This window comes from Atractosteus spatula, chromosome 23 (assembly GCF_055471065.1).
Source record: "Atractosteus spatula isolate fAtrSpa1 chromosome 23, fAtrSpa1.hap1, whole genome shotgun sequence".
Classification (NCBI taxonomy): Eukaryota; Metazoa; Chordata; class Actinopteri; order Semionotiformes; family Lepisosteidae; genus Atractosteus; species Atractosteus spatula.
This window is the reverse complement of record NC_142728.1, coordinates 3,475,047-3,763,404: the sequence shown is the minus strand read 5'-3', so window position 1 is coordinate 3,763,404 and position 288,358 is coordinate 3,475,047. Positions and strand designations below refer to the sequence as shown.

The 288,358-nt window shown below is 40.2% G+C and overlaps 2 protein-coding genes across 2 annotated transcripts; both read right to left on the bottom strand.

The window, feature by feature from the left end:
* Positions 1–1,384: 1,384 nt before the first annotated feature.
* Positions 1,385–4,799, bottom strand: LOC148816078 (P2Y purinoceptor 3-like). The gene is made up of 2 exons (XM_088940703.1): positions 4,657–4,799; positions 1,385–2,515 (listed from the first exon to the last, which is right to left on the bottom strand). Exons 1-2 carry the CDS (start codon positions 4,747–4,749, stop codon positions 1,475–1,477), a joined length of 1,134 nt encoding a protein of 377 aa, XP_088796829.1. The 5' UTR covers positions 4,750–4,799; the 3' UTR covers positions 1,385–1,474.
* A 92,133-nt stretch (positions 4,800–96,932) lies between these two features.
* LOC148816077 (multiple epidermal growth factor-like domains protein 9) lies at positions 96,933–287,000 on the bottom strand. The gene is made up of 6 exons (XM_088940606.1): positions 286,284–287,000; positions 231,095–231,293; positions 165,317–165,456; positions 145,622–145,771; positions 110,027–110,296; positions 96,933–100,127 (listed from the first exon to the last, which is right to left on the bottom strand). Exons 1-6 carry the CDS (start codon positions 286,843–286,845, stop codon positions 99,688–99,690), a joined length of 1,761 nt encoding a protein of 586 aa, XP_088796732.1. The 5' UTR covers positions 286,846–287,000; the 3' UTR covers positions 96,933–99,687.
* Between the last annotated feature and the right edge of the window lie 1,358 nt (positions 287,001–288,358).

Below are 288,358 nucleotides of genomic sequence, written 5' to 3'. Positions count from 1 at the left end.
TTCATCTTCCCATCCCATTCTCTCAAACAACAGAAATCTAGAAACAAACTGGTAACAACTATTTTCTTGTTTTTAACATATATTATTTTTTTTGCCTGTGGAAATGTTGATTTTATCATGTGCACCTATTTTGCAATGAGAGCAATAATTTAGCCAGCCTTTAGTTTAATTTGGCCTGTTTTTGTGGGAGAATTGTACCGATGACAGAAAGCTAGAGAAACCAGAGGTGTCTCAACTTGATAAAACAATGGCAGTGTAAATTTAGCCTGCCAGAAAGAAAAGTGAAATTCAAGACACCCTTCAGTTTCACTGAAGGCCAGCCAAGTTACACCCCAAACAAAACTATTACATTGAGCAATTACTGATGACAATGGAATAGTTGTATGTGACAGTTATAAGACAACCGTACAATTTAAAGGTGTCTTGACTGTACTTTGCTTTCTAAGCAGAAATAAGCAGAAGGATCTGACACAAAAATAGTACCTGCTCCTGATTAAAACTTAAATGGTTGCAAAGCTGTCTCTGCATCCTATGACAACTGCACTGCAAAGAGATTTTTTTGCAGAGATTTTTTTTTAAATCATGGAGCTTCACAGAGCAGATGTCATTGTGGGGAGAGGGCATTTGTCGGAGGCAAATATTTGTCCTGTTGCATGGACATAGTATAATATAACTTAGGATCGAGGTAATTAATTTAATGCTTGTGACTGAGCCTAAACATGGACAACGTGACATCTTTGCCTGAAAACTCATGATGACTTTAATTCAAGGGACAGACAGGAGGCTGTGCAGAGATTATGGAGGAATTATACATAAAATACTTTAAAGACAAGCCCCTTTTTCCTATGACTGCTATACTCTTCCCAGACTGCTTCCTAAAACCCACCATTTCTAATAATAATGAAGCTCCTTTTATTCTCTAACTGCACTAATTAACCCCATGTGAGTGCATAGTGACTGACAAACTGGGGGCAGGTACACGTAATGCACTAAAATACGAAAGGGTCAGAGCACCCTTAAGAGGAGGGATGAGGATCATGACACAACATGAAGTAAATTTCTAAAACTGATACGTCTTAAAGGATATAAAGAATGTAAAACATTTAGTGCTCTAGACAAGAAAATATTATTACAATATATAGATGATATATACTGTGAATTACTGGAAACAAAACACACTTTATCTGATAAAGTTGAAAACATGGATAAAAATCAGAAAGGGCCTGTCCTAATTTAATTTACTGTCTAATATTTTTTGTCAGATTTAGGCAGTGATTGGTTTTGCTGTTTCCCAATTCTGAATACTGAGATAGTGGGTAGGCAGCACCTTCTGTGTCGAACACTACAATGATGTTTTTCTTTTTGTACTTCCCTGCGGGACCTCAGGACAGTTAGGGAGCAAGACCAATCTAGCACTGGCAAAAGTGGTGGGATCTTCATCAAGTGGGGAATTAAATAAATTACATCAGCTCCGTTACAGTATTTCCGCTGACTCTCCAATATTGGTTGAACCAGTAGGATCTGCCTTTCTCAAAGGCTTGAGACACCGACTCTCAGGAAACAGCCATCGAACGGACGTGATGTAACTTTGAAACGCTTCTCTAAAGCGCTTTGAAGCAAAACAGTACAAAAGAGGATCCAAGCAGCAGTTCATACTGGAGATGGTGAAAGTTACGTAGTAGCTGACTTCAGTCCTGTGCAAGAGTTCACAATGTGCTGGGAAGAAAAGCTTGACCGTCACGCCTATTGTTCTGACCACGTGCACCGGGACGTAGCAGCCAGTGAAGATGAGCAGGCAGACAGCGATCACTTGCACAGACTTGGCTTTCATCGCCCGGCTTTTGAGACTGCAGGTGTTCAGTCTGGAAATGTAGGTGCTCAGCCAGCTGTAGCACACCATGCACACGGTGAAGGGAACGACGAGACCCGCGACCAGAACGACGACGTTGTAGGAGAAGTAGAGCACCGCCATGCCCGACTGGTGAATGCTGAGGCACTTGGTGGAGTTGTGCATCTCCGAGGTCTCCAGGATGACGAAGAAGGGAAGCCCCTGGAGAAGGAGCACCACCCAGACCACCAGGCAGAGTTTCTTGACGAAGCTCTTGTCCGCAAAGCGGGATTTGGATGCTCCCTGCACGACCGTCAGGTACCGGTGAATGCTGATGAGCGTCAGAAAGCAGATGCTCCCGTACATGTGAGCGCTCAGCAGACCGACTTTGAGCTGGCAGAGGAACTGTCCGTAGGGCCAGTGGTCCGTCAGCGAATAGAGGACGATGAAGGGAGCCACGGGTGTGATGAGCACGTCCGTTAGGGCCAAGTTGAACTGCAGCACCATGCTGGCGTTCCATTTCTTCACGTGGCACCCAAACACCCACAGACCCAGGCCGTTCAGGAAGAACCCACTGATATAGACTATAACCAGAAGGCAGGGGAGGGCGATGTGGAGTCTGTGGGGCTGGCACTGGGTACTGTTGGACAAGGCTGGGTCCATTGGAAAAATGACTTCAGTCTCCTCCTGAGATGGAATAAAAGAGAAATGAATGCAGGAATAAAAGAGAAACTTTTACAGTATTTATACTGTTGGGAAGGTGTTATCGAAGGTATGTGTAATAGTAAGTGTAATTTTTTGTATGTGTACCATGTTTTGATATAAATGTTCCCATTCTCCTTAGGATCTCTTTGAGTTATCCATAGGTAGTTTTGATAAGGGATTACACAATATATTTCAGGCATGGCATGAAACAGACACGCCCACAGTGTCTGACACAGCTCTCACAGCCTGTTGGGGATCTTTTTTGCTTTACTTCCCCAACTCACAAGCACTCTTCCCCACGAGTGGTGCCACTACATGGCCCAGGGCAATAAGCAAGAGACGTATATATGATAAATTCTCTGAGCCCTCGGTTTGCAGACTCTCAGGCTCAGACCCTCCTACTCTTACACACCTCTGTTCTTTCACAACCTTCTGCGAGATCATCTTGTCTTTGAGCCCTTCGCTAGCGGATACCTGAGCTCAACGTACCTAGTTCTGCCAGATAAAGGGCTGCTCTACCACACCTACTCTCTGATAGACACAGTAACTCACGTTTAACTCAATAATATACACATAGTGGACTCATGAACAGGCTTACCCTTTGAACTCAATAGATTGTTCTTAATTGTTGCTCTTAACAGGCCCCTTGCGGGTTACTGACAATGAAACAAAACATTTAAAATTCCCAGTCTCCTCTGACAGGGTTGTAAATTTGACTTTTGGATATGTTTCGTGTGGTGAAAACCAAACACAGCCTCCCAAAAGAAGAACCTCTTCCCAAACGTCAAGCATGGCGGTGGGAGTATCATGGTTTGGGTTGCTTTGCTGCTTCTGGACCCAGATGATTTTCTATCATTGGTGGTACCATGAATTCTGCATTGTATCAGCAGATTCTGAAAGAGCATGTCAGGTTCTCCATTTACCAGCTGAACCAGAGAAGCATGGGCCGTGCGGCAAGAGAATGAACTAAAACATACCGGCAAATCAACAGAATGGAAATGAAAGTTTGCATTATGGATCAGCAAAGTCACAATCTGGACCTGAACCCTATTAAAATGTTATTGCAGGACCTGAAGCAAGGTGTTTGTGCACGGAAACCATCAAATATACCAGCCTGAAGCCATTCTGTAAAATTAAAAAGGGCCAACATACATAAAAGCTGATGTGAGAGACTGATAAACAACTACAGAGCATCTAGTAATGCTCTAGTATTGCTGCTCAAGGGGATGTCACACATTACTGAATCTAAGGGTTCAAAGACATGTTGACAAGGATTTATCCAAATACAGTATATACAGTATGACGTGTATGTGTTATAAAACATCTGTATCTTAAATTAAAGCATTTCATGAAGATCTAATTACATTTAAGATAAAAAACAGAAAGTGTCAGAAAGCTTTTCTTAACACTGCATACTGTATATTGCTTAAAATACTGTAAGCAGCTTTTTACAAAAAATTACTGTACAAAAAGAAGGGGAAGAAGAGGAATAAAAAAAGAAGATGTGTTGCACTTCCTAAATCATAAAACCGACAACAAAACCTACTTCTTTGTGTTGCATTTAAATGTTATAAGCTGCTTAACCACAAGAAAATTTAAGTTGTTTTTCTGTATGCCCTATATCTTACAACATTCTCTTGAAATGTTCTTTTTGATGCTGTCTGTATAACTATTGTTGCCTATCGTTTCCACTTGACTTACACGTTTAGAATATTTAGAAATAATAACTACCCGATATACTGTCTGTCCATTACATAACTCAAATAAAAACACAATGAGATTAACGTTTGGCCGATTTTTGCTCTAACTAGTGAATAGCTTTAAGAAATTAAGAACACAGGAACAGAAACAAATGAGATGAGGTCCTTATATCCCATAAATATTTGTAAAATTCCAACCCTCCCATTGGTGGTATCAAGTGTGAGAGCCATTAATCTTGGGGAATAATCTATGAGATTTAATTGACATACTGTATGATTACTGTATCAGAACTGTGACCAACAGTTTTATTCTTACAAGATTTATACATCTATGCTGTCACAGCAATAACTGTTGTCTGTTGTCAGATGTCATCTCTGAAATAGTTTTTCAGAGGGTCCTTTGTCCTTTAGAGGATTTCTTACCTTAGCTTGGCTACTCGTCAGCTGCTTGGAGTTCAAGTCCTGTGGCGTTTCAGACTTACTAATTTTCTTCAGTATGAAATGTAGAACAAGCATCCAGTCAGCTTGCGAGCAAACGTCCTCACTTTCCTCCGTCTCTCTGTTGAACTAACTTGGCCATACTGCCAGATTTTTCTGAAGCATCACTTCTTATATTCTTCCACACTGTATTAATACTGAAACCTGTTACTGCTTTCAATAGGGAAGCAGAAATGACATCTGTTTCAGGAACATGAATCCTATCAAGTGCCTCATTATGCATTACTGTAAAGTACAAAATATGTGATTAATGCTTCCTTTGAATTAGGTTCTATGTAGTCTAGTAGACGTTATGTGAGATGTCATATTTATTTCCCTATAGGATCCCCTTCCAAGTAGTAAAACAAGCACATACATTTCAGTAACCCTAATGCTAAGCCTGATCACAAATCTACACATAAAACATACAGTAATGTGAACTTATTAAGAATGCTTGTGCACCTATTATGCCTACTTTAACAAAATCTCATAGAATGTTCTGAAGGTTGATAATAACATCTTATGTAGCCCCACAAGAAGGCTTAAGTTTGATTTATGTTAAAGAAAGTGTAATTCAAAGTGTTACATTGCTGTTTTTCAAAAGGCACTTAGAAATGTTTGAAAGGAAAGTCCTTAATCTGGATCTTACACTTCCCAGAGAAAGATTCCCAGGATAATTACCTGCTGGAAGTTGCTATACATAAGGGTATTGATGCGCTTCTCCAAAGTCATTTATTTAAAATCTTAATCACTTGAGTCATTTCTGATACTACTGTATGTTGGTGAAATCTTTATATTATCATTCCTATTCTCTTCGTTACAAAACAATTTGAGAACCGTGATTCTCAACTTGGAATTGTTATCGGGAATAGTTCTATTGGGCTGAGTGATTTGCAACGTAGGCAGTGTCAGCTAGGCAGTGATCGGTAAAGAGTATTTCTATAGAGGCAAAGAAGCAAGCCCTCTCACCTTTTGGGCGGGGAGGTGCTCGAGGGCCCCACCCTGCTGTGGGTGCTCTTCGTGTGAGCCATTTTCTCCTGCAGCAGCCTGTTCTCTCTCTCCACGGCCGCCAACCTCTCCGGCTCCATCCTGGGTCGAGAGAGAGAGAGAGAGAGAGAGAGAGAGAGAGAGAGACAACAGTGTCAGCAAGCATGCCACCAATATCCTGCAATGCATTGCTTGAATTCTGGAGGCCCCTGTCAGGTCACTGACACCTAACACGGCCAAGCCTGCAATAACGCCATGAAGTGACATGGCTGGGAGGACCAATTATAATAAAGCTCCCTGCAGTCTATATAGCGCCTTTCATTCCAGAGAGCTTTTTCATTTAGGAGGGAACCCAGAACCCTTATGCACTAGTGGCCCCACTTCTAGTAGAGAAGACATAAAGAGCCTCACCGAATGACTGCAGAGGGAAATTTAGGCATGGCAGAATGCACAGTACTCGCCCGGAGAGGAATTTAACCAGGACACCAGGGTTAACTCCCATAAACTTAGGGAGAATGCCACAAGCTCTTTAACGACGAGGCGGTCAGGACGTTGGTTTTGCATGTCAGGACAGACTTGTTCGCTGATAAAAATATGATGAGGGGGACAAACTGTGGCAGGGGGAGACTCAATTTAACACCATGCCATTCAATTACAATGCCATGCCTGTTCTGTACAGTATGTATGGACTTACTCGTAAGACTACAAAGAGAAATAAACACGTTACTCAGCCAGTATGGCCTGCTCTATCCAGCCCTTAGGTTTTCAAGATCGGACCATTTTGTTAACGGAGACTGTTCAGATTTATTCACTTCCATTTTTATTGGCTGGAAATTATCTGGGATAGAAACTGCTTCTGAGACCTCTGGATTGAGCTGTCTTCATGATTGTGTTGCTGTTGATTTAAAGAAACACACAGAGATTAGTAACACAAGTGGGATTCCTACGGGAAACTCACCTGTAATCTGAGGATGTGCATCATGTTTGTAGAGATTGGGATGGACTTGTAGATTTGTAGATATGGATCTGGATATTCGTCTAAAATCATCTAAATTAATCTAAAGCGCATCATATTTCAAGCAAAATTGAAGATCAAGAGGGGAGATTTCTCTGCTTATCGGGTAAATGGAACAAAGCAACCTCTGTTAATCTATGTGGTCCTAATTCAGATCACCCAACATTCTTTACAAAGTCATCTTGATGAGGTTAGAAAATGTGCACATTATTCTTGAAGGGGATTTTAATGTAGTAATGAATCCTAGTATTGATAAAACCTGAAAATGATTGACTCAGTGCTCTAAAGAGGCAGTAGCACTCCACAAACTGACAACTATACCTAATTTATCAGACACATGGAGAATCCCCCCACCCAGCAGAACAAGATTATACCTCCTTTTCTGACAGACATAAGTCATTTTCAAGAATAGATCACCGCTTACTAGAGAGGTTTATTCAAAGTTTGGGGGAAATTAACTTAAATTCTGTTTATGGCTCTAATATCAGCTGGGGATCACTTAAGTACTGCTTAAAGAGTTAACTCAACAGAAGAGCTACATTTCACACAAGGCAAAGGAAGCAAGAAGAAGCCTTCTTGCTCTCTAAAATTAGTTAAAATTGTAAAAGTTAAAATTATTAGAAAAATTGAATGATCAGGATGGGGGTAATCGTACACTTTCCCAGCTATGATACAATGAGCTATCAAGAGTAAAACATAATTTCCATTAAACAGAGCACAACTTCTGCCAAGAGGAGCAAAAAGAAAAATGTTAGCAGCCAGATTAAAAAAACAACCTTCACGCATGATATTATGAGCAGCATCAAGAAAACAGATGGATCTGTTACCTATGATCAGAGAGCAATAAATTCTGTCTTTTCATAAAGACTTTTTTAAAGTTTTTATAAAAAAAGATTATATTAATCAGAAGTCTCTTGCAAATTGAATAATATTCAGAGCTTTCTAGCTAGATCCAGTCCTCCCGAAACACTCTACAGAAGATAGGAACAGTCTGGAGAGAGCTCTCATCTTCTCAGAGATTAAAGAGGCTATAGCCTCTTTCTATCATAATAAATCACCCAGACCTGATGGGTACACAGCAGAGTTATTTCAGACTTTTCAGCCTATACTTAGCCCAATTTTACTTCAAACACTTGATAATATGTGTTCAACTATTTTAATATAATTTAGGGAGTCTATAATTATATTTACATTACAGACAAAAAGGGCGATCCATTTAAATGTGGCAGCTACTGGCCTATAAGTATTATGAATTTGGATAACAAGATTTTAACGAAGATACTCGCTAACCAGTGAGATAAGTTGCTACCAAGAATCATACGTCATACAAGATTAAACAGGGTTGATGAAAAATAGATATTCTAACAATAACACAAGAGAGCTGTTTAACTTGATGCATCATGCCAAACATAGTATAATAACATCAGATATATACACTGGATGCTGAGAAGGCCTTTTTCTCAAGATTGAATGGAACTTTTGATATGCCGAGTTAAAACTGTTTGGTTATGTCCCTAATTTAATTAAATGGGTTGAAATCTTATATTGTCAGCCACAAGCATCTATATTGACTAATAGCTGTACTTCCAGACCTTTTAACCTGTGCATAGACATAAAGCAAGGGTGTTCCCCTCTCACCCCTACTGCAAAACAAAGGCGTCAGCACAGATAAAAAGTATAGGTGTTCCTAAAAATGTTAACTAATTTTATTGAACGATGATGATCTTATACTGTTCTTGAAAGATGTACTTAGATCATTTTCTGCTGTAGTAGACGTTTTTGAAAGTTTTAGTAAGCTTAAGGTTTATAAGGTTAACTGAGGCAACTCTGAACTTTTATTTCTTCATCTGCCACTGTTGAACTAATACAAGTTATCACAGAGATAAGTTATCTGGGGTTGCAAATAAAATCTGGTTTAAAAGCTACTGGAGATGCAAATTTAAGAGATTTCTTCAACCAAATTAATAGAGATACTTAGATTGAGACTTGCATATCTATTTGTGAGGCAGAATTTATATAGTTATGATGATTCTTCCCAAAATAAACTATGTATCGAGAATGCTGCCTATGAAGATCAATAAGAAATGGTTTAAGGACATGCATAAAATAATTCAATATTTTAAAGGGTAAAAACAGGCTGGTTATGGAAATCAAAGTCTTCTTTCTAAGCTGTAAAATGAACTGCATGCTGTTGTAACATTGTCAAAAGTTTAAGATGTTTAGGGCACACTGAAGAGCTTGATACTGTTTGCCTTCAGTCAGCAGACAAAAAAAAATATATTTTGCTTGTTTCGTCTACTAGATGGTTATATTTTTACATTTGTCTGAGACATTATGGGTTTGTCTGCATTCACCTACTTGTAAGCACAAAAAACACGTTAGCTTGTAGGAAGTGTTGAGCTTGTAATTGGAGATAACAATCATGGAAATTCGAAATACATTGCACAGATAAAGCTCCTTCTAAGAACGACAAGTGTCTTTTTTATCTTTCTTTCTAGCACCTTGGTTTCAGCGATAACAGATCTAGTTTTTTTTTTCAGAAATTCACAGGCTATTTATATCTTATCTGTGTCATCTGACAATTGCTACAGTTGCATGAGAGCTTTGTTACATTTAAAAAGCTCAAAATGAAGACAAAAAGCTTGATATTAATCTCTACTGTATTTAATCTTGTTGCACATCTGTCTTTAAACCACTTGGTTATTTCTGGCAAGGGTCTGGTTGGAAATATTCTACTGTTTGATGCCCTTGACAGACCAGCCAATATTTCTTATATTTCTGAGGACCACAGAAGTGTGTGGTTTATTTATCGGAACAGAGATTCTTTAGAATAATGTTTTGGCCACAATAATACATTCTTGCTTCACATGTGTTGTCATCAGTTGCTCCTAGGGTTAAAGGGAGTAGCTTGGTTGGTTTGTAAGTTAAAAAAGCTACTGATTTAGTTTTGGCTCCACAGCAGAGGTAGCACTGATGTGATGATCCCTACTGGAAAGGCTCTCCCCATGGCTCTGCAAAGCAAATTGTGTTCCAGCCATGCCCTCAGATACACAGTTGAACCCTTGATAGATGTTATAATAGAATTAATTTGAACTGTTTGGATGTTCTCACGTAAAATTAGAAATGTTTTGAGTTAAAAAAAGCCATTTACCAACATTCCAAACAAGCAACTTTTAAGTAGTTCAGGTAGTTCAGCTGCGTCAGCATGCATAGGCTGCAAAGGAACAAGTAATAGGTTTATTCCATGCTGAAAAAAAGAAAAACATATTCCATGTTGGTTAATAATTACACATGAGGGCTCCACATTTTTAAAGGGAATGTTTTTTTTATCAAACTTTAAATGCCCTGAATTAATGAATACTTTTGCAAAGCACTATAAATAATGCTTGGGGTACTGTGGTTTAAAGAGATTAAAGTGAGGCACTAAAACTGAGGCAGCCACAATATCGCCATGTTAAAGTTTAGTTACGCAGTTTCAAATAACAGGTAGAGAGATTTGTTTATGCTTGTTTAGGGTAACCCTGAAGCTTAAACTGGTATTAGCATTTTCCCACAAAATGAGCCAGTAAACCACAACCTACAGTATGAATGGAGGATGGTAAAATGTATGAAAATATTTGTCAGGAAAATCAAGATTTCCAGTCGAGTGAGACACGTTGAGAAGTAATCATTTTACCAATAAGTGATCAGCAAGCCAAAGGAAAATGTGATTTCTGGTGGTCATACAGTACTTTACCCGAGTTTAGCAAAGGAATCGAGGGGAACCATCACTCTGGCAAAATAAAGAGACATTTATCTAAAAACCAAGTGGAGGATAAAAAATACTTTCCTGTTTTATTTCTCACGAAGGAAAAAAAACCTCAGAAAATGTCCTTCCATACTGCAGTACAGCCTAAGCAGCATGTCAACTATTCTAATTTTTCCAACTATTAACCTGCTAAAAATGCAGAACAACTCTGATATGTTCTAGTATCAGTTCTAGTGCACTCATGCTGCTATAGCACATTCTATCCATCAATTTTCTAACCACTTCTTCCAGTTGCAGTTGCAGGAGCCTATCCTAGCAAGCTACATGATGTAATATTGTACATCGCATTTGTTAAGATTTCACCTAGACCTCAACATGGACGTTCTGCCTTATGTTATTAGAATTTGTTATTGTACAATGACAGCCTTTGATTGGGAACACTAAAGTGTTTTTGATCCCAGTGGTTTTATCATCTATGAGATCTGATGTTTTTTATCCTGCCGTGATGTCCTGAGGCCCAAATTAAATAATACAATTTCAACCCAGCTATCGCAAATTCCAAAGTCTTTAACTAATGATGGCAGACACAAGAAAACTCTGGCAAACAAAATGTTGCCACCATCTGACACAACCAGATTTTGATATTGCTAGTTGGGTTGGGGTTTAGATGTTTGGGGAGACTGTGGCCCAGATTATGTCTATGGTCAGTGAACTATGCTAGTTATTTACTGTTCCTTCTCATGTGCAATGCATGCAGGATCATTAAAGTGTTTCCTTCCCCTCACCCCTGGCATTATGACTGTCAATTTTAAACATGATGATGAGAAACATTTAGACCTTTCTCAGTCTTTGTCGTGGTTTTCCTTCCAACTGTGCCCTTAACTATTAATGCGAATTGATGCATATAATTAATTTGTTTCGCGGCTTTAAAGACTCTGCATTTAGTCCTTGCTTTCAAAACTACAAAGTACATTTTTTATGACCCCAGAACACAGTTGTCACTCTCTATTTCTGTCTGAAAAGGCTCTTAATACATGATGAAAAGACACTGGCAGAAACGTATTCCACTCCTACTCCTATAGACCTTGTCAACTGCTAATGGAGGGGTAGTCCCATATCTCACGCTTGACACCAGGTAGTGAAATCAATTCTGCCATCAGCCAGGTGTTACAGCACTGGTATTCTCTATTTTTTGGTAGGTTTTGTTTATCTCCAGTTTCAGGAAATAAATTAACCAACCTACTCACCAGGAAATCGAATAGGGTGTGAAAAAACATGCTATGCTGTATTCATTACTGACAAGATGAACTTTTGTTGTTGTGACTTCTTAGAACATTGGTGGTTTTTCCTCCTGAAACGATACAAAATATGGCCCACACTAGCATAAAGAGACACCATTTTCAGTGAATTGTCGTTGTACATATTTAAGTTTCTACATTGAAACTTTCTAGCAAATCCTGTCCAGCAGTGGAGCTGTTTTTAGTAGACAAAGAAGCTTAATTCTCTTTAATACTTGTCAGAAAAAGGAATTGTTCCAGTATGTCCTGAACCGTTTTGTTTGGGTTTAACGCCAGTACTCATAATTGCCCATCTTTCAAATTGCATTTTCAATAAACATTTTACATGAAGGATTGTAAAATATATGAGCATATTGTGCTATAACAAAGAAATCATTGCAAGACATTTATTCAATACAGTCTACAGGCTGTAATAAAATTATACCCTTCAGTAGAGGAGATTTAATATACAAGGTTTAAGAATGATCTTAATAGGCAGATTAACTTGTGTCTTGTGCCAAATGAATGTTTTAATGCCTTCATTTTCATTATTATTTATTCATCAATGTCTTGTGTGAAGTAGAATACTATTTGTTCAACTTGTTTTTTGATTATATTAGAAAGGGATTTATTAATAAAATAGTGTGAGAATGCACAATTATAGTCTCTATTCCTATAGCAAACTGTACAGTAACTGTAGGTCTCAGTCTTATATTTGTATCAAGCACCTGTGAAACAACACCTTCATCGTCAGATGTGGTTCGCTTCCACTTGTTCCAAAAGAAGTTTCTTATCAATGTGGAATCTGTTCAAAATGAAATCTCCAATCAGAACTGCACCTCAGCTCAAAGAGGAGAGGAAGAGAACGCCTCCAATTCAGCACCAATTTAAGCTTTTAAAGTCCCAATTTCTCTTGACTGTTTATTAAGCCTCAGTAACAGAATAAATTAATTGCTGGTCTTGCAAAATTTGACAAATTCCAAATGAACTAAAGCGCAGACTGGTGAACTTTGTGGAATCACAGTGTGGTTGCCGTGTTGTTGAAAACTGCTGATCGCTAAACACACATGGGCATGAGTTGGGGAGAATTGTGGCTTAAACCAGCCCTTCCTGCTCACTAGTTACTGTAATGACTAGTGAATTAGTAAAGGTCATGCCGCAGACATTTCACCATTTCACCGGAGAAATGTTCTAATGTAAACTGCAAGCAAAGCTCACACATAAGTAGTATTTGTCGGCAAAACCATCTCAAAGTCAAGTGCAATATTTCTATTGGCCTAAAGGAGATGTATTTAAAAACCTACAAGTTTACAGTAATATGTACAGTAATAGGGTCAATTCACGATCCCGGATGTGTTGTTGCCTCATTCTGAATCGCAGATAATGACTGCAATATGGCACTGTGCATACCCAGAAATTTCTATTTAAATGGAAAGCCCTACATGTTATTGTGAACATTTTAATTTTATTGTGGTTGTGGTTGAAATGCCCCCATCATTGCTGATTCCTTCTAACCCTGAAATAAAAAAAAATAGCATTGCAGGGCCCCTTTAAGATGGGAACAGGTTGGGAACTTTTTAAAAAAAACAATCACGTCAGAAATGTGTTTGGCCTTATCGGTCACACAGCATGTGAACAAGCAGAATTTATTTAATCCAAAACAGAAAATACAATCTTATTCAAAAACTTTAAAATACAATCTACAGCATGATAGTGATCAGACTGGACAAAAAAAAAGGCTTGTGAAAAATTGTTACGAAGGAGGTCACGTTGTGTCACTGCACTTCATTTTTGTCCATGTCAAGTGTCACTAGTCTTTGAATTAGTCTTGCATTTCGATTTCCAAAAATAGGTTGTTAATCGCTTTAAACTTAACCAGTGCATTTTCATGAAAAATACAATGTGATGATAAATGCCTAGATGACAAATCTCTTTCCTTTTTTTAATCCAAACGTGCACATCAAGATTGTACAAATTTATATTTACAACACCCAAAACCTATTCTTTAAAACCCATAAATACGCAGAATATTTCAGACCATTAAGAAAATGGAATATTTTACAAAATACTACAGTAACCTTTGCTTATTTACAAATTTGCACAAAAATAATGAATGGTATTAAACTGTAGAGGCCAATAAGCCATTATTGTTTAGCTAATATTAAGGGAATTGTTTTTTTAAATAATTTTCACCAGTAATACAATCTACACCATTTATTTTTAAATAATATTATACACTGACAGAGTGACGGAGCAACAGGTTACATTTTTACAGAAGCCGTTATGTGCTTGTAACATTTATTTGGCAGTGATACTTGGGATGAGGCCTATGTTTATTTTTTGAAGAGTGCAAGAATTATTTAAGGCAACAAAATAAACCTGTTGCCGGGTCAGTCAGTGCTGTCATCTCCAAATGTTTAGGCAGACTGCAGTTCAGCTGCTCAAAGACTCTTTTGAACCCAAGTTTAAATTCATGAACTTTGAACTTCAGCTTTTGTTGTAACTTCCAGTATCATAACAAACATCACAGCGCTGTAAAATTGACCTGGATTTCTTTAATCCCCAATAATAGGGCAATTGAACTGGTAATAATTAAGTGTAATGTGAATGCCAGCCCTCGTTTAATCAAATCTATTTCATGTTTGACACTTCAGAGAGAAATGTATTTCCCACCATATTATTTAAAATGTATTTTTCAAAACGAGACCTTCTAATTTAGTTTTCGTCTTTCCGTATTTGCCATTAATATTTTCATAAACATGCACTGTCCATGCGTTTGTATTCATGCTAATAATTACAAGCAATATGCATGCTCCCCAGCAAGATGGCATGGGGAGTTGCTCATGAATGTCTGACTACAGTTGTAGAGGTTAGAAGTGAAACAAGCGGGTTTAAGCCATTAGAGCCATTTTACAATGTTAATTCAAATAAAACTCAAGTTACTTTGTGGTTTCTTAGCACCCAGAGATCTGAAATTGTGGTGCCTTTTGAATTATACAGTACGTACCGTAGATGCACTCCAATTCTAATGATACTAATTTTCTTGAGCTTAAATTTACTTATGTGAGTTGGCTTCAACGATCAATAAATTGTAAAACTGTTACAAACATGTTACAAAACATCCCTTCTCTGCTTTCCAAGTGAACATTTTCAGGTATCTGCTACTAGGGAACTTATGTGGACTGCTTTTCTCTCTCTCCTTAAAATGGTGCACATTGCATTTTGGTTCAAACGTCCGAGCCCTCTAACTTCATTTGATAATATCAGCCATGCTTTAACACAGGGTAAGTTGTATGTTTCATTTTTATAACCGTTTGCAACATCATTAATAACAGGTTCACAGATTGTTAATAGGCACTTATTCAAGAGACCATAACACAAAATATAAATATGTACAACAAAACAAAATCCATGATAATATTCTTTATGTAAAAACTGAACCAGGAATGTAAATACAATCATGTAAGGAGAACTGGCAGGGCCATTCTCTAGGGGTTCACCATGTTTGGCCAGCAGAGCTGATTGTAGTGCCTGAGGCGTGAATCACTGTCATAGCACTTAACTGACACTACACTGTTCCAAGATGGTAAAACAACTGTAGATTGACCCCACCGCTGTGCAAGGTACCCACAAAGTCTTGTTACCTCTGAGGGCTTGATTTATGAAGGACTGTATTCTACAACGTTAGCAGACGACAGGTAACAAATGCAGGGGTAACAAGCACTTGGTACAGTAGGCCTTGACAAATGGATCCAAAGCCTACTGTTGTCGTTTCAACCACAGCAGACCCCTGCGTCACATTCACCTGTGCGAAAACAAACCCAGCTCACTTGACCACAAACAAAAGAAATCGGTTATAAGCTGGTTAGTGAGCTGAATCGTACCTGAAGAAACCACAGACTGTCTGAAAGCAACTAAGGCACAGTGAAATCACTGAAACTTCACTGAACAGGATGTGAATTATTTCTACGACACATATGTCACTGTGTACTGTTCTGATCATTATCAGTGCTTATCTGTTCTGATCATTACCTGCATTTGCTTCAGCATTTTGCTCTTCCCTTCTGAGAACACCGGGTCTGAACACTGCATATACAGTATTAAAGCAATAGCTCAGTATTTTGAACTTAATGGCGTATTTCAACTTGACACACTATTGAAACTTGTCAGGACACCTGAGGGGGTGGAGCAGAACAGATACGCTATGGGCTGCCTCTTATTCCAAGTGGACGCATTTCTCACTGGACGTTTATGATGTCATTTACAGTGTCTCATACTTTCACAGTACATTTCTTGAAAAGCAGAAAATACTTCGAGATGGGATGCACAAAATCTACAGCAATGGGCAACTACAAACAATCCCCCCTTTCACATTTCTCTTCCTTCAGGCAGCTGAAACCATTTTCCCCCTTCTGGTCTCACCTCCTTGTCTACAATGCACAGAAATTCAATCCATTACTGTTCGTGATTTGTGAAAAGGAGGCCTCGATAATTAGGATTCTGTTCTTTCCAGAAATACATGACCAGTGTAGTATATTCTAAAAAGCTGCAATACATTTTGACATGACTGCTTTAATTCTGGACAGATACTATCAGAACAGCATGAGTTTTTGGTTCAAAGATTAGATATTTAAGGCACGATTAGAATGAAAAACTATGTCCAGCACATATTGCAGTCACTTGTTTGGCAAAACCCATGATAGAAGGTGACCTTCACTTGTTTGGTTCAACGCGTTATTGTACAGTACGGGAACTGCACAGGCCAGCTACATGCACTGGCTTTTGGATATTGCTGTTCTTCATTTACAAACTGCACTGAGAAAGTAGTTCCTATTTCTTGGAAACAAGGTTTTTCAAAGGGAAGAGGAAATGAAGCTTTAATGTCTTTACACTGGTTTCTTCAGATAAATAACTGACATACAATAAAATTTTAAAACAAACAAAAAACCACACAGAAAATAAAAATACACCCAGTAAATTTACATTCAGAAATACTGGAACAATAGTAACAAATTGAATCTCCTGTGACAGAGGTAACAGCTTCATTTGATTGGAACTGCAGTGTAAGAGAGTTAAAATATTGCCAGGAAACAGCTTCTTTCCATGTTTCTGTTCAGTGCAGACAATCAGAGTAGCTTTAACATTCTTAGGTCACAAACAGATACTTCACTATAAATACAATATTATAACTGGATGAACAAGAAATATATTAAACATACAAAAGGAGCTGAGCAATTTTGAAAAGGTAGATTTTGTTTGTTCAGAAGCTGTATCTCTACAGGCAGCATTTTCCAAAACAGATAAAGCAAACCTATTAATTACATATATTAAACCTATCACTCTGCAAGGGTGTTAAGGTGCCATCTTGGGCTTCATTCTCAGAAGGTTGTACAAAACCCTTCAATACACATTTTAAAACAAACAAATGCAACAGTAAATGATACATACAGTGTAACATAAGATTTGCTTTCATTTTCAATACGTACATATAAATATTCTACCAAAGGTTTACAAAAATACACAAATCATAAGGTTGTGTGGAAAAAGTAATTTCCGTTATACTGTAAGGGCCAAATCAAACATTCTACTATGGATGGAAAATAGTTCAACATTCCAGACAGTGCTTCCTTTTAAAAATAAAAAGGGGGAGTTTAAGGATTTCTAGGAGATGATAATTTAGTGATACAAGCAAAAGCTTTTCAGTCAGGAGGACAAATAACAGGGCGATCAAGATGCCGTTTGTCAAATGAAATATAGATTCCCAAGCTTTGGACAAATTATCACACTTCAGTTGGTGAACTAAACACTGTGGTAACTAATGAGTTCACTGTTCCCAAAAATTTGGTAGAGCACTTTAAGGTATTGTACTCTCAATTATTTCCATAAGCCTCAAACCCGTCTATAGCTGAGACTAGGACAATACATTACTATACGCTGAACAGGTTCAGAGCAGGTGAGACCAAACCAGACATTGTTAACGAGAATCTGGTGAATGAAAAGTGCTATTTATTCTACAGGCCATTTGTTTTAAGCCAATTACTGGACATTTGATAAAGGTTTGAAGCAGCAGGAAACTGAATAGATGAAACAGTGAGGAGGCATTATTTACTCCAACTTGTCTGCAATTAGAATTGAAGCATCGGGGGATTTTCATCACAATGAGAACCTTGCATTCCAATACCTTAAAAACAGGTGCAATTGTGAATGTCAAGGCCTGCTCTAGAGAGATTCCTAAGAAATTTCTCCATTCTGTTTCTCAATCTTATTATTTCAACATACCATGACAACTCGCTTTTGCACGGCAGTTCATGAAAGCTTATAAAACACACCACGTGTTGCACAAACAGTATTTTGCTAAATCTGTGGCCATGACTATGAAAATCAACAAAAACAAAGGGATATGTTCACAAAGAGTTTGCCACAAATTTGCTATTAACCAGTTGAAGGAATAAAACAGAAATATAAGTTAAAATAAAATAATAAATTGCACATATGGTTTATTTTAGCTTTCTATGAGTACGCTTTTGCTTTTTACAGCTTATGTGGATGTTTCCTCTCTTCTGAAAAATAATGCTGACACTAAATTTGTGGAAAAAACTTTGTGAATACAAGCCAAGATGTGTTAACTTTACATTATTTTATCATTAGTACTATGGTCAAAAAATAAGTTATTGTAGTTTGTGTTAGCTGCCTTCACAACAAAATGAATTACCCAGGTGTTAACCACATGAATAAATGCCCCCTGTCTGTAGTACAATAACAGATGAGCTATTTTATACCAACAGATCTCAGGGAAAATTTGCCTGTGACAATTATATCTTTACACTCAACATTTCCTTAAAAAAGCTGAAAGAGTTACAAGAGGTTTCTAGCTAATCTTAGAAGCAAATGACACAGCTGGAGACAAATGTCACCATACTGAAACAGAATTTCAAACCACGTCTAGACAAATGTCTCAACTGCCTGCAGTGGTGTACGCAGGCATGACTGTCTATAGCAGGCAGTGGAGAAATACCAGATTGTCCCAGTTAAAACTTAATTGGATCAATCAATTAACATTTCTGGAAAGCTGTTGGATTCCAGACCTAGAGTAATAGAACTGAAATCAACTAGTTCACACCGTTCAGTAGACATGACTCAAATAACAAAAATCTGACATTTCTGAGACTGAAACTTAAATACCTTGAGTACATAAGTCACTACAAAGCTAAACAGAACAATAATATAAACCCTGAAGCGAACCAGCACTTCTAATAGTGTCAGTCTATACCCTAGAATGTCTATAAATTTTAGCACCCTACCTATCAACATTCATTCCATTTCTACTCTGTGTGCACTAATACAACAAGGGATATATCTGAAAGTCAGGAACAAACAGAATAAATTAAGGATCTAAAAAAAGGCAAATGATTTCTGCTAAAGTCGAGGATCCTCCTCTTCCATTTATTAATAGGGAGGGCTAAAGATGGCAGTTAGCTCTTAAATTAAAAGCCTGACCCCTTGAGGTTCAAGATAAAACAATTAAAAAAAAAGAAATGACTTATTTAATAAGGCCAGCTTAAAGGGATAGTCTGTTTTTTTTGTGGATTTATTTAAAATATTTTTGCCCTTAGATCAGAAAACAATGAATTCAAATAATACCTAAACGTCAAGCTGATTTATGATTTATGAGATAAAAAGGCATTCTGCCCTGTTACACAATATTTACTTGCGAACAGACAATCACTAGGTGGCAGCATGTTTGACATTTTTGGAGGGTATTCATTATTTTAACAATCTTTTACCGGGCACTCCAAAACTCCAGATTTCAAAACCAATTCCAACAAGGGTACTTGTTAAATCAGAACAGTGGTCAGGGAAATAAGTATAAATTTGATCAAAATCTGAAAAAATATATTTTTGAACACAGACTAACCCTTTAACACTGAAGCTACAGTAAGTGGAAAGCCCTTTCCTAGAATAAATGAAAAAAAAAAACAGTATCATGGCCAGGTTTTGCAAAGCAACTATATATTTTTATATATGCATTTCCGTTTTTCCTTGTTTTGTAAAAAATGACTTTGCTATTGCTGTACAATGTATAGCTGTGCTATACAATGTATCTTAAAGCAGAAAAATAATTATGAATCATCCACAACTCAGAATGTGTAAACATGCATAATTCTCAAGGATTCTGACAAAAATACTGAGAGAAAAAAATCAAACCAAGATACAGATACTGCAAAAAGTATTTCTGTTTTTTTTTCCATTTATGCATCTTTGTGACCTCTAAATGTTCCTGTTTAAAAAAATTTAAAAAAAGACAGAAACACTGAAAAAAAAACATTCATTTCCACTCAGCAGAAACTTAAGACAAAATCAAAAAAGTCTCCACTTTTTCAATCCAGAAATGTGTTCTGCCCTTCAGAATTAACACTACATGGGTTTTAAAACCAATTAATGAGTAATATCCCTAAATTTTAGCAGTGCTGTAACTTTGGAAGACAAGTAGATTTTACTGGAGTCAAATTAGAAACTGCTATAATTCCCCTTCTTGATGTTCATAAAGTCTCAGTCAGCCAATGAACCTTGACTTCCAGAATTCTGTCCTAATATCTGATGCCCAGAGTTGCTGAGGCTCTCTGTTTCTGTTAGCTTGGATGCCACTGATCGCTATGAAGCCATCAACTGGCTGAAAAAAAAAGAAAACTATAGCTCTACACGGTAAGAAAAAGCAAATGCTCTAGCCGAGATCATAGATAAGCTGCACAATAGGAAAGTGTTACAAACACAGCAAAGACTGGATTTCCAAATCTGTAGTATCATGGATCAGCATACTTAAACACTGTCATGAACGTAGTAACTGGACTACGCTGGTGATCCACTAAGTTCATGGGTTTGGCCCGAACTCTGATTGTATTATTTTGTTCCATCCACATAAGAACAGGGTGACTTATGACGGCATCCAGCCTCTCTGTGCTATTAGCTGGAAAGCAGAAGGTTTTGTAAGTGGAGGAATATTGCTCGACCCTCTCATCATATTGTACGTCCAAAAACACATTCAGTTCTCTACACTCGTTCTTTGAGATGTTAAAGGTGACCTGGACAAATACAAAATAGTAACCATTCTCCTCCGTCTTCAGTGTGGTGCTGTTATCAAGTTTCACATTCTGTGAAATTCTTTCCTTCACTTTCCACTCCATGTACTCCCCTGAGGGCTGGGTGTCTGTGGAGGGACAAGAAAGAAAATTATTAATTATTAATTATTATTATTGGCCAAAAAGGCAGAGAATGGCAGGTTCACACTGGCAGCAATTAAAAACATCATGAGGCCAAATGCTGAGGCTGACTGTCATTCGTGACACATACAAAGGCCTGCAGATGACTGCAAACTACAGTATATCATGCAGAAGTAACAAATACCCTTTCCTGATTCTCTGTGAATCCTGCGTTGGTTTCAACAAGTACGCAGCTTGCTGATGTAGAAGACAAAACGATTTGAGCCTCAAAGAAGGAAAGATGAAAATAAAACGACGCCAAAATTCATCAACAGGGGAAACGTGGTGGTGTGGTGCATAGTACTGCTACCTCACAGATCTTAGGTGTGAGCTTTAGGTTACTTACCAGGAATAAGAAGCTTTCTGATAACAGGATAAAACTGATACGTCAAATCTTTTTTTTTTTACCAGTACATATTCAAACTGTCAGGCGCAACAAAATGTGAAAACAAGAAATGACTTTAGGTCGATACTGTTTTAATGCAGCCCTTGCTCAATTTGACATTTTATTAGTTTGCAATATTGAACCAAAGCTCTCTGATGCTTTTTTGGGTCAATGTTAGGCTTCTGAATCGCCAAAGGGCTGCTCTATAATGGAATGTGGGGACGCTACCCCACTACACAAATTATCCATGCCGATGTATCAGGTCTTCATATTGTAGGTCACCGTTAAAACATTTAATCTTACTTCTGTTTCAGTCTTTGTGCGGTTAACAATATGGAGCTAAAAACAGAAAATCTGCAGGAGGTCAAACCCTGTTTTCACACACAACCCTATTTTCACACACTTCCTCTTACCTATGTATAAATATGGCCTCTCGTTTACTCACTTGTGTGTTTCGTGTTTGCTCTCACCATCAGATCTTACCATGTGACTCTCTCCATGTCTCCTCTTTTTTTCTTCTGCCCACACGAAGAAACCCTCCCACTGACTTAACAAGCCACAGAAACGTCAGCTGATTTGTGAGTGAAATGAAACCGAAAGTGTTAAAAACCCTCACACAGTGCTGGTTTCCTCTCACCAGATGCAGATGCTACTCTCCACGGCTCGCTCTATTCCATCTCCCAGCTGGAATCTGAACTCCAGCGCTTTCTGAGTCCAGTTGATCTCAAATCCCCCCACTGGCCAGACTCAACACAATAACCTCACTCTATACCTATTCATCCACTGCTGTCCACTAACAGCTTTTCCCTGCAGCTCAATCTATCACCAGTCCTGCTTGTCTTCTCTACTTGCATCTTTTTTCTGAGCAAGCCTCGCCAATTCATCTTTCTCACATTCCCACACTGCCTTCCCTTCTTCCTCGGCTGTCCTGTTGACACCACTCCTCCATGGAGCCCCATCACCAACCCTCTTTCTCTGCCCATCCTTTCTTTGTCTTGGCCATCGCTCTGCTCTGCAGGAGCAGGAAGGAAGAGAAGAGATGAATGGAAACAAAGGCGTTGGGCTTCCCATAACACTATCCCGCGTTTGCTCTCGCCAGATAAGAGAATTTGCAGCGCGACAGTTTGTGTCTGCTTCTTCTGTGAAACAGGGGAAGAAGAGAAGAGAGAAGAGGCTTGTATATGGGGGCCCTGGACGGTGGCTTGTCTGCAAAGAGCTGTGAAGGAGTCTGGAGTCACCTTTTCTGGTGCCAACACAAAGACGTGCCCTCCTCTTCAGTCTCTACCTCTCCATGCTTTATGAGGAAACAACCAGCTCACCAGAGTTGCCATGACGACGGCAGCTCCTTTTGTAGCTCCACCTGATGTCCTCCCTCCTTGGCGCTCGAGAGGAACCACGTCCTCTGGCTTTTTCCTGTCCCCTCCTCTCGTACTCTCTCTCCGTTCTCTCCCTTCTGCTGTACTGTCTTCTCTTTCTGTCCCTGTTTCACCTGAAGGCGTCCCACCCCCTCCTCACCACTGGCCTCAGTAGTATCTTTGGTGTTTTGGCCTGTTTTCCTTTCCACTGGTCCCATGGGAGCTCTCCTGTCCACGGGCCTGAGCCTTGGGTCTGGGCTTCTTCTTCTTCTTAGCCTTCACTTCCGTTAGTGCCTGGACTTCGGCTGAGGCTCACGTTCCACTCCCCCCCGACCTCTTTGGGGGTTCCAACAGGAGGCGAAACATGTCCACTGACTTGTATTTCCATGGCCCAAATTACAAATAAAAGCCCTTCTCATAACATGAAGCTTCCCGGGCGTTTCACCCAGGAAAACCTGTATCCGCACAGCTTACATTCCCTGCTACTCAAACCCGTTTATGCCCCCCCTCCCCCTTCAGAAATTCAGCCACCCCCAAGGTCGGTTCAACACCTTCTCAGCAGCCACATCCCAGTATTTCTTCCTCTGCGTCCCCTTCTCAGATCCCTCCTCCATCTGACCTCAAACGTTCCACTCGTTCATTTCTGTCAAACCTTCCTGTTTCTACTATTGATTACGCTAATCTTGGACAGCCATTCTCCCTGACTCACCCCTCTTCAACGAGTCCACAGGGAGAGACTGGCCGCTGGTGTCTACCACTCTTCCTCAAAGTGCTGACTAAGCTGTGGCTTCAATAATAATAATTATTATTCCTTATACTTATATAATGCTTTTCTGGACACTCCACTCAAAGTGCTCTAGAGGTCATGGGGATCCCCTCCACCACCACCAGTGTGCAGCGCCACCTGGATGATGCAACAGCAGCCATAGTGCGCCAGAACGCTCCCCACACACCAGCTCTCCCCACACACCAGAGCAGAGTGATGAAGCCAGTTCAGAGATAGGGATTATTAGGAGGCCATGATTCGTTAGGGCCAATGGGAAATTTGGCCAGGACACCGGGGTTATACCCCCACTCTTATTGAAAACAGCTCTGGGATTTTTAATGACCACAGAGAGTCAGGAGCTTTCCGGCCACTCCTTCAACCGATACAGCGTCCTCATCGAGGAATCTTAATCCCCTTGAGCACGGCTCGCCTGAAGCTGAGGAATCTCTGTCAGACCCCAGCCCAGTCCCCCGTCAGCACGCTCACCATGTTTTGCTGCCGATTCTCTTACAGCATTCTCATTCGCTCTCCTCCTTCGCTCGCACTCAAACCCTGTTCTGTGCAGAAGCAGGAACCACGCTTTCTCTGTCTCTGTGTGATTTGGAACTGCTTATAAACCTTCCCTGAGGCCTTCCTTTTCCCCGTATGCATTCAATCTGATTACCTTCACATCTCTGAAAACCAGAAATTCAACTCTGCACCTTAATATAAATATATTAAGGTTAAGAATTATATCAGTCATATAGTTTGAACGGTTTTGTATTAATGAAAGTAGAGCATTGCCATACATCTCACAGGACCAGCCCAAAACATCCTGACCTATATGCAATACAGAAACTAAAGTAAAGTAGTTTCAATACAGAAACTAAAGACTGATAACGAATCTACTACATTAATACCTTAAAGCACAAAGGTTTTATACTAACCTTGGACTTCGAGCAGCATGAATGACTTGGACATGTTTTTGAAAAATTCACTCATAACAGAACCTGCAAAAGTAAAGGGGAGAGTGAGAAAATGAAAAAAAAAAAGAAAAAAAAGGATGAAAACATTGCTTACATAAAAATAAATAAAAGACCTAACATATTTGAGAACGTTTAAAACAATACCGACTTCCTATATGTGACGTTTATTATAGTTGCATGCAGTACTGTGGTGTAGTGTTCAGCACTGCTGCCTTGCAGTGTGGAGACCCTGGGTTCAATTCCTGGTGCTGTCTGTGTGGAGTCTGTATGTTCTCACCATATTTCCATGGATTTCCTAATGGGTACTCTGGTTTTCTGCTGAGTCCAAAGACATACTGGTAGGTTAATTGGCTTTTGGGAAAATTGACCCCAGTGTGACTATGTCTGCATGTCTGTCTGTGTATGTTCCCTGAATTCCTCAAATCCTCAATTTCCCTTCGGGAACAATAAAGTCTTATCTATCTATTCTGTATTACATATGTTGCGTGTCATGATAGACTCCAGCTCCTCAGTGACCCTGTATTGGATAAAGAGGTTTAGAAGATGGATGGAACTATCTCTTCATGAAACTAAAATGGAACGAGTACTTGGAGCCAGACTTATAGAGGTTCATAATGAATTCTTAAAGATCAATCAAGAACATTTAATTATAACTTTAAATACTAAAACACATCTTGATGATATGAGCATATATGAGACTAGACCACAATGCTTCAGTGATGTCACTATCAGTTGAGGAGTTAGTTCAGTATGTGCTGTCTTTTTTTATTATACGCAAGCACCAACGCATAATAAAGCATAAAAATAGCACAGGATATTGGAGTGATCGATATTTTTATCAATATTTTGAACAAGTGACCAATATTTATATTCTTAAAATACAGAATTTCTATGACATAGTGCTCAGTAGCCCTGAGACAAACTGCTAAAAGACATTTATATCACACACAACTGTCACAACAAAACACAAAACAGCTCAACACTTTTTCAAAGTATTGTATTCAATGCTACACACCTAATTGTGCTTCTATTTTTTTTAAAAGTGACATAAGAATACAAAGCCTCACTTTAGAATAAGATAATGTAGGTATGAAAAAGAATAACATTCACATAACCCTGTGAGAGTCAGCCATTTGCCTTGTTAGCAAAGAAAATTTCACACTTTAAATGTCATCATATTGTTATAACATTTAGAAAATCTTAAATACTGTATGTTGTTGGATTTTTACTTGGAGACTAAAAAAGTACACATATATTAAACACTGCAGATAAAACAAAGCTATACAGCATATTTTTTAGTCCCCTACTGTACTGTATGTGCTGGGGATATTAAAATGTGCTGGGGATATGGTCACTTTTTCAAACGCAATGATATTCATTACAAATCCAACTATGATTTTCTTGTACGGCACATTACCTCTGTTATCAAAAGAAGGGAAAAAGAAAATAAAATTAAGTCTTCTGGAGAAGCCAGATTGCATAAGACTCTCACTATTGAATTCAACAAGTCAGCCTGATAATAATCTCTGCCCTTCGCTTTGAGTACAATATTGAAGTGTGAGTCACTCCTTTTCCACTCTTAACTGAATAAAACTGATGCAGCTTTACAGCTCTACAGTGGATACACAAAGCAATAGGGGAGCGTTCTCACTGTCTTTCTTTTATCCTTCTAATTATAGCCCAGGTGATAGACTGCATTCAACTCTATAAAATACTGACAGACTAAGATGATGTTTTTCTAGATATGTTAGATAGATAGATAATACTTTATTAATCCCGTAGGGAAATTGATGTGTTACAGCAGTCCAGCTCAGAATAGTTATAAAACAAAAGACAACAAAATAAATACAAAATAAATACATAGGTGTGTGCAAAATGTGATGATCACAGTCACTGTAAAAACAATAAAATATGTGCAAAATGTGCATTGTGCAATTGTGACTGATTGTCCAAAAAGTACAATGGAGCAAACATGCTGTCCATAGATGAGCAGATGAAGGGCTAACAGTCCTAGCCTAGGGCAGCGTTATACACCCTCACAGCCGCCGGGAGGAAAGACCTGCAGAAACGTTCCCTTGAATAGCTGGAAATGTTGCTCATTTTTATTACATTACTTAGTATTCGAATCATTATACTTTTTTTTGCTGGGTGATCATTCTAGGGCTTCATAACAGGCAGAGGAAATCTCCCCTCAGAAAGACCGTGGGAGCTACAGGTTTTTCCATGTCTTCAACATGTACGACAACAGACTGATCAGACATCAATGACCCGAGCTGTTGAATGACTCTTGGAAAAAGCCCCTGCCTTTTCCTTGTGCTATTGAGGTCACACGTTTTCCTGCTGTCACATGAGATCTTTACCTTCTACACAGTGAAGCTCTAGTTAGCAATACTTCTCGTCTTGTGAGGACTGCAAACCTCCACTTGAAGTTTAAATTACATTGAACTGATTCCTTTATATACAGTATGCCTTGCTAGTTTTAATAAACATTTGGAAGCTACTTTTTCTGCTCCACTCTCACTCTTTTTTAAAACTGTGTGTTAACTTTATGCAATACAGGAAATGGTTCTTTGAATAGCATAAGCAGCTCATACTGTGGGTGCTTGGGAGAAATTGGAGCTTTATGGAACTCAACTGTGAATCAATCAAGGGAGAGGTACTGCCAAAAATGTTGAAGGCTCCCCATCTGTCAGGTTCTGTATATGGATAGTACCAGTAATTTAACCTGCTGGTAGAGAAAACACTCTTCAGCTGTCTCAGCCTCAGACCAATTCCAGTCTCCCAGTCCTCTCCAGAGTGCTACCCTAACAAGGGGGCGGTGTGGTGGCTCTGTGACTAAGGATCTGTGGCTGGAAGGTTGCCGGTTCGTATCCTGCGGCCAGCAGAGGAATCCTACTCTGTTGAGCCCCTGAGCAAGGCCCTTAACCCCAACTGCTCCAGGGGTGCTGTATGAATGGCTGATGCTGCGCTCTGATACAAGCTTCTCTCCCTGTAAGTATGTCTCATGGAGAGCACTGGGCATGTGAAAAGACACATTCCTAACACAAGAAAAATGTATATGGCCAATAAAGTGATCTTATTTTATAGTCAGCGCCTGGTTTTCACCCTGGGAACCTCAAATTGCTGATCTCCTGTACTCAGGCCAGTGGCTTTTGTTCCAGAAGAAATTCTCAAACAATGAAGCCTCAAACATGAGGAGAGTTTCCTCTCGAAGGGCACTGCTTTCTGCTGTTAGTCAGCACGTGTGGGAGAACAATGAAATGCTCAATTTTTAATTCAATACAAACTGATTCTGAATAACTGAAAGTACTCAATGCCTGACCAGTCTGCTCTCAGTATTGTGCTTGCACTTCCTGTTCAATTAGTATCCTGTACGCTCCTTTAAGGAAACCAGGGAGCGACACCTTTATATAGTGGTTCTCAAGGGTTGCTCCCAGGAAGGAGAGAGAGAAAAAGCCACAAAGACACACCGATCCTCAAACCTGAATGTTTTTGCTGCTCTCACAAACTAAGTAAATCTTTGGATTAACTAAATGTGGATTTCATACCGTAAACCAGGTGAAATTCATTTTTTTTAAAGATTTTCTGGTTGACAACTAAATTTTGGAATGTCTCGACGGTTTTCATTCTTCTTTTTATGGTGCTGGGCGAATTTAAATTTGTATTCAACTCTGGTAGGAAAAAAAAAACTAGGATTCTTTTCACTGTTGTTTATGTTTTTGTCATTCTTTCACTCCACTGTATCTTCGAATTTAGTTGCACACATGTTGTGTGTGTTCTGTGGTCTCAGTGTCTCCATGTGCTAGGAGTCAAATGTGGCTTATACATTCTTGAGCTCCTCACTACATGGTTGCAAGTGTTAGACTGCTACCTATTCTACCAAGTCCGAAATTTAAAGGGAATGGAATATCAAAAGGCTTAGAACTGTCCCTTACATTTACAGGAATAAAACATGTGCTCATAAAACAGACTAAACTTGGGGGACAACACATTTAGCTTTGAACCTGGATCAGATTTATTTTCTGCATATGTCAAGTCAGAAAGTATAATTTCACTGAACTACAGTACTATCTATCCAACACCACATAAAAGCTATGACTTACTGTACCAGTTCGGACTGGAAGGGAAATGGGGAGGGCCAACACAACTATAATACATGAGACGCAAATATGAGCCGTTTCAGACATTTCCAGCGAAACGTTTTTTTGGCCTCCCAGACAGGAATAATTGCCAGCAACACGGGGAAAAATGGAAAAGCTCCAGTTGTCACTCTACAAGTTATTCACTGTGGGTGTTAAATCCTATCTGGGATGTTGTAACCACCTCCAGACAGAAACGCTACAGCCTCAGCCAGGAAGCCACACACACAGGGGCCTTCAGATGATCGGATTCAGCCCACTTGATCCCTGCCCGAGTCATATAATACAGACCGCGGACAGGGGTCACGGAACCAGAGCTCAGCGATTAAGCCTTCGGGGTTAAAAAAAAGTCAGACTGCGTCAGTGCTGGCCTCTTCTCTTTGAACCCCGCAAAAGGAAATGCAGAGGCCACTTGTGAGCGCGGATGGTGACGTTGCAGCAAGTCTTACGGGAAAAGGTATGACTGCTGGTGCTGCGCCAGTAACCTCATACCTTAACCGCTGTGTTGATGTTGATGTTCGAAGTCTTCAGTTGTGTTTTAAACGAAAGCACATGGTTACAACAAAACCCAACGGTGCTCTTTAGCCCAAAGACAGCAATGGGCCCGCAGCAGGCACTGAACAGAACGGGCTTTTCTCTGACCGGAGTAAGAAAACAGCCTCCCATTCAGATGTCACGGTGTCACAGTCACTCTTGCGGTGTCCGGGAAACAGGAGTTGCTCCAGGCCGTGCGGCTAATGTAAATCAATCTGCTTTATTTTCATCTCGGCGAGGTCGCAAGCTCTTCTGGTAGCAGGCACCAGACTTCATTCTGGGTTTTGGCCCAGACCTTCGCAAAACTCGCAGCATTGCCAGCCTGGTTTCTACGCATCACATGGCTGCACTGTGCTTCTGTAGTGGTTTCAGATCTGCCATGGATTGTAGGAGATGCCCACAGACGGCACTGAGGGGGGAATATTACTGACGATTCAGGAATTTGGAGAACTAAGATTTGCATTTCTGACCCGTTTAAACTCTAATACAAATAACAGGATTATGACTTCGCTCGAATTTTTAATCTGCAGACCGCATTCCTCATCTCAGCCTGACTCTGGCTACGGTAAGCAGAGGCAGATGTGTGGCCAGGCCCAGGGACTTCAAAGCCAGGCCGGCAACAAGACCCTGTTGTGACAAGTGTCTGTGCGGTGTGACAGATCAGTGTGGTGAAAGTTATGCCCTTTAAAGTTCACAGGTACAGATTTGCCATAAGAAAAGTCTTGCTAACAGTCTATGACTTCTTGAATAAACATTGATACAAGTCCAATGATCTAATCATCCCAACACAGTGTCAACCTTAGTAACGTGACCTGAGAACTTCCTGATCCAGGCTAGAAACAAATTACTTCCTGTGCCATTATGAAACACAACTAGGATACCCCTGGCTTTTCACTGAAGTTGACTTTTACAGTTGTTTCTGACTGAGCTGTTGAAATGGGTTAAATTTCAGAACTGGAGCTCGAACCCAACACATGTACACAACCTACCCTAACACACACCAGTAATTAGATAAACAACAGTGAGACCAGACTAAATAAAAATGAGTTGTGCAAACATTTCAGCTTGTGTGGCGCACCAGAATAATTGTGGACCTGTTCAGATGGCATTACATAAACGTTTTATCAAGAAAAGGTGTTAAAGGACAAATTAAATGAAGGATGTGATGCTTGTTACTGTCACTATGGAAACTCTGTGATACATATTTGAGTCATAAACTAATTCTCAGATGGTGCAGAAAAGCGTATGACATTTCAATTAGGAACTATTCAAACCTCAGCAGGATATTCGAGCTAATTCTTTTTCCCATATGGATTGGGGTATTTCTTCTTGTTGAAATATAGCAGAACTGTATGGAGGAGATAAAAAAGTGGTACTGGGTTGAACTCATGCTGGGTTGCTGAAACACTCATTCAATTGCTCAACATCTTACTTGATCGTGAAACTGTGAATGTTTGTTCCAGTGTTAACCACAAAGTTGCTCTAAATAGCTTCAGTAACATATTTGAATGATTTGTGTGGGGCAAATTCAAATGCAACAACATTTATAGGAACAACATCCTGTGCTGGAACTTTGATGTTAACCTCAGAAAAAGTTTTTAAGAGGACAAAACCAATGCATAAAATGTCTTAAATTCATATATGAATATTACAAGATGTTGAGGGGATTGCGAAGTTTTTAGATTTAAATGCACTACAACCCACAGTAAGTGTAATGAGTTCGTCTGGTGATACAATTGCACAATATACATTATAGTGTAGTACTTAAAATATGCTCCAGGAAAATAGTTATTTTACCCTAAATACAAACCTGTCTCGTCTACCAGTTACATACATTACATTATATTTGATGTATTCACATACTAAACTAAATAAACTAAACTTCTAAACATAATATCTATCAATTAAGGAATCTATCGATTTATGGATATAACATTAGCTAGATGCATACCTCCTGTTTTTTTTTGTTCCCTGGAAAAATACTTGAAACAGTTAAGTCTTTTTTTTAATATATACAGACAAGCAGTATAGTATTTCTAATGCAAAAACAGTCAAACCGTAAGACAGTTTGTTTTAATGGGGCATTTGCAATTACGTATACTTGAAAGAGAATCAAAAGAAACTTGTCACGTGAAACTGCAAAAAACAAATAGTAATTGTGAGGGAAATTATATAATTTTTTGTACATTTTATTGAACAGTTATGACACAGGTAGGTTTGTTATGCTGATTAGGGGGGCAGAGGGGCAGAGTAGTGGCTCTGTGGCTAAGGATCTGTGCCTGCGGCTGGAAGGTTGCAGGTTCAAATCCCACGGCTGGCAGAGGAATCCTCCTTTGTTGGGCCCCTGAGCAAGGCCCTTAACCCCAGCTGCTCCAGGGGTGCTGTATAAATGGCTAACCCTGTGCTCTGGCTCCAACCTTCTCTCCCTGTCTGTGTGCCTGTGTCTCATGCAAGCTGAGCAAATTTTTTGGTATGCAAGAAATTGTAAACGGCTAATAAAGTGATCTTATCTTATCTTAACATTTGTCATCAAATGGGCTGATCAAAAGGAGGTCTACTGTGAAAGCCAAAGGGTAACCACTGGAAGTCACACACGCCTGCACCAAACTCACTAACGGTGACTTATGGCAAAACCTTAATTCATCCCTACAAACGACTTAAGTCCACTGCTGGAAGGTCCACCTGAGTTAACTTAGTTCACAGTCCAGTATTCTGTATCACTGGCAAAAAGACATTGTTCTCTTGAGAAGTGTGGCTTACTTTCTGTGTTTCTCTTTCCTGGCGTTTTTTCTATTTTTATTGTTAACAGCTTGACACTCAACGGGTTAAATCGCCTCATCGACTAATGAGGTGGGTTAGCATTTCTGCCACTGTGACAGCCGTTCATGGCTCTCAGCCTAAAACAATGGTAAGAACCTCCTGATGCTCATTATATACAGTACTGTCAAGCCCAAGACACACTGTAGAGACTCACTACAGGTGGGAGCATAGAGAAGCACTGTCCCATCCTGCTCCTGGATGTGTCTGGTGTGTCTGCAAGCTGGATCTCTGTAAAGCAACGACATCTGAAAAGCTTGGTGAAGCATGTTCATTGTTCCAGTTAAGCCAATAAAGAGCTGTTAGCTTATTTAGTGTGGAAATAAAAACATGACCAGCATACTGACCCTGTAGAGCCAGGACTGGACTGCTCTGGTATTTAAACTTTCTGCTCTGTCAGATGTCTGTAATTTTCACTGCTCTGCTGTCCCCCACCCACACTTTTGTAGATGCTGCCAGACAGATACAGTAACTTCCTTGGCTGGCATTTAGCATTTGTTAGCTGTCAAACAGGTGGTGTTTTACTCATTCAAGACTGTGCTTGAACTCTGTGAAACAATAAGGTCAATGCAGTTGTTTATTCATGGTACGATCAGTTTATAATTACCCTCAAGAAACACAAACGATTCACACTCAACAAATCATTTTGAGACTTTAACTGTCTTTTGAGAACAAGTGAACAGCTGCATATGTCTCTAAGACAGTCTCAAGAGTGAATGAGTTGTGTATTTTTTAAAAAAAAAAACAATGTTGGAATAAAAAAAAACAGATAAGATTGAAATAGAAAGCATTTTTTTTACTGTCTGGGGGAAAAAAAACAAAGAACTATCTTGTTATAACCACAAATGTTGTTAGTAAGAACATGGCCTGAAGAAAAAAAAACACTTTTGAGTTTTAAAGAGACATAAACCCAACATCTGACTGGCCTTCTATGCTTTTACATCTCAACTCTTCATTAATAAAACTTACAGAGTCTTCCTACTATACAATAGGCCCTGTTCAGTACTGTAGTCTATGGGAAAGACTCTCTTTTCACTTTTCGTGCCCACATAAATACAAAATAAGCTACAGTACATCATTACTTTAATTTTCTAAAGGCATGCAATAATAAGTTACTGTGCTTTTTACCTTTTTGTCTGAGTAATAGGTCAATGTTTTGGAGCATTCAGGGGACTGGGACTATATATACACTATAAGAACCCTTTTGGTTTTAGCAAAAAGAGAAATGAACCACACATAACAGCAGTGGATGTGAGACCTCATACAGATGTACTGCCTGCAAACCAAAATAAAGCCATAGCTCTCAGATGCCTTCCATGAGCAGAGTTCTCATGTGCACAAACCACAGAGACTGAAAGTACGCGGACCGAACTAAATCTATTATCCTCTAAGGCACTGACAAGATTACATAATTATGTATGGGAAGATGTTTGTTATTTAATATTTTATTTTCATATCCATTTGTACTGTTGGTATATTTTTGCAGCTGTGTGTAATACATAGCTGCATTGGTTCAAAAAACACATTTATGAGAATGAGAGAATAGGGCATTATTGCAGCTTACGATATGTTTACCCTATGGATTTCTTCAAAATCAACAGTGAGAGACATACAGTACTAGAGGATACAAATGTGAAAGTGCATTTAAAATTTGAAAACAGGACGCATGTTGCCAAAGAAGTTATCATCACTTCTTTCGAGAAACAGCCAATCAATTAACTAACAACTGAATGAGATAAATGGGTTAAATGAGTGAAATCAGAGTTGCAGGTAGTTTAAACCATTCATGTGCTTCTACACCAAGTAAAGAGATATAATACTGAGTGCTAGCAAATTACAGACTTGCACACTTCTTTAATAACAAGAATTAAAATAGAATTAAATAAACATGTTTCAGATATTTATTTCTGCTCGATATAACAGTGATCGAAACTTCTGATATGCAGCAGGTAATAAACTCGTAGAGTCTTTAAGATTTATAGTAAATGTTAAGATTAATAATAATTTCTAACACTCATATAGCGCTTTTCTGGACAGGGCACTCAAAGTACTTTACAGGTAATGGAGACTCCACAACCAGTGTGCAGCCCCACCTGGATGCGAGAGCAGCCAGAGTGCACTAGTCCTCTCCCCACACACCAGCTCTCAGTGGGGAGGAGAACAGAGTGATGAAGCCAATTCACAGCTAGGGATTATTAGGAACCCATGACTGGTAAAGACTAATGGGAAATGTGGCCAGGACACCAGGGTTACACCCCTACTCTTATTGAAAACAGCTCTGGGATTTTTAATGACCACAGAGAGTCATGACCTCAGTTTTACAGTATGGTGTCCCCATCACAGACCACAGGGTGAGCACCCTCTGCTGGTGCCTCTAACAACACTTCTAGCAGCAACCTTAGTTTTGCCCAGGAGCTCCCATCCAGGTACTGACCAGGCTCACACCTGTTAAGCTTCAGTGGGCTGCCAGTTGTGAGCTGCAGGGTGACATGGCTGCCAGCATGTCATAGCATATTTTGGTTCTGGTATATTTTAGTAAATCTTTAAGTGTATCTTTATAAGACAAGGTCCAAATGATCCAAATCTCATCCAAATTCATCAGTGTACATCAGTGAGTCACCAGGAAGGATTGAACAATTGCCTATGATTGGCATTTTAATCAGTATTTGTGGTCTGTTCAGTTTGTTGTGATTGGCTCCAAGATTTCTGGGACTGGATAAAGACAACAAACTTCATTAATTAGAGGGTGAAAGAGGGTGAAAATCTCCAGTTATCGCTGCCAATACCATCTCTTTCCTGAGCCCATTATTTTTTCAGTTTTTTTTTTGCTTTCCTGATTTTGTTTTTAGTTACTTAAACACATAGAAATCTAGATGTGCTAGTAAGTGCAGGGAAGAGGAAAACTCTCCAGAGATAAATTGTTCCTACCTACCATTTATTTGCACGATCCTTCTCTGACAGGGTTGGTCAACTGGTTTAGTTCCTCCCTGATGAAACAAAGGGGAAAAAAGTGAGAACAAGATCTGAAAATCCTGAATTAACGTGCATCTAAAGCTAAGTGTTTTAAAACAGGCCGATGAGCCAGTTAATTCCTCTCAACCTGATTTTTCATGGAATCTTTTATATACAATATGGCAGATTATCTTAAGCCTTTTTATCTTCAAAAACCCTGTTTACCTTAGGTGAGCTGGCTCAAAGGCTCATGCTTGAGGAACAAATCCTTGACTTTTCTGATGTGTGTCTACACCTGCCGCACTAAATATATACTGTACTGTATATATGTCTAAATATATGACTTATAAATCACCCAAGAAGTGAAGTTTAATTTGAACCAATTAAACACAAATTACAAATCACAGCCCATATTGAGCAGTCCTGCACACTTTGTTATTAACTCAACTATCCCAGAATCTCTCTAGACCTCTTTATAAAGATCCTAAGGAATCATTTTCAAAGGCATGGCTGGGCATTGTGTTCCAGACCCAAGAGTAGTTGTGTACAACTTTCCTACATTCATGGACTTTTTCTAGGATGAATACTCTTTTTAAGTTTGGAACCATTCACGATAAAACATGAATAGAGTCAGTCCTAATGGACATTCAAGTGTCCATAATGATTTCTGAATACGAGTCAAGTCATCAAAAGGTTAAAATGCAGCATCACAATACATCTGGTGCCCAGATCACAGTCTTCTGGCATCACAAAGGTAGAAACCGTCTGTTCTGTATACACATATCTGACATAACCTTTTTAATGTCCACTGATCTGTGAGGATTTTCTACATCAATCCCTGCACAGGTCTTGTGGAAAATCCACTGTCTGGGACTACAGAAGCACAGTAATATGCCACAGGTGAACTGTAATCTGAATTCATAAATTCGGGCCTCAAAATACAGGCTAAAACCCTGGACTTGACCAGATCAAACCACAAAAAGAAGTCTCTTTATTTTGCAGAACAGTACTTGACATGCATCTTGATAATATATGACTGTACCAAGGGGTGTACTGTCTCTCTTGATAAATTGCTAGTGTTCTAACAATTTTACTGTATTGGGCACCAGCAGATTGCTTGCTTATACCCTCGTCATCTCACCTGTAATGCCAACACCTCTGTTTTAACAGAGTTTGAACAGTGTTTCAAATTTCCATCTAAATTAAATCTAAATGACTTCTTTTCTTCAAGGTCTTACAAACACTTTATTTTTTTTTACTTTTGGGCAAAAAAAGATCCAATTCTTTTGCATCTTCAAATCATACACTGTATGCACCCTTACACTGTAAAACTCACACAAGGCAGGTATTTACAGTATGTGTCACGTTTCTGCAACACTTCCACAGACTGCTGTATCGATACATGTTTTCACTTAGCAAGGTTATCAACACTTCCACTGCTTGCTGGTTTCTTATAAGATGTACTTGGGGTAAATTGTTACTAAATCAAGTCTGAGAGCTGCAGGATTGGAAGCTGTAAGCAAACTGTGCCTTGCTGCAGGAAAACTGAATGTGCCCACAATAACTGTATACCCAGCTAATAAGAATCATTTGGGACCACTCATAATTTCTCTGGAATGGAGACACAGCTCATTTTTACCAACGCTGTGTCCAGGGTGAACATCTGTTCATTATTTTTCATTTTGTTTGGTTTCGTCATATGCAGTATACAGTAGCAAGAAGTCTGTTAACCTCCTAGGTTGGTACTGTACATATTCTTTAGACCTAAATCTTCATGAAAGTCTTAATAAAGGATGAACATTAGGTGTCTAACATAATTAATAATAATTCTTTACAACTGTGCTTTTCTGGACACTCCACTCAAAGCACTTTACAGGTAATGGGGACTCCCCTCCACCACCAGTGTGCAGCCCCACCAGGATGATGCAACGGCAGCCATAGTGCGCCAGTACTCTCCCCACACACCAGCTCTCAGTGGGGAGGAGAGCAGAGTGATGAAGCCAGTTCATAGATGGGGATTTATAGGAGGCCATGATTGGTAAGGGCTAATGGGAAATTTGGCCAGGACGCCAGGGTTACACCCCTACTCTTTTCGAGAAACGCCCTGGGATTTTTAATGACCACAGAGAGTCAGAACCTCATTTTTACATCTCGTCCGAAGGATGGCCCCTTTTTACAGTATAGCATCCTCATTGCTATAGTGAGGCATTAGGACCCATACAGACAGGAGAGTGAGCGTCCCCTACTGGCTCCACTAACACCTCTTCCAGCAGCAACCTTAGCTTTCCCAGGAGCTTCAGTGAGGTGTCAGTTGTGAGTTGCAGGGTGATATGGCTGCTGGCAACATGATAACTTACTATATCTTGTTGTATTTTTCATTGCGCCAGCATAATCGTAAGAAAAAGTACAATCACATTACTGAACGTACAGTACTTTAACTGTGACCTTATAGATTGAACGCTGCTTTGCTCATTCTGATTTACGGTTGTGCGGTGCTCTACGTGGGAGCAAGAAAAAATAACTCAAGGTGTGAACAATGGAACAACACAGATTGTGAGGGCGAGAAACTACTGCCGGGAGTCTGTGCATTTCATTGTCACTCTGGACAGAGTAAAGGATTCCTGATAATGTGCATCACATTGTCGCCACCCCCTGTCCTGTTTCCACTGCTTTGAATTAGGAATAATTGCGTGGTATTAGAAAACTAAAAAGGTAAGTTTAAAGATGATGCACGTATAATATAGGAAAAGAATCATCACATTCAATAAGACGTACTACCACGGCACATATGCTAACAATAAAGGACCTTGAAGGAATCAACATATTGTAAACTCACAAGGAATGTCACTGGAAACAAGACTGCAAGTTCCTACCGATAGGTTTGCTGAAACTACTCCAGTTAAAGAAATGTGAATAACTAGAACTTTAAATAATATGTGTAGTACTGTATATCACAGTACTGAAGTACAATACTACACTAGAATTTTCCCAGCTTTGTCTGCCTCTGAATGATGGAAATGAAAGGCTGGTAATAATCCAACTAGTAGTGAAGTCAGAATAGATGACACATCCGAAATCTTACAGAACCAACTAAGACATCGGAAGGCAAAACCAACACAAAGCAAGAAAACAACATCCACATTAAAGAAGAGTGTGAATTTTCACACAGAAGAGCAGACAACTTTTCTGTTCCATTTCTGAAATGCAATGTACTGCACATATGTAAATATACTCAGAGAATATGTGTTACTGGTGATTCTATAAATATTATTATTTCTAAAGTAGTATTCTGAAACGATTCCAAACAAAGTGATGTTTGTGCAGCAAATTAGGGGGCATAGATTTCAATCTTTAGTGAGCTATAACATCTGCAGACAAACCAAGATCCCACAGAATGGGTAGTCTCACTCAGAACACTGCCACCCAGTTGGGCATGATTACAATTGTTCAGCTCCTTGTCTCCGTGCCTGGAGATGGACAGCACTCATACCAACAACAAAACAAGAGAAAGAACAGGACGTTTCAGTTCTGCATTCCCTTCTTTGAGAAATAAAACGACTGTTACCACGGTATGATCTCCAAGACTCTACATTTTCTTCTGCTTAGGCTACTTATCATTCCAGTGACCATGAACTGTACTGACAAATAAGGCTTCTCAAAGCTTGTTCTCAGGAAATACACAGATGGAAGTGTATCTACATACCATCATCTCCCTGATCTTTGTTCAGGAAACACGGTGCAACTCTGACATTCTTACTGACAGTGCTATCAGAACAGCTCCAAACAAAAGGAGACCATCATTTATTATCTTAACACATTTGATAGTAGCTACTTCATCTGAGGAGCACTGTCCAATGTTTCTTCAAGATAACCAGAGCAATGGCTTCATGCCTGAGTAGCTTGTGTCTTTCTCCCATTAGTGTAAAGAATTGTTCTTAGTTTTAAATGAACTGGCACACACTGTTGACTAGTATTCTCTGGTTCAGTTTTCACTGTTGAGTGCAGTGGGTTGACTTTGACTATGTCTCTGAGGACTTTGAACTCACGGCTTCTTGTAGTCCTCTTCAGTCAAAATTGAAAAGGTTCAGCACATATAGTCTATCATACCATGTTGTTAAAGCTCATACCCTGGATTCTTTCAAGAAACAGTGGGATGAGATTCTGGGATCAATTAACGACTAACTACCGAGGCACAGAATGACCTTCTCTCATCTGTAACCTTTCTTATGATCGTATGTCTCTGTAGGACATATTGTTAATCAAAACATTAATGTTCAAAGTAAACATTTCATTATAGGGTATGCTAAATATCAGCAAAATCTGCAAAGTAAAATCAAAATCAGATGAAGTTAATTGCATAAGTTCACAACCCCTCTGTTGTGGTATACCTAAATAAGTTCAAGCTCCACAGAAATTATTTGTTGGAAAGCCTCTGTGTGCAATAATACAGGTTCACACGGTATCAGAATACACTCCTATGTTCCCTCAGCCCGGCAGTGAATTTCAAGCAAAGCTTTAACCACGAAGACTAAAGAGCTTTCAAAACGATTTGTGGCTGAAGGTGTAGAGAGGCACAGATCAAGAGAAATGTGGACAAAAATCCAAAGACATTGAGGGACACAAAGCAGCAGTAATTGGGCAAACAGGCTAGAAAACCACTGGGAGGCCAACAGGGGCTTTGGAAGAGCTACAAAGTATAAGGTCGCTACACAAGGTTAGGCTGTATGGCAGAGTGGCAAACTCATCTGAAATCATGCACAGATTTTGCAACAAAGGAATTTACATGACACTGCAAAGATTTGGAAAAAGTTTATTTGGTCAGACCAGACAAAACTGGAACATTCTGGTCTAAATGCACATCGTTACATCTGGCACAAACCCAGCACCATAACCTACTGTCGAGCTTGGTGGTGGCAGCATTATGCTCTAGGGCTGCTTCTCATCAGCTGGGATTGGGAAATGTGTCAAGACTGAGGGGAAAATGGATGGAGAAAAGTCCAGGAAAAACCTCAGAGAAAAACTTGCAGCCGACACAAAACGAAGTCAAAAGGACCACTGTTCAGCAGGTCAATCACAGGTCCAAAGCTGCAATGGAGTGACTTAACAAGATGAAAGAGAATGTTTTTGAGTTGTCCAGTCAAAGTCCTGCAAGACGTCTGTCTCTTCTAGGCCAGTATATATAAAACAGAATTTGGTTCTTCCACTACATGAGGATTGTTATTGCCTTGTTCATGAGTGAACACCTGGGTGAAATACTCATTTAGAACATCAGCCATTTGTCTCCATTGTGTAGGAGTATCCCATCATTAAAATGGATCCTTTGCTGTTCTTTTCCTGTTGAACAGCACTATTTTGCTGTCTTCAAAGAACCTTTTTTTTATTAAAACCATTATTAATTGGTAATATTTAATCTTTTGGTAATATTTCTACTATTTTTACTTGTGCTTCCAATTCATTATATTCCACTTAATCTGGATCCTTTTTTTTTCTAATGATTGTATAAAGTGCTTTCTTTCTTCTTATATGTTTCCAATGTGTCAGTTATACCATTTTGTATAACTAGTAAAGAGATTTGTACCTTTTGATTGCCTCATTTTTTGGGATAATTGTACTCAAGTGAATTTTCCCTTTCACTAACCTGGAATGGCTATCAAAATAAATTACAATTTCATCACAAAACAAAACATAACAAAACTCAATCCCACCCCGTTGTAACAGGATAAGAGTATTCTATTAAGAGACCTTTCACTCTCGAAAATCAGATAAAAAAATTTTCTTTTATTCCTGTGCCCTAGGAACTGTACGAAGCATAAATGAAATTTATACCAAGCATAAATGAAACTTGATTGAACTATGCTGGAAGATACATGTACTGTATACATTTCAGGTTTCAGTGGTACTATTACTGAACTGCGCTGTTATTGAACAGTGAGTGTGTGTAGTCACACGGCATTCAGAATTCAGTCAGCACCTTCACAGAGCAGTCTTTGTGATGATGACAGTTTGTCTAATCACTACACTGGCCTGTCTATGGGGTGACAGGTCATTTCAATCCAAAAGGCTTCGGTGCAAGGCCACTATGGTATTCTAGGAGACCAGCTCGCCTGGAAGAGTTCATGTTACATTTCCTGGCTGAGGACCGACCAGGAAACTAAATCCGTCAAGTGTTCTTGCGATACATAGTTGAGACTAGTCTCCAACGCTCCGTAGCTCATACAGTAAATTGTCTATGCTTTCAGAAAGACAATCTAGCTTAGGTTATAAGAAGGAGGAGAACATTTGCTTGCCAGCTTGTCTTTCTTGTGCTAGGTGCACGAAAAACAAATTCTTCACTGCCAAAATACACTTTACACATACTCTCAGTGTTTTAATTTCCCCTTTTGAACTTGAAAGTCCCACCAGTAAAATTCTGATTCTTAATCTGGGCTGCCTGCCAGGAGGGACCGCAGAGTCCTACGAAATAGCGTTAGACTGCAGAGCCATTTCGAAAAACCTAGATCTGAACGATGTGCCACTAAAAAGAAATGTACATTCAAGGCTAACAATGTTTGCCTGTGAATAAATAAAAACAATAATAATTGCTATTTCACCTTATGTGAAATGTAATTCCAAATGTATTCAAACCCTTGAATAATATCCACATGTTGTTGGTTTAAAGCTGGCAGATATGAAACTTTGAAGTAGCAGTGAATATTCGCTATAGACACAACTTGCTCCACATCTCTAAACTACAAACGAAGAGACAAAAGTAAACAGATGATTATTTATAATTGAAAACAGTCAGGATTGCATTCAAACCCTTTTCTATTTTGTGGCTATGCCAAACCTAAATGCATTTAAATACACTTGCCGCACAATTATTTGAGCGGCCTCTATATGTGACACTAGTGGTTCAGATGATGTCAGAATAAAAACCCCTGTCTCGGTGTCTCTCCTTGGTCAGGTGCGAATTTAAGCAAATGGTTCGACCATGGAGGGTCAACTAAGGAGCTTTCAAAACAACTCAGGCGGAAAGTTGTCTGAGTATCGGGCGAAAGGGGTAAAAGGAGTAGTTTGCAGTTCCTGAATGTCTCTTCGAGCATAGTGAGGTCCATCACTGAGCAGGGGAAGAGCATCAGATACTGCCTCGATTAGGCTGTGCCTCTGAACCAAGCAGCTGGCAAGGAGAAAACTGGTTATGGACAGCACCAGGAGGCCAACAGCGGATTTGAGTTAGAGAGTTCTGTGGCTGAAAAGGGATAACATGTCCATGAGCTGACAATATCCCTGCTACTACACAAAGGGGGCTACTCTATGCCTGAAAATGCCCACTCCAAATCCTTAAAAGGGTGGGCAACAAAGCACTAAATGATACTGCCCACAAGTAGCTAAAGTTATTACGGACGATATTGACTAAATTGATACCCCCTGGTCTATCAATGCAAATCGATAACACCTCACACAAACCCAGCATAGTGCTTCAATCGATGCACACCACTTCTTTGCAGCATGATGTTACAGTTCTGCTTCTCATCAGCAGGGACTGGGAAGACTGTCAGTACCGATGGGAACACAGATGGAGCAGAGCACTGGCAAAGCCTAGAGGAAAACTTACTTCAAACTGGGGCACAAATTCACTTTCAGAAGGACACTAATCCAAAAGATCACAGCTCCAGTGAAGTGGCTTAAGGATACGAAAGTGAAAGGTCCTGAGGGGCCCAGACAAAGTCCTATGTTGCAAACTGCTGTTCAAAATCGGGCCCCAAGCAACTTGAGAGAGCTGCAGCAAATCTGCCCAGACGAATGGGCAAAACTTGCACCAAACTAGTGCGCAAAAAGCTGATAGACGTACCCCCAAAAGATTTGTGGCTGTATTTGTTGCCAAAGTGGCTTCCACCAGATATCAAGCTCATGGGTCTTCGTACTTATACAATCAACATATTTCTTTTTTTCCCCCTCTTTAGTTTTTGCCGTTATTAATTGTACCTTATCTTACCTTTAGAGGTCTTCGGTTTAGGCATTCTCGTTTTAAATAAAATATTCCATGCAACGGAATTGAGCATTTTGTCATTTCACAAAATGAGACACCATGGGAAGCCTCTGAATACCACGACCTTTGCAAATAAAACGTTTTAATTTCACCAAACTCTTGAGTCAGTGTTTGCAGTTTACTTATTATTTTATGAATGTATTTCATGCCTTATCCTTGCAAAATGTACAAAACTAGAACTTTTTAAATCTTAATAAAATGGTAGAGGCATAGCTTGTATAAGATAATTAACAACCTTACAACAACAGAATACACACAGGTGCAGAGAGACTACTGTATACTGTATCAGATATCAACTTTTTTTTACACACAGACATGAATTCAAGCCATAAGGAGTTAAAGCACACAAGCAACATCAAAATACAAAGCATTTTGATAGTAAAAAATCAAAAAGAGTACACAAGGGAGACATACATATACTGACGTCGAAAAATTAATTCAGATGGGGGGGGGAGGTTAGCATAATTTCCTGTGCAAATTTGGTATTGCTGCAAAAAGTAAACACCGAGAGAGCAATCCAGCCAACAACAATGAAAATGAGGCAATGCACTTATACTCAAAAAATGAACGAGTAATACTGCCCAATCCAAACAACGCTACTTTTTATGTAACTCCTTCAGCCTTAATGTTTCCCACTTCAAGCTTCGTCTTCGTTACATATGAATGTAACACTCCGCACTTATCTAGTTCTGCCAGCCGTTTGCCCGGTCATGGTTTTTGACTGCATCTTCTGACAAATTTCGTTAGCTGCTTCTAAGCTCTCTGGTTAAAGATCTGCAATTAAGAAGAATGGTGGTACTAATAAAGATCGCTGTGGCTTTCTTCGAGCTACTATTCAGTCACACCTGATCGGATCCATTGTATCCATTAACCAGTTTCTCAGACTAATTACAGGCATGAACTTGGATGCCTATGGCCTTCGAAATAAGCTTTTTTTTCCATGAAAAGACTTACGCATATCTAAATATAGCACAACATGTGCTCTGTTTGTATCCAGTTCGCTATCATAGTAACAAATTCCTTTAGGTTACTACAGCCCATGGTGACTTCCCCTGGAAACATACTGCCGTACATATGACCCCCTAACTGGGTCAAAGTTATTGTTTCAATAGCCTTGTACTAAGGAAAGAGAAGAAAGATTTCTTGATGTATAATTACTGCGTTCAGTTCTCTCACTCTTTCTGCCGACAGGTAAACTTTATCAATCATTCAAATCAATTTATGCCCCGTCTGAACCACTGTTCAAAGAGTTTTGTGAGCGCTCTGCCTTCAATCTCTCGTTTCCTTCGATGTACTGTAGGTGGTAGACTTTCGCCAGCATTTCTCTTGTACGTGTGCCCCAAACGACAAAAATGCCGTGGATTAGTAGCAATACATAATTAAAACCGAATTATGCAGCAATCTTGGCTAGAACCTTTTCTGAAACCTTCATTTTGAAAAAGAACTCTTGGTCCCGGAGAGCAAGTACAGCAAACGTTTCCGTTTTCACAAGCGTTAAATGACTATTATGCAAGTATATTGAGCTAAAAAAAAATTCATCATTAAACCACTTGCCTTATCATCCAGTTACAACTTTCACATGTATTTGTTGGGTGATTTGGCTGACAGGATATAACAGAATACGAGTCGTTCCAAATGCAGAATATAATATGAATAAGATTATATATTATTATGTGAATAAACATCATAAACGCTGCTTCCGTATTTCTTAGAAAGACTTACTCGAGTGGTGGGTTTTGCACGAAATTCCACAAACATACAAAAGAACTCAGGTTGATTGTTTATCGACTGTACAGCAAATAGGGTAAGTTGGTCCTTAAAACAGAATAGTTGCGTCGTTCTATGAAACGTTAATGGGAAAGTCGAAACTTATTTCTATAATTAGGATAGCGAAGTCATAATCACCGATAATTATGATAAATATTTTGTGCAAATAGTACCGGAAAAGAGCATTGTATTATGTTTGCTAGATAAAAGCGATTATTTTACATGTTTAAATATTTTATGTAAGTCCACCTCGGACATAACTCCTCTCATTCCTTTCAATTCTTTGACAAAAGTGCCTTCATTTAAGGTCAAAAGTCCCCCCCCCCCCACTAGGTGGCGCTGTTTGCTCTAGAGCGGAGGGACGTGTGTTGCACCCTGTGGTCTCTTAGGGTTACATGTACCTGAAGAAGACAAAAGCATCCCACTTGACGGTGTGATCCTATATCCTGTACACTAAAACCCCAAACTATTTCAGAAACTGCAAAAACTGGCCTTGTGTTTCTCACATGGTTTTACAGTCCGCTTTCTGAGTAAACCTGAGGGGGTGGCAACAGATTTATGAATAGCGACAAACACCCCCCTCCCCAGCTAAATTGGTAGTTTCAGAGGATGTGTCACGAGTTTCAAAATTATTCGAACCATTGGTAAAATTACTATAGCGTGCAGTGCCTTCGTTATCTCGATAACCCTTCACCCACTGGACGTGGACAAACCGTGAATTTAGCGTACAGGTATCACAAAAGCCAGTAAATAAACCCACTTAGACGTATTTCGTAATGTACTGCTTGAGCAAATGCATACCGTTAATATTGGCTTCCGGGCTTCCGGACAAATTTAGTAGTTTCGTAGCTCCAGTTTACAACGAGAATTCGACTATTACAACGATTTCCAGAAGAAAAGCATCTACAGTAGTTTCCTAGTTAGTATATTAAACGCACCCCCTCCCCCACCTCTTTCTGTAACGTTGCCGTTAATTTGCCTACCTTAACGGGGGATTAGTGTTTAAAATTAATAACTGTGTACAGCTGTCCTCTTCTCTGTTCAGCACATCTCACGCAAATGCTGTACGGATCACGCAGCAGTAACAGGACGTTTCCGATATGACAAAATGAGGAGCTGACAGTATCTCGACCTCACACACACACACACGCGTGTAGCCGGACAGATCCACACTTGGCGGTGAAGATTACACGGTGCCATTAAACTCCCCCTCAGAATTTTTTTTTTAATGGTTACACATCATCTTCAATAAACACACCTCAGGTAATAGGATACTGGGAGATTCTCTTTCCAGAATTGTATTCCCTTGCATATAATGCGCCATGTATTGTCTCTGTTTTACAGTACGTGAGCTTCGAATTGCAAGCACTAAAGCAAAACATTTTCCGCCTTAAAAAGGAACAAATCTACAGCTTCCTGGGCACGTACTACATTTTGTGATTCTTCGTAATTCGCTTCTGTGGCATTTCGTTGTCTTGAAAATGTGCCTTCGATTTGGAGCTGCAGCGTAGGGTGTACTGTTCAGGAAGAAACGGCACTATTTTTTGGATGCAGCTACCTTTAGGGCTGTAAGAGCAGACCCCAAATGATTCATGCCATTAAAAGCCTTAAAGCAAACACTTACAGTATGTTAAAAAAGAACATACAGGAGATGCATCAAAAACCGTTATCAAATAGGTGAAAGAAAAGTAGTATCACAGACGAAAACGTGTCACTAAGCAAGTTTACAATGGTAATCATGACAGTTTGCTTTGCTAAAACACTGCACTTGTACGGTAGAAAATTGTGACGGGTAGCCGGCACCGATTGACCTCAGTTAATTTCATATACTGTGCCATGGTGACCTTTCTTGTTTTCACGACATAGCCTATTATAGCACAAACAGAAGCTAAAAATGAATGCATTAATTCATTTAATGGACACAAACTGTTGGTGCATTACATTTCCATCAGCGCACAGCTAAGTGCAAACTTGTCTGAGCATGTTTCTGCTTTCCTGTCGGAGGTGAGGCAACTGATCTCTGACAATGCAGTTCCTGGCGGCTCACACCATACTGGTTTAAGCAAAGCTTAATTAAGCTGGTGTGTGCAACTGTAATAAAAGATATCGGCCGCGTGTTAAAACGCTATAACATTGGGCACCTCCAAAAAAAAAACAGCGCCCAAAAGCGACAACAAAACCAATCACCTTGACGTTGTAACAAAAAAAAATGTTTCGCCAGCACGTTGCAAGGAGTTAATGCTGTCTACAGTTACCATTAAAAAAAAAACACAAGCAGAATAACGGGATCGCTTACCTTTGGTACGTAGAGTCCAACCAGGCAAGTGGCAATCGCCAGAGACGCAAACAGAGCCATCCCAGCAATGCACAACCGGGTACGCTCAATGGACGTATTGTACACCATCCCCAATTCCAAAGCCAAGTTTCTCGTGTTTGATCAGTCTCGGCAGGTCGGCAATTTAAGCAACATTTGTATCCACGCGTTTGCTAATATAAAGCTTCTCCCACACACCATCTTATCTCGCAATCTTCAACAAAACATTTTTACTTTTTTTTTTTCTGGCCCGCGAGTATGTCAGTCCCAGCAGGATTTTCCCTCCTCCTATTGGCTCACGTCGTCTTGGAAATAAACTTCATCTGCAAGTTTTCTGACTTGATGTGGGGGTGTAAAGGAGAGAGACGAAACTGGCTCAGTCTGTGATGCAGGGATTTCTCCATAGTGATGTTACCTAGAGCCCTCAGGCAGTGATGTCATAGCGCAGTCAGAGTCGAAGTCGCTGCGGTTTTCTGCGCTTCTCAAATGCAAAGCGAGTGGCTGCTTTATCGGTTTACAGTTACTGTAGTTCATTTTGTTGTTACGTACTGTAAACAGCAGGAAGTCTGTCATGTTAGCGGCCTTCCCTGTGCTTGCGTCCCAGTTATGAAGCAAAACTCAATTTGCTAGCGTCCGCGTTACTTGCAAAGCGCAGTTAATGACGTGGGAACCCTAACAGAGTGTTGCCTGTTCAACTCACTGTTTTACGCTGGAAGACCAGTGTCAAGAATTTCGGTAATAAACACCTGTTGAGCCGCAAAGGAAGATTAGAAGCAACGCTTTCGGAGTTGACGGCACTTGAATTCTCTCTCTCTCTTGGCGTTGCTGTGGTTATACCACGTAACGCACACTAAAAGAAAAAGGCTCCAAATGCAACATGATTTACAGTGAAACCAGTTTGTGTGCATTGCTTTGTTGTCATTTTCTATCACGAGTGTTCGCATTAATTTTGGTATTACTTACTAGCTGACTTGAGGAAGAGCACAAAACAGTTTTTAAAAGAGTGCAGGTCTGATGCCATGCTATTTGGTGGCACAGCGCCATCACAATGTGCATTGTTCAACAATTTCCCGGACTGTCTACATTTTGAGAAAATGTCGAGTTCTATTTTTACTTTTTGCTAACATGAAGCCATGCGCCACAGTTTCTGAAACATCCTTAATCGTAATCTTAAAAAATATCTGCTCTCAAAGGAATGTTGATTGTAGTTTCAAGTCGTCTTTATTGGAAACAGACGGATACAAAAGCTTATGATATCACATTAAAGTTTCTTTTGAGCGGCTGTGAGCAACGTGCTGTACAATGAATGTGTAACGACTGATAATCCAGATAATTGTGGAGAATGCCTCCACAAACTGGATACTAATTTACAGAAAAATGCGACTTCTTGTATACCAACTGCAGGACCGAAACAAAAAGAATACCTAATGACGATAATCACAAAATTAAAAACCAAGGCATCACATAATGTTTGCAATAAGAGCACACGTGCAATTGAATTTAAGCTGAAAGTGTTGCTCAGTATTGACAATGATCTGAAACCACAACGTGATACCCCAAGACACGTCAGGAATATAATTTCAATTCCAAGATGTCAATTGGGATGACAGTGTTTCACTGTAGGTTGTAGCTGTGACATCACTTTGTCTTTCCCAAGCAGATGTCTTACAAGAAAGTGTGAAAGCAACTTGTGGTTTAAGTCACGTGTTATAATTCAGGTATATACTTTAACCCTGTGTGTGATGTATAGCTGGTGTGTCCTATCTACTTGGTGTGACATTCACAGGCACAATTCTTTGACATGGGCCACTGCAATGTACTGTACTTCCTTTCAATCTGTAAAGCACCAGGCAGATGTGCCAGTATAACCAATTTTGACCTGTAAGTCTCCTGTATCCATCAAACTATTTCCTGAATTCTGCACTTTTAATTATATCTTAACATTCTGTTCTTCTGCTATACTGCTCCTCACTTGGTCTAATTGAGGAATATGATCTACCAACATAAACACCCAAGTCTTTTTCATGGGTAGCTTTTTCAAACTCTGCTGAGTGTTCGGTCTTCAGCCTGAGCTTGCAAAGGGATTGAATGTAGTAACATTTGCTGTAAGCACAACTACAGTGTACATTTACATGGCTTGGAATGTAAGTGCCTATTTTAAAACACATATTCACATCTATATACTGTAATAAAAGACAACCACAATGTTAGGATAGGATATATACCAAGTATTAATTAGATCATGTAAATAGGTAATTATCCCTTAAAATTCACCTCTGTGAACTTAATCAGTCTTTATTTTCTAGTAAAAGTTAGACTAAATAATCCATGTTTTAGAAAACAAGTTATCTGATAATAACATTGTTTTTTAATGCATTAAAAGTTGAAAAGAGTCAAATATCTAGTTAAAGAATTCTATAATACCACAGCAGACATCATTCAGCAATATTCATTGTTAATTACCTTCTTAATAGTGGTTTTAAAAAGCAAAGAAGCCTGCATTTTTGGATTGCCCTGTGTGGTTTATGCCTTTACTGAGAAAGATTTGCATGCGTTTTACTCTCTCTCTGTTACTGTAAAACACTGAGAAGAGAGGTGTGTCAAGCTGAATTTCATAAAGAACTCCTAGAGGTCTCTTTCAAATAACATATTGTATCTCTCTGACTTCAGCCAGCACATGACATTTCAATGATATAATTAAAACCTCTTGTTTTTGGCTCAATAATAAAAAAAAAAAACTGAGCAGAAAATCCAACAGCATTATTCAGTTATCACTGACGTGGCTTCATATCATTATCTGATGCATTCTGAGCATATTACACTCGACCTCACTCTGTTCAAACTTGCCTGATTCAAAGTATTAGAACTGCTTACATGAATAATGCATGCCCTGTAATTATGTGATGGTAACTGTGGCAGAAAAAAGTAGTCTACTACAAAGGTGTGTGACCAGAAAATGAAAATAGTTTTGAAAAACAGCAAATGAGAAAAGAAAAATCATCAAAAAAGATACTAGTGTGCAAGTACCACTGACCTACTATAACAGATATGCTATCTGCTACAGTTCTGGATTGACTACACCTTACAAAACTTAAATGATCAAATTGCAAACTTTAATATGATGCTGCAAATATTTTAAAAAATAGTTAAATATTTTAAGGGTACAAAACAGCAAAAACACCACTGAAGTGAAGTATACAGTAAAAGTAATCAAAGATTATGCTATGTTTCTGTCACGAACAGTTCTTTCCGGGCCCTATGCAGACGCCACGATCCAGAATTGTGAAGAAACACTGGGGAAAAAGTCATGCAGGAGAGGGTATGGAGACAGGGGGCGTGTCCAAGGGGTACAGGTGTCCAGGGATTGTGAATCCGGGGTGAACAATCCATGAGTAAATCCAAACGGGTAATCCAAGACAGAAGGTAGTGTCCAAGGCCAGGGGATCCATCCAGGAGATAAAACCATGAACCGGGTCGGAACCGGTGGGGCGGGGAATCAGGAACCGAAGGTTAAAAGCATTAGGAGCCAGACGCAGCAGGACCTCTCATGAAACAGGATTCAATGAGGAACCAGGAGTGAAGTCTGCGTCTGGCTTTTAAGGGGGAACGGAAATAGGGAACAGGTGCAGGTAATGGGAGAAAACAAGGAAGGGCTGGAGCGCCCTTAAGAGGAGGGGTTTGCGATCGTGACAGTTTCCCAATAACTCCAAAGTTCTATAGGCTATATTGTTGGATACTATAGTATAAAGTAGTACAAGGTTATACTGAATAGGCTTAACATTCAATTATGATGGAGAGTGGGGTTACCTTCTAGTAGTGAAATATGAGAAAGCACAGCATTTTACATATGGTCACGAATCGCACTCGGTCTCACAAGCACCATTGTATTCCCACATGCAGAAAGCACTCACACCCTAATGAAACCCCCTCTTCACATCTTCCCCTCGCTCGCTATTGAGGACTTCTCGAGAAGAGCTTACCCTACGTACCATTGTCGTGCTATTTTCTCTGCTTTTGACTTTTGCTTACGAACCCCGGTGTCACGATCCTCCTCCCTCCTCTTAAGGGCGCTCCGACCCTTTCGTATTTAAGTTCATTACATGCACCTGTCCCCTGTTTGTCCGTCTTTATTTAAGCCGGGCGCTCCCGCTATTCCTGGCTCAGCACTGGGAGATGGACGCCCGGAAGCCCGCCTACCAGCGGGTCCAGGAGAGACCCGACGGCATAGACTTCACCACGGCGTCCTGACCGTCTGAGACCGGGGCTCGGAGCGCCTGGCCTCGTAACCTTGGTTTTAATCCCTGTCCCTGTTCCAGATCCCGTTCCGGATTTTAACCCTGTTTGTCTCATTTTGGTTGGATCCCCCGATTTTGGACTTTGGACTGCACCCCGGATTCCCCTTTTGTACTGTCTGGACCTGTTTGCCCTTGCCACGCCCCCCTATCTGTCTACCCATCCTGATCCTGCTGTACCTTCCCCGGATGTCCTTCTCCACTTACTCCCGGATTATACCGTCTGCATAGGGTCCTGAACTACGCTTCACGGGAGCCGGTCACACGTGGACTACTCCTTGCCTAGCGATTCGGCTACCTTTTCTAGATAAGTAAGATTCATCTGATCTCTTCGGCTTCTGCTTTGTTACCAACAGACAACTCCCTGACACATATAATGATAAACATAACCAAAGAGTTAAATAGGAGAATATTGTAACGGATTCGGCTTCTCGGGCTTGTGCCCTCGCCGCTCGTGTCCCAATTCGTCTCTCGCATGGGTGCGAACCCAGGTCTCTGGTGTCGCTCAACAGGGGTCTTGCCAGCTGAGCTAAGAAAGACCTTCCTCAGCCCCGGTGGCCAACCCCCCTGATTCCACATTTCTTGACAAAAATGACTGGAGCCTTCCTCTATGAGAGCAGCCTCATCCTTCCAGAATCTTCATTCTCAGCCCAAAGTCCCACTCATCTGTGCCCTGTAACAAGGGGTACATCTTTTAGTTTGTATTTCTCAAATACACTCAGTTAATTGCTGAAAGTGTTCCAGGGTTGGAGATGTATTGTGGCTAATTTTATTTTTGGACTCTGTCAGGGGTGGTCTCACAGTCATGCAGTGAGGTTTCCCAGAGATTTGAAGGTTATGCACGTTCTCTGTGGATGTGAACCTGTAGTAGCAGACACAAGTGAACCATGAAAAAGTAGGAAAAATAACATTTACTGCCTTTATCTTAAGTAACTCATTAAATCATGCAACTTCTGAGTGCACGGGCGGATAACAAACTGGATAATAATTATTGAACCAAGATTTTTCTTCCTTTAGCGAAAAACGTTAATTCATTTTCACCATCACTAACACATACAGCATTAAAATGAAGACCAAAGTACAGCGGCTCCACCCACTTTAGACAGACTAAGAGTAAATTATTATCTCTAGGATAGGACACTAGTCGCTAGTTTTGCAGCATCACATCCAGAAATGTAAGCATTCATTCATAGAGCACATTTGAATTGGAGGAATATAGGTAAAGAAACTTTGTGAAGGATGCAACAGCAGTGCGATTGTGGGGAGTTTAATCTACAAACATTTTAGTTAGGCGTCGAAAGGCATGACAGCTAGTCTATTGACATTTCATCAAGAGACGTCTTAAATGATATCTTGAAGTTTAATCCCAGGTAGGGGAAATGAACACCATAGCATTACTAAGCTATTCTTGATGATGGTGTCTTACACTTGCAAACGTTGTTACCTCATCCTGCTCTGATATGCCTTTTAATTGGAATACTGGGATAGTTATGAATAGCATAAAAGTTAGGAACACTAGAGAAGAGCATGTGATATAATGCACAGTCTAAACACAGTAGAGTCTAAAAATTCTTTGAATTTGCTCTTTCTTGTGGAGGTCGTGCAAGGAAGGTCTAAGGGTATTCCAAGGGGACAGAATGCTTGGCTTCAGAGAAAATATTTCTTCTGGTTTTCACTTCAATATAGCGTTTTAGTGGGATTTCCAAAGATGTAAAGTATGAGCGGTGTGTAACTGCATCAGCAGTGATAACAACATCCGCATGGTGGGTCCCCTATCTAGTGTTTTTTTTGTGCTTTCTGAGGAGGTTTTGCATTTCATGGTCAAGCGTATTTCACAGGAATTCCCCATCCACTCTGACTTCCCTTTAGCACCACCACTGAAGAGAAAGTATGTATCATCCATGCTCTCTCATAGAAAGAATGTCAAACATACAGAGACAGACGTGCTTCATGACACACTTAGCAAAGGTGTGCTGGAATTCAGCCAGCACAAGCACGTGTGCACTCTCCATGTAGGTTCAGACTTGATCTAAGCCCTGTGATGACTGACTGAAATATCAAATGGCAAGACACCTCCACGCTCAATTCTGAACTCGATCACGATTTTTCAAAAGCGGAGTTCGTCCTCACACTTTCATTCATCTCGACTCTTGAGTCAGTGCATGCACTTCGACAGAGTTAAAAGGAGAGCCACTGTATGAAAAATGACCATCTCCCCAGCGAGGCAAAACCCTCAAAAACCTGAATCACATTGCGCTTGTTTCTGAAGTAAGGTTGTTTTTTAGTCAACAGCTTTTTCTTGCACCCAGTGTTGTGCTTATCTCTCAGCTAGGGTACTCAGACATCGCTGCGAGTTCGCTGAATATGAATCACACTTGATTTCATTCAAGTGCCAAATTCTGTCTTGGTTCAAATCTAGTCTACAGGAGTTTAAGTTGATACTAGTTATGGTTTCTCTCCTAGCCAAGGGCAGAGGAAATGGAACATGTACCCTTAAAGAGCTATAATATAGTACATGGGAGGTAATGGGAAAGAGTACGCACTTTCCAGTTAATATGTAAGCACAAACTCATACACCTGAAAGTCATAGTAAAGTTTGCGATAACATTTCATATACTGACAGCCAGTTAAGTAGCCTCTGGTACTCCTTATAATCTGAGCTTTACAACCAACTGTGGTCTTGTCAGCAATACAATACACTAAGGCACCAATCAATGCTCTTAGGGACAATTTATTATAAGATCAGATAAAACAAGTACGAAAGATTCCCTATATTCCAAATGTTATCATGCTGTTCCTTTCATTGCAAAAAAAAAAGCCTTTTTGCCCGCGGAACTCTGAATCCGCAATAAAATTATTGAGGATTTCCTTTAACAAAGGGCAAAGTGACAATCAAAACCAAAAGACTGTTGAAAAAGAAAATGCAGGTGGTTAGCTATGAGTTTCACAGCTTTAGAGAACACTGAATATCATCCATCTGGAACCACAAATTGATATTAAACAAGACCTCCTCTCTGCCACATGGGTGAAAGCATGAGGTTGGCAATCAAGTGCACATACATAACGTTGTTCTCCCACAGCTATATGCAATTTTTCACATAGTGAATCACACAGTACAGTATGCATTAATTGGCTCCTTTTGCACCAGTAACAGAAATTCAAAGGCATGCAACAACTCCACAGATTCTGGGCCTGGCAAGCCAATGACACATGGCATGGCACTCTTTACTATAGAGGTCAGCCTGCACTCTGAACTCTGCACTCTCATAAAATTCTATTCCAAGCTGAAGCACGGAACATGCACAGCAGGGAAGGAAACGTAATTACCGAATGAATTCTCTCGGTGCACACCACCTTTTCAAAACATTTCAGTTAAAACTTCCCCTGTTCTAAGATCTCAGTCCTGTTTCTCTGAATAACAATTGGTGTCTCTTAAGTCTGTGGTTTATGATTTACAGGGGGATTTTTAAAACTCTGTGCTCCATTGCAGAATTTGCTGTGCACGGAAAGATCCAATCGTAGCAAAAGACAAGGAAAACATATACAGTAGATGAAGACCGGGAAGGAAAAGTCATTTTTCCCACTTGCAGATTATACTGGATAATCAGGTGGAAATTATTTGTAGTTCAAGCAGATACGGAAATTCTGCGTCATTTTGAAAATATTTGTTCTTATAGCTTATTATGCCGGTTTAAAAGTAATGTCACAGGCATAGAGGAAAGCAATAAGCTCCCAATAGAATTGAGTAATGAAGTTATTCTCAGATCTGATTTGGACTGCCTTTAGAACAGACTCTTGTGATTGGGCAAGATGCTCAAAATGCATGCTGTGTGTTTTAATTTGTTTCATTTTAGTTTAAAATGTGAGAGCCGAACAATAGGCTTGATTTTGGTAAGGAAGGTAGTACAAAAGTCTTGAATCCAGATGAAAAAGACAGTAAATATACAATAATAATCAACTGACCCTTAAACATAAATGAAAAACATGTCAGTATATTCTACATAAAGCGAATGGGGATTCACAATACTTTGCTGTACTGTCTTGCATCATCATTGCTGTTGACCACTAACAATCAGCTGAGTTCTAATAGTGCAGCAGTTTAAAGCTTTCCATAAGCCAAAAAAGTATTTGTCTCCAATTTCTTTTTATTTCTCACAGGAATCAAACCCCAGCAATACCAGAACTTGCCCGAAGCGGCTGTGTGGAAGGAATAAATCTACTTTGTGCTACCACTTTCTAGTTTCATAAAGCTTCAGAATTTCAGGTCAACATGTAGAATTTCCGTTCAGGGAAGTTTCAGACTGTGCAGCTTGTTTGTTTTTGTTGGAAAGTACAAAGCTGGGTGAAATTCAACTAACTAGCACTCTATATTCTGGGAAAGAAGAGAAAAAGGCTCCACGAAATAAAGCAAAACCAACAAGCAGAAAAGGCCAGTAACCTTGTATCTTTTAATTAGATTTATTTCATAAATAGCTTGGCATCATTGACCAGTGAACTGTCCTTTACCAGCATCACGTGGAATTCATTTAGTTTTGACACTTTCACCATACATTCAGTAGGTGTACAGAGCAACTTGTATGTTATGAATGCATTTGCTATTTTAGAGATACTACTTTCAAGGTCTGCAACTGAAATGTCATCATTTTGCAGAGAGCTGGTACAGGCCACAGACTTCTCTTTCCTGTATCTTTTTGCCAATAATGTGACTCACAGCTCTCCGCAGCAAGCAACTGTTCTGTTCACTTTCCAGTAATCGCACCATTTCCAAGCAACTGAAAAAAAAAAAGTTACATTTGCAACAATTTGCACTACTTCCGGAGTTCCGGATTTCTGAGGTCGGGCAGTGTGAGTCTACTCTTCTTTTCGGCGATGTTCATTCTGCCAATAACGTCAGACGATAAATAATTTTCCTATTCAAATACTCACTGTCACATTCGCAGCTTTCAGTCTCCTCACAAACCAATTAATCGCAAAGGATTTGACTGATGCTAAAAGCTCGAGATGGAACCTGCCATTATGTGTGTTGTTTCTAACCTTTTTCTTTTTTTAAACTTCTTTCTCAGTAACCAAAGCCCTAACCCACTGGATAATTGAATGACTGGGCACTCTATGAAGTCGAGAGCACTTCGGATACAAAAGTGTTGGATTGGTTTTCATTTTTTTCAAGTAGAGATATTGATTGATTTACAAGATGACTAAAGCTTGGAGACACCTGTGACACCTCAATTAGGTGGCATAAATTAAAAAAAGAAAACCACTTGGAAGCCCTTTCTGTTCCAAACAAAACTAATTTAACACATGTCAAAATCACCAACAGCATCTCAATCGTGAAAGGACTGGGAGCCCAGACTGACTCCAATAGTGGCCAATAGTCATAAGGCTCAACTGGCGATAAGACAAGTGACAGGAATTGGGAAAGTGCCAGTGCACAGCTGCTCAGGGCAGGATGGGAGAAGTCATCCAGGGCCACTCAGAAGGCCTTAAGATTAAGAGACAATACTTTTTACAGCAGCCTCACCATCTTCTAACACAGAATCTTTCACCTGAGCATTTTTATACCCTTTGTGACTCTTCTTGTTTTAAGAGTCCTAAAGTCCACACGGGGTGATTTAGTAACACAACAATTAAAATTAAACCATGTCCTTGAATTTATTTTTTAGTAGGGTGAAATGCTTTCTCTTTGAAAGTAGGTACTGATCTGTGTATAAGCAGTGAGCAGCTTATGCAATTGTGTCTATCTGTGAGCAGCAGTGAATGAATTAAAACAGGAAAGGTAAATTAACAAGGCCTGAACTCCCATTGGAAAACACAGCAAATTGATTGCATTAGGCTTCTGCCTAGTGTGAGGGGAATACTAATACTGGTTAGTGTTAACGGACACATTTTAAAAAATGGACTGTGATAATTTCTAGATGCAATAACATTGCACAGGTGGATGGATTTTGACCCAGACTTTTGCATGGCTGCCAGGCCTAGGAACCCAAATGTAAGGACTAAATGTGTTGTCTGGATGGCTCTATAATATACATTTTGTAATCCCATGAATATAATTTTCAAATTAAACTAGAATGACAGAGTTATGTTGTACACATAATGAAAGGATGGATCTTAATAAGAAGTGTTTTCAATATGCTTTAGATGTGATTATTTTAGGGACAAAATCAACATGAACATCTTGTAGCCATCACCTCTACTCACGTTTAACTGAAGTTAAATTGAATGTGACAATTGAAGATCAACTACACATGCCTAAATCTAAACTATTCATGTGGACAAAAGTGAAAGAGCAAAAAATATTTGCCATGTCAATGTCAACAGAATTAGACTCACCGGAAAGGAACTGGAAATTGTTCCTCATGCCCTAGAAAAGGAAACTAATTCAGGACACCTAAGCTGGGGTTCATTCTTAAAACGCTCACTTTTATTTCTTTACACTGGTAAATTTATGAAAGAGAAAGCTGAACTCGAACAATGCTCAGCAAACTATGGATTGTAAAAGATGAAGGACACAGACTTGGAGAGGAAAGGTCTTATTAATGTAACGTACTAGAAGCCTTTGAAAAAACAACAAAGACAATTCAGTACACAAACCATGGCATGTTAAGATTTTCAGAAAGCTTGTAAAGAGGTCTCTCATAAAATACTAATTCTCAATTTAAAAGCCATAAGAATCCAAGTTAATATATAAATATTGTGATAATAAAGTATGTGCATTGGTAAGGACACAATATGATGGGCAATTCGGAATTTCTTCCTAAACAATGCTCTTCTTTGTTTGAAAATACCAAAATATATACAGTATGTATATTAATTTACACTCATTGGTTACAGTTTCAGAAACCGTTGCTAAACAACATTGGACTCCTATGAGCAGGTTGAACAAAAGATAGATGCTTTATTGATCCCTTGAGGAAAACTGCAGAAGATAACTTGTGTTCCACAAGATTCTGAACTATTTCAGAATCCTTCATGTTGATCCATGTTGATCCTTATACATAATTTATATGTTAATATCACAATTCTATATGATTCTCATTTCACATCCATTCATCAACCCCATCATCTCCCTAGGGGCAGATCCCTGGTGCATCCTTCATATGGGGGTGTGGAGGGAGGGGTTTCAACAAGACTGTTCCTTGTGGTCGGGTTGTTATTGTCTCAGCCAGTTGGGTTAAGCCAATAAGTCAACAAGTTAACTGACATCTTTCTTTTGTCTTAAACAGAGTTTGGCCAAACTACTGAATTTTCAATGAGGCGCACATCTGGGACCTTCACTGTTCAGAACAGGGAAGTTAAATGGAAATCTTTCTCATTCTGCAGCAAGTAATTCAATGCTTGTCACACGAACTGCACAGAGAAAGTACTGTATTTATTTTGACTAGGGGCTTCCAATTTCACCTCTCATTTAACTGGAAATTGAACCGAGACTGGTGAATTAATCAGCCACTCCAACTAGCAATTTCACCCACATTTCAAGACACTTTCATGTTGCATAATATCGCAGTGCTTGATTTGACTTTTCTGAAATTGAAAGAAAATCTTCAAGATTTTGTCGGGTGGAGCTTTTGATGGCAGGGCTACGAGTTTGAGACTCGAAACCCTTCAAGGGCTGGCATCTCTTTAACTGCTTTTGCATCTCGCCAGAAAGTGAAACCCCAACCTATCACACTGTGCCAAAATAGAGACTGGTGTGAAACAAGAGGTACGTAAGATGTCAGTGGAAGAAAGTGGCCTTCAGCGCATGCATCTTATCACTGCCATTTCCCCAAATTAAATGGAAAAATAATAATACACGTTAAATAATAATTTGCCAGTAGATTTTATTTTCTTTCTGAAGCCTTCTGAATTCTTCTGTCATGTAATTACCCCCAGAATAGCAGTTACAAAGATAAGATATATTGCATTGAAAAAAAATCAATAAATTACCTGAACTTCCAAAATATAATATTTCCATTATGGGTATTAAAAACATTCTTCTGATTAATTGAAAGAGTCTTCATCTTTGCTCTTTACTTCTTCCCCTTTGCTGGAACCAGCTACACTTATTCCATCAGGATTTCATCATCTCTGGTTATGCTGTCTTCAGGCACCACCTCAGAACTGGCCTAATTGGATTTCGCCTGTATATTCTGAGATCACTCTCTCTGCTGTACAAACACAATTCGTTATCACTAGTGTAGCATTATTTGACACCTCCCACTCTGAAAGGTCAAATCATAAGCACTTTTTATGTTCTGCTGTCTGCTCACTACAGAAATGTAATTCTATTGTAATCCTATGACTTGTTTATTGGCCTTGACTGGACTGTATTGTGCACTATATTTTGCTTCACTGTCTAATTTATGTGATCAAGCCTGATGTTTGCTGGGCCACATTCCTCAGCAGTGTGCATTGTCCTGAACATAAATGTTTACAACCCCAAAACAGCAAAGGAATAAAGTAACAAACACTAGTAATAACACAGATAATTGTCTCTTTAAAAACCGATGATCCATTTTCTAAAACGCAATAAGGAGTCACACTGAAAACCAAGGTATTTAAACATTACACACAAAATCAAATGTTAAAATTACAAATAAGAAAACTGATTTACCCTCAGATCACCCAAAGGCTTCTGCAGTCAAGAGTTGGTTGCAAACACAAAAGAAGCTTCTTGGCCTTAAGAAAGTTCCAAGCATCATTTACATTTTATCATACAAGATCACAGACAAGATTACATTTATAAAGAAAGATAATTAACTCGGTCCGTGAATGATTCAGAGGACTCAAAGATGGAATCACCCTCTGACTGTAATATAGTACTAAGGTTGTTTTCCCATGCAGTATGCTTATATTTTTTGCATAATAAAGTTTGATGTTATTATATTCTAATTTTTGCATTTAAAAAAAAAACAGGTTTTCTGCAGAGTACCGAGATTATTTTAAGAGTCTCTTTTCTCTTAAAATTTCAGTTTGTGAATTATAAACATGATTTATATTACCCTTTAAATGATAACCTTAGGTTAAAGACTGTATAACTTTGTGCATTTCTGAGTTAAAAGGCACAGCAATTGGGGAAAGAACCTTCCTAATTTACATTCAGTTAACATAAAATACCCTGCAGTTTTCTGGAAGACAATAGCTGACTTGCTGTTTTATAATTTAAAAATAAAGTTGGTTTAATGCACAAGGTTTATTTTTAATTAATATTCACATCATATTTAAGCTTTTGCTACATACATTTGTGTTTACTGTAAGTGTTCTGATATTTACATTATATTTCCTTTTTGTAAAGTATTGTTAAAGCAGCACATTTTGCTTTGTTTTACAGGGTGGGGTATTTCCTTCCTGATCTAAAATGACAAATTAAATTGTAAAATAAATTAAAAAGCATACGTATGCGCACATGACCGGTCTCTCAGTGCAGCTAGCTTCTGAAATGCACAACTGCCTAAGTTCTGCTTCCTGTTGTTTACTAAAAGCACAGGTACAAACAAACTTTTCTTTCTAAATTAATTTATCACCTCTCTTACATGTAACGTTTTCCATTGAATGGATTAGTCACATCTAAATCTGAAGTCACATACAGGAACTGCTCCTGCAAGGTAAATGTTTAATTTTTTTGTTTATTGCTGCTTGATGACAAACATGATTATTTAGAATTCTAGCACGTTGTTTTAAATCACACTACTGTAGAAAAGGAAAGAGGTGGTATTTTCAGATATGACTAGGAGCTGATTTCCAGAACTGACAGGAATTTAATAGTGGGAACTGACATAACGAAAGTATTAGTAAATTCAGAATTTCAGTGCAGCTGTTACAACGATATCAACCTTTAGAAACCCCTTGAGAGAGAGATTGGGTTTGCACTTGCCATTTTGTACGCAAATCAGTGCAACTATGCATTAACTTATTCTGATTATATCTCTCTATGGATTTTCCTGGTTTGTTGGTCTCCAAAACACTGTATGAAGTACTGATGACACTCACAATGTGAAATGAGAGATTAGTAGCAAATGACATATGATATAAAGAAGATGTTTCTGTTTGTATACATCAATAATCCTACCAAGCAGTCTGAACATTGACAGTCATGTGCCATAAAGAGACATATTTCTGATATTTAAAGTTTAAATACCACAGTAAGCGGTATGTTGAAAATTACTTTAAATATATTAGATCACATTTCCGCTTACTTTATATTAACTTTTATTATACTTGAGTACAATACACCAAAAAGTAAGCTTCAAATATATTGCAGCAGACAGCCAGCTAAAACTGTACTTGGCAATTTTGATCTGATACATTAAGTACTGTAGATTAATTGAATATGCTAATTTAATTTTTGCTAAATGCATTTGAGTCAGAATTTATAGGTCTGACCATTGCCTTTTTGTCAAAGTTTTTTTAAATATCATTATTACTGCTTTGTATTTAAGAGGTCAATACTGCCTGTATTTACTGTATATACAATACAGTATATTTGTATTGTGGTGTGTTATTATATTTACCAAAACCAAGTAGGAGAATCAACCAACTCTTTATTACTATCAGGTTGGGCACACAGACAGCACAGCTACGGACAAACAAAATGTATGTTCTGAGTAAAAAACACACAAATTCATGGCACACAAAATATTATACTTAGTCAATATGGTATAGCCTTTTGCCTTCTTATTTCTTAGTTCACAGCAGTGCAGTTCAGGTGATGCAAAACTGTAAAGATGTTTTAGGCTCATGGTTGTAGCAAAAACTGCTGTGTAAGCTTGATGTAGCACGTACGATACTGAGCCACTCCACATTCCAAGGCAGTTATGATATACTGTACTTGAGCACTTGTATACTTGTATATCAAAAAATAATAAAAAAAAATACTGCATTTTATGGAAGACGGCATATATGCTTTGCCTGATCACAAAGACCGTCATCTTAGGTATAGGAAACTTATACATGTGTTACAGCAACATTTTTACCTGAAGAGTGTGATGCTAGATTCCCAGGCTCAAGATTCTCAGTTTGACGAGTTCCTAGCAAGCACATGAACTTAAAGCAGGAACTGTCATTGTACAAAAAGTAATTCGAAATGAGCACACCGGCAGTTGCTAAAACAATCCTTTTTATTTACAGTGCAATTAAACCCCCCATTAAACTCCAAAATACTAACTTGTAAACTCTCTTGAGCCAGGTAGGTGAGCTGCTTGCCATCATCAACCTAAAAAGCCTCTCAAACTTGCCAAATAATTTTTTGAAATTTATTAAAGACATTTATCAAATGTATCATTTATACTGCCGTTTTGCCCATGCCTTCTTATAAATTATATTTCTATCACATATTTGCAGAATTATCTATATCTAGGTTTTTGTATTTACCAAATTATTACTGGCATAATTTTAAAACAAACGGACAGTATTTATGTACTCCTAAAATACAATTAACGTTATTCCGTGATAAAACCTGCAAACATCAGAGTTACATTCTTATTTTTACATCATCACTAAATAAAGCCAAATGTGATAGGTGAGAACTGTAATTAATAGTAAGACGATGTAAAATATATTTTTTTAAAAATAAAGCATGCACTGTATCTGTAATCCGTGCTAGTATATTCACAGGTAGGTCAGTCAGGTTTAGGGATTTAAACAGCAAGGTATAAAATGGGGCTATGTGTCATTATTGCTACTTTATATTTATTATAAACATTTTTCATTTACATTTCCACTTGAAATAATATTTGATAAAATATTATAAAAGCATTTTACATGTATATATGTATTATTGCTTTCCTGTGTGCTACTTTTATGGTTTGTTCATAGCAACGGGGATAAGATATGTCTGCTTGGTATTTTTATTATCTGGTACAAGTGGGCTTACTTTTGGGGGTCTATTTTTAATACATCACTTTTTGATGTATTAATGTTTGATGTTTGATGATGGAAAAAAAAATGTGTAATCGCCACCCAGCATTAATTCACAAAATGGCAATTTTTAAAGTGAAGCACTTTGAGTGTAGTGTCCAAAAAACTGCTATATATGTGTAAGGAATTAATAATAATAATAATAATAATAATAATAAGAGCTGTCTATTGGTCACATTGGAAAACTTTCTGACCGCTTTAGAATGCAGTCCTCTTTTCAAGACCAGGCATAAGTGGTCTCAGAAAATCAGTCTACACCCTAGGATTTAGACAGGATTAGAAAACATGTACGAATGACTATAAAACTATAGTTTAGAATTTATAAATAAAAGTGTTTTTCATACCAAAAATCCAAGCAAAGCTATTCACATACTGCACATACACAATATATAAATCACAGCGGTGATATGACCTAGTCAGACGTTATCCCTTTAAGGCCTAGACTGGGAAGAATATCCTTACAGCAAAAGGCTGAGGATTAAATTAATTAAACAAGCCACTTATTCTCCCTAGGTACAAATTTACCAACACTACTCTTTCTGGTGATGTCTTGAGTATAAGTGAATAGCAATCTGCTTGATTCTCTCTGCTGATGCTCCCACCCACAGAGCTCAGACTAGATCTATATCACCTCAGCAAAGACAGTATTGCCTGGCATGTCTAGCACTTCGTATTTTTATTATTATTCGTTAGTTTCATTAGTCTAAAATTGTGACAGTATCATATCAGACTGTCAGGTGTTCAGGTACTGTAAGTGTTATCTAACCTTAAAAAATATCCATTAGAACAACAGGTTGACCTGCGGTTGCAGGTATGTTGCATCTACAGCATGATGTAACCTTTAAGGAATAAGCATGCAGTGCTAGTAGATTATTTATTTGAGTTAAAGAAGAGGGCAAATCTAGAGAAAGCAGCACAATAACAAAGATATGCAAATATTTGTGCTGTTTACATACTGTATATCTCACTTACACAAAAGCATGTGACTGGGGATTTCTACAGCAGGGATCTAAAAGGAAAATTATCTTGAGAATTGAAAGCATTTGTGTATTTTGGCTTGAGCTTCAGAGTAAATATTGAAAGCACCATTCCGTATCTGTCAGCTGATTTTTCATAGTAGTTGGGTTTAGGGTGCACTGAGCATAACTTTTGAGTGCCACTCATTTACTGTAAGCACTAGTAGAAAGGCTTCAGTTTTTATGCTTGTTTACTTGTGGCCTGCTGTCGGGAGAATAGGAACAGCCCTGCTTTAACAAAATAAATGCAAGCCGCCATCTTGCAGATCACAATTTTCCATGTACAGACTTCTGTGTGGGCAAAGAGCATGAGACTGCCAAGCTGGGGATATTTTCTGCCTGTGATTATGAATAAAAGGACACCAAAGGAAACTCCTGACCTTAAAATGCAGCTCTAGTAAAGTTGTAAACTGAGCACACTGATCACCTAGATAAAGAGAGGCAACCTAGTAACACCAGAAATGCTCCATCCTGTGAGCTTTCGTGCCTTCAGGGAGTAGCTGTCTCTCTGCCAAACACTTGTGGGAGTACCTCTGTCAGTGCCTTTGATGAGTCTTGAAGCAATGCTGAATGCATCTTTATGCGTTTCCATAAATATTCCATTTCAACTATAATGCCCTCAGTTTGAATGGTTTCCATGCAAGTTCTGTTCTCATGAAACACTATTTTAAAGCAATATGGCAGTAAAGCTGGTGTCACCGATCTCAGGTGCATAACTGAAATTATTTTGTTTCTAGGCACCAAAGGAATGCGGTTGTTAGGCCAGGGGTTCCTGATCGAGTTGATGGTCAGGGGGCTGGTTTTGGCTCGGGTGAGGGCCCTGTCAATAACATGGCTGGGGTATCCTCTGTTGATGAAAAAAGAGTGCATTTTGAGTGTTTGGTTCAGGAAATCCATGTCATCACTGTAGAGTCATCGTAGCTGTAGGAACTGTGAAAAAGGGAGAGAGTTTTTAGTGTGTTTGGGGTGAAATGAGTTGTACAGGAGATTGTGTGAATCCGTGGGTTTGTGATAGACAGTAGTAGAGAGTCGGGGATGGTTAATGGATAGGTTTATGTCTAGAAACAGAAGAGCAGTGGAAGATATGTTAACTGTATATTTGAGGGACAGGTGGAAGTTGGTCATTAGAGCATGTAGCAGCACCGACACAGTCATCGATGTATCGCTTGTAGAGGTCAGGGACAAGGCCAGTGTAGGAAGTGAAGAAGCATTCTTCTACCCAGCCAACAAAAACATTCACCCATTCTGGTGCCCATGGCAAATCCGCTACCTTGCTGGTATAAAATGTTACTGAATCAGAAGGCATCGAGTTTGAGTACCAATTCTGCAAGACGTACAAGGGTGTGGGTGGGTGGATCGAGCACTGTGCGTTTGTCCAGCATCATTCTGGAGAATTACGGTGTAGAGAGATGTGATATCCATTGTAAAAATGGAGTATTCTGGACCCTGAAACTGGAAATTGTTAAAAAGTTGGAGGGCATGGTTAGTGTCCTTGATATATGAAGGGAGCCTTTCAACCAGTGGTCTCATCAGGCTCGAGAAAGGCTGAGATGTCACACCCAAAGAAGGCTCCACAGCTGAAACGTTGTGTTTTCTTTCTTCTCTTTTCAGCATGGAATAAACCTATTACTTGTTCCTTTGTAGCCTACGCATGCTGACGCAGCCACCCACCCACTACTGAAATGATATGTCCATTACTGTACTGTATGTCCATTAGGTCAAGTCATTTCATTTACCAAAAAGCGCTTTATACCATACGGTGTCACAGGAAGCCGGAGTCTACCCGGCAAGCAACGAGTGCAAGTCAGGATATACAGTACCATCGCAGGGGAAGTGCAAGCCAATCATACATGGGGACAACTTGGAGGCCACGGTAAAGACCGAGTTGGAAATTTGGCCCGGACACCTGGATAACCCCCTACACGTCTCAAGAAATGCCCGGGGATCTTTAATGACCACTGATTGCCAGGACCTCGGTTTAACGTTTCATCCGAAAGACGGCTACGTCCATTATATTCCATGCAAATGAATTGTGCCTTAACAAGAATGAAGCTTGGCACAAGCAGACCTCACTGTTCACTGTAATTACATTTCTGAATTTTTTTGATAATCAGAAATAATGGGATATGGTTGGTGGGCAGGTTTCCATTCGTTGGTTACATCAGTCATCTGACAATTCCAAGGGAATTTATCGTCATATGGAATAACGCATAAGGTCAGTGTTAAACTCTGTGACTTTGAAAAAGCGAATGAGAATCTAATAGCAATTTAAGAAAATGAATTGTTTATTATCAATGAACACAGTGTAACTTCATACCTTTGAGATGAGATTGTGATCTTGGTAAATGCTGAGGTCTGAAGAGTCATTCTGAGGAGTGACAAGATGATAACAGTGGGAACCTGTGGAGATTTTGAAAAAGGAGAGCATGATATGTTTTATTATTCAGTGCAGTTTTTCAGCTGGACCTTCTCTTAGACCTTTGATTTGGATTTCTCCAATTTTGTTGTCTTTCTAGTGGACAATTTAGACTTCAAATTCTCCCTGGAACGGGCAAGATCATTATTCAGAATTCTTATCATTTTTGTAGATCGACCTGTGAGTAGGTCACAAGTATGCATGACTGTAACCATCTTCAGTAGTTCATTCCTACCTTGGAGCTGATGCCTTATTGCTTAAACTCTCCTGATCAGAACTCAGGAGTTGCTTAAAGAGTTCCAACAACCCCTTGGTTGTCCAAGGCTCTATGTGTGATATTAGAGAGTCGAATATGTAATTGTCTTCCACCTCCTAAATTCCAGCTTCTTTTGCCTGATACACAAAAAACATCTTTAAATCCCTCTAACCATTGCCTCCTGCAGGCCACATTCATCACCAGGCATTGTTCATTATTCAAACTTTGTGCCATGCCTTGTCAATATTGTCTATTGCACACATTATTTTGTAAGATTTCCAAAGGTCAAGTGTACTTTCTCTGCTTCCATCATCATCCTCCTTGTTTAGTGTTCTACATGTCCACATGTCATGATGAGACGAGAAATAAAAGTGTTGAGAAGGCAATCATTTGGGGAGGGAAAAAATGCCCTTAACATTAGGACAAATCCATTCATAATCCTAATATTCATAAGTCTAATTTCCTGCTATGTTTCAGTTTAAAAATAAGTGTCCAAGCGCATCAAAGACCTATGGAAACAATGATGCTTATAGTTACCTAACACAAACATGAATGCTGCAAATCAGGGAAGACGAAAAACTTAGAAACATAGTTTTTACATATCCCAAATTTTATTCTTGCCATGAATAAACAAACCATGCTTTGTGTTCATTGAGTAAGCTCTTTTTTCAGCATAGGCAGCTTTTTTACAATATTCTGATCAATTTCTTCTATAAGCAGTTGTTACTCAAGTTTTAAAAAACCTGAATCCTGAATTCTGAATTCTGAATGGATGATATTCAGACAATGACTCTCAAGCCACATTTATGTCTTTGACTTTCAGCCTGTGGGGCATTAAGCCTTCTAATTTCTGTGTTAAATATTACAGGAGTATAGTAATCATACTGTTTCACGTTATACACAACTAATACTAGGATCCAAACTAAAATCAATTAGAGTTATTTGAATAATCACATGCATTTCTCTTGCAGAGAAAAAAATAGTAACAAATGTGTATGGTAAACAATGGAAATATTTCAATTGCATGTAAAATTTGAACTAATCAAAAGAACTGAAAAGACAGTAAAAAAAACCTTTGCTATGGATTTAGCTGTGCAGTGCATATGTTCAATTTTTACAAATCCTATCTTGCTAACTACTGCATGTTAATGGACTAATTATCAAAAGCATCCCATAGTGTTCTTATTTTCACTAGAAGAAACTATGAAGGTATCAATGGGTAGTATTAATCAATTTTCTAGGCATTGGAATGAGTTGTAAGATTTTACATGTATAATAATGAGAACTTTATTTCTTTATATATATAACTTTAAATTTTTGTTGAGCAAAATTATTTTCGAGGAAAGAATTTCTGTCGTAAACTGGGTGTATCTGTATAGCAATTAATATACAGATATTAATATTTATTATGCAGGACTAAGAATCAACATCACCTGTAAACTCTACTTGAGGGACTGAGGAGACATACTAAGCAGCTATGTTTCACAATTAGCAGGTCTTGTGTTTTGTACTCTGCAAAAGACAGGGTTAAAGGGGTTTAAATTCACACATAATGAACATAAAAAATGCGGAACTGCAAAATATCAGCAGTAAAAAACTATTAAAAAATTCCACAACTACTGTTATTGCTCTTTGGCAACAGCTGAAGAATTACTACAATTGGTCCACTGTCAAATTGAGCAAAGAGGGAGGAAGCTATAAATACCATATTGGAACAAACAAGTGGAACACATTACAGATTTAACAACCGACACCACTCCAGCTATTTCTGGTAAGAAAAACGGGACTATAGCTTTGTTGAAACGAAAAATGAAAACGGATGAGATGGACATTATACAATCATTGCACTGTGCACCAGCAAGCATTATTTGCAAAGTTTCATTATTGAAATGATGTGATGTAAGACATAACAAATTGGTCATTTATAAAAGTCCAGGATAGGAACCACTTGCAATTTTGGCTTTTGTGTGAGAAATTTGGCACTCAGAACGGGAATTTGGTTTTCACACTGAGAGGAGATGACCTTTGCAAGAATGCATGCAAGCACGTTTTGTAGCTGTTTTTGAACCACTCACACTTCTGATTGTCACGTCAATAAACCACTCCGTACTCATACTTGGTTACTCTCTGTCACTTTTCTAAATGTTATTACTTACTTAGCACCTAAATGGGTTATATGTATAGATGCAAGTCAAGAATAAGACTGTGTACAAACTATACTTGACTGTTGAGGCATTTTCCTTCAAACGGCAGTTACCACACAGCACTGTCAACTGTGCTGTCAACGGTATCGTCTTTCTCCAAAGGTGCTGAAAATAAGGAAGGAAAAACGTCTGTGAAATCTGAACAAGAATTATGGTGCTACATTTAGTGATCCTAAAAATTTGTCTTTGATCATACTAATGAATAATAACTCCTTACACTTACAGTATATAGCACTTTTCTGGACACTCCACTCAAAGTGCTTTACAGGTAATGGGAAGTCCCCTCCATCACCAGTGTGCAGCCCCCAATTAGATGATGCGACGGCAGCCAGAGTGCACCAGTACTGCCACCACACACCAGTTCTCAGTGGGGAGGAAAGCAGAGTGAAGAAGCTAGTTCATGGATGGGGATTATTAGGAGGCCATGATTGGTAAAGGCCAATGGGAAATTTGGCCAGGATGCCGGGGTAACACCCCAACTCTTTTCAAGAAATGCCCTGGGATTTTTAATGACCACAGAGGGTCAGTGTGATCATCCTTTGAGACAGCTAAAATGGAAAAAAATCTACTAAAATGCAGAGATGAGGATCTGTTTATGTTGAAGAGCTCTGATGAACTGCTCTGTTCTGTCATAATTCTGCTTGGAAATTACAGAACGCACAGTACAGTAGCAGGTCATCATCCTGCTATAGGTTGGGTTTATATCAATTTTCCATTCAACTTACAAATGTGAAGCCTCCATCATCCTTTACACATTTGTAGATTAAAAGCGAGCTTTTAAAAAAAGTGAACACATCTTAATCTCAAACACAACCGATTCCCTTAGAATTTTTGTCTTTAGCGCATTACCCAACTTTACTACCTAGGTGTGAGCCTGGTCAGTACCTGGATGGGAGACCTCCTGGGAAAAACTAAGGTTGCTGCTGGAAGAGGTGTTAGTGGGTCCAGCAGGGGGTGCTCACCCTGCGGTCCATCTGGGTCCTAATGCCCCAGTATAGTGATGGGGACACTATACTGTATACAGGCGCCGTCCTTCGGATGAGACGTAAAAACCGAGGTCCTGACTCTCTGTGGTCATTAAAATTCCCAGAGCGTTTCTCGAAAAGAGTAGGGGTGTAACCCCGGTGTCCTGGCCAAATTTCCCATTGGCCCTTACCAATCATGGCCTCCTAATAATCCCCCTCAATGAATTGGCTACATTACTCTGCTCTCCTCCCCACTGATAGCTGATGTGTGGGGAGCGTTCTGGCGCACTATGGCTGCCGTCGCATCATCCAGGTGGATGCTGCACATTGGTGGTGGTGGAGGGGAGTCCCCATTACCTGTAAAGCGCTTTGAGTGGAGTGTCCAGAAAAGTGCTATATAAGTGTAAGCAATTATTATTATTATTATTATTATTATTATTAGCTTGTGTCTTAGAGGGGGAGCCATATATCAAACTGACAACAGAGAAACTAACACGATAAATAATTTTAGTTTTCATCATACTTGGTGAAAAATTTAGAATACTGATGGCAACAAATGGAAAAGAATATGACTTCTACATATGTTGACTGTGCATAAAGAAAGAATTTTATTTTTGCTTTTTAAGCACAAAATACCATTTCACAATATTTTAATTGTTTTTATCCAGTGAGGCAAGTTTAATTGGTATGGCAAGTTGGCATCATGGTGGGGCTTATAGCGTCTCAACACCCTTTAGAACAAATCCTCTCAGGATTTTCAGGAATTTGGTAGGAAATAGTTTATTATTATATTTCTGTAGGAATCCTTTAGACCTCATTCCTGCAGGAGCATAAAGTGCTAGCTCAGAGGCGACAATTTCTGGTAAACAGAATAAAGTTCTGTCAGATCATTAGTGGTGGGTGTGATATCCCATCTCTGGGAGAAAGTGCTTTCTCAAGGCAGGTTCTGGGCAGGCTAAGAGGCCTGAGAGCATGATGATGAGTGATGAGCATGAGTCCCCAATGAGCCTTTTATGCACCCTTCTTGTAAGACCGTATCCAAGCAGATTTCACTTGGGAAAGGGATTTCCTTGCAAAATGGTGATGCTTCATGTTGCAACCGATTATAGAGGAGGGTAGATGTCATTGAGAATAATTGAGAATATGCCATTGTGAATATGGTTATTCCACATCTTATGAAACTTTGAATCACTGAACTCTCACTATTAGGTTATTAAAAGAATCTATAACCTGCAAAGAAAGTAGATTTCCTTTGGTGCTTTATTGAGATGAAGTCAGCATGTTCCTTGCGGAATATCATCTAGGCATATTCCCAGAGATTTACAGATATAATGTACAGTAATAATATTATAATGTTTAGTGGACTTCTTATTTTATGAATGGTGAAGGATATTTATCATAATCAAGACTTAAGACAATGGCAGTGTTCTGGTCACACCATGCATCCAAACTGTCCGCACTATTCTGATATAGGTTGGGGTCATCTTTATCTTGCATCGGAGAAAGCAAAGTGTGATCATCTGAAAATTTGATTAGGAATTAGTTTGGACCACTGCCAACACATTCATATAGAGAATGAAAAAGCAGTGGTAAACTTGCATATCCCTGGAGTGCTCCACAGTTAATTACCGTATCAGAAGAAAGTATATTATTCATTTTAACCCACTGCAATATTCTTTTAAGGAAAAAAGTACCTTAGCATATGTTTTGCTTCCCTTCAAATGCTTTGAAATAAGGTAAGCGAAGGTTACTTCTTCATCTTCTGTACTGCACCCTTGTTTATAAGCAAACAGAAATGGATCAAATTTATCAACAAAGTGAGATTACAAACAGAAATCCTTTCCAATGAGGTTAGCAAAACCAATGTAAGAGCAAGTGGCCTAAAATCATTGTATTTTTCTTGGACAAAGGTGGGTTATAACATGGGAATTTTGTATGATCACTCTATTTAGATTGATTCCACAGCTGCAATATAGTTGTTTGTAATCCAGTGACCAAAATTGCCTTTAAGATTCTAAATCAGGTGTTGTTAATTCATTGTTTAATGTAACACCCTTTGAGTCCATGCTTTGAACTATATATACTAACATTCTCTTTGACTTTTTTATTGCTTCCCCTCATTGGCTAGAAGACTTAAATGATCAACAACAGATCATCAACAACCTCAGTCTTTTCCATGAGTAGCCTTTTCAAGCTCAGTGTTTCCAGTCTCGTGTTTCTACTTAATATTTTTGCTACCTGCATACAACCCACTGTGCTTGTGTACATTAAACGTCATCTTTGGTTGATGTGGTGACAACTTCAGCTTCCTTTCAATTACAAAAATGCCCACTGCATGTATTGTATGGTAATCTGGCAACAGGCAGTCAAATTTACTAAAAACTGTTGAAATGGTCTACCAGACTTCATAACCTGACTCCTTCAGGTATAAGTGAGAGCAGTGCAACTTGTTGGCTTGTAGCTTGTTTAATGTTCATTTTTGTTGTCACAACTCAACAAGAAGCATTTTAATTCTCCCCAATATAAAGGCAAAAAAAGAACATTTGATATGGATTTCTTACACTAGCTTCTGTAGTTATTTGTCCACTTGAAAAATCAATAATTCATATTTACAAAATATTGTCTCGTTTGTGAAGGATGTTTTATTGCAGTTGCAAATTTGTTTTTGCATGACCCAACAGCTAGAATTTCAAATCTGGACAGTAAAAAAAACATGTAAGGGGATTTTTTGAAACCTTCTACCTGACAGTTTTCTCTAGATTTCCAAAATGTTCTTGTAAATGTTTAAACTTATGAACCTTTTGGGAGCCAATAAGAAAGTCCTTAACAAATGTCATAATATCGTAAACAGATATAAAAGATGTTCTTATGTGTTCTTGTACTATAAGGACATGTATTTATAGTTTTCATAGATTACACTGTGTATGTTAATAATAAAACATTTTGTAACAATATTCTACATGCTGTTCATCCATTTCAACATCAATGCCAACGACTTACACAATACTACTATGAGAAATCATGTGCAATGGGCTAACGAAAAGCCACTCATCTAAACTAAACGAACTAGAAAATAAATGAGGAAAGTTTTGATTTCACGTCAAATGCACCAACGGTCGTTTCTGAACCAACAGAAAAGGGGGATATGGGGGAGGTTCTGACGCTCAGACTTGGTCACATCATATAGATATCAAACCAGGAGGGGAATTACGGCAACTTTACAACCCCAACACAACTGTTGCAAACCAAGTGACAAGTTACACGATGATGTACCAGGCTCTTAATGTCATAGATCAAGGCCCGAGCGCATCTGAAACTTTCAAAGTTCCATAGCTTGTGCTGACGGCAGCTGGCCTGGAAATGTGACTGTTCGAAACCTTCCATTAACCTTTCCCAGAAGAACAACGATTTATTGCCTTTAATACCCTGGGTAATGTATAAAGTCATGTTTAATGCAAGAAATAGAGACAAAGTGAGAACAGGATGTCTGACTCATATTTCTGAATTCTTCCTTTTCATCTCCCTCTGATCTACGACCCCCGCTTCAAAGCATTTGCTGACTGATTGCTTCTCAGATGCTAGCAAGAATTCAGAATTCAAGCCAACCCCTAAGTTTTGTGCTACTTAAAACGCACATTTTACAGCGTTTTTTCGGTGACGTTTCCATCTGATTTGGGAAGGTCGCGTCTCAGATTCTACTTTGTGAGAAAATCCAAACCAAAAAGGTGCAGTGTAATACCGAACACACGCTTTCTATCTTGTTTGGAAATCAAATGTGCTTCTAGACTTGCTTCTAACTAAGACCTGGAAACAATGTCTACACTGTGATTTGAGATCTTACTCTCCTTGGACCACTCCACAGAAAAAAGGTGTCCAATAATCTGAATTGTTTCAGCATACAGCCTTTGTTCCATGCATGTGAACCAGTTTCCAATGACAGTTACTGCATTTTGGGGAAAGCAAAAACAAAATCAAACCTTTTTCTGATTATTATCAAGCGTGGGAACCAAGTGTAATACAATAAAGCGCAGGAGGTTTTTTTCATCATTAAACCACAACAGCTAGATGTTCTGATACTCAAGAAAACCAGTGCCAAAAACTCTTACTTGACAGGCTCACCGGGCATGTTTGCTCCAGCAAGAACGCCTCTGTGTTTGCTCCAGCCAAAATCTTCCATTTTTAAATTTGTTTGAAGATGAAAAACCCAGGAGTGGGGCTCACGGTCACTGAAAACCCGCAAAACCCCGGCATGGTACAGATGAGGAGCCTGACCAGAGATCTGCTTAAAATTCAGGCAATAAAATGAAATCAAGTTCCCACACTTCAGCCACTGCTGCAAGCAACAATGACCTTTAAAAGCACCAATTCTTGTTCAGATTTGCAATACACAGAAATTAGTAGATTGTCTCTTTTTGGCATATTTGACGTGATGGCACTAGTCCTTTAATTCTGTCTGGCTGTATTTTTCTGGGTTTTGTTGTTAATAATGAATGTCTGGTCTTTTCCACAGAGACGATCCAGAGGAGTATTTTCTCTAAATCTACGGCCGCTGTACCAATAGGATCAATTCAGTATTTGTTACAGCTGGGCCAATAATGTAGGTTTTATGATGGTTTAGGTCACTGCAGCACAACTGTTCTGTCTGAAAAGAAAAAACTACCACAGTGTGTCCAGTCCTCAACAACAGAGTGGGTAGCCAAAATGATAAAAATGTCTCATTCACAAAGAATAGTAGGGTTTTACTGTGAGTGTTGACAACAAACATATTGAAGTAAACCTTTTTCAGCACCTCGGGAAAGGATATTGAGTCACAGAACTTGTAGTCTAATCTATGGCACAAATGCACCATATCGTGTGTAAATTTCATATCATTCACATACTATTGAGGTCAGACCAATTTCACCTATGCGAAACACAGTGTAACAGCCTTTGTAGACAATGCAAAACCAAATGCAAATACAAATCTGTTGAAATGTGATCCTAAATTTTACCAATACATTGGTAAAATTCAAATAAAAAGTAAAGTAAATTCAAAGGCTTTTAATTTCTCTGTTTCCTCAGACCATTAGAACATGGCCACTCATCTAACTTGGCCTGCCCAACTTTTGGAGTTATTTTCCTTGTTAGGCGTCTAGTAAGTCCAGTAAGAAACCAATCATATTATCTGGAACTATGCTCTCCTGTTGGCCTGATACATTTTTCTACAAGGTGTGACACCTGTATCTGTTTCTCGCCTTGCTGAATTCAATCTCAGTTGCTCATGGGCTCCAACCATGCATAGTACTACTCCCTAGACAGTGGATAACTCCACCATGCCAAAAGAACTTTAGTCGTGACTCAGTTTTGTACTGTATAGATTTTAGATTAGACTAAGATGAAAAACCCAGGAGTGGGGCTCACGGTCACTGAAAACCCGCAAAACCCCGGCATGGTACAGATGAGGAGCCTGACCAGAGATCTGCTTAAAATTCAGGCAATAAAATGAAATCAAGTTCCCACACTTCAGCCACTGCTGCAAGCAACAATGACCTTTAAAAGCACCAATTCTTGTTCAGATTTGCAATACACAGAAATTAGTAGATTGTCTCTTTTTGGCATATTTGACGTGATGGCACTAGTCCTTTAATTCTGTCTGGCTGTATTTTTCTGGGTTTTGTTGTTAATAATGAATGTCTGGTCTTTTCCACAGAGACGATCCAGAGGAGTATTTTCTCTAAATCTACGGCCGCTGTACCAATAGGATCAATTCAGTATTTGTTACAGCTGGGCCAATAATGTAGGTTTTATGATGGTTTAGGTCACTGCAGCACAACTGTTCTGTCTGAAAAGAAAAAACTACCACAGTGTGTCCAGTCCTCAACAACAGAGTGGGTAGCCAAAATGATAAAAATGTCTCATTCACAAAGAATAGTAGGGTTTTACTGTGAGTGTTGACAACAAACATATTGAAGTAAACCTTTTTCAGCACCTCGGGAAAGGATATTGAGTCACAGAACTTGTAGTCTAATCTATGGCACAAATGCACCATATCGTGTGTAAATTTCATATCATTCACATACTATTGAGGTCAGACCAATTTCACCTATGCGAAACACAGTGTAACAGCCTTTGTAGACAATGCAAAACCAAATGCAAATACAAATCTGTTGAAATGTGATCCTAAATTTTACCAATACATTGGTAAAATTCAAATAAAAAGTAAAGTAAATTCAAAGGCTTTTAATTTCTCTGTTTCCTCAGACCATTAGAACATGGCCACTCATCTAACTTGGCCTGCCCAACTTTTGGAGTTATTTTCCTTGTTAGGCGTCTAGTAAGTCCAGTAAGAAACCAATCATATTATCTGGAACTATGCTCTCCTGTTGGCCTGATACATTTTTCTACAAGGTGTGACACCTGTATCTGTTTCTCGCCTTGCTGAATTCAATCTCAGTTGCTCATGGGCTCCAACCATGCATAGTACTACTCCCTAGACAGTGGATAACTCCACCATGCCAAAAGAACTTTAGTCGTGACTCAGTTTTGTACTGTATAGATTTTAGATTAGACTGAGATCACTTCCTTAACTGCATGAGTGCACGAGCCACGTTACATTGGAAACTGATGGCTGGTACTACATCCTGACTCCTAACGTTTTAGTGTGGTGGAACATGTGCTCAAGCACATGCACATTCCACAGTCAATACCATCTAGAGATCTTAGCCCTCAAATGCGCGTGTTTGATTCATGAATTGTTTAGGAAAACAGCAATGTGGTGAAGTGCAAACGATTCTACTGCTGTATTTTCCTATTAAAAGGCTGCGACCAGCTTTCTGAGGGGACTGGAGAAAATGTGGCCATACTATTCTTGTTTCAATGTAAAGCGCCTCTATAACAGACTGCAACCATTTGCTTGCACAGTGAGTGACTTAAATACATTGGTCACGTTGAATAAACATGCTTTTCCCCACCTGCTTTAGTCATCCAGTCATAGCACTGAGCCAGGGACTTTTCCCTCTCCTTCCCTCTGGTAAACGTATTGAGCATAATGGTATAAACTGCCGAATTCAGAGACAGTTACTTCCTTCAAGCTGTCAGATTACTGAACTCTACTCCTACCACTGGCTTGCGTTGATGTTTTTTTTCCACAGTGATTGTCTGATATTTTTTTAAGTTGTTTGTTATCTAACTTATTGTTATTGTTGCTATAGCTGTTCTATAGCTGTTATTATAGCTGTTCTGCATTGATGTTTTTGGCGATTCCCTTAAGGAATTCCTTAAGGAACTAGCAATTCAGTAGGCTAGGGAGAAGGTGTAACGAGTCATGAAGTAGGAAGAGAAGATGCTGGACAGTTCTTGTCTTCCCATCTGAGACTGCCTTGACTCCAAAACCTGCTCTGGTCTTGTGGTCAAGCTTCTGGTACAACAGTGTCACAGAGCAGAAAGAGAGGTTCAGTCCCCATCAGATGAAGATCAGAAAAGGTTTAAGGAAGCACTTCCAATTTGCTGACTTGCAGATGGAAATGGATCACCCGTGTAATTTATGACTTGATTTCTCAGGAACACTTTACATACACTGTATAGTACAGTACTTAACAAGGAGTATTGGATAACGGGTCTGCTCAACTTACAAGAAACACTCAACTTAAAATTGCAAAACCATGCCAGAATGAATAGAAAAGCATTCTTGATAACAAATTAGTAAAACAACTTCCACAGCAAGAGCTCAACCCATCAATAATTACTCACAAAGTCCAAGGAGAAAAAAGGTTTTTATAAACTACCCTCACAACATTTCCAAAGAACATAAATTCTGAAAGGGAGGTTTTCTTACTAATAAAAACTAAAGTTTTCCTGCCGAAACTTTGACATTGTGTTAAAGGGTCCAAAACACATCAAAGTCTTGCATCTCAACTTTAATAAAAAAATGAAATTCTGAAGAGCAAGATGTAAGAAATAATAAAGTACAGTTATAAAAATGCCAGTGAAAACAAACAAGACCTTAAAGTGTGAATTACAACATCCCCAGGTGACTTGGCTGTTTCACTTTCTTTTTTTCTGAAAAACTTTCTGGCGCACTATGTCCCTGCCCTAGGATTTGGCATGAAACACTCCAATACTGTGAAAGACTGAATCTGGAGTTAGGGGATAAAATAAAGAGGGAACGTAACCTGACGTCTGTGGTGAAATTTACATTATTAAATAAAACATTCCTACTTAACTACTAACTCAGAATTTCACGGATGTCCAGCAACTTTCAATTGTCTCCACTAGATCCCAAGAAGAATATTCTGGGAAGCTTTATGAATTAAATATGTGAGGCCTGCAATCTTGGCGTATCAGAGGATATGGGTAGAAACAGAGGTGGAACTGCATGTTATAAAGTGTATATCCTGTTCTCAGATAATACAAATACTTTCATAAGGCTCCTTTCATGTTGGGTCAGCTGTGAATGAAAAATGACTTTCTGAAAGATGTGTAAGGCTTGTAAAGTCTCAGGCTGAGGAGGCCACACTTTGGGCATATTTTGAAGAAAGTCCTGCCCATCCTTGTATTGTACTGTATAACATCTTGTCATGGGGATTTGTGGCAGAATTTATGGGTTACAGATTGAGATGTTAAAAGCTAAGTCATTGAAGTAGGGGGGAGCCTGACATTCTATTACTATGTGAGTCAGCAGAAGGATTTCAAAATGCTTTATGGTCCACTGAGGGCCACAGCAGGAAATCTAGGACAAGAGTCTGATTCATGCTTAGCAGATGATCCTAGCAGCTGAGTTCTGAACATATTGAAGCCTTTTGAAATTGTGCTTTGAAGCACCTGCAACAACTGCAGTATAGCAGACCGATATACCAAGACAATAGAAAATAAAGGCTTCTCAGCAAAATAATGGCTCATACTGTAAATAGGCAACTACTGTATATAAGTGAAAGATATCTATGCCTGGAATACCTAAAGGCAGATGGGTGAAGGCACCATACAACAGCATGAGAGTAAGAAAAAGTTCCCTTCTTCCTTTCTCTCTTGTGCTTCCCCTGACAGAATGCTCTTTATAGCCAGATAAAAGATGTTAACAAATGTCCATCCTACACAACCCTCTCTTCCAGCAGCTAGATGACTGTCCTCTCTCGCCTTTCCATTATCAAAACTTAATTTGTAGCTTCCGGCAGTCTACGCAATACAGTATGTCAGAATCTCAAGGGCATAGTGTTAACAAAAGAAGTGTTTTAAACATCACCAGCTTTATACGGATGCACGGTCATCAGTGCCTCCAGTGCAGTTACAAGTGTTCTAATTGCAATGGTATTATATAAAAGATAAGCAATCCATCATACTTCTGAAATGAGTCTCAAATGCTAAATTTGGATCAAGAAGACCACTGCTGGAAGAGAGGGTTGATTTTTTCATTTGGTTTTGGTGGTCAATTAATCATCTGCTTAGCCCAACCAGGCTTCTACCACATAGCCCCTTAATGAGTCACTTTCAGTATCGACAGCAACGAGCGAATGACTCGCGCGTTACCAACAGACATGCCATGTAAAAGACCACTCTAATCATCCAGAGAGGAGACAGGGATTCTATCAACAAAACTGCTCAACAAAGACGATATTTAGCTCATTTAATCTGTGGTTATACTTCATGAAAAGACATAAGCGTTAGTGTTGGTCAGGGGTGTGATGTATTTTGGAAAAATCAATACATTTTAAATATTGTCACCTGATATTAGAAACCAGTAGTAGTAGGGTGCCATTGATGTGTTCTAAAACCTACAGAAACAGAATATAGATCCTCTACTAAAATATTCTTAAGGTGAATACCTTGTTACTTTCTATATTATCTTTTGTGATGCTTGTTTTCAGTACAGATCAGCTGATAAAATTGAGCATCCTTGTATTTTTCCCTTGCATTCTTTCTTGTAGAAAATATACCAGAAAACCAAACATTTCATGGAAAATTGATCACATAGTGGTAATTGATTGGAAATGGACTGGGGACTTTTTTTGAGTTCTTTTGATGAATTTTCCTTATCAGTTACTGTATCTACTGAACATACATACTTGACAGGTACTGGCATATAGAGAACACATTCATTCTACATACAGCTGACCTACAACCCATCATCGCAAGCTCCAAACTGGCACAAATGGCATCTTAAACCGCAAAATAAAATGAACACACATACTGTACCAATTTTTACTGGAGAAGAGATTACCTTAATTTCTGCTCGGATGCTGAAAAATTCTATACTTTATCATTCTCGGAAATTATCTTTAACTACAACATGCTAAACAACAAAGTTGGTCATTGCTGGTTACTGTACAGTATGCAAATCCCACATGCCTTCTTTTACTAGTTAAAAATGGTTATCTATAGTTCTAGTAAATGATTACCACTTTACACAATAAATAGTGCTATACTGGCAGAAATCGAGTACTACTGTAGCATTTAAGACCTAAATGATCACCAACACAAGATATGCTGCATTTAACCAAAACAGTTCTAGTTTTCCTCTTTTCAGATAAATGCAGGAAAATCACCTTGGTTTCTTGATACTGAACTGCTCTTGTTTGGAAGGGGAAAAACAACATTAAATGATTACTAAAACATTTCCAAATGCTATAGGTTCTGATGTAACAAATTACTCATTTCTAACTGTTTTTGTTTAAGAAATATATCTGTATCTATATTTTCCACTGAAAGGATACACTGCATCTCTTGGCCTAAAAACAAATGTTAGCAAGAACACACTTTTTTTGGGTCTGCCTGTTAACACTGGCCTTTGCAGAGAAAAATGAAATGTCAATGGAGATCAGAAACCATTTGATATCATTAAAACATTTAACTTTAGATGGCAAATAATATTATTATATGTCCGTAGGAATAGGATAACCAAAGCACAGGTGATTTAATATGCCTAAAACCACTTGTGAATGTTTAAAATTTCACAACATTGGTGCACAAGTTTGAAAACAAATATAAAAGTGCCAGAATATCTTACTTGACAAGGGGTTGGAGAAAAAGAAACCAACATCTTGATATTACTGATATTTACAAAGACCATGGTACACTGTGAGGACATCTGGTACTGAATATTACAATGGTCCTAAAAATAAAGAAGGATTTATATAGCCATGGGTAATTCTTGAACATTTCCTTTTTCATTCTAGGTAGAGAAAGATTCTAAACAGTGGATGCAAACCTTATGGTTTTAATTGGGATGAGCCCTGCAGGGCTATATCTTGGATAGTGTTAATTAACTCTATACTGTAACACTAACTCTGGTTAAAATAAAAATTTCCTTTGGTGATTTTTAGCAAGGCATCAGCATTTATAACCAGGAATATAACTTGCAAATAAATGTTAGCATGCATTGTTCTGCAACATGCTGCTACAACATCAATCTGATTTTTCATCCTGTTAGTGTGTTTACTCTCTCCCTGCCGGATGGTTCTGAGATGATGTCTTCCTAAAGGCCTTTAATCTCTGGAATCCAGATTCCCACTTGGAAAGGCTTTTCTTTATTTTATGTTTTGCATCACTGCTGCATTGTTTTGATTGAGAATTATCGGTGTATGCGCATACCTACGGATGATAGCTCTTTGATGTGGTCTGCAGCACCAAAACTAAAGAATAATAATACTTCACAGCCCGACGTTCCACTATGTGGAGGCTGTCAATGGGCTGTTTGAGCAAAATTTGGGCAATCCTAAATCTCACCTTGAGTCATTGGGCTTTTCTTGTACAAGGCTAGCCTCCACTGTCTACAAATAATCAATTCTGTGAAAAGAAGTCAGCACTACAGAACTCCTACACTGTATGCACACAAACTTAAAACCAGTAAAAAAGAACGATTCTGCAAAAGATCCTGCTCATGGTTATTCACATATTCCTCATTTAAAAATATTTTGGTGAACAAAAAACAATGTCAAAAAATCCTTTGTCTTGCGACAGTTTACTGAAGTACACTGTAGGTGCTTAAAATGTTCCCAACCCTATTCCCAATTTTCCCTTGCATGAATGAAATCTTGACCTTTCACCTCCTGGTTGGACAATGTTGGACAAAAATTTCTCTAATTTAATTAAATCTGTTGTATTTACAGACGCCTCATTAACTTTGAGGTTTCTTGCTGTTTCTTGCTTGAGATATACCACTCTCTTCTACATTGCAATAGTTCATTTCAGTACACATTTGAGGGTGTCTAGTTCTGCAATGAAGCAGCACTAAAAAGATAGTAGCTGTCACAGCTCCAGCTTGCTTGTGGTGGTGTTTATAGATGAATGTTAACCAGAAACCAAATAAATTTGCCTTACCTGCTTGGGAAGCAAACATTTTGTTTATATTCCTTGATGATGTATTTTGCTTTGTTAGAATTTTGAATACTTTTGACCTCCCCGACACAGTAAAACGTGAGATATCACATGCTTCTTTTCTAATGAAAAATACGTTGATTGAGGGAGATCTTGCTATGACCTGTCCTTAGACCACAAGCAGACATCTGTTAGTTGACGAGAATTTCATATGCTAAGAAATTAAGAATCTGAAGTCTTCAATTTTGCTTTCAATGATTGTTCTCTTTATGATTTAAATGCAGAAGCATCTTCATATGGAAGCAAGCAGTAAGTATAAGAGTCTCTTTGGTTCAAGCAGAGATTTTTCGTCATTCTTTTGTTGTTGTATTTTACAATTAGGTATTTAAAGCATGAAACTATAGTCTAAGAAAGTAATCATACTCTCTTACAGTCAACAATGACATGCCACAATCAATGTCCTTTAGGATCTTCTAGACTCTTTAATTAATACAGCAATTAATGAATTCTGTTTCTTTTACAAATACTTCTCCAAGACAGGAACAGAATCTACATCCTTAAATTGTTTTGGCTGAACCATTGCGTGTAAACGGTGCTTCAGTCCGTGAAGTGTCTAGAGCCCACAGGTACAAGAGAGAATTCAAGCCATTTCGCTTGTTTGGAAAAAGCCTTGTAAAATCTAACGCCAAAGCACTGACTGAATGGATTCAATCACTGACTGATGGAATGAATATTGTCCTTCTCATTTATTGGACATGCAGTATGAAGGCAAAACCATTCCCAGGTCCTGTATCTAAGAGATATGTACCCTTAAACATTATAGCACAACTGTTTTAGCAGGCTATGACGAAGGAATGATCCAGCCTACAGTTTCGTATTTGTCTGGTATGCTTCCATTCCTGCATTAGATGCAACCTTGTTTTCTTTAAAAGCAGCAACCATTTCCTATAGAACTGGAAACAATACTCGCTCCGGTACTTTTCCTATTCCTTCAAGGTAGCAATTCCTGATGGGGAAAGGAAAAAAAAAAGCAGAGCAGATTAAAATGGAGTTCCCCGTCATCCCCCAGATCTGAGTCTGTTTTCAGAGAAATGTGGGTCACACCGTGTTACAGTGAACTGTGATGTGAGGAGCAACTCATCCTATGATGAATCACTCAGGGAAAGTACCCAAAGCTATACCTACAGCCGTTTCTGCTTAGATAAGGGATTCAAGACTTTCACACTGTACCCAGGTCCCAGGTTGTTGTTAAGTACAGAGCACCTCTCTGCGGTCTACGCTAGTGCTGTGGGTTTTGTTCTCAGCATGTCAGTTGTCTGACATGTCAGGTGTCAGAGGAGGAATATAGGAGCTTGATTACCAATTTTGTGGAGTGGTGTCATCTTAACCATCTCCAGCTTAACACCAGCAAGACCAAAGAAATGATCTTTGACTTTCGAAGGAATAAGCCTCCGCTGAACCCTGTTTCCATCCAGGGTGAGGACATAGAAGGCGTACATTCCTACACGTACTTAGGGGTACACCTGGATGATAAGCTGGAGTGGTCTGGTAACACTGATGCCCTGTACAAGAAGGGTCAGAGCCAACTCTATTTTCTTAGGAGACTCAGGTCCTTTGGTGTGTGTGGAACACTGCTACACATTTTTTATGAATCAGTGGTGGCGGCGGCCATCTTCTACGCTGTGGTGTGCTGGGGCAGCAGCATCATGACAAAAGATGCAAATAGGCTCAATAAACTCATCAAGAAGGCTGGCACTGTGCTGGGGATGAGCCTTGACCCCATCGAGGTGGTGGCTGAGAGGAGAATGCTGACCAAGCTCACAGCCATCATGAACAACACCACTCATATGCTTCATGGGACTGTTACTGGGCAGCGGAGCACATTTAGCAATAGACTGCTCCAGTTACGGTGTTCAAGGGAACGTTTCCGCAGGTCTTTCCTCCCGGCGGCTGTCAGGGTGTATAACGCTGCCCTAGGCTAGGACTTTTAGCCCTTCATTTGCTCCTCTATGGACAGCATGTTTACTCCATTGTACTTTTTGGACAATCAGTCTGTATAAACCTATGCACATTTTGCACATATTTTATTGTTTTTACAGTGACTATGATCAGCACATTTTGCACACACCTATGTATTTATTTTTATTTATCTTGTTTGTCTTTTGTTTTATAACTATTCTGATGTCTGTTTTGCTTGTCTTGGGCTGGACTGCTGTAACACATCAATTTCCCTACGGGATTAATAAAGTATTATCTATCTATCTGTCTGCATTTCACTCCTCCTGTCTTCCTCCAGGGTAGCACTAGAAACAGGACCAATAACACCTGTTAATAAGAAAGTGACACCCTATGTATTTGAATCAGAAAGACAGATCTGCTATGAGCCTCCTGTAGCTGTCACAGGGTTATTCCAAATGCCTCTGCTGTTTTTTTTTTGCAGACAGCGTCTGACTAAGCCATCTAAGGCAGCGACAGACGTGCATTTGTTAAGACTGTGCACTTTATGAATTCAATTGTTTCCAGCCTCATCCAGATATAAAGACATATCTTTGGACTGTTTTTTGTGTTGACTACACAGACGAGTATTACTCAGATTTACTTGGGATCTTGAATTTCCTAGATCAGTGAGGAACTTGCCACCTACCTGTAACAAGCAAGACAATCTGGATTAACGCCTCTTGTATGTCTTCTTTGTTATGTACTTCCTTCAAGTCTGGTCTACCTACTGTAGGACTCACCTCATCCTAGTTATACCATACAGCAATCCATCAAGCCCACTTGTGGTGTTCTCTCAGAAGGATCATACCTTGAACAGAGGAGAAGGCAAATCAGCAGGAATCTACATCTGGATTTTCCAGGAAGGTGGCTAAAACATTTTACGTCCCAGAAGAGGTCCACTTTCTGTGCACAGGCTGAAAGGAAGGTCCCGAAAGCTCAGATACTTGCCCTTCTGTTCCTTATCTCGTGTGTGGACTAGCCAAGAGGAGCTGCACGTTAGTGTCTTGGCTCGATGGCAGAAAACCAATCAGAATTCTAGCGCCAGGGAATTTTTGGAGACTGTCACATGCTGTGAATAGGTGTAGTACTGCCATCTGGATTTCTTCCCATCCTGTCTGTTTGGGAAATGCAATGGAAAATAAATTAAAGGAAAACATCTGATTGGAAACACCATAGAAGGTGACACTGGGCTCTGAACCATTTCTCCGAAATGCCATGCGTATATGTTCTTTAAAAAAAACATGTTGCACATCACTGTACAACTTTGTACTTTGAACATGAAAATCAGGTAATTTCACATTCTGAAAGAGCCTTTTGTTTCTTTTACCTTACATGTCAGATCTGTTTTATGCCGAATGACGACAGAAATGACAGCTTTCTGAACACCAGTCGTGTTTACACCAGTGTCACCTCTGTACCTCATAACAGTTTAGCACACTAAATGTCAATTCCCCCAAGCCTGACACATTCAAATTTAATTTTCTGCTTTCTGGCTAGCACACCCTTTGAAGGAGCTCCTGTGGTTAAGCTGTCGTACGATATGCAGAAGAAGAGCTCCACCTCTGTAACAGTTGCACCTCATCCTCTGACTATCGGTGTAGCTGGCAGAAAGTGCACCATCAAGAAGAGAAGATGCAAGGAAGGAAAAGTTGCTTTTTTGCCAGTGGTGCTTTGCTTTATTTCTCACGTGAAGATAACTTGAAATAATTTAGGAAAAGGGGAGCAAGACTGATGACTACATGATTTAAAATGTGTTAAGGCTCACTGTGGTGTGGCACTACTTGCTTTACATCTGTTGCGGATTTTTCCTTTCCATTGCACTGGCTTGTTTCGAAACAGGCAGTGGGATATACAGGAGCCTGAGATACGCACAGCAGATTTAATCTGAGACGTGTACCAATTTCCTTCAGTACCAGCAGAATGACCTGAAAGGATCAAAACAGCGCAGGAAACCTTCTAGTCAATGCCTGTACTACAGAGACCCAGAAGAGCCGAAGTTCCTCTGTACAGTTGGAAAGCCTGGCAGAGGCCCAGGTGCCCTGCATACCAAAAATAGTTTGCCACTCGCTTGCTCTTTCCTAGTTCGAGTAAACAAAATCCACATTGTTTCGTGTTGCTGTACTTTCTTGCTAGGCCCCTGTGTGAAAAAGTGTGTAGGTGAATGACCTGTGGAAAAACAAGCACAGTCTACGCAGAGCACTGTCACAGAACCAAGCTGTGCTTGCTGGAGTGGTAATTTTCAGAAAGTGTGAAGGGCACTGTAGTGTTGCTTCAGGAAGCTGGAGAGGAAATGGAGGCCAAGGCAAGAGTCGTTATGCCATCATCACATATCTTATCAGCTTTTATCAGGACAACCTAATTAACGGTTTCTCGTGGTACATTTCATTAGTCCACCCGTTTCTTCTTCCTTAACAAAAACTCTGTTGTTGAGCAGTGGCTGTTTGTCTTGGAAACCATACACGCTGAATGTGTGTAAAATGCTGTGCTGTATTTAAGAACATAAGAAAAGCTACAGATAAGAGGAAGCCATTCAGCAAATTTAGTCCGTTTGGTAGGTAGTTATTACCTGATCCAAGTATCTCACCCAGTTGTTTCTAGAAAGAAACCAGGGTGTCGGCTTAAAAAACACATGACTGGTTAGCTTATTCCACACTCCCACAACCCTTTGGGTAAAAAAACTTGTTCTCAGTTTGAAATGCACTTCCATGTAGTTTGTAAATGCCCATGTCAGCTTAATACATGTGTGCTTCTTATATGACTGGTAATGAAACATCTGAGTAGTGCCTGAATTAAACCCTGTCCATCCTCATCCTCCCTGTCCAATTGTATGTACAGGGAGAAAGGTACTTTCAGCTAGGGTGCTTGATACCGCGATAAACTCTAAGCGCTAATCATAATCGATTAAAAGCACGTCATCTTTTAGAAAACAGTGTGAATTCCCTAAGCTACTAGCTAACAAAAGCCACCACACCCTATAGAAAACTGTGAGGAAAAAAAAAACGTGCTTGCGGTGAGTCACACGATACACTGAAGATGTATAAAAGAATACAAAAAATAAAAAAAAGGTTTCTGCACATGAAACCACTGTGACAGGACCAAATTCTGAGGGGATTTTACATTTAGTTGACATGCCTCATTATTTGCAAATATCGGAAGGAAATGTCCTTCAGCAGATGATAACATTCAAGGTCTGCTGGCTGTTAGAAGTTACAAAGCATTAGTGGTAGCAACATACGGTATTTGAAATGGCTCTCTGTGCCTTGGAGCAGAATATTCTCTTGCTGGCTTTGAGTGGATCCCTGCAGTGAAGCAAAATGGTTAATTCCAGTGAGGGATCTACAGTATACTGGAGTCAGTGAAAGCACTGTACCTCCAATAAGATGGTACCTAGGCAAGACCTACTTGTAGGTAGGTCCTTTTTCAGGCCATAAAGGCCCATGGGGGAATGGGGGGCAAGGGCCACCATTTTTCTTGACCATCCGACACTGGAGGTGGAGGTGATGTGGTCAGCATCACACTCCGGCCAGCCTATTACCCCCCAGAAGGATTAACCCCCAGTCACTTGGAAAGCAGGCTGAGTGGACCTGGGAGCCGTCTGGAAGGAATTAGAGCAAGCTACATCGCTTGCCCCTACCTGGGATCGAACCCGGGACCTTCCGGTCAGGAGCCAGAATCCATTGCCGTCTGAGCTACCATGGCTCCCCAATGAGATGGGTATTGGCTATTTGCTCATGAAGTAGTTTAACCAGGTCTCTGCTTTAAGACTGACAAAAGATGCCAGGCCACTCAACCCCTTAAAGATTTTGGATGTTAATGCACATCCAGTACATCAATCCACATGATCGGAAAGTCACTCATTCCTGGAAAGAGTCACAGCAGCAGCAAGAGTGATAGGGCTCAGTCTGGAACTACTGTATAGTTCAAATGGGATTTCAGTCAATTACATGACACACACATGCACAGACCATTCAGGGATATCGATTATCCTAGTTAGCCAGTTTTTAGGAGGTGTGAGGAATTCACAGCACCCAGAGAATGCCAACATGGACAAGGGCGAACATGCGCATTACACACAGAAGGTCGCAGAATCAAACCCAGGCCTAAAGAGAAGCAAGCAAACATGATAAAAAAAGCTATCTTTTCAAAGCTCTAACTAATTTGGATAAAATCTTTTCGTTGTTTGCATTGCACCTCCAAAATTGGCACATCTTGGCCTTTGAATTTGAATTATTACCTGGGGTGTAGCTGGCAAAAGAGACACTTGGCATTGTCAAAGAAAGCATTTAGAGTCACTTAAATATGAGGACACATATTATTATATTTGTATTAGATGGGTAAAGTGAATACAGGGATTTGTACTCCAACGTAAGGTTTAGGTTGTTTCATGTGAGCGTAGGGGATTTTTAATCTGAAGAAAAAAAGCAAAAGTGTTGCAATAGACAGTGCAGGAGTTTATGAGTACAGGTTCTCAGGAGATAGACCCATGCGGAATTTTTGCAGTAAAACCGTAATCTAAAATGATTCATGAACAAGACAACTTATGCAACACTTTTTTATTATTTGTTTGGATATTATATAAGGGGGAGGATTAACCCCTGGGTCATGAGGAAACAGGGAATTATGACATGCTGAAAATGAGGCATGACTCGTGAACGAAAATCTCTCCACAAACTAGTAAACTACTGCTTCAAAGTCGAAAACTGAAACTCTTTTGCCACTGATCTTGAATAAAACTGTTTTAAAAGTTGATGACATTTTACCTCCCCATTCGAATGCCAAAGCAAAAACAAATGCATTTAGTATAAAAAATGTAGTTGTTTTACCACTTTGGTTACTTTGGTTTTTTTCAAAAGCAAGTTTACATCTTAAAAAAAACAGTTAAATGCAAAGGAGTTAAATGCCCAAACTTTGAAAATCGTTTTCTTTTTTGTTTGTTTGGTAAGTCCATGTCTGATTGGTTTGTAAAATCGGAAATCAGGAATACATTTTTAAAAGGCACAAAACATTTGGAAAAAATGGGCTCAATACTGCAAAACTTATCAAACTAAAAATAATACAAATTCGATCACCATCATTTCTGACAGCATAAAGAATTAGTTGCCAACCTTAAAACACCTCAGTTATTGGCCTGTTCACTGTTGGTCCGGGTTCTTACTTTTGGAGCCACATCGCGATGTGACAATTAGTATAAAATATGGCTTACTCGAAAGCAAAACTAGATATTCTCAGGTTTAATTCTAAAGTTTCGGAAACAAAAACTGAAACAACAGAATTACTAAGAAAAAAAGTTTCACAAAAATTTACTGTACTGTTGTGACTGGAACAGTAACTAAGACTATATCGTGTTTTTATGATTAAGCTCAACAAAAACAATTCCTCCTCTTCCACTGACCAAGACATTGACTCAGCAGTTCTTCCAATGACCAAGGCATTGACTCAGCAGTTCTTCCAATGACCAAGACATTGACTGAGCAGTTCTTCCAATGACCAAGGCATTGACTCAGCAGTTCTCCCATTGCCCAAGACATTGACTCAGCAGTTCTTCCACTGACCAAGACATTGACTCAGCAGTTCTTCCACTGACCAAGACATTGGCTCAGCAGTTCTTCCACTAAGCTAGACATTGACTCAGCAGTTATAGCACTGACATACCACTGTTTTGCAGGAGTTAAGAATTTCCATTTGACTATCAAGCTATTTGTTGATCTGTTTGTAATCGGAGCAAAATCGTGATGCTCATGTTCAGTCCACACTGTGTGAGGCAGTGCATCTGATTCTGCCATTTTTGAAATAAGCTAGAAAAGCCACTTACACGATGCAGCTCGCTAGTTTTTTCCAAACTCCCACAACCTCTTGTTGACACAAGTAACTACTAATTTTGATCTGAAAGGGAACTTTAGCATTTATTATTTGCAATGAAACCTCAGACCCTGGAAGTTTCAGGTCAACATACAGTATCTCAGAAATTCAGTCCTGCCAAGCAGTGATTCAGTTCGGTATGAAAATGCACTTTATCCATTTTTAAAGAATTAGTTTAATCACAGATAGGATTTTATAGTCAGTCTCGTGGTATAACATAATTCATATTCCACTAACCATTTTAGACTGTGAAGATCCCCTTTAAAATTTTTAGCTTTTTATAATTTAGATTCACCAATTAATTTGTAGCATGTATTTACCCCAATCAGAAATTGGCTGTTGTGTGCTTTAACATCAACTGCTGTACAGAGAAATGAAGATTGACTAACAGACTCCTCCAACTCTCTCTCTCACACACACACACACACACACACACACACAGAGAGAGAGAGAGACCTTCACTTTCTGACAGTGCAAGATGCAGATCAATGTCCAGGATATTCAGCGCTGACTGGAAAAGAGACACATAGTTCACTGACCTTGACACAAGCCTGCAGGTGCCCAGGAAGTTGTAGGAGTCAGCAGCAGTTGAGAAAGCCTTTGGTAACTAATCCAAAATCACCCTCTGGCAACACATGAGACTGCCGCTTGAGGAACCGCGCTCAGAGTCAGGTCGTGATTCATTTCCAGGTCGTGATCTGGATAACTCAAGTGAAGTACATTTCACTGAGTGCTTCTTTGACTAATCCACAGATCCAAAGGCTGACTGTGCTGGATTCCCTTCAGGGAAGAGTGCTTTCTCTCCTTCAAGATATGCACGGAACGATTAAAGAAACTGAATTCCAATAGTCTTGATCACTCAAGACTGCGAGTGGACCAGATGCACATTGACAAATCCCAAAAGGTGCTGACAAATTCAGCCCCATTGACTTCTTCAGGCGACTCATATGGAAACTGACCCAAAAGGGCTTTTTAAGACTGAGGGCAAACATCTCTTTAACCAAAGGGATGTGGAAGCTGGAACAAGGTTCCTGATTCCCTGGGTTGCACAAGGTCCTTGGCTAAATCAACTGCTGACAGCCAAATAAACAGGTGGTGCTGAATACCCTTTTCTTATCAGCAGGGCTTGCTCCTCGTTCCCATACTCTTTAATGAAGGATGCTGGCACCGGGGTCACAAACAAACAAAACTTACCAATCACTGCCAATTGCTTGGCAGCTAAACACTCCGCTTGCACTGACGTGCCCTTTGCAATGCACCACGTGGCTCAGTGGTTAGCACAGCTGCCGCGCAGTGCTGTGGCTCTGGACCTGGGGTGCTGTCTGCCTGGAGCTGGTACAGTATGTTCACTCCATGTTCGCGTGGTTTCCTCCCACAGTCCAAAAATGTACTAGTAGGTTAATTAGCTTGTGGAAAAAAATTTGCAAGGGTGCGAGTATACAGTACGTTTGCCCTGCGATGGACTGGTGTCCCATCCAGGGTGTATCCTGCCTCAAAAAAAAGACAAAGTCCTAATGCAAGAAATTGTATATGGCCAATAAAGTGTGCTTATCTTAACTTGTAATTAAAAACCTTCCAGAAAATAACCTTGATTCAGAGTTTGGCTTCCTCTGGGTTATCTCTCTACTGTAAATGGGGAACTGTGGGAATACAATTCTATCGTCTGTTTGCTTGGCTGACCTAAGGGTTTTGTGACTTGAACTTGGCATTACTGAGCAGAGCAAGAATTCATGTGTTCACCAGGATAATGTGCAGTACACAGGAAAAAAAACCCAAAGAGCTCCGCAAAGTAACAGTAGCAGCAGGGGAACATGTCTGGAACTGGATTTGCATGTAACTTGTGATTTAATTCACAATGAGCTATCCTTAATGACAGAGCTCTCTCCTGGTGGAATGTGGCAGAGCCTGTGACTGCTCACTCAATAGAACGGAGTGTGCAGTATGAACTTCCTTTCACTGCTTTGATTTACCTGTTTCTGTTGGCCAACATACACTTCTTCAGCAGCCACAGTTGCTGCTGTCAAGGTGCATTCAGCCGCTTTACTACAAAGCTTTGCATTTTTCTCAACTGCACATTCAGAAGCAAAACTACCAAGCAGGAGGGCAAAAAGAGAAGAAAAAAGAATCAACCAGCAACAAATGTGATGGAAAAACAAAGCAGCCCAAAAAAAACCAAGTTTTATTAAATATATGCAATATTAGTTCATAATATATACACCATGTTATTCATTGAAAACAATAGAAGGATTCACATACCTATGAACAGCTCTTTATTGTGGAGATGTAGGACAGTTCCAAAAAGGGCTGGGACTGTTAATATTCATTCCTGTCGGCATGTATCTGTTGCCCAAGGATCGGTACTATATCTGTACAACACACTATTCTTATGTACACTCCTGTATAACATCTTAGTCTTATTTACATTTATAAATAAATTAGTGAAGGTGTGTGACCTGAGAAACAAAGTTTCACTGTTGTTCACTAAGCAAATCAAAGCTGAATTCATTGCATCTTACACAGGGGGCAGAGTATCCCTCCAAATGTTTGACAGGAAAACAATTACTCAGGCTTTAGGAATGTGCTTTTCTGGGTTAACACTGGTTGAAGTGCCGCCCCCCACCCACCCTTCAAGAGAGCAATCAGGCCTTTTTCAAATTTGTCATCCCTAATCTAAATCACTGAAATAACCTGAGGACCAATGCATACAAATATCATCTCCCCAGACTGTTTTAATTCATTCCGGTAGACCCCATTCATGTATCCAAAAAACTGCTTTCCACACCCATTAACAAAGAAATGTCATTTTGTACCAAGAGAAATAAGAAGCTTATTTTTCTAACTATAAAAAGCAGGTCACGTGAGAGATTTGACTGAAATTTTCAGAACTAAATGAGTATATTCTGTATTAATATGAATGAAATATTATAGGGTTATTTCCCTATAGGGTAGGTTACCAATGGAACTCCACCCAAAGTGATAACATTTTGCTAGGAGTCTAGATTATTTTTCCTTTAAGTAACACAAATCTTTTTGTATTCCTGAAGAGTGTCTCACAGTCACTCAGCCACAATCACTGAAACGTATCCAGAAAAGGGTTTTTAAGAATGTTCAAAATTAGCCACTTTAGATGATAGGGCAGAAACAGTTATGTCATAACATGGTTAAACTGTGGTTAGCTCAAATGGTCTCACAATAAGTGATGACAGTCGTTTTTGTACAGGGATAATCCACAGTCTAATGCAGAGTACCAGTCTCCCAGGAAACACCCTGTATCTGAACTCATTCTATAAAGCACTGAAGAGAAACCATCATGAACTAACCAGCATTCATCATACAGTTAGTCATACAGCTGTTTTTGCCTTTTACACTAAAGCAGTGTGCAAGACTGATATAATACCTAACTCATACAGAATATCACACTATATTCTGACTATGTTTTGTCCATCTTGTTATCCTTACCATATTCAGAAGAAATATTAGAACATATCTCAGCCAAAATCCTTCTCCTACTGTGACTAGAACATCTCATTTTCTACCAGCAGGGCCAAAACATGTCATAGAGTAACCATCAGCCCCTTTGCTGAGAGACTGAAGACTGGAAGGGCTCACAAATCTACAGTTTAAGACAATTTCCAATGCGCGCTGTAAGAACAATTTACTGAAATGACCACATACATTTATAGTATATCTAACACTTCTAAAATTAAAACAAATGATATTCCCCACAGATTATAGCACATAGATTTGCAGTGGATTACTGCTGTTTTCTGGATTGAAAAGGTTTACAAGCTTAAGATTCTCATTTAGAATGTTTCTGAGAGATTCCACGCAAATTTGCATCAAGAGTGCAGCTAATCAACATTTGGAATATAAGTAACGCAGTATACACAAAATGACAGTTACACATTAAGAACACAAGCATTTTTAAGATGTGGAGCAGCAAAAGTTTCTTGGCCGTTCTGCTCCTACTGTTTTACTTCACAGCTAGCTGTACTGCAGTCTGCAAACTGAGATTCGGAAGTGGGACATATCACTGATACAGCAGTCTGAAAATCCAGTCTTTCATAGCCAAATTCCTTCAAATGTTTCGGGAAAAATGAAGAAAAAATTAGCTTTGTTCAACTTAACATCGAAGAACACCATTATGGGAACTTTAGTTTAAAAAAATCCAAATAAAAATACTTGAATGGGTTGCATATTTGCAAAGAAGTGGGGAAAATATCACAGAGAGACTGAAATAATGGCTTTTGAACATTCTTATGTATGCTATCAAGCATGAACAGTGCTTCCTTTTAAATGTACAAAAGTTTCATATAAAAAACTAGTTGCATCAGCTTTTCAATAACTGAACTTCATGCAAGGTTTCCAACTGAACTATTTTAGACTGTATTTCTAAAATAATAAGTATTTAGCCTTCGGCATTCACATTATAACGGTTTACATAAATTCCATTATGATCTGCTTAGGAAAAAAAATATGATCTTTTTTTCCCCCTTATGAAGAGCAGCACTGAATCTCCTAGCTATTTCATAAAGATTTTATTAAAACCATAGTGTGGGGGTTTTCTTGAATGGAACAGAAAATAGACAAAGGAAAATTAGGCGGACCATTGTCTGCAATAAACACTTCATATTACAGTCAAATTAAAACAAAGAAAGGTGTTTGGAATTTATACATAGTCTCATCAAATCTGTACAGGGTACAGCTCAGAAGTATGGAAACACTGTGTATTGAGAGGATAAGGGAAAAAAGCTGTTTTTCATTCTTCTTCACCATTATTCCTGCATTCACTATCATCATGAATTCCTGACCTTTCTCTTATTTTACAAAAAATCGCAGACATTTGAGGTCCTGCTCTGTCGTCCTCTCACCAGCAAAACTGAACAGCAGCTGCTTAAACTCGAGAAAAGACTGCTCTTTAAAACCTTCACAATAATTATTAATTACTGTCAAGGTACAGTAGTTAACGTTGATGTTTCACACATACACCATCCCCAGTTTTAAGGTTTCCTAATAAAAGCAAGACAGAATTCCAGTCACACGTACTGTACACACTGACTCCTGAAGTACATCATAAAAGAGGAGACATCTCTCTCTTTAGGGATGAAAAGGGTATTTGTAAATCAGTAAAACGAAAATCAGAGGTTGCAAATGCTGTTCATAATTGCTTTATGAATGAAAAATATGAATAAAGTAGAAATAGGGTAACATACAGTAAATGAGACAATAACCAAACTCTACTGTAGATTATCTGTATGTTAGTAACAAAATGCTAATTCTGATCCACAGCCTGTACAGTACCACACACCTAATCTTAACACTAACTCTAAAGCATTTCACTTACCACACTTCTATTCAGCAAACAAGTTTTTGGTTAGTTCCCGAGCAAAGAAGCTGTGCAAAAAGTTTGCTCGGCAAAGTATTGGAAGGTGTGTTGTAACACAGGATGTACTGTACAACGTCTTCTCATTTGCACTTTTGGATTTTTCTGAAGGAAAATGCGTGCCCTCGATTGCCTTGAGCTAGCCAATCGGTAACTCTTTGACCAAAACAAATGGCTTTTGTGAAGTTTAACTCCATGAAATTAAAAGGTGCACAATAAAATCACCATAAAGAGGCCTGCCATATTAAGACCAGACCCGCCTCTGCAAATTCACCTTCGTATACAGCTCAATGCATGATTCGCCTCCAGCACACGAGTGCTATTTCACACTCTCTGCCATTGATGCTTAGAAGTTTCGCATCTTTTGCCTGGTTTCTAGTGAATTTGAGCTCATATGTTTTAATTTAAATACTTTTTCTTATTCTATAATTTATTGCATTTAATGAATACACATTGCTTGAAGTAAAGATGCTGGTGCTAATTGTATTGTTATAAGAATAATACTGTACTTCTCAGGGCAGGGGAATTGTCTCAAATTGTCCTTATGAGCCTGTGGAGTAGATAACCCCCTAACGCTATTGCACAAGACCAAGGCATAAGTCACAATGGTCCTGTTCATGTGTCAGGACAGCTCAATTTAATACAGACCAGCTCGTCATTTGTCTTTCCTTCCCCGAGTTTCAGAGCAGGTTTCAAGACATTCCAAGCCTTTTTGTCTGTTAGTAGTTTGTATCATCCATTGCTCGAACCACTGATATTAGTTCTGGCTGTTATTTCTACTACATGGACTGGCCACCATTCCTTACAGGAGCTCCCTGTCTCAGGAGTTTACTGAAGTCTAGCCAACTACTGACAGCTTTTACACATACAGAGGAAAATAAGAAACATGTATGGGATTAAGTCATTCATTGAAATGTGTGATGCATCTTTTGACACGGTTATTTTTAAATAGGTCATTTATCATGTGTTTTCTAAAAGAAATAAAAAAAAAACATACACTTTAGCCTATGTGCACACTACCTCAGTCAAAATGAAACATGCATTCAATGTAAGCTATGTCTTTTCCACTTCAGATAGCATCTGAAATTAGTCATTTCCTAACAAAACAGCTTGTGCTGCTGGTTTAAACGGTCTCTCTCATGCCAACTTGTAGCCTATTCATTCATCCCATATGACAAACCTGGAGTGGAATTGATATTTCTATATTATTATCTCTCATATGAACAGTGATGGCCTTGAAGTACGTTGTTTCCTTTCTCATGAGAGTCTCCCACAGAGATTGGAACCTATTTGATAAATAAATGCAAAATCAGGAAATCTTAATTTCTCACGAAGGGTTCTTATTTTGTTTTTTTGGTTTTGGACGCACAAATTCCGTGGTTTTTGGTTTCTGTTTTTTTTTTAACCTAAATCTCAAGGGTCTCAATTAACAAGCTACATTGGCAACACAAGGAACCTAGTTTGGGGTCAGCACCCATCCTGTTCTTTTAAAAATGTATAGCTGAATAAACTGGGTGTGAAATGTCTATTTCCTTACAGTTCTGGCATTGATTTTGTTTTATTACCATATTGCTGTTGCATGTTTCAAAGGTAGAATTCCTTCCGAGGACTGTATAGCTAAATCAATCAATCTAGCATGATTACAAAAGACAGCTCTTCCTTTTAGACATGACTGCACAAACTGTGGGACACTGAATCATGTTTTTTGAAAAAGAGCCACGCAGCCTTATTATTAGGGAAATGCAAAATGAAAAAAACTCCACTAATTTCATCCCTGGTCAGCCATACTGGGGCACTGAAGGAACAGTCTTTATGTTACTCACTTTGCAAACTGATTTCAAGTCAAAATTTCTTGCTGTAATAGCAGAGATTGTGGGAAATATAACATTCGGCAGGGTGTAAAATATAGATGGAGGCAAAAAACAGAAATGTAATAATACTAAAATAAACAAATTGGATATAAGGGTGAAGAATTTACAACTTTGTAATGCTGGGGAACTGAAGAAGATGTTGTTTACAATACCTTTAACAGATTTGGAACTTTACTTTCTTTTGAAACAGCAATAAAAGGAAAGCCTTATTTAAAAACAAAATAAAAAGGAAGGATAAGATAAGTGTAACTGGTTGCACTTTCCAAACAGTTGACCCCTCAGAATAAACCTCCCTAATTTCTGCTTCAGCTGTACATGCGGCACTTCTTGAAAGGACTGCAAGACTGAATGCATGCTCAAGACTAAGACTAAGTGCCACAATTTCACACCACTGTCAAAAGTTGATTTTGAACTAAAAACTCGTATGAAAATCAACTGCTTGGTTTTCCCATAATTTGAGATGATAAGGAGAACAAAAAACAACCTGTGACACAGGGCAGTAAATGTAATTTTTAAAAGCATAAAACAAGGATGGTAAGAGTACCAACAACACTGCTGTTGTGTGTAATCAGATGTTGGTCTGTTTTGGTTTCAAACAACAAAATTGTTTATATCTCCTTCCACAGAATTTGCCTTCTGTTTTTATGTCAGAGAGGGCTTCAGAGAAAAGGCCATCTTTTAACTGAATTGTTTTCTTCAATATATATTTTATCTCAACTTGGTACTGCATAGAAGAAGGAAGAGGTTCTTAGTATTTGAAAACTGGATAATTAAGATATATCTAATTTTGATGTGTTTCATGTCAAGCTTGAGAGCACATTGTACTTCAAATAGAGTTTAGGGGTATCTTTACCTGATAATAAGGGTCATAAAAGAGAAAATTCAATAAAGCCAAAATTCAACAACACTCAAAAGGAAACAATAATAAGACTTTAGAAGCTGTCGATGACTAAAAAGACGCTGAAATGGTCATAAAACATATTAATCTTGGAGATGTCTCTAAATTGAGGCTAGTAGAAACATTTAAAGGCTTTGGGAATTTCCAACAATGACTGCTCTTTACTTCTCAGGATGAAAAAAAAAAAGGAAAACAGACACTTAAGACCCGAATACAGACGCCGCTGAATCTCCTGTCTAGTCATGTGCCCATGTCTCTAACTCTGCCACAGATCGCCAAGTGTCCAAGTCCCAGCCCTTTCCAATACTGCCCTCTACGGTGACGCACCCATTACTGTACGTCATGTTATATGTGTATAATTCAGGTCTAGACCAAAAAAATCATTAACATTCCTAAATTACATGGATCTCTGAAGTGGACACTTTTTTATCACTTGATTTTGTCCGCTGAAAAGTTTATATGAGTCTTATTGCCATTTCCCGTGATGTAAAGTTCATACAGGGTGTTCCCCATTTAAAATCCGATCAACCCCTTTATAAAAAGAAAGAATCGCTGAATTGAAATCCAATAAAGAGGACCGCAGCTCCCTTTCCTTTCTGGATTTGTGTACTGCTCAGCTGGAGACTAGCTCCTCAGGATAAATCGCTTTCATCATTGCAAAACATTCAGCTCTTCCCCAGTAGAATATTACCCTTCTCACAAAAAAAAAATCAGCGCGTGGTCATCTCAGAATTACAGACTTGACCAGCTTTTTAAAGTGATTATTACTTTTATTTTTTTTTTCCTCTGTGAAGTTTGCAAAAGGCAAAGTCACCGTTTCAGTGCAGGAAAGCAAATGACACGCGTCTCTGAATTCCAGCTTCATGACGCAGCAGTCTTAATCTCCCCCTCCTCCACAACGCCTGGGAACCCAAACGCCCACAATTCAAAGCTTATTTTGAAAATCTGTGCCTTTTCCCACTTGATGTTTACAGATGGGGGGTGGGGAGGTGGGAACTTGTGAGGTTAATCCCAATCACAGCAGTGTCATTTCAAAAACCAAATCACACAGGCTTCCTTCCAGTTATTAGTATCTTTTGATCGCCTTTGTTAAGAACTTGGTTTTAACTGCATGCAGCTCTGATCTTCCCTGCATGTCTTGTTCACCAGTCGTGATAATCCAGCGATGGGAACCTGATTGTTTTTTAGTTTGCTGTTTTTCTTTCCCAATAAATTATTCCTCTTTCAGGATGTTGGAGGGGTATCTGTTGTCCCCGTGTAGGAACACATGCTCCTCACAAGATAACTTCCAGGTAATCCATCCCATGGCTCCTTGGGAGGTTGTCGGAGCTAGGCCTTGTACATGCCCATGGGAGCGCTCAGGGAGAGCTGCCCATTGGGTGCCACCTCACTGGCCTCATCCTCCAGTAAGCCAGAGACATCCGCGTTGGGGATGCTGTCATGGTAACTGCTGAAGCTGATGTTGTCCTCCTTGAGCTCGATGGTCCAGAAGGGGGCGTTGAGCTTGCGGTTCTGGTACTCCCGGTACATGTAGACCCCTCCGACGAAGCCCATGAGGACCACCACCACCACGATGATGACCGCCAGGATGATGATGTTGAACTGGGTCCAGGAGACCTCGGTGGCCGTGGTTGTGTTGTTGAGTGTGGTGGCCAAGGCCTGGGTGGTGGCAGTGGTGAGCAGGGTGGTGGTGTTGGGAGAGGAGGTCATGGTGCTGGTAGGGGGAGCGGCGGTGGTTGTCGGTACTGCTGTGGGAAGGATCCTTACTGCTGAAAGGTAAAACGAGAGAACGTTTACAAAACAGATTTGGATTGGTGAACTATGAAGGCAGCCACAGGACAAAAATTAGAAAACCAGGTTGTTATAATAATCATAAACGTTATTTGACATAGAGTGCCTTTAAAGGTGGCTTCTCAAAGTGTTTAACAGAACGCCAACAACAATAAAAAAATACGCAAGATTTGCACGAGGAAAATACACGATGAGAGGAGAGAGTAGAGGGTGGTACTGAATACGGTAGGAGCAGAGGGGGTGAAGAACAGAACCAGTTCAGTAAAGGCTCTTCTAAAGAAGAAGGTTTTGAGTCCAGATGTGAAAGAGTTTATGGAAGGTGACTCTCCAATATCCGTAAGGATAGAGTTCCAGGGCTTTGGGGCATAACAGCAGAAGGCCCTGTCACCCACAGAGTGTAGACGGGCTTGGGGCACAGACAGGGCACCAGAATTAGAAGAGCAGAGGTTTCAAAGTGGGGGAGGAGGACGACATTAGCTCAGACAGGTACTGAGGTGCCAAGCCATCAGCTCTAAGTACTGCCAGCGGATTGGCCTGTCCTCTAGCAGGAACATGAGGCTTACAGTATGTTGTAGCCAAACGTCTGTGCACACAACCTCATTGCTAACTCTTCTCCCAGCTCTTTAAAACCAACATGAACTCAACATCAACATGAACTCCGGGCCTGTTTAATGTAGACTGCAGGAGTCCTGGATATTCATGTATAGTAAGAGTGTTTCTGAGTGAAAGGGATTAAAATAACTCAATATACTGTATTGGCAAGGTTTAGATAAGTATTAACAATTTGGCTCAGCAAACTTCAATAATGCAGCTACAGGATTAGTTCAAAGAAAAGGGACAAAGTAAATGGCTTTAGAGGTACGTGTTGTAATGCCATTTTAAAAGGAAGGTATTAGTCTTGCTGAATGGAGACAATAAAAGGATATAATACTTTATAAAACAATCAACCAGGATGATTATTGTGGATCTAGTTTAATTTTACCAGTAGAAATTAAACAGGAGTTACTTCTTTACACAAACAATTGAAGTTGGCTGGAAAAATGTTCTGGGTGCTACAGTGGCGCAGTGGTCAGCATTTCTGCCTCACAGTGCTGGGGCCCTGGGTTCGACTTCTGGGGTGCTACCTGTATGGAGCTTGATGTCCTCCCCATGCTTGTGTGGCTTTCTAGGTGCTCCAGTTTCCTCCCTTGGTGAACAGAGATACTAGTAGGATAATTGGCTTCTGGGAAACTTGTCCCAAGGTATCAATATGCGTGTCTGTGAGTGCCCTGCAGTGGACTAGCGTTCTGCCCAGGGTGTAGCCTGCCTTTAAGCCTTGATGCTCTGGCTTCTCGTGATCCTTAATTGGATGAAACGGTTAGAAAATGCATGGATAAAACAAGTCCCTCTGCTATTACTGCTGCTGTACTGCTTCTACAACAGCAGCTACTACTGCTGAAGTAGGATTCCAGGAATCAGTGTTTTGAACCGACTGGCCTTATTTCTTAAATGGACAGAAAGGCAGTCTCTGTCTCACCTGATTTGAGTCAGACTTTGAGACTGATATGAAGGTACTTGCTATTCTTTGGAGGTTCATATTGTCTTGGTGTGGTAGGGTTCCTTAGAATTTATTCAGGAAAAATAATGGTTTTACACCTTCAAGAAGTAATTGTAAGAATGACGCAGGTGGAGTGATTCTACAGTAGGGTGGTTAATGTGTAAAAGATAGCAACATTTCTTTTAAGATGGAATCTTATCTACCTCAACGAGTTTTTGTTTCTTTTTCCTTTTTTTTTTCTTTTCAGGTTCACTTTGAAATTGAGGGAATTTTGCAAGTCCAAATGTTTCACTAGAAATTCTCGATATTTATAGAAAGCCTCAAGCTTTGACTTAAAAACAAGTCCATGCCGAACCAATGATACTAACGATACCATTCATTTCAAAGAACTTAACCTGTTTTTTTCTAGAACGGTTAGTTGGCATAACAGCCCGAACATCAGAGAGTTTTGTTTAACACATGCAACAGGATGTGCATAAATTAAAAAAAAAATTGCTTAAAAGGAAAATGCAGATTGTGCAGAACAGAAGTAGTGGGAAAGTTCTGTTTTTCCTCATCAACACCTGATTCACTCAGGGAGCGGATGAAGTGGTGAGAATGGGAAGATATCTGAGTGCTCCTGGCAGTTCAACAGCTTTACTCATTATGAGAGATATTCGCATGTACCTTTGCCTGACGTGTAACATCACAGCATTTGCTCTATCTCAAAGCACTTTGTATTTCAGTTCAGACGGTTGACCACAGTAGTGGACACTTCCCAATACTGGCACATTTTGCCTGTAAAACGTTAACATTTTGGTGTTCGGGTGGCCGGTGATGTCCTCTTATTCACCACGTGTCCCTTAACCAGTTTCAAAGATTAAGGACTTGTCTTTTCTCCAGCACAAAACATCACCTAGAATGTGTAAATATGTACAGTAAATCTTAAAACATTTATTTGACCAGTTCAGCAATGCTATTGGACTGAACTCCAAGCAAAAGTGTAACATACTTACTGTACAACTTAGTGTAACAGAATAATAGAACCAGAAGGAAACTCAGAAGATCTGGATGACTCTGAATTATTTAATGCTGTTTCTGTTTATTTTCGTAAGAAAGTAAAATACTGTAACTTTACGTACAGTATGTCAAATTTATTCCACAAGGTTATCCGCATCGCAGCTTTTTAAACTTGTAAATACAGTATATCTCCATCATCAGGTTTTATTCCAGCCATTCTAAAAAGTCTTTCTTAATCAGGTTTCTTCTAAATATTTCTGGCTCGGCACGTGAAATTTTATTGTGTTTCATTTCGTGCCTAGATCTTTTAGGGCATAAGCTTATCAAGAACAAACAGTTTTGCAAAATCACTTGTACCAGCTTTGAATACCAGGTAGCCCGTGCTGCTGGCATTAAGGAAAGCTATCAGAGCTATAACAGTGAGATCTTCATGGTGTCTGCTGGAGCTGAACTCGACTGGAGGGGTGATCAGCGTGCTTGCATTGAAAAGGGTTTTAAATTGCTGCATTAACTACATTATTCTGTGCTTTTTATTTTGTGGCATCGTAACAATGTCGGTTGATTCTGAAGAATAAACCCTGCTCTCGATTCAAACCTGAGCGAGTCCTGAGCATTGCAAATCAGGAATTTCCACCTCGAACAGGAGCTGTCTCGCTCAATCCGGGAGTCAGATGAGTGTGGTTTCCTGGATTTTTAAAGAAATATATTGTTTCTACAAAGAAAAGCACTAAGGGATTGCTGCTCCTCCACTGAATCTCCACTATAATGTCTCAGTAAATTAAGTTCGACCAGCTTCAGGGTGGGCACAGAAGGGGTAGCTGTTCTGGTGAGGAGGTTAGAAACTGATTTATACACCCGACATTGATGTTCCCAAATGCGAGGGCACGGTGGCTGAGTTTCTTTCTGTTCTAACTTAGTGTTCTTGTGAATTCTCATTGTGACTTCTAATATGTCAACCTTGATTACAATTACCACCAATTTTTGTGAGGTGTCACCAGTGTTGTGAGGAAGCAATGCTAACCACTGCACCACCATGCTACCCTGAAATACAGCATTTCAATATCAGTGCCTACATTTCATGGGATTTTCTGTGCTACCTGATCACATGCAATTGGACTGCAGGCCTGAATTGAAGCATTATGATGATGTGCAAGTGGTTCTCACGGATTCTGTCTGTAATACTTGCAAAATATGAATTAAAACATGATATTAACACTAAAGTACTGTATTTTCACTCAATTTATTTCACTGTTACATATAAAACTTCGCTTTGCAATCCGTGCTGATTCCTTGCAATTAATTGCATGTGATCTAACTCAAGCTATTTGCATTGTGTATCGGGGTTTTTAATGATCAGATTTTGTTTCACAGCATTAATTCGATACCGCCTAGACATAAGAAAGGAAGATAATCTGTAACAGGTAACACAAATGTTACGTACATTTTACAATCCCTGCACATCCTCAAGCTTGTGTTAATGGGTGCTACAGCAGTAACACACTGTACAGTACCTTCAGCAGCTGTATAAAGACAGGCCCTGGAATTTGCAGGGTAGTAATAAAAAGCAGGCATAATTCTTGCATATACAGTAAAAAAAAAGTGTGCTCAGTATCAGTCACCATAACACAGAAGGCAGTTATAGTTTCACAGAAGAGGGACAGGAATAATTTCTAGTCTACGTCATAAACAACTAAATTTTAAGTAACTAGATCTCCTCGAACTATAACAGGGGTGTCCAGTCTTGATCCTGGAGGGCCACTGTGTCTGAAGGCTTTCAAGCCTTAAACCAGCAGCACCCTAAGGGCTGGGAGAAGCTGTTAAATCAGTCCAGTTAAGCCAGTAACCAGCTGGTTTAGTGCATTTTGAGTGGAGCTGGAATGAAAATCCACAGGTACAGCAGCTACCAGGCTCATGACTCAAGAACGGCTGCTATCCCACTGCAGTACACATCCTCAACAGCTAACTGCAGAGTCTAAACACACATCTGCACTACGCACTTTTTGCACCATGTCTACCATGTTTATTTTTCCACAACATGTTTATTGTTCCTGTTGTCTACCTTGTGTGGTGTTATCTGTTGTACCGTGAATGTCCCGAGAGATCAGTGCGATTAAGAATCCCAATGTACGTGTACATATGGCAATAAACCACTCTATTACTGTACACTCCAGGAACAGGATTGGACAGTCCCGATCTGGGATCTAAAGAGGAATTCATTTAGGAAGGAGAAGAAGAAACACCTCTTTACACAAAGATTTGTGGGTGTCTGACACAGGTTTATGAGCCAGGTAGATCAGGATAACTGAACAAAATCTTAGGAGTGCTCAGCTAGTAAATGATCAAATGAGGAAGATGGCCACATGGCCTGTTCTCGTCTGGCACTGTTTCTGGGTTGTCTCCCATCCTACTGACAGAACTGAAGCTACTGTGCCTCTTTTTTAAAAGGAACATTAAATATAACGACTGATTCGTCTGTATTGTAAAGCATCTTCAGATGCTGCGATTCTTGGCAGTATCTCATGTTTGCTAAAGTTTGGTTCCTTGATTTCTCAGGTCTCATCACTTCATTAAGGAAATGTTAAGGTGCCACACTGGGACGTCTTTATCTTGAGGTACCACAACACCACAGAACATTGTGGAGGAAGGCATATTACATTATGGCATGACTAAGTCAATGTGGTTAGTGAAAAAAAAAACAAAATCTACGTTGTCACCTGACTGTGGTTTCCCAGAGGGATGCCTCACAAATACCTCTATCATCCAGTACATAGTGCTGGTTAACTTTTACACTAGTGAAACAAGGAGAAAAGGAATCATGTTATAAATGGCTTAACTTGCACTGTCCTGTTCGTGCCAGAACGTGGATTGTCAACCCCGCGTTATGCAAGGAAGCCTGAACAGGTTCAACGTTTACTCACTGGTGATTCATATCCAGCTAACGTTGCTCTGTATGACCTGAATCTGCCAGCTGGCTCCTGCCCAGAAGCAGCCTCCACACAGAGTTTAACCTGACAGCACTGCCCCGGACATCTCGATGTACTGTATCTACAATTTTTCAGCATCCTGCACAGCAACATCATTTCTCACCATTCTGTCTGCTTAAAAGAAAGTTACAATGTGAGCACACTCATTTTGAAAGACATTAAAGTAACCTTTAGTGCAAAACTGATAAAGCTGCGGTCTTAGCTAAGTCTTAGCACGAAGGTGGCCATCAGCACAATGCTCATCAACACGTGTTCTTGTTAAACTGCAGAGTTTTCTAGCAAACAACAGACTTGTCCCTTGGATGGTACACAGACAGAATACATGCAAAATGTTGGTTTCTGTCCCTGACTGCTGCCTCTTTCTGATTCAGCACAGCTGTAACTGTGTCTGTTCAGGAGTTTCAAAATGAATTGCATGGAAATATTTTAGGTGAAAACTGGGTTTCTTTCATGAACTGAAAAAAAAAACTTCACCCCACGCAAGTTTCAACTGTAAAAATAACGGAGCCCTGCAATCTCTTTCTCATGGTTAGCATAATGGAAGTATATTTCTGTAAAGCAGGACAGACGGGCATTTAAAAAAACAAATCCCCGATAATTTGGGATTCATGACATAATTCAGGGGTGGCAATTAGTGATCTTGCTCTCTTAGCTCTTGGGTCCTTGATTTCATCCTGGACTAGGGTACCTTCTGTGTGGAGCTTGCATGTTCTCTTCATGGTTACATGGCTTGTCTCCATGTCCCGAAGCACAGTAGGCTTGAGAACATGCTGAAGGCCTGACTGCTCCTTTAATCGAGTTAAAGCCAAGACGAAAGAGACAAGGGCTTTTCTTGGGCATCCTTCCATTAGACAATCTAATCTAATCAGCACTTTTCCTTCTCTCTGGGAACTCTCTGTAATACTGTGTGGAGTGGAGACACAAATTGGTACTTGGGCACCGCAGATATGAAGGAGGTCTCCCTAGAGAAATGAAAGAGCCATAAAAAATCTACAACTCCCAAAAAGCCACAGGTACAGTACCTGATAATCTGTCAGTATGTCAAACAGGAAAAGGAAAGACACTGTAGTCTGTTGCTCTACCATAGTAAGATAATTTCAAATACAGCTGACTAACTGAAGAGACCGAGGGTTACTAGGGGTAAAACAGAAAAAACACAAAGACTGTCTTTTGTTATCTTGAGTGCATGTTCTATTTTATAAGAAGCAGGACAGCTGTTCAGCTACCAAGCTGGGGAACTGAAGACAATGAGCCAAGAATCAAAATGCAAATTAAGCTTTTAACTTGTTTTGATGTTCTGTATTCTGAGGGAAAACCACTGTTTTGAGCTCAAGCCTGAACAAACACATTTTGTTAAAATCATTTAGACCTTGTCTATTTCAACATCCCTGATATACAGTACCTTTCCCCAGTATATCCCATATTTCCCAGTAGGATGCATGTGACTTCCCAAAAGGAGCATCAGGGATAAAACTGTGAAACTGCTTCATAGTGGACATTATTAGTTTCAGTTCTTTATGGAAAATCTTTGGGTGAAGCTTATGCAACATCTACTCTCCCGTGCTGGGGACAGATATGAGGCCCGAGTGGATAACTGCCTGCTCCTCAAACCTGATACATGTGTTGGGATCCGGGGGCAGGACTGCTTGTTGATTGTTTGCTAATGTCCTGTGTTCTACTTCAATAATTCTCCATCTGTCAGCGTCTCCCCTCCCCTGCGACTCAGAGAGAGCTCATCTGGGAGCATTGCAAACCCAATCCTAACGCCACAGGGCCTATACCTTCCTATCTACCACAAGTCATCATGATCAATCATCAAAGAATTACTCAACCCTAGAGAGAAGGCAAAAGCTGAGCAGAATAAAAATGGAGCACGTCTTTCAACCCCCAATCAGGTGACAGCAGTACCATTCACACCAGCTCTTTAGTTCGAGTTCACAATACACCTGGGGCCTGATTTTCAGTGAGTCACAAATCTACTAAAGAGTAAAAAACCCTTTTGAACACATTCGCTTAGTTTAGCTGTGTTCAAGGTAGAAAAACAAAAATAGAATTTGTTTTAAAAAATGATGATTTCTACACATGAATTCTGACTCAGCGCTTTGACTCTGTTTTTTTTCTTCCTGTGAACATGATTAGTTTGCCAATCTTCGACTGAACGTCTCTGTGGTGTCATGGGATCAGTTCTGCCTCGGGACAGCCTTTAGTCTGTGGCCGTGAGAAAAACCTCAGAGCAGAATGATAATTAGTCTCTCTGGGGAAAAAATAAACAAATGAGGGTTTGTTTTTTAATTAAATACCCAAAACAACATATTTTCCTTTTAAATGCAAATACTAGACAATGCCTTTGTCATAATAAAATACTTAAAAAAAACCTGTAAGGTGTAATGTCTGACGTGCCAGACGTTACAGGACTGTTTTAATTAATGCCTCATTCTGACCCAGGAACAATGTGTTTTAACAGGTTAAGAACTGGAAGGAGCCACTTGTGGAGACATTAGAATGAAAACCCAACAGTCACAGCAGCTGTGGAAGATGGGGAAAACCTCCCTGTAAATCACTTCTGGGCTGTTCAAGTGCTGGAGGGCCACGAGATCTCCTGACTTTCATTCCACATGTGCTCCCATTTACTTTACTGAAGCCATTGTTTATTTTTTAACATATTAAACATCCTGGTAGGTTTAAAAAAGGGGCTGATACAGACAGTATTACAGAAGCAGCCTGAGAGGTGCCCAATACTGTTGTTTACCTGGGGTGTGTTTCATCCAGGGCCTTAAACTGAGGGAGTGTTGTACATGTTCACCGCACTAAAAAGTTGATTTACCATTTAAATAAGCACCGTTTCATCAGAAATTAATTGGACACAAATTACAATTGACAAAAATGACAGAGGTGGCAGCATTGAACTCCACACTACAGTTAGGAATAGTGTCCTTTAATGTTTTCACATTTTAAATCTAGAACAGTCTGTAAAACTGGACGGCGTCATTTTGGGATTGCTTCAGATTGGCAACAACAAACTAAAAATAATCCCACAGACAACTAAAAATAGCTAGCGCTGACATGGAATGGCTACAACAGAAGGTTTTTCACAGGCTTTGAAAACCTCTATGCTGAACGTTCCTATTCTTTAGGAAAAAATGTAACACAAACATCTCCTTAATGTTAAATTTCATTGCAGCAAAACCCAGCATGATCTAAAACACACAGCGGATTTGTCTACAAATTTTGAAAGTTCGCACTTCAAAAAGACAAACCCACTCACAAATGAAAGTTCCTCAGGGTGGGCAGGAACAGACGTGGGGGTTGGCGTCATGTGATCTGTATTAGATTCACAACAAGACTGTGAGCACTTTCCATTTCAAAACAATTAATTATTAGCATGCAGGTTTTGTTCCGTTGTTATCTTTAATATGTGAGATGACGATGACATTCAAGGGGGAAAGTCTTGCAAAAATAAGGAGAGATATTTATGTACAGCGGCTCTCGATAGTACTGTATTCACTCCCCTTGGACTTGTCACATTTTACCGTGTTACAGTATAGATCACAATGTATTTGTATGGGACTTTTTGCCACTGACAAAATTCTACAGATCCTCCTAAAATATGGATATAAAGCAGATAATAAGTGATTGCATTCACCTGCTTTACTAGACACACCTAAACAAGTTCTGGTGCAACCAAATGTCTGACCATTTGCCTGACCATCTGTGCTTTCAAGTCACAGACCAGTTCAAATGTATTTAGTTCAAAGAGTTATAATACTGTATTCAATCTGATCAGTCACCTCCATTTCATTTAATCAAATTCACTGTTATATTATAATATCATAAAAGTATCAGATAACATACAATGTTCTCAATTATGACTCAAAGTCACTTTCAAAGGCTGAGATGAGCAGAGCTGAACAGATGGTAACTGGGACTGTAGAAGATGGTGTAACTGGGGTATGATAGGTGTTTGAGGGTAAATGGATGACCCTGCAATCTGACCCCAAGCTCCTCTCCCTGTCTGTCTCTCTCATGGAGAGCAAGCTGGGGTATGCGAAAAAAGATAAATTCCTAATACAAGTACTGTAATTGTATATGGCCAATAAAGTGATCTTATCAGAGCCTGCTTCATACATTAGACTGAGCTGCCAGATATGGGGGAGTTTGAGTCTGCTCCGCTTTTGAGCTTGGCGTTTTGTCCCAGTTTTATCATCTGTACATCAAAACTCATTTAATATCAGGACTCTCTTGGTAATAAGAAGACATATTAGCCCTTTTTTCAAGCTTTCAATCCCAACATTCATGAGAAAACATCGCGCCGTATTGTCCCTTCAGTCTGGGCACTGCTACGGTGTGGAAGTCTTACCTGTCTTGGTGCAGTTGCTGGCCCGGCCGTCCCCCGAATAGCCCTCTGCACACTTCTCACAGTGCTGGCCGGCTGTGTTGTTGGCGCAGTTCAGGCACTGACCCGTGTCGGGGTCGCAGACGCGAGGAGACAATCGGGGGTCCACATTGCTGTTGCACTCGCAGCGCACGCAGATGCTGTCGGAGTTGTAGTAGCCATCGCGGCACTTATCGCAGTTCGGACCCTGGTACTCTGGCCTGCACTGGTCACAGACGGGCTGGCCGCTGGAATCTGGAATGACACCCACACACAGCAGGGGGAAGTCACTAACTCTGTCTCGGCCAGAGCATCAGTAAAGCTTTCTCTTCATCTGAGGAATTAAAAACCCGCCAGATCAACACTCACCAATTGTCTGTTTTAGTGTCATTTCTAAACAAAAACATACATTTTCTACTAAAGATTAGTTTAAAGATTTCCATAAATGAGCTACTGAAATTGTCTGGATGACCCCTCTGCATACAGTACATCAGAATAATGCAGCACTAGAACTACATATCGTATTTGCAAACACAGGGTACTGAAAGATATTAAATAATAAAATAATATATATAAATAATTAAAAAATTATAAAATAATTATTTTATATATAAAAACTTTCAGTGGCCTAAATGTAATTTGTGGAGTTAACCTGTTTAATCTCTGTTGTTTATGGCAGTTAAAGCAGAATATGAAGGAGATTTACAGTTTCTTGTGCTTCTGTATAGGTTACATACTTATGTATAAGTTACATATTGGTCTCAGAAAGCAAAACTGCAATGCACTAAACAATTTGCATTGAGGGTCGATGTTATAGCGCTGTTAAAACTTTCATTTCACTTTCATAAAAGGGTTTTCATTTTATAAAACCTGTTTTTGGTGTACGAGCATAAATCACTTTCCATTGCTAAAGGAATGTTTAGAATCCACTATGATACACACCCAGGTTTCATCAGCAATAGCCCCTGCATGGGAAAGTGCTGGCTAGATCTGGATAACTAGCACAGAACTGCAGCTGGGGATCCACCTCCTGGACCCATCCAGTCTTGCTGTTGCAGTTAAAGACTCTTGTGCTCATAATTGCAGTTTCCAGACGCAGTGTGTGATGGAGCACCTCGTGCACCAAGTGATCTCATGATCAAACTTGCTGGTGTCTGTTTCTGGTTCAAATCCGGGTTTGTCTTTTGCAGGTGGTGTTATGTATAGGATTATGTGGAGACGTGTTGTGTGGTTCTGGCTGGCCGTTACCAGTTTAGCTGTTCAGCTGACACTGTGATGTTCTCAGACAGCTAGACAATTTAACTACGCACTATGCGATATGCTGATCAAGTATCCCTACACTATATACAGTATGATCTGTTGCATTCTGTGGTTAAATATACAGCATGTTCTCTCTTTTGTCTTGACATTTATGGGAAGACAAGAAGTGGTTCAGACTTTACTTGGTTTAAAATAAGGTTCTGGAAAGTGGTTGGATTTAGTTTGTGATTTTGCTGTATTCTCTAGGAGGGCCTGTCCCCTAAATCAAATCATTTCAAAACCTCACTGAACTCTCCTGCGATGTCTCACATCCCTGCAGTTCTGTAGTTAGGTTTCTTTCTTTTCAGGGGGCTTTGAGATAGTCTTTTAATTGGAGCCCCTGTATAAATCCATATTCTGTATTATTCTAGAAAACAGTGCTGAAATTGGCAGGTCATTGTTCCTAAAGTAACGTTAATATTTGATTCATTTGCTTAGCAGACACTTTTATCCAGGTATGAGGCTATGCCCAGTCTGTAGAGGCATGCTGTCCTGTCACATCCTGAGGGCACATGGGGAAAACAAGAGCAATCCAAACAGTGTCATAGTTATATTACAGTTAGGAGATAGGATATACAGCGTGTTTCTTTCTGTTGCTTGGGAACACCTTTTACTTTCTTGAGCTGACATATCAATCTCGACACCTCAAGAGCAGGTATCCCGTCTTGTGCTGCTGTCTGTCTCTGTCCTGCAACCTTGAGATATGTGAATGACAATCATTAAACTGGGAGAAGAGTGTGCTACTTCAACAACAAAAAATAAAGAAAAAAATGAATAAGAAACAAGTCTGGTAAATATATTTCTTTACTGAGACTGCATTACTGTTATGAAACTATCAGCAGTGCTACAGAGGTTCTTTTATAATAACAGGTAGAAAGCATAAACAAATATCATGATGTAAGTGGTATTATGAAATTTCCCACCAGGCTACGATTAATTTCTCTTCTTTCCGCTTCCCAGCCTGTTATTTTTATTTGATTTGATTAGGAGCTGGCAGAAATATTCCAGCAATATCAGTGTTTTCTTCCTTTACCAAATTGTTTGGCTTCAAAAATACGTTTCCAAACACTGTGATATAATGAAATGATTAAGATGACTTCATAGAAACAAATGCAAATCATTTACGCTCTCAAGTAAATTGTAGAAATTGATATATTTTCACTGCTTACAGTAACTCTTTACTTGGCCTTCCTGCATCGTAGTTATACTTGGAGTTTCACTTACAATAAATTATGAAGAAAACAAATTATTTCCTCAGACAGAGTGAAGTAAAATACGTACAGTGGGACTACAAAACTTTGTCAGAATCGTAGCAGTATTAAAGTCGCTTCTGGTTCTTCTGAAACCAAATGTCTAAATCAAAAGTCACACTGCCACATGAACAAAACAATTTCACATCACCTGTTCGTGAGGGCAGAAACTGCCTAAAGTTGCCCTCAGCTAACAGCAGGTTTTGATTTTTTGATTGGCCAGTCATCTTTACTTTCATATATAAAATTTGGCCTTTCTGTGCCAATCGTCTCCCTCACTGTAGGCAGCTGTGAAGGATATGAGGCCACAGTTTCGTTCTTTAATACACCTTTCTTGAATAGCACATTCAAGACCACATACAGAAGGTATGGTGGCCGTGTGGTTACTGTATATGAGAGACCGAGGCAGGACAAGAGTGGTTGAGGCAACAGCAGCAGAGAACAGGGACACTGATTTGGGTATGCGTGTTGATACGAAGCCAGTGGGTTAATAGAGTAACACGCAAGAGGATGAGAAAAATGAGGTAGAAAAAAGATTATGCAAGCAGCATAACTGACTTTAATTGGGTGCACAGCATTGGTAGGAGGCTGGACAAAAGGGAGTTAATTTTGCAATAAGCATGATAGTACCAGAGTCTGTACTAGTACAGTAGGTGCATGATGGATTGTGAATGTTTCTCAAGAAAATGATTTGGAATGCTGCTGTAGGAATGTTATTTAAACAATCCATATTCATCAGCTATCAAATACAGATTATTTTACTGAAACTGGTAAAGATTTCATAGCTTCATCCAATAGCTTGCATTGTCCTTATCTTACCTACTGTAGCTGGCCGACAGCTGCAAAGAGGACTAACAGCCACTAAGTGGCACTGTGACTCCACTAAACGGCCCAAGCCAGTCCACGAGATCAATTTAAAAGGTTTCTGGAAAGACGGCAAAACAAGTTTATTAGTAAGGAGAACAAATGAAAAACACAACAGGCTATTCGAAGAGATAACCACCGCTTTCTCAGCTACTAAACACAGCACACACCAGATCAACTGAAACTAGGAGACGCCACATCTAAAATAGTGTTTTATTCTATACATTAGGTCAGCTAGCTAATACAGTTTGCCCCAATACAGCAGTGTTACTGGCATAGGAAACCTCTAAGAATATACAGGTTGCTGCTCTTGGTGGCGTCTGTGAAACAGTACGTGGTGCTCTCCCTCATAGACCACAATTTCCACAGCAGCATTCCAGCATGGCGACAGGGAAACACTGTGCTACAGGACGTGCAACCCAATGGATAAGACATGAAAGCAATGTCCTGAGTGCAGTACGTGATCATTAAAGATCCCATTGCATTGTAAGAGGAGAAGTGTTAACCCCAATGTCCAGGGTAAATTTCTGCTTCAAGTATGCTTAACCTGGACCCTTTAAATGTACTGTTTCATACAATTGCTGAATTGGACCTTATGCAGTTTTATCAGCGCTGCTGGTATATAATGCCTGCGACGTAGGTGCATGCTACACTTCAGCTGATGAAAAACATAATTACACTGAGTTATAGTACTAGGGGGATCTCAGCCAAAAAGAAAACATTTCACACTTAAGCAGAAAAATAGTGTATTCATGTACAGCATACAACTCTGAGTGGCTGAAATGGTGTTGAATACTGTTCCTCTTGTATTCTGACGGACTGTTATAGTTTTTTAAAGAATCCAGTCAAACTCCCAGGGGATGATAAGCAATGGACAGTACATGAAACAGTCTGAAAACGAATGCGAAAACTACTGTACTTTTGGATACTTTTAGGTAATACAAGCTAAGACTGTTGTCTTAGCAGGACAGCTACATGTATATGGTATATTTTGACACATACACAAACTGTATGGATTATAATACACTGGTGGACTGGTTGTATTTGTAGGCATTGTCAATAGGAGATTTTGTGAGAAAACAGCACTTTTTTTACATAAACATACACATTTTTCTCCTTCAAGTTTTTTTGTGTGTCCAGTTTTCATTTTACATGAAAATGATTTCAAAGTCATTCCAAGATAAAAAAAATTGTAAGTTAAAGTTCCTCTTCTGATCTCCATAGACCAATTTCCTTATGCTTAGTGTTAGTAATTTAGTGATGCTCTCAGACACTGACCCTCTGGGTGTTACAATACACAGTATAGATAATACACAGTATGTAATATATAAAAGAAAAAGGAATAATTAGCTACTCTTTGTGGAAGGGTAAAAACAATTAAAACGAAATAGACATTCCTTTAAAAAAATCGCTCATATAAAGATCGATGGCAGTATCCTCAGGTTATCTGAAAGCAGCCCAGTGCCAGCAGCAAGCATTACTCATGGCAACAAGTCTCATCAGCCACAGAAGTAAATCGATCATGGCAGTTATTGCTGTGGTCCCTCTGTGGAACAGACATGAATTATCCTTTATTTGACACATCACAGTTCAGTCCCTTTACATTGCACTGAACTAATTTGAGGTGCTTTATATGGGTGTCAATATCAAAGCAAAACCTTTGAAAGTACAATTGTACAGCAGAGACATACAACTTACAGTAAAGATAGCTCCTGATCTCAAGCCACACTCTCTAGAAAGTGAATGACTGTCAGTTCTGTAGGTCTCGTCTCATCTGGCTAAACTGACAGTGTCAGTCTCACAATCAACACGTAAGAGTTCCATTCCCTATCCCACTGATGACCCTCAACACAAATTCAGGCAGAATTCCTTTGTCTTTAGTGGTGCCTTACAAGCTTATATGCTGGGAAATGTGTAAGTACAGTATATACAGTACTGAACTTACTGTTTTTCTTTATGTCATCATGTTAGTTAACAGGAGGGCTTTACAGACACAAAGGAAACAAGGTCAAGGACATGCTCTGTGGACAGTTTGGAATAATGGACTCAAAGTTAAAGCTCCTGATCACTGCCCACACTACAGATATATACAGTGCACAGTGTGCGAAATGAGCTACTGGACAGAGCAGACACGCCAGATGCTTGTTTAACTGTCCGTTTGTAGGAGTTACACTCTTCTGTGAAAAAGGCAGACTTTCAATTCAGTTTCGAAGGCACGAGTTTCCACTGTGAAATGGGAGGGAGATCCAGAGGCGAGAGCAGAACAGCTGAAAGATGCAGCCGCGTCCAGTGCGAGCAGACACCTTGAAATCACAAACTCAAAAAGCCTTCTCTGTGACGTCACAGAGCGATAAAGATAAAGACAATGCAGGTTCTTTTCTGAAGATACGATGACCCCAGTACATGAACATATTTAGTGAAAAGCCACTGGCAGACATTGGAGGGTCTGGACTCACTGGCTAAGGAACACAGCCGAGAGCGGATGAAAGAAGAAGACACCACCTTGGGCTGGGTTCGCACCTGAGCATCTATCATGGTAGGAGGCTGAGAACTGCATTTTGTGCAACGTTTTAACTCCTTGCAGAGGATTTGACATGAAATCAAAGGATGAAAGAGGTACGTTGGATCATGGTAAGGTGCTGTGTAGGCTACTAAAGTGATCTGTGTCTTTAGGAAAATCTTGGATCCTCTAAGCGCAATTAAAGTCTTTTATATAGGACTGAGCACATTACGGATACCTAAAGTTTCAAACCCTTAATAACCCCAACAAGTACAACAAATGCCTTTACACAGCTGCATTGAAGAAGAGACCGCATTGAAGAACAGACCGCTTGTATCCCAGCATACCAAAATAAACAATGTAATATAATAATACGAGATGAAAAGTCTTGGCATTTTCTGCTTCCTTCAAAACAAGAATTCTGTACATTATCCATTCGCAATTCACATCAAGAGATTTTAAGAGACTTAACTGGAATGTGATCAAAACCAAGGTCAAAGTTTAAAAAAGGACATGAAATGTGAATTCAGTACCAGTCATACTCATAAGCTCTTCCCTGGTATTGATTATTACCAAACTGTCCACCACACACAGTAAGTCAGAATGAACTCTGACTACCTCCCGCCTGGAGACAGAGCTCCGTCAGATGGGATGCAATTTTTGCCACTTCATTAATTCTGCTTGTAAGGCAAAATAAACAAAAAAAAACTCAGAAACAGGCAGATTGTGAGCAGCTCCAGCAGAAATTAATTGTTGTGTGTGCACTTGTGCATAAATGCAGAGGAGAATTCAGCACTTCTAAGAAGCCAGATCGATTTAACCCTTCTGTGCGTCTCTGCAATAAATTAACTTTGCAGGCTGTAATTAACAGATTAAAGCATTCATATTTTCAAATAAATTGCACTGACATTTGCCTTGTCACCAAAGACACCCATATGCACATCACACATAGAGAGTGAATCAGAACAGATCTTTGTGACTGAACAGTGGTGCTTGTCTTTGAATTGATCGTTTAAATACTGAAAAGGTTCCTCTGGTGTTGAGTCAGAGTTGGCGTTTGGTTACAGTGGCACTTGGTGTTGAAGAACCTAGCAAAGATTTCAAAGATGGCACCTCATGCATATATACAGTAAACACAAAAACATCCATATCGCACAGACCAGAACAAACTGGGGAGCTGGGTGCCTTTGTGGTCATTATACTGTAAATATTGCAGGAACATTTTAGAGAAAACAGAACTATTTAAAAAATATCCTTCTCCTTTCCTTTGTCCTTGGAGCTTTTCCACAAAAATGCTCTAAACAAAATGGACACAAACAGTTCATTTATGGTTTACGAACAGCTTTCTCAACTCCAACAAAGGCTCTAAAACAAAAAAAAAGTTTTGCAACAGAACTGGAATATGAGAGCCAAGTATTTCTGAGTATGAAAATGAAACTGAAAGGTACAAGATTATCAAAATACTGAGACAGTGACAGCTCAGCACCATTGTTGTTGTTGTATTGTATGCGTTATATAATGCACAACAGGTACTGTACACTGGTATGTAACTAAAAACATAGTAAAACTAATAAAAGCAGTCACACACACTGATTTTAATGGTCAATTTACAGTATGTCCAACAAGGGCTTAAGCTTTTGTATTATGCTAATAATATTTTATTATTACATGAAACACTTAGGAGAACGAATCTTAATCATTCCATAAAAAAACAGTGCAATACTAATTACTGTACCTTCCCAGGATACATGTACTAAATATTCCTTTTAAATATGAGCACTTCCTTTACCTTCGGTGTCAATTTTGAAGAGCTGTGAAGGGATCCCCACACCCAAAAGTAGGCCTTAAAATTATTGTCTGTAGACCTAAAAAAACTGCACCTTAACAATTAAGACTTACTCAAACTCAGTCACTGAATTGAGTACTGCTCAGAGTTCTGTTGACAGAATAGGCCTGAAACTACACTTTACTTCATCAGACATCTTGACGAAAAAGATAAATGCCCAGAACATTTATGTAATCTCTGGCCAGAACAGAAGCCGTTTCTGCAAGCCTGTCCCATCAGCCTCCCCCCGACCACCCAATCTGAAGAGATCAGTTTTCAGAGAAGGGAAGCCCAGCACAGGTCCGGGAATTCCTCTACTCCTTACAGAAACAATAGCCTTTCTTCTGAAACTGGACTCTTCTAATATGAAGGCTCCCACAGCAATCATTAACTAATGTCAGTCAATCATCTATACCAGGTTTCACTCACTATCCACCAATTTTCTAACCACTTCTTCCAATTCAAGGTCGTGGGGGAGCTGCAAGCAACTGGCAAGCACCCATCTCAAAGCAGGGTACCCCATGGATGGGACATCAGTCCATCACAGGGCATACACAGACAAACACACTCACACCAGGGCCATTTTGTCCTAGGAGCCACTTAACCTCCTAATATGTTTTTGGACTGTGAGAGGAAAACAGATTGCCCGGAGAACACAAGGAGAACATCACAAATGTTCAAATTACACCCAGATATTCCCCCATGTCCGGAATAGAACCCAGGGCTCCAGCACTCCAAGGAAGCAATGCTGATCAATGTGCCAGCATGCTGCCCTTTTACTCACTAGATTTTCCAAAATCAACCCGCCGGGCTGGCAGTCCCGCTACTCAGGACTTTTCCACTGCGCTGCAAACAGCAGGGAGTCATGCAGAACCCAGACTACAGCTCGTCCCCAGGCTCATGGAGACTGACTGACTCCCTGTCCCAAAATTCAATCGAGTAACAGCAGTCCAAGTCAGGCTGCGATCCTCCGAGATTTGAGTAGCATCTCAGGCCGTTCGTAGAGCTGGGTGACGGTCTCCATCTTAATTTCCCCACTCTCAGTTTTTAAATAATTTATCATCATTCAAGTAAAGGAAGAAGGAGAGCCATCACATAAGGATGAACATCAGAGCACTTGTCAACAGTTCTGTCAACTGCAAAACCCCACAACTGTTAAAACCAATAACCCTGTTGTCATATCCACATTATTATATTATACATTATCCTTTCAATGGAAATAAAATGACCTATAAGGGCTTTAACGAGGATGTTGCTACTAAAGTTTAAAGGATCTGCTCTGTACTATTAAAACTTATTCCTTCGTGTGAAATGAATTATCAGCAGGCCAGGCAGCTTTGTCAGGTCAGTGCTACTCAGTGAGAGATGTGAAGGACGCTGTAGAAAGTCTATGTGGAGGAATCTCTGTCAACAGCCCAAAACACACTAAGCCAGCCTTCTTGAGCTTTCCCACACACTCCAATAGAGCTATGTAGCCCCGCATTTGCGTCAATCAATTAACCAGCTATTTACAGTTGCTTTGTTCTTACACTGCCATGCTGTTGGCGAATAATTCAAGGCATTTTCCTGTCAGTCACAGAGGACTGTTGCACCGTTGTTCTGGATTTTAATATTCTTAGCCACGCTGGATTGCTTTATTGTGCAGAGGCTCTCTTGTCTTTCTCTCTCTCTCTCTTGCGTTTTTCTTTTGCCTTTGAACTTTCTTGATCCTCAGCCAGTCCCATAAAGTTTTAATTAAGGAGGGGGTGGGAAGGCAGAGAAAGCATTTAGTGTTAATTTGAAACAATCCTGATGATTAGCAGAGCCCTAACAGGAGTACATAGAGTATATGGAAGGCATGGAAGAAAAACAGTATACATGAACCAAAAATATTAGTGCTGAGAAACTGAGCCTAACTATGAGTTATGGCTCTAAGTTTGCCTTTTAAGAGAAGGAAATCAAATTTGAACACCATGACAACTTCAGGATAATGTATATACACTATAATAGAAATAATCTCTTATTTCTATTGTACTGTACAGTAGTCTACAGTATATACACTGTACTAAACTGTTCTCTCATTTCTTATATAGTGTACTATACAGTATATAGACTGTAATAGCTTTCTTGTATTTCTTAGAGTTATACAATGTGTATACATTGTAATAGGGTTCTCTTATTTCTTATGAGTAGTCTCCAGCATGCAGGTGACTCAGGGAACCCCAGCACGAATAAATACTACACAGCTGGAATATTAAGGCCTTCCAAAGCAAAATCACTTCCTCTGCGTGAGAAGAAATACAACCTACTGTACAGTCTCAAAGCCTCTTAGTGATCCTGATGGCTCCTCAGTAGATCTGTCCTGCTACTGAATGTGTAAGCTCTGTCTGATCCGTGAGGTAAGCACTTTGTAAACTGTTTCCATTCTATCCTAACTTTGTGTTTGCTTTGATGTTGCATTTGAGATAGAATTGTGCAGCAGAAGATATCTGATCTAAACAAAGACAATTGGTCAGGTGGACTTGCAGGAGTCTTTGTTGTGACAAAGCCTGCTTGAGCCTCCAGTGCTATTTCTGTTTGTAGTCTTATACTGTAGGTACTGGACTAAAATAAGACAGAGGGGTTGTCATTCACAAAGACAGCACAGATCAAGCCTCACTTTTAAAAATCGTGTCTCCCGTTTAAATATCCTCATCCCACAATTCCACTATATACAGTAAAACTACATGAACATTCACCACTTTCTGTTGTTAAGCTCTCACTAGCCTGCCTCATAGAGAAGACCTCAGCCCAGAGCCCTGTCTTATGTGTGGGTGTTGAAAAGTGATATTACAGAAGCCCAAGGAGAAGCTGATGGATGTAAATTGAAGCTCTTGTTGTGAATGGCCGGTACAGATGTTCTGTTTCAGAACGCATTCTGTTTTCTGCAGATACAGTACACTGGGAATGATCATTATCTTTGGGCAGTGCAGGAAGAAACCATATTCTTTGTCATTACAAAACAGCAGGGAAGCGTGAAAGAAGGCATAATGAAATTGTTTCTCATTAAAACAAGTTTCCACAACTCCATATGTGGTCAGCATATCCTTGGAAGACACAACCACTCGTAATAATATGACTAAATCTTCAATATTCTATAACTTTTAAAAATAATTTGATCCAACTAAACCTTTACATGCCATTGGTGGAAAAAGCACTGGTTCTGTGGTGTCTTTTGCTCTTGTTAAAACAGACTTCTGATAATACAAACACAAAAAATGAATCACAGAAGTTCATTACTTCTGTGAAAGCCCAAGGTAAAGAAAACGAATCATGAGCAAAAGGCACTAAGATGAAGTGTATTTATCTTTGTCAGGATGGAGGTGTGATAAAGAAAAGTGGAATATCTGGGTACCTGTACATATTTAACAGCAAGGAACGCAGCCTGCTGAAAAAAAAAAACCTGCCAGGTCATGCATTATCTGAAATACATTTTCACTTTTACTTTTTTTTAAAAAAAAGCATGTTGAGAAAAAAAAGCTGGACTTTTTCTGAAAGACATATGCTGATAAGAAACACATTAATCAGGGAAGATCCTAATGGGATTGAATTCCAGGAGATGGCTGTTCATAATACTGCATGCATCAGCCTGTATACATGTACACATGTACTGTATACTGGGACGCAGAAAGAAAACATGTTAAGGCACAGTCAAAGGTACCCGCTTCTGTACCTGCTAGTTTCCGTAACTCAGAAAGCCGCAAAACTCATTTTGTTGAGAAGAAAGGGATTTCGGTCTTTTGAATGAGAAGTGAGTCATATTGGAAAGTGAAACAACCAGCTTCTTTAGTTGGGTTATAAAAATGTGTAGTTTTTTTCCGTAGGAACAGTACCAGTGTGTGGCCACTATTTTAAAGATTACACATTTTAACAATTCACATTTAGGCTGAGGAATGTGTGCCTTTAATGGTTTAATGTTTCTTGTTAAATAAACGTTTTCTCCCTAAAAGATATATTTTGCACCTTTGCCAAGTTTAAGAATGCATTTTCTTTTTATATCTGACACAACTAGCGGCTGAATTCTGTTCCAGGGTTGAAGAGCATGCCGATGTTTTATGCTGAGGTTTTAGAGAGCACAATTTTCTAGAATGCAATGCTTATGTGTGCATTTTTAAAAATAGTGTTTAAACCACTTTTTGTACCCAGGGGTCTCCTGAGGCACGCGAATGCATGTGATCGCCTAAGAAAACAAAGACGCAGTGATGAATCAAAGCACACAATTCACAACTGTACAAATGAAAACCGCAGCTTCACTGGAAAATTGGATTTCCTCCATTCTTATTTGCAACCATCCCTTTTCTAAGCACTTCAGCCAGGTCAGGGCTGTGGGGAGCTGGAGGCTCTCCAAGAAAGAAACGGGTGCAAGGCAGGGTACACCCTGGATGGAACAGCTGTAATTTTTGCAGGGCAGACACAGACACACGTGTGCACACGTTCCGATCAGTTTTCCCAGAAGCCAGTTAATCTACCTGTACATTTTTGGACTGCGGGAGGAAAGAAACTGGAGCACCTGGACGAAACCGAGGGGAAAGCAGGGAGAACATGCAAACTCCACACAGACACCACCCCAGGTCTGGAATTGAACCCAGGGCCCCCAGCGCTGCGAGGTAGCAATGCCAGCCACTGCGCCATCACGACACCCTTCTTATTTGCAATGTAGTGCAAATGAAGAGTCACATGCACCAGGAATCATCAGAGGTATGCACTATACTACAATATTAATGTCTATACCTGCTACCTGTTCCTCCTGGCCCCAGTGGTCTCTGATACAATTCCAGATCTAGTTTATTCCTCCATACAACAACATACCGTACTACTAATAATATTAATACTAATAGCACCAATTAGAAAGCAAACAAGGTATTAGACATATTTAATGTTTTTTCTTGGTTATGCTTTAGATTATATTATATAAATGAAGGTTTAATACTGTAGTCCATTAATCATGATTTTACTGTAACTTGATGCTTTTTTAGAATTGTTCATTTATTATTAACTGATATGGGACTTTTTGCAAAACCACTTCCAGTATGTTTGCACATTTATACAGCTGGGCATGTACTGTAACTCGAGCAGGCAGGGTGAAGGGCCTTGCTCAAGGGTACGACAGCAGTGCCACACATGGGATTTGAACCCACAACCTTCCAGTGATGAGTCCAGTCCAGAGCCCCTCACCACAGCTCCACTGTGCCTCCACAGGCCTGCTGCAGAGCTGGGGTCCAGTTAAAGGGTAGAGGTCCAGGCACTCTACTTTGTAACTCCAGATGCCTTATTAATCATCAATAAAACCTCCATATGTGGAAAAATATTTTTTTATTAAACTCTTTCTTAAAAAAACACTCTAAGCCTTTTTTTTGTCATGGTTTTAGAAGTCATATTATTGTACTTTATCATCTTTATGTCAGCCTGTCATAGCCAAAGCTACAGCAGTTTTCCTCTTGAGTACATGGTGACGAGGAACCTCAATAATAATAATAATAATAATAATAATAAAATCAGTGTACTATCAACGTTGCTCCACAAGCAGCACTATGTGAAGTTGCCCCTGTACCATGACTTCGGGGTTTCCCGAGTCATAGTGGAGCTGATCTGAGATGAAATGAGCCCCTCCCTACCACATCGACCACTTCAAGGTGCCCTTGTGCGATAGCAGCTTGTGTACTTCAACTGGAATGTTAAGCTACCCTCCATGAAAGAGCTATTAATCAGCTACGGCACCTTCCAGGAAAACAGCAGAAACTGGCGAGTTTCACTGAGAGGAAAGCACTGCCCAGTCTACATCTTCAACAAGCACAAACAGCCAAAAATAAAAAAGTAAGTTCTCCGGTGTACCCGTTTACCTGCTTATACTGTACCTTAAGAGACATGACTACAATAGGAACAGTTTTCTTGCCACTCTTTTCACAGAAAATACAGAAGAAGATATTTCATTTCATCTCACTGGGCCCAGAAACAGAAGTATTTAGCAGGCCAGATGGGCCTGAGCAAGAATCGAGATTGACATAATTAAAGATTTAGCAGGAAATAACACCTGGCATTTTAAGCATCCTAATCGGATCACGCAGTGTTGTGTTTGCTCCAGCGACAGAATTTTTTTAGATCTTAAGGTACTGTATGAATATTTTGTAAAGAATAATAACAAATACAAACTGCATTGAAATATAATACGTACTGTAAGCATGGATCTTGCTATGGCAAGACACAGGAATGCATCTCATAAACTAAGCCCAACACCTTGAAGTAAACAGCTTAAAACTGCTTCACAGGAACTGTCTTGTGTGTTCCTGATTAGCTGCACGTCCCTTGCTGTTCCTTTGCGAAAGGTGGGAGGGATAAGGTGGCTTTTCATGCATTTAGTTCAAGGGGAGTTTTAAAAAGTCCTTGAGAGTCTCTGAAATACGAAGAAGCCAGAGGCCCACTCCTCAAATGAGCTTTTTTTAAATCCCTCTTCCTCTTACGTTAAACTGAAGATAACAGAACAGGTCAGGCCAGAGTATGGGGTGAAACAGGGCCATCCTCAGTGCTGGGACAATCCAGAATAGACTGAGGTGTTCAACCCTGACCAATGGAAACCACACAGGTCTATTTTTCAATATACTGTATAAGCTGTCAAGCCAGAAATTGCTCTTCAACTGCTTCAGATTTGTATTATACTTGAAAGCAGGGTTAGAATTACAGGTGTGTTTACATTTTTCTATTAAAATTAAGCCACTGTAAAACAAATACCTCTGCTCCCCTTCAAAAGACTGGTTTTGACCAACATAAACTCAGCCAAACTCTCTCCAGTTGAAAATGTGCTAGTTTTTTTTTGTGTTTTTTTCTAAAAGCAGTCATGCACATGTGAAAGCATGACCTTTACATCTGTTAAAAGACAGGTCTGAATTCAATCATACAAGGAAAAGAAACTTCCTGCCTGGTGATTTTTACTGACTCACAGTTCAAAGGGCCAAGTACTTGTACAAGTACATTAAGGAACCTTTGCGCAGTCTACTCAACAAATTAGAAAGGAGCTGCTGAAAGGGAAGAGAAGAGACATGTATTTGGAAGTAAAAACCTGATTCTCTAACTTGGTAAGGGTGTAAATTAAGACATCACATCAGAACAATAAGATACCGTAGGAGTAGGATATGTCTTCTAATGTTAACTGACGTGAACATTTCAGGAGCAAAGAAATCATTTCAAGAAAACGAACACAAACATGAAACAGCAAACAAAACTCCCACAAGTGTTTATATACAGTATGTGACTTTCTTGATTTTCAGTTTTGCATACTATACCGTAGAAAAGATTCAATGGCATGTCAGAATAAGCAGCTTCTCTTATTACTCTGTACCCAGTATTTGAAAGTAGTCCAGTCTCACAGAGTAATCCCCTCACATAGGGACTGGATATCTGTTCAATCTTTTGGTAAATTACTGCCAGTATCGAGTCTGCTTCAGCAGTGTAAGAACCACAATGTCATCATTTTTAAACAACCAGAAAATCTGTTAATAACCTAACAAACTCAAATGAAACTTTGCTTTCCAAGGCAACAGCATTTGCAGATTGAAACATACATTTAATTACTGCATGTTAGCATCTTTCTGTGGGTCATCTGTCTCTTTTTATAAATGAATATGCTCTTAACATGCTGTAGCACCTCCAGAAATGTCACATATTTGCACAACCACCCACACAATGCAAGGTGCAAAGTGCAGCTCATAAGCACACAGAGGGGTGAGTTTCAAGAAGAGTGCTTTATGTTTCCTGTAGAGCTGTATGACTAACCAGCGAATTTCAGTTAACACGTCGAGGATCAGTCTGTAAGACTGCAATTTACTGTGAAAGGTCAGTCCAGTGCCCACAGCTGCTTGGGCCACTCCCAGGTTTGCACACTGCGCTCGGTTAATATGGCATAAATTACAGGTTATACTGTACAATCTTAGAAAGCCAAATGCTTTAATCCATTGCAGCAGTGCACTCCACGACATACTGGTTAAATCAAGGAGCTCAGGTTCAACAAGTGGCCTGTTTCAAAAGTCAGGGCTGCACACTGGGAGCATGGTGCTTGGAGACACAGCAGTGGATCCTGAGGTTGATATTCAGCACAGAACTCAACTAGTGCAAGGGATAAGCAATCACTCGTTAAAACAGGCAACAGTACAATCAATAAATAAACCATTCATGCTAATGCAAAGCAAACAAGCTTACGAACATCGTACATTTGAAGCATTTGAAACTTCGTAGAGAGAAGGCAGGATTCCAATAGTTTGGTGTGAACATACAATGACAAGTAGGGATTTGGAGATCTTCATCCTTGCTGAAGTTGCCTACAATGTACTGTATGCTCTTATGGTGTTCAGTACTAGGTAGAGTGAAGTGTTACAGTGGATACTGCACATATGTGTTTGTTTCGGTGGCAGCTTCGGCTTGCAGCTGGTACACTTGGTGCTTTTCACTATTCATTGGGACACAAGTGTGCAAACTCACTGCACAACTTTACAACAGGTGAAATGGCTTCTGCAGACTCCCCTTACTCAGAATAGTGAAAATCAAAATGCACAAATTAAAGGATACACTCACCTTGAACACACAGTGACCGTAACTGAGTGATTTTATCACCTGGGGCTACAGTATATTCTGCTAGTTAGAGATAGTCTATAAGATATTGTATACCCTATATCCTATATATAGTATACCCTATACTGAAAACTAACTTTAATTTAACTGAACCTCTATAATGTTACAATACAATGAAAAGAAGCCAAACGAACTAAATTAACCAAACCAGTATAAACACAAGCCTACTCTTAGAAACCACAACAAACGTACCATGACCTACCGTACACATTAACGAATACAGAGAGGTTTCAGCCTAGAAAGAAAAAAAAAACACTTGGGCAGAATGCAATGGTGATCTTAAAATCAGAGGCCACATTCTTTAACCCCTATCAGCACAATCTACCAAGGAACCAGCAGAACTATCCGATCTACCAAAACCTCCATTACTGATAATAACCAGAACTACAGTTACAGGTTTGAGGCTCTGTTTTTAAGAGAAGTAAACTAGTACAGATCATCGCTGTGGCAATACAATTCTACAGAATAGCCAGCATGGATTTAGAAAAGCTAAGTATTGTTTTGCTTACCTAACTAGTTCTTTGAAAATGCCGCTTCAGTTACAGATACTGACATACAGTACATGGCGTATACTGTAGTATTTACAGAAGCATGTGTGTTTTTATCCATTACTGCAGTTATACCACGATTGACTGGTTTTTCAGCATTAATTTGATTAAATTCCTCATCAAATGAATTCTCATATTTCAGACATTCAGAGTAATGCAAGTACTTGGATTATAGACTGGTTAATGTACAGGAAACAAATTTGGGTGACGTAATTGGTAGATGAGCACAGTCACCTGACAGAACCCTTACTATTCCTAGTTTTTATCACAGATATAGAATCTAGCAATACCTAGCAAAGTTTGCAGATTATATCAAACTAAGAGAAATAGGAAACACTGTGCACTCTCAAATGATAAAATATCATACAGGACTTAGATCAAATTCAGGACTGGTCAGACACCTGTGTATTTAATGTAGATGAGTGCTCCACTAGTACAAATCTAAAATGAGAAGAGCTACTGTATATAAGACTCCAGCTGACAACAGAGAACCAGACAAACTGAAACATAAGTTAAAACTCAGAGGAAACTGCCGATGACCTGCTGTACACATTGCCACTAGCAAACCTCAAGGCTTTTCAGGAAGGGTGTGACTGAAGCAGTGCTGAGTTTCCAGGTTTCTTGACAGATGTAAACCTCCTCTGTGACTAAGGAAACCAAAAAACGAAAAACACAAGCGAACGGGTTAAAACCAGTAACTGTGACCTTGCATTAATCTGCATTTTCTGTCATGACATTGAAGGAAAAAAAATGTTTCTGGCCATATTTTATCTGATGGGGCTGGGGCTGGGGGAAATGTGGTTTAATGAAATATGCTGCCCGTGATCTAAATCAAATTTTCTGCCAAGCACCGTCAATCTGCAATGTCACCTTGACCAACCAACGATGATTTAAAGCACTCTGAGCAGAGAGGCAGGAGCAGTCAAGCACGCCACTCCACCAAAAGCACACACAACTCTTCCCTCAGCACCCTGAAGTGTCATTCCTTCAAACTCATGGGACGGCGAGAAGCAGCAAACTGACATTTGTGTAATTCGATTTAAAGGGGATTCCATGTTTACAGTGATCCATATCAGGGTATGAGCTTCAAAGGCACACCCTCTACAGCAAAGACCTACAGTATAAGTAGGTCGAAGGAGCGGTGTCTCTGTGGCTCAGGATCTGCGCCTGTGGCTGGAAGGTTACCGGTTCGCATCCCGCGGCCGGCAGAGGAATCCTACTCCGTTGGGCCCCTGAGCAAGGCCCTTAACCCCAGCTGCTGCAGGGGTGCTGTATAAATGGCTGACCCTGCGCTCTGACCCCAAGCTTCTCCCTGTCTGTGTGTCTCCTGGAGAGCAAGCTGGGATATGCAAACAGATAAATTCCTAATGCAAGAAACTGGATATGGCAAAAAAAAAGTGATCTTAACTATTGACTGCAGGAATCCAGCAAGAGGGAATCCTTACAGGTTTTTGTGAGAGTGCCACTCTAATAAGACCCTTGTTGAGAAGTCATTTCTCACCCTTTTGCCCTCAGAAAAACTGTGAAGCACGTACTCAAAATGCAGAGAGAATAATAGCAAAAGAACAACATTTTGCTAAAGGAGAGTTTCCTGCTATATTTAAAAGAATGTATTGGTTGGTGTGACAAATACATTTTGAAATACTTTTTCTTCAAGTTTTTATTTTTGAAAAAGCGTTTTTCTCCCCCGCAAATTGAAGTATTCAGCCAATGAGTTAGAAAATTGAAACCTCCTGCCGAAGAAGAAGGTGAAGAAGTTACTTCATCAGATGAATTAAGGGGGAATTTGATGTAGAACAGTGCACTGGTGTTAATATTTCAAATCTTACAAAGCGTACAAAGGGAACTTTAATGACCAAGTGATACGGACCTTAATTTAAGATCTCGCACAAAGTCCTCAGTGTCCATGTTTGAGTGGTGGTTTAGAAATTCTATTCAGAGGGAAGAATTTCATCAACAAAAACTACTGGCTCACCCATAACACTTAGAGGAGCAACCTGCTTTTCATTAGGAGACTTCCACTACAATACTGACAAGGCCCAGCCCTGCTTAGCATTTAAGAAGACAAGGTGAAAGGGTGTATGGAAATTAGCAGGAGTCATCTGCAGTTAGTTGTTGCAGAAAAACTTAAAGGACATGAGGAAAAAGGCAAAAAAAAAATGGGAACAGGAAGTTGATGAACTGAAAATAATTTGCATTTTTCAATTAGTTGACAACGCAGAAGGGTTTAGGCACATGCTCTGAATGCACCACTAGAGACAAGGCCAGAAAGCTTGAACTGAAGCAGATAAAAGGATATATAATCTAATTATCTGATATTATCTGGACATATTATCTGATAAGTGTGGTTAATTGAAGGCTGAAAGAAAAACTGAAAAACCGGCACAAGTCAGCAGAGCATCCGGCAATATAATATTTATTAAATAGGCTTTACGGTACTTACTGAAATAGCATTCTACCAAACGTGGGCAGAAATGGATTTCAAGAGCTTAATTCTCTTGCTCAGTCATAACATTGTTCAGTTCAAAACAAACTTTCAGGAGACTAATAGTGCTGTATAGTTTCGGTGACTGAATTTCTGTTAGAACTGAGACACTTCTTATGTGCTGTGCGAATATGTCGCTGGACTTGGAACTCCTTCTAAATGTTATTTATGGAACACTCTCGAAAACATCAGGATGGGTCTTTAATTTCTCTGTCCTGCTTGGACAAAGGAATTGATACTGGCTTCTCTGTTGCATTGCTGTCTGCTTTCATCCACATGACCAAGAAAATACAGTATCTCAAATCAGACTTTTAACAGTCCTGATATTTGCAGGTGGTTCTGATAGTCAAGATCTCTATTAAAGAGACTTTTACTTTATTACTTTCAACTCCTATAATAGCTCTGGAGTTCTGTGAGCACTGCAGCTTGGCTGCAGATCTCTAGGGACTTCTCCCAACATTTTTCTATTTTGTGAAGACACCTCAGAGCCATTATGCATCGCGTCTACTGTTTATGTCTGCACTGACGTAGACCGAGAAAAGAAAATGATACTTCAGCCTGGCTCCCTTCCCAGCTGCGTAAGTGTGTGCAAAAGTAAAAAGGGTCTAAACCAGGAGTCTCAAGACAGTATGTTTAGTATATAGCCATGCAGTAGTGCATACTGTATGACAGTGCAAGTGCTGAAGTTCAGGGGTATGACGTTTTGTTAGAGAATGAGATGTTCAAACACAAAATTGTTGCTTTTAGATATGATCAAATTTGTTATCCTGCAGAATGAAGCCTCTCACCTACTGTAATTAATTCATTTTTTACATTTGCCTATCAGAGACACAAATCAACATTTCACTTACAGTATACTGCACTTTACTACTGCTACTGTACTCCTGTATTTTCCACATTGGACCTTTCATGTTCTGCTTTCAGTCTGACAATCTACACACAATCTAGTGCTACAATTAAAATCACACCATGACTACAGCCAGAAACATTTAAATTAAAGAATTTGTTCAGCAATTGCATCTATTTAGATGCTAAACCAAGGGGAATTAGTGATGGAAGAACAAATGAACAGTTACAAACGAGAGGAAGCTACAGTAATTGGCCCATCAAGCCCATTTGGTAGCCCAGCTGCTGCTTGAAAAAAAGCTGGAGTATAGGCTTCAACATCAAGACCGGACAGCTTGTTGCATACTCCCACAACTCTTCAAGACAAGCCTCCTGTTCTTGGATTTACTGTAAATACACTTTTATATAGTTTCCCCTTGTGCTCCCTGGTTCCCGATGCCCTGTTTATTCTGAAAGTGTGTTAAAAAATTAATATTTCCTGCAGCAGATATGACACATTTCCATTGCTCAGTCTTTGGCATGTTCACTTTGATTAGTCTATCACACAGGAAGCAGGAAAAAAAACACTCTATTGGCACCAGCCCTGTGAAAATAACCTGAAGCGTTTAGGAGTTTAAGAGAAGTGAGGAAGGCAGACTTGGTAATAGCTCTAGGGTTTCTCACTCCAGATGCTGAGGGAAGAAATTCATTTCAGCTGGTAACCTAAAAGGCATGGTAGCCTGTGATTGAGGTCTGGGATGAGCTTTCTTAAATGGCATCAGACCCCTCTACATGCCTCATGTCTCCCAGAGGTCTTTCGGCTGAGCCATTCCGGCTGCAGTTTTAAATTGAACTGAAATGGATTTCTGTATATTTTGGTTTTTATAGTCTGATCCCATTATTGGTGTTGCACATGCTTTTCAAGTGAGTGTTGATTATAATTGGCGTGATTGCCTTATTTTAAAATGACACTCTCTGATGCTATGCACGAAAGGCTCTGTACTGTATATGATCATCATGCTTGTTTTTATTGATGGCCATTTCTTCAAGAGTAAGACTTTCAATGTCTGGCCTCCTCCTGTTCCTCCATTTGTTTCCTTCTCCAGGACTTCTGCACTGAAACGTACCACAAAACTGCAGGCTGGAAGCTAATCAGGCACTTTAAATGCAAATGATGTACATTTCATTGCATCCTCTGAAGATAAGGAAAGCAAATGAACGCTCTTACTGAAAACGCTCTGTTCTAAATCCCACTCCATGAGCTGGCTGGTTCTTATTTTCCAATTACACGGGATGTTACCTGGTACAAAGTACAGAAACATTTTCATCCTACTGTATCTATCCCATCCTAGATATGGAATTTCAGGATGGGCCCCATCTAATTTAGATTAAGGTCAATGTTTCATAATATCAAGAGGTACTTTACATCCATTTTAATCAACTTAGTCACTACATTTTTTTACTGTAGTCCATAACTATAGTTAAACTGTGTTTAAAAGCAAACATTTAAACTTGAACAGGTTCACACTATTCGTCGGGGTCTTGCATACCTATCAGGTGGATAACACAGCAAGTGCTGAGGAGAGGTGTTTAACGCTGACGTTTGTTTTATCAGTGGATTCCCTTGTTCCATAAAGATTTTCAGCTGGTTTTGTCTCTCCCAGAACATTGGGAGAATCCTGTGCACTGAAAAATACATAAATGGAGATCTTCCTGGAGGACTTCTTGCAGTCTCATCTGGCTCAGTGACATGGAAAAAAGAAAAAAAGATCCTACCATGATCTTTAAACTGTGGGAGAAAACCAGAGAACATACAACCTCTATGCAGGCAGCACCACAGGTCTGGAATTGATCCCAAGGATACAGTATGGCTTACTTACAACCTGGTGTTTAGTAGTTCAGTGGAAACCTGAATACTTCCTGCCTTCCCTTTATTCTGTCCCTTGCCGTCTCTAACTCAGTATTCTGCAATGTGGGCCTCTGGCGTCCCCTGGAGGCAAAGCTGTCTGCAAACCCAATGGTTTCAGGACCAAAGCAATCAAACTGACTTTCTCGATTTAGGTTTTAGTTTTGCTCTTGATGTCATGCAAAGCTGTAGTAGCTGTTCCTGTTCAGAAGAGGATTTTGAATGTTACAGGTGGAAAAAAAAAATCCTGGGACTCCATTTGGAACAGCATAAATTCAGTTGACAAAAATCCTACCAAATGATTATTCTTGACTTTCGTCACAGGGTGCATAGGACTCCTTGAAGATGTTATCATTTAAAGCTACTTCTTTGTACAGTATATGCTATGCCCAGGAGGAGCTATGAACACAATTCTGAACATTTTGGAAATGCCAATGTTTTGGAAGTTTGGTAATTCCAAGGTAATTCATCCAAAGTTTCTCATCCACCCATTTATTTGAATGAAGGCAGGGCAACATCTACTGTACCAACCACCAACAACGTTTGGGTAAAGACCTCAAACTCGAATCCTTCCTGCGTGGTATTGCTATGGTATTGTTGCTGTCACCGACAGGAAGTTGGTAAGTAGGGGACAAGAGATATTTAATTAAGGAAAATGTACACCAAAAGCCTCATCTTTCATGATTCATCTTGCATTTGCCAAACAAGCATATCTGTCATGCCCATCCTCTATCTTTTTTTCCAGTCAAACATGAGCTTTCAAACATGTACTGAACTTGGATTAGACAGAAGTTTACAAGATTACAAGTTTACATAGCATTTTTTGATTGAAGGTAGCATATATTTTTTAGGATCTACTTGCTTCACTTGATATGAATACAACAATGATGTAACAGGATAATTCTGTAAGCAGTATTCCATGTTTTGTACATGTTAATATGATGTTATTACAATGCAAAATGTTTTTATCATCCACATACTGGTAGATCTTCTAATCAAAGAACAGAATCTGTTGTACTACGGTGTATATCCTCATGTGGTCTAACCCCTTGAAATGCTCCTGCTGCGCTGGTAAAACTAAAAGACAGCTCAATATTAGAACAGTTGAAACCAGGAGTACTATTCACACGAACAGTCTTAATTCCCCTAAGGCAAGACATTTTAGTCAGTTTGAATCATACTGTGAGCATGTTAAAACTCATAATTGCTCCTCAGAGGCATGAAGATATTGATCCTTTATTACCAGAAAGAGAAGCCTGTTGGATTGATCACTTTGGGTATATTGTTCAATATAATCTTAAGAGACTTAAGGAGTTCAATTCACCATTTTCTCCAATTATGGTGATCGTATTGATAAAAAACCATTATTGAACAATTCAGTCTTAATTGATTATTTTTACAGTTTGACTTACTGTATATTTATGATTCTGTCATTCAGGACTTATCTTTTCAAGCAGATTCACAAACATCTTGCCTGTTTTTTTTTACCAAACATTCAGCAAATAGTAACACAGAAACTTCACACAGCAGCCCTGACTTATTTTGTATTCATATTTGTATATTCTCTGTCTTAATTAACCAGAGACCTCTATAGAACTTGAATTCTTGAACTCGGATCATTCATTTTCCTATGGAGGAGTGCCTGCTACGTGGAGATCCTGTTATTGCAGCAAACTGTGTGGTTTCTGAATACAATCATAAGCAGTTTTATAACAATTCGATTTAGAAGACATGAGATTTAATGGGAGATGACTCTAAACTGACTCCAGTAATATATAAATAAGTTCCAAAGCCACAGTTACAAATAAATGATTTATCTATTATATTATCTATTCTATATATCTCTATATACTGTATTATATTATATACATATGTATGTATTATATACATATATTACCTATCATGATTTATCATTTATCTAAGGGCTTGTGGTTAGCCAGTACTGCAAATCAGCTTTCTGTACCATGACAATTGAGCTCTTCAGCTTAGTACTTAGCTCTATGCTCACTCTATAAGCCCAATATGTTGGTGACATTCCAAACCACTTAATCTCCAATACATGATGAATGCATGTTCAATTCAATGATCACAGGTCCACTGTAACCTGTTCTTTAACAAGATCCTCTAATTGAAACTGCAGTACTGTGGCAATAAAGGGCAGCAAACTGGCACGATAGGTAGGCAGACCTATTAACTCTCTTTGTAAGTCAAGTACTGTAACATGTAGTCAAGTCTTCAGGGGTTCTCAACAGCTAGTAACCAACTAATACAGTAGCTGGACAAAAGCATCAAGCCTGTTTAAACAGCAAAGGCAGCTTTATCCCTCTCTATTTAGTCATGTAAACAAACAGGAATCAATACCACGCCCAGTATCACTAAAATAGGAGGTGGTTTAAGATTAGCTGCACATGAAGCTTTTTATATCAGCTACATAAACAAACTGTTAATCATTTGAAATGCATCAGAATCAATTCCTGTTGCTCCTTTGCGGCATAATACTGCCTAAAGAGAACATGATGCACTCGACTGAATGTTTCCATGCTAAAGACATTGCTGCACCATGCTGGTTCACAAATGTGAACACAGACTCCTTAGAGATTAGGAAGTATGAGTGCAAACTTGCAAGGTCCAATTCAGGTTTACACCATTCTGCTGAATCAGCAAAAACTCAATCAGCTGGACGTTGAATTTGTGAGAGATACTGTACATTCCAGTCACCTTTATGCAATGACATGCTGCTGAAAATAAGCATTCAGAGCACATTTTCAATCAAAAATAGCATTTGTCTGGTTTGTTTGTTTTATTTCCGGGCAGAAGAAAATTGTAAATGAAACAAACTTTGATAACTTCTATCTAAAGAACTGGGTCAATGCATCAAAGAATAGCGGATCAAAGATCATAGAAGGTGAAATTGAATAATCGAAAGCTGTAGGACATTCATCCACTCAGCGCCTTTTAACCAAGTTCACAGCACAAGCATTCAGACTACTGCAGTACCTGGACAGCCAGACTGCGCTCACTGTTTAAACTTCTGGCTATCCAGACATAGATCTTATGAATGGAGAAAAGACAGGCTACTTACCTTGTATTATTAAAAGGTAGAAGACACCAGAAACCGTCAATTTAATTAGAAACCATATTTTGATTTTCAACAAATCTTTAAGCCTTTTTCTCAATCACTGGGAGTGAATTTACTTCGCTATCCCATTGTAAGAACTGAAAGATAAAATATGTTCCAGGGAAAATAATTGTTGCTTCCTTCAATTTATGTTTTTACAATGAACTGTGTGTGGTTCATCCCCATCTGCTCTTTTGTAAGCTTCAGGACTACTGTATGTCATGGACAGTGGCACTAATTGAGATAATTGGCGCTCATTTTACAAAGACCCATGTCACACCAGGAATTGCTTTACAGAGTAAAAATTTCATTCATACAGAGCATGCTAGAGGAAGCCATAAAGAAGGACACATTGATTATAATGATAGCTTTCCAAACTAACAGATGCACCATTGAATTTAGTACCGAGGGTATGCTCTTTTGTTTCCATGCAATCAATGATAAGACTCCTTTTCAATTCTGCTCCAAAAGAAATTCAGTCTGGCACCAAATATTTTGAAATCTGTCTATATTATGGTTGCTGGTGCCACCATTCACAGAATACAGTTACGTGCAATAATGTATAGAAGGATAAGAATTTGATAAACTCTTTGATACAGACTTTTTTCGTTTGCTCAATTCCTCAAGGCCAAGATGCTTTACATACTGTAGTACGTACAACAAGTAAAGGATGTTGTCTTTCATTTCCTAGCACATTCATCGCACCTTACAAAACATTTGATCAGGAATGGTACAGAAATCGTTAAGAGTTCATTACAAAACAAAAGAGTGACTACAGGCTTGCTCATTTGCTAGCAGAAATGGGCAGTGCAATTAAACTTACAGCAGGATGAGAACCTGAAGCACAATCAATATATTAAGGTTCTTAAGAAAAGCCACTTCTCAGTTTAACACTGATCCTGAAACACGTACTGTAGCTGCAGAGGTTGTATAACAATAAGAGAAGATAAACAAATAAAACAAAAGAAAAAGACAAGCTCTTTATTCTTTCACAATGACTCTCCTTAATAAGTGAGCCTCCTTAATAAGAACAGTACCCACTATACCAGAAAACAAATGAGACATCCACTCAACAAGAAATCCTTATTTTTATGTAAGATTGCTGGAGAAATTTACATTACAGGGTGTTATACACTTACAGTATATTTGTATTTCTACTAAATATATTTCAAAGGAATAAGAACAGAACAGTTAAGTTTGAATAGTATTTTGACTTTCAAGCGCTAAAGTATAAAACAGAACAGGACATTTTGTTTCAGAATTCATATTCATGAATCATATGGTTCATATTCTAGCTTGAATTGAGCCAGCTTTTACAATGAAATAAAACAGAAGAAATACACCTCCATTTGTGCCCTCATTGTGTGCTGAAACACACAATACAGTAGCTCCTTGTCAAGATATCCACACCAATACGGTAGAGTCCAGAGTCTTTGCCTGAATTACAGTTCACAACAGATTCTTCAATATTGAGGCTCAGGTGGTCAGTACATCTCTATAAGCCTTTGAATCTCAATTTGCTGCACACCAAGCACAGCCCAAGACCTCAGGGAGAAGCAATTCCATCCAAGATAGTTAAAGAATTGAAGCAAAAGCCTTCTATAATATACTACACCCCAGCCTACAGATCACAGCCACTACACTGGGCCACACTGGACTACCAATGATTACAGAGGAGGCATTGTTAATGGTAATAATTTACAGTGATATTACATGATGGTCTTTCCATTCTCTGTGTCAATACACTGGGCTGAAAGGCATCAATATCTAGCCTAGATGCTTGATGACTAATCCATACTTTCACTGCCTGATGTGCAGTCCATAGCGAGCTCTTTCAGATCCGATTCAATGTGCCATTTATCAGGAAAGTTAATTGTGTCTCCTAGGCTCCAAAACTCTCCAGGGATGGAGCAAAACCAAAGCTTTTATTTGTCCGCAATAGTAAGAGTTCATCAAAGGTCACTGTGCTGCTCCCAAAACTTAAAATAATAAAATAAAGGATCACATTAAAGAAAATCATGTAGTTAGTCTTGGAGCTACAAGATACCTGGTTTTTAAATCACAGCCTCTAGGACCAGCCTGCCAAAGGAAACATCCATGGACACTGCCTTATAAAAAGTTTAACGTACACAAATTACACACTTATTTTCTATTCTGCTTCTCTGAAGAAGACAAATGGAATGCCCGCTACATGTTTCTTTGTCTTCTATAGCTGAAATGTGCAGGGTATTATGGGTTTGTATTATGTATAGATTCTACATAATACAGTTGTAGATTACCCAATTAAAAGGGAAATGTACCTCCCTGTTGTTAGATAATATGATTTAACACATGGTAAAGGCTCATCTCAATCAATTATGGCAAAGCTACTGTTGTATATATAGAAGGAGTAGACAATAGAAATTAGTGCAAGAAGCCTCAGAGTGTTCTGTTCTTTATTTCTTATTTCTTTACTAACATGTTTACCTAATTCTATTCTAAAAATAAGAATCAGACAGTTTACATGGGATATGCATATTAGATATTGCTCACAAAAAAACAATTGCTGATAACCTGACTAAAAACATGTTCTTTTTCAGTTCTATGCAGTCCTACTATAGACCTTCATAAAACCACACTAGAATGATACAGTAAAATATTCCTTTGCTGAACAGCTTCATACAGTAAGTGTACAGAAAATATTTAGGTTTGAATTTTCATTTCATTTTCAGGTTTATAACAAGAACCGTGAAGTGCATACCAAAAAAATATTCTTCAGAAAAACATAACAATGGGTCATAATGGCAGATACCCAGTGTTTACCAGCAAATATGATATGAGACACCTAGATGGTGCTGTTGTACTGAAAAGATCTCTGAGTTCTATTTAAAAGGGTCTGTTGGAAGGGTTACTGTAATACAGTACGTATACCAAGGCTAACCTGATGAAACATGCCAGTAGGCAAATACTACAACTCCTTCCATGCAAAGCAATGGCATTAAATTACAAGCAAGCTGAAACTGGCTTAAATCCCTGTGAATCTCACACACTTCCACACACAAAGTGCCTGGAACTCAAGCTGAAAATAATAAACACCATTAGCTTTGAAGCAATACGTCTTATTTAACTGTGTTAAGGTCTGACATGTTTCACATGTTAAACATGTTTACCAGTGATTTGGCGAAATTGAAAACGTTGATTCAAATACACACACTGTACATTACCCGCTAGGAGAATCTGGTTAATGGTAACCTTTGCAAAAGGGTGTTATTACACTCTCAGCGGTGAGTTACTAACAGTGCAGCTGACATCTCAGACCACGGCTGGAGGAATCGATCGCTTATTCCGCGCTGGCGGTGAATCGGTGTTATTGATTCAGAGGTCAGGTCCTGAAACGGCCGAGTGGCGTCACGTGCCATGATGTGCTCTCTCCCAAGGGGCTGGGGGTCATGCACGGCCACAAGGCAAGACTGGGGCATTCAGTATGTCGTGTGCCAACTATGCCTCAATAATAAGTCCTCAGAGATGAAGAGGGCTAGCCGTCTGTTGCCCAGCTGGAGACGGGAAATCAGCTGATTGAAAAGGCTGTGTAACATGGCTTACATGGGGTGTTATCAGCAGACTCGGTAAAAGGAAAAGAAACACTTGGGAATTTGTGTGAGGGCCAGGAGCGAAGGACCAAAAAGGATTACTTGGGTTGTCACCCGTGACGTCAACGTTGGCTCTCGTCTGAGTGCAAGCCATCTGTAAACAGGTCCTGCAAACACAGGCCTTGTGTGTGATGGTGTCCACTTCAGGAAAGTTTGAGGAATAAATACAGCCTTTTTAATTGATAGCATTTAAAGCAATATTCAAAACGCCTACAGAAGCACTTTGTTGATGTTTAGACACTGGTCAACATCCTCATATTGAGGATGTAGTGTTTTCTTTCTTCTCTTTTCAGCGTGGAATCAATCTTGTTCCTTTGCAGCCTCATATTGACGTTCTTTAGGAGCGCGTCTAAAATTTTAGGAAATAATGACATCTCAGTATGAACTATAAATATATGTCATTAACAGTGATCACACTGTGAACTTTTTCAAAAACATTTTACCTCAGGAATGTTTTTCTGTGAATCTTGCTGTTTCGGAGTCATTGTACTTTGCAGCACATAACTCATCTCTACCCGGTGAGGGGAATCAAACATTTCTAAAATGAGAGGAGCTAGAAACGAATCTTACTTGACAGTGTGGCCTGGCTGTCTTAAGCAGGGAAGTTCAGTTCTGTTTCCCCTGCAAGCTGCAAGCTCCTAAAGCCAGGAACTGCAGGAACAGAAGATGTCTTGATCTAGTTCTGTGTGTGCGAGTGTGATGTGCTGTACAGACATGCTCTCTGCACAGGATGTCAAGCCATGTAAAGGCAGAAATAATATAACACAGGAATATAGCACAGGTCTTAGAACTAACCTACTGAAGAAATATCGTACCTTTCTTTCCGCTTACAGTATAGCCAGAAAATACCCATTTGGTCAAAAGCTGAGGTGAAAGATATGGCCAACAGAGGAGAAAATGGAGTTGTTCACTGATCTGGTGACCTTTCCTTGGGTTAACGTGAAGCACGACCTCTCATTAATCACTTCTTCCGTTTTAGAAAGCCTCTTGATCCGTGTAAATTGACACCCCGCAGCCTAACCTGTTAGCAGAGGGCGAAAGGGTGAAAGCTTTTGATTACTGGTTTGTTGCTAATTCTCTAATCTCTAAAGGGAGTAGTTTGCCTCAGGAAAACTCCTTTGGTTTTTGGAGAGAGCTCCCTCAAAATACTCAACAGAAAACAAATTCACATTCATTGTCAAGTTTGCTCGAAAGCAGGCTGATGGTGTCTCTGGATTACATTCCATTATAAGGTAACTGGTCTGCTCAGGAACCAATATCAAGTTGTACTGTATTTAAACTACACTCATTGATTAACATGAACTCCCCCTCTGAAGGTCTGGTATCAAAGGGAGCCAAGACATTGTATCAGAATGTGACACTTACAAACTAACAATAGCTAAAAACTGAAACTTCTAAAAAAATACGCAAATCCCAAAACCTGTTCCAGATAGGAGCATCCCTTCCCTCCCATTCATGTCATCTATCACAAACGCTGTATACACAAGACCTCCAGTATAGTAGATGACCCCCTCCCATAAATTCTTTGCTCTCCTACCATCTGGATGGTGTACGGGCCAGCTCCATCAGACTCTGGAACAGCTTTTTCCCCACAGGCTGTCAGGCTTCTCATCACCCTGGTACCTACTGTCACCCACTCCAATTCCAGAAACAGGGTTTAAATTCCCCCAGAGTTAGCGGATATTGTATGATGTATTTTTGTACTGTTCTGTAATAACTGTATTAGTATTATCAGTATTAGCATTATTAGTAGTAATTTGCACTATGTGTATCTGTCTACAATGTCTATGTCAGGGTCTTGTCTGTAACTGGACCGTGGAGCAGGAGGAATGATATTTTGTTCCACTGTATACTTGTACAATATATGGCTGGAATAGGACCGGTGATGCTACTATGTGCTCTCAAAAAGGGAGGCAAACACTACTTTATGCTTAGACTTGCAGCACAGTCTATTGTGCAAAATACATTTGCTTGTTTTCTACCTCCTCATAACGGGCAAGAGCCGAGCATCTTGCATTCCCACTTTACAGTATTTTCTCACATAGTGGGGTTACTATGGCAACCAGGCTCCCTCAGCTGAGCCCCCCTCCTGCTGCGTTCTGCTTGTTTTACAGTCAGGCCCAGTAAACACCCCTCTGGAGGGTGTGCAGCACAACCAACCAAAGCATCCGTTTTGCGTAAAAATAAATAAATATTTTGAGCAGGTAGCATTGCTGCCTCGCTCAAGTCCTGGGAAGTTTGTATGTTCTCCCCGTGTTGTCATGGGTTTCCTCTTGGAGTCCAAAGAGGTAGGTTAAGTGGGTTCGGGGAAAATTGGCGCTGGTGTGAGTGTGCGTGTCTGCGTGTGCCCTGTGATGGACTGGCGTCCCATCCCGGCGTACCCTGCCTTGCACCCACTGCATGCTGGGACAGGCTCCAGCTCCCCCACGATCCTGACTGGGATAAAGTGGTGAGAAAATGGATGGATGATGAAAACAATAATTCCTCTGAAATATTGGCTACTGGGCCTCTGAACATGAACTGGCCTCATGACTCTGCCCATTCAGTCCACTGAGGAGACTGAGGCATTGACAGTCAGTTTTCAATGACAGAAAGTGGTATTTAACTGGCAATTGTCTGAACAACAACTGGGGTTGTTTTGTGGCCTGTCCAGCATTTCTAAAGCTGTGACCTTGACATAAGCAATATTATCAAGTAAGGAAAAAAGAATAAATGGAACAGCACTGCTCAGAAATGTTTAAGCTATCCCAGAACTTTGACATATACTGTAAATATGTAGCTCTGTCCGTAGCTCTTTCACTGCATAAACATTACTGAAACACAAATTCTACAATCTGATTTGAGTACATAAACACTAAAAATAAGTGAAGAATGAGATATTAACTTTTTATTTATTAACTTTTAAGGCTATTTATTTATGACCCTTTATGGCAATAAGGCCACAAATTTAATTGAACTGTAATTTTTAAGTGTATATCTAGCAAATACCTATTCTTATTTTTTTTAACTCGGTGAGTTAAATCCTCCAACTCTGATTTAAACTGGGTGGGCTGTGCTGTTATAAAGGCGGAAATGTTCACAAAAAGATCAAATCTTTTACATGGCAAACCACATATTTTCCTACAACAAACAATAGGCAGCTTCTTGTTGCCTATAGTTAAACTGTAGAACAGACTTGCAGCACAAGAAACTCGCATACTTCCGGCATCTGCTTCACACATGAAGTTGGAGAAAAATTCTTTTTTAATTTCTGTTTTGACAATCCCGGCTCTAGGATTTATTTCTTGGTACATTCATTTTCCATTTGGCTAAAATACAACAGGGTGAAGCAGTGGCTGTTTGTATTTCCACAAGTGCTGTCGGAGGTCACTTGTATGCATATGTTCTTCAACATGACAATTCTGACAGAAACACCATCGTACTGACTGGCAGCACAATTAACAGACTAAATAACACAAATAACAACAAATAAGCCTCCATAATCCTAATTTGCTGAATAAAATTTTATCTCGCTACTCAAACTAAAAATAACAAAAATACTGACTTGTCACGAAGGCACCAAGAAGTCAAGCAATTTGCTAGTGACTTTGATTTCTAAGATTGCATAACATGACCTGCAGACTAGATAGAAGCGATTGACAAAAAAATCTACATAACTATTTCCTCCTCATCTTCCCTCTGATGTGACAGAGGAACGGCGCATGTACTTTCACATCTCAGCATGTAAACATAATCACGAAAGCCTGAAGGAAACATCTTGCATCTCCTTTGATCCCTTTTCAGAAAGTGTGATGTTGCCTTTTGGCCTCTTCTGTGTAAATGTGGCCTGCCAGTCCTAATTCCATCTATAGTGACTGCTGTGAGACAGCAGCAAGACAGTCATTCAAGCTAACCAGCTACTCCTGCAGTGACTGGCTGCCCATGTGATTGAAGCCCAGTGAGAATGTTCAAATGCACTACAGCAAAGAAACAGTGGCAGCATTCCTGACTCACCACAGCTACAGTGTGTGGCTCCACAGCTACAGTATGTTAACTCTTCTCAAACACTGGCTATACGAACAAGCAAATCTCAAAGAAAAAACTGCTCATACCTACAGTAGATATCCAACACCTAGCAGTGCAAAAGACTTCGGCCTTTTATACACTAAGAGGAATTGATACACATACTGTTTGTTAAGGGCATCCTGGATTCACTTAAAGCCTCAACTAGTGTTCTTGACTATTAAAACAACTTTGGCTGATATTAATTAACTTTAGTTTGCTTGAGAAAAAAAGCCAGCTTTATGTTTATGCATATGGATCAGAAATTCTTCAAAAAAGAAATCACAGCAATTCAAGAGAATCTTAATTTAGGTACCTACTATGATGCTTCTTAACAAATTCCATTATATTTACCAATAAAATCCAACTGAATCATTGTCAGGAGTTGCTCGGTAATAACCATTCCTTATAGTTTGTTCCTCTCCACACATCCATTCAGCCAAAATGCTACTTTGTAAATACAGATAAACCAGTATTGCCCGTTAGATTAAAAAACAATTTCAAAACATGATTTTGGCATAAAAAATAAAAACGTTGAGAGAAAAGGGTAGAACATACACAAACGTTCAAGGCTTTAGAGCACCAGTATAGCTAGTCAAAATGCAACATAATACAAAAAAAATGCAGAATTCACAATCCTCCAAAGCACATGGTTTCTTGATTCCCTCAAAATAAGAGGCTGAGAATCCTTTAAGAAAACTGCTGGTTGTCTATGCAGCGTCTGGCTGTGTGGAAGTACAGTAAGGGGCTTTTCTGGATTTCTGCTGCTGATTGATGCCTGCTGGGAACTCTGATGTCAAGAGCCCTGAAGTCATTCTGTGATATTCTCCACTGCAGCGGCTTATCGAACCCAAACAGAAATATGAAAAGCCTTCCTCTGGGCTGTGCCAACGGCACTAATTCTTAGCTATTTTTATCTACTCATATAATTATATAGATACAGTACATATAATTTATCTAAAGATCATAAGATCTTAAGAAGCACTTTACAAACTAGTTTACTCTAACTACAGTCATGATTGCACTGACCTTTGTCCAGAGAAACAGCACTTTTTAAACAGTTAAGATTCGGAATCCATTACAAAAAATGAATGGAAACTGGGAGTCCCACGAGTTTCGCACGGTAACCTCAGTTAAAACCCCGGTCATGCTGCTGTGGGATTCCTAACCTGTCAGCTACCAGTACGTGCCGCCAAACATGGAAGTGTCATTACTTGACTGAAGCGGTTTCGACTCTGAGCGAAATGTTGACCCCTGCAACTTCCTGGGAACTCTCTAGCTTGAGATCAGAGGGGCAAACGCCGGTCCTCTGATCATGTGCATCCCCGTGTGCATCAGAAGATTATGTGTTATATGTCAATGGATGAACCATTCAATGGCGAATACTCAATGGCGAATACTTTGCTGAATACTGCACATGCGCTCTTTGTGACAGCATGTGAACTGAAACGGCCATTTCTATTTTTGACCATTATGAGATTGGCCACAAGGTAGCCTGAGCTTTTCAGTCTGCCATTCAAGCAGAATGATCCTCATTTCTGCAGTTAAACTGCACATTAATCCACCCATTCAACCACTTTCTAAAACCTTTAGCCTATCGTGGGTTGGAGTGGGGTGTCGGACCCAACCTTGGCAAGCGATGGGCTCAAGGCAGGATACACCCTGGATGGGATGCCAGGGCACACACAGACACAGGCACGCACTCGCACCACGGACACTTTTCCCAGAAGCCAATTAACCAGCCGGTATGTCTGTACTGTCAGAGGAAACCAGAGCACCTGGAGGAAATCCACATAAACTCCACACAGACAGCACCCCAAGTTTATGTGGAAGCCCCAAAGCCCCCAGCACTGAAAGGCTGCAATGCCACCCACTGCCCAATAACAATAAAAATAATTATTCATTTGTTTTGCATGTGACTGACAAGTATTTTGTTTCTGTTCATCCTAAAAACAAATGCCTCACTGGTAGATAATATTATGCTTGGATCATAATAGGTACCATTTCAATAATACCTGTATTCAAAGATGAAGAATGTGATTATCTAAGAAACATTTCAAACAAGTGATATTGCTCAATACCAGTATACCTCAAGGCTTTGCAGGCCTTGATCCAGACCAATCTTTAGCCGCAGTTTCATCCGGATTTAGCGGACCTTTACTGAATCGCAGATTTAACCTCTAAGATGACATCCTCGCATTTCCATGCGAATCTGCCAGAACAAGATCCCAAACGCAGTCAATATCAAAGGCAGTCTGTTTCTGCCGAACAAAAAAAGAGGACAGATGACAATAATGGGAATGATGCAGCAGTGAACACCGAAGAAAGGCCTGACAATGAGAATAATCAAAAAAAAAATCCTCTCTGTGAATTTCTCAGCAGTCGAGACTAACCACAGCAACACACCATCACTTGGCAACCAGCTCCTACGGACAAAAACCAGTAACCTCAGGAGCCCCGGACATCGGGCTTAACTGACAGGCTCAGCTCAACGTCACGTTCCTCGGTGCCTGAGAAGACACCTTAAAGAGAAGCAAGTGCCTTCCTCCCCAGTCTCTTCAGCCACCTACAAAGACACAGGCTGCTTCCTCCCAGCCCGGAGTGCCTGTTACTGGGCTACGTACTGTACAGTAATGTTAATGAATGGACTCACCGATATGGCAGCTCCCTGTGGAAGTGACAGGGGAGCAGGGACAAGGCTCACAGATCTCTGTCAGGGCTGCACCGGGCCTCCTGTAGAAACTGTACTTGCATTCTTCACAGCGGGGTCCTTGCGTGTTGTCTTGGCAGTTCACACAAGTGCCTGAAAGAAAAGCAATTCACACACAAAAAAAAATCAGGTGGATCTGACACACTGGCCAGGCAGCTATCAAACAGTGACGATGTCACTGAAAAAGAGTTAGAGTAAAATGCAAAAAATAAAAGGAAGAAAATCCTACCTGTTCTGACAGAAGTGTATGTGACACAAAAATCAAATGCACGAAAGTTTTTTTTTATTATTATTTTTGCTTTATGCACATGGCATGCACCAATCTAGGCTAAAATATTTTGTACCTAGGAGAGAGAAGCCAGATTTGGAATAAATAAGGCATGAAAGAAATAGGTGCGATAATGCATCATTCAAGCGTGATGCTGTTTAACAATTGTCCTGTTTCAGAAAAGCTGTTAAATAAGGGCTCTTTCATGTCCTTAATTTGTGTGTACTGTATGTGTGATTGTGCGTCTAATACAAAACAAGTGTAGCTTTGAAGCACCTGACTGTTCTAAACTCTCCAGATCAAGTGTTTCCCACTGAGTTCTATCACGTGCTCAGTCTCTCTCATTATGTGACTTCAGACAAAAAAAAAAGAAAAGAAAGCTTTCAAGCAGCTAGTGACAAGCTCACTTTCAGTGGCTGTTCCTTTGGCATGACAGAGCCTTTAAGATTTCAAGTATCTGTGTCCTCTTTCACTTGAGGTCCAGTGTTCTCAGACCAAGACAAGTGTGTTGTAAATACCGTATTAGGTGCTGACGGAGAACAACATAATCACTCTACAATAAAAGTATAAGATTAAATGCAGCTGATACAGTAAAGCAGAATGTATGTAATAATTTCTTTGCCCAAAGGGTTGCTGCAGTCTGGAACGATCTACTCAGGCATTTGGTTGAAGCAGATCCTTTGGTTTCTTTCAAGAGTGGATGAGATCTCTGGATCGATAAACTAACAACTACCAAATGGGCTAGGTAGTCAAAATGGAGTTTGCTGGTTGGAACCTCTCTTATGTTATTGTATTCTTAAGAAAGTTTCATGTTTTACAGGACATTTGTGAAAATGATTAAAAAAAGACCTTATGCAATGATTTGAACTCGTTCATCTTTGCACTCCTGCCTTGCAGCTCATTTGGCACATGTGAGCTTTCATTTCAGATATCTTATTGTTATTGGGCTGTCTTTTTGCCACAGGAGGCCAAGACCTCATTTAGTAGTGAAACTGCAGTAATAACAGCTCATACTTTAACAGGCACGGGACATCAATTCTTTCTTAATTAACTCTAAAATGTGAACACCTGGCTCTTAGGATTTGATGGGTCAATTAAAGTGATGCTTGATAGCAAGGTTAAACACTACATTACTTTGTTGGAAAAACAGATTAAGACACACAGCTTTCTGCTAGACTTTATACAGTATTTATATTAAACTAGTAATGCTTTAGCACTGTATTAACTATTTCATCAAGCGGTCAGATAAATGTAAAGAACCTGAGTCTTTGCCAAAAAAAACCCAACTAAGCTTAATCCAAAAAAGAACTGTTTCCTACTACCTATCCTCAACACATTACTGTTTGATTTCAGACTACAGAATGATGTCTTGTGTTTACTGGAGGTTGTGAATCTGTTTTGCAATTATTTTAGTTTCTCTCATACAGTACAATACCACTGAACAACAATGAGACCCAGCCCCTGTAATAATATTCTTTTAAATAAAAGAAAAAATAAAAGAGAACCTTCATCTGAATGCAATGGCACTGAAGGAGCTGGAGAAATATGTCACATACTGACTGAAAACTGCAATCCTTAATAATACTGTATGTTTGGGAGTCTGACTGCTGCTGCCAGTACCTTTGGAGAATGAACAGGTTCTCCTTTGATATGCTGACGTCAAACATCATGCTGACTTTGCACTGCTGTGCAAGATCTGGGATTATTCCCTTTTTCACACACCCAATGTTGTATTGATGGAAATGTTCCTTCTTTCCTTGCTGCCCTCCATGGTGTGTGCTTCTGTTTTTCCATTTTACGGATCTGAAAGGATCATTTTAAAGCCCCTTCGTTAAGTCCAAATAACGTTCCTCTGCAGTGGGGAATGGACCAGAGTGGAGGTTCACGTCACTCTGTAATTTGGTGGAGAAAACTGAGTAGTTCACCGGTGGCTGATTGAATGTAAGCCAATACAATGTGGGCGATGGCATCGGAGGTCAGTGACTAGGGGTCACCAAAAGGTGGTGCACACGTGACTTTGAAGTGCCAGAGACAGACTGGCTGAGTCAGCCACAGTGCCTGAGAGCCAGCCCAGTCCATTCACTGAGAACTCTGCTGTAGGCCGCAGCCTGCCTGGGGCTCGGGGGGGGGCAAAGAGGAAAATGGCTTGACAGAACACATTTCACAAGGTGCGGGCACACTGCCCTCGCACTTCCCAGGAAAGGGGCGAGATGCTGTGCAGCTGGGAGGCGATTTCCTTGGCACTGAGCAATTCCGAGCTGGAAAGGCTGAAGAAGAGAGAAACTCCTGCGCGCGCCGTAGTTTCCAAACCTCCCACTGTATTGCAGAACTCATAAAAGGATGATGTTTTGGAAACAGATCTTCATCAGAGTGCCAAAATCACAAACTGTCTGTTCCTCCCCACCATCAAATGTGTTGGTAATGAACCACTAAATAATACTATTAGAAAACGCTTAAACAAATACAAAAAAAAACATTTCTCATTCACAACCCTGCTGAACCCGCTCTTATGAATGTATTGAAATGCTGCACACCTGGGCTTCTTTCGATTATGCTTTATTCTTTTAGTCTCTTCTTCAATGACAGTGCTGTGGTGGTCAGTACTGTGTCAGAAACGTCTCACTACCTATTACTGACAGGTTTTGTTCCAAAGTATGTCTGAGAATGCTACTACGCCTGCAGAAATTCAACAGCGTTAATTTAAGAAATAAATACAAAAGAATCCTCTTGACACTACAAGGCAAAACTTCCCAAACAACAAAATATTTTTTATCACAATAAACATGCGAGATGTGCGGGTGTAGCTCACTACATTATGCTTTTTTTTAAAAAACGTGTCAACACAATTTGCAGCAGAACCACTTGCTTTTTAGAAATGAGCAAAACTTTTAGCAAGACAAAGTCTCGCAAAGGTCTGTCAAACAAATAATCTGTTGTTGGTATGAAGGATTAATGTGTTTAATGTTGGTTTAGTTATGATATCTCCATTTTCCTTCCTGTTTATAGGGGATTTTTTTCCCCCAAGCAGAACACTTGGAGCCTTTGTCTTCTTATGAATCCCTTGTGGACATACAGTAAAATTCAAAGACCACACTGATTCTTTTGTTTAACTGTGTATTTACTTCTTGCAATGATTCTTAGGATAAAGGAATGAGTCAAGGAACATGAGAGACACACCTTCATTTTAAACACAGTGACTCTCAAGGGCCCCTCTCCTCAATGTGCTGATGCTGGTAATATGATGCAATCTCAGCAAGCAAAACAGAAAATAAGAAGCTCTGTGAGTTAGCAGGGAAATAAACCCCTTGGGGGTTTATGCAGACAAGACAATTAACAAAAAGTGCTTCTTCATTAGTTTTAGACACTTACGCCTTATGAGTAATGGATCGGAATGCGGGATTTGAATTTCACGCTTTCCAGCGTCAGCACAGAGAGTGACGGTCTGGAAATCAGCACGCTTGGGAGAAGAGCAGAAAATCGGGCTGCAGGCCTTCATCAGAAAGAAAAGGTGAGGTCTGTATTCTGCACTGCTCACCTGTTTCAGTCTATTGCTTCCCATGTTCTGACTAGGATCCAGAGCATGCGAGGCGATTTCCTGAGCGGCGTTCATTAAAAGCAGTCTATTGCACGGCTTTGGTCTCTTGGCTTGTGACCCATACCCCAGCACTGGGGAGCTGCAAAGCCACAGTCAAGATCTTAGGCTGCAAGACAATTTCATTTGGTGTTTCTCCTTGGGGCACAGCTCCATAGCTGCTGCTGGTGGCCTATTCAGTTCAACAGTACACAACCTGGTTTTAACAGGTCGCCTGAAAATCAGCTGAGGTAGGTTGGTGCTCTTCCATCAGAATTGTGAAATTATTAAATCCATGCACTTTTATACGTTTTACACAAATGAACTGCAGCAGTATGGGAAATGGATTAGGTGTGTGATTTTAGACATGCATTCACATTGTGCTCCAATGCAGATTTGTTCTGATTTAATCTCTCTCACATTAGTTAATGTTACATTGTAGAATTACTGTATGTTGATTAAAAAGCATTTTCACACCTACTTTGCCCTCAGCTTAACTAGTTTCTTCAATCCCTTGCTGAAAACTTTCAACAACGTTTCGGCTGACAGAGCTCCATTAATGTGCTTTTTCTTTAAACACAAACACACAGCACGCTGCCCTGCTGAGTGCATAACTTATCATTATCTCTAACTGTGCTGTTGGCCTTCTCAGTTTATCTGGGTACATCTCTAGACATATGCATAACATCGGAAAAAAAAGCCTCATAATTAGCAGTGACTTGCAAAACTGCATCACACTGGCAGAATGTTTTATGAGACGTGTAGGCAATTAAAAATACAGCACTGGCCAATATTTTGCATTCTATTGCTCATGATTCACATGCTTTTAGACCTGTACATTCTAGCTTCTAAATGTTGATTGTGCGGTGAATGTGGTATTTGTCTCCGTAGAGGACTAGTGCACCATTAACTGCACAGCATCAAAAAATGTATTTCACACGAGACAAAAAAACCTCTTTCCTGAGCTACAGCGGAGGCGTCTTGAGACCTTTGGAGGCCATGGCTCCAGTCAGCCAACAGGCAGTGCATTGTGTTCTCATGCAGCGACTGGTACTGTCAAAGGTAGACTTCAAAGTTCTCCGTGGCTGAAGTGAGAGAGCTGTCAGAAATACAGCCAGCGCTGTATTTCTGTATTACAACCCAAGTGCCATTTGAATGCTGGTGTACAACACACTGTATACCGTTCTTTGTGTCAGAACAGGGGAAGATGCCTCAGAACACTCAAATCCTAGTTTCCTTTTCTGTCCAAAAAAGAAAGCTAAACATTTCTTCCAAACAGAGTGAAATTTACTCTAAGAGACAGGCCAACGAAAATCAATTCAAAGGAAATTTGAATTTTACAACTTAACATACTGAGAGGGAATGTGAACTTAATGGGCAAATTTGGTCTAGAACAGAGGACAGTTCAGCTGTGGAGTGCTTCCTCAGATGAGGCGTTCCAAGTCAGATGAAGCCCCATCCATCCGTTGTCTAATCATGATCATCATCATCATCACTGTCCATGAAGATCAACTGCGTTGGTGTCCAATGCAGTGTCCATTATTCCCCTCCGCAACCGTCGATCCTTGGTCGTGTGGACGAATGTTTGTAGACCTGCCCCACACCACTCCAGAATGTCATCCAGCCATCGCGACGTGGTCGTCCACGGCCGCAGGGTCCACTCATATCTCCGAGCAGATAGAGCCAGATAGCTGGAGCTCACGACCTGCTACGACCTGTGACAAGATGCGCTTCTGACCGATTTGCTGTATTAGTTGTATAACGGTACCAGTGGACGCGCAGGACAGATCGGTAGCAGCGCATCTCGAAAGCGTTTATACAGTACAATCTCAATCTCTCTTGTTGTCTCATCGCTTCGTCTAACTCCGGGTCGTGGGGGAGGCAGAGGCTAAACCTGGAAAGTAGGCGCGATACACCCTGGACAGGACACCACTCCATCTCTGGGCACACACAGAAACAAACACACACGCACACACCCACACCAGGGCCGGTTTTCCCAGAAGCCAATGCGTTTACCATTATACTTCTAGACTGTGGGAGAAAAGCAGAGCGCCTGGCAAAACCCCATGCGAACACGGGGAGAACATACAAACTCCACGCAAGACAGCGCTGCAGGTCCGGAGTTAAGCAGCAGGGCTAACCACAACACCACCCTTCTGATGCAAACCGAGAACATTAAATCACACTGGAAAGCATTCGGCAGTTCAAGACACTCTCCTGTGCAGAACTGGAGTTCAGCACACTGTACAAGAGAGACTTTCTGAAGGGGATTCGCCAGTTTGCTGGGCTTGCATTTCCAGCTGGGCACTGTGGCTGCCCGCTGACATTGACCGCTTGAGGATTCTGCCATGCCAACACTGCTATCATTACCTCACACTTGGCCTGTGCAGCAGTTCTCAATGTCATCTTCAGCCCGGGGTCCTTTCTAGCATCCAAAGTCATTTATTTTCGCATGACTAGGTAGATCTCGTCTGTCAGTGGATGGAACTACAGTCACTAAAATTACCTTTTTGTAGGTGACTCCCTGTAGGGACAATCTTGCAAATACAAGTCTGCATTACATGTACTGTACGTACACCACCGTAAAGAAAGGGAATAATGAAAATAATTAAGTCTGTAGTCCTAACATACAGATGAACGAAGATGATATGAAGGCAACAACTACAAATCGATCCATCAGCTTTTTTGTCCAACCTGTGAAGAACTACACTAACGCTGGGGGCAGATACTGTATGAAGTAAATAGGACAACCAAAACAGAAAGACAAAGCAAGTATGTTTCCTGTAGATCTAGCATGGCCAAGAACTTCATATACTTAAACAAACCAGGGCAAAGGATTCAAAAACTGGTGTTGACAAAGAAACGAGACACCACTTACTTCACATTTAGACTTGGCGTGAAATGTATAATTGAAGCCAAAGAAAATTATTTGGATCTTCAAACTCAGAGTCTGTAACCCTGGGTCCTGTTTTTTCCCTTTAAAATAAAACAGATTTATTTATTGTGCTGTAATGGTACACTGAACTACAACAATAGCATTGGGATTCCATTATGTACTGTACGACACATTTAAATATAAACTGTTTTTGATACACCACAAACAAGATCTGCCTGTTTGTGACTTCAGCGCTGCAATATGCATTGCATTATACTGTAAGTTTAAGAGCCTGATGAACTATTTAAATTGACTTATTTCATTCTAATTGATCATGACAGCTCTTTCTATTTGGAACTGACATTCCTAATATTTGCTCCTCATTTTATATACCCATGTGGTTTAAGACCCTGAACTGATTTCAGTCTGGCTTGCCAATACTACAGTCATTCCTAAAAAAAAATGAAGTAAACTAGAAACTGCTCTGATTCGTTTTCTCATTTTCCGTTATAACAGCACTATGCCACCACAGAGGCAGGGGCTGCTAGATTTCATTCTTAGTTTTGTGCTTGAAATCAGCTGCAAATGGACTAAAAAGACAGAAAATAAAATAATAATCATTGTAGGCAGTTCACGGTTTTCATTCATGCTGAATTAGGACTCCACAATTTATGTATGGTCAAATGGCTCTGCACGGTTTGTCTACCCTTTCTTTAAATGATTACCTAATTTTCCGGAATAAAAGCTACTCTTGAAGAAACATATCCCCCCACCCCTTGCGGTGAAGAAACATGCCTCCCCCCACTCACACATTTCGTGTTGCCATGGCAATTCTGATTCCCCCACCCAGGGATAGCCATTCAGCATGATCAGCAACTGAGCTGGTTTCATATTAGACAGGGCACCACTGTGCTTGACCAGTCACTAAGCAAGAGGAAAACTAGATTAATCCGCATGAAGGCAACTCTTAATCGAATTAGTCGTCCTGTCACTATCAGCTGAAGCAAGATCTTTTTCCTGAACCCCACGTTCGCGCCCTAACTTTGTTCTCCTGCTGCTCTTGGTGGGGGGGAAAAAAAGGAAAACACCCCTAACCAGACTGACTGGCTGGAAAAACGATGGTGAGAACGGAGAGAGGGCAGCATCTGGACAGCACCGACATGGCTGAGCATGAAGAAAGACGTGCGAGTCTTGGCTCTGAACACTGCTGACGATTCATTCAGCTCTTAAGCGCCTTACTCATCTGTACTGCACTATGGTATATTCAAGGGAATGGGAGCTTTCGTCTTCTATCAACTGTTCAGTTTTTGTTCACATAACTGCCCTGGTGATTCACTGAAATGTCTATCCACTCCTGTAATAGTCATCGAGCTGTAATGGTGTCAAAGAAATTAGATGCTGCGTTTCGTTTTGGATGAAGAACGACACAAAGGGAAACTAAGGGCAAGCATGTTCAAAATTGACAATAGCAGGCATTTCTTGTGCACAAAGTATTCATGAAGTCCGGAACTAGCTACAGTACCTAAGCGAGTTTCTGAATTTGATTTTAGACATAGAGGAATCTATCATTTTATCTAATATCTATTATTTATCTGTATTTTTTCTTAACTAAAATTCTTAATACATTACTGTCATTCACTTGAGAGTTATTTACTAAAAATCTGCGCGACAGAAAAACCAAGCTGAGACTCATTTCATGCCTAGAGTCAGTTTCAGCTCATTACTGGCGTCAAGGTTATAGGTCATTTTAAAAGTGGTTTCATCACATAAATTCTCATATTGATTATTATATTTTAATTCAAAATAATTGCTCGTTTTTCTTTTGTTTCTCGTTTTCTTGTTGGATACTTGTTGGTTTTAAAAAAGGCAGCAGATGATTAAGATGTAAGGATACAGCGAACTTCAAAAGACAAGGTAAAAAATACAGAACTCAAGGCGGGTTGATTTTCCTAACCAATGTCATGAGTTCTCATACAGTCCTCACTATGAAACTGCATTTCAAATACTAAAACATAGCAATTAGTGAGTCAACCCTATGAACCCCAGCTGTTCACCTTGACTTTTCTTGGTAGTGTCCAAGACTGCAGAATCTTAATCCTCTGAGCTCAGGCTTCTAGAAGACTGTCTCAGCAATGCTGGTTGGCACGCATTTGCAGAGAACAGATATGTACAGATGTATGTTCATATGTACATACAGGTGTAAAGAGTGGCTCAGAGGCACATGTTACTCAGGGTTAACATTACTGCCTCACAGTGCTGGGGCTAGGGGTTCAGTTCTGGGGTGCTGCGTTTGTGGAGTTTGTACGTTCTCCCTGTTTTTGCCAGGTTTCCTCCTACAGACCAAAAACATAATGGTACTGTAGGTTAACTGGCTTCTGGGAAAATTAGCCCGTGTGTATGTGTGACTCTGTGTCTGCCCTGCAATGGACTAGCATCCTGTCCAGGGTGTACCCTGGCTTGTGCCCATGGCTTGCCAGGACAGGCTCCGGCTCCCCTGTGACCCTGAACTGGATGGAGAGGTTAGGATTTATATAGGTGTAGAGACGCAGAAGTCAGGGATCTTCCTTTTTTTCCCCCTTAACTTTTCCCTCTTTTCTTGCACTGGGGAGTTAAGACTGATTAAAGTTCTTCAAGATGCATTGAGCTCATAGGCGCAGGGACAGAACATCCATAAGTGATGCAGAAAGATGTATAAACATTTGACTTTTAATGAAGGATGAGCCAGGGAGCAGCTGCAAGAGCACAGATGGGGTGGAGGAAAGGATGCAGACATGTAATGTACAATTGAGTAAGCAGGAAGTGTGATATTTATAAGTACTTTGTGGGCGATATTAGGTTTTGACCTCCTCCCAAAAGTTTCTTTAAAACACGCTGCACCTATGTTTATGAAGACTACAGTGCACAGTTATCTGCCCATTTACTTTTAAAAATCAACCTTTATTTCCACTTTTACTTTTTATTTTTACGGTTTGAACATGCCTTTCTTATACTGGACCCCAGGAATACAAAAAGGGTCATTACAGGAAACATTCATTAGACTTTCATTCTATGACGGTACAGTATATAACTTATATTATAAGGTCCATACAATGTCAATACAATAAAGCTGCAGTAGCTTACAAAATGCTAAATTTACAAAGTTATACTTCTCTAAGGGTGAACAGCACACAGTGAACACAGTGCTCATTGAGCAGTTTTAGCTGCTTCTAATTTTGTGAATGTACACCAACTATTTCACCATTGACTTTGGGAAAGGCAATAGTTTGTCCTAGGAAAGGAAGAGTCGATGATTGACTTTTTCCCTGCTCCCTCCCTCTCTCTTTCCTCCACGTGGACACACAGCCCTGCTGATGACAGGACATCTCAGGCCAGAGGCCTTTAGTCAGCTGCACTGTCAACGGATCACACACTTTTTAAACTTGTTCAAATAGAAAAAGCTGACATGTTGGATTTTTTTTCTGGAAGGATCAGCAGTTTTTTTTTTTTTTAACGTTGCTGTCGAACAGAAAGAGTGAGAAAAGCAGTTATCGGGGTACTGCAGACTGTACAGAACATTTCGAGGATGCATGAGAACATGTGAGTGAAATTACTCCTCGCCTTAGATAACACTGTATACTAGCAAACACATTAGGTTTGCTTATTCTAAAGGCTGGAGAGAAACATCTTTGCCCAACCTTTTCCCTTCCCCAGATAAATATACTCAATAGTTGCTCAAAATTTAGTGACTAGTCAATGTGTGTTGAACATTGCTGCAACCCACCCCCCTCACTGCATGCATATACAGGAGTTCTTCATGTGAAAGGACTGGAGGAATAACATATTAGGGTAGATAAAATTCTAGGAATAAGAAAATTATTAATGAACTCTTATCCTACTGCTACTGCCTAGTATCATGGGCACTAGTGTACAATGGTGACGTAAATAAAAAAAGAAAGAAGAGTAAGGTAGCTTGTATTAAAAATTGCCACTGCCAAGCCAGCCACATTGAAAATATTTGTTAGAATGAGAACATTCCAATTCTTCATAATTGTACCTGGACTGGAAATGTTGTGTGTTCTGGGACACAAATCTTTCCACCAAATGCAAATTAAACTGCAAAATGATGGGCCCAAAAAGAATGTACAGGCTTTCTCCAAGTGGATGTCGGAATAGAAGAATGTCAAAAGACACAGAGTGGCCCCTAGAAATAGCAAAGAAAGAACAGTTGCTGCCTGGTAACACCACGGATGAAGATTGGGCATATGGAATTTCAGCTTCGACTAATTAATGAAACTGCTGAAATTATTTGAAAGATCTTCTGCTGTACTACGAGTATAATGGCAGCTTTGATATGACTCTATAAAGAACTGTTCTAAATGGCAGCATACAGTATATAATTTAAGGCATAAGAGAACTTAATTGGGGCCAACAAGTCAGATAAAGTTCAAAAGGAATACCATCAAAACTACAGTAGGCAATTTACCTCTTATGCCCTCAGTCACCTCACTTAGCTCAGTAAGGGATATAGGTACCTCCACTACACAAAATGTATCTTTAATTTTCCTAACAATCAGTATATTTAAACGATATAATTTAGAATAAAGTTGAAATATGTATCTAATTTGCAAAGGATGTAGAAATAATACTCCCTGTGCTGGTATAATGGCAGGGATATCTACAAAGTGTTCCATGTTTCTGAGTCTCAGGGCAAGTAAATGCCTAGATTTACTGCTATTAATTCAGACTATTACTATGTATAGCACGCAGTGCTCACACATGAGGTTTCACACAGACACATTCACTTCATAGCACTTCAAACAAAGCACAAACCATTTTTCCTGATGTTAATTTCTATATATAAATTGTTCTTTTCTGGAAGCATCAATTAAAAATATTATGGCACAGCATCAGTTGAATGTCACTTTCAGGCTGTCAGCTACATAGTTACTGTACATTCTGCTGATACGTTCACATCTACACAATATAAATTAATCCTCATTGTAAAAGTTAACAACAACTTATAAGATGTAGACTGCTAATGGTCAGTGTTTTCTACCTCTTTAGTGAAATCAGGGAGTGGGAAGTTGAAACTGACTGATGTCGTCGGATTTTGTTTTCAGATTAACATAGGGATGCCAATTTTCTGAACTTCAGATATCTTCCAAAGAACAAAGGGGACTAGTGCACCATTCACTCTCACTGCACAGCAGCAGAAAAAAAAAAGGCATTTGTTCACATTACAACAAAAAAGAAACAAAAGGCACAGTCCAGCAGTTGAAAACATCCATGGAGCTTAATGGCACAGATTTCAATACAGAGTGGAGGCCTTTCATAACCATCGCTAACATATTTCCAAACCGCAGCTTGGACCGTTGTCTGCAATGTATCAGCAGGACTGCAATCATAAGCGTAAAATAAAAAACTATTGTGAAAAGGGGAAGCTATATTAATTGCAGAAATCAGTTTGAAGAATAGAGGCTATCCCTTTAACACAAAGGGCCTCATCAGTCATCTGTCACTTGATAGTGAACCCATTAAAGTGAAATAGATTCTTTGCTGATCCATCCTTAATGCCGAAAAATATCTTTAATTATCTAAAGAGCTATAATCCTGGGAACCCCGAAGATGCGTAGTTTTGACTGTTAAATACAAAAAGTGTTCTCTCATTTACATGTTGCGCATTTAAGATTAAATTGCAATGCTACGATACAAAAAAACCTTCAAGTGGCCTTTGCACATTTTATGAACATCACTGTAAATTCCTGTCTGCTGCTCTAAAACAGTGTGCTTTAGTACTTCAGTTTTATTAGTAATATTTCTTATGCTCCATAAAAAAGAAAACATCAGGTACTGTACCTAAAAAAAAACTACTGCTTTTAAATATACTTCCCCATGAAAATAATTTAGAACACCAGGAGCTGTCGGGCAGGAATTCAGTACCCTCTGGCACCCCACAATGTGCTTTCTATGAACACAGACCTTCTTTGCACAGTGTGATAGGATAGTGTACAAAGTGAAGTATGATCTGTTTGTACAGTAAATAATGTGTCTTTTTAACTGTATCATTTTTCCATTTTATAGAAGAATCAGGAGCTGTCTCTGTCTGTCTCCTACCATACTGGATTCCTTGGTTTGGCGCCTAAAAAAGTTTGTGTTTTATTATTAGGCCACTGAGAACAATCTATGTTCACACAACCCCGAGAACTCTAATGGTGTTTCACAGAATGAATTACTATTGTTTACCTGGAAGCAACATTTATTGAAATCCCTGAGACGCTAATATTTCAAAACAAGCAAGAGGCAGATATTTACAGTACACCACGGATGTAAAAAAACTGTGATTCAACTAGACAATCTGATTATTTTGGTGGGTGCTCAATTTAATACGCCAGGGTTCAGTGATTTTTAATTGAGCAAATCGCTCAAGTCTAGCTGTGCTGCCTGAGTGACTGTGGTTTTCTGCCTCCTCACTGCGACTCATTGTTTCGGAACAGTCTGATCAGTGTTTCAAAGCTTCCTCTCTGAACAGGCCCCAGCGAGTTGTCAGTACCAACCAGACAGTGACAAAGTGCCTTGAACTATGAGGCACAGGCGGTCAATTAAGCAACTGGGAAACAGCATCAAATTTGTATTGCCATTGGGACTAGAAGCTGAAAATCTCAACTTTAAAAGCATTAGCTACATGTGGATTGATATTGTTTCCTTTCTCATTCTTTTCCACAAATTCAGGAGAAATATCGAGCTGTTCTAGAAGTAACACCATTCTAGGGCTTTAAAAGTGGCATATATATTGTTAGACCATTTTTAAGATGCAGTGCAACAGGGACATTGTCTTGGGTTAAAAGATCACACTCAGAAAAGGGCAGCTGACAAGAACTCCCATGATTACTTGCTCCATTAATCTATAGGACACGAGTAACAGTGAAATGAAAAGACACACATCCTTCAACAGAAATCAGGTGGGCTCTCGCCCCTTGTAAGACTTATTTCATGTGCTGTGTTCATTGATTGATCGCATCTGCAGTTTCAATGAACAAGGTGTGTATAATATTATCTTCAAAATGTACATTTTTAAACCTTTCCTTAATAAAACACTACTGTAAATTCCAGTTGGTCCAGACATATCTCATGGTGCTCCAGTCAGTCCTGGTTAGGTGAAAGGTAACTGAATCTGTGCTGGAGTGTACAGACAGGGTTTTGCCAAGTACAGATTTTGCAACACTTTGCCAATTAATCATGTTAAAGGCTGATTACACATTATCCAGCTATGTAGTTTGGCATGTAAGGCATTGTATCAAAAAGCCAAAACTGAAATTGCTCAATTTTTTCAACTAACATTTCGCTAAAGCTAGATTAGTGAAGTGCTCCCACTTTCCTATGGTGATCTATTACAGTGTGTAAGGATTTCAAAGCTTTTCATGAAACCAAATCAAATAAAATGCACTCAATATCACAGGACAATTTACAGGAATTTAATTCAATTAAATTAAACTGTATTAAAAGCAGTCGGGAGATTCTGAAATCTCCTATGTTTTATGCTTGTGGAACTTACAAGTATAGACCTCTTTGAAATGAAATACTGTACAGTATATTGGAAAAAGGAACCTTGTGGAACATATCCAGAAGCATGTTTGGCAGACTTTGCAGTGTACTGTATAAACAATGTGAATCGCCTGTAATGGTTTTTACTACACAAACATTCAGCTTGGAAGCACAAAATTCAACAGCAGTAGCATGCTGACTTTGTAGTTGGATCTCATCTGTCACTACTGGGATGGGACACCTCTAGGGATAAACCATGCTGCTGTTGGAAGAGGTGACCAGCAAGTCAAGAGGCCTCTCTCTGGCTGGCAGAATCATCTCAGCCTGACTGGGGCATCTCAGCTAGAACTAGAAACCTCTGGACCTTTGTGTTCCCTCACTGTTCCCACCTGCATTCTAAGTATATCCTTTGACTGGTGGAGCCATTCAGGAGATCCTTGTATTTTCAGCTTTCCAACTCGGACTTGACTGAGCACTGATGACCATCTTTGGAAATATGTTCACAATGATGGGCAGGAAAGAAGAAAAACAAATTAATCGTCATCCCCACAGTAAGAACGGCTTTAGTAGACACTAGATTCATGAGCACATACCATGACGACTGTGAACTCTCAATGAAATGAGCAGTTTTGCATTCCTCCTGGATATGATTAATAAAGACTGGGATATTGATGCAATTTAACGAGTGAGTCTATTCTCCTTACTGATGTAACACATGGTCCAGAATAGATAGCACTGCATCCATCTTTTAATTTTCCCCAATATACAGTATGCCTTCAGCAGCTGCTTTAAAATTCAGAACCATAATAGACCCTTAGGATAAGCTCACAAAAAAATATGCTTTGCTGAGTTAATTGAACAGGCAACACATTAATCATCAGCTGAAATTCTGCTGTTGCAAGGTGTCTAATCCAGCATCATAGGATTCAGCTCTAATCTAATCTCACATATGCTCTTGGAGCCAGCCCTTGGTTATCTCTTAAAGAAGAGTGGTACCCTGCAGCCTGAATTACAGATTCACTTGCAATTTGAGGATTGACTATGATAGTGTTACAGAATAGTTACTCCTCTATAGTAGATGTGAACTGTAGACTGTCAATCTTCATACATAAGCCAAACTGCAGTTTAAAACTACTATTAAGCACAAACATATTGAAAATTAATTAATTAAAATTGATATGTATTTAAAAAATCTGTATTTTCTCACACAATGAGGGACTTATTTTTGGACCATCCACCGATTTGGAACTGTGTATTTGTCATACCTTAGTTCAGAGTGACAAACCTCGTAGCCGCACACAGGGAAACTGAGGAAGTGCAGACACACTCTGCCAACACCCCTCATCTTCCAGCCATTCGTCTTTAGTCAAGCAACACGCTACGAAACCCCGTATAGGAGGTTCAGACCCCAGTGGAGAGACATGTGCCTCTCACTGACAGTCCTGCACGCATGACAATTCAGGAGGCTATAGGGGACAATGAGTGTCTTAAGGCCAAATAACAAAGAGCTTTTTACCCTTGGCAGTGCTCTCCTGGTCATAACAGGTTAGTTCAGGTCAGAATCTGTGATCATGGAGCTTAACCCGCCCTCAGCAGAGCACCTTTATCAGTTATGCCACTTATCTTGTACTGTATCTTATTTCATTCACCGGGACATCATAACTATCACTCTGTAGGATGAATGGCTGTTCAATAAACTTCAAAAAGGTACTGTTTAATTGACTAATATGCTTAATATACAATCTTACAGCATCCTCCAGATTTATTCATAACCCTAATGAAAGGTGAACAAAAAACATCATAAATCAGAATGAGGTATGGATTGGATAATGTGTCTTGCTTAAAATAATTCCAAAAATGTTATAATGTAATCATAACAGCCATGCACAGAGCAAAGACATATTGGTCATAAATTTGTCATAATAGCTGAATTCCATAAAACACGAGGGTCAATTTATTCATGACTCTAAATATTCCTAAGAGGAATAGTGTCACACAGTCATGTTGCCATCAATCATTGTATCTAGAGCTCTGTAGTGTCTAGACATTCTTGTCCAGACCATTACACCTGGACCTCCCTATTGATTGGTTTGTTGTTCAAAACAGGTTAAATTACCACAATGCCAGCGTTTAATCAACCCTCGGCTCCACTCTCAGCTAATGAGGTGATTTAGTGCCTATGACATATTCTGCGTGAATCGTGGTCTGGATTTTTAAATTAAATCTAAATTAAAAACAATATAAAACTTGTAATATAATTGAAATCACTTATATTGAGAAAAAGGACTCTTGCCAGGCACACTGTGCCCAGTTTGCTGATGCTGTTGAATACTCCCACCACATGTTAGTTTTAGACACTCCATTAAGTTGATACAGAATAATTAAACTATTAAGGCATTTAGGAAGCAGGAATTAAAAGCTAATCGTGTCTTCCACTTAGCTTATTTGTCATAGCGCAAGCTGACTGTTCAATGACGTCTGAAAAAACAACTTGTTTTTTCCATGATGCAAAGATGAGTCAAACCTTTCTTGTCAATGTCAACAATGTCAAATCTATCCAATCAATTCCAGATGTACTGAACAAATTCAAAAGAGGGAAAATTATGTTTTGGGGATAGAAAATTACATCCAGAATTAAATCACTTAAATAAATCAAATTAACTTTTCTTAGTCCTCTGCATTACCTCAAAGAACATCTCAATTTTTTTAAATCCCCCTTTATCTCAATGGATTATGTCCAAACTACAAGTTAAAAGGAGTGTTGCTGACTCACTGCTGTTTTGCTGAATACTTGCAATGCAACCCTTACCATGACTTTAAAACCCACAAAGCGTAATGTTACTTCATGGCACAGTCATTTTCTGTTTCAAAACATCTGTAATGCGCATGGCACAAGTGCTAAATAATCATCGTAAGTGCAGCGGAAGGTCTGTATGAATATTATTACAAATTGTGGAGTGAGAAAATAGAGAGCAGGAAAAACAATAAAATAAATGTGAATGTCAAAGATACACCTGAGTATTGGGTATAATTTGAGGCAATTCATTTTTGGCATGTAAGTTCTTTGGCATAGCTCTGGCAAAAATAATAAATTAGGCAAACTAGAACAAACAAATATTTATTAACAATTACAACTACACAGAACTAAACACCCAAAATGTTACACAACATACAATATTAAACAGTAAGCTATTTACAGTACAAAACAAAGCCATCTCAGGGGCCTACATTGTACAGACCCAGAATGCTAACACAGTAATCTGAAACACTATATAATACTTGCCAAGTCAACAAAAGAAATACCATGCTGGGTCCTTAATAAAAGAATACGACTCAGTGCTAAATATCCCTTCCTATAACCTGAGTGCCCAAAACCGAATGGGACTCTTATGTCCCTACTCAAAAGATGCATCACCAAATTAGGAGAAAACGTCTTTAGCCTGGGGATTCAACAACAAAGGAAACCAGAATTTCTTAAAATAGAGCACGGCAAAGATCTCTTAAACAAGGTTCAAATTACAAAGACTGATCAGAACAAGGTCCTCTTGCCTGGCACAAACTTGGAGAAAGAGATGAGTGCTGATGCTTGTTCCAGCTCTCTCTGTGTCTTCCTCACATTCCTTTCCTACTGTACCTGCTCTTTGTTTCCCTGTTTTTTTATGTTGTGCTTCTGTGTTACAGTAAATGTTTATTACTAACCAGAGTAAACAAGCAGAAAATCATGTTTGATCCGGTGTATTTACCCGCCTGTAAGATCAATTGTAGATGAGCAAACAGCTTAGATTCTGTCCACTCCTTCCAGACTCTGTGAACTGCAAGCTTTTTTCTGAGATGTCAACTTTCCAAGTGAATGACAAATGACCTGCATGCCCACCCTTAGCTCACAGTAATACATAGACATGCACATTAAAAGGACTGGTGACATAATGACTCATTCATTAAACTAACACTGTTTGCTGGCTCAAACAAGACAGATTTTAATCAAGCAGCATACAGTCTGTGGATCCCAGTAAACAAAGAAAACTAGAACCTGACCTTTCGCAGTATATTTGATCAAATGTTCATCAAATAGCTGGTTCAGCTCAATAAATTGAGTGTTAACATATTATGTTTCTGACATTTGGTGATATACAGTAGTGTACTTAATTTTGAATTGAGCACACTGTAATAACTAACAATCTACATAAGCGAGCTTTTACTTTCCTATGCTAATGGAAGACTGCAGCCTGCTTGTTGTACTATGACTATTTTGCTGTGACAGCTAACCCACATTACAATGACATGCTTACTTGATCCAATAGTAGTAGAAAATAACTAAAAACAAGACTTTGATGAATATCTCTAAACTGTGAGAGCTCAAGCGGCAATAAAATCTTGCTATTTTCTTAATAATGTGATACAGAGGACTGACTGATCAAGAAAATAAATTACATTCACTAAGCAAATGATACAAACTGTAAGCAGCAGAACATTTTGTACAGGATGTGTCATGTATCCCACAAAGCTGTTGATGTAACAATCCCATTTCATTCTTTTCAGGAGAACTGAGTTGAGCTGTGGCTAGAATGAGGACAAATGTGTGTGGGACTAAAAAAGACATTATACGAGCTTGCAACAGGAGTGAGATCTGGCTCTGCACAAGAAAATTGATAGAGGTCTAGCTCATACTCACAATCCAGCCACACACTGCCTGCCGCTGAAGGCTCTTCATCTGACTGGGGATTGACAGTATTGTTGCCCATGATTTAAAAAGAGAAGCCTTGGTATAGGGGAATTCTAACCCTTAGTGCAGTGAGGTGTACAGTGATTGAATTCGAAAGTGATAAAAAAAGGAAAACAAAGACATGTAGTTAAAGGTATCTAATTAAAGGATTTCTTACAAGGCAATAGCTGGACCTCATTTAGAATATTGTACAGAATTCTGCTTATTCCATTACAAATACGATACGCTGCTCTGTAACCTGTCAATTGCCAAGCAACCTTATACATTCCTGGGTCCAAAGGAATGTCCTTCGCTGTCAAGCTAAAAGAACGAATCTGTTTTAATCTTAAACAAAGAAAGCTACAAGGGAATCTTATTCATGCATTCAAATTCCTTAAAAGAACAGGCAGAGGAAATCCAGTGGACTTCTTCAAAATCAACAACGAAATGAGAACCAAAGGACGCAAATGGAAACTACGCACGAGAGCATTTAAAGCTGAGAAGGAGAAGGTGCTACTTCACACAAAGGGCTGAGGGCAGCCAACAGTCTGGCTGCTTTCAAGAAACAGCTGGTTTCTTGATTTAGCTTTCTTGTCTAAATGGACACAACCGACCAGAAGGGCTCCCTCTCGTTTGTAAACCCATCCCACTGTATGTTCTTCAGGTTCTGAGCAAGGAGAAAGGCAAGGGTGATCACTTACCGGACTGGGGGTGGCAGTCACTGGAATGATTGTTGCACTGGCAAGGTCGGCATCCCGTGGTGCTGAATGAAAAATATCCAGGCTTGCACTCATCGCACTTGGGGCCATACACTCCCGTTTTACAAGTACAAATCCCAGAGCTGTAAGACACAGAGGCGAGGAGGACATGAGGACGTATTTCTTTGCAACTCCCACGAGGCAGACGTTTAAAAAAGACAGTGTAATCAGAATGGTAACATGAAACCTTGGAATGGGGATGAAATAGTCCTTCCTGAAAATAATAAAAGGCCCATTTTCAAGAAAAAACAGCCTTTAGGGTTGAAATATTTCCATCTGAATTGGAAATACAACTTTATTTGCAGCCACCAAAAACTTGATTACATGGGATGTAAGTTCTAACCAAGTAGGAATGCAATTTTATGCGTTAATCTATTTTTATGGAGTGCATATTGAGCTGCACCAAATAACACAAAGAGACTTGGAGCTGACTTGGCATAAAATCCCATGAAACTTGCGAAACAACACAGCGCTAAAGTGAAAAGTGTAAGATACACCTGGAAAGTGAAATTAACTTGATTCAAGTCCAGAGTTAAGTCAGCCAGGACACCAGGGTGAAGAACACTGGAAGTGTCACAGTAGTGGAGAAATTTAGCAAAGGCACTTCATTTCCATCCATCTGCTATACACTTCAGATCTCAGCTGCATTTCCACAGATTGGTTTTGCTTGAGTAATTAGCAAGTGAAATACAAACATAACAAGGAACAACAGAACAGGATCACGCAGAACAAATCTGGTGGGATGTGAACTGTGCAAGAGATCAAAGATCATTATGAACAAAGTAAAATTCCCAAGACATTTTATCCTGCTGAGCGCTACAGTATATCATACACATTTCAGAATCAACACTACCCACTTCACTACTAAAATAATAATAATATCCTGTGTTTTTGTTTGTTCCAACATGTTTTTAGAATGACATTTTTAGTGATTAATATAAGGATATCCGGAGAATATAAGGAACAGTAATCGTATATACAGTATATATTCATCTTATATACTGTATACAAAATGGAGGCTCGAAGATTGAGTCAATAAAGAACAGAAGGAAGAAGGAGAATGGCCCGCTGTTTTTCAAGTAATGTTCTTGTTCTTTTGGGCATTATTCTCATGTAGACACGTCAATAAAGTCAAGCAAATAGACAAAACAAATACCCCAGGTATGTTTCAATCTTGCCTTCCAATCCCCCAAGCTGGGAAGCAGAATCTTATACATGAATCAAACCAATTTACTGCCAAAACAAATGCACTAAGTATAACTCTGGCTGGTGATCAGGCAGTTTAAGTCTGGAATCATTTTGGGAATATAATGTGCAGCGATAAACATGCTTTATAACAGATTCATTCTTTAATCATTTATTCATTAATCACTGGTAGTTCACAGCATAGTTTCGCCATGTAATATTGTACCTTCTAGGCGTATCTTGTAAATCTGTGGAGGTGAAAACAGAAAGAACATGTTTTATTTGGGGCCAAGGGAAGTTATGCTGGACATTTACAGTACAACATTGGCCCCGAACGACGATACAGTAACCCTGGGATTCATCCAGCTGTATTTTGAAACCTAGCCATGTGTAATGATTATCCCATGTCATGAAAACAGAATGTTAGAACTGGGACCTATAACAGGGATCTCCTGAGAAGAGAATATTTTCCAGTACTGCACATCAGACATAAAATGTAGATTTTCCCCGACTGCCTAAGCTGATTTAGATCTAAATCCACCAATTCACACATCTCGTCGTCAATCCTCGCCTGCCCTTTTTGTGTGTAAAGTACAGTCTCTTTGTACCAGACAGTAAACCAGCAATAAAAGCTCCTGTTTCATGCATGTTTCAAAGCAGACTGAGCCTTTCATTTTTTAATGGCCAAGTTTCACAAAAAAAAGCCTTTTCATCTTAAGTGTATAGGAGATGGTCTAAACCACAAACGGAATCGAGAACATCTGCTTCCACTAACGTGCTTTCTGAATGAATTTAACATTTGTTCTGCGAGTGGAGGTTTTTTTGTATTTCAACCACATTGATACAGGCTCAGGAGCAGAATGCAATAACAATGGTTAGTGTGTGTGTCTATAATGGGTAATAACATCAATTAAATATTTACCAGAGCTGAATGGAGTGGAACCTTCTGCGCTATTTTATAATTCTGCCTGTTGCATATACTGTAGACTGCATTCTCTCAATTTGCACTACAAACCAGAAAGACACCGACTGTAAGGTACTGTATGTATGTCTAAAAGTACTGTCATGAAAAGAGCACTCATCAAGCTAGTTGTCCTATCCAGACGATGTCTTTACTGTGAAAACAGTGAAATAATGAGACTCTGGACATGTGCAAATGAGACAGTGGGAAACATATCCCCATGAATAATTGGAGTATAACAAACACAGAGGACCACTTCGGCTCAGCAAGACCACTTTTTGCATCCCTGGTTTGGACAGCTTCTTGAAGCTGTTCAGTATCAACCATGATAACATGGCTCATCACATGTACTAAATTGTGTTCGCCCACAGTGCTCAGTTTTCACACTACTATTGTCTGAATAATCTTGCGTAGCTTGTATATCAGGGATACCTGCGTCAGCATGCGTAGGCTGCAAAGGAAAAAGTAATAGGTTTATTCCATGCTGAAAAAAAGAAGAGAGAACTTCTTCACACCTGAAGAAGGCTCCACGGCCGAAACGTTGTGTTTTCTTTCTTCTCTTTTCAGCATGGAATAAACCTACTACTTGTTCCTTATCAGGGATACCGATCCTATTGCCCCTTCCTACCTGCTCCATTACAGAGCTTAATTATTTCATTGAAACATGGGAAAATCAATTTAGCAATCAAAGAGCTGGTTGCATCAAAGTACTGACATGACGTATCTTGGAAGGGCCACAAGCTGAGTTTCGGTACGTGTCTGTGAGGCTGAAAACTCAGTGCTGAGTGAACTGGCTGTGCCACTGTTACAGGGAACAGGCCTTGCACTTCAGTCAGCAGTACTTCTGTCTGATGCTGTCACAAGATCTGGGAGTTTCTAGGTGTGCAAGAGAAGGACTGTCAATTGCCCAACATGGGCAGATTTCAAACTCCATTTCTTTGACTGGTGGGATGATCAAGTGGCTCTTTATGAGTCCAGTTTGCGATACAGCACGCTTTTCAGCAAAGTCATTTGACCAACATTTTCTAGGTTTGCATTTTGTTTTGGCCTTGCAACTTCCTTGTTGTACTTTGATGACTGTTTAGCTAGTATTATTTAAACTGCTTTTTATTTTGACTGCCATTTTTCCACTGACGCCCTGTCACTCCACCTGTCTCTGGACCCATCCTGTCACACCACACAAAGTTCATAAACTGTGCTTTCACAGGATTTTTGGTTCTTGGCTTATCTAGCTAAAGCAGGCAATATGGACACAGAGGGCTGAATAGGTTGTAAAATCCCAGAATCCCTTTCTGCTTAAACTATGACAGGGTGGTGCGGTGGCTCTGTGGCTGAGGATCTGAGCCTGTGGCTGGAAGGTTGCCGGTTCAAATCTCGCGGCCGGGCAGAGGAATCCTACTCTGTTGGGCTCCTGAGCAAGGCCCTGAACCCCTACTGCTCCAGGGGCACTGTATAAATGGCTGTCCCTGCGCTCTGACCCCAAGCTTCTCTCCCTGTCTGTGTGTCTCATGGAGAGCAAGCTGGGGTATGCAAAAAGACAAATTCCTAATACAAGAAATCGTATATGGCCAATAAAGAGATCTTATCTTATTACTTAAAATCTAATACTCAGTGAAAGATGTGTGTGACTACTTTTGGGTTTGATTTAGTTTTACAATCATCAGGGTCACTTTGAGGCAGGTTAAGGTTTGGAGAAGTGCTACTGTACATGTGAATTTATTCTTATGGCTGGCAATGCAGGTTTTTATAGGTTCTTTAGATACCACTGTTTTGGTTTCTAGAGCTTCTAAGAATATAAGGCCTTTTTTCAGCCTTTTTGAGGTTTTAAAATGGCAGCTTTCCCTCAGAGGCGAAAAGGTTAAGTGACAGAATAGGTCTCTCCTTGTCTATAAGAGGTGCTTTAACAGAAGAAGGGTTTAAACAGTCATCTTCAGCAGCACTGTTTTTACAAATTAGCGTGATTTGTATTGCAGTTTAAATGATCATGTGTGGCTATATGGTGTAATTATTTAGTTTACAGGCTGCTCATTTGCAAAACTGAAGGGGTGATCACACAGAGCTGTAATCCTCCTCACTGTAATGACAGACGTTCCCTCTGAATGAGGAGGTCTCTCAAGGACATTTTGCTCTGCGTTAAAAAGCAGGAAAAGCATTACAATTCAAAGCACTCCTCGCTAAAAGGTCCTCTGAAGATGAGCCTTTCATAGGATACGCACACATAGGGAAAATTACATGCATCTACTATAGCACTGCTAACTTTTCTCTTTCTGGCTTGTCAGGCAGTGCCTGTAGCTCTCCATGAGACTTTTACATAACATAGGTGGTAACATATTTTCCAGCACTGGAAACATGGAGTGAGTCTGCCAAGGCTGTTATACAGAGAACAGTACAGTGGTGTGTTGCCTATTTCCAAAGATCTGTCAGTGTGGCACATGGGATGTTTTCTTAGAGGATGTGATCTCCTGAGGGTTCCTCACTCACTCCATGTTCCTCACCTCACTACTGTCACTCAAGGTCTGCACAAGCTGCTGGCCACCCATAACCCCTCTATAGCGCTGGGGATTAAGGACATCTCATGCAGCCTAGCGGGAATATTGACTTGAATTCTTTGTGTTTTAGATTATTCTTCTGTATTTGGACAATGCCTATATGGGCCGGTCTTTGTCTAGCATTTTGAGATGGAGCTCAAAACAAACCCACAATCTGCCAAAAAAAACCCACTCTCCTGAACTGAATGTGGTTACCAGCTAGTGGAAAAGGAACAGGGGCAATAAAGTTCACTAATCTGAAGAAGGCAGCGAACCCGAAAAGGAAAACAGACGCTGAGTGTTTGTGAGTTACAGGCCCTCCACTGCGAATCAGTTGACTTTCAACATGATGCTGGACACGCTCCTGGAAACAGTAGATCAGTCTTTGCTTTTTTTTTCTCCTCTCCATAAAAAGACCAAGAGGCATGGAAAGGAAAGGAAAACCAGGCTCCGAGCTAATCATTCCCAGGTTTGTGCTGAAGAGCTTCTTCTGTTCTTGTGTGATGCACGATCAGGCTTGCTGCTACACTCCGCACCTCTGCTTTACTCTGGCTTTGCCTCAGTGTGACCGCGTAGCTTTCTGATTCAACTCATCGTGTACGTGGACCGTTTATAAAAGGTCTCTGAACTTTATTTGACAGTTTTTCATGCCTCAGACCTAAAAAAATTCAAACTGAAATTAAAAACAAAAAATAGCAAAAACTGCAGCATGATGTATACATTGTTCATTCCTTAAAGTCGATGTAAAAACCTTGAAGAATTACAGGCACACATTTACCAGAGCAGCAGAGCACATTTCAAGCTCGCCATCCGTTTTGGCTCCGCAGTTAAGCGAAGACATTTGTTCTGGATTAAAAGGTAAACAATTGCTTACACAGACACAGTTTAAACATTTAATCCACTGAACACGACCGCACATTCTTAGCCTGAGCTTCGGTGGAGCAGGATGCATTCAAATCGCAATATCGAGCTTTCGTTTCAGGAAACCAAAGTTAAAGAGTTTAACAGTCAGTCTGTTAAAGTAGTTAATCACCAGAGCTCTGTTATTTTAACATTTCTGCAGCTTTGTGAACAACACGCTCCCTGCTCTGTAAAATAATGACAAACTGAATGAAAGAGTATCTTGACCTTTCACCTCATATATCAGGACTGCAATCAGTGACCAAAATCTTTCTCTGGTAATGACACAGCACTCCTGGGTATAGGCAGTGCAATCTAAAGCAAAATCAGTCATTCTGTATTGTGTATAACTCATTGAGAAAGCATGACTGTTAAAAGATTGCTTCCCTTTCCTGCTCAGAGAGTGCCTTCTTGCAGCGCCTGGCTGCTTTGTTCTGTGTCATGTCATATCCCTATTGAAAATACAGTGCGTTTCTGTAACGGAGGCATCTGCTTCGGGTAAAGCACATTGCTGGGGAAACAAGAGATATTGTTGCTACTCCAGCGGAACGAGAGACAAGAGCCATTTGTTCAACTGTTGCAGTTAAACAGTCCATCCATTTGGTTGCATAAGAGAAAAGTTGCACTATAAAAGTTAACTGACTGGAATAAATGCCTTGTTAGCATCAGTGCTCATTTTGATTTCTCTTGATGCTAAGTAAACGGGGGATAAGGCTTATGATTATGATTGCCACAGTGCTCTTGGCGATAAGCAAAGTTGGAGTCATTTCATCCAAGTAGGAGTGTAGGAGTGTACGTGCGATTCAGCTCCATTGAATTATAACTGGAACTGACAGAGTTTTGTTCTGAAAATCCCCCAAAAATGTAGTAGCCCAGAATAAAAAAACTAAAGTCACAACGATCATCTACACAACTCAGATGGATCTGTATAGCCATATAATCTAAAGACCTTTTTGTGCTAAGACAGTAATTAGTAACAAGCTGACTTTCTTGTTCATTGGACAAATGCTAAAAATAACTGACATCCATTTTTTTTTACTTCAGGCAATACCAATCTCCTTCTCTGGGACCAGGAGAAACTAGTCTCAGAGGTACAGGACTTAAAGCAAGAGCACAGCCTTCTCCTCAGAGATGTGAACATGGTGAAAATACAAAAACAAACTAGCTACTCCAACTAGTTTTGGATGAAAGCTTGCACAATTGATGACTTCAATAAAAGACTGCACCGCAAATCATAAACACATTTCCACAGCTCCAAGTAGCCATAAAAGGAAGAAGGACAACATGGATCCATAAGGGCACGGAGAGAACTGGCTGTTGAAAAGCCACGTCCAATCTCTATAGACCTACAGCCCAGAAATCAATAACGAAGAGCTGTCTCAGCTTTATGGGGACTTATGAACCTGTTCTCATTTCGCCGCGTATGTATGATCGAGCTGGCTTACACCAGGGATCTCAGTCCGCGTGGATATAAATAAAAGCGGCAGCAAAGCTGAAACAGCACATACGCTCTCGTTATGCTCTTGGTACGGGACTGAAACCTGCAGTTTAAAGCCTCTGCACTTGCCAAGACCCAGCAGGCCGACACAAGAGACTTCCCCGAGCTTCGCCGGCCTCGCATCTTTAACGGATCTTGAAAAAAGATAACAGCGTTAAAAAAAGAGCACTGCGACCCAGCTGTTCCCAAACTCGCCGAGTACAGTGTTATTTCCACGGGAGGTAATTTCTAGAAATCTGGCCGAAAAATGTAAAAACCCTCCAATTAATAAACAGACAAGGAAATACACATGAGACAACTGGCTCCTGGAGCTGAAAAGAAATCTTCTTCTTCTTCTTTTTCACAGCCTTAGTCCCAGACTGTCCTGGGGTCAGCTGCTTTGGTTGCTCTTCTACCACTTGTCTCTGTCGAGCACATCTTCCTCATTCACTTCACATACCTCCATATCTTTTCTCACACAATCTATCCATCTCTTTCTAGGCCTGCCTCCTCCCCTGTTACCTTCCACCTCAAATTCCATTACCCTCTTTGTTACTTCCTCAACGTCCCTCCTCATGATATGTCCATACCACCGTAACCTCGCCTCTCGCATCTTTTCAACTACATCCACCACCCTACATCGTCTACGGATTTCTTCATTTCTGATCTTATCCTTCATTGAAATCTGCAGAATCCATCTCAACATCCTCATTTCAGTTCTTCTCATCAAGTTCTCTTCCCTCTTTCCAACTGCCAAGCATTCAGCTCCATATAGTAGAACAGGTCTAATCACAGTCTTGTACATTTTGCACTTTAACTTTCTAGGAATTTTCCTGTCACAGATTATTCCAGTTATTTCTCTCCACTTGTTCCATCCAGCTTTCACTTTGTTTTACTGCCTCCAGTGTTTCTCCTCCCTTTACCAGTTTTGATCCAAGGTATTTAAAGCCATCAACCTGTTTCAGTTTTCCTCCATTTGTCTCCTCAATATTGGTCATAGTATCTCCTCTTCTCTCCATTACCATTATTTCAGATTTTTCTGCATTCATTTTCAGTCCACCCTTTTCCAGACTCCTCTGCCATTTGAACACTTTCTCCTGTAGTTCTACTTCTGAATCTGCCATCAGTGCCACATCATCAGCAAAGATGAGTTCCCAAGGCACTTCTGTTCTTACCTCCTCTGTCAGTGTGTCAATAATGTTTATAAAAAGGAAAGGACTTAGTGCTGATCCTTGGTGTACTCCAAGGAAAAGAAATGTTCTATTCAAAAACACCCAGAGAAGAGGTAGTATTTGGTCGTGCCATTGAAACACGCTGAGAACAGGAGAATCCTTTAGTTTTCGCCAACATGTTAAAAATAACACAAAATATTGATTTAGGATGGCTTCTGTAATATTATGGTGGCAGTCACTAAGGAGAGCATTCATTTAAATAAAATACATCATAAACTCATATTTATGTCAATCAATAATATGACAGAATATAACATCAAAATTATTGCTGCACGCACAGCTCATGACACTGTACACTGATCTCCTATTTTGGTCTATTATGTCAAGTTAGCGACGCAATCAAAAATGATCTCTAGTGAATAACTTGGGAGATATATTGCAGTGGTTACTTCTTTATCATGGTTGCTCGTTATGTTATATTGTATTTGAAGCCATCTGGGAAAATATTTTATGTTTCAGGAAAAAAAGAAAATTGTTTCAGGACTGAAGGCCTCAGGTTGAAGCAATTCTTTCACAGTTTTGTATTTTACAAATGCCAGAAAGGAGAGCGCAGGAGCCAACACTGACAGGATGATGGAGAACCACAGGCAGTGCTTGTTTGAGAAAAGCCGAAGTACAAAACATGGGCTGGGAGAGAGATTTATTTACCCTGCGGGGAAGCCAGGCAAGACACAAGCCTTCTCCCTCCTGCCTGGCACTCAGTCTGACTTTCTTTCTCTTTTGACTGTGCTGACCTTGAGTTTCAGATTCGCCAAAAGTCATAAGCGTTACCTTTGCATATTCTCACTGCCAAAATAGTCCAGAATGATATGTTCCGCAGAAACAGGGGAAATGGGCCAGCATCTGCTATGTCTCATGACACAGTTAAGTTAACCAGGACTTTTCCTTTGTATTCCGTGCTATGGGAGAGAAGACCGGTGTAAATCCATGGTTAACAGATATTAAAACACCAACAGGATGAATATTTCTGGCTACAGGAAGCTGCTGAGAAAATAGCCACATCCCATGGAGATTGGTATTGACTGGTTAAATGGTCACCTTGCAAAACAGAATCAATCCCACAATTTTTATTATGGGGTGTTCTCTGAAATCTTTGTACTTGCACTATGTAAACCTATCCCAGAGTTACATACTGTGTATAAAGGGGATTGGTTTTGCACAATCCACACTGTGCCCCAGACAACAGGCTAGCACAGACCTAATGACAGCCTTGGTCCTTCCAGTCAACACCATAGTAAGACTTTACTCCGAGGAATACACTAATCTAAACATTACAAGGAAGAACTCCCAAAGCAGTAGACCAAAACTAAGAAGCTACCTTGTCTAGAAATACTGTTGTGCAGGCACTGTATCTGGGTCACCCACAGGGTCTTCCTACAGTCACACCTGGCTGTTGCCCACCATCCAGGCTGTTTGTATAATCTTATTAGCTACAGTACATGGCTGGGGTCCATGATCATATGCTGTTATTGCTCAGGCTAAGAGTTTCTGGAACGCCCATCAGTCATACTGTAGGTCAGAATACACAGTTAACCACAACAGCCTTCTGAAGGGAAAGTGCCCTCCTCTCACTGCTTGGCCCACTTGAAATCATCATCGAAAGACGCGGATTTCCTCCGTTACCACACGGTATCTCATCCGCCTCCACTGATTTTCCAGTCACACGGGCAATAGGAGGCTGGTACCATGCTGTTTACTTACACATTCCCCCCATACTGCAAACCTGTGATTAAAACAAACCAGATACAGTAAATGCATTTCTCAGATGTGCATTCTCTGTTTAAACTCTTCTGGATAGCATTCACAAAACAACAACTGGAGTCAGTGACCTGAAGCAAAGCGTTTAGATAACGCGAGAGAGCTTCTCCGAGCACCTTTCTGCATCTTTTTAGGACTGAAGAGAGAAGACGACGAGGGGACGCGGCGCATGACAAAGCCAGCCCGCTGGACGACTTCACAGCCAACAGTGAAGACACAAACAGAAACGATGGGAAAGGGCATTCAGATCTGAGATCAGAGGCTCAGAGGTTTATGGCAGTCTGGAACAAACCTACACAACCTTGATGCTGAAGCCAATAGCTTGGCGTCTCTCAAGAAACGGCTGGACAATTAGCTACTTAGCAGTGGAAAAAATAAAACAGACAGCCCACGTGACGACTCTAGTACCCTTATGTTCTTTTTATCTCCACTCATAGTTATCTGGTAGAATCCCTTAAAACCCATTTCGTCCTGTTGCTCTTGTCTTGCATAACTGAGACCGACACGGTTACTGTATGTGATATTACAATAAAACAATCGCTAGGAACTATAGTATGTCATGTTCACCTCATACTCAATAACTATATACTGTAATTAAATTGGTTCAACACAAAAAGATTAAATATTCCTAATCTTACCTCTGCAAATGGTGTTGCCATGCGGCAGTCTGGAGTGGCACAGCACTCCCTGCTTCTCCAGTTTCATCATTCTAGCTCTGTGGTGTCCTGATTGCTTCATTTCTGTGACAGCCCAGTGACTACCATGGAGAAGTGGCAATCTGCTTTGACTATGCAAACTACTGTACAGCTGAGCACCAGCAAGGATAAATCAGAGCACGCTGGAAATAATTGCTTTGATGCCTTAAGCTTCATGCTTGTCTCCAGTGTTGCACGTCTTTCCCTTCTTTGTTTTTGACTCATTCCATGCCACAGACTTCGCTGCGAATCGGAAAGGAGCAGCTCTGGCATTGTGGGGAATTAAAGCTAGTGCTGCAGATTTAAATGACGGTACTGCACCGTCCCATTCATATCTAACACACATGTATTTAACAAAGCAGAAAGGTCAGGATTCTTGACCATGCACATTTTGAAAAGCGTGCACAACTTTGTCGTTTTATTCTTGAAACCTAACAAATGTGGAGAATGAATTGTTTGTTAATGACAGATTGGAATCAACATCAACTGCAACGGGCACCATTTAAAAACTGAATTTATACGTCGACCTGTGAAAATGTTGCTGAACTATAGTAAAACAAAACTCCCATGTTTGTACTCCAATGCAAATGAATAAATTTGGGGTTTTCTATAACGACCTTTGTTTTATTACACAAACAAATGTGTCAGATACAAATGGGGCACCCTGTATAATAAGGGCTGCTAGAGTTTATAAGCCCTCTAAGACTTAGGGTTTGCAGGTTTTAAGCATGACAAGTCTCTTCAAGGTAATATCATGGCATGGAAACAGTGAATCTTCTTGGCCACAGTAAGACCAGTAGACCAGATGAAATGGTAATACTGTCTGATTGCACTACATATGAACAAATGGAAGTTTTCGAATGAAAGGATGCCCATTGAGCTTGTTTGGCAATTGCAAGGTAATTGATCAAGATTCTCAGCTATTTCTTGAAAGAAGTGAGGGTGTTGACAATCCTTTGAGAAGAGTAGTGTCTCCTGTTGTTTTTTAATGCACTTCCACATACAGTAGTTTCTACTTGTGTCCTCTGGTACGTGTTTCACTTCTGAAGAAGTCCCTCATTGAAAAGTACCTTTCTGGCTTTCCATTAAAGGAACAAGAACCGAAAATAATGAAATATTAATTTATCTGTTGAGTGACGCCGGAGGCCTGGGTTCGAGGCGGCAGTGGCGAGGGCGCATACCCACGTGAACCCAAGAGCGCTATAGTATGTTATGTTTACATTTATTGCCTGTTTTGTGTCGCTGTTACCCACATTCCAACCGGATGTTAAAACCTCTGTTAGTTTTAATAAATGCAGGACAGTACAAGAATATTTAACAGCGAGATTATAAAACATTAACTTACAAAAAAGTAAAAAAAGAAACAGACCGAAATGCTACTCATCTTGAACCTTTCTGCTTCCTGCAGTCAGTTTGGAATTTGTTAGAATCTCCTCACCATAAAGAGATTTATCTGGACAAATCAGGGGAAATAGTGGGTTTCTAGGGCTCATTATATTTAGAACTCTATTGTTTAGACCTTAAGAACTAAATATATTTTGATTTCCACAAGCCTTGGAAGGACTGTGTTTCCATGGCAACAGCTCAGCATGTCCTTATTAGAGCAAAAAACAGTCTTTGGCACTTTTCAACTGTGAGTGACACTTGAAAAGGAGGGTCTTCAAATTATAAGCTAATACCATATTCCTCTTAAATATCTGTCCAAAGAGTATAGTTTGACAAGAAAACAACGGACTAGACATAGCAGGCTGTAAAAAGGACCCTCCTGATAATTTGTGACTCACGGGCTTTTATACATCTGACAGCTCTGTCTGGCAAAGGTTCCTATCTCACCTGAGAGAAAGAAACAGCAGGAAGGGAATATGTTTGTTTGAAGGAAACAATTAATAAGAGTGAGGATTAAACTTATACACATGGTATTATATTTAAAATGTTTAAGCTATTGTATGAAATGTTTCAAAAACATTCACTGGGGGCCTCTGTAATGACCTCTTGTGTTCAAAGTTCTGGAATAAAAAAAACATAGTTGGCAGAAAAACTGAGCCGTGTTTGTAGTTAGTTATTAGTCATTGGTGATTCCCAAAAATTAAAACATGACACTGGTTATCATCAATAAAATGTACTGTATGGCTTTACAATGTGAATGACTCGATATGCTACATGTCCGCATCTCTGACATGTATACAGAGTCTACACATATGATCTATCATTATTGCTAGGGTTGACAAGCTCATTTGTGCGAAAAAATTGAAAGACGTTACATGGCAACACCTTGGCTTATTGGCTTTTTTAAAGCATATGTGAACTAGGCTTTAACCATGTGTTATCAAAGGTTGTTTCGAACTTTGCACAGCTACAAACAGAACCCTAAACCTTTCGCAAATGTTTTTCTTTTCTGCAGGGACACAGCAGAGCGCACTGGGAATAATTGCTTTAATGCATTAAGCTCTGCGCTGATCTTTGGTGTGGTGACATTTTTCCTTCACTGAATCACTTGTCTTGCCTCATTCCCCACACGCGATGTACCAAGCTGCCTTTTGATGCATCATGCACCATCCAGCATGAGGCCACATTGTACTCTTTGCTCCTGGAGACGTACGGTATCACTATCAACACATTTCATCGTTTTTTTTCCTTGCATTGCACATTCGTGAAAAAGGTCCCTGGTGTCAGTCTTTCCAAAAATGCATCGTAGGGATCTACGCAGTTATGCCCTCCCATAGCTATATCGCTAGGTGAGGGGTTTGGTTTTCCACAGAGGCCCGCAAACAAGCCCTGCATGTTGATTGAAATGTCAGAACACTGATAGTGATCTATCCCGGTGCTGTGAAGAACGAACCCAGCCTATACACCTCTATAATTAATTTTGGGGGAAGTCATTTATCTTAGTCTCGGTGTCTGGACAGTTCCTAAATTAGGCAGACCCTAGAAAGGCACCTACCCGCTGCGTCCTCCACTACCGCGCAAGGCATGAAGGGCCAAGAGGTTATTCTCCAGCCGTTTATCAATGCTGACACCTGTGCCCTGTGTTCGAATATGAGTCATGAAGAAGGCTAATCTGAGTGAGCAGCCTAAAAGGACAACCTGCGTTAGGGATTTTTACAGAATACATCAATTACAGTTACAATGTAATTAAATATGGGATTACTTTTTAAACTGCTCACAATATGGGGTAAATTGCTTTTCCAGAGCTAATTTGTTACTCAGAATACAAAACTGCACACACTACATGCTGATTTGCTAGGACTGATTTGCTATAACTTATTTCAACTTATTTTCCTCAAGCATGTTGTCAATTTGAAAAACCCACCTCTTACACACAAGGTCTGTGAAAAATTGAACACCACCCTTCTGTCGATAGTCACTGGGTTCTTTTACCCTGAGGGTCTTCAGAATTCAACAGTAGCCAATAATTCAGAAAACACTGAGAAGGTTGTACAGTATATCTCACTGTCCTCTTTGTGAGCAACACTACCAGATAATGCTGACAGAGCATCAGTTTAGCACAATACCGTTGTGCTATGAAACTGCTCTGTCCTCAGGAAGGTGTTAAAAATAACTTATCTTAATATAACAGAAGTGACAAAAATCTAGGTTAGAGGGTTTGCATCACAAAAGCTTCTTACATTAAAAGAACACTCATATATCATTCACATCACTTAATCTTGTTGCTTCATTTCTTGTGTTTCACATGTTGTCTTTGTGATGATTCACTGTTTATGAGGAGATTAGGCTACTTATTTTCCAATGTGGGCACACTGCCTACTCCTAAGTAAAAGAGTTTGGTGGGCAGTCAGCCCACATTGGAAAACGTGGCCCTATTTTCCATTAATGTTATGTGATTATAGCAACACAAATTACTCTGAAAACAATCTGCACCTATTGTGCAAAAATGAGGTCAAAGTATATTTGGTTTACATTTGAAGTTATTCACTTAGGGGTGTCATAAAGCTTCACAACCCTAGCAGAGTTTTATACAGGACAGGTGGTGAATTTTGAGGTATTGTAAACAGAAAGGAATTAACAATTAAAGAGATGGAACTTTAACTGCTATCATGGAAGAAAGGCCAACAATATGTTTTTACACTCATCTGTCATTAACAGGCATTTCTTAATAATTTTTAAAGGTGATGTTAATTTTCACTACTAAACAGAACCTTTAATCATCTCCCCGTTAACTGATGATCAGCTTGACCACAGACTTTGAACTTTGGAAAGGAAGATATGCAGGAAACCAAATTACTGAATTAGATCTACTTCCATAAATCAAAAGATTTTCTAAATATCATTGCTTAAATTCCTGCAGCAAAGATGCAAGTGAGGAGCCTAGTTTCACCAGTGAACTGTGCAACACTAATTCTCTTCCACAGCATGTCTCCTTGCAAGGGTTCGTGTATGTATATTAAGTTATGCATCACAAAAAAAATATACAGACAGCTACTGTACAACACATTGCATCACTGAAGTTCATGGATGGCCACGTGAATATAGCACCAGCTCAATGCTCTCAAATGGTGAAATCTGCCCTCTGTTCCTTTGAGCAGTATCCTCTTGTGGTCTGAACTGCATTTCCTGTTGACATTTTTCTAACAACTACTGTCTTCATACCTTTAGTAATGCACCTGAGGCAAGTGGTTTAACAGACATGTCTATTTTTAGTTTGCTTTCATCTGCCGCCTTTCCTGTAACACAGCACACTGAGGGAAAATTCCTGGCCTGGTCAGTCGCTTCTTTGCAGTATATCATGCGATTGGCACTTCCTGGACTTACAGAGCAGACCATGTGACTGGCATGTTCTCTAATGTTTCTTTAGGGAGGCAGGGAGGTGTATAAAGCAGATCACACATTTCAAGCCTTGCCATGAAAAAAGAACACTAAGATAATAAACTATTCTTTTAAAGCAGTAATTTGTGCCTGTTGAGTGATATGTAAGGTGAGGAGTCATGTTACCGAACCATCATTTTCTGTACCAATGTCAGGCATCAACTACTGCAGTTCTGTACCCCGTGCTGAAAGAAAGGATTGGGCTGACTACTCAAATTGTAAGAGAATTAGCCAGATCAGCACAACATTACACGCCAAAACTACTTCATTTTAAAATACACTGGGTTTATAAACACTTAACTGAAACCCAGATCAAGTTTACAGAATCTCTCTGGTATTAAGTACAGAGTACTTCTGCAGTTCTGTCCAAATGGAGGAGTGGTGTTAATCTCCACGCTTATCTGAATTATTTAACAGAGCGCATTAGCAGGGTTTTTTTCTTCATTTCTGATAAAAAAAAAAGCTTTAAAGCAAATTCAGTTTGGGGATTTTGAACCACGAAACGCCGGAATGGAAGGTTGAGAGTCAATCAGTGCTCCTCCCTAGAGATCATGACAGCCTGGCTTCGAGTTAGGGAAAATCTCAGGGCATTTTTTGTCCCACTTTTTAGAAAAATCAGGAAGCAAAAGAATATGACGAAGCCTAGAGAAATCATGTCAGAATAGCATAAATAAGCGCAGCATATTTGCAGGCAAAATATCTTAATATCTAAGGTATGAAGTTCTGTTCTATTAACCTAAAATTGTTCACAGCCAAAAGATGTTTTCAGGACCTACAGTACAGTACTGTACACATCAACGTCTTACAAAATACTGTATAGTGATGATAATACTGCTTAAAAACTGCCATGAAAAATGCTTTCAGGATTCTTAAGAGACACTGCAGTCTGGAACACAGGACAGGATTAAAAAATGCTCCACAACCATGCTTTGAAGATTTGGGATCATTTCTCTTGATCATGGGAGATACTGCCTTCCATAACTTAATAAATGCCAATAAACGTTAGCTCCATTATTAAGCATCACTGAAGGAATTTCAAAACTGGAAGCCAAAGGTGATGATCTGCCAAAACAGGTTTGTTTGTGCTGCGTATAGTTCATAGCAAATGTACTAATGTCCCTCTTCACCTCTGAAACAGCAACCCATGTGGTGTTATAAAATAAGACCATTAGTTTTAGTTATTCTATCCATCAGTACAGAGCAGGCTAAAAAACATTTCTGCGCTTCATTTGGGGTCAAGCATTGACAACTTTCAGAGACTCCCTGAGGCCTTTTCTACAGCTGCGGTTGAACTAAAGATCTTCCAGCTAATTACCCGCATTACTTGAAATCCTTTTTTCACATTTAATATTAAGCCTAGTTAATTCCAGAAACACCTGGATTACACACACTGCTGCGCAGAGAGCGCCAAATGTCTTGCATCCAGATATGTTTCACGCATCACAAAATCTTCAGTTAAGCGTTTTTTAATAAAACCCAGCATTATGTTTAAAATAAACACTAAATGCCAAGACTTCTGGAAGCTTTTCAGATAGAGATTTGTTATAGCTATTATTAAATATTTTAAAATCAGCTTAAAGGCAATTTCTGAATATAGAGCATTTGGTCCTGAGCACACAGTTCCACATCAGTGCCTCAGGTGCTGCTGTCAGGATTTCAGAATACAAAATGTGGGACTGATGTATTTAGAACTGGCTTGTAAAACTAGCCCATATTGTAGAGTAGTACAGGACTGACTAGAGATCACTTTTGACCTGATAGTAGTCTTGTTCACTCACCCTTAAAATTGTATCAATGCCGAGATGAAATGTTCAAGTCAAAGCGAATATTTTAGCAAAGCAGATTAAGGCCCTGAGCATACTGGACTGATCAGATTCAGATTTGTTGAACTACACGGATGTATACAGTATTAATCAACACCAGATGCTGGATTCAAGCTTTTTGTCTTACCAATGGATTTAAACAGAATATTAACTGATCTAACTGGTATGTGATAGGGAGAATTTTATTTTCCACAGTGACTGACCCCAGTGACATTCTACATATTCTGTTGCTAAATTTGTATGGTTGGCTTCTGTTGAACAAGTTGTAGCTAAAACACATGAGGTATCATATTTGAACAGGAAACTGAATTGTCATGAGCTTGAAAGCATTGTTGCACAGGATTTACCACGCAGACTACAAAATACAAGTAGGTTAATTGGCTTCTGGGAAAATGGTCCTGGTGTCAGTGTGTGAGCCCTGTGATGGACTGGAGTACCAGGATGTACCGTACCTAGCCTCTTGCCTGATGCTTGCCTGGATAGACTCTGGCTCCTCTGTGACCCTGAACTGGATAAAGAAGTCAGAAAATGGATAGATGGAGTAATGAGAAGAAAGAGTTGGGACACAGGATTAAAATCTGTTTTAGAGGACCAGAAAGATAAATAAATTAATGAATGATTCACTATTATTGACTAATTTATTGACTATTACCTGTACACAGAGTACATGGTTAAAATTTCAGAATACTGAAATATGTTTCCTTGTTCTTCTGAAAAACGAACACTTGACGGATGTTTCTAAGATAAAAAGGACTAATTGAGATAAAACACTAGCAATTTGTTTGCCGTGTGCTGCTGTGCTACACCAGACTCGGGTAATTTAGAGCCAGTCTGTGTGGAACTATGGATTTAACAGAAGACAACTTCAGTCCCAGCACAGGGACTTCACCAAAACTCATCCAACTTTAAACTAATACTTGGCTCATCACAAAGTAGGTAATGGTATTACAGCCCTTTGAGTTTTCAAAGCAGAGAGACCCTTTTTTCCCCCCAAGATTTCTTGTTTCCCTGTTTTTTCAAGCACTCTGGTATACAGCTAAGACTTTTTTAATCAAGATAATGACATAAAAAGGTAAGTCTCAGAGACAGCGAGGGACTAGATGGTTGCTTTATAGCTTGGCGAGCTTGTCCCAGAGTCCCAGCGGAAGAGCAATATGAAATTCTACTAAATTGAGAAATAAAAGTTCATTTTTGAAACACTTTTCCAGCCTTTTCCAAAGAATCAATCTGTTCTTCTACTAAGCAGGCATATAAAAGGATGTTTATCTGTGAAACAGCACTGTGCTTCCCCAGACAAAACTGTGAGCATTGGCTCATTTATAACGTATAATTAATCAAGGGTTTTGTGATGGGGAAAGCAAAATATTCAAAAGCATTAAGTGATTCAGGAACATTATTTTTATATAGCGCCTTTCACAACAAGGTTGCCCCAAGGTGCTTAACAATGCAAATAACCAATACAGAACAGAAGACCAGAAGACCAGAAGACAACGGAGGAGAGGACCTCAAGGGGTCCAAGATCAACTGGCTGCCCAACCCCTTTGGGCATGGTAACATTATATAATTAAAAAAAAGGAAATTAATGAATGAGGGTATTAATCCATCCATCATGTCTTCTGTATGTCAGTACTCCATGCACATCTCTGGAGACCAGCAAAATCCTCCTAAACGACAGCTATATCCACGATGTTCCCTCGTTTCCTGTGTGATGGGATATTTCTCAAGGGTAAATAGGACATCCATGTTGTAAAGCATATTTAAACCTCTCTTGCAAACTCAACGACAATGACTGCAAACTGCAGGTAATTTTTCTTTATGGTCACTATGCGTCATTTTGACTCCAATTAGCTTCACTACAAAATCATCCCTTACTGTCTTACTTTTGGTGACACATACTGAAGATTACATTGCTCGCTGCCCAAGGTTCTCTCAGCCCATTCATTTTAAGGTGACAGTGAAGCATATTGTAACGTACTATGAATAAAATTAACAACCAACACAAAGCAAATAACACTCACACATTTCCATCTGGGGGGGCATACTTCAATGTTTACAAAAATGATCCAGCCAGGAGTCAGGACTCAAAGCATTCAAGACAGAAGGCTTCTGCTTCAATACCAGACTGTACAAATAAGAGGACATTAATCTCGATGCTTTTTAAAAAAAGCCTTGATGCAAATCTACTGGAGTGAGTCATTTGGCCTGCTTTCTTAAACTAGGCCAAGTGCTTGATACATCTTTAAGCGTTGGATGAGATTATTACACCTTCCTCTACACCAGGCTTTCTGTAAGAAGTGTTGTGTTTGTGAATGGGAAAAGATGAGAGCAACCTTCACCCACCAGTTCAAACTGTTACATAATATTATTTATACACTGAAGCTGACAGTTGCCTGCCACTGATGTGAGGAAACTGATTCAAGTCTCTATCAGCGATTCTAGGATGAACATTTCAATGAAGAAAGACACATTTTAAAGCGTTAACATGAAATAAACTGGCATTTGTTGTGTAAAAACTGAAATCAATCAAGTTAAGGTGGTCAGATTCTTGGTAGAATTTGGGCATGCCATCTTTGTACGAAAATGGGAATTTCCTGCAATTTGTATACACTAGTTACACTGGTATTGTGTGTGTATTGTGACCTCTCAGTTCTGGGTTCAATTCCAGACCTGGAATGTCTGTCTGTGTTCTTCCCATGTTTTCAGGGTGCTCCGGTATCGTCCCACAGTCCAAACATACTGGTAGGATAATTCACTTCTGGGAAAACTGGCCCTGGTGTGAGTGTGTGCATGCCTGGGGTGGACTGGTGTCCCATCCAGGGTGTACCCTGCCATGCGCCTGTTGATGCCGTTATAGGTATCAGCTCCTCTGCGACCCTATATTGAATAGAGTGATTAGAAAATGGATGGATGGTAAATTTTCTTTGTATTTATTCTTTTTTTTTAGGAATTACCTAGCTTCTTTTTAAGAAGAGGGTCAAGAAATAGAGTTCAACTCCACACTGAAATGAAAAAAAGAACAAAAAACACGCCGGTTTCAGAGCCTTCCCCAGATGCAAGCTTTCAGCCTGAAACCGAACATTTTTTCTCTTTTTTTTTCTTTCCAGTGTGGAATGAACCTCAGCATGCTCTTTTATAATTTGCCACCCTGTCTCAGTTACAAACACCAGCCATACACAGTTCTGTGCACCTTTTACCCCACTTTTAAATAAAGTTTGGACTTAACAAGAACATAAGAAAGATTACACGTGAAAGGTGCCAGCCAGCCCATCTTGCTCATGTGCTCAGCTTACTGTTCCAAGCATTTTGTCTGCCTTTTGTCTGCCTCTTGTTGGAGGATGCTAGGAAATTTGCAAGACGGTTGGTTAATTAACTCAAGATCCCCGAGCCCTTTGTTTAAAGGCGTATCTCCTGCTTTCAGCTGATTCTAGTGACTTCTTCAGCTTTACTCGTCCATCCCAATTTGTAGATACTAATTGCTGACCTAGGCTCAGAGCTACAAGTTACAAGTCAGAGATGAGGACCATATGCGCCTTCTCCCAAACTCCCGAACCACACACTATAAGATTAACTTGCTGACAACTGTAAGAGGCTACTGTAGGCTTTGGTTGATCATATTAAACAATTAAATAATTTGCAGATACCATCAAATATCAACTATTCCCCCCTCATTCAACCACTTGATCAAGCAGTTGCCCAAGCACTAAATTAAAACTGACAGTTTGAAGGAAAACGATGGAAATGCCCTTTCATTTCTGACCAACTTTTGCTCTGCATTAACGTACTGTAACTGACAATTGACGTACTTCGTGAACAAAATAAACCGTAACTTCTGTATCGGTTCCATGATACAAATCAGTTGCGTATTAGGCCTGTAAAGATCCAGATTTGTCTCATTTAGGCTGTGTGGCCACAAAATGAGAGATTTTTCAGACTTTCCAGGAGCCGTTCACATCATTAAAAGAAAAAAAAAGGCATAGGTCTCACATCCCATCACGCCTTTTTCCATTATTCAAACGCGCAGAGCTGGATCCATTATTGATAGTGACAAACAGATGGAAAATGTGCCTGAAATGGAATGAATGCAAGGTACAGTAACCCCAGCGTGGGGCTTATTGATTTCCCCTGTCAGTACCGACAAGCTTTCTCTCAGAACAAGGCAGGCGCACAGATCTCTCTCCTCATTAATGGCAGGAAAGCCAGGCAGAATTTTGCGGATATCATCACTCTCTATGACCGAAAGCAGAGATTCCACAAGTGTCCCTGGGCAAGCAGGGTGTAGGTATGTAGGTTAGTGAATTTACAAGCTGTTGTATATCAGAGGACAAAGTACAAAGAATAAGCAATAGAGCATATGGAGAAGCACATTATACTATCAAGGTCTGACAGTGATGGACTGCATGTGTGAAGATTCTCCACATCCGGACGAGGCCATTGGGAATATGCACACTGTGTTGTCTCCTTAGACGCAGCCTGCCATAAATTTAAAAATCTGGTGTGTGGTCTCAATCTCTGTGTAATACCATTATGGATTTTTATTTGAAATGAGAAAGATCTGTGTGTCTAGCAGATGCAGGAGTGCAGAACTACACAGATCCAATATCCTTCCTTTTTCTTAGTTTTGGTCACAGAAGCTAGGTCTATAGTTATGGTATGAAAGCACCTCTTTGGGAGTTAAGAAGGGAAATGGTACCTACTATAATATTGTCATCTCAAAGGAATCCACATGTATCCAACACATAGCATAACCAGGCATGACTGGGTGGGAAATGTTGACGACTGCATATTGGCTTGAACAACAAGATTTGTCTGCAAAAAAGTAGGCATGTTGTAGGTATTATTACCTATTACATATAACATATTACCTATGTTGTAGGTAAAAGTAGGTATTTTGACAACCAACCAAAGATACAATTTTCATGCAAACATTAAATCTGGAAATGTAAACATTTTCAAAGAAGTGTTTAACCATTAAAGAAAAACAGCAAGAAGAGAAGAAAAAACACTAAGGACGGCACAGCAAAAAAGAATTGTGTTTCAATAACACAAAAAATCCGATCCAAACGGTGAGTGAATCTAGCATTTCCCATATTTCCTCTTCCTAAACAGACAGAGCTCTTAGGGGTAGCACCTGGGCTTTTGTAATCACCGGCTTTGGCATCGCAATAGAGAGAAGAGGGCTTCTTCCAGGACTCTGCTGAGGCAGATGGGATTCTAATGATTTTTTTTTTTTTTTGCAAGGAGCACCGCTGATCATAGGCCAAAAAAGCCTGGTCTTTAATTTCAGAACAGTTGCTGTAGCAACAGGAGGGACTGCAGAATGGGTCTCAGTTTATATTGTTAGAAACGTATTCTAGCTCCGTAGCTGCATAAGAACAGCCACAGCTGGCTTGGAATAGCACTGGGTAGACCAAGGAGACTGAGTAAGCTGAAACAGAATCCAGATGTACCCACACTGTTGGAGGTTATGTATCTAATGATGCGGAATAAAGCAGATAAGTAAATGTCAGACTGCAAAAGGCAGAGTTTTCCGTCTCTTTAGACAGTTCTGCCAAGTTCTGCGCTGTGCACAGCAAATGAATTTTAATTGCCATAATATACACCGTCTATACTGCAGATCCATAAGCGGGGTTAAAATCGGTTTTATCGGCTCCTAATTTATCTCGAAACAGAAATGACCTAGAAGGGCTACATGACATCGCAGCGAGGCGTTTCAGTCTCTGTTTGAAGACGAGTGTTTGCCGAGATCGGTCACAACGCACTACGTTTAAGAAAAGATATTCTAAGAGAAAACAAGATGGAGGAATTAGATTTGTCCCAGCCTTCATAAATACACTGCATTCGTGACACAAAATAGAAAGACAGTGCGTTTCAAGATATCCTGGACAGCATTCAAAAATGAGCATCATGGTGTGTTTCTCGTAACTCCGATATAAACCATTACACCCCACCCAGGGATCTCTAGTGCAAAGTCAACACTCTGGGTCCAAGAGCACAGCTTTGCCACTGGGCCTTCTGGGTCAACGGAACACTGACCACAAACTACCTTCCCCATTGTAGAAGATGTTTTTCGTCTGAGGTTCCATTTATTCAAAACGATGAGGTATATTTTGTTTGCGTGAAGGCAGTGTACACGCAGGAGCTGGGGTGTAGGAGGAAGGTAAGTGCCACAGTTTCTGGAGACTCCTGAGGCAATCTCAGCAGAGTCTGCCATCTGGAGCTCAATCAATCAATCAAGGTTTATTTATCAACGCAAGAACAGAACAGCATACAGCAGTGTTGTCGGTAATGAAATGCTTTTATCCGCGAGCTGAGAGGCATAAGAGTGCAAGGACAGAAGTTTATAGGGATTAGGGTAACATTATGATACAATACATTATACAACTGCTATTTACAATACAAGTAGAGATGGTGCGAAAGTAACACAAGGACAGGAGGTATTTAGCGCTGGGTGGCCTCAAGGTGGCTGGCGAGGGGACACCACAGCCATGCTGGACAGTTCCCACTGGCCAGTGCACCCTGCAGGAAGTGCTGGGACTCACACCCCAGGGGCACACAGGGGGTTAGGCAGGCCTTTCAGCAGAAGGCGAAAAAAAAAAACGTATTCTTTGCCTCCTGACAATCAATAGCAATACTATTAAGTAGCTCCATCTTGAAAAAAGGTCTTGCTGTATCAATTCCATGCCCGTTCTGTGTCCTTTCAGGGGAAACATGAAATCTACCCTGGACAAACCAAGTCATGCACATTTCAAGGATGTAAGAACTATACAGAACATTTATCGCTCTTCTTTATTACTGCTCTGTGGATAACGGACATTCTTTACAGCTGTGCCTAAAAAAGACCAATTTAACGCAAACCGACAGTTGTGCTCTGGAAAAGAACACGTCGGCCAATTGTGCAGGATCCAAGGCAGTCCACAATAACAAGACTATTCATTCCTACATTGCCAGAGAGTCTGATTTCTTATATACGGAGATTAGATATGGAAAAACTGACAGAAAAAGGACGACCGCACTGATTGCTATTCAGCACACAGCAACTCATCTGCTCAAGAGGCATAATCTTTGGTGACTGTGTTATCAGGGGAATGTCTATCAGGTTTAATAACTCTACCAGTAATAGCCTCATCTGAACTACTTGCTTTATTCAGGCAGTTTTAATTGATACTAATCTAAGATCAATGAGGAAGAGTTTCCCTAGCACAAAAAAACATCCATTGCATACAACATGGAGCTCACAGAGATTAGCTGTGCGTGGTTCATGCATCTGCTGAAAACACACTGAGATTCTTCACTACCCATATGGGAAATCCACACAAATAACGGAAAAAAACAGGTCTCTGCGTGTCTGTGAACGCAGGTCTGTCAGAGGATTACCAACAGCAGCTTCGAATTCACTGCTACATGTTAAAATTCACAGTGCCGCTCGGACAGATGGTGAAACCGAGCATGAATTTGGAGCTTTTGAGATAAGGGGGTGAGAAATAGCTTTAAACAGTGGGTGCATGGCTACCAGCTGATCTTGTGTTAATGAACCCAGACCTCACGTTCTGGTGAGGCTTGGGAAGAGGAGACTAGGAGGAATTGTCCAGGTCCAAAATTTGTTAGATAGCCAACGTGGATATCCCTCCAGAAATCACCAAGCCAGAGGAAAATGGCATAATCGTTACAAGATGAACAAGTGTTGCTGTCAATGTTGGCTGAACCCTGTATAGATATCCGAGAAATAAATATTAAAAACATATTCCTGGTCTCTTTAAGAAAAATATTTAGATGTGGCTGTTTAATATGGCTTTAATTTCACATCTTAGCTTGCATGTTGTTTGCTGACAATGTAAAGCACTCTGCTGTGATCAGAATTAGCATTGCTCTGAGTAGCACCCTGCTGTTTAGCATAGGGTGAGCACAGGGTCTGTGATCTCTATGGAAATGGTGCTTTGTGGAGGCACAGTCTCTTTGGTGGGTTTTTAATATTAAACATGCCTTTTATTTCTCCCCTTACAAAAGCCTGCATATAAACACACCGAGCAGCATCGCAGGCTGAGCAACAGGATTAATTTCTGGCACTGAAAAAAGAATCATTGTCTTGCAAAGACGGACTTGATCTGAAAATGAATAGAGGAGAACAGAACGCTACTTGACAAATTGAAAAATTAAACAGATGATTAAGTAAAACACTGCAGAAGATTAATTATTCTTTTCTGTTTTAATCCAGGAAGAATTTAGTTTTTTGCCCACATGAATTCTTAAGAAGTCAGGAATTGTTTTGTTGATTGTTTGCTTGTTTTGTTCTCTCAGTTGACCAGTCTCGTGTTTATTGGCACTTTATCAGTGAATATAATGGATTTAATTTCTAAATGTCGCTCGAATTTTTGACTAAGGAAGGCTATTGAGCCTGAGAAAACGAGGCTCAACTCGGGCAGTCTCTGGACAGCACCCCACATTTGGTGTTGTAGCTCACTGACACTTTTTGTTCACTGGCAATTCCATTTTCTTTTCATTTGTTATGGGAGAAATGTAGGCAGCAGATTCATTTCTACAGAAATGTGCAACATTTTGCCATCTGTTTTTTCTTATCCCACTGTGAAACCCCAACAGGAATGGAAGGGCTTCGGTTGATGCACAGACAGTTCTCTCTGCGATTCCAAAGCTGTACAGAGCTGAGAACACCCTAGCTGACATTGACCTCTACCAGCTCTGGTGTTTTCAGTCAACTGTGTGACAGCACCTGAGAACTCCCGGTCACAGGGAATACAGGACCTACAAGGAACAAGACTAAAGGCCTTTACTTGTGAAACTGCTAAGGATACCGGATACCTGCATACTGCACGTAATTCTACCAATTAAAGGAAAATTTGCCCCAAGTAATTGATACCAAGCACAAATAAGGCCAACTTATACTTTTAGCTTATGAAGCTGTTTAACCTTGTTCATTTAATGGTTTCATCCGAAAATTAATTGCTTTGAAATCAAGCCAATAAGTCACACAAGGACCTTCCTTCAGAGCTCTGTTGCTGCTGTACATTTCAGTTTTTCTGTCTCTCCAAAACCTGGTTTTCCTCTCTCTTCTGAAGAGGGTTTTTATGACGCAGCCCTATTGATATACAGTATTTAGCATCAAGTCCAACTCGGGGACTTTAACCTTGTGCTTGAACTTTAAAAAAGAAAATAAAAGCAGCCTACACTCTCCCCTATGGCTATCAATTTCAAATCAGGTTTGTGGACTATTTACTCCGTTTCTGGCAAGCTGACTGCTCAGTGCCCTGGGAAAAAAACGATAGAAAGAAATACTTCCTTTTTAATAGGCACTTCACAGTTTAGTCCAAGCACTTGAAAGATCAGTGCTGATTACGTGCACTTCCCCATGAAGAATGGAACTGTGACACTAAGAAAGTCAGTCCGGTCAGCATGCTGACAAGCTCTTATCTTACTTATTTAGCTTACTTATCTTATCTTACTATAGAATCATGCAACGCGTAGGCGTGACACAGCACTACAGCAGAAAACAAAACACAACTCGTGACTCCATCCTTCACTGGTTTGTACATTTCCTTGTCAATCCCGGCGGCGTTTTCCTTTTTTCTCTCTTCTCCTCATTTGCCCTGAGGCGAAATGCAACCGCCTGGCACCTGCTGACATCCCGTGCATCCTATTTGAATAATAAAGCACCTTAATCCTATTTCACGCTGACATCCATAAAATATTAATGTGGTTTCCAGACTACAGAGCCCCATCAACAAGCACTTTGCCAGATAAGAGTAACCCATATCTAGGCTGGTATGCTGTCGTTTTTTTAATTGCCACAGGAATCTTTATTGCAAATCCTCCACTAAAAGAGATTAAAAATGACAACCAGTGAAGCTATAAGCAATGAGGTCATAAATCAAAGATACCTTTTTTCTTCCTAATTTTATACTGTGTTATAACAATTCAGGAAAAACATTTTGGCTTATTTACGGCAGACAATTCCATATTTCGTAAACTGAAGTTTCGCAACCACGGTTATATTTTAGCACCCACTGGCTTTGCTATTGCTACTGTAATGTAATCACGGCTCCCTTCTTACACTGGAGGTAGATGATCCACTGTGTAGGTAGTGTGGTATGAAAAGACTGTTACACCTACTGTAAATGACTTCAAACTCAGCAAAATAAATATGAAAGGCTCTCACACTTTGTTTAGTATTATAAAGCAGGGGAAATTCCAGTCTTGGTTCTCCCCCTGTTTTACCATCTCTATATGTAAGAACTCTTCTTCTGCAGATTGAAGAGGCTGGTGATACCACACCCTGATATCCCCAGTAGAAACCGACCTGCCCTTTACTTTTACAAAGGAGAAAGGTGCTAATCTTCTCTGTATCGCTATAATTCTAGTAATGTGCTGCCGAAGCACAGTACAGTAAACTTCTTATAAATAAAACTTTACGTGTACTGTTTAAATAGTGTACCAGGTCCCCCTCGTAATATTATTTATGACCCTTTCCACAGAGTCTGTTCTGCTAAGTCTGCATGAGGCATCCATTCATCAATTCTCTACAACTGCTTTATAGAAATACAGGGCTGCAGGGAAGCCAGAGCCTATCCCAACAAGCAACAGGCACAAGGCAGGGTACACCCTGGATGGGATGCCAGTCTATCACAGGGCAGACACAGACACAAACACGCACTCAATCACACCAGGGCTACTTTTCCCAGAAGTCAAGGTTTAAGTACAGTATAATAAGGAAAGACACTGTCTGTTAAAACATAATTAGGAGTAAAGCTCTGTTATTTATTTGAGCTACAGTATTTGCTCAAATACTGTATAAACAAACCTAATCAGTCACTGCAGCCAAACACATTTTCTTGCTCTTCATGTTCTGGACACATTAAACCTGACAATCAGATTCAACGTTGTGTACAGCAGTGACAGGACTGGTGGAGATGCCCCAGGAAATCTAAAATCAAAATATGTTTCCACAAATGATCCCACTGTGGGCCATGTAACGATGGTGGACAATCCTTCGCCAGCAGTTTCCTCTCAGACCGGATGCTCGAGGAGACCGAAATGACAAAGGCGTCGAAGTACAAATAACGGCAATCTATTTTCGGCTCTCCGGATTGCTTTTGGAATTGGAAACTGCTTGGAGACAGCAAAAATTTTTTTTTTTTAAAAAGCCACAGATGAAGACCTCGGAAGCTGCCAGCCGCCTGCCGTGGAACAATGCCAGGCTAATCCTGGCGGGTTTAAGAGGTCTAATCCTCTGAAATCTGCAGGCTTCAGAAGTCAAAATGGCTCCTGACCTCAGAGCCCCAGCCAGCTGTACCTGCGAACCTCTGAGATTCAGAGCTGCTGGTTTAAGAAAACTCTTCTAATTGGACCTTATAATGAATCTGCAGCAGCATAAAAGAGTACTAGTGTTGTCTGCTATTCAGATTTTGCAAGCCTCATTGTCATAATTAGACACATCTAAATGCAGGGTTGTTTCTTATTTTGTTTCTTGTTTAGGGTGCAATACTGACTGATACGGTCATTTTTATCGCTGTTTAAAGTATGTACCGCATGCTTTTTTTTTTATTTGGAGTAATCAAAGTTATTACTTTTTTTTAACTTACGAAAAGGGACATGAAAAGCCCATATCTCTGCAACATTAGTCCATAGAGGGACATCCCGTAAACAACATTATCTGTCTGGTTATAAAAGCAAGTTTTAGTCAGGCAAAAGAAATAGATGAAACACAAATGGATATTTTATTTGCCCTTCCTCTCATTCTACTACACTGCAAAAAAGGTTAATAGAAAAATCTATTTTATAAATCTGAAGAGTAAGTGGTACAGTTTTCTTCAATAACGTCATGAAGTTATATACTGTACAACTCAAGGACCCCATAACCCATCAAGATGGTATCAGCCTGTGTACTCCCATTTTTGTGCTTAAACACCACAAGTGTGCCTGGACAAAGTTAATAGCCGTCCTTGTAAAGCTGAGAAAGGGTTCAATTAAAATGGGGAACACCATGCCCAACCAGCAGTCAACCTGGAAAAACTACATTCTGTCAGAGATAAAAAAAAAGGTTTAAAGAACTTCTTTGGAAATAGCCTGCTACCCTAATGTGCAGATACATGCAGATTCAAAGGCACTCCTGAATGAGTAGAGAGGAGAGATCCTAATAACTCTTTTTTCCATTCTTATCTTTCCACAGAACTGTTCTCTTGGCCTAATGCCCGAGTTTGACATATGTTTTAATTCAACACGGGGGCACAAGGGGTCAATAACTGACCAGAGCTGACATTTCCTATGAATAAAGCCTTTTGAAACGGGGCCCGTAGCTTGTCTGCTACAAAACGCACACTGTTTCCAGGTTTGCCGTGACGACTTTCAGAACATGGTGGCACATAATGGAAGGTCTGTTGTCGAACTTGTAACTCAACACAATTTCTATGCGAATCAAAGCACGAGGCCTGGGGCTGGAGGGGAAGCTGGAAACCATGCAGGAAACGGCAATAATATCATGATTAGCACAGCAGCGCAATTCAGAACTGATTGCAGCAATCGGAGAGAGGAGAGATTTCTACTGGAGAGCATGAACATCAATGCTGGCTTTATAAAGAAGAAAGAGCTGGATTACACAGCTGGAATTCAGTACTGCTGAAAAATACAAGGGTATTGCAGAGGTGGGGCAATTAGTGCTTGTACTGTAAGGTCCTGGGTTCAAGTGCAGGCTGAGGCACCTTCTCTGTGACATCTCCCATCTTCCAATCTTCCAAAGACATGCAGGACACTTTTAGTGTCAGCTGTAAACTGTCCCTGTGTGCAACTAAGTGCTCTTGGACGAGCATCCCTTCCAGGATATAGGGTCCTGCCTTTCACCTCTGTTAGAACAGGCTCTGAATCACGGAATAGGATGATAGCCAGCAGCCATGTCACCCTTCAACTCACAACTGGCAACCCCACTGAAGCTCGGCAAGTGTGATCCAGGTCAGTTCCTGGATGGGAGACCTCCATGGAAAAACTAAGGTTGCTGCTGGAAGAGGTGTTAGATGGGCCAGTAGGGGGCGCTCACCCTGAGGTCTGTGTGGCTCCTAGTGCCCCAGTATAGTGATGGGGACACTAGACTGTAAAACAGAGGTCCTGACTTCTCTGTGGTCATTAAAAACCCCAGGGTGTTTCTCGGAAAGAGTAGGGGTGTTACCGCGGTGTCCTGGCAAATTTCCCATTGGCCTTTACCAATCACGGCCTCCTAATAATCCCCATCTCTGAACTGGCTTCATCACTCTGCTCTCCTCCCCACTGAGAGCTGGTGTGTGGGAAGTGTTCTGGCGCACTATGGCTGCCATCTCATCATCCAGGTGGGGCTGCACATTGATGGCGGTGGAGGGGGCTGTCCAGAAAAGCGCTATACGAGTATAAGCAATTATTATTATTACACTATGGATAACTTGGATTCAGATTTTTCTCTTCTGATTGGAAACTACCGTTTCTGCAGAGGCAAGCAAAAAGACACCTCTGACCCAAACTACTTTCCCCGGAAAGCTGTGGGAAATGTACTACTGGCCTTAGTCACCTGGCAGGTGGAAGATGACTGTACAGGTGGTGCTTTATAAACCAGGAAGCTGGGGGCTTTGTGGAGAAGGCTAATTCTTTGGAGAAAACACAGGAGACAGACATTGTGCGGAGCCACAAAGTCTGTGTGATGCATGTTTCCCAGTTTAAGACAATTTTTTTTTTCCAGAAGCCACTAAGCTGCTAACCTGCCTTGTTTTCAGTAATACAGAGAGCCTTGAAGTGAGTCAGGCAGAAGCTCAAAGAGGAGTTTTGTGTAATGACACTGTAAATAAAGAGTTCTTGTTTTGTACTCTACGGTTGCCTTTGTGTCTGTTTTCCCACCTGTAAAAAGATTAATCACTATGACACCCAACACCTGAAGTTGTCGAACAACCTATAATTCACACAACTGTGCACTATGACTATATAAATGTAATTGAACGCTTATAGAGGAAAATCAACATCTTTCAGAAAGCTACTTAAAAACATACTTTTTTAAAAAAAATACTATCTATTGTAATAAGCTGGGGGGTGTTAATAATAAAATAGAGGAGATTCAAATTTTTAAGAAGAAAACCAATTTTGGTACCAGCTTGTCTTGCAAGTAAATTATAAAAGATAAGAATTACGCACTCCTTAGTGTCAGAAAAAAATTAGCAGAACACTTGCAGGTACCCGATTCTTCTGCTCTGCAGGTCAGAGCATAATCAAAGTTATAAACCAGGCAGCAACCTTAACAAGTCAATCTAGTTATTTACAATTCTCTACAAACATGAACACATAATATTTTTATTAAGTACCAGTGCCCCACCTTCTACAGAACTAGAAAAACAAGGCAACTTCAAACTGTAACTGTGGAACACATACAGTACTGGTTAATAAAAAGAGAGAGAACCAATATATTCTAAAAAAATCCTCCGCACTAAATTGCTCCCAAAACTGATATTAAATGAGGGGGGGGGGGGGCATTCGTTTCCATATTTTAGAAGTGCTTCACTAAACAAGTGGAAGATTCCTTCAGCATGGTCTGTGGATATTACAAACAGGAAATACAGTACGTTTCCACAACTGTAAGGCAACAGACCCTTACTTTAAAACCTAGAATCGGTTTCTGCAGTGCTCACATTACCTGGGTGTTGTCTATTACTGTATGTGGCCTCCGAAGGTTCTCTTTCTTCCCTGTCTACCTGTGATTCCCTAATCTGTTTACTGTACTGCCTTTTATCTTGTTTTAGGGCACACTTTTTCCCAAGGCAAGCTTGCATAAGAAAAGGCAATTGTTATTATATTTAAACTGACTTGACACTAGAGGCCCCTATACAAGTCTCTAATTACTTGTAAATAGCCACACCAGGGTTGGCTGACTTATAATTAACTGTTAATAGCTTAGAAATTTACATTCTCACATGTGTGTAAGTAGGCTTTTTGTTTCATATTTAAAGGGCATGCAAGATGAAAATGTGATAAATTCATAAATGGAACTGAAAGGACTCAACTGCTAACTCACCAAAATACAAACAGTAATACTATGTTGGCTTAAACTACTGCACCATAAAAAAAAAAACAATTCTGCACTTCCCAATTGTGATTACATATACAAACAAATCATCCCTGTTGCTGAAAAGTCATGGTATCTTGTGAGTTTGTATTCTTATTATTAACGTTCTAGATGTTTGGCTGATGTTGTTTTCCCAAGTAACTTGATTTTGTACCTATTAATACAGAATATGTAAAGTGACTGTAGTATTGGCTGTATTTATTGTCCGATTTATAGCCTAATGTGACCAAAATGAGTCATCTTCTCTTTTGAGAGGGCTTAACGGCAGAATCCATAATCTGTGGATTGATCAGTCATTGATCAGTTAACAGGGACTTCCAAATTTAACTTAAACACAACTTCAAGTCAATACAAATCATGAAATCCTTCAGTGTCTATGAATTTGACATTGGTTCATAAAACAGACAGGCTAATAGACAAAAGCTGAAATATTTATGAAAGACAACTGTGATTCTTTGTTGTTGGTTAATCTCCCAAAATCTCGCTTGGCGCACAATACTGCCTCATTGCTACCTTTCTAACCTACAATACTGCCTTGCACCATGCACAGAAGGGGAAAGGCTGTTTTACCACCCTGTTTTAGGAGACTGTTGTTACATGCAGTCGGCTCTGGTGAGGTGATATTTAAAGCACAAGAGAAGTTACATCACCGACACAATAGCTACTTCCTCTTCTGAAACGACACCATTGTGTCACCGGTTAAGATTAGATGCTCAGAGCTGGGAATGGAAAAAAGGGAAGTGAAGGGTGCATGAAAGTTCCTCAAACCTTTCTCCTCTTCTCAGCTGGGACAGATTCCATCTTCTGAAGTGCCCGGCACAAAGCTGAGTTCATCATACCATGAAAGTAAACAGCACCAGATTTTACTGTGATAATGAACACACCCTGAAGGCAAGTGCTACACATCTATATAACTCAATGACTGTGAGCAAACACAGAAAGTATAACGACCCTGGCAAATAATTTGTAGTATTGTCTCCAGGCATTTATTTTAGTGCTGTGGAACAATTGTGTACTGAGGGGAATGGAGAATGAATGCCTTTAGCTGCACAAAGAGCCCTCTTGGTTTAATTTGTCATCTTAGCCTTTCAGTGCCTTGTCATACATGAGCTACAGAAAAAAACCCATCCTCTAGGGTGAGGGTGACATGCCTGCATCCTTCACCGCACTGGGAACCACAAACATCAGCAAAGGTTATTGTTATGTGGTGTCTTTTAGAGATCAGCTTGATGGGATGTTTTTACACCTCAATCTGAGCACTTACAGAGAAGCTGTTCATCTCAAGAGTCACAGAAAGCTGCATTTCTTCTGCTGGCTTGCCAAAACACACACACACACACATACTGTACACGAGTCAGGAGCCTTTGTTTAATGCAGAAAATAAATCAATAAAATAAAAAGTCATGAAATAAGCCAAAGGCTTCCCTTTTGTAACTGCTGGCGAGTGATGACCTGATTAATTACACCATGGTTTGTGGAAGACCAGATGCTAACTACCCAAATCGAGAAAAACCACAGCCGTTCCATCTAGCCCAAAGAGGAAGTACTTTTTTACACACCAGCACTGAACTAGAGCTCCTAGAGCTCCTTTTTTCTTTTTCTTAAATTTATAACAGTTTAATCAACAAGAAATTGCAGCTTGGGTGGTAGTTTTGCCCACTCATTTTCTAGGAACAGGCCAGACCTCTTTTTATTTTCAAAAACATGTTTCTGTGTATCTACGTCTTTAATCAAATTAGTGAAGCATTAGTGTAGATGGAGCAGTTTGAACTGGCGCGTGATAAAGACTGGTTTATTAGTATTCATTCCCCAAATGCAGTGAATGCAAATCATCACACCACTGTTTACCTCCCTTCTAGATCTTTGGAACTAATTTGTGCAGAATCATCACAAACTAGATCATTTCAAAACATTTCCCAGGTAAAGTTGGTATTGCCACATAAATATATTAATTAGTGCTTCATTGTACTGCTCGCTGTCTCTGCAGAACCTGGGCACATATTACCTTTGACCAGCTGCTGGATGAGTTAGGCTGCATATTAAGTGGGTCAATGTTACTTGATGTGTAACCCTTCTTCTTTACAAGGAAATGTCTACTTATATGCATCAGAAGAAGTGCATTCCAGCTTGCATGTGTGAAAAGACAATCGCTGGAAAACATGCTGTATAATGTTGACCACAGATGGGTCTGTTCTTGTCCTGCGAGGACCTTCCCAATCTCAGAGCATGTGCTTTACAGTTACTTGGGCTCCATCGTGTAGATCTTTACCATCTAACTTCTGAGACTGAAGTACATACTGTACTTGAAAATATATATTAACAGTTGCAATATATCAAGCCTAGTTCTTTAAGTGTGAATCTTTTGGATAAAGACACCGGCTTCACATCATTTTAGATACTTGATTAAATTATTAGACACTTATGTTTGTTCTTCGAGATTTTTATATTACTTCTTATATGAAGTTCATTTAAAGACTGCAGGACTTTATATTGTATTCCCATTGTAAAAGACTGCAAGATGCCATGCTGGCACAGGTTTAAATGTCTCCACTTGCCCTGCATGTCTCAGTACTTTCATGAACACACTATCATTAATTACAGTTTTATGAATATGTAAACCAGGCTCGAAGCCAGTTTATTCTTGACCTATGCAACCTTCTTGTTAAATCAAAAGACAAATTCAAGTTTATTTAGCGGACTTTTCAAACCACACAGTGCTGTTGTTTGATAGTTTACAAGCTTGGATCTTGCTGTGCTCTGTTTTATCACTTGGCATTTAGTTTTTGTGACAGGTTTCCTTCAACACCACCACAACCCTATATTTTTCTCACACAACTCGGAGTCCTGCATTCACTATGCTCCCAGAGATATGTCGACTTGGTTTTATGTCTAGCTGTTAGGTAGAAGCCCTTTTCTAAATTGTGAGCAATAGAATGGAATTTTCCGTTATCTCCACCTGTTAATTATAATACAATAAGAAGGATGTTAAAAACACAGATGTTAAATTACCTATGGATGAGACTGTAAAAGCAGGAGTTATTGAGGGTCTTTACCAGCAGAGACTTCAAATGGCAGAACAGTCAAACATCATTAGCTCACTGAGCCCAAAGCATTTGTTGCTGATTCAGGTGAAATGTTTACAGTAATGTGTGTTTAGTATACATATAAACAAACAAATTAACTGATAGAGCGACAGAATGATTGTATCTTACAGAGGAGACTTAGCTTCCCCCAGAAAAGCTATGTACGTGTGGAATACTAATTTGTACTGCTGCGTGGCCTAATCTTTCTGTGCACCACACGCTAAGGACTCCATTTTACATCCAAACTGCTCATTAATGGAGCTGAATAAAGACGCACAAAGTAACTCATCTAAGAGCGAATCGCAGCTTCCCAGAAGGCCTGAAGGGAAAAAAAAAAACCATTTACTTCACAGAGAAGTCGCTGGTGCTGAAAGTTCCACGATTACTAAAGTGTCGCACGACAGTGTCTGGACACGTGGGCACGAGTCTCACACATCGCGCCGCTCCGCCTGTAAAGGCCAGCCAGGCCAGAGCAGCTCGGCACAGCCTCTTTCTGCAAGCAGCGAAAGCGGTTTCGAAAGAATCTCGACGGCTCCTGCCAGCTGCCAGCTCCTGCCTGTCTGAGAGGGCCAGGAGGGCAGGGCGTGTGGAAGTCAGTGTGAAAACTCATTTCATCCTATACAGAGGCAAATAATGGAGCAGGCAAAGAGCCCAGGTCACCTGCCTTCTGTGCCAGTGACCATGACAGACCTATTATCCATTACAATCACCTTTTAGTGGCCCCGAGACCACATTCCAAAAGCTGGGCTGGGCTCCTAATGCCAAGATTTTTATCCAAGCCAATCCTACATTTGGTGAGGACACTCTTGACCTTCCTGTTGCTGATGAACTCTGCTGCCAAAACAGCACTAATTAAAGAGAACTTAAGGGCTTGTTTTACTTTCAATAGACACTGGAGGCTATCTGATATTTAAAAGAAGATGGGTTTTCTGATTAAACAAGAAAGAGTTAGGATGAAGGGCCGTGTACATTTTTTTAGGCAGCATTTTGTGCCACGCGGCAGAGATCAAATGTAGTTCACTCACACATATTATGAAATTAATCACCGCGCACTGCATTTTAACGTTTCTCCTATGGTAGTGCACTGTTGATTGTACAGTAGCTCACAAATTAACACTCAACTAAAAAGAGGAGGGAAAGCTGTTAAAAAGTGGTGAAAAATTGGTGGCAATCAGAATGTGCTGCATGCTTTGATAAGAATCAAAGCAGACCCCACTGCTCAAACTGTATAGGTCATGTTAGCATGATGCCCACATGGCTTTTCATGTTAGAAGAGTGAACTCCCACAGGACAGGAGCCAAGCAGAACACTGTAAGGCTAAATGTCATTTCTTTCATTCTAACACACTCACACCAGCCTGAACTCAAAGAAAGAACTACAAACAGTTCTAGGGGGTACCGATTTTGGTTCTCTGATACTGCAGTATTTTTACGACCGGCTCAAAACAATAGTTGGATAGTGGTTAGTAATGAGTTTCTAAGACACCCCCACCTTCCTTTCCTTTGTTCGATTCCGTATAATATTAGAAAATGAGAGTTCAGTACTCATTGCGGTATTGGACAGGGCTGTTAGTGTGCTGAAAATCAAGCTGCTTAGGAGAAAGGAGAAAGTGACCATTGACCTAAGCAGAATCCACGCAGAATCACAAAATGACCATCACCCCTCCCCATTTCCGATTCTGTCACATTTCTCTGTAGACTGTAATTAGTTTTTTTTTTCTTATTTCTTGCTTTAAGATGATTAAGTACATGATGAATTACTGCTGTTTCTCATACTCCACACAAAATATCATTAGCTGACTGCATTTCCATGGCAGGCAAGAGATCCGTGGAAAACTGTAGCTTGTATTCCTTCATGGAAAGAAATGTGATCTAAAAGCATCAGGAGGGGAAAGCACTCTTGAGCTCAGAAATAGTGTTCATTTCACAATTTAAGACAACTGATATGTCATTCTGCTTGGAGATAACCAATTCCCTTCATAAGCAGTTCAATACAGCATAATATACACTTGTAAAGAACTGTGATAATGTGAAAAATGATCATGCTTTACTACCATTAACACACATATTTTAAAACATTTCACTAAATAAAATGATGCTTTAGCTATTTTTAAACATTGGCCTTTGTAATGGTTCTAATGGTATAATGAAATGTTATACTACTGTGCAGTAGACCTTTGGACCCTACTTGCATAGTAAAATAAAAGGTAGAGGAACTAGTTTTACAAGCCATAGAGGTTATTGTGTAAAGGATGATATCCAAGTCAATTTTTTTCACTGCATGTGTTGCATATTCAATTTGTTACTCTAACTACAACTATAAATGCATGCTTTACTTTTCTACTTCCTTTATGTTATTTTTTTTCTGGTACTAAATTCAATACATGAATATTTCATTACACACTACAAAGACAAAATAATATAAAGTCATATTAGCAAGGAGGCTTTAACAAAAGTAGAAAATGTATCAGATATTCTAAAACAAAAATGTTAAAAAACAAAAAGTGTACAATTTAACAGTTATGACTTGTAGAACTAGAGTGTGTGAATTCAGGGTACTGTAAATCAAAACTGTCTTTTAAATTACAATCTTTTCTTTGACAAGAAGCAGACAACCCAAACTGACTTTTCCAAAAACAGCAGTTTGAAAGAAAATGTTATCCAAAAAAGCAGACACCTAAGGATTATCTCACTGATAATAACAACAATGGAGGTCTCCAGTTAACAGCACAAACTCTGTGCTTCAAACCATTAATACTTACAACAGCATTTACGGTGCGACAACAAGTCTTTAGACGTTCACCAAAACACAGCAAAAAAACATTCAAATAAAAGAATAAATGACAAACTCGCCTCACCTCCAACACGAGTATCAGGTTTTTCTGTATTGGAGCCATCAGGGAAAGCAGGAAGTGAGGGGAGTCAGAGACCGTATTCAAATTTTGGAACTCACCTGGCTAGCCTGAACTCAGCTCATTATGCTAGTGGGCTGAGTGAGCAACTCTGGAGTTCCCCAGCGTAGTTGACTACAGCCTTTTGGAAGCAAGAATCATCATCACAAAGAGTGAACAGCACACCACAGAGGAGGGGGACTATCACAGATATGTCACTACCGCTGATCTAACAGCACATAACATCAGTACGTCAGGGCATCGGGCACTGAGTGATGTCTGCTTTCATCTCCAGAGCAAAGCTACATGGCTCTACTAACCTTCTTATGGTTTTAGCCATTGCAGAGACTACCTGACTGAGCAAGGTAGAGTAAAGTTTCCTAATACAGAGTGCCTCCAAAAAGTCTAGCTGAAGAGTTTTATTTTGGCAATATCAGAGGACAACACTATGAACAGATATCGGAGATACAGTATATCTTCACTTATATGAAGACGAAATCAGCAACCATGCACAGCTATCGGTCCTTTCAAGGGCTGGTCAGTGTGACATAGCTAACCACTGAGACCCATTAATATACATCTTTCAAGGAGCAGCTTCCAGTGGTTTTGTATGAGCATGCAGTCATCATGAAATACATTATTCTAATTAGTGCAAAAAATTCATTATCTCTCATCTCGTCTCCGTGACTGGGATAACTAACACAGGCTCTAACTGTGACAATATAAATGCAAAAGGATGGAACTAGAAGTCATAGGAAAGTTTTGTTGCCCAGGCTCTGTAAAACAGGAAAACCTAATCAATACCACCACTAGAGTGCGCCTTTCTCTGTCCTTGTAGGGCAGGACAGCTTTTTTTACCTGACCTGCGGTTTTGCTGCCAGCTACTATATACTGCAGTGAGATAGCTTTGACATTTTTATGGCATGCCATGGCCCAAACACTTCCAAGACCCCCTCCAGTGCTTACATTTTTCACTCCTCCACGTTCAAACTTCCCATCTCCATTTTCGGCTTTGTTACCCCTTTTTTGCACTTCGGATGAGACAAAACATCACTCAAAGACTAGGCCTTTGAATGGCTTCAACACTTAATTCCCACACCAGCAGATCGTGTTCGCTTACGCTGATTTGAAATGCATACACCTACTGCATAAACTGCCAATGAAGTGTTAATTCCACCCTGAAACGTAAACAGAAAGAAGAAACAGTGTTCTCATCACATACCCAAACAGGCTCCATGGCCACAATGTACAGTATTTTCCCTTGTTATTAAGTTTTCAGAATGGAATTAACCTCTGCTCGTGCCTTTGAACCCACACACTAATGTACTGTACAGTACCCTTTCCACTTGAAACTCCACAGAGGTTTTTTGCTACTTGACTTATTTCAAGCAAAACTTGGAAATTCCATTGTCCATCTCCACCCATAGCCCCGTGAAGCCCCATGCAGACACAGGAAGTTCTCGGTTAAAGAATCACTGGAGGAAAAAGTTCAAATATTTCCACTGCTTCTCTTGCAAAAAAAGATTAATACACCGTAGTAGAAGAAAATGGGAATTCATGACATTTCTGCAGTAAAAATAATAATAAACAATGAACAAGGGGACAAGCACAAGCAGTTAAAGATCATCGACGTACTGTATACCATTTCCTATAACTCAACTGCAAATAAAGGACTTTTCATGCTGAGGCTGCATTGCATTAATCTAGACATTAAAAGTGCCAAACCTACAGTGAACGAAGGATTTGATAAAAGACAAACACGCAATTAGATTCTAACTCCTGATCCCTAGGTAAATATTGAAATCTTGGAGCCGTCTGAAGGTCAGTCAGGTGTTACCTGTAGGGAGTCTCTAAGCAACGAAAGGTTAGAAATATATTTACACAACCCAGACCTCACTTTGTGAGGTATGAGCCTGTATTTTCCCTTCCTCTTACTGGCTCAAGCTGAAAAGGGCTCCTTTATTTCAATTTAATAACCTGCTTTGAGGAATGCACACTATTTAGCAGTGTTCAGTGGCAAATTGGAATCCTAAGCCCAATAAATGACAGTATAATGACAGTAGCAGATTTAGATCTTTACAAATACAATCATTTTTAAGAAAACATCATAGTACATGAGATGTACCTTACAAGATATTCAGAAACACAAGATATACAGTACGTTCAAAGTGGCTATATTCTGCTTTTGCAATTTAAATGCCTATTTTTAAAGGATTTTGATAGCTAAAACACACCCATTGCAAAGAAATAGCTTAACATCACTGCTAATATGAATTCAACTGATGCTTCGCACAACTCATACAGATGATTAATCCCGGTGCTAAAACACACCAGAAGGAGAAGACAGTAAATGATGAAGAGGCACTCGATAAAAGAACAGAACAGCAAGAAAATCATTGGGTTCTTCTGATGCTTTCTCCACACTGCGTCTGAATGTTTCACAAACCTTCTGAAAGGCCTCTAAATTGACCTAACATGCACGGAACTGGCACAATCATCATTTATATTTAATATGCTTACCAACCCCCTCCAAACAAACCCAGGGTGTCCAAGGTGCTCTCTCGCTTTATTAAGACTGGAGACCAGAGCAGAGTCTACAATCTGAAGCACAGCAATGTCTGCCTTAAGGCCAACAAGACTTCAGAGGTACATTTTGTTATGTTTTCCCTACCCTGTCAAACACTTATTTAACCTCAGCAAACACCAGTCTCTTAGTTCTGGGGCGTAACCTAACAGTTGAGTAACCCGTTTTATAGGCCTTGGAGAAAGTAATTGACCAAAAAACATTTCTAATTAGATATAATATGTCTAAATATGGAGATCGTATGTTCTCCCCATGTCTGCATAGGTTTTAACCTGGTGATTCTTCCCACAGTCCAAAGATGTGCTGGTAAGTCAGCTTCTGGGGAGAACTGTCCTGGTGTGAGTGTTTGTGTCTATGGATAGATAGAGTGGTGTCACATCCAGGGTGAAGTCCACTCTGTGTCTAATGCTGTAATGCAAGCGATAGGCACAAGGCAGGGCACACCCTGGATGGAACACAGGGCACACACAGACACAAACACACACACCAGAGCCAGTTTTCTCAGAAGCTAATTAGCCTGCAGGACTAGTATGTTTTTGGAAGCTAGAAGGAAACTGGAGCACCTGGAGGAAATCCACACGAATATGGGGGGGGACATAATAACTTCACAAACGGCACACCAGGCCTGGAATTGAACCCAGGACCCACCTTGTACTAATATTACAACTGACTGTCACCATACAACTGTAGACAAAACTAACATCACTTTGTGTCCTCAGATAAACATCATCTTGCACGCAATAAATCAGATTTGCAGAAAGGTTTTGTTAATATACTGTACCAGTAGGGGTGCTTCCTACTAGTTACTATCCATTTGTGTGCCTTTCAAAACACCATGACACTGACACGGATATGACTGATTCTGCACAACCCTGGAACCTATGAAAGTTGTTCAACAGCTGGAGCTCACCATCAATCTTCTAGGCACCCTGGCCCTACATCAAACTGGACTTGAGATACGCCAGCAACTTCTCCAGGTCAGTGAGTCACACTGTTTATAACACTGAGGAGAAAAGTCGCCATATTCTGGAATTCAGTCCTCTATTTTCGCCATCAGACCACTCTACGCCTCTTGAGACAAATGTTACAAATACACATGGTTTCGAAAGAATAAACTCATACAGCCTCCTGTAGTATGACTCATTGACCACAGACCTCAGTACCTCACACGGGGGTTTTTTCTTCTGGACTGACTTAGGAAGGACTCCAGATGTGGCTGTAGATCCTAGAGACTAGCCCCCATCAGGACAGACACATATGATTTCAATTGTGGGGCTGCTCTGTGTTCGCTCAAACTTGCCTGCTGTGTGGTCCTCAGTGAGCAAACCTGCTTATGGACATATCTTCTATTTAATGCAGGTCTTAAACTGGTGGAAACAGTGTCTTCAGGTTACCATCCCCATACTAAATCCTCCATATTTGGCACCTATGGCTACGGGCATTGGTTTGCACACAATACTGTACCAAGTCAGAATCATGGCAAGAAAATGTCTAATTTGGGCAAAAGCGTCAGCGAAGTAACAAAAGGCATTGTTTCTCAAGGTCCTGTGGAATTAATCCCTTCACACTTGTAATTCATAAAGCCAGGAGGAACAGTATTCTCTCTCCACAGGTCTCTCAGTCATAATGGAAGAACACTCTCTGACCCAAGAGACTCCCTGGTTGCCATCAGCATTATTCTGCTGATATGAATATCTTGCAGACTTGTATGTGAAACTTTTACACGGTGTTCGGCTTCGTGTATAAAGTGTTGCACTGGAATTCCACTTGGAAGCTCTTTTACTCTTACACTCACATTGTATATAATCCTGCTCGCCCACAGGAACAAATTACTAATTATCTGTGGCTGTTGAAATAGTTTAAAACTAAATAAACCCACCGGAAACTACAAAAAGAAATAAAAAAACTAAATATTTGAAGAGGTAAATTAAACTGCTGTATCACAGTCATATTGCTACAATGCCGCGTTCAGAGTAAATATTTGTCCAAAACTGGGGAATTGATGTGCTTTCCAATAGTATTTTCAAAGCCGTTTCTAAGGATGCACTGTGGACAACACAGGGAACCAAATTAATTCAATGCATTGATTTTCAATTGTATTTTAGCTACGATTGTTCTAGCAGTACCAGGACCTAACCAGTACTGTGGATCACAACTCTTGAGCCCATTATGTTTGACATAATAAACTGTCAGCGTCTCCAACATTTAATCATAAGTCCTTAGTCCAAAATTCAATAACTGCATGTCGGTTTGGATTACACTACTCTTGTTCAAATCTTTTCAGTCTGCATGTTTAATCACTGCTTGTTTCTGGGCAGAGACAAAATTCTTCCACTACAAGTGGCATTTATTTCAAGTATAGTCTCCTTTTACTTAAACAGGAAATGTTGGTAGCTTGCAGTCAGGACTGCTTTCATTAAGACTTTAATACCGTCTAAGATGCCCGAACAAACCGATTTAAACAAAATGCCCCCGAACTCAACGGATGTAGAAGAAATTCCAAAATAAGATTTCGAGTTCAAACTGCGTTTTGCCAACAATATTGCTCTTTGTATGAATCCTGCAGTCTAACATCATTGTCAGACCTAGGGGGACATAAGAAAACAGATAGAAAGTTAAACTAACAAATCGTGTTCTCTTGAGAGTCACTTGCTGAGGAAACTCAGTTGTGCGACTGCACATACTCTATGTGTATTGCTAAAGAAATGACTGCCACTAGTTTATTGCTGATAAATGACCATCAAAACTATTGAAAAGGGTAAAAAAGACCTAAGATGGCTAACAGGAGAGAAAGCAGGGAGGGAAAGAGATGTTGAAAACTGTCAAAGCAAACACAATGCCCCCTTTCAATTCATTTGCTAGTTGACAGATGCGATTTTTTGATGGGGAAAGATATTCACTTTTAAAATGGAAGGAAAATGAAATGCAAACCCGTGCATTCTATGACAAACACCAAGTGCAAGGTAAAAAGAGCTCGGTAATGACTCTGAGACTGAATGAAGCTGAGCTCCTCGCCTCACCTCTCTCCCTCACTTTATCTACAGCATGTATGCAGCGTTAGCCTGAGAAATAGTCGCCAATGAGAATTTCTCTTCCCGGCTTGGCGGCGCTCCAAAACTAATGAAGGAAAGCTAAACAGCGGCTGTGTGAAGTGTGCAGCCAGGCCAGGGAGGTACAGTAAATACGAGGATCGTGTCAGCACTCGAAAGCGGTGCTCAGAGGTTTGCTTTTGTCTTTCAACACGCGCCGACTTCACACACCGACCCTACTGACCGCGGCTCTGGCGGTCCGGACCAACATCAGCCTCGGTCCCGCAAGCGACCCCGTTGCTTAAAAAAAAAACAAACATGCAGAATCAAGTAAAAATGGAGAACTGATTTGTTGTTTTTTTTTCTCTTAAAATAAAAGTCGTTTTGAGATATCTTACATTCTAAGCTACTTCGCAACCTGAATGTAAAATAGTGACTGAGAAACGAAAATACCATTGAATGAATTTTTATATGGAACTGGAATTCAGCCAGGACGATTCTTTAAAAACGTGTGAATTGTATTCCTGACATTTAACAATTTGCAGTTCTATGTCAGATTGGTACAGTACACGTATTCCTAGAACTTCAAGACAAACTAAAAGTAAATTTCTCTTACTTTCATAGAAATCCAAATGCTGTAATCAATTTGTCTGAGCATTATGCATAGTATGTATTACAACCCCCATCTTAAAGAAGGGATCTGGCTACAAAAACTGTCTTTTAGAAATTAAGAGAGATATTCACCAAACCTTAGATTTTGAGATATAGTGTAAAATAATCTATTTTATGAAGTCATGTATTCACACACTAAAATATGGAAGATAATTACAAAATGAGATAGAAGTTTCAGTAAATTACAGGATCTTCTTGAAGAAGGCTTACAGGATGTACAAATAGAAATCATATCCTGAGCCCAGATTGAATAAAAAACACAACATACTTCCGCAGGAAGAAGCACCAGTGTTTCACTGACTACAAGACAGCAGCCTGTGTTTTTTGACACGACGGTCTGATGCCTAAAAGCGAGGATGAGCATGAAGTATAATCTGTTTCAGCCCAAAGTTCCTCACAGACTACTATCCTTTCCAAACAGTATACACTATAAATATTATTTAATACTTCTCAGGTTCTTTAACAACTCAAAATCATAGCAAACAGATTAGGACTGAGCAAAAGAGCTTTATAAACAAGATACTGCATACTGCATGTGTTTGTTGCATTAAGGCAATTTGTCTAACTGGTATTTCTTTTATATGTAGCTTTCTGCTTACCAATATCTCAGTCCATTATTGAATTTATGAAAAGAATAACAATGATTTGCATAAGCACTGAAATGTCACAAATGTGACAGAATTCACAAAAATTCAGAAATATACAGTGCTGACCTCAAAGTTCATACACGTGCATACTATTATATTTAATTGCGGTGAACCTACTTCATTGTATATGCTCAGGAGAATCCATGTCCACAAATCACTACACAGAAAAACAAATACTGTATACTCAGTATATTACCATACTTAGACTTGTTTTGAGCCTTTTGGAAATTTGTGTCACTTTTTTTCATACCGTATATTTTCTCTAGTCAGGAAGAATAAGTGATATATTCAGCTTGAAGCTCACAGTCTTGATCTAAGGGCAAACTCTGACACCAGATCAAGCAACTCTGGAAGCAAAGTCTTACTGAACAGCACAGCCTGTGTGGTGCCTTAAGAAGAGGAGAAGCAGCTCCCCTTCTCTGAATTCCCGTTAAAATGCATGAAGCAACCCCTGTCACCCTCGCGTGTTTCTCAAGAGATGAGGCCCTACTTAATACACGTGGGATGGCCAGACTCGCTGTCACTGAATTTTCGGGGCCTTCGGAACAACTATTATAGCAGCCATGTGCTGTGGAGTTCCTTTCCCCTGCTGTAAATCAGGCAGACAGTCAGCGTATAAACAGAGCAATCTCTAAGGGCACAGAAGTTAATCCACAGATGGATTTATTAACATCTAAACGGAGTGCAGGTGACGATAAGGATGAGGCTCGTCAGATTGCTGCACTGTATCTACCACTTGCTTTTCTGACAAACTCAGAAATGGAGTTAATGGCATTCATTTAGAACCATCATTTTAATCACTACAGTCAATTACAGACAGGACTGGAATACAATAGATCACACTTGTAGCACTTAGTGAGCTCTCAGTGAGGCTGGGAATATTAAAAGGCATAGAGAGCCCGTGCACTGAGATGGTCTTTAAGACACGAAACTCACAAGGAATGAAACGATTTGAAATCGGAGTGGCTTGTGGAACGTTTTTGAAAAACGTAAAACACAATCACCCCCTAATGACGGGGTGAATTGATTTACGATCCTTTTTGGGTTTTTAAGAGTATGTTAGCTCCAAATTCCCAACACCCGCGGGCATCATCAACGCAAACCAAAAGCGTTTTATCTTCGCTCTACGTTACAACTTCAGTCAGTTCTCATCAAGGTCAGACCCAGGGAGCTCTGGAATGCCTTCCAGAACAGAGCCTACAGTGTTTGACGGGAATCTGCTGGGAGTGTGTACTGTACAGAATGAGAGCTCTGTATTATAAATAATTGAGTTCTCATTTACAGGATAAATACTGAAGCAGGGAGAAAGAGGGCTTGACGTCCTGAGAGACAGACAGCTAGTTTATTGGAATGCTGAACCGTCTGAAAGCTTTTAGCACCTGGAACTCATTTGCCAGGAGCTTACTTGAATATTGACAATTTCACCAGCTCTGCTGCACCCTGGTGAAACAAGAATTACTGCATTAGCAAAAAAATGAATTCTTCATTCGGTTTTTTTTTTGCAATAACGGCAGCCATCACTCAGACCTGGAACACCAATTATCCGACTGACTGAATCAACTCAGTAATGCTTAAGAGTCTGAAATTGCGTCTGAAGACTTTCAGGGCTTTTTTTTGGGGGGGGGCGCGATTTTTCAGGGACCCTTTGACTTACCTGTGCTGCGCAGTTGACAGCTGTGCATCAATTCCGTACTGTCTGTCTCAAATTCTTCATGTGGTTAAAACAGCCTGCTGGAATCCCTATACAATTCTTAATATTTTTAAAAGAACCGTATGTTTTAGTATTGCAGCACCAATAATGTTTTGCAACATAGTGCTACACAAACGGTGTAAACCACAAAAAGAAGATGACGTACAATATCATAACACCGGACCAGTTACTATTCTAAAGGTATCACAATAAAGGGTAAATAAAGCCAAAATCTATTTGGGGCTTTTGCACTGCATCAAAGTACTTGCAGGGTTGGTTGTAGTTAAATGTGGTGATTTTTTTTTTAACTGGTGTTGGAAACAATCTATAATTCATCATGTAGTATGGATCTGGTTCTACGCGTATCGGGGGAAGCAAAAACAAAAATAATTATATGAAGCGGCAATAAGACCAGTAACGATTCAATGAGACATTTGCTTCAATATTGAACGTACAAGACCTTGGAGGGGAGCACCAGCGCAGGCTTGAATGAAATCGAGGTTGGGGGGTGGTCGGAGAAAAAAAAAAGTGTTTGATTACGGAAAACGTGCGGCCAGTCTCCGGGCTGGCTGTGCGCGAACGGTCCCGGCAGAGACGCAGCCGGTCGTCAGTGAGAAATCCAGGACACGGCCTGGAAACAGGGGTTTCCTCCTTTATCCAATGTCTACACCCATCCCCCCACCCCACCTGCCCTAGTATACATCCCCTCTCTCCTGCATTAGTCACTGCTAGAGGGGATCAAGGACAAGGAACCAAGCAAAATTACGCATTTCATCTCCTGTGCTCCGGGCACGCATCTCCCCGCGGTGCGCAGTGAAGACGCTTTGATCCCGGATTTCAAACGTGCTGTATTCAAGGCAACGTTATTTTCACAGTCTCCGCCCGGCCGAGTCATCAACACTGGGGTTGCCAGCACCGCCCTTACTGTACAAAGATGCTCAAAAGCAAAGCCAACAAAAAAAAAATGGAAGGAAGGATTCCTGAAACAAAAGAGCATTTCCGTCCAAATCATCAACAACAAAAAAAGAAAAATGGCAAGAGTTCATCGAGGGTGTGAACTCTGTTCTTGTCGCAGAAGTATCTTTATCCTGCAAAGGTGATGCTTCAGATCACCTCACTATGGGTGCTGAAGTCCAGTCTGCCTCATCGACCTGTCATGTTACTGGAGGGCAAGAAGCGGTCTATCTTGGTAGATTTTAATGTATGGTCCTGTCATTATCTTGCAGGGAACAACATTTCTAAAAGAGATAAAAAAAAATTTCTCCCTGTCCTGCAAAACACATCTCTTCCCTACTGGGAAAAGATCAGTAGACCCAAGTTAACGCCATTTTGTTATTTTCTACAATGTAACATTGAAATGTATGTGTAGATATACTACTGAGAAACTAAAAAAATAAAAATAAAAGTATCAGGGTTAGAAACACTAATATACAAAATAATGTGTTTTTTTTTTCCATTTCAAATACAGTACATTTTGTACTCTCTTCCCCCTTAAAACTGGCACAAAAAAGACAAATGCTTGTGCAAAATAAGAGAAATGTACTCATTTATTGAAGCAGAAGAACAAAAACCAGAAAAAAAGAAAATGGGAGTCCACAGATTTTAAAACATAATGAAAAGGAGCTAACTAACAGTTTAGACCTGAGAAAAGAGACAAAGAAAGTCTTTCCATTAGTCCAATACCACCCAGTCCACTGTCTCAAATTTCTAAATGTCTACACCCAATAAATGAATACATAAAATGATCAAGATGTTACAGTATGTACAGGAGTCTGTTTCACATTTTAAAACATCAGTTGTCACAGTGTCATTGTACAGGGTTTTGAAGGAATGAGAGGTATCCTCTGAAATATTGCTCAACCAATGCAGAAAGATGGCATACTGGCTTACTTACAGTATACTGTATGGTAATGCTGTTTTTAAACTAGAAAAAGTAATCTTTCCCTCACTCATCAAACAAGGATCATCATAAAGCCTTGAAATTAACAAGCCTCTGGGTAATGGAGCTTATGTTATGTTTTGTACTTTGTAATTAGATGGAACATTTACTGTAGGCTGAAACACTGGTGTCACTCACGTGTCTCAGGTGTCTGCCCTGCACTGAGAGTAAAACATTGAAAAGTAAAGGAGCAAGTTTCTATCTGCATATCCTGCCTGTTTCTTTTTCCCTGTTGAGATGTTATTATTCCTGAATGCTTGGGTACTTGCTAAAACAACCCCTGTGAAGTATTTAAATTAGGAATTCGATTAGCATTGCACAAATCTAGACAGCCCTTTGCTCAAACAGACGGAGTTTTGCCTCCTCTACATAATTTTACACCATGTTATCTTTATATAAGATTTTTTGCTTGAACAGTTACTCGATGTAGGTATTATTCCCAGAAGCTATAGCAGTAAAATAGTCCTTAAGCCATAAGGAATAGGAAAAAAAAACATCAAAATGGAAAAGGAAGATGAGAGGCATAGCTGTAAGGCTTCTATTGTGCTAAGGGGAGGTCAGCTAGCACTAATCGAATAAACCCCTTAGCTATGTCATAAAACAAATCCAAGCTAGCATCACCTTGCTACACAAGGCATTTACTTCTTTGTTTCTTGAAAGCTCGCATTCATTTTAAACAAAAGACACATCGTCAAAAATCCAAAAGCGCCCGCCAGGTCAAACATGGTCAAGGAAATTTTTATAAAAGACCAATTTTTTTTTTATCTGTGCCACATTAGAGTTGAAGCCCATCTTTCAACGTCCCCAAATGCCAGTTATTAACTGCTTCCCAGAAGGACCCGCACAATGTCAGTCACTACAGATTACTGGCTGCAACCTCAGCTTTACAGTATGTCTCTGTAGCTGCAGGCCAAACAGGACTGGGGGGACTGCGGAACACCCCCCACCAACCCCACAACACCCCCTCTTCCGGCATATCCACTGAACAAAGAGCTGCCGAAGTCACGGGCTCACGTCATTCCACAGAATAAGAGATCCATCTTGAAAGCACCTTTGGATCTTGACAGCAGCCACTAGACCCATTTTGTTCGATAGCAGGCTTGGACGGTCTTGAACACTGAAGGTAAGGTGAAGTGAAAAGGCTAATTAGGGGGAAGAAAAGACAGCATGCAGACACTTAGACGTCCACTGCCTTTGTGCAAGCAGACAGATGCACCACTGGTGTACAGTATATCAGGCAGCTCAGACAGCAAACCCCTTCCTCACTTTATGCAAGAGCCACAGTCGCTCTGTGTTTGGGTTTTAGCTGTGGAACAGCATCCAATTACTCCCTCATGTTTAGTGAGGTCTGTCTGAGAACAGACGCCTGTCTATTGCGGTGGTGGACCTGCTTTCATAACCCAACCAACTTTGAATCAAGTACAGCCAAAGAAAAGAGACAACAATAAAAGGAAAATCTCTCCCTTTTATTTTTGATTTTCCTGTCCTGAACTTGGATTCTTATCTCCTTTCTGCTGCATAATACGACTTGCAATCACACAACTAATCACTCCAGCCATTTGAAACCCAGATGGTGGTCTCTCATTGGGAGAAGTTGGAGATCCTTAAATGAATACGCACAACGAATCTCGCAGCAATTCTTTAATTTGCGTTTCACACTCATCTTGCCAAATCAGTGGGGCCCAGCGCTATGGTTTCTTAGCAACCAGGCTTCTCTTCTTCCTTCATTTTGTTTTCTGTCAAAGGTTTGTAAGCCTAATTACAGCCGGCATGGAAAAAAAAAATAGTTTGTGCCTGTGATAACGGAAGGATCCTTTTAACAACAAGCTGTTTAGCTTTGAAAGGAAAAGACTTATTAAGGAAAACACGAGGCGTGTAAGTGTATCCCATTGGTATAACCTTTGAGTCTCCTAATTCCCTCTGCTGAGGTTCCTGTGCAGAGTCAAGAGGTTTATACAAGACTAACCACAACGATGCAGCTTAATTGCACCACAATAGAGCAAACTGTGTGTGCCTGAAACACTGTTACAGATATTGGAAAATAATTCAGAAAAATGATGAGATGAGCAAGAGGCAAAGCTTTGTATACCAAAAGCTTCAACATGAAGTAGGCGTTTTGTAGAATTTTACCATGGTGGAAAGAGATGGGGTTTACTTTAGTTTGCTAAATTCATGTTTGCCCATGCTAATGAGTTGATATCTATATATTATATATCTAATATATTTCACTCTCTGTTAAAAAAGAAGAATTTCCAGCACTCTCAGTTCCTTACAGATTATAACACTAAAGCCAATTGGAGAGAAATGGCACAGTCGAGCTGTAATTCGACTACATTTGCTTTTGCTATTACTCTGGAGGCTTAGTTCTTCTTCACAGATCCCTAATTCAGGGGCAGGATTATCAGGGGAGCCACACCAAAGCTTAAAACACTCTGTACACTGAAAAGAATATTTTCAATTGTAGACTGTTTGTTTTTCTCTTTGTAAGATATCAGTGGGAAGTCAATCCATGAAACTCAAAGCTCTGTTTGGCATCTGCATTTATATGACATCCTTCTTTCAGGACAAAACCTACCTCATACCCCCATTTCTGTGCATAGCTAAATCAACAGCACTGGACACGCCCTCTATCAGCTAATCATTAGACTTGTACTATTGCACTAGTGAAGACGCATTATTAAATGGTGCCAAATATCAGACATTTTAATATAAAAAATCACGAAGACTGTTCTTCTGGGAAATTAAGGTTTATTAAAAAGGAATTTCGGCAACCTACTGTTAACACAAAGGACAGATCAGCAGTGCTATTACAATGACCTCCCAGGTTCATTAATATACAATACTGTATGCAAGAACAACAAGCCCGACAGACACTTAAGAAACAGCTGGCAAATCAGACAGCTGTGATCTCTCTAACATTAGCTCTCAGCCCTGTCTTGGCAAATTACACACTTTGCAAATGGAAACCCAGATGCACTTCAGCCTTTATGACTTATTACAGTTTAAGTCACTGATGTATTTAAATAAAGACCTATGTTCCTCTATGGCTTATGGCTTTACCTGCTTTCCACATCAGCCTTTAGGAAGAGATTCTAGTCTCTTCTGCCTTCAGATGAAATACTATAGCATGTGTCACATCAGGCAGGAGCACAGAGAGATCTCTAATATAGCACAATGGGGACAATACGTATGGTATTCTATACTATCTTAGCAGACCAGTCAACCACTAACAAAACACTGCCCCCTTATGAGTACTACAACTATACTTATAGTTAAGAGGAAGAACTTAAGCATGTTACAAGCAATAGAGTGCAAGAAGATGTATTTAAAACCTTCATATAAAGATAAGCAATAACATCCTTTAGGGTAGGACCACAGCAAGCTGATTGCTATCTCATACCATTAAGGGATCTGATATTGATAACTAAAAAATATGTTTTTATCTTGATTGCGATGCTTAAAGAACCACTAACTCACTTAATAAAAAGATTTGCGTTAAAAAGATCAAAATGTATATTGCAGTCCATAAATCGACTACCTGTACAACTGATGTTAAACGTATTTTAGGCAACTGTCAGCAAAATCAATAGAATGTGAAACTACTGTTTTAGGCCCGTAAATGTACCATCAGAACTGGAAATATCCCTGACAATCTTTCACACCCTGTTTCTGTACGATTTTATTTGCAATAGCAAAATTCAGCTTTACAGCACAGTTTGTCTTAAGCAAATGAGGGAAAGCTGAAGAGATGGGCTCACAAATAAATATGGCACTATAAAGTTATCCACTGCGAAAATCCTCTCTGACCCCCTACCTCTAAACTTGCCTGACCTCTGGACATAGTGCAATTCCAACGCACCAGGATGGAAATACTTAGTTGAACTATGCAACCTTTTTGAATGAGACATCAGAAATCAAATCAAAACAACAGCAATTGCACAACAATCACATGAATCAGGGCAACGCTTGCGGGTTGGACTGAAGATCTACAGAAAACAGCAGGAAACGAAATATTGGTCAATGAAAGAAGGTGGTTGCCTGTGGTGTCCAGCCAGTTTTTAACTGAAGGAAAGCTGTGAGGAAGTGTGGCCGTGTGGAAGAGATCTGCTTCAGAGCAAGTGGATTTAATACCAGAGCTGTTCAGCTGTTCGTAAACAGCGCTGTGGGACAGGAGCTCCCTCATCACACAGCAAGGCTGTGTAAGCCTCTTTATCCACGGCACACTGGAGCCCAGCTCATCTGTTACCAAGCACTTTGGTGCGCTGGAGTGGAGAGCAGCCCATCTCCCGCGCTAAAAATGAATGTTACTTTCTAGGTCAGCTGTAATTCATGTAAAACCTCTGACTTGCTCATGAAGCCTTAAGGTAAACCTTCCTGAGCAACAATAGAATATACAATGAAAATAACGTGACACACTTTCATTATTTCTGGTTTCCCCCAAGTAAGCTTTGTTGTCCTAGAAAGGCCTGAAGTTTCCTTGGAAGGTATTTTGGGCAACACACTCAACCCCTGAGAGGAATCCAATCTTGGCTCGCCATGCTGATGGGTAATTTAGATTTGATCTAATTACCGTTCAGTAACAGGCCAGACCAAACTAGCGGTTGAGGGGAGCACAATACATGCCACCACAGAATTCTGCTCCTGGGTTATTAGATAAGTATATTCCAGTAAATGACACTCTGGTCTCGGTTTTCCTTGTTTCCCTTCTATGCGCTGGGAAACCAAGAAATGCCTCTTTTCTTTGGCTTCTAAGCTCATTCTGCTCCACACTTCCGTCTTCCCTGTGTCTGACCTTGCGAGAGCACTGCTGGAGAATGCTGGCTGCAAGGGAGACCTGCAGGAGATCTCTCATTTTTATCTCTTCACATCCTCTGTGGCTAAGGGATCGAATTCCATCGAGAAGGCAAAGTGAAACCATTACTGCCTCAGGACGTCATTTTTACCCATATTAATTACAGCAATTCCCTTTTACGCCTTTGTTCTCATTGTTAGTTTCCCATCTATAAGTCACCTTGAACAGGTACTGCACATAGACCTCATATTGCTTATTAATATGGAACATTAATTAGAGCATGCTATGGATGACTGGCTTTTTAATCCATTTTCATTTGGTTGCGTTCAGGTTGGCCATCAACACTACCACCTGAGAGCCTGATTTTGTCAGATCTCAGAAGCTCAACATAGACGGACCTGGTCAGAACTAGACTGGTGGCCCTCTAAGGAACAGAGCATTTGTGGACCAGTAGGTGGAGCTGTTCCCTCTGGATCAACAATTCCCAAACCAATAACCCAGTAATGTATGAATCCAACATAAATGTCAGTGCCCGCCTTCTCTGTTCTTTTCTGAGCCGTTATGCATGATCTCCTATATATATCCTTAAAATAGCTTAGGGTTTTGCTCTGCTGTTTTGATTTTCCAGTTATTAAATTTCTTGATGTTCAAGGCTCGTGTAAGCTCGGAGCTTGAGACGGGCGAAAGTGCAATAAAGGTGACAGTACTACAGGGAGCCAGGAGGCACTACATAACAGAACCTTCATCTCTGAAATCCCCACTCCAGCTGAAATCCTGACTTCAGGACACCTACACAGCTGGATGTACTCCTCAAATTAATTAGCTACGAGCAACAACACAAGCGAGTTTGTAACCTTTCTGAAGTTTTTATTTTCTTTGTTCACAGCAGGGTTTTCTCATAAAGCAATGGAAAGCCAGCTGAAAACATTAAAGGAGTGTTTACTGAGGTGTTTGAAAGGATCATCTACATCGTTGATGCACTTCTGTATTATAAATGTACATTAAACATTTACTGGTACATTTGTTACGACCCCAGGTGTCTAGGGGTAAAGGGGTGTAACATTTAGGATGGATTTGGATGCAGGTGGGTTTCTGGTGAGGGACTTAGGAAGCGTGACAACAAGTTTGGTGACTGGTACGTATACAGGACACAATAACACACAGGGAGAAGGAACTTGAGCAGTACCAAAGGAAAGAACATAACTCGGTTTTCAGCGTCTTCTAAAGCCCTAGCTAACCTTCGCTGGCGACCCAAAACCATACAAGACCAAAGGCACTCACCCGTACTAAACTAGTGTTTCTAATACAAAGACCAACTACATGTGCACAATGTACCCGACAACCTTAACTAACCCTTTACACAAACATTGTGTATTTCTGTGAAATGAGCTACAAATACAAACAAGGGAAAACGAGAGTAGACACAAGGAGTAGGGTACAAAAGGGCACTGAGGTTGATATATCACATTTGGGCAAGGTAATGGTGAAATAAAGGATAATACAAAAGTACAATGAGGAGAAGCTATATGGAAACACACACACGAACAAAAATGAAGAGAGGCGAAGCCAAAGCAAAACGAAAGCGAAACGAAGCCGAGCAGAACCGAAGTCGAGCAGAAGTTCAGTTCTGATTGGTCGAGAAGCTGATTGATGATGATGATGATGTCACAACTGCAATGATGGTGTAGTGGTGGACCAACGGGGGAAGGGGGGTGGGGGGGGGGGCGGTACCTGAATACAGGAAGTGGTAAAAAACACAGACCCGCACAGGGACGTAACAACATTCGAACTTTATTTCTGACAAATGTCATTAGAATTACTAGATTATTAAAGTTACACATCTCCAGCCATTTGTTTTTTTTTACAGTTTTTTCCAATTCAGACTCGCAAGGGAGCCAGAACCTATCCTGGCAAGGGTACGCCCTGGATGGCATGCCAGTGCACTACAGGGCAGACACAAACACACTCGCACTGAGGGCCAATTGTCCCTGAAGCCCGTTAACCTACTGCATCAGTACATCTTTGAACTGTGAGACTAAGCCCACACGAACCCAGGAAGAACATATAGACTCCACTCCTCTGACTGTGTCCGGAATTCAACCCAGGGCCCCAGCTCTGCAAGGCAGAAATACTATCCACTGTGCCATCATTTGACATTACATTTATTTCTCTGTACAACCACCAGTTGCAACTGGAAAATTTTAAAAACATATGTGGTAAAATACAGTTTGATAACTGGACCCTTGGCAGGTTATATACTGTCGATTAGGGGAGTTGAAAACCTCTAATTGTTGGAAATGGCTAGGGACTTTTGCTCATGTTCTTTTGTTCTGTCTCAGGATGTACATGCTCATTAGGGGAATGCACCTTGTCAAGCACACTGGTATTCAAGATAACGTTCCCTTGTGCCCCAGACTATTCATTCTTGGTGAGCCCTCTAAATGTAAAAATCTCTCATCCCAATACACTGGGTGGATTCAAACCGCACTTGTAGTTATCATGGAGGACAGGAAGGCAATGTTACAGCTTAGGAGCGGCTTTACGTTGAGCTTATTAACAAAAAGAACGGATTTCAACAGAACTGGTGTAAATAGTGGATAAAGATACTCAGTGTCTAGGGCTGATAGACTCATCTGCTTTGTTTTACCTTGTGTTGTTTTCGTATATGTGCATCAACAAAGTATGTGGCCACTCGTTCAATTGTTCAGTACATTAATTGGCAAAATCAATTAAAACGCTTAATCAAAACAACGGGTTTGATAATATATTATATTTTAGATTTATAGTGTTACTCATGGTGTATTTTATATGTGCAGACAAAACCAATGGGAATTTTAGAAACTCTCACATTTTATTTGTAACAATAAAATGAAAAATAAGAAAAGAGTTTAAAGTTGCCTAAATAATCCGGCTATGGTGTAGACGTCTAGAAGATGCAAGAAATACAAACCTCATCCAAAAAAAAACCAAATGAAATATCTCAAAGGAAAATCCAGACCCTGTCATCATGGGCTGTAATGTGACCACAGACAGATGACAAACAATCTGATCTGAGCCTCTGTTTTCTGAAACTAGAGAGGTCAAATAAATCGTTCCTGAAATCATCAGCGCCTGTGCCAGTTTCCAAAGCTGGCAGCACTAGCAGTCTTGTCATTTATTGGTTTCTTAAGGCTATAGCGATCTGCAAAGAAATAAGACAGGCCACACATGTACAGTACGTTTAGAAAGAGCACACAATTGGAAATGCTGTATTGTGCTCACTGCTTGAGTGACAGATAGTTTTCTGAACTGCCTTTTCAAGACAGTCCCAGTACCACTCTGAGCGTTCTGCAGTGTCATCACATGTGGGCCCTGTCTTGACTAGGAACAGCAGAGTCTCACAGGACTGGGGTGAAAATCCATTGTCAAACCATGAACCAAAAACAAAGTGACAGTCGGTGGACAATATTGCTAACATGCGCAACAATGTGACTGAAGGTTTCATACACTTCTTTTCAAGAGCAGGATAGGATGTACTGCTATTCTTTTTTAAGAAAATTCTCAGAGGACAGTTCAATGTAAATGGCACAAGCAACAGGCAGGCCCTGGGAACCCTATAAATGTTTGATAATGTTGTCTGCTGTATAAAAAATGAAGCTGTGTGTGAGATGTCGTGACTTGATTGCCACCTTTATTCCATATCCTAGGGCTACTAAATGAAAGAGTAGAGTAGGAATAAAAATACATAATGCGTAAGGTGTACAGGACTACTGTACAGCACTGGCACTGTGACTGCCTGTGGAAGAAGCTTCTTCGCTCTTGTGTCAACTTTATATCAGAAACACTGGAAGGTCAGTATTAGGCTTGAGTACTGCAATTAATGACAGGGAGGCTAATGTTTGGAACGTGCATATATCTTACCAGATTCATAGCAGTTTCGTTGAGGTTTCTTGCTTTTCATTTCCAGAGACAGTTTTTGGTCTCCCTTTTAAGAAACCGATCCATTAAAACGGATACCTATAGGCATGCAAATTTGTGAATTCAAAGATGTAAAATACTCATTTAACCCATTAGCCATGCTTCTGGTGTGGTGCAGCACTACACATGAAGTCTCAGCTAAGGAGCTGGGATATTTCTGGATGCATGATCACGATGCAATATAGGCACAATGGCAGTTTATACTTAGACATGTCACTTACATTTTTATAAGTTTCTCTGAGGCTGAGAATTTTCCTTTTGTACGAAAATTGCAAAACAGAGGTCTTTTGGCAGGAACAAATACACTGGCAACACTAGGGTTGTAGCAAATACAACATTATATAGCAGGTTAAAACACCTAGTCCAGTATTTGTTTTTGGTCACACCCACAGTGTGGAGCCAGCCATTGTGAAATGATGTTATTTTTTTCACAGAAGACTTCTGCAAGCCTTTAGACATTGCTCTAGTCAATCAAAATGTTTCAGAACAGCCCTTCGTATCGGTTATTGTTTTTTTTGCCCTCTGCCCAAAGGAAACAAGCCTGGTGGCTGAAGCTACTATTACTCCAGTTATTGCATTTCATACATAAGCGTGCACTGCAGAGAGCTATTATTAGCCACTTATGGTATAGACGCTGGTTGCCAGAAGGAGTCTCTGCTGGTGGCAGCAACTGGACTGACAAATTAAAAGCGATTAGTTCGTTTGTCTGATACTTTGAGTGCAACCAGTGGCACTAAACCGTGTCAGAAAATATGGTGTTGACGCTCTGGGAGGAGACATCGATAGTTTGAAAAAAATGGCCTTCCCTGCACAGGTAGCAGAATGTTATTTGTCCATCTTGCCTCCTGTTCACAATTAATGTAGTTTAAAGTTTCAACATAACGCTGCAGAAGTTAATATACCAATGAAATACAGTACTTTTCATCATCTGCTTCCTTATTCAATCTCCTGGGTTCTGTGGGGGATGATAATCTACATGCTACTCACCGCTTCATTACTGCTTTGTGTACATACAGACAGCGCCGTCACGAACTCCAAAGCAATGGCTTCAAAAACGCATCACAGACTTAAGACCGCAGAACACCCTGCTTTGTCTTTGATGTGCTTTCCCACAATGCACGAGGGTGTCTCCTGTCCGTTGAGGGTCATCTCTGGAAAGATGAACTTGCCTGATGATGTTATTCCCATCTCGCTCTGACTTCTACAATGACTCAGCCAACCGCATCAGACTGAAGGGTTATTCAGTCTTACCCTCCATTCTATGGTGCTGCTAACCAAACACCTACTGTACCACGTCATGTGGAAGCAAACACTTGCAACAGTGGAGTGCACTAGGCAATATGTCAGCTGTGTTACTAAAGGGTCACTGGGGCTCCACTCCTAGTCAAAACGCAATTACAAGCAAACACATGGATAAGGGCTTCAGCACAGCTAATCTTTAAAAGTCACGGTGATAACCGGCCTAAAAAGAGCAGAAAACATGCCTGTTCGTCTAGCCTGGGCTTGATAACACCGCGAGCTCAGACAGTCTAAGCAGGATCGCGTGGGAGATTAAACAATGCCGTCTGGGTCTACACAACCTCCCAGCGACTCCCACACCTCACTGCTCGACCCATTCCAGTTTCAGCTGAGCTGTTCTGCTGTTTCAGCTCTGCTTCGCAGTGGGATCGCCTAGAATGCGAGTCAGCGTTCTCAGGGCAGCTCTGCCACCTTTTACCACTGGACAGATTTTATTCTGCTGACGAGAGCTGAACTGTATTCTTCAGGGGATGAGGGCACTGGTCTATAACTACTATTTGAATTATTTCCTCGATGGTTTTATTTTGAAGAATTCGATAAAAGTATTCATTAAAGAGGCAAAGCAAGAACATGTAGTTCAGGCGGGTAGCTGCGTCAGCATGCGTAGGCTGCAAAGGAACAATTAATAGGTTTATTCCATGCTGAAAAAAAGAAGAAAGAGAACACAACGTTTCGGCCGTGGAGCCTTCTTCAGGTGTGAGAGAGACAGGGCAGTAGGCAAAGGTAAAGTAGCGGGAGAAAAAAGGTTGGGAGGGAGGAGGAGTGAGAGGCGGGAGCAGGGGACAGAAAGAGAGGCCAATCAAGAGGTGTGAAGTCAGAATGGGTGCAGAGAGGTGTGACATGAAACTTCCAATGAATGGAGAAAATTTAAAAGAACAGTAGTCTGTCGTTAAGAGAAGGGAGAATGTGTGATCCTAGCTGCAGAATAATTTTGGTTTCGGTGGTCTTTCTGATGTATGAGTTCGGAAAACCGTCTTTGAGAACACAGACGGCAAGAATAGAGTGGTCGTGGCTGTCAGAGGTGAAATGAGAAACAATGGGCTTGGAGAGATCTTTAATCTTCACAGCCCTGACGGGTTCTCTGAAGCAAGAACATACTGCTTTGCTCGCACGAGCGTGCATCACTGGCTTAAACGTACAGTGGAATATGAGAAAGTAAGCCCCTAAAAACAGAAGCATTTCTTAAATCCTTCTGCATTCTGAAGCGATGAGAATATTGGCAGCAGAACTAAAAGCTAAACTAGAACTGATCATTTTCCCTCCTCCATGTCCATCAAGTTCTAAAACAAACGGGATTTTGAAATGTCCGTCCAGTCCTCTAAAAAGGATTATGTAGATGCCGACAATGAAAGGGTAGATCACAGGTGGTTTCTGCTTAATATTTCATTTTACCAAATGCACCATTAATAGGTATTACTATAATAGCTTTTCTTTACTATATTAGCTATATCTTGTGCTGCTTCGCTTCCTGTACAATACATTGCATGCATTACACTGTACTGTAAAAGTTTTATTATAGTGCTCTGATATGGACTGTGCAAGTGTTTTTTTTTCCACTGCTCTGTTAACATTTTACCTGTGATAAATGGATCAAATAAATATGTAATAGCACTTTATTTTGATCCCATGCCCCGACAAAACACTTCAGTATCCAACCCAGCCAAGAAATCTTGGGATTTTGTCACAACACACAAGATAAAAAGACTAGAAGCCCTGAAACAGTCACTCTTCAGCTAACTCCAGAGGGGAGACTGTACACGCTGATCTGCATTAGTATTCTGAGTGCATCTGCTGAGATTATAAACATAGGTGTTCATAATCCTACAGGCGCATTAATTTACATCATGTCATTTAACAGGCAGCAGTGTTCATGTGGGAATGAAATAGCTACAAATCATGCTGAGAAAGCATAAATATATATATACTTTAACAAGAATATTCTAATGTTGATTGCAGGGATATTGAGATACAGTATATACCGACATTAGAAAAGGATGCTATTGGTTTGTATACATCTTTTCAAAGTTTTGTAATTGATTTGGCTGTCTAGGCAACACCCCATCTATTTTATATAAAAAAAGGACTGAACTGGCCAAATAAAACATCAACTATAATAACACATTAAAGAAGAAGAATGGCAGAATGACTAGCTATTACTTTTTCACTGATAACTTCTGAAGAAAGCGCTGCGTGCACATAAGCTACAAGTCAGAAAAAAGTGTTATTTTGAAAACATGAACGCCTTTGGTCTGCTAGCCTGCTCCTCTGAGGCAATGCAAGTTGTAAAATAAAACAAAAAAAAACTGTTTTCCACTATGTATTATGAAGTCATCACTTCAAAATGAAAACCTTTACACAATTATATGAAATATTGATTTTGTTCCCAAAGATTCTATAAAGCAACCTGCACCCATCCACTCTAATAATACCAGATTGCTCCACTTCAGCGATTACAGCACCCTACGGCTGTCTGGGCGATGACAGAAGCATGTTACATTAGAAAACAAATTATTTATCAAGTTTTGGTATGGAAAGAACAGTTTGAAGTTGACTCACACAGCAAACATTGACATTATTAGCGCCTCCATTTAATCCAACTAGCCTTTCTTACAAACATAAGCACAGATTTAAATACAGTCCAAATGACAAAACAGCACAATAGTTACGAGCATTTCTCTGGCTTACAAATGGATCACAAAACTATGATGAATTAAGTTGACACTGATAGGGTCAAAATCAGCCCAATATCAGCTATATAAATCCTGTACTTTCATCTGATTGATTGGCATGAAAATGTGCTTTCATCTGATTGATCTGGAATACCTCCATCATGACCGACAAGGTGGAAGCCAAGAATCCATCACAATCCATCAGAGATAGCAAATCACAGTTCTTCCCTAGTACCTGTATCTCTGCACGCACACAAACATGCAACTCTACATCCGAGCAAGCACGCTTCTTCACAGAAGGAGACTGTTCGTCACGGTAACGCTGCTGAACTCGAGCTCTGTCTCGTTACCCAGCCTGGACTAAAACGCAATTGAAAACAGGTGAGGTGTCTTCAACTTTGAAAACGAATCCGCAAGTCTCCAAAAAAAGATATCAAATTATCGTGATCTCTTAATACATCTCCAGTCACGGAACAAGGTATTTTGGTGAAGCATGGTCACTGGACAGTAGAAACCAATCTAATGAAGATTATCCTGGAATCAATTTATATCAAATAGCATTTCATGCTGGAAAATATGAGCAGTAGTTTTATATCATTTATTTTTTAACTCATGGGTAAGGAGAGATGCTGCTTTATAAAAAGGGCCATGGTAACACTTATGATCAATGTTGTATGGCCCCAAAAGAACAAAATGAAATACATTGGCTGAAGAAAAGCCATACGTTAAAATTGATTTCTTATACAGCACATGGCAAGAATAGAAACTGTATTTTTTTTAATCCAACAAAAAGATTTTCAGGTTATTTTTCTTACCTTTTCATTTACAATCTAAGCACTGAGCAGTACAGTGAATTGCTTATTTTGTGAAGTATTTCAGCATATTCAGCACCTTGAGAGAAATTTACCTGGCGTCTGCAGGAACTGCAGACAGCATGAAAGAGAGGGTGAAACAGAAACGGTCACATCAAACCCGTCACTTGAAGATGTTATGTCACCAGCTTAAAAGATGAAGTCCTGATTTTCTCAAACTGTTGAGATGTGCTCTCGCATGTCACATTACGAGAGAGCTAAATCTAAAAAAAGAAATTCTGAGGCACCCACAATGGTGCACAGTCAGCTCTCAGACAAGGAACATTCCTAGCAATGGTTAGACACACAAATACACCAACTATTTTTAACACTTTGCTCAAACCACCACAGCTCCCTCGCTGCTATAATACACAGCACTGCAAACTCTACTGCCACTTCAGTAGATGCTTAAGATAGGTCAGGCCTTGTTATGAAATGGGTCATGACAGAATGTGATTTGGAGATATAAAGAGTGCATTTAATGTGGCTACAAATTAACATATCAACAGTCTTCTTGCTCTGCACTACATGACTTCCGTTTAAACATTTCTGGCGATGGAATTAGAGAAATTAGGTGGAAGAGCTGGTTATCTGACAAGACTGGCACCTCTGGAAGCTAGCAGAAACATCTGGAGGGTTACTTCAAAACAGCTACTCAGCAGAGAGACTTGCACACAATTTCCCAAAAGATTAAAGTTGACAGACTAGTTTGAGAAAAATACCAGTTTAGTGTAAAGTCTAATAATAACTACTGTTGCCAGATAGTAAACTCAGAGTTACTGCTTTTCTGGGCCTAAATACATTTTTATAGCTGCAAATGTCTTTTGTCTTTGTCACATCTATGTCACATCTGTCACATTTAACACTGTACAGCTGCATTAAAGAACAAGCAAAAGTCTCATATAATATAGCTCTCAGCCCGGAGAATGAAGACCAGAAAGCAAAGTATATATCGAAGGGGTGGTATAATTTCTACAGTTCAAAGCATTAGGGGTGATATGAATTTGATTTTGAGCACTTTATGGTGCTGTACTGAACATATCAGCCAATAATTCTCATAGAGCTCAGGAAGTTATATATTGGGATATTTCTTTTTTCTTATCTTCTTAAAATAAGCCAGACATGTATGAAGTGGCGTGCCTTAAGAGAGGAAGCCTTTCTTTATGATGGGATGAGCCATTGCAGAATTGGATTTCCAGGAATGTGCCACAACTGGGGCCTGTCTGTCTGTCTGTCAGCCCCTGCCCCTGCCCCACTCCGGAGTCTCGGGATACTCCAGCCATTCTGCCGGCGAGCCAGCGAGAAGAACTGGATTCAGAATCAAGTCCTGTCCAGGCTTCTCTAGATAACCCAGCCCTGGGGCTGCTGGAGTTCCGCAGATAAGTGTGTTCAGGGTCTGGGGCCAAAGAGAGGCTTCTGAAGACATTTCCAAACAAGAACAGTGACAGGGAAACTGTGTTGTAGGTCCTGATTCGGGGTGTCACTAAAAGGGGTCACTAAAGATGCCTGACACTGTTCAGAAGAGGAGGGGTGTTCGCCCTGGTGTCTTCGCTAAATTCTACTCCGGGCTTCTATAAACCAACATTCCTAAAGTCATGCTTTAATTCAACAGGTGAAGCAGTTTCTCACTCCTCCAGCTGACCTCCTGTGTATTGGATTGGCAGCATGACACCCAAGTGGATATTATAATTCCATGGATGTCCTCCTGTATGTGGAATCCTTCAGCCTGAAAAGTGCTTTATAAATGAAAATAACTATTAATGTTATTGGTAGGATCATCCTCCACAAGTCAAGAAAGGAACAACAAGTTAAGCTGCTTTAACTTGTCTCTGTATCATTCTGGTTGCCCTTTTTATCTGCTATTCAGTTTAGCCTGTTGCTTTTAGGCATCGTAACAAAATGTTGTAACTTGCTTCTTTGAAGAAAAAAACCAACTGTGACAAGCTTCAACAGGAAAGGTCAGGCCTATTAACTCGCTTACAACATCTTGCGACACAGATAAAGAAGGCTGCTCTCCCAGGAGCAGGCAGCAGGCCCTCTGGGCATTTCAGAAGGAGCCCCGAGTTCAATTTGCCAAGAAAATAAAAGAGGGAAGGGCCTTGCACTGTGGAGAGAAGAGCTCACTGACGTGAGGTCTGACAGCACGTCATCTGAAGACATACTGTCACTCTGGGGCACGAACCTGTGGTAAAACATCATGGGGCACAGGTGATGAAGGCAAGCACACAGCTCATTTGTTATTTGCATGTGTTGTGCTGTTTTGACACCACTGTTTCCCAAACAAACCAGGAACTACCAGTCTGTGGCATTTTGACTACAAAACCTACTGAGACTTTTGAAATTGCTTTAAGAATGATTGTTCTTAAAGATGAAAAGACTATAACTACATGATTTTCCTTGGCCTTGTTACAGCACTAGACCTGAATAGGAATGTAACACGTTATGCCCTTTCCAATTAGAGGGAACCTCCTGATTAAAGGCATTCCGCAAGTGCAACAAAATTGCTTTTATTGGTTTATTATAAAGGGGCTTCCTTCCTGTCACCATTCCCTCTGTACAGTAGCTCATTGGGAGGCAACTTCTATAGCTGTTACAATAACACGTGCAGAATGCTGTTTCAGCAGTCTCTACTGCTGTAATGATCCTGCCATTCAACTAATACCAGCATCACTGCTTGTTAAAACGGATAAGGTGTCTGACACGGTGTATATTATAGTCAAACCAGTGATACCTTTGCTTCCACTTCATGTTTCTTTAAAGACTTCATGACTTAAACCTCTAGGTGTAGTTTTCATTGCTGACACTATCAAATCCATCTTTATTACTGCAGGGCACACTGGCCTACGGTATATGTCCAACACAAACGCCTGCTATCTGGTATAAATAGTTGAGGAACTATTACAAATTAACTGGAGCGATCTATTTTTTAAACCCTCAGAAGAGCAAAGCAAATTGAAAAGGTTAATTTCAAACCTTCATCCTGCTCTTTCGTCAAACCAGTAAATGGAGGTCGTTCAGTGTCAAAATCGGATAATCTAACCTGTTTAACAATCATACTATAGTGCATATATTTTGATAAATAGTGTACTGAACACCTTATGGCTCCAGAGAGCCACAGAGCTGCAGGTTCTGCATTAAACAAACCTTGCTTGCTTACCTGTCACAGAGGGAGCTCACTGCCCCGAAGGAATCACAGGCACAGGGCAGACAGAAGGTTGTCCCATTAGAGAAGTAGCCATCCCCGCAGTCCTCACACTGCAGACCAGTGTATCCAGCCTCGCACTCACACTGGCCTGTGGTCTCGTTGCACGAGTCGAGACTCACCGTCCCATCCTCGCTACAGTTGCAGAAGAACTCTGGAAGAGGACACAGAGAGTGAAGCTGAGGTCAGTACAAGCTGAAGCTTGACACGTCAAGAGAAAACCTTCGACAAAATTCAAGATAAAAACCCTGGGTCGAAAACAAAATTCCCCATCTCAAGAAGGTACAGAAGAGGGGGTTGTTTTTTTTATTTATTTCTGCCCCCGAAGGATAGAGAAACGCTTCATCGATCCCACTGCGAGATTGTGTGTTGTGGGAAATGGTTTTGAAATATTCCAGGCTACAGAAGGAGATTCTCTGCAATCCTTCAAGAAAGTGATGAATTTCCTGCACAACTGTTATCTAAACAACTGAGAAAAAGCAAGGCTGGTCAAGTGGCTTCCTCTGTTTTGTTATCTCTCTTAAACTCTTTAGGAAGCACTTTGAAGACTAATGGTAAGGCCTGGTGCCGATAACATAAGCATCCCTGATTCACTGCCTTGATTTAATAATTACACAAACGTCTACAAATGGTTAATAAACCACAATGTAACAGGGGAGCATACAAAATCTGCATTTTTACAATGAAGTGTACATCCAAATGGAATATTCTCTTCACAATTTGTCAAAAGAGAATAATTTGCCACATTGGAGAACACTCTCTCCAGTTTGTACAGTACATTCCCACAAATCCATCAGAGCCAGTCATCTTGCGGCACTGTTCCTTGTAGTGTGTGGCAAAAACCAAAACAGTTCTCTTCCTGTTCGCTCTGAAAAGGAAAGTAATACCACAGCTCAAGCACCCTGACCCCTCTCACACTGGGGAAATTAACAAAACTGTGCTCTGCTACTTTCAGTTTTTCTGCAAAACGCAAACACGAAATTGTATCAAAGGGAAACTTGTTGCACAGCTCACTGGATCTCGACTGATAACCTTTATCCTGTCTGCCTGCCTCAAGCCTCTGTTGCCACATCATCCACTGACGCTGACAGGGCATGTCAGACGCTCACCTGATCTCACTGCTCTCATTTCATATTCATCTGGCAGGGAGGGAATTACCTGAATGACGGCTCATTAGACAACTGTGCAGTACAGCACCTAGGGGTGATTCATAGCTTATCACTCAATTCCCTATAGTTTTCATTATGACAAACCCATCAAAGGACACCTATGTCACAAAGCCCTTGCAGGGCGACATCAGTGATTTGTGGATTTGCTGATACGACACTATGGGAGAACCCAAAACAGCTTGCTTAATCACATGTCCACATGCTGTAACAATAACAATAACTGATACAGTATGCAGTGTATGGCATTTTGTGTTTTCATTTGAAGTGAATACTGTGGATTTTTTTGTTTTCTTTTTTGTCCTCGAGCAACTCAAAAGGAATAAAATCTGTTTTTTCCACATGCCGAGACAAAAAAAAAATGGAAACTTAATTTAATTTTCAAGGCACGGGAATCTTCTGGCTTCATCTGCCTGACAATTAGTGGTTGCTGGGGTTGGGAAGCAGTCTGCTGTGCTCACACCACTCAGTCTCCTGGTTAGCTGAAAGCTGTATTTTAGAATCTGAAGTACTATCCCATCGAAAATCACTCAAGGACCGAGGTAAAACTCATGAAAACAGTTGCACTGCTGTCTGCTCGCGTCACAGATTAAAGAAAACACCTTTTTTTTTCCTTCTTCAATCTTCGGAAAATGATTCCCAGCTCTGGTGGTCATTTTTACTTCCAGTTTTCTGTTAGGAACCTGTTGTTTTAGAAGTCAATGAAGACTAAATGACTTGAACAGGCCTTCCAACAGTAAATATGGACAGAAAGCATTTGCCCTTTGCTCAATTGTTTAGTAAACACTTTAAAGAGTAACTAGTAAATCCACATATTCTTGGTGCCCACTGACCAATGGATTTTTAATTGTAACCATATTGCTTATTATTCACCACAGAGGAATTACTGGATATGAGATAGAAAAGTTTGTTTTTCAAGAGCAAGGAAGAAGATATATAGGAATATAATAGACAAAGTGTCCCTGACAAAGAGAAAAAAAAATATGTATTACTGTATTTATTCATTTTATTTGGGATCAACATTAACTCACCAGGGAAGGTCACCTTTAATGTTCTGGGAATAATATCTAGAAATGCAATTTTAAAAGTAGGCTTCAGGACACAGGCATCTATCCAAACTCACTTTTAATTTAAAAATCACATATGATGCCATTCAGTCAGATGATCTCTGGGGCTTTGCATTGTGCGGAAACAGTTTATTTAGTTATAATAAAAATAATAATAATGGAAATGGCTTCTATTCCTGGAGCAAAATGCGTGTGTGTGAAATTCATATATACTGTACAGCACTCTTGCATCGATGAAATAACAGCGCCTGCTATTCAGAGCATTCTGAAGATACTCCTTCCAGTGCAGCAAAATCTGCAGACAGCCCACTCATTCAATCCCACATGAAAATACCCTAACGTTTTCAGCCTTAGCAAAAAAAATAATCATGTCTGCTTGTTGTTTGACCTTTTACACTAATGTAATATCGACCTACAAAATGCCAGACAGTACATTTCTCTCCACCCCTCCACCAAGGGAGGGGGGGCTGTCGGTGATACAGTAGCCCCTTCAGTTGGCACAGACATCATGGGCATCACATTGGCATTACAGGACAGCGGCCTGCTCCGCTAATTCAGAGTATGGATTTCGCTTCCATCGCGACAAACACTTGTGTACACGTATCCAAGCACAACTTGCCATTTGTGATCCTCACCAATTACATCTGGCCATCATTTTCACTTGACTTCTCTCTACTTATAGTAAAGAGAAGCTACAACTACTCTGTCTTCTTATGAGTTACAAATAACTGGCTGGCTATAATTTCAATTTCACAGATTCTTTTAAAAGATTATGCACAGTATGTTGATATATCACTACTACAGATATCCTACAAAGGTTAAGGATGCACATCTTTCAGCATACACATATAAGATACAAAGACAAAACTCCCATGGCAATCTTTACTTTCAAAGTGATCACTACATGCCGTTGAATTTGCTTTCACAGAAAATTCTGGATGTTGAACTTCAACAATCTTTTCCCAGCACGGTTTAAAATCTGTTTTGCGGTCCTCGGATTTTTCCCACAACTATTATGACAACATTTTTGGACCATGTTGTCACAAGACCTAGTCTGTGTTTCCACAGGGATGTTCTTGCAAGCAAATGCTCAAAGCTCAACTGGCCAGCAGTCAGTTTCTGGCAGTTTTCATCAGTATTATCTGAAGATCACTGAAAGGCAATTCTGAGGTCAGTACTGATGAAATTAATCCTCATTATGCTATCATCACGTTTGCAATTGGCTGTTTGCTGTCATATAACCCTTATACTGTACACAATCAGGACTGTAAGGCAGGCTCATACACATTTTAATTTTAACATGTACATTACAATGTGGCTTTTAAATGGTGACTTGAAAGGCCTGCAGGAATGTGGCTCTCAACCATGACTAACTACTCTGGGTTCAAGTAAGGAATTGTATTCTTTAATTATTCATAGATCAGACTTGAGTTGTTGGCATTTCCCAGTAAAAGAGAGATTTTAGGAAACAGGTTGTTCTGTTGAAATAACGTACAGGCGTACTGTGCACAGTCTGCTGTTCAAGTGTAACAGTTTTTTTTAACTAAATAACATTTATGTCTTCCTTTACCAACTCAAATGATGTTACATCTGACGATGTGTGAGCCTTTGTTTTTGTTTTTAATTTGCAGGTTCCTTCACATGGTGAAATTGGAATCAACTGAAAAATACTGCAGCTTATTGAGGAAAGCCCCTCGAGATTCTGCTGTATGAAGAGATTTACGCAGAACAACTATTCACTTGTTTGTATTTCAGAACCCCTTCAAATAAAATCTATATCAAGTATTTCACACATTAAAACACATAGGAAATCAAATACAAACATTTTCCCCTCTTGGACGTCTGCAGCCAATATTCAGTGCCTGGATAGCCATCTTGCATCCACACTCTCAGTCCGTGAATATCTCCCTTCTCACTTATCCAGGCTGTTTTAGGAGGCAGAAACACTCTTCACATTTATCGGTTACCAAGCTCTATTCTTCCCTGGACTTCCACAGTGATCTCTTTGCTTAATCACTCATCATATTACAAAAGTCAACTAGGAGAAGTCAACTGATCTCAAATGCTGGTCTCAAAACAGGTTCTGGTCTCACAGACTTGAAACCACGTTCATCCCTTTACCAATTTCATCTTCAAAGATCCCATCCTACAATCCCTCCTGCAATCACACCAAGGCTTGACTGCAGTTTGTGATCACATAGTAGTCCTCAGGAATGCATAGTTAACATTTGTTTTCAATCTCACTATGCTGATGAAGAATATGTCAAGTACCGTTTACTATAAAGATTTTTGACTTCAGGAGAACTCCATTATTATCACCTATTATCTCCTCGTTAAGCTACATTCTGATGTCAAGTTGTTTGCAACTAAAATGGGAGCACAGGTGCTGTTACATCTTAATGTAGATCTCTGGCACCAGCATTAGACTCGAGTGCAAACGCAATTAAATTTGAATGACAGTGATCAATAAATGCGGTGTTTCCTACTGTCGTTGAAATCAATTCCTGTGTTGTGTGTCTGTCACAGTCATTACTTGTATTTAATTAAAATCCTGTCTGGCTACTGAAACAATGTGAATCTTCCGTGGTTTTCCTAAGATTTAGACAATGGCTTCTAAATGTACCAAAAGTGGGGGACATAATTAAGAAAATAATGTAGATATTTATGTAGCATGACGACCATTGAAGAGAAGGCTAAACTCTAAAATACAGATACTCTTCCTTGAAGATTAGAAATATACATCTTTCATATATTCTCACTTCTAATTTTGTATACTCAGGGCAGGAACACAAAATATGTTATCATGCTTTTCTAGCTGTCTAAGCTTTATTGTTTGGTGTCTCGCATGAGAGAAACCATTGAAAGCCAGCCATCACCATGGGAACAGACTGGTGTTAACACTCTTGGTGAACGTGCGGAAAGCTGCTCACACCAAGCGTTCGACTACCATGCGAGACTGTAAGAGGAGTGAGCCGTTCTCTTCCCACTTTGGATATGAATGTGTAGAAACAGGGAGGAATCCCACAGAATCGTTCTGTCTGTACCAATAAAGCAGATCTCCATATCAGTCTCCATCAGACTTGTATCTACACATCCCGTATCTACACTTCCTACAAACTCTGCCAAGGTTTCTAAGGAACCTAAGTGACCCACCATTAGTCTCACTGAAACGGTACCTATTGATGTGTATGATATCCTTTTATCATGTACTAATAAGGTCCTGGTAATTATATATCAAACAAATGAAAAATTAAGAATGTTAAGTAATATAACAGAAATTAAGAAATGTATGTCTCTTTGTGAATGAAAAGCTCATAGACATGATTAGTAATAGTAATAGTTGTAGAAGTGAATTTATTGCTGTTTTAACATTGCTGATTTCAAGCAAATGGTGTTTCCCACTGTCAATGCTCAGTTTTGATCAAGTAACAGTCTTTTAACCTTGCCTTCTGCTGTTTCTGTTTCTCAGTTTGAAACATTGAAACTATGAATTACAAAACAAGGCAAGTTGCTTTTCATTTAACATCACAGCTGATGAGTGTACTCAGTTCCTCAAGCAGAGTTTATAGGTGATGCTGATCATAATCTCAGAGGCCTTATAACTCTTTCCTATCCTGCATTTTTAATAACTGATATTCAGTACATATACACTAATCTATTGGTTAGTGAAGGTAAATTATTTCTCCCAACTGCTCATTATACTATATGAAAATTTGCACATGAAGTCCCATTACTTTACACTAAAAGGATTAAAACTTGTTCCTGAGATCTAAAAAAAGATCTTTATATGTAATATTTATAGTGCCAGTTAAGAAATTTCATCCAACAGAGCCAATATTTAAGCAAACTAAGCACTTAATAATACGTGTACAACAATAACATCAGTTAAAACTGTAGCTGATATCGACAGAAATACATCCTACTGTATATTCAGAGGGTAATGAGTACATTGTGCTAAACTGTCATCTAGTGAAGATGCAACAAATACATAGTGCATTCTAAAAAGAGCTCTGTAATTGCAAAATAAAAACTACTAATATATAATACTAAGAATACAAGCTGTTCCTAATATTTTGATCATTTATCGTCTGTTAGGCCCTCATGAAGTACACTTACATGTAAATCAAATCTGGTCCACCACAGCAAATTAATTTGAAACACTGATTTACACACTATAGCCTGGGTAGCTAAGAGGCTAAAAAGACAGGCTGAAATAATTCTATATTAAAATCTTAAATTTCTTAGGATGGAATGAAGCTTTGTAAGAGTGCAAATGTAATGATAAGGTTCTGCAAAAGGCAGTTGCTCTTCAGTTACTAGATCATTTATCTACAGATATGCTATATGAACCACTTTCATCAGGATTCAGATCGATACAGAGGTCCTGAAGACGCTGATGTCTTGTCTGCGGGTTTGCTGAGCCTCAATGCCACTTGTGATACTGTTGTGATCCACTTCCTGAGTAGATTAAACAGGGATGTTGGTATTACTGCATCTTATCAAAATTTAAAGCTTATCTAGTCAAGAAAAACAATTGTGTTCAGCCTTGATAAAGTTGGTCAAATTCGGTGTACCACATCTTTGTACATGCAGAATTTGTTTTCTTTTCTATACTGATGACATGCAAATTTACGTTTGCATGAAACCTGTTATTAATCTAGCACTACTTGCCTTGTCATGCTTCATCTGAGCTCTGCCAAGCCTGAATTTAGGCTGACTGGCTCTTCTGATCAATTCCGCAATTGGATCTCAAATTTAGTTTCAATATTGATTGTGCCGGAATCAGTCTAAGTACTCAGGTGAGAAGTCTTGGTATCATCTTTGATCCAAGCCTTGTGTTTAAGATCCTTGTGCACAATGTTATGAGAGGGGCTTTTTCTTTGCATTCTAACATTGCTATTCATGACTTTCCCACTCCGATGCAGTGAAGATAATGCATCCATTCGATTTTAAGATTACTGCAATGCTGTTCAAACATGTTTTTAACAAGTTACAAGATGCTCGGAAAGCAGCAGCTTGGATCGTAAATTAAAATTAAAATCCACTGTCTCTCCTGTTTGCGCTTCCTTTCACATGGCCCAGTAGATTTCAGAATAAAATTCAAATACTGCGGCTCATCTTCAGGGGCTTGGATGACATGGCTCCTGGCTACATCAGTGAACTTACAGTAGCCATAAAAAGTCTCTGCACCCTTTCCAAAGTAACAGTTGTATGGTCTGATGGCCTGAAATCAAGGCATATCAAATTAGATTTGATTTTACCTTTATTTATAACATTGTAACATGCAAGCTCCTAGTGAAAAACAAATGCTCAAACATTCTTAAAAGAAATTACAAATGAAAGCCTAGAAATAAATAGGCTGTGTAAGTGTACACAGTTTAGTGCACACAGTGTAGTTACAGTAGGACTTGGTGGAAGCACCTTTTGCTTTAATTACATCAACAATTCTGTTTGGATACTGTAGGTCTGTAGCAGCTCAAATCTAGAGAGAGAAAGAGAATATGATAAGGCTCTGGGTCCCCTGGGAGCATACTGCCTGCTGTAGAACACTCACTTCCAGCTGGCTGGACTCTTGAACCCTCTTACAGGATCGAGCAGACTGCTTGCTAACTAAGAGTGCTCAAACAAGAAGAGAGGGTTATGTTTCAAGACACCCCTTAACTGCAGACGCCTTTACAGCATCCTCATGTAGCTGAGGAACTTAAAAATCCATTTTTTTTTATTTTGGGGAAATTTTGAGTCCTATATTAAAGTAAACCCATCCATGCATTTTTTTAATTGCTTTATCCAATATACAGGTTCCAGGTCCGCCCGTGGCCCTATCTGGGCAATCCAGTCTAAAATAAATCCTTTTAAGTAAATTAAATTTTAAAAAAAATTCTAGTATTATCGGAATTGTACAGTATTCATAATAGGTCATTACTTATGTAGAGATAAGTAATACATAAGCTGAGAACTTGATGTTTTTACTCTCCTTTGGGTCTCCTTTGGGACTGTTGTAACAAACACCATGCCCCCTTAATGTCAAGGGGATCACCCCTCTACGGGAGTCTTTGACTGTACAGGATACAGCTGTGGCTCTGCTGACCAGGGGCATAGACTGTCAAAGAGAACCTAGTTACCCGTGCCAGTCAGAGCGCGCCAGAGAGAGAGAGCTCTGCACAGGAGATAAAGGGGCGATGGAAATTCCTATAGAACAGGCCCCCAAACAGCAATGACTATCATGTCCCGTAAGGAGAGAGGCATGATGGAAGAGAATGGCGGATTGAGTGCTTGGAACCGGTAGTATCAACACTTCTCGCTGCAGATGGATGTCTTTTAAACAGCCCCTACTTTGCCGAGTGACACGGCTGTCTGACAAAATGTCACTAGGTTCAAACAGTGAGCTGCCGTTGGTCATACAGGTGAAAGATTAGGGCATTTGGGGCAGAACGCCTGCTACCAGTGGCTTATTTATTGCTGGAAACAGGGAGGGGATATAAATTTGGGAGGTACCTGCGAGAAACTATATAAATATTAAGGGAAAACAGTACGGAAGTGAACACACTTTAATTAAATAATATGCACACAACTTGGCTTGGAATAGTTATTTAAAGTTGGTTGCAATCTTACCGTCTAAGAGGTAGCTAAATAGCATTTCATTATACCATATACCCACTATATGAGTATAATGATAATAAACTTGAACTGAACTTGAATTTCAATCATATTCAAACTACAAATACTGTCCCATGTAAGAGTCTGAAGCTTTTTTTCCCCCAAAACAAAAACCCATTTTTAATTAAACCAAATCCAAGAACTACAGTAACAAACTGTAGTTTTACAGTAACAAACTGTAGTTTTAACTGGTCAAACCTGACATTTTGGTTGACCGGCACACTGAGGAGTTAAAAGTGTCAGGTGTCCCTACAGCCGGCCCCAGGGAAGGCAGAGTAGAGTACAGGACGGGAGCAATGTCAACAGGCAGTACTGCTCGAAGGAGTGCAGAGGTGAGTTCAGAAAGGCATCGCAGAACAGATCACACAACGTGAACAGAAAACAAGGCCTCACGTACAACAGTTAGGCCAAAGACCCATGTCAGACAACTAACCTCTCCACTTCAAATGCCTTTTCACAGCTATCTTAGTAGCAAAGTGAGGTTGTTTTCAACTGAAACGTTGGAATTTCTCGGTTTTTACACCGCAGGGGGGTCTGGAAGTTTCTGGTTTCTACAAAACATGTGGGCCTAATAGTTCTTGGTTTTTCAACCACAGGGGGATCTGTGGAAACTCCCCAACAAACTCCACAGAAATTGTTAACTGGCTTTTACTTTCTTAACAGATCTTACTGCCAACGCAGACCAGCGAGAGAAGTGAGAGTTACCTACTGCTAGCAAAAGGACATGCAGTCATGCTCCAGTAAAACAGCTGAATCTCACTGCACAGCAAGTGAACAGTTTTGTCGTCAGAACGCAGAGTGTCCCTATTGCTTTATAAAGCGGATTAACAACGTGCGCCGATCACATTACATATTTTATTAATACCATACAGTTAATTATTAAATGCATGATAAAAGCAAAAGTAACCAAAGCTCAGCATGTCATTAACTAATTTTAATATATAAAGAGTTCTCAGCCTTCTAATTGATGAGAGCTGCCTATTCTATAGTTTTCAGTAATTCCCTTCGAGTCCGAGTTCTATTCCTTAATTACTGAAATCCATTTAGAACTGAAACATTAATTGCTTTTAATCAAAACTAGACCAGCCATTATAAAAATCAGTACCTGACTCTCAAGTATGTGTTACAGCTGCAATGGACATGAACAGATTTAATTAGCTCTTGATAGGAAAAGCATGGAAACTGCCAGATATTTGATAATCCATTGGACTGGGCAGCATTGTGTAGCCATTGCAAGCACATCTATTTTTCAGAGTCATCTGATCCTGACTACTGGTGCCTGGAATTCAGTGACATAGACTATCCTACAGTGACAGGATAAACAGGCAGTCCTCTATTTCCAAATGCTTTACTGTAACACCCACACACTGGTCGCTGTCACTTCCAACAGCACCAGTCACAGAACAATGGATGGACAACGCCAGCTTAGCCAAAGAATCCCAACCATCAATCTACGCACACAACCACAGGGTACGATTAATGAGACAGTAAGAAAGCTATGTGGGGAAATATATCAATATCTCCACAAGAAATTACAGCATTTGTGCAGGTGTGAGGTGGGTTCAATCTTATACTGGAGATACATGTACTGTACTGTATGTCCGATACATTGAATACAACAATTTGATCCAGAAAATACACAAAATCATTTTAATAATGGGCTCCCAGCCCATAGTCACCTGAAAGACGAGAGCTTTCCAGCAGAGAAGAAATGACATCTGTGGTTCCTATTTTTTCTTTAAGTTATTCACTGGGGAAAAAAGTTTTCATGTCAGGACCTAAGTCAGAAATATGAAAAATACTAAATGCATGTAGTTCAAAAGTGTGCTTTTATTACTGCAATGTTGCTTAATCATCTACTGTATGAGAGGTCAATCACAGAACAGCTTGTTGATAACTCAGAATGATACCACAGGGTACTTCTACACACTAAATTAAATGAAATGATGTAGTTCCTGGTAATTTCACAAAGTTGAATACAGGTGAAAAAAAACGACAACAAATGTGTACAAAAATTGACAAATTGTTTCAAGTGTTCCCTGTGAAAAAAACTGAGTGCTTTTGCTTGTTCTATTCTTAGCAGTTCTTTGTCCCTCTTCTACGCCAGGGCTACTGTATCTTAACAACAGTTAAAGTTCCTCAAATAGTAAACAAAACTTGTGGAGGAGTAAAATGTTGAATACTCATTTATTGTAATCTTCTAAGTATTTCTTTATAGCAGTAAATATAGTTTGAATGATCAATGTATTTGCTGTGCCTGGTCTTTAGTTGGAGTTTACACTACTGTAAACTGTGCTTTAAAGCATTAGTCATTTCATTAGTCATTAGAATTTCTTTACCTTGCTTGCTGTATTGGTTCACTGTATTGGTTATTAGTATTGTATTAAGTAGCTTCTGTATACACAAAGTATTTTTACACAGTTAATATTTAGCAGTTACAAGATCAGTCACTTTGGATAAAGATATCAGTTAAATGAATTAATAATAAAATAACATGATCTCACTCTGTACTCTCACTGTCTCTTTAAAGGTATTCTGACATTTTCTGACCTCTAACTTGAACGTAGTGATGTTTTTCCTGTCGAGCGATCTTTGCAAGCAGCCACGACAAGAGCAGCCCACCTCAGATTTACATGGTACCATCTGCGCCCCTACTGACAAAGTGCCAAACACTCTCACACAAGGAGGAAATTGATGTAAGACCTGTTAGCTGTGCCACACAGACACGGCAGCCTAAGGCAACAGAACATTAAGGAACAAGCAGAAACGTCATGACCGAGCCTGGTGCTCACAATCGACAGCTCTCTCATCACTGAGGAACTCATTTCATTTTCTGCTCTTCAGACTTATCACCAAATACGTTACCAGCCCCCATCTTTAACAGAGATGAACCCCCTCTCTGGTTCGTCCTCCTAAAAACTGACCGGGCACACAGTGAAAGAACTGGCTCTCGGCTAGAGAGCACCTCGTTTCAAAATGTTTGCAGTTCAGGAAAACATATTTAGTAACATTTCTTGAAACGCAATTGAAAATTGTAATAAATAACATCAATGTGGCTATATAATCCCAAGCAGATCAAGCAGTGAAGGCAGGCGTTTGCAGAGATTCCAGACCTGGCATGAAGTCCAGGATTTATGATTAGCATGCTGTGTCCAGCAACACAGAAGTTGCCACAGGAGCTGGCTGGGCTTGAGTACCCCAGGGCGAGACCCTGCTGGTTTAAATGCTGTGGCTCGCTGGAAGCCCGTAAGGTTTCAGCGCACTCATCACACTGCAATGGATTCATTCTGACAAATGTGCCAGCTGAAAATAAAAGGGAAAAGGAGATAAATCTCATCTTGCAAAATCGACAACTTCTCAGTATGTTTCTTTCCATTTTTACTGTCGCCTGCCAGCTTCAAACCTGCTAGATAGCACTCGTGAAAATACCTGCGCCTGCCTCCTGTGCATGAAAACATTCTGCTCTTTGTCTTTTATTATGAAGTATTGTGGTGCTGTCCTTCAGTGTAACTGTAATACAAAGGATAGACATTGTAAAAATAATTGAGGCAACGGAAAATACAACTAAGGCAGTAGTACACGATAATTGTCTGTATGGTATGATGCTCTGTCATCTGCCTATCCTTAGGTAAATATATTTTTGAAGCACTGACAGTGTAAGACAGCACAAGTTTAATCAATACCATTGACTAATCCCATCAAATCGGCTAACTTTATTTTGTCATCATAGTCACTGTTTCTATCACTTGTTAAAAAAATTGGTACTGACATTCAGATTAGAAAAAAAAATAAATCAGATCCAGATCAAAATGAAACGGAAATAGGGACACTGTTAAATTTCAGTAAAGGCTGAACACAGCTAATTTTAGTGTTGTTAAGATAAGGTGTCACTTTCTTCATAAGTAACTGCAGAAATCTGTCCCCCTTCCGTTAAGTGGACCGATTTACAGATACCATTTAAAATTGTACTTGTTCTGTCACAATATTCCTCTGACTTGACCACCAACAAGGGTGATCAGTCTGGTCAGAGAAAAACACAGGACACCACCAAAATTGAGTGAAACAATGGCAATTCTTAACAAAAAAAAAGGGGCAGACAGTCAACTCAACTCAGACAATACACACCAATAAAATCCTCTCTGTTCCTGCACTTAGGCCAAGCTAAATACTCTAAAACCCCACACCGGGTCCCACCTGACAAACAGGTGAGCCCTGTCTAACGGGGGAGGCAGCAGGTTCTGTAGCCTGACACAAGCTGATGGAGCAAAACAACTTCGTGGATCCAAAACAGGTAACACACTAACACAACACGCAGCCACACAAATACTTACAAGAAATCAACAATATCTACTTCAGATACACAATGCAGGGCCACAAAGACCACGCGTCAAGGGTAACATCAATAGCCCTACGTCACAATTCCTCCAGTAAGTTTGTCGAACTGGTGGAGCACGGTTTCTCACCGGGCATTCATGCGTCTCTGTAAATAATCAAGCCGACCTACTTTAAAAAAAAAAGACTTGGATACACGGGGAAGAACGTTCCTGGTCCTATAATGGTTTCCATGTGTCCGTAAAGGCAGCCAGCTTGGACGGGTCGATTTCCAGGATGGGTTCCTCCTGGAGTTCCAATCCCACTCCCATCGGCTCTGGCACTGGAGCTCCCAATCCGCGTCTGGGCTGGTGGCCAGGGGAGGCGTGAGGAGTCCTAGCTGGCCAGCGCTCCCGACTCACAGCGAACAGGGTGAGGGCACCCGACTCCGAGACTGAAAGAGTGGTATCCCCTTTCACGTAATCCTCTTAAGTGAAAAGGTGGGATGCAGACTAAGTTGGAGCTTGTTACCGATACGCTGCGCTGTCTGAGAGGTTTTTCCAGTTTCTGCTCCGATCCGTTTGAGAAGGGTTATGCCTGCTGAGCAAAGGCCCGAGCTGTGTGAGCAGGCATGTCGAGAAACACAGAAAACACATGTTGGCCCTCAAGCATACGCCCTCGCGGTTGTAAGACAGCAAGGTGCACATTGTTCCTCTTTACGAGACGCGTAATGGAACTACCAGAGGCCTCGCGTGATTTAATTCTCCCAGACCGCTTTTGGGAGAAACAGAGAGAGAGAGAGACTGCAAACATGAACTGGTCACAGTCACAGGCCAAGGACAAGCCATGGAGCTTCAATGGCATATGCAGGACGGAGCAGAGGTCAAGGAAAGACAGCAAAACAACAGCTCCTCAGAGAAAGCACATTTTAAATTGGGAGGTCACTTAAGAGTTTCTACATTTTTATACGATCTCACAGCACTGATGCCAGGCACAAGGCAGGGTACAACCTGGACAAGACACCCCTCCATCACAGAGCAAACACTGAGACCCACACACATATACTGTACTCACACCAGGGCCTATTTTCACAAAAGACGATTAGCCTACCAGGAAGGAAACTGGAGCACCCAGAGCAAACCCACAATAACCGATGGAGAACATACAAACTCCATGCAGATGGCACCCCAGGGAATTGAACCCGGGCTCCAGCAGTACGAGGCAGCAATGCTATCTAGTGCACCACCATGCCACCCACCCACTGCGAGGAGATTCTTCTGAATACAGGTATAACAATGAAGTAGGGAGAGGAAAGGATGAGGAACAGCTTATACAATAAGGATCTAGCTCTTATGAAGTGTCTAACTAGTACAGGGACCAGAGATTGGATGAGGATATTGGTTTAATTTCCCATTAAATCTCCTACTATAAACAAGTCAGTCAGGTGCCAAATAGAGCCCAAGAAAAAATGTTCATTTTGCCAGTCGTACCCAAGTCCTGTGGTCATTAATCATTCCCTTTTCTTGTACAGTCGTGTAACAGTGAAAGTGAATTAATATATTGTAAAAGCTTAGGCACGTCCAATCATGTCCATTATGTGTATTGGGTAACCAGAGGCTCTAGATTGAACTCCTGTTCTTTCTGCATTGGAAATAAGTCAGGTTACTATATCTCCCACGCTTCCAGTCCTGCGCCCAGGAAAGGCCTGGATCGTATTCCGGAAACAGTGTTCTAATGAAGTGAAATCCCTGTTTAACCCTTCCAGAAACGATTACTTAATTGTCAGTCTGATGCTTTGCAAAGATAATATTAAAAATATTATTTTTAAGCTGGAAAATATAACTGATGAAAGATGAACACTGCTAACCATTTCATAACTCGCATTGTTGCGTCTTGCCAAAGATGTGAAAAAGGCCCTTATTTGTTTACACAAGTACATCCGAGTCTGTCTTTCTGACGATACAGCTATCAAATTCTGCAATTGCTTTAATTATCAAAAGCAATCAATTGTAGTCAAAATAGTAGATGAAACACTTTTTTTTTGGCTGTGAGCTCAGCTCCTAATTGGTGCCTGTGGATTTAGAAACATGAGGGACATCAACATCAACACGCAGGTCTGATAGTCAGACACTTTGATCCAAATGTTCTTCTTCTAGTTAACAAGCTACTTGTGTTTAGAGCAGGATGATCATGACAGCTGGGATTGAAACCATGCTCGCTTTGACAAACTAAGCCTTTCCAGACCACATTGTTTTTTGGCTCATTAATGGCATTCCACCCATGAAAAGAACACCAACTAAGACACAGTGAAACTAATCCTTCTGTAATGACAGAGTGCACTTATTCTGCACACTTTTTGGAAGACTAAGAAGCTGCCTCCTTTGCAATCCAATGATGTGAGACAAAACTCAGCTTAGGAAGGCGAGTCTCAATCTGAAATGAATGAGAACTGTGGAGGTAAATCATCATGAAACAGAAATCTTACTCTTGAGACAGACAAAGGATCTATAACAATTAAGTTATCTGGCAGACGTATACAAAAAGCACACGAGTTTCACTGACTAAAAAGTCATGAGGTACAGAAAGAGAAATGTGGAAAAATCCTTTTGAAAAGGGCAAATTGCTATTCCTTATTTGTCTATTTTAAAAAATCTGATAAATAGACATTGTGCATGTACACATATTTACAACACTGGCAAGCGAAATGCTTTGGAGCCAATGAATTCACCTGTCCTTTGAATCCAGACTCGGTTCCTAGCAGGGAGGGTGAAGGCACCAGCGCCACTCCTGACAGAAACGGTTGTTCCTGTTCTTTTCACGTGTGAACGACAACAATGACTTTACTCCCCAGACCTTTTATTGAATCGGTGCCGACATTCACTGCGGTAGCCTGGTTTGGGACACCTCAACACACGCGATAACAAGAGACTGACAGTGAAGGCAGTCAGAAAAACGATTGGTGGACGACAACTACAGCTTTCAGACATCGACGTCGAGCAAATAATGGGGAAGGCCCGTATAAACACTGTCGTGACCGCCTCTCGCACAGTGAAACTGAGCTCCTTCCATCTGGGGGTTGATTCAGGCTACCCCGATTCACTTATTATTAACCTGCTTAATTAGGATAATAGATTGTATATCATACAATTGGGAAGAGACCGCTTCTTCCCACAAGCTGTCAGATTACTGGCTTCCACCACCTACTACGGACTCACACTGATGTTGCTGCTGCTGTTCTGTGTTTAGGTTTGGTGTTTTAAAGTAAATAAGCATTTCCTTGCACTTGGGGATATGACAAATAAACTGAACTGAACTGAATATATTTCTTTTTATCTTTCTCATTAGACTGTACATGTTGCTTGTGTGTTAATGGGTCCATGTTGTGTTAAATGTGTTGAGTTAGGTCTTGTACCCGCCTGCAAGTGTCATTTTCCATCAGGGACAATAAAAGGAAGGAGATCAGCAAGGGCAGAGTGATGGAGTATCGGGGCGCTCGGCTCCATCTCTCATCAGGGGAATGAGCCTGGGGGGGGGTCAATCAAGCCCACCCAGCATGTCTCTGGGAGGGGGAGAAAAGCAGATGACCTGGAGAAAACCCATGTTAACAAGAGGAGAACATGTCAACCCTACCCATATAGACACGCACTTATACTGCAAAGTAAGGCTGGAACAATGTCAGATGCTGCTGGAGCAACTGCACAGAATAATTATAATTATAAAACTGGGCTGGAAGATAAAACAAAGAGGAAAGGTCATGTTGTTGCATGCTTTTCTTACATATGATTGCCAAAAAAAGCAGTAAGGTAAAAAAAGATGTAAGGAATTAAAACATTCTTGGCAAATGGTACTGTTTTATGTTGGGTAATGTAGCGTACCGTGGAAAAGTAATTAAAATGAGTAATAACTGTAACAGACCCGCCTGGCAAATACCTGAGACCAGGATTCTGCTTTTCTGTCAGTGAAGTTCGACCTTTTTTTAATCCTAGATAACACTGTGCAAATATATCTTAGTCTTTAAACTTGCGGTTCTCACTGAGAACCCTGTTTTACTGTACGCCTGCCAGAGCAGAGCTCTGAATGAAAGGATTGTTTGAAGGTCTGGATCTGGTTTTCTGTGAGGGGGGATGAAAGACACCCACTGAGGTGATTAACACTTGAAACTGGGGGACAAGCAGTGAGATTTTCCTTGATTAGCCTGGTAATTTGGGCAGAGAAGCAAAGAAATACAATTCAGTTAGTGAAAAAGGCAAGGAATTCTATTGCTTGTAAAGTAAAGTATCTAGATCCATTTCAATAGGAAATCCAAATAAAACTTTATCCTTTGCAGTTTCATTATACATGCAATAAAAATAGGTTGTGTTTGTTGATCTTAAAATCAAAAACCTTCAATTTAAAATAGTAATTTTTACTTGATTAGTATAATTGGAACAATATGGATGTCCCTGCAAAGGAATATCAATGTATACATTCTCTAGGCAGATGCTAGGCACGATTACAATTATTTGTAATCATGCCTAGTAAGTTAAAGACTCAACCTAAACATTTTGTTCATCTGGAATGGCTACATATAATACGAAGGCTTCACTTGCTACAATTAAGACACTTGCATTACTTCCAAATACTAAGGGTACTGTAGGGGCAATGCTTAATTTTTAATGTTGACGGGACTACTAGCACACTTAGTCTGATCTTGTGAGATCAGAGACTCTAAGCAAGGCTGGGCCTGGTCAGTACTGGGATGGAAGGACTCCAGACAAAAACAGGCTGCTGCTGCTGACCAGTGGACCAGTTAGGAGGCACTCCTGCCTCTGAACCTGAAGTCCCAATCCAATGATGATGGAGGGGCTCTGTAATGTAGGTGGTGTTGTCTTTCACCTGAGAATCTCAATTAAACTGTGATTATGACTACCTGGCCATTAAAGATTCCAAGACTCTTACTGTTCATAAGACTCAGCAGCCTGGCTAATTCCATATTGGGCTCTCAAAATCCGGCCTTACCTACAGTTCCAGTTTTATTTAAGTGATGAAGAAATGTATCACTTCTCCACTGAGCCCCATAGAAGGACTGCTTATGCACAATGTCTGCTATATCACCCAGGCAGGAGATGCAGTGAGTCCACTTTTATATGTAAAGTGTTCGGGGATCTCGTGAGAGGGAAAGTGCAGCATAAATGCAATACTAATACAATTTCTCCTTCATATACTGAGAGGTATTAAGAAAACCACAAATGAGAACTGGGACCAAGAGCACATCTTCTGATTTTAACACCTCCCAGTCTGTTTTATTTTTAATGGAACTCTTAATAAAATTCTACCAAGATTGATTTATTGTTTGTAGAAATGCAAGTTAGCATAAATTACACAGGGAGATTTGATAAGAGGCAAGAGCACAGAGTGAACTTGGGCTCCACCAAAGCTAAATAAATAAAAAGTGAAAAGTACAGTTTGTCAGCTTTGTAGTGCCTTTTGCACTAAAGGCTGGCTTTATCAGCTTGAGTTAAGACATGAAATTCCTAATTAAGCCAATTTTAACTGCCAAGAGATTGTACTGCAGAGACATTGCTGTTGTGCTCTTGAGGTCAAATTGCTGTACTTCTTGTTCCTCTTGATCTAGAGCAGGTTTGGGATTGCAATCTTGAGATAGAAAAGGCTGTACACGTGTTTGTATTTTTTCTAAATGCATATAAACAACTTATAAAAATGCATACTGTTGCAAGTCATAGACACGTCAAGTCATCAAGTAGTCATCAGCACATGGAAACAAGATAATTTTTACTAATCATGTAACCGATCAAAGATACACATAGACAGCATAAAGTCTTTGATTACCTGTTGAATATAGTAATGCCCAGAGGCACATGCTTTGAATGTTTGTGCAAAAACAGTCTGTCAATTATTGGTGCAACACTGCAATTTTGTTTTCAGAGAACCATGGAAATGAACAGACGATCTACAGTATGACACCGTAAATACTGTATATTTTATTATATATTCAATACTATCGTAAAACGTCACAGTGCTAAAGAACTGCTAAGGATTTCTATTGATTTCTCTTCAATGGGATTAGCCAAAAGTCATGATAGATCGGATTTTAATCAAAATGAAAGCAAACTGTTCTGCAAAGACTGGCACCCCAAAGCATAAAGGCAACTAATCCAATTAACCAACAATTTTGCTTTATAGGAAAGCCACGTAACTTTCAGCAGATATAAAAATTAACGAGACAGAAGTGGTGGCTCACTCTCAAAAGCCCGTGGTAAAGTACAGTGTTTGTTTTGTTCAGGCTCCAGACTGGAAAACGAGAGACGGTCACAGTCTTTCAGCAGTCTGGCAGTAGATTTAGTACTGTACATGTGAGCATCGTTCGGGAAACGGCCCAGGCCAGACCCGCTTGTGCTGAGATCTGCCCTCCAGTCCCGTTTTCCTCGGCCTCGAGGAAAGCAAATTCTGACTCTTGGCGTCAGGTTGCCCTGCAAGGAATTTCGTCTCCGCACAAGAACGAAACGGCAGGGTCTGTAGTCCTGGCCCTCTCAGTCTCGGTCACATCATGTACCTCCATGTATGCCTTGCTTTGGGCAATTTGCTCCCGCAGGCGCGGACGTAGCAGCGCGCAGCCCATGAAGGACTTCAGGAACGCCGGAGCCAGATTCCTTGCCAGTGCTCAGATCACCCTTCCATAATTAATGTCAGCGAGGCATGATTGGAATTGCAAGGTGACGTGCTGAAAGGACATCTGCGCGGACAACCCAGCCTGAATAGGTTTCTTATCCTTGGGGGTGGCTTCCATGACTATTTATATCCCCGTTCGTTTGGGTGGAATGGCTTTAGCCATCCTGCAGAGACGTTGTTTGTGGTTAAAAGTGTTTCCGTTGTCTCTTCTGACAGTTCAGCATCTTGAGATCACGGAAAATGCCGATGCAGTGCAAATAAAAGAAGATGAATCTTATTTTGGCGAGGAAACGGCAATCATAACTGACAAAGGACAGGAAGACATGCTCTTTTCTATGCTTTTTTCGTGGGGTTGCCTATATTGAAAGGAAGTGAAGGTATAATAAACCACAGAGAGGTACGCTAAAGCATGATAAAAATGTAGGACACTACGACAGTAAATCTGTGGTATCCGCAGAGTAAAACAAATGAAAATAGAAAAGCACTGTGCTGAAGTACAGCAGTAGACTGTCATTAGTGTGGAGAAATGGGAGGGCTTTGCTTTGATTTGTCTTTCATTAGAGGCAGAGGTCAGTGTGGTGTGGTTTACCAGCCCCACTTAAACTTAGCCCAGCATGTCAGGGTTTCCTCACATTTTTCAGCGATTTCTATTTCTGGCAGCTTTTAAATACAGTCTGTCTAAAGTAAGCAAAGCTGCTTCCAGCAGGTCTTGTTTCAATTTTCTACCAAATTGTCAGCATTGTGTGAAGAGACTGACTAGGTCTTGTAACTAGGAAGGTAGTAAGAAGGGCCAGAGCAGGTTCACAGGACTAGTGAGTATGGCTTCACTCTAGGGGAATAATAATAATAATTAATAATTATATAGCTTTTCTGGACACTCCACTCAAAGCACATTACAGGTAATGGGGATCCCCTCCACCACCACCAATGTGCAGCCCCCACCTGGATGATGCGACGGCAGCCATAGTGCGCCAGAACGCTCACCACACATCAGCTATCAGTGGGGAGGAGAGCAGAGTGATGAAGCCAATTGATAGATGGGGATTATTAGGAGGCCATGATTGGTAAGGGCCAATGGGAAATTTGGCCAGGACGCCGGGGTTACACCCCTACTCTTTTCGAGAAATGCCCTGGGATTTTTAATGACCACAGAGAGTCAGGATCTCAGTTTTACGTCTCATCCGAAGGACAGCGCCTTTTTTACAGTAAAGTGTCCCCGTCACTATACTGGGGCATAAGGACCCACATGGACTGCAGGGTGAGCGCCCCCTACTGGCCCCACTAAAATCTTCCAGCAGCAATCTTTTGCAGGAATGCTCGTGTTTCTACCTTAAAACAAGGATTGAAAAATTGAGTTCAGTTTGAGTTCAGAGAGACCAGGCTTTTCTATCTGATTCCAGTCTTTCTTCCCACTGTGGAAAAAAGTCACATGTATCTCATTGCTTCTATTGGGTATCTGTCTTCTGGGGCTGTCCTAGGCAGAGTCAACAGAAACCTAACTTTTGTGGAAGAGTTAATCTGTAAAAATGAAACCTGTTTTATACTTATTTCTCCTTGTTCTACCAAACAGTTACGTAAGACTATTAGCAATTGTTATGCTATTCTAGGCACACCCTGACACACTGTCCCTTCAGGCGCTGTGTGTCACGGCGCAAACAAGGGGTGATGTCACACAAAATCTCTTGCTGCTCATTTGATCTGAACTGCAGAAATTGCACTGGGAAGGTTATTAGCAACCATGTCTCTCTCTACAAATTGTAGGTCCAAACATGTCAGTTCCACTTGCTTTCACATATTAAAGTCACATATAGACCTGGCCTTATCTTCATTTTCTAGAACTGAATCATCTTTACAGGGAAATTCGCAAACAGCATGGTGCAAGCCAACCTTATACAGTGCTGTACAGACATTTCCACACACCCCATTCATGGTCAGGATCGGTTTCATCATTGACGTAGATGAACAAAAGAATTATAAGCAAGATAGCGCCATCATGACACGCAGGACAGCAGATACTAACTTGTACATATCTGCATCCTTGACAGCAAAAGTGCCCTACGTTCAATCACCCCTGATCCTGCAGCTGAAATTCTGTTCATTAATATATTAAAGCTCATCAAGTGCACTATTAGCCTCTGACTATCCATCATCCATGTGGCCTTGTTATCCCAGTGTGCATTACAGTAATTGCTATACAGTACAGTACCTTGAGGCTGCTGAGGTAGTTCAGAGTGCAAATCAATGGCTTGGATGCCCTTGTACTTGTCTCAAGTCCAATTTAGGAAGATCCTTCCTCTACAAGGATTAAGTCATGTGAGTTTTCCTGCAAACACTGGTAACCTTTAGGCACCACAGTTGTTGTATAACTAAACAATTTTTATAATTATTGCAGCATACGAATTTACCACTTAAGAATTTGCCTAACACGAAAGACAGGGATGTCACACTCAAGTCCCAAAGTGCCTTATAGTTCTAGTACCAAATGGAGTAGTCGATTTAGCAATTAATTAATTTCTTAGGCATATATAGAATGATCGTTTACAGCGGTTACTCAAAAAAACACCTCAGAGTCTGTACAGTTATGCAGTTACAGCAAGTAATGAGAAAAACCCAGTACCCAAGGGCTAGTGTAGAACAGATCGCAGAAGACACCAGGCTCTGTCTGGATCCTTAATCCACATGGCAATGCACTGAACATCTCATATGATTAATATTAATATTAAAGGCCACTGAATTATTTTTAAGTGTTATTATCCAAATTACATAACAGCCTCATTAAAGATCTCCTTTAGCTCTCAATATAGGCTAATGCATATCGTAGAGTGTGCATGCTTTTCTAGGGACTGACCTATTAACACTCCAAATGTCCGAACTGCAAACTAAAATTTCACAAGAATCTATCGCATGTTATGGTGATGCAAAATGTCCACCCACTTACTGTATAAGTTAGTGCAGTTAAAAGATCAAGGCAAATCTGCTGATGTTTTTACATTTTCACAAAGGCTCCTAAAGGTTATTGTGATTTTTGGTCACTGTGTTACAAAAAAAGATATTGTTGCTCTGGAAGCAGTCCAGAGAGGAGTGACCAGATAGATCCCTGGTCGTAAAGGAATGTCATAGCCTGATGGGCTAAGGGAACTGAATCTTTTTAGTCTTGAATTGAAAAGACTATAAGGTGATCGGATTCCAGTGTTCAAAATCGTCAAAGAACTTCTTCAGAATCAAAACTGCAACAGGATCACAACTGAAAATGAAAGTGGGGTGCATTTAAAAATGAGAAAAGATAGCTTTGTTTAAAGGGTTTCTGTGGCCTGGACTGGGCTAACCAGAGATGCTGCTAAAGCAGATACCCTGTTTTATTTCAAGAAATGGCTGGGTGATTTACTAGCTATCAGCAAATAACCAAAGAGAACCAAACCCGCTAAGCACTCTGAAGGACGTATTCTTGTGTGTAACTTTTCTAATGTTCTTATGTTATAAAGGGAAGAATTATTGCAGGGGCTTTCAAACATTCAATTAATCGATAAAACCAAAACAAAATAGACGTGACCCAATCTTGAAATGTAAATGCAGAAATGTTTATTATAGATAGAGCCTAACTTGAGCACAATCATAAACTAAGAACAGAAAATTTTGTTACGGATCATTCTGCAATTCCATACATTTTAGTCTCTTGACAAATAAGTTGTTGGGTTAATCGTCACTGAACGAGCTTGCACAACGTACACATACAATCCCTAATACTACCACTGTAAATGCTTGTTCAAAAATACCACCACCTATTTCTATCCAAACTCTACAAAGGCAAGCTAAAGTCTCGCCCATGGGAATTTGTAAAGGAAACTTTTTAGCTTTAAAAACGCATTCCTTTTGGTAAGGAAAAGACATTTGAAAGTCAAATGTACTACTACATACTGTACACAAACTTATTTAGTCTATGTAATACATACACTAGCAGAAAAGCAATTTAAATTTTACCTCTTCAGTTAAAACAGTCCCAGAGGGGAGCTCTGGCAACACACTAGTTAACTGTGAGTGAAGTGAGCTCACTTACTACACTTGCACTGTATTTATATTTTCATTCACCGGGTTTCGTGTTCGTTGGCTCAGAACTTTCTGATTAAGTCCATATGTGAAATCCGCTCCTGGCCTGTTCTCGTTTTGAAACGAATGCCTCGTCAGTAAAAGAAACAAACCAGAGTAAAAAAACAACATGGAGCCCACACTCTGAGGCTTATAATGGAACTGAAAGTTATTTTCTGCATGGTCACTTCAGTAACATTTGTCTTCAGTCTTCCAAGAGAGGAGCACAGTAAGAAAATAAGCCCTAGCCCATTGACTGAAGCTTTTATCACTTTGATCACTAAAATTGGAGCCTGAATATATTACCAACATATTATCAAGTAATAAACACAGATAGACTTCGATTTATATGAACTGTTTACCACCTGGGTGCAAAGGCAACTACCAATATAACTGAAGCCATACTGTGTTCTGTACACATAAATGACTCTCAAGGCCCACTCTGTGACAAATTGTAAGCAGTGATCTTAGAAAATACTGTAGAGTATTTGCACAATTCTTTGAATGTATTTTTATTCTTCAAAATGTGGACCAGCTGAAAGCAACTATTGACCCAGTTAAGCCTCTATAGGACCTTATTGATCGCTCACACACTTAGCCTCTCTAAAAAAACATGGATGTAACTCATTGTGCGTTTACCTCTCACGCTCGTCTCAGGAGAATAGAGCTCCTAAGAACGTTCTGTATTTGAATCCCATTAAATCAGTGCAAAGGATTTTGCTGTTACAGCCTAAACAGTCTCTCTTCCCCGTTTTCACATCATCAAGGCCACAGATACTTCTCACAATCTTCTGAGAGACACGGCTGCCATGTGGGTGGCTTTTCCAAGGACTTTGCTTTGCAGGCACGGAGAACTGCTCATTTTATGACTGATGCGCATCGACTGCCACAAATGAAGATTTGACGTGTGTGCCAGCAAAAAGAATGATGAAGTGGTTAATAAAACACGTTGCTAGCTCTGTTGCTATTGCTATGTGTATGTGGTAAAGGAAGGTATGTGGGACTTGTTTTTTCTACAACCAGAACGAAACAAGATAAAGGTACAGTGAAAACCCTTTAAAAAGGACCCCTGTCCAAAGAAAGCCCCTACTGAAACTCCTTTTATATGTGGTTCCCATTAACCGAATGCATGTGCGTTGGATTACAAAGCCCATCCTGAGCATGTATCTTGCCAAAAAAGCCACTGTTTTTGTTTTCCGTCTGTGGAATGACCAAAAATCATCCGCCATTTACCACAGTTCACAACATCACCAAATATACTGCCAGCTTTCACTTTCAGAAATGGATGAAACTGCCAGAAAACCAATTTCATGTTGAATGTGACCACAGTCTTAAATCAAACACAAAGGCGATCTATTTAATCGAGCACGAGACTGTTTAAAGTTTGTTTTTTTCTACGACTCATTCCGATCGCTCCATATTCCTCGCTCTGCGTGATCCTGCAGACTCGTGGGTCTTTGGAGCCTGCAGAGACTTTCCAGGTGCTTTCCCTACAGGTGTGCCAGTGCTCACAGGCAGCAGGAGCAGTGCTCCATTCAAGATTTCCCACCAGCTCCGACTGTGGCCAAAGACTGTCAGAAAGACTCCAGCTCAGCCTATACCTTCCCTTTGCTTCACAAGGCCGCAGTATAATCATCGGCCCAGTTTAATAAGCAACTGACTAACAATGAAATCCATCCGACAGGGAAGCACAGAGTTCACCCATTAATCAACACTTTCATAAAACTATCCAAGACGTTTAATGCTCTTTTTTCTCCCACTTTTGAAGTTCGGTAGAAGTTAGTGTTAGGGCTGCTGGCACATAAGAGCACAGCCAGTTTTCTGCTTCAGCTGCTGGAAGTTGGCACACCACAGTACAGCTCTATAACGATCCAGTAAATCAGCCCAGACACAGGCCTTGGAATCACTGCGTCCTGGAAACGGGTTGCAGCCAAAAAAATAAATTATTTCTGACTAGAGCGTGCGACCTACCAGGGCTATGTACCAGCGCTAAGTACATACAAACATTTTGTGGTTTTTGCTTCAGCTCACCAAAAGCAATGCTTAAAAAAAAAAAACCTCTCTTAATTGCACACGAATGTCCTGTGCTTTAATAGCACGAAGCTTAAATAACAGCTTCCAAAACATACACACAGAATGTTTTGGAAGCTGTTATTAAAAAGATCCCTGGGTCGTCTCGCGCCGCAGAAGTGCCGGGAAAATATGGAAAACGCAGGAATGCCAGACGGGCTCCAGAAATCGGATGGGGCTCTCCTGTTTGTTTCCAATGACCAGAAAATGGGAGGCAGGCCAGCGGACCGGACCAGATGCATCTGCCCTATCTCTGCCAGCTTCTTCCCTTTCAGAGAAAGTGCGCACACGCAAAGCCATGATGCTGTTTAATGTGAAGAACAAGAAACAATTGGGAGATGACTATAACGATACAAACTGTGCCCAACTGTAATTATCTGCCTCCCCACACCCCTCCGATCTCCAGAGCGAATCAGCTATTCAGCATTATCCATGAGGACCAAGGCATCCATTGTGAGACGTGTGTAGGAAAGATTGACCCACTTCTTAGCACTCAGCACTCCGTTACAATCCATTCATTATTACACAAGCCCTGGGAATGGCATTTAATTCCGTCATTTTTTTTTTTAAACGCACTGTTCAAAGCAGGTTTGTGGGCAGTTGGACAAAATTATGGATGGATGATTTTCTTTTGCCCTCTGGTTTATTTAAGCACATCTACGGACCTGTTTTTATTTTCTTTCATTCTTGAATTCATTCCTCTTTCATGAGAGGAAAGCATGGCTTACTAAACCTATAAGCCATAAAGACACTGGCCTACAATGGTTAAGGTTAACTTGAGGGTGCTGGTGTCAGATCTTTTGTGGTTTTCACAGATCATTACTGCTTCAGCTGAATGTATAGCTACAGTATAGAAGCAGTTATGTACTGTAGTAACACATGGGTGCATTATATAGATGAGAGTGGTGAGCTTTTTTCAGAGCAGAAGTGTTAGGTTAAGGCCTGTGCATTAAAAACAACCTAAGTTGTTTTTCTCCATCTTCTACTGTATTCAAAGAAACTGCAGCCTATTCAGCATTGAAAAGAAACACGTTAGCGACATCTTTGTGGAGCCCTTAGTCATCGGCACAACTGCAGCTATAAAAGTGCTTGTGTATATACTGTACCATTCCCAATTTGACAAAAACCATGCACACTGCAGGGTTAGATCTGGAAAATATATATATAGATCCTGAAAAGCCTTTGGTATTTAATTAGAATAATTACACAAAATAATGCTGCTTTTTGCATGGAATTGCAAAATATGAGAATGGAAAGCCAGCTACAGATACAGGTCTACAGATTGAATTTCGTCTCTGTACTTTATTGCAAATGTGCCATGTTTTAATAACTGAGGTTATGAGGTTATGAGGTTTAATAACTGAGCTATAAACTGGAGCAATTGAGATGGAAGAAAATATAATCACTGTTATTGTCATATTCAGTTCTGTAAATCGCATGAATATTATACATTGCATAAATGTGTATTGGACTTGTTTTATGTGACTTACGTGCTTGTTTTCTTAACGTGTTTCTGTGTTTATAAAATACGTATTCCCCTTTGCTGTATACAGTATATACACAATACAAACTGTAACTGTTTACTGTCCATTTCAGCACTCATCCGGTACTTGTATTAAATTAGCCTGTTGTCCACAGGTTACAGATTGTTCTCAAGCAAAAGCTAGAACTGGCTCAAAAACAATACAAATAAATTCAGCGAAGTGGTAAAATGTGCATTTCTATGCTATAAAACGTAACAGTTTAACCTTCAAGAGATCAATTTTTGCAACATCCTTTAACTCAGATGCCTTTGGTTTAAATTAACAGCCTGGGTCATTAGCTAGTCCATCACCGACTGAGTCCTGGAAACACTGCTGGAAATTAAAAGAGGCTTTATATTGGTCTCCTGGAGGAAGTTACTGGTTTGGGCATTCCAGGAATTGCTTTTTGAATGATCAGCAGCCCCTCGGGAGAACTGGAAATATGAACTAGTAACCCCAATGGTAAATAGGGCAAGCTTTGCAAAGCAAACATATTGCAATCAATCAACCTCAATATTTCGAGTGCAGAATGTTGCTGGGGGCTTCAGACGGACTATTCCAGTTTTCTGTGTGCTATCATTGTCTGGCTACTTCAAAATCAATGCTTATTTTCAAGTGTTTCATTTCATATTTGTATTTTTCTGGTTGATTGGAGAACTGTTATATAACCTGATCACTGTGTCAAAACATTTACAGACACAAGGGCATAAAAGATGTCGGAATTTCATCGAAAACTCAAGATTGCATGACTTTCTGCTTGTCTGGCCAGCATTCATTTTTTTTGATTAATTTAATTGTGTAATTTTTAAGGTCCACCACACATTAGTACTATTTGGAAAATATTTGTGGTCATTAAAGTAGTTGTAAACTAAAAATATTTTCCATAAATTTCAAATCACAAAAAGGTGAGAAAATACAGAAAGGTTTTTCATTTAAAGAGCATTTTTACAGTTTCTAAAACCAATTTTGGCCATTACGCAAATTACAAACCTGTTTCATAGAGATTAAGTAATACATTCTTAGCAAAGGTGATGTTTCCTTTCGTAACTGCACCTAGTGTCAAACTTTAAAAACAAGGGCATCAGATAAATCATTTGCACACTAGCCTGAGAGACTGAGGTTTTCACCTGTGAAGCACAGAAACAATTTCGAGAAGTGGTATTCCAGCAACTTTAGCTGCTTTTGATATAGTGTGAAAGGTTTATATCATCCAACTATAGATCTGTCTCCTGTAATGGTCCCCATTAGACTTAATGGATCATTCTTCCAGCTTCAGAAAATAGCAATAATATGAGACCGCAACCTACAACAATGCATTCATGGACCTGAAAAACCAACTTGCTTGTATTACAGGCTCTAATAAAAGAGCATCTTCTAAAACATCAGAGATCATTTGATCAGAAGCTGAAGTTGCGTCAACTTCTCTAAAACCAAATGCAAGGTAACAACAGAGACACAGTCCAGATTAAGCAAAGCAGGCACATACAGGAGAGTTACAATGCGAGTGGCAGCTACTGATTATTGTACAACCAACCACAGCAGATCAATACTGTATGTTACAAGAGGTACCGAGGAATCAAAGCCAGACACGACCTGTGGATCTCAGGAACAGATACGTTTCTTTTCCTGCATCTCAAGTCTTCTAAAGAAATGTGAAACGCAACCCTGAACTGAATTTTACCAGGCCGTCTCAGTGCGCAAACAGCTGCTCGAGCAAATTCAAATCTGATCATGTGTTTTTAATCAATGCGTAATCTGAATGGTGATGTGAGAAGTGACTGATTGCTACAGTACGTGTGAGACAGCGCAGGACAAGGTAAAAAGGACTGACACAGGCGATGAGAAATGTGGAACTGTGACTACAATAATGACGGAGCAAAAAAAAAAAGAACACACCTAGGAAATTAAATTTGCCAAACGTGGTTAAACAACTGATTAAATCTTTGTCTGGCTGCCAAGTGAAATTGCAACCGCTTGCAGGACAATTTGTACAAATTCAATTATTGACTTCACAAAGAAAAACTGGAATGTCAGAAATAGAGCCCGCAGCGGTGGAATACTGCAAGAACAGCGCTTACCAGTTGTTTCCATGATAATCTTACTACTGTAAAAAATCGAAAAAGCAGCTTTCCTTCTAATGCGTATGAAAGGGTGGATTCTGAAAATGACTTTGCATCTCACACATCGTCCATGACTGACAGCACTCGGCTTTGATACCGTAGCTTGACTGGTTTTATAACTGGAGGGGGAAAAAAAGCATTTAGATTCATCTGAACTTTAATCTTTGCATACATAAAAACTGTAGCTGTATGTGGAATACTACACCACAAAGTGCCTTCCATTTCAAATATTTTCCAGAGTGCAAAAGAATATTTACACAATTAATGCCTCTGGTGAGTTTACCAAACCTTGGCCACCGTCCTGTAGCAGTGGTGAAGAATGCCAAAGGCTTGGCTTTGTGCTGGTGACAGAGGCTGCTAACTAATGTCCCTGGGATTTCAATGCCAGGCTTGTGTGCTTCGCACTGAGCTCAGAAAACACCAATCAGATGTGCATTAGTGGGAGGTAAATCAGGAAATTCTCCCTTGTGTGATGGAAACTTGGCAAGTCTCAAAGCTGAACGGAATACTGCAAATTAACTGAGAAAGGATCTTAATCCAACACTGAAAAACAGGAGAGCAGAGAATCTGACTTTAGCCTTCTCCCAGAATGTTAAGGACTTCGTAAATACATAAGAAAAGTAACAAATGAGAGGCCATTCATTTGATTGATAGCAGCTAATAGATCCTTCTTGAAATAAGAGGCCAGTCTATCAATTTCAATAACTGCCTAGTCCAGACTCCCACAACCCTTTGTGAACCCTTTGTTTTTATCGTGTCTTCCTTGTGCTTTCCATCTGTGACCTCTCGTTCACATCTCACAGCTAATTCTGAAGGAGTCTACCCTGTTGAGGTTGTCAATGCCGTTGAGGATCTTAAGCTCCAGAATTTAAGTCAGTAGAAGAGTTCTTAGTTCCTCAGTTCCTTTCACTTCGATTCCTCAAAACATACTGTACGGAGTAATATTTTTTAGCAAAGGAAGAAAAAGTTGCTCCATACTCATTCAAAGTCTCTGCTCCAATTTTTTTTTTAAATTGGCGCTGGTTAAAAAGAAAAGATGAAAAGCATCTAGGCATCGCTGATTATTCTCTCTCGGCTACGTTTCGCTCTCAGTCAATGTGTCGTCCATGACAAGGTCATAGAGGGGCTATTCTTGGCACCAGAGCTCAGCCCATGGCAAAGACATGCGCAGAACCGTGCATCGAACGAGATGGCAGACAAAGGTCTTATCTCCGTGAACTGGTTACATTTAAGGGCTCCTCAATGCAATAAATGCAGTCTTCCTCGGGTGAAATTTACTACTTCACTCTTTTATCCTGAGACGGGCTTCAGACATTTCTTGAGAGCACATGAAAGAAGTCTACACTATTAAGTGTTAAATAACCAGAAGAGAAAATCTTGCAGTCATGCTATGCTTTCATCATGAATGAAGCTTTAAACTCACTTTCACATGAGTTCATTCTAATTCATACCTTAAGGCGCATTGTATAGTATTGTGTACTAACAGGGATAACAGATTCCTTTTATGATTAAAAACATACTGTACCTGGAGTGTCATTTCGTGAGTGCAGTCAAAAGTCACACTATATTACACTACGGTGTGCATACTGTAAAATAACAGTATTGTAAAATATCTTAAATTACAGTAGGAACTATTGAAATGGTGTCGACTGATATAATTATCTAAAAAATTCTATTTCAAATAATGATTTGTTCCAACGGCATTTCCAGATATTGAAATATGAAGCACCAACAACAACAGAAATGTGGCACTAAGAGAACTCCAGGGATGTGCTGATTGCAAAAACAGTATGCCAACCAGCTCCTCACACAGCTCCTCATTCAGACTGCAAGACTAAGTACTTTAATGTGTTTAAACTGGGGCAGGTCTGGAGATTGCTGGATAATTGACTGCCATCACACTGCAGACCTCCATTTGAAACTGAAAGAGAGGCAAGTCAGCCTCAGCAGTGTAAAGGGCCATGCTTCACTCCGTTTCTTCACACAGGCGGTTTGGGTCCAGCGGGGCCACTTCTGGTGTCGCAGGAAGCAGGCGTTCGAGTCCAGCCTGCACGCGGCGCCAGCACTAGAGAGGCGGATGAGCCTTCGTTTGGTTTAATTACGAGCAGGATTAAAAAGCTTAAGGGCCTGCTGTGCACCAGAGACTTTATTTAGCAGGTGGGTTCCCACTAATGCGCTTTCGTGTTCAGTAGGACTATAAAATTCAAGGAGTCCAACTGTTCTTAGAGCAACGACACATTGGAGTGATAATTTAAATTTACTAAATAGTCGCACGCCAAATACTACAATGTACTTGTAGAAAACAGCAGCTCGCACCAAATTTTAGCTTCAGTGTGGGAAAACAAGGTGCCTTGAGCCTGTCAGGTAGGGAAAAGCTTGAACTCATTCAGTTGAAAATAAATGGCTGTAGCAGCAATCCAATACTATGTTCTGAAACCAGTGTGCACGGATCAAGCACTCCGTCAAATCCAAATGTTTTTTTTTTGTGGTAAAAGATAAAGCATTTCTTTTCATACCGTGTCTTACAGCGTACATCCTTCTTCCTATTCCAGTGCTTGCGATGGAAAAATACAGAATCTTGCTGCTAAAGTATACTGCATCTGCTGAGTACACAAGCAGTGCACAATGCAGATGTAAAACTTCAGTGTTAAAGCAGACTCGCATCGTCTCTTGCAGCGGTAAACTCCACTTGAACCTTTAGGGATGACGACCTGTTCTCAAGGCACAACTGGTTTGAATTTGAAAGGAAATGTGCTTGAGCCTCAGAGGCTGGAAGAGGAGGAAGCATGAGGCACCCGGTCTGTAATGCGCTCCAGCCATACAGTGTAGTGCAGTAGGAGGATGGGGCTCAGAGCACACCCTCTCTCTTTGAAGCTGCTCACCATGGAGCTCTGATGTTTCCTTCTAGACCAGATGACCAGAAAGAGATGAACCACTGTCTGAACCTGTGAATGACAGCCAATGGGCTAGTCCACAAAGCAGTGTGTGTTCTACAAATACAAAATCATACTCAATGGCCTCTTCGTATTACTTCTCCTTGTAGTCTTGCTGCTATAAACTTATCAAACAGTTGCCCTCCACCTAAGCCTGTTAGGATCACATATTTAAATTAAACCCTTCACACTTCCAATTGAAATTCTGAGTAAGAAAAAGGATCTTAATTATTTATTCTACTCCCCACTTACCTATAACAGGAAAACCAATGGCTAAGACATCCTAATTTGTTGTCATTTTTACCTTCTTCCAAGTGTATGTTAAAGAACAAGGCTTTTAAATAGTCAAGTGAAAACCTACTCTACCTAAATAAAATGAGTAGCTATTATTTAAAAGATAATTATATAATGATGTAGAATTATAATTATTCAGCCCCCTCCAATGATGTCCCATTCTGTTCAATCACCAAGGTACATATATTTGAATATAAAATATTGTTTGCTTTGACAGACCTGTGCAGGCACTGTATTGAACATATTCCACGTCCATTCAGCTATATAGTGGGCAAAACATTCATGTTCCAGCTTTCTTAAACACCTAAAACAGTACTTTAAATGAATCATGTATAAAAGCAACTACCTCAATAACTGTAGAAAAATAAATTTGTGTCAACCACAAACAGAACGTGTTTTTTTTTTTTCCCTACATACTGTAACCTGGGAAACAAGACTGTCAGCCTTCCAGCTGAACCAGAAGCCAGCGGGACAGAATGAGCCTGCCCTTTTCTCCAGCTACGCTCGTACGTTTACACTTGTACGTTTACACATCGTCACAGATGAGAGCCTTCCCCCTAAGCAGAAACTTTGCCCCATCACAAATTGAAATAAGGACAAACAGGGGAGCCCTCTGGTTTCATACAAAGGTCAGAGGGCAGCAGAGGAACTGAAATGCGTTCCTGTGCGAAGTTAAAGCACCAGTAACTTTCCCACCTGTTTAGCCTCTATGACTCTAGTAGTTTCGGTCAGCTGGATGACTCATCCCCTCTGCTGGTTTCCTAAGACTCCTGGGTATTGTTTGGTCCCGAGCTATATTTAGAAACCCTGGGGAGTGTGGCCTGGAAGTTCAGGACTAACGACTTACCGACACACAGCAATGCTGTCGGAGGCAAGGGTGTGGTGGTGTACCTGCTGTTATTTCTGTGCTACCTGGATTATAACAAGGAATTAGAAAGCTGTGGGAATCTCTCCAAGCAGCACAGCGAACAGAAACCGGTCAAACCCAGCACAAACTGAGGTTGCAAGCACACCCTTCCCTTTCTTTGTTTTTTTCCTCCCAATAAAATGCGGAGAACAGGTATATCAGAAGACAAGGTCATTGTTCTTTTCAGGTGCATTGTCTTCTGTGAATTCTTTTTTGACTGTAAACCATAAAGTGGGAACTAATGGAACACTGAAGAGTAAAACGTTAGCATAGAGCAGTTCCCTGGGTTGTGAAATGCTCCTGCTATCAGGCTTGCAAAGTAGCAAGGTTGTTACTTTATACCATAGTATGCCCACCCCTGTCCAATGTGATCATTAAAATAATACTTAATAATTCCTTACACTTATATAGTGCTTTTCTGGACACTCCACTCAAAGCACTTCACAGGTAATGGGGATCCCCTCCATCACCACCAGTGTGTAGCCCCCATCTGGATGTAAGCTCCCCACACACCAGCTATCAGTGGGGAGGAGAACAGAGTGATGAAGCCAGTTCAGAGATGGGGATTATTAGGAGGCCATGATTGGTAAAGGCCAAGGGGAAATTTGGCCAGGACGCCGGGGTTACACCCCTACTCTTTTTGAGAAACACCCTGGTATTTTTAATGGCCACAGAGAGTCAGGACCTCGGTTTTAGGTCTCATCCAAAGGACGGTGTGTTTTTACAGTATAGTATCCCCGTCACTATACTGGGGCATTAGGACCCACACAGACCACAGGGTGAGCGCCCCCCCTCTGACCCCACTAACACCTCTTCCATCAGCAACCTTAGCTTTCCCAGGAGGTCTCCCATCCAGGTACTGACCAGGCTCACACCTGCTGAGCTCCAGTGGGTCGTCAGTTGTGAGTTGCAGGGTGATATGGCTGTTGTTGAAAGTTAATGAACACTTAGAAATGAGAAATATTTAAAGCTTTAATGCAACACTGCAGTATCTACTGTATATATTACAAGTGTGACTTGAAGAAATGACTGTATGAGGGGTGCATACTTGTTGGGGGCAGCTACACTAAGTGCAGCTACTGTACGTAAAATGTGTATGTAAACTGATCTCTTTTCATTTTAATGTTTATTTAAAAATTTGCCCAATTACTTCTGAAGAGCGTGTTGCAGAGTTGATTAATCAGGAACAAGTAACCGCAATAAACCACAATCCAGCATACTCTTATGAAGGGAAACCATTTATCGGAAAATGGAAGTTATGATGATAGTGTTCGAAACTAGAGTCTGGTTTCCAGGGAAGCAGATTCTAATCTGGTTCCAGTTTTTGATCTCCCACTTTTGAGTGATTTGACACAAACCACACAACAGCTTCAGTATAAACCAAATTACACCAAAGAAAAAGTACTCCAGAAGGTTCTAGCAAGCAGATTGTGTTGCTCATTCCAGTCTTAATGAGAGGCTTGAACTGATGGAGAAAAAAAAAAACAGCTACTGGCTGCCTCTTTTCTTTTCAATTTCTTTTCTTTTCAACACGATCTGAAAAAACTCAAGTGACACCTCAAGCAACAATTTCTGGGGAGAACAACAAGGAAAAAGGACCACAGGAATGTTTCCAAACAATTCATGTTTTCTTGTTTTTCTTAGTTGGTCTGTGGAACTGGGAGGATTTTCAGCTTTGGCATAAATTTAGATGACAAATCAATGCAGACCCGTTTTAGTTGTCTGAGGTTGCCAGCTGGTTGAGAAGCACTGATACAGAGACAACAGTTTGATTTCTGGAAGCCAGCCCATACAGCCTATTGAGCTTGAAGAGACATGGGCCCCGTTACTCCAGGCAACTTCGTTCAGCGGATTTTGACGTGCAGTTGCTATGTGCAGTGCAGCCCAAACACTGTATGCGGGACAGATATTACCATTGTCCACCCAAATTAAAGATGTCCAAACACAGTTATAAATCAGGATAACAGCAACATCAATGGATGACCAAAGATGAAATCGGACCTGGTGAGAGTGGAGTTCACAGAACTACCCCCAGCTGCTTTTGAGATCACCTGTCTAACTAATATTTGTTTTTGCTGGAATTACATTTTTATATCTGCTATACAGCCACACACATATACAGTATATAGTACATTATACACAATGGCCTGGAGAGTGGAAAAATGGAATGTATCAAAGTGTTGTGCAATGGAATTCAAAACTGTTCTCTCAAACACTTTCACTCAGCTGTATTTCCAATGCATGTTCCCTGGGTTGTTCAGTGTGTTTCTTTCTGCTTAGACTGTTAGCTGTCAAAGTTGAATGATTCCATAATAATTTTAATAGGATCCAGTGAGATGAGAGGAACTGATTGGAGGGAATGAAGTCTATCATAGCTTTGCACAGCGTTCGTGAGTAAAAAGCCGCAGAGGATTCAAACAAACTAGGTTTAAACAAAAACATTTCGATATTTCATTTCAAAACACACCACAATTGTTTCCTCAAGCGGATGAAAATGAACAGTTTACTCAAGCTCCTTGAAGCGGGTCATTCAAAACTTTTCAAACAACATTAAAGGCTTGTTGCGTTAAAAATTCTCAAAACACGACGCGGAGCAAAAATATTTTTTTCTAACTTGAAAGTCCGAATGGGTACGCGCATAACCTTATAAATAAGGAATCTGAGGCTTCAAAGAGACTGCATTAATAATTTAAAGCCTTCAGATGATCTTACCTCAGCCATGTCCTCTCGGGACTCTGTATTCAGATAGCTAATATTTATCAAATCTCTCTTTCTGTACTTCACTGCTTACTGTATTGTGTACTATGTGTTCTGTTGACTGTTCTTAAAAACACACTTTATTCCTGTACTAGAAAAATTCTATTTTACAACACAATAATCACGATACACATGTGCTGGTGAGAGGTCTCTGCTCCACATTACAGTATATGACACAACATCACAGATTAAATTACAAGCAAGCTAAAACACATGGCACTGGCTGAAAGAGCACGGTGTCACTCTCAAATGGTCTTACGCAGACTTTCCCTTTTAAAAGCCTCTGTGCCCATCAGCATGCGTTTTCTAATAGATATATCCAATTCAGGATCGTGGGGGATACCCAAAGCCTATCCTGGCAAGCAACAGCAGGATACACCCTGGATGGGACGCCAGTCCATCGCAGGACACACGCAGACACAGACACACACACTCACACCAGGGCCAATTTATTTACTGCTATAATAATAGACTGGTGGGGCAAAAAAAACCAGAACAAACCCACGCAAACACAGAGAGAACATGTAAACTCCACACAGACAGCGCCCCCAGGAATTGAATCCAGGGCCCCAGCACTGCGAGGCAGCGATGCTGACCACTGCATCACCGTGCTGCCCTCTCACTATCGAAACAAAGCCACAACAGCTTTGCATGAAAACACGACAATGTACGTACTTATCACACATACAGTACCAGTCAACATAAAGCAAATTAATGAGCAATTGAAGCTGCAATCCTGAAGCTGATCCTTGCAGATCAAGAGGGGAGAAGAGCTTTAATTAAAAGTCATTCCCCCCCTCCAAAGTCCCCAAAGAAGCCCCACAGCTCCCAGACAATGCCACAGCCAAACTAGCAGTGCTGAGCTGAATGTTAACAGCAGACAGCCCATTCTTAACCACACAGCTTACTCCATCACAACTCAGAGGCACCATGCGAAAGAGGGTAAAGAGGACAAGAGAGGAGATTTCAACCTCTCAGCTCCTGTAAGTATACAGCTGTTACTCCTATCTAACTTGATCATTGAGATGTGTTGCGGTTCTCAGAGATCCAGGTTCAACTATTCAAATTGCATCTTATTAATATTTTTTAGAAAAAAAAAGCTTAGCATCCATGCAATCAAATCTGGAAATAACTTTGTCCTTTATTTAAAGTCAAATTTAAAACACTGCCAAGAAAATTAATGCATACTTAGGCCTGGCATTCATATTCAAGCCCATTAATACAAATTATTCCCCCATAGAGCTAAAGTAGGCCATTATACTGAGCACCAACATTGTATCTGTTAAGAATTAATAACTGGTCATTTGGAATATCAAATGTCTTCATTCTTCAGATTTGTTACAGAACTCTTACATGTTAAAGTTCTGGAGTACTCCTGAGTCTTCTGGTTTTCATTCCAGCCGAGCTCTTAATCACTGAAGCCAATTACTCCTTGTAATTGAATTTCTAGATAACACAGATTATTATGGATGGCACCCTCTCCTATTAAAAAACCATTTACAAAGCACTGAAGTGCATCATAGATGAACATACCTTTCACACATAGGATGTGTAACCACCTGTATTGAGAAATTCTTCAGTTGTGTAACTTTTTAAGAAATTACATTTTAAGAAAGACATGGGTGTTTTTACAAGATTTAGTGGACTTTACAAGATTTAGTGCTCTTATTCTTGTCCAAAACAATTACAGAAAGAAAAATGGTAAAAACTACTAAAAACTAAATTACTGTGAATCTACCATAAGTGGTAATACAATATTTTTTTATATCATGTTTCTCTTCCAAAAAAGACTTCATGAGGGAATTACTCTGTAATATCACTGTTCACATACTACAAGTGATTGTATTAAAGAAAATGTCCTGTATAGCTGATCTCTCAGTCAAGGTGCAAAAGAGAGAGATTTCTACCAACTAGTGCATGAAGGAGGGGAAGCAATTTAACTAAACCTAGTCCTTCAAGCTATTCCACTGGTGTTGAGCAGTACTGTAATACAGGTGATCCTCAAAAACAGAAAACATGACTAATTATTCTCCGTTGACTTTTTTTTCTCAGACTGAAGCTTGATACACACTTAGAAATGAGAATCCTTTCCATTTACTTTTTAGCTCGTGTGGTAAGAGGTAATAAAACTAAAATTGGCAAATAAAAACAGAATCCAAGTGCTAAAGTGTCACAATATTATGTACTGTAAGTCACAGTAATAAGACAACAGGCACTTCTCCACTTTCCACTGCTGATATTTGTCTGCTAAAAAAAAAAAAGACAACTCCTACATTAATGCGCACTCAGAACTGTTTGGCAGTGCGTTCAGTCTTATCAGCAGCTCGTTCAAGACCAGTCCTCCTCCACACCACAAAACCACTTAGAAACATTAGGGCACTGCTACTACATTCACTCATTGTCTGGTATTACACTCCTGGGAACATATACAGAACATTCTCTTCTCACTGCCTGTGACAATAAGCTGGCATCTCAAGCTGTCTGGGTTAAGTTTTTTGCCCACTTTGTGATGAGAAGACATTAGACTCTGACTGCCAAGACTGGCTTCACAAAAACGCTTGTTATATGTTTTTTTTTTAAGATTTGCCGATTAGGGAAACTGCTAACACTGTCTTTCTGCCTGCTGTCCGTTCTACACTTCACTGACATGGAGTGACATTCGTTGGGTCGTGACATTTTGGGAAAATGTGTATATCTAGAATTCTTAACAGAGACCTTGTAAACGGTACTGGAACAATATCATTTCATGTTTCACGATTTATGACCATAATTATATAAAAGAAAGTACAGCTGACAAAACAGAAAATCGTTTTTAAAAGATCATACAATAACTGGCCTGACCTCAGGTGTACAGTATATGCAATAAGATGCTATATTGTAACAGCACACAGAAACTGTGTCTGTGTGTGTCTGTGTGAGCCCTGAGATAGACTGGCATCCCATCCAGGGTGTATCCTGCCTTTTGACCATTGCTTGCCAGGATAGGCTCCGGCTCCCTGGATTCGATAAAGCATTCAGAAACTACGACTAGATAGCCTGACGATGACATCCTGATCATTTCAAATTGATCAAGAGACAAAACGCCTTGAGGCTCATAGGAAAGACCCCACAGAATGGGGAGATCCTGAGCCAGGTGTTAAGTCACGAATTTACCATTCACACCAAACCTTAGATTCCCCTGCAGTACATTCAGATGTGAGGAGGTTTTGGTCCGCATTCCATCAAAAAGAGTCTCCCTGTGCTTCCCAAAAAATTAATGGGAGACAACTTTGCGCAGATGCACAGTTGGCATCAGAGATAATACAAAAGGCTGTTGCAAAAGGGGGAAGATTTATCTCTTACTGCCATTTTCCATTGCTGCTTTTCCTCTCCTGTACAGCCATGATAAATCTTCATACCCCATTCATACTTCTCTGTCCTTTACATAAAAAGCCATTGGTGAAGGCCTGTTCTTCAGCAGTCTCCTCAAAGTGAACAGCTGAGGCAAAAATCACTACTGTACCTCAACATGTCTTGAAGGCAGCAAATGTCTCACTCTATGCCTGCTAAATAAAGCCCCTTTAGAAAGCGGATAATGTGGCTAAGTGTTATCAGTTAGGAAAACGTGGCCTTCACTGAAATAAAGGAAGGACAAAGTGCTTTTTTTTTCCATATTGAGCATGAAGTGAAAGAGGTTTTACGCAGGTTACAGTGTGCTTTTTGTATCTTTCATTGCAAAACATCTAATTCAGATGGCAAGAACACGGGGATTTACTAATCAAGGGACGGCTCATGTGGTCACAAGCGCCCATTAGATCACAGTACCAGATTTGTCAGAATGGTTATTTTAACCCTCTTTGAGTGGCTCCCATGAAGCAGGTTACTCAGAGAAGCAGCAGTTAAAAACAATCAGATGTATACTGGGTTTACAGCACTTCCTTTTCTCTAACCACATGCAAACTGAACTGAAAGTGGCTGCTAGCTCTTGCAGTGTCGATGTCACGGAGGTTCAGCCATGAGCTCTGGGAAGCCGGCAACTCTGCAAACGGCACAATGAAGCCCTCCGCGTGTCTGTCCTTCGCTTGGGCCATTAAAAGCGTAGTTTGTGCGGCTTTCGTTCCCGAAATGTAGTGTCTTCTTTGCTCCGGGTGTGACATCATTCAGCCCCCCTACAATGAGAGACGAGAGTCCTGTGACTCCCTGAAAAAAAGAAGGCACTATATCTTGGGGATGAAAGCTCCTCGGACCTTACTGTCAATGGCACAAAGCAGCGCAGATAAAGCACAAACAAGTGAGACCTGTGTGGTTCTCCTCTGCCATTCTAGGGCTGGGGCTGGGTGAGCTCACATTCCTGCAGAAACAAGCAGCACAAACAGAGTGCTAATGAGGGCAGTGGGTTTCATCGCTTGTGCTGTTCACACAGGGGGGCAACTGTACAGAGCTTTCGTGATGATGGTGAGCTAGAAAAATGATTGCATTTCCTTTTTGTAGCTCATTCCTACCCAATGTGGAATCACGGAGTATTTCTTCACGTTGCACAGCATCAACTCGTCAGTTAGTGATGATGCAGCCCCACCCCCCCTGTACCCATCAGAGCTGTTCATCTGCGACGGGTTTAGAGACAGTAGCAGGAATGAGTCATTTATTGGTGTCACCTTAGGCCAGCAGTTGCTTCAGAAGAGTCAGTTTGTAAGAGTCACTGTTTTGCTGAAAACCACAAGAGTCCTGGCTGACTAATCCAAATCCTACTCCCAGCAGTTATCCAGAAGTTGTGCCACCCTGTTTGGGGAATCCAGGTAAAATCTGATCTCAACTTGTGCTCTGAGTGAGTGTAGTTACTAGCTAAGCAACTTGAGAGCCCCCCCGAGAGAGAAATTTCTAAGGCTGAACTTGTGTTTAGGGTTATAGCCAGAATCTGGATTATTAGCTAGAAGAGCATTCAGTTTATTTATCCACAAAGACTGTAACATGGTTCATGTTTTGAGGGCACAATTTAAGTGACCAACCAAGCACAGTAACTGTGGGGGGAAAAAACACAATAACACCCTAACAATTGAAACTGTGTGCAGGTAGAAGGGAAAGTAGCATATTTTCTTAACCACCTTATAAAATAGCCTCAGAGAGAAAACATGATTTCATCTAGGAAACAAGCCGGGCTTCAGGCTTTATTTTTCACCTTGAACACGGGCTGCTTTGAAAGGGAACAGAAATCAGGAGCAGTGGGAAGTTGGAAACGGAGCAAAGGGTTTCAAAGTCTCCAAAACGCCAAGGAAAAAGGAAAGATAGCTGAACTGCAGTGAGGAACGTTGCACAGTAGGAAGGCAGGCTATGATTTTCCCCCAAGTGCTCACACCCAGGATCTCTGTACAATGCAGTGCACCCTCATGCACACAGCGTCCATAAACCTCCACTGCTACCCAGTACAGTTCTTCTCTCAACTAGTTTTACTGGATAACCATCATTTACAGTATGTATCCAGAGATTATCCATCCTGCTACTGAGCAAACACAAGTAAATCCTGTCCTGCCTTACAGCATGTACAGTACTCCAATGGATTGAACGCCTGGCCTCGTCATTAAATGAAATACAGGTAAACCTGCAGACTTGTGGCTGAACAAACCAGGAAAACAGGTCCTCTCGCAAGAAGAACTAATAAATTATACTTAAACTTAAATATGAGTTTCCAATTCTGTCCTCATTAATTAAAGTTTATTTTTACTCAGAGAACTCCCCAGTCCCTACAGATTCATTCATCTTAAATTCATGACTTCTTCCCTCAACATACTGCGTGGGAGGACAAAACAGTCTCCTGAACAGTTTGCCTCATGGGTAACCAGTTTTCAGCGGTATCCTACCATGTGTTTTGTAAGATACTTTGAAACCAAACCCATCCTCCTTATCCTAATCCCTTGGACTAGAAGTTCCCTTGGAGCACAGCTACATCCTTCTCCAGTACAGGCAACTGTTCTAAAACCACAACAGAGCGAAGTGAGTTGGTATGGTCCTCTCTGGCGCATAGATGCCAATTTTGAAATTAGAGAACTGGCAGATTCAGTTGCTTGTTACTTTATCAGTGGATTAGAAAAAGATTTTCAAGTCATCCCATGATGGCACATGATGAGCTACGATCAATACACTGCTCACAGTTTGATACACAGCATAATTTCATTTACACTGGTTTAGGGTGACTTCAACTTGTTTGGTGCCAACATTTGATGCCAGTCGGTCTACTATAACGGGGAGCTTACTAACATCTGTATCCAGTGCTGTGGAACACACCACAACCACAGTGTGGAGTAGTGACGGGGCTCTGGACTCAAAGGAGGGTTGTGGGTTCAAATCCCAGAGGGGGCACAGCTGTTGTACACCGATTGAAGGTATGACATCTAAATTTGCATCTACCCGCCCTCTTCAAAAGGCTTTCACAAAGCAACCGCAGGAGGTTCCAGAGACTTCACTCCTGAAAAAAGGCTGGAGCTACAGTCTCCTTTGTGTGGGCGGTGAGGTACCAAGAGTTAAGAGACAAATTCAAATGGGCGATGGAAAACTGACTTTTTCAGTCCACACAAAATTTCCACAAAAAAGGGACTTAACTGCAGTAGAAATGGATTTTTATACTATCCTGAAGGGACTTGATTTATTCAAAATAGTGAACCTATTTATAGTACTATATAGACGCTCCACACAAGACTCCTGGTGGAACTGGGGATGTTTTTGTCATGCCTGACATTGATGCCAAGGGCACTGAACTGGAAAAAGGTTTTACATAATCTTGTGTGAAATCCTGTGAATCACTGACAGAGGATATGATAGATGCTTCCCCACATGTACATCTTTCACTCGCGCACACAGAGAGCACAAAGCAATCAGGCAGTTTTTGCAGGCACTGGTTTTAGTCCTGGTGGCACAGCATTATACTGATATCCTAGCAGACACACAGTTGACAACCTTAATTACTGGTAATAAGTCTTTCAGTGAGGCAAAGGCATCGTTTAAGGACAGAAGCATTTATCACCCAATTTATTCAGTTCTGTGTTGCACAACAGATTAAACTGTTATTGATCCCGCCAGCTAACTTCTTAAAGATTCAACAGGAAACACCAGCAAAATTTTAATTAGGCTGGTATGAGATACAGGCATGATAGACACAGGTGTTAATCTGATGCTTTGGAAGATCGAGCAGCCCTATGCCACCACACTCAGAGTGGCGCCGAAAAACACCCTTTCAGCCCAATCAGGACCAATACCATCAGGACAGGTTTCCTCTAATGTATTCAATTTCCCCAAAATTAAACTGTAAAAAAAAAACCCCAAACTGATCTGCAACCAAAACCTTTTTTCTTTTTTTTTTTACAGGGCTTACAGTTTGGTGTTTAACCGAGCCAAATGCTCTTCTTTTTTTGATGCAAAACAAGTAACAGCCGAACAGAATAAAAAGCAACAGAGAAAGGTGCCCAGCCACAACCAATTCTGCAAAAACATCATTTTTATTATGGACTGCAGGGCAGTGGATACACCTACGTACTCCCTCCTTAGCACAGCTGTGACAGTTAAATATCAAAGTCCTTTTACCTTACGTCACTGCAGAAAACACAGCTGAAAAGTAAAGGCAGTAAAAGGTAACGGCAGAATACATGGTTGTAATCCATCCATAAATGATAGACAAAAGAAAACCGGAACTCATTTAGCAGAGATTTGTGTGGAGTAAGCAAAATACTGAAACAACATGCTGTGCTTGTGCTTTAATACACTGGATCACTGCCTGAGGAGCTATTTGTGGGTTTACAGTCCTGCATGTTCTTTAGTTCCTTTGATTTTCTTATAACAAGTCAGCCCACAGTACCTGTCATTTCCGAAAAGGAGATGTTTAGAAAGTGATATTCCTGCAAAACGACTTCCATGCCAAAACTGCGAAATAGCAATGTCAACTATATTTCACCCCACAGAGTTCAACAAGGAGCGTTACCTCGAATGTTCTTCTCAAGAATTACCTTTGAAGGAATCACAAACGCTAACACCTTGATTTGCATCTTTGGTGCTCGCCTGTCTTCTCAATACCTCATAACACCGAGAAGATGGCTTAAGCCATAGAGCTGCTTACATTATTATACTATGCAACAGCTCACTGACTAATGAACCTCTACTAGTGCTGTTTAACCCTGTTGAATCATAGCACGAGGCATCTCGCACTACGACGGGATTTCATACATTATCTCTCATGCAAACCCTCCACCCAGTGTTTCATTCCAAATGTCAATTACTGTTATGCAAATGCTTTAAAAAAGGCTTTTTTCTGCCAAGCTGAAACACAGATCAAATTGGGAACGGTGTACAACTTTGTCATGCAGAGCCCAGCCCACGCAAACTGAAAAGCAATCAAAACTGACTGCCATTTTTGCCATAGTTTTCCGCCTCCGCTGAGTCAAGCAGAACACAGATCTCGTTTTAGAACTGATGCTCTCTATCCTTCCATTTCCATTGGCTACTTGAGCCAGAAATAGCTGCATGTGAACGGCGCCATTTGTTTTCTTTAAGGATTGAAAATACCTCAGAAAGCAGTTGGTTTTGATTTAATCAGAATATGCTAATTCCTCAATTGCTGATAGAAATCCAATTTGCAGGTCTTTTTTTTGTGCTCGATTTAACTTGTTTTTTTCAAAGCAAATTAGATTTCTCAGACAAAAGCTCTGCAATGCAAAAAGACATTTTGCTGATTTTAGATAATTTTGCTTCAGAAATTGCATTATATCAAAATAAACCGTTTGGAAGCTGTCAGTTTATTTCCCCTAGTCTTTCAAAAAACATAACATCATCTTGTGTATATAGACTGCTTATTGAATTATTAAAGAGTGGTAGGTTCTATAGAGATGACCCTTCCTGTCCAAAATAGTGGGAATAGTCAAGCAAGTGGTATGTTCCATGATTCGTAAGGCCTGTAAAGCAGTAGCAGACCAGGCTCCTGAGTGTTCTGTGCTGTGGGAAAGAAATCAGATATAAGTGACCGCCCAAGAGATATAACACATGTGGCCTCTGGTTCATCACTGAAGGTAACTGCAGGTTTGGCTAGTTTCTCGTTATAGGAAATCTTAGGGGTTTAAGGTCAATGAAAAAACACCTAGTCGGTAGCACAAATTGGGATATACAGTAACACGCTACCAAATTGCCACACAGATTTCAAACAGAGCTGTGCCTGCTGCTTGCTGAGTGGTCCCCGATTTCCACGGACATCTGAAAATCCACTGATGGTCTTGCTACACCCCTACTGTATATAATTATAACTTCCAGCCGGCAACCTTCCAGCCACAGGCGTAGATCCTAAGCCACAGAGCCACCGCTCCGCCCCTCTGGACCAGAAGTTCAAAATCACTGCCTCAGTATGGTGACCGGATGTGACCGAGTCAAAGCTGGTCACTGCACTGCACTGCACTGTTGGCGAGAATAGGATTGTTCCCCTGGGGTCCTGGCTAAATTTTGCTTTGCTCTTGGGCAATCTGGCCTCCCTCAATTTAACCGTTGATAAATTGGGGATGAAATGGGATGGGTTCTGGATGGGTTCCCTCATATATTCGAAGTGCTTTGGGATGCATCTGGATAAAAACCACAAATTAAGTAGCTATTTTAATGAAAGCCTTGCTAGTCCATGTGTTCTGTTTTTGTGGTAGGGCAGCGAATAACATACACAATATGTACAACCATTCTCTCCTGGGAAGAACACACCACTTGTACAGTGCACCCCAACACACATGAAACTTTGCTCTTCTGCGCTTCTTATTAAACCTCATTCAACCACAAAGCCGGGGATCCATGAGGGAACATAAAAACCTTTCTAGATAACAGATAATATTGTTCCCAGTGAAAAGAAACAGACGCCTAAATTGAAGGCGAGATATGTATTATTCTAGTGGGAAATTAAGCACTTCGTACATCTGCATGAGCCATTCCAAGAGACACGCTGGGGGACCTAATAAGAAAAACGAAATGCAAAGCACACCACCCTGAGCATGAGGTAGGGCTCGACTCCAATACAAGAAATAAGAAGACTATGTGACAAACAAAAACGAAGCTCCTGTCTCACTGCTACTGTTGGCTAAAGGAGAACTGGGCTGCATTCTCAGAAACAGGCTTCAAGAGGCTGGAAAAAGGCTTCTGCTGCTTTTAACAAAGATCTAACGACATGACAAAAATGCAAAAAGGCTGCTTCAGTTTCATATACCGCTATATTGGCTTAACGCATTATGTTTTAACAGGACTGTGTTTCTGGCACTCTCCCATTTGTGACAAAACATCTTTCTCAGGGGGTTTTGGGGTCCAAAAGCTGAATTGACACACAGCAAAAAAAAAGTCCCTTATGATTAAAGAAACATGCTGTATATGTACACCAGGATATGCAAGCTTCTAAAGTAATGATACAACATAGTGTGATGCATAGTATTTGACTTCGTTATAGTGCAGTAATTTTTTACACAGGCACTAACAATGTTCCATTAATGGTATATGGCAAGGGCTGGATTTTACTTTCCCCCAAAAAAGAATAAAGCACTTAACTCGGCACACATTCCTTTTTTTGCACACCTGCACTGCTGCTTAAATACACCCACATGTGACAATTATCTCAACAGAAATAATGCAAATGATCAACTCGGATTGGATTGTGGCGAAGCAAGAAGAGGACAGGAAGTGTTTTTGGCCAAATTAAACTAACAATCTTGTTCAGCGTTGGCTGATTTCTGCCAATTTGCACCGGCACTGTAGCGGCATAATTCTGTCCATTTAATATTTGTAGCTTAATAAAGCGCTTCCAGTTCCCTTTTTTTCTCCACTTTGATTAAACATTCTCTTCATCTCTTTGTTGCTGTTAGATGTATATACCAGGGAACACTGCGGGGATGTGTAAACTCAAACTTGAACAAATTCTCCCAGAATGCAAGTGAAAGGGTATCATTCTGGTTCATGTGCGCCAAGGCCAGCATCTTCAAGGCTATGAAAATGTTACTAAACCCTTCTACCCCTGGCTTGTTGCTTACTGTTATTTCCTTGGCACTAGCAGGACTGTCAAACAAATATTTTGAACTGAACAGTCCTCAAAAGCTAACACGCATTGACTACGAGTTTTGTAACTCTGTCCCATGGGGGTGCAATGTCTGTTCTACAGTCCAGTACAAGGCTTCAGGCACTGGACGGGAATCAGAATGGCCATGAGCTGAGAGAAGCTGTGCTTCATGGTCTCCTCTGAAGAGCAGCACTGACCTCTGTCTCACCCCTGCATTTATCAGCAGGTAGGGTTCTATTTATTTCAGAATCTACTGATTCAGTGGCACGTTGATGGATCAGAAGGAACTTTAATGAGAAAAAGCCAGGCATTTGAATACCAAATGACAAACAAAAAAAGCTTTAATGGTCTTTTCCATTGAGCGGTAATTGCATCACTCATGCATTTTTTCCTCCACTTTCGAAGACAATTTAAATAATTGTGATTTTTTTTCTAAAGAGCATTCATTTGAATAAAAATCACAGAGCAAACAGCCCTTCAGGCAGAGGCAGACGAGCCACAAGCTGCAAGTGGTTCAGAAACAGGAAAGCAGATTACCTTATTACTCGGGGGTTTGGCCAATACTGCTTGCAGTCATCAAAACTTTTACAATTGGCCTCTTTATCTATTGATCGGAAATTCAAAAACACCCATGGAAGATACTGTCCCAAAAGACTAATTTATTTCTATAACAGTATTTTCCCACTTCTGCCGGGCACAGAAAGGAGGTATTCAATATAGATTTTGGACACCGTTACTCTGAGCTTTATACCTTGTGATAACATTTTTTTTAAAAAAAAAACCTTGTGCACAGAAGATCTTCTTTTCAAGAATGCTGGCCAGTCTTCCTCTGCAGCTGCGATCCCCCGACTTGTGAACAATACCGCTGTGTCAGCCAACCTGAGCCTGTAACCAGCTTATTGAAAACAAAATATCTATGCTTTATATACACAGGTGTTGTGAGTAAATATACTGAAGTAACGACAGCACAAGGCAGAGTTATTTGGAGTGATTCGGGATGCCTCTTGGAATTCTTCACCTTATCCACTGCATTAATGACTAGAAGAGCTTGCCTTAGCCATGCCTCTGTTATCATGAATTTAAATAGAATATAGTGGGTCATACAGGAAATAAGGCACACAGGCTTTCAATAAGGGACTTGGTTTTAAAAATCTGCAGCGCTAGGGGGACATGCGCTGTGCTGTCACAAAGCTTTCATTTTCCCTGTTCTATCTGCTTGATTGTTCAGCCCGCGACAGCAGGTGTTAAAATGCAACATCAGCACACCTGTCCCAAAGCAAATCTAGATTGTGCGCGTGGAACAGTGCTAAAAGTTCAAGTTTAATAGGCCTTTTCTGAAAAATATTCCCCACCCCCCCGCGCATACGCAACCAGTTTCAAAGGATTCTTAAGACGGCGAGAAAGATTACAAACTGGGAGAGGCCAACTAGTGCTTTCGGTGGTTACTAGGTATCTCATCTCAGGGTCTGATCCAGCCCTTTCTCAAAAGAAACGAGGGGACAGGCTTCGGCAATGGGGCTTGTTTCATACTCCCACATCCCTTTGTGTAAAGATACACAGTTCTCAATGCACTTCCACTTCCTCTTGAGGCTCAAGCAGGGAGCGGCGCCAGCCTGCGTGGGCTGCCAGGGAGCGGGTGAAGGTTTATCCCACGTTGACAGGGAGAGTGGCACCACGTCCCAGCTGGGGAGCCTTCTTCGGTTTCCTCTTGTGCCGCCTGGGTCACGCTCCATCGCTCATCCTGCCGAAATCTGCTGGGCCAACAGTGGCGATGACTAAGGAGGATTGCGACTGCTTGTATCGGGTCCTCTTTGTAGTCCTCTCAAGACTAAAAGGGTTCAGTTCCTGCAGCCCGTCAGTGCGAAACATTCCCATAAGCCCTGGACTGTATCTCCTCCAGTGATTCAACTTTAAAGGAACAGGTGTTATTAGTGCAGGGAATGCTAGAGGCCACAAATAGTAGTGAATACTTTACAATCTTACCAAAGATCTAGGTGAGCTCCTCTTATTGGTAACCTATCTTATTAATTTCACATCTACATTACAGCTGATGGCTCTGACTGCTGTGTGGCACTCCTGTATAAACTGAGCCAGGGTCTACGTTTCTGCTCTTATTATGGTGTAGCAGTACTACATTAAGCACTTGGCCTGTAAACTCTTGACTGTTTTTTGTCCCCCTTGTTCTTCCACAGGAGTTAAGCAGATCAAGAATTTCCCAGCATGCTTCTGGGCACACATGGAATCCACAGAGCTTAAGATGCTGTTTCAGCAAGTGCACGTATGTACCACTCGTGACCTTATAATCACACATCAAAGACGCTGATCTTGAGGACGGAAAAAAAAAACTACAGCTACAATGTGATCAAGCCCCAGGACATCGCTTCCCCATTGTCCTCGCCTAGAATCTGCGGTGAACACAGAAATGTCTTTGTCATTAAAAACCGAGGATCAGCTGGTCCCAGCGTTTGCCAGAAATCCCAACTGAGCAGGTAACCTTGTATTGTGTCGAGGAAGATGCCCTGACTGACCTTCGTCATATATTTGAATTTGAATAGGTCTGAATCACTGGCTTCTAAGAAAATCCCTCTGGACTGCTAAACCAGGGGACACTCAATCTTCAGTTCTCTCTTCCTCATTTGACTGGTTTGCCAAAAAAAAAAATCTTCAATGTTATCCAAGAACCGTTTCTATCCAATGTTCCCTTCCACCTTTGATTCCCAAGGCACTGGGAATCCGATAATTGTTGTTTGGAAAGGAAGACTTGATGATAAAATTGAAATATCAGCACTGTCTTGAATCACAGTAGATTCAGAGGCCTTTCTCTCATTCTGTTTTGCCTTAACGAGAAACCGGCTGTTTCACAGAGCGAGGAATAAGACTGCTGATCAACAAGACCGTGATGTGACCCTTCTTTCTCTCCGTCATTGATGAATTCACGTCTGTGGCCCTAGGCATTCACCTGCATGCTTTGGTTCGGTGTTCTAGAGAGTGGGAATCTGGAATCCTGGTTTTTTTGGCAGTTCCTTAATTTAATGGCCACCAAACTGTCACAATAAGTACCTTTAGCAAGATGTTAGAAGGGAGACGATATCTACCCCATAACCAGTCAGCAAACAATGTTCAAGAATAGACCATGCAGAATCCGATCAATCAATGGGTTAATCCCGTCTCAGTTACTCGAAGGAAGACTGAGCAGATTTTCATATGCACAAAATTGAAAACATGAATTGTGTACAGGAACAGCTTGGACTCTGAAGAGCAGCCGAACAAGAAGTTTTGATCCTATCCAGATGCTCCTACATATTCCAGGAAAGCAAAGCTAACAATGAGCCACAATAGTTTTTGTTTTTTTTTTATTTTACACATCTGTTCATAGCATAGTTTTGGGAGCCCTGATTCAATCCACAGAAGGGCTCTCAGAATCAAACCACTCCACTGACATCTTAGATTTTTATTGGCTTGAAAAATACACCCGGAGGGAAAGGGAAAAAGGTTAAATGTAACAAAATCCCACTTAAAAAGCACTGGGCATCTCGAAGGATTATTAACACCCAATCACCTCTAGCAGAATGCATCACATGGTGGCTTCTCATTCACCAATGATGTAACTGGAATGGTGGCCCTTTGGCTCAGCTTGTAGAAAAGAGTTTTCCTTTGTTATTTGTTCCCAGTCAAAAAGTTACTTTTTCTGCTCCCCAAAATAGTTTTCGCAACCGAGTTAAAATAAGTTAAAATCTTCCTTCTTTCATGTCGGTGTGCCTGTTAATCAAGTCACATCAGTGGTCCGAAATGCAAATAAGTTTGGGAAAATGTATATGCTTTTTAAAACCCCCTTTTTTTTGGATTCAAGGTATTGGGATAACTATTTTTGGAGCTTCAGTTGAGCAAAAGAAAAGAGACTTAATAATGCTTCACAGAGTCGCTACTTTTTTTTTTATTAAAAATTTGAATATGGCTGGAATGGAATGAGATTGTTCTGAGACTCCAGTTTAAGGCCAGTGAGCAATGCTCGCTCCAAACAGACAAAGGAAAAAAAAACAGCTTAAGAGAGTGTGAGAGAGACCGGACTGCAGTAAAAAAAAAAAACGTTTCTCTTTGTAAGGGAAATGTTTTATCCACTAAACAGCAATTGTTTCCCAGCCTGCGGACACCACTGTATTCATCCTTTGCAACACAGCAGAAACCGTACTCCACGATAAATACTCCTGACAAAACCCCTTCGCTGCTCAAACAGTTTAAAAAGCAAACCAAAATGAGCTTTCCGTTTGAGACGGTTTACTGACAACTGGATTTAAATGACTGTGAATATCCCTTCAGCGGCAGTTTCCAACACCACTACATGTTATTGAGCTAAGATAATCACTCTGAGTCAAGTGTTCTTTGTTGTTAAGGAACAGCTCCACTCAGATGGTGTTAATTAAGTTATTGAAAGTACTATTGCATATCAATACTATAGTCTCAATAATGATTACACTACTAAAGTGATTTCCTATACAGTACAGCTTAAAAGCTTAAATTTTTGTTTTAAAACTCAAAGTAACATCCATAATATGAACAGCAGGTTTTGAATGCCGGACATTAATATGCATTCAAAACTGCATTAAATACCTGTTCCTGTATTATGTAATCCATTGACACCGTGATTATTTTAATATGTTTAATTTTGGAGTGAGTCATGTAACCCAGCAGATGACAGACTGAATTCTTTTGTCATCACTTTCCAAAGTCACCACATGTAAAAAGCTGTCCTGCTTCTAGCAGTTAAAACGACATCTCGGTATCGACCCAGTAAAATGATCAGAACTGCAAAAAGCAACTGTATTCCTGGAGCTAGGAGAAACGTGGAAGACTTAGAAAACAAAAAATACAAAAGGAAAGCAACAACCTCAAGGAATACATAAAAGCAATGAACAAAGACATCCCTTTGATCCCTTATTAGATTGTAATTCATGATGAACAGACAGTACGGTTCTGAACACAGGCAGTGGGCAATTTATTGTACTTGTGGGTCATGTATAGGATACATCAAACAGATACGGTATGCAGAACTTAAACGTCAAATTTATCTGGAGAAGCAAACAAAGAAAATGCCAACAAGCATTGCATATGCACGTTTTGTAGCCCCAAAACCACCGACAGGTAAATCAACAGCACAGTGCGGCCTAATTGCATGAAACAAATAAATCAACAGCGACTTCTTCAGAGAACCAGTTTGTACAGGAATTCCAGCTTGTTACTGTCTGGGTTCATCTGGTCACTTTTAGTACAGTATGTCACCACAATCTCTAGAGAGGACACTAAAAACGTCAGAAGAAAAACGGTATTGCTCCAGGGTATTACATTAGTTTGAGGTTGAAATGTGTTTGCATCCCTTCCTGTAAATGTGTGTGTTCTGCATGCTTCAATATTGTCTTACCCCCTTTAGGACAGCAGATTCTGTTTACGGATGGAGACCAGTAGAGAACACGTCTGATTGCTCTGGTCTTTAAGAGGGTACTGTGAAAACACCAGCCCAGTGACAATTCCCCTGATGAGCACAAAATGTAGCTCTTCCTGAATTCATTGCAGATTGAACTAGAACTCGTAATGTACAGTAGCTAGACTACAGCACCAGCCATAAACAAAAGGAGAATGAAGTCTCTCTGCACATACTGTACTGCACAATCATGTGAACTATAATTAAAACTACTATAAAAACATGAAAATATTTTACATTTAAATGTCTTAATCTTAATCACACCACAACAAAATCTTATGAGGGATGTCAATTGTGCTGGTGGGGGGAGAATATCTATAATGGAGCCAATAAGTGGGGAAAACAAGTCACTCACATAAAGATACAGCAGGACACAGATGAATCTTGTATGAAAAAATACTGATACTCAGAAAAGCTTACAGTATCCTACATTCTGAACATGCTATAGACAAGAGATACAGTATGTACTGTATACTGTGTGTGTTGTATCTTATAGGGGCTTTGTCTCCTGCTCTTAAAGGTACAGGGATCGTTATACATTGAGAGGCTCAGATTAATGCAAGCTCCGGACTACACAATGCTCAGTTTAGAAGGTACCACTGACTGACTGGAAGGAGTTAATTCCAGGGAAGATTCTCCCTAAATCTTCTGATTTGGAGAGTGATGTTTCTTTACACACATCAAACAGACTTGAATATGCTAGCCTGAGTTCAAAACTACCAACCTTCTGGAAAATGTGTGCAGGTGACAGTGCCGTGCACAGTCTCCCAACTGTATAGTAGCAGAATCGTTAAGACTAACCATTTACGCACCATGCGCCCCAATAAGGCACCGTCTTTAGAGCTAATGTACAGTATACAGTCGCAACACTACTGAACTACGCGAAATAGGGAACATTTGGGGGAAAGGGAGCGATCTGGCTTTGCAACATCAGCATTTTTAGATGTCACTGGGGTCATTTAACAAAGCGCGGTTTTGGAGTTCTTCGCATTGATTTTACAGACAATCGATCCTTCTGTGATCGCTTTGATGAGAAACCGGAATGATAAGCTGCTCTGGGAGAGCCTGTGCGCTGTGCTCCAGCCTGTAGCTGGAGAATTACAGTACCTGCGCTGTCCCCCCACCAGCCGAGCCCACTGCCTGTAGCGGTAGCCAACACAAAGGCGCCCTCTCGCCCCAAATTCCATCAGGCACCAGTGCTCTATACCATCAATCCATAGGGTGAAAAGAAATAACGTTTCATATAGGAATAACAGGTCATATACATGTACAATGAACACGTAATATTTTACTGTTTCTACATCAGATGGATAACTGTTAATGAAAAGTATTTTTTTTTATCCTGCCTTTTCAGTACTGCCTGCGCTGGGTTGTTATCGACATAGCGCCCAACGCGTCTAGTACAACCTCGCAAGAAATCGATTTTTTTTAACGTGCAAACTAAAGAGAGGATCTTAATATTACTCATTACTTCTGTGGTGGCATTTTCATCAAACATCAGGTGCTGCTCGGTGCTTGGCGCGAACTGTTACGATCCATATTAAATCAAACCCCCTATTTCTAGACCCTTTTGTCGATAGGCTTTCATCTGTCGCTGTTCTCTACAGCTACCCTTGCTCCAGCGGAGACATTTGCACACACACAAAACAAAATCGATAAAGCACTGTCATTTAAAAAGCAGAGGGAAGTTTGAAGTGGTTTTACTCAAGTTCACTCAGCTGTGAGCTCTCACCCGACAAATGTTTCTTTTTTTTTTTTGTTCTTGTCCTGTCTGCAAACTAACTGTATCAGCGGCGACGGACGCGGCGTTTCAAACCGAAACCCTTTTCGTTACTCTTTAACAATAAACAAGTCACAGAGCTGTCAAGTGCGATGCGGCTTATATACTATATAGATATATTGCCACGTAGAGCGCAGGGCTACGAAACGGTGGATACACTACCGCAAATAACAGAAACTATTGGAGTTGCAATTTCTCCTTTCATTTTTCATGCAAAAGAAACAACGAGCACTTCTTTTCTCCCCTTTCACCAGCTGAACTGGTGTCGTCTCCCTTCACCCCCCTTGTGCAAGCTCGCTCACCTGGTTTCCTCATCTCTGTGGTGGCGGCAGGTGCGCTGGTAGTGCCCCGTGTCTGCAAACTGGTAGCCCTGTCAGTGGCAGGGGACGCGGTGGTTCGCACTACCGGGGCACCGGTGGTTGACCGTGTTGTAGAGGTTGGGGTGCTGGCAGTCGCTCCTACTAACTCCGCCGTGGTTACTTTCCTCGCGGTTGTAGGCACCATAGTGGACAACGGGGATGCAGCCGTGGAAAAAGCTGGAGTTGCTGCTCCCGCTGTCGTGGTGGTGGTGGTGTGGACCGGGGTGGCTTTCGCGGTGGTGAGAGTGGTTTGAACCGGCGTGGGGGCTAGTGTGGGAAAAATATTCCGGTCCTCCGGGAGGTGGTTGGGGATTGTCGCGCTGGACGCTTCCACGGAAAGCTGGGAAACAGCATTGTATTCCACTCCAGAAGGGCTTGCATGGCTGGCCTGGACCGAAGGTGCAGCTTCAATTAACCCAACACTGAACAGCAAAAGCAATTCCAGAGCCGGGGTTCCTAACATCATTGTAGGTCTGCACTTCATGCTCCAGTTTTCATTCTCCATGAACCAGGTGCTTTACGTGGACAGTGTGTTGTCAGGTGGCCTCCCCCCCCACCACGCCTCTCTCTCGCCGAGAGGCTAACTGCACACTTTTCCACTGGGTCTGGTGGGAAGTCCTCCGCCGTCTTCTCTCTAGGCAACTCTTCCCCCGAATGACAGCCGGGCTTCTTACTCTACTACCTGCCCTCTCAACCGATCTCCCCCGAGGAAATTCCCAACGGATTGAAACGCTTCGCAGCCAATGGCGAGTGAAGGGGGCGGGTACATGGGGGGGTTTAATTAGGGTTGTCAACGAATTAGATCGAGGAGGGGGCGTGGTCACACTAACAGCCATGGTAGGTTGTCCAAGAATTACTATATGGTGTCATTCATTGCCCAAAGAGCTCCACTTGTCACACCCTCCCCCAGTTGCACAGAGACAAAGGTTTTCACGCTATTAGACCAAGGTGTTTGCTGTTCATACATATTGGAACGCTAAATCCATTCAGGGTCCTCTTTAATAATAGTGACACCTTGCTCACAATGTTGTTTCCTGCCTTAGCTTAATGATACTGACAATTATAAATGATTTATTTACTCCGCAATAAAATAAAATGTGTTTTTGTTTTTTTTCTGGTGGAACCGACATTCTTTAAATGACCTCAAACATTGCTCTCCACCAATACAGTTCTGGTGGAGTTTTCCTTTAAAATATTTATTTGTGTATTGATTTGTTTGAAACTGTTGGTGTATTTGTTGCTTTTCTCCCCCGCAGGTAATGTCGCATTTGGTTCAAATTCATTTCCTTAGTTATCAAATATTTATGTTTCACATTTCACAATATTTATATATTTTGATTGTTTGTATTGGTTTTAATAGTGTTAAACTGTAACACGCAGTTTGACTTGCTTTCTCCTTTAACGTCCTTAGTGTCGGCCACTGTTTTTGTTCGCGCACACCAGGAAAACTACGGAGGGAAATAAACAAATAAGCACACCAGCCAACTAGCGCCACCTAGTGTAGATAAAATGGGGATACTTGACATAGTCCAATGAACTGAGTAATTGATTCAGGTGAGGTCATTAAGAGTCCAAGCTGGAATGAAATTCAGAAGAGATAACATCCTTGAATATCAGAGGTGATTTCAGAGAACTTCAAGGCACCTTGTACAAACATTTAACCAGTGTTTCGACTGGTGGGTTTAAAATGGTGCTAACTTCGCGGGTGGTAGCCCTCAAAAACCGCAGGCTTACGTTTCTGAGCTTGTGTTTTGTCGAAGTTGTCAAAAGACAATGTTTCCCAGTACAGTGTCTGTGCTTTAATTAGCCTGACAGCATGACATGATTCCATATTAAGCTCTGAATGGCACATTTATGCATCACCCCTATTGATTTGAAAGGGAAGATGAAAGCACGATCATCATTCTCAATATTACTCAGCCAATTTGGTCTCAGTGAGGTGCAAAGCTGTGATTTAAGCTCACCAGGAGGGAAACTTGATTAATCAAAAATTTTATAGTTTTTCATTACGCTTCTAT

Excerpts from the sequence above, each read along its gene's own strand:
- LOC148816078 (XM_088940703.1), bottom strand. The coding sequence starts at position 4,749 with ATGCTTGTTCTACATTTCATACTGAAGAAAATTAGTAAGTCTGAAACG. Across the intron at positions 2,516-4,656 it reads TGACGAGTAGCCAAGCTAAG|GAGGAGACTGAAGTCATTTT; the intron begins GTAAGAAATCCT and ends ATTCCATCTCAG.
- LOC148816077 (XM_088940606.1), bottom strand. The coding sequence starts at position 286,845 with ATGGAGAATGAAAACTGGAGCATGAAGTGCAGACCTACAATGATGTTA. Across the intron at positions 145,772-165,316 it reads TGACTGCCACCCCCAGTCCG|GCACTTGTGTGAACTGCCAA; the intron begins GTAAGTGATCAC and ends CTTTTCTTTCAG. Across the intron at positions 110,297-145,621 it reads CACAGGGAGCTGCCATATCG|ATTCCAGCGGCCAGCCCGTC; the intron begins GTGAGTCCATTC and ends GTGTCATTCCAG.